Genomic DNA, 239,111 nt, shown 5'->3' on the forward strand with positions numbered 1-239,111 from the left:
GGATTAACTAAAACGTTAAACAACAAAAATACCAAACTCTAAGGCAATTCATAAACGACAGTCCATAATAAATGGCAAAATCAAATGCAATACATCTAACGAATGTAATACAACTGTCATATTCCTGACTTCCTAATACGTTCTCCTATTTATTTGTATTGTAGGCCTGTATTATTATGTTGTCATTTTAATGTTATATTTAACAATGCCATTAAAGTGCGAGGTTTGGCATGCCACAAAACCAGGTTCAACCCACCATTTTTTTCTTTAAAAATGTCCTGTACCAAGTCAGGAAAATGGTCATTGTTATAGCATAGTTCGTTTCTGTGTGTGTAACATTTTTACGTTGTGTTTCCGTTGTGTCGTTTGTTTTCTCCTATATTTGAGTGTGAATTTACATTACTATAAGACGTGTCACGGTATTTTTCTGTCCCAAATTCATGTATTTGGTTTTGATGTTATATTGGTTATTCTCATCGGACTTTGTCTAATGCTTAGTCCGTTGCATTGTGTGTTACATTTTAATGTTGTGTCGTTGTTCTCCTCTTATATTTATTGCGGTTCCCTCAGTTTTAGTTTGTTACCCCGATTTTGTTTTTTGTCCATAGATTTACGAGATTTGAACGGTATTCTACTGTTGCCTTTATTTGGTACAGGCATTTTTTATGTAGAAAAATGGTGGATCAAACCTGGTTTTATAGCTAGCTAAACCTCTCAACCCTTTTGATGTCATCTTTGAATGATGTTAGACTCATGGATATTAATTATATGTCTTTTTTTAACCAAACGGTTATTTTTTATATTGAGTCGGGGATGTGGAATAATGTTCCAAAGGAAAAACAGGTATTGTATATGCAGATAAGTATATTTATTGCTATTTTGTGCATTTTTCCTTTTTTTTTTTGTTGTGATAATTATTCATATCATGCCACTCGCTTGAGATGATGGAAAATTATCGCTAGAAACTAAGGAGGCACGTGACGTTGCTAATGAAATTGACATGAAATTGACAACGTCGTCATAGGTAAAATAGCGATAAACAAATTATCATTGGTCATCTCAACTCGATTGCCTTTCTCGATTTCGACGTACCGGCTCAAGCGAGAAAAACAATATCGTTGAGATGATCAACGATAATCTATAAATATACGACACCAAACCACAAAAGTAAGAGCGCCAATATTTCCGAACAAAGAAACCATAAATGATTTTTTAAATAAAAGCTACAAAATTAATATAGCCTTCACCCATGTCACCCACGTGTAAACTGTGAGTCTTTTCAGTGTGAAGTAACTGATTGTTTTAGTGATATGAACGAGTTTTGCTTAGAATAGGAGCCGTATTCTATTGGTATTTTTACGGTTTTCGTTTGCTTTTCGCCTTGCAAAATAAAAGCAAAAACGCGAAATTAGCGGCACACTGCTTCAAAAAGAATATGCAATGCTAACTTGAAGTCACAGGCACTTGTCTTAGATTTTTTCCCCTATATTCCTTAATATAACACAAGGTGTTTAACTCGCATTTTAGAAAAATGTCAGACGGTGACGAAATTCCGTTATATGCCGATTTCTCGACTGTCAACCCCGCTAAAATTTGTTATGTCGTAAATCTAAATTCTCGGAGTTATCTGATCTTATTTCATTTCATACGTAAAGTCAAGAGAGAGTCTTAATGACATTGACGTAATGGGAAAATTTGTGTCTAAAATAGGAAACTCGTAACTTATTAGACAAACCACAATAAACACTTGTTTGATTTTATTTCGCGGTATCTTTTTTTTACTAACTGGGTGATGAGCTCTATTCAGACAAAAACTAACAGTTTTTTCTGAAACAATCATGTTTTATAATTAATCATTAGTCAGACCCTTTCTATATAGGAAACCATAAATTTGCTCAATGTGTCAATTAAAAATGAGGGTTGAGAATCATGATGAAATCTATCAAACTAAATACAACATGGTCTGACAAATGTTGTTTATAACACATAGTTCAATTCAAGTTTTGAAATATACATATGACATCATATGTAAATTGTTTTTTGTTTTTTTTTTTATTTCATTAACAACACCTTTGTGCAAATATGATAGTAGGAACATGCTAATTGTAACACCATTGTGCTTATTTAAGTACTATTCAAAATTCTGAGAATTTATAAAAGAGTGTGTCAGACAAACTACGCAAGGGTCTTTAAAAGTAGATACATCTTTTATTGAGATATTCCATAACGGTCAACTAACTTGTCGTGGCGTCTATAACTTACGAAACAAATCCTTACCAAGTTATGTTTCAAGCGCCATTATCTACGAACGTTATATTATGTGATTAAAACTGAAAAGCCGCATTAGAAAATTGTTAAACTGCATTATGTTTTTTTTATATAAACTTTGTTATAGGGTTCATCATGATTTATAAGTTGCAATTCAGAGTGTAAAATTACATTGTTATTTAATGCTGATTCTCAAAATCGAAAATGTCTGAAATTATTTGAAATTTTGAAAGATATTTTCTAACAAGACCTCAAAATCGTAAAACATGGCTTTGTCTTTGGACAAACATTGTTTGTCAACTTTAATTAATATAAAACCTACTTTTAAAGTGCATAAAGGAAATAAACATTTGTACTGCAACTCATATAAGCTTTCTTCTGTAATAAAAAAAAAGGGAAATATACTAGATATACACTTAATAGAGCTATTCTTCTAATGCGCTATTACATTCTATTTCAGGTTAAGTGGTGTTGAGCGCAAACACTCACATGTGTTTCACTCCGCGCATGTCCCTATTCTGGGGCATGATATTCAGTGGCTGTGTTTGGTTCATGTCTGCCGTATTTGTTTTAAATAAAAAGTGTTGTTATAAATGAGGCCATTAGTTTTCACTTTTGAATTGTTTTCAAATTTTTCCTTTCGATGCCTATTAAAGGGGACTATACGGAATAAGTTTTTCGCATTGTCGACGGACGTGCGGTGACCTATAATTTCTTACATCTTTGCGTTTGGAACTTTTGGGGTGGTGGACTCATTGGCGAGCATCTCAAATATCCTTATTTTTATTAACACATTATTACAAATTATTATTTTTAATTATTTGCTATCGACATTAACAAGATCTACAATTTGGAAATTGTAAAATACTTTAAAGAATTTTAAAACTACACCGATTTATCATAAATAAACACATGCCACTCGGCATCACATCCACGATGATTGGTCGATGTCTATTATATTTATACACAGGTATGCTGCATTTTATACAAAAGGAACTGTGTCTTTGTTATAACCAAAATCAAACACACAAAAAACACAAATAATTGCAAATTAAATTCTTTCTAATGGCTCAACAGGAAAGGAAACGTCACCTATAAATTAATAAAATGATTTTTTTATCCTTTTTAATATGAGACTTTTATCATTATATATACGAATGAGTTGGCATATGTCTTAATTGTTTTCCATCACACGACTGCGTGTTGTACTTTGTTTCCATGGAAATTAACGTTTCGTGTCATTAAATTTTTTACTTAGACGTGTAATTACTCAAGGTTTGATTTACTTCTATTATAATCACGTTTACATTGAAAGTAAATACTCAAGCTATCCATTATTTCATTTGTAATGTAATACCTCATATATACATTCCTATTATAAATCGAAAATGACTTGTATGAATTCCGTATTTTTTATCACGGTTGCTCAGTGCAGGTGGACGAGGTGATAACGAGAGGTATTGTGTTAAAGGTCACTGCAGAGCCGGATTTAGGGGGGGGGGGGCTTTTTTGGGAAAAAATTTGGTTGCTTATATAGGGAATCACTGAAGCGTGACTGGAGCGGGCCCCCTCTTAGATCAGTCAGTGGGCCCCCACTTATGAAAATTTCTGGATCCGCCACTGCACTGCATACAGAAAAACTATCTGTGAATGTCAGAACGGGAAGATGATGAATAATTCAAAAGATGTGGTATGATTGCCAATGAGACAACTCTCCACAAGAGACCAAAATAACACAGGAATTAACAGCTATAGGTCACCGTACGGCCTTCAAAAATGAGCAAAGCCCATACCGCATAGTCAGCTATAAAGGCCCCGAAATGACAATGTAAAACAATTCAAACAATGAAACTAACGGCCTTATTTATGTCAAAAAAAAGAACGAAAAACAAATATGTAACACATAAACAAACGACAACAACTGATTTACAGGCTCCTGACTTGGGACTTGATAAGATATCATAAAAGCGTAAAGGATTTTCTTTTAAAGAAAGGCCATGTAAACATGTTCTAAAGTAAAACTTAACTATTTAAGTATGTACAAGACCGGTGAATAATATCAGAGGGACATTCAAACTTATAGATCGAAAACAAACTGACAACGCCATGGCTAAAAAAGAAAAAGACAAACAAACAAATAATAGTACACAAGACACAACATAGAAAACTAAGGACTAAGTAACACGAACCCCGCACAAATCCCAGCACATTATCATTTTTTTCCGTTAATTTCTATGTATTGTATATGACTTTAACAAAAGTGGAATATTGAATACCAGTCAGTTGGTAAACATCGCTGAAACACTTATTGTATTGCAAGACAATGTTATGGCCTCATTTATTTTCGTATGCATGCAACCTTCAATTTTACTGTAAGATAATATCGGTTGTACAAGTGCGTAGCATATTCAGTTATTTAAAAGAAAACCACCTGTAAGAATCATTTTTTGACTGATTATGCCCACATATTTAAATCATTTCCTTACGTGCATACACTTGAATATGTATAGGTGAAAAGGTGATATTTCTTTGTTTAAATAGCATAAGGGAATGCCTGCAACAAGTCAGGAATATTCCATTCGTAATATTTGTTTCAGCATTTGAGTCTTTTCTTTCCTTTGTTAATTCATTCGATTGATTTTTCCACATGATAAGACTCTGTTTAAAATTTCCTTTAAAGTTCTGGTTTTTTTTATAATTTTTATATATATACTATATACTGAATGAAATCAAACTGATCTAGAAAGATCGTCATTACACTTTAAAAGTTTGACGTTCAATTCGGTGGTTTTGACTTTGGCAGCTAATGCCTCTTTTCTACCTCAGGAAAAGATTGCCTTGGCTGTATTTGGCAAAACTTTTGGGAATTTTGGTCGTCAATGCTCTTCGACTTCGTACTTTATTTGGCTGTTTTAACTTTTTTGGATTTGAGCGTTGCTGATGAGGCTTTAGTAGACGAAACGCGCGTCTGGCATAGATACAGAACTAGATCCTGGTATCTATGATGAGTTTATTTGATCAATATCTCAATTTTTTACTGATATTACAGCTAATATTTGTCAGACACATGGGAAATATTTGTTTCTCTTTAAATAATTCTTACCTAGGAACTTTCACAAATACGTGTCCTCTAATTTTATCTAACTATCAAATCCCACATGAGGTCTATACGTTTTCCTCGGAATAACACAAATACAGAGAAATATTGCAAACTTCTTTATCTTACTTTGGAATATGGATTATTCACTTTAAGTTAACTCATACAAAAGCATACTTGATTAAAATGGAAAATTTCTAAGTGTGCTGTTTTCACGAAAAAACAGGACACATGCACTATTGATAAGTAAAATCAAGAAGATGTGGCGTGATTTTCAAGGGACGAAATGACGCAGACTGAATTAATAACTATAGTTTTATCATACTACCTTCATTAATAAGTAAAACCCATGCTGATATGTGTCATATATTTACAGTTTACGATCACACAGTCGGAGAACACACATATTAAATAAAGACTTTGTGCACTTAATATTTCAACCAGAATTAAAATATCAAACATTTACTCATTTGATGTTTTTTTTTTAACACATAGGAAAGTGTTGTGTTTACAGTTAAGAAGTAATTTGAAGTTTGAGAAATATTTAAGAATTTCGGATGACATACATATATCTTTATTTTCAAATTTTCGAACTTGGAGGAAAACATACAGTGTGTTCTGCTAAATTTAACTGATAAAAGGTGATTAATGCCAAATACATTTTTTAATTGTACAACTTTTGACAATATTAAATTTGATTATATATATATATAGACCTCACCTAGCATTTTTAAATTTCCTGATTTAATAAATTTCAAAACATGTTATCAAAATTTTAAGGGTTTTGCAGAACCCAGTGTCTCGCCTACTTTTGCTGCGAGACTCAGGCTCAACAAAAATTTGAAAAAAAATATTTAAAAATTTCCTCTAGATACTATTTTTTGAGTTAATGTAGCATATTGTTTACGACATGGATAAGAGTTGATTAGATCATTTTATTTTGTAATGCCCTTGCGCCCCTAGGCGAAAGAGAGAATTAAAAGTTACTCTTGTCCGTCCGTCCGTACACGTGTACGTCCCAAAATTGGTTACTGTTCTCCAATTTTTATTTTCGTTTCATAATGAAATCATCTAAATTTGTGTCTAATTTTCACACAAGAATAAGAAAGATATCCTTCTATGTCAACTATAATTTATGTTAAAAAAAACTTATAGGTCAACCGCATGTTTTTCCTACACAAGAAAATGTATGGCCGGTATTTCACCATCTATTTCATTTTACACAAAAACACGAATTGTGCAGTTCAAAGGAAGAAAAAAATGCTCACGATCTCATCATTAGTGTGAAAATTGTCAGGTATTGTATCAGCATCAATCCATTATTATTCGAACAATGGGTAATGTCGTAACTTGTAGACCTGATTTGTTTCAGGTGGGCGTTTCGGGTAATCTGCAAATCAGAGCAACAGAATAAACTTTTAACCAAATTCAACAACACACTTAGAAATTTTCCATTTTTATCAAGTAAGCTTTTGTATGAGTTAACTTAAAGTGAATGATCGATATTCCAAAGTAAGATAAAGAAGTTTGCAAAATTCCTCTGTATTTGTGTTATTCCGAGGAAAACGTATAGACCCCCTGTGGGATTTGATAGTTAGATGAAATTAGAGGACACTGCAAAATTTACACGTTTTTGTGAAAGTTAAGAATTATTTAAAGAGAAACAAATATTTCCCATGTGAAAAAAATAAACTCATCATAGAAACCAGGATCTAGTTCTGTATCTATGCCAGACGCGCGTTTCGTCTACTAAAGACTCATCAGCAACGCTCGAATCTAAAAAAGTTAAAAAGGCCAAATAAAGTACGAAGTCGATGAGCATTGACGACCAAAATTCCTGAAAGTTTTGCCAAATACAGGCAAGGCAATCTTTTTCTGAGGTAGAAAAGAGGCATTAGCTCCCAAAGTCAAAATTACCGAATTGAACGTCAAACTTTTAAAGTGTAATGGCGATCTTTCTAGATCAGTTTGATTTCATTCAGTATATAGTAAATATATAAAAAGAAAAAGAAACACAGAACTTTAAAGAAAATTTAAAACATAGTCTTATCGTGTGGGAAAATCAATCGAATGGAAAATTAACAAAGGAAAGAAAAAATCAAATGCTGAAACAAATATTAAGAATGGAATACAACTGTCATATTCCTGACTTGTTGCAGGCATTCCCTTATGTAGAAAATGGTGGATTAAACCAGGCTCTATAACTAGCTTAACCTCTCACAAACAGTCATTCAGAATTCCATTATATTGACAACAATGTGTGAGCGAAACAAACAGATAAATTGGTAAAAATGTCAAAAACCGGTGTACAACAGTCAACATTGTGTTATAATCGTAATCACTATAAAACGAATAACTATTTAAACAAAGAAATATCACCTTTTTACCTATACATATTCAAGTGTATGCACGTAAGGGAATGATTTTAATATGTGGGCATAATCAGTTATGATAAAATTTTGTTGGAGGCATATTAGCTTCAGTTTGAGGTCTTGAAAAACTCATAAAAACACGAAAATATGAAAATGTGACTCCTAACGCCATCAATTTGTATAAATTTGTTTGTGAAGAATGTCAGCTTCATCGCAAATGTCTGACAAAAGAACTCGTAGTTAAACCTATTTTGTAAAAGGAATTTAACTGATGTCATTGGCCAAGTTGATATGCAGAGTATGCCTGATGGAGACTTTAATATAACAAAATTATGAGATTTTACAAATTATCAAGATCATTTAACCAAATAATGTCCATCTTAAAAAAACAGAGCTGGCTTAGTTGCCTATAAATTTCTCAAAAATGTATTTCTCAATTTTGGATTGATATCATTGTCTTGCATGCTGAAAATGATTTTTAAGGAGTTTCAAAACTTATAAAACAACCATTTTCCAGTTTCAATTCCCAAACACTGAAGAGTATGCACTTTTAATGTGCCTTATAATCGTAGATCCTTAAGTAAACACTAAAAATCCCTACCCCTTACTTTTTTGTTTGATATCTTGAATTATGTCTTCAATTTTTAAACAAAAATATCAAGTTAGTGAATAGCTGTAAAAATGACCAAAAAAAAAATCAGTAAATACTTTTAATCACTGAAACAACTAGTAAATACATGTAAATACTAAATTGACTAGTGATTACAGGTATTTACTGAAATGTTTAGTAATTACGTGTAATTCCTAATTTCACCTATTTACTGTAACATATATAAAATAAAGGCGATTTTAAAGATCCAAAGATATATAATATACCAATCGCTATTGTTTGTTGATTGTGAAAACTATTCAAAACAATCTAAAAACAAAAGGAACACTGTCAGTTTTTAACAAGAAATAGTATTCGGTAAAATGTTGAGAATGGCAATGCTGTATTAATCAAGTTTTCGACATCGTCAGATATATAATATCAAAATACAAATTATTCAACAATAATCGTACTTCGATGGTGTGACAAGAAGGTTTTGCAATATGTCAGCGACGGTATGAAAGCTGTCTTAATGAAAAATAAAGGTCAAAACAATTCCAAATGTTAAGATGGGTATCCATGAAGTTCTCTGTTGAACTTCAACTATATAATTGATTTACAAAAGAGGGTCAAAAGATACCAGAGGGACAGTCAAACTGAAAGATCGAAAATAAAAGGACAACTTCATGGCAAAAAAAAAAAAACAAAAAAAAAACCCAGACAAATAACAGTACACACGTCATAGCATAGAAAACTAAAGACTAAGCAACACGAACCACACCAAAAACTGTGAAATGATCTCAGGTGCTCTGGGAGGGTAAGCTGATCCTGCTCCACATGTGGCACCCGTCGTGTTGCTCATTACAAACCCGGTAAATAGTATAATTCGGAAGGTGACATTCATGAGAAGGGTAGGGGATTTACAAAGTAGTCACTGCTCTCTTGGAATAATTTTTGGTGGATTTCAACTACTTGAAGCTTATTATAAAGCATATGAACTTCCTGTATAAAATTGAGGGGATATGGTATGATTGCCCATGAGACAACTATCTACCAAAGTTCACATAACGTGCACGGAAGCAATCAAATGCCATCGTACGACATTTAAAAACCAGCAAATCACAGTACTGTATAATTAACAAAAAGACACCGATATGAAAACATGAGAAACAATTAAAACTAGAGAAAAAAACAGAAACAAGAAACACATAGACACCCAGCAACAAAAACATATTGGTTTCATGACTAAGAACACGCACATAAAGAATGTGGCTAAGTTAAGCATGTGTATGAACACTCAATCCTCGCATATATTAGGGTGGTTGTGTAACAGCACAGTTAGAAAAAGTTTCTCATATCAGAGTGGCACAAAACACACACAAAAAAAAATAACATAAAGACAAAAGACACGAAACATAAATCTGAGGACATTCGAAGATACTTCTAATGTATAAATTATGTTCGCCTAGAATCTATCAGTCGACTAAAAGCAGGACCTTGTGCGAAGCCAAAATATGAGAAACAAATGTTTGCCATCGGTAGCTACCGGCTTTGGGTGGTTTTCCATGACAAAATGTATAGGAACATAACTCGTAGACTTTCCATGTTATTAAAAGCATCAGAATATTTAAAGTGTATGCATTGGTGTCCAATCAAAGGCATTGACGATAATAACTTTGCCTTTCAATCTATGCTTGCTTTTAGTTTTTTTAATTTATAGTTTGAATTGAAACTATCGAGAGGAAAAATGATCTACTGTTTGAGAGAAACAATTTATGTTTTACGATGAAACAAATTATTTTTATTACAGAAAATGATGTTCAACTTTCTTCAGTATGTTATTTTCCAAATCAGCATTTACTATTTTAAATAAATAAATATATTATCAAAAAATTGTTTTCTTTTAATTTTATATTTAATAATAATGGTACTAATAAATAGTAGTAAAGAAAAACATACCTTAATGACGTTTTATCTTTCTTTAAAACACCTGTTTCATTTCTGAGATTTTAATAATAAATACGCATCAAAGCAAACTATAAGCTGTTAAGATATATAACTGAAAATGTTTTGTCGCCTGATATTTTGCTAGGATCGTATTGGCAGACCTATTATTTCTATAGTTAGGCAATATTGGACATATATTGTCAAGGTACAAGGATTTTTTCATATCTAATTAAAGAGAACCTGATGTTTATAATTGATTGTGGAGCTGTTAATAGAACCAGACAATGCTGTTAGTTTCCATGCCTTTCATCACGCAATTATATACGTATCTAAACCAAACTTGTTTTTCTATTATACATGTACCATTGGTTTTCTTTTTTTTTCTGATAAAGGTAAAATATAATATAATGCTTAGAAATCACAAAATTTATAAGTGTTATTTTTTTGTTGCTTCCGTTTGTCTCAGATTTAAAGCAAAGTAGAGATATAAATTGAAGAAATTGTTAACTTTATATATTTGAAATAAAGTACAGAAAATCTGATTTTTAAATAACATTAACGGTACTAATTTGTCAGCACAATATATTTTTTCCCGTGAAGCTTGAGGAGACTTATTTGAACAAAAAAGAGGCAGAGAATTACATGAGGGAGACATATTTCTTTATTCAAAAGATCTGCTTACCCTTAAGGAGCACCGGGGTCGTTCCCAATTTTAGATGGGGTTCGTGTTGTCCATTCTTTAGTTTTTATGTTGTGTTTTGTGAAATGGTGTTTGTCAGTTTATTTTCAACTTATGCGTTTGAATGCCCTTTTGATATCTTTCGCAACTCATAATATAATTTTAAAATAAATGCAATAGCAAATTTTAATAACACAATATATGTATCTATCTATCGATTGATCTACCTAATAAGATATATTTAAAATTTTAAAACAGATGAATGTTTCTATATAAAGAAACAACACAAACGCAAATATAATTTTGCCAACAGCCTCTTTTAAGAAGGATATCTTTCTTATTCTTGTGTGAAAATTAGACAAAAATTTAGATAATTTCATTATGAAACGATAATAAGCATGATGGATATGTTTAACAACATTTGGTTGAGACAAACTAGAGTTAGAGAACGGTAACCAATTTTGGGACGTACACTTGAACGGATGGACGGACAAGGGTAACTATACATTCCCTCTTTCGCCTAGTGGCGAGGGCATTACAAATAACATTTATTATCTAATCAACTGTTAGCCATGTTGTTGTCAGTTTATTTTCGACTGATGAGTTTGTATGTCTATTCGTTATTTTTTGCCTCTCTTATACAATAATTGGTATCTCCAAATACATCTAAGCTACTTGTTGATATGTCCATTGAAACACTGCAGCTTAAATAGTATAAAAAAATTGTAAACACACTTTATTGACTTGTATCAAAAATCATATTTATACCGTCTGATTTAACTCAGAACAGTTACAATGTATTAGCAACAGTTCTTTCGTACTAACTGTAACATGCTTGCTTGGGTGTCTTTATGTAATCGCCGTCTCGTTATACAAGAACATTTCTGACAGACGAGATGCCACATCATGCCAATACTTTTAACTTATATATGTTGGCATTACACACGGTCATGTGTCAATAGTAATCAAAAGTACCAGGATTATAATTTTATACGCCAGACGCGCGTTTCGTCTGACGCTCAGATCAAAAAAGTTAAAAAGCCAAACAAATACAAAGTTGAAGAGCATTGAGGACCCAAAATTCCCAAAAGTTGTGCCAAATACGGCTAAGGTAATCTACTCCTGGGGTAAGAAAATCCTTAGTTTTTCGACAGCCTGTTAATGACATTTCATACTAAATCATTTGGATGTGTACTGATTGATACTTAATAGATATAGGAAGATGTGGTGTGAGTGCCAATGAGACAACTCTCCATCAAAATAACAATTTATAAAAGTAAACCATTAAGTCTGTAGAAAACAGAATTGATTTATTAATTGGAATTGACTTGCATCAGCTTTCAGTTACTGCCAGTACTTTTATTATTAGTTGTTTATGAGCCTTGTATTGATCTCTTGTGTAAAGCTATCTGCAATAAGAGGGTTGACTTCTCGCAAGCATGTTTAAAATTGCCGCATTTGTTTTGTGTTTATGTGCCTATCCTAAGTCAGGAGCCTGTGGTTCAGTGGTTTCCGTTAGTTCGGATCTGTCATATTTGTTATTCGTAATTATTTTTGTAATAATGTAAGCCATTATAGTTTTCTCGTTTGTAGTCATTCATATTGTTCATGTCGTTGCTTTATATAGCCGACTATACTGTTTGTTTTTCTCATTGTTGAATATTATACGGTGGTCAATAATTGCTTACATCCATTTCATTTGAACTCTGGTGGATAGTTTTACCATTATTAATCATATCCCATCTCTTTAGTTTTATACTGTATGGGAAATTCCAATTTGCATGTTTAATCTAACATTGATACGAAAAAACAGGACACATGCATTTTTGATCAATAAAAACAAGAAGATGTGGCGTGATTTTCAAGGGACGAAATGACGCAGACTGAATTAATAACTATAGTTCATCGTACTACCTTCAATAATGAGTAAAATCCATGCTGATATGTGTCATATATTTACAGTTTACGACACAGTCGGAGAACACACATATTAAATAAAAACTTTGTGCACTTAATATTTTAACCAGAATTAAAATATCAAACATTTACTCATTTGATGTTTTCTTAACACATAGGAAGGTGTTGTGTTTACAATTAAGAAGTAATTTGAAGTTTGAGAAATATTTAAGAAAACAGACCGTGTGTTCTGCTAAATTTAACTGATAAAAGGTGATGAATGCCAAATACATTTTTTAATTGTACAACTTTTGACAATATCAAATTTGATCATATATATAGACCTCACCTAGCATTTTTAAATTTCCTGATTTAATAAATTCCAAAACATGTTCAGCTCTAAAGTTGCTGTGTAAACTAATTATGGAAATCAACAATTTGAACTTTTCTGGATGAATAGCTAATTAATATGCATTTATGAGAAATCTTCTGATATTATATTTGATACAGGTTTAATTCCACAAAGTAGGCTAATTGGTACTTATAAACCATATATATGTTACAGTAAATAGGTGAAACTAGGAATTACAAGTAATTACTAAAATTTAGGAATTACATGTTATTCCCGATGCACTTAGTAAATACAAGTAATTCCTGAAACTGCCCAGTAATTACCAGTAATTACTAATTTTAAAATGAATTTTAACACCTATTTACTAACTGTTAAAACAATGTTGTAATATGGTCACCTGATCAAAAGTTATGGTAATACTAACTAGAAAATCAGTGAGTATTCAGCTATCAAAATTTTAAGGGTTTTGCAGAACCCCGTGTCTCGCCTACTTTTGCTGTGAGTCGCAGGCTCAACAAAAATAGGAAAAAAAATATCTAAAAATTTCCTTTAGATACTATCTTTTGACTAGTTCTGTAAGAAGATTCTGTCCAAATTTGTTAAAAATTCAGGATGGCTTATGAAATCTAAACTTTAACTGCAGAGTGAGTGTATGTTATGATAACTGAAAAAAAATATAGTCCGTTTAAATAAGTCATATAAAAGGATATTTTTTTACAAACTTTACTTCTAGATAGTATATTATGATCTTAAACAAGCTTCTGTCCAATTTTGGTAGAAATCCAAGCTATTTTGAGAAAGTTATTAAAATTTAAAAAAAAATTAACCACAGTGTGAATGTAATGTTAACTGGCATAAAAACTTAGTCCATTTATAAGTAAAATACGGAAAAACTTGATTTTATTTTTACAAAATTTACTTCTTGAAATTTATCTTTTGATCATAAACAAGCTTCTGTTCAAGTTTGGTAGAAATCCAGAACAATTTAAGAACGTTATAAAAATAAAAAAAATAAAAAACTATCAAATATTTGTGGACGGCGCTGGCGACGGAATTAAGGTTGGTTTGCTATGTCTAGCTTTTGCGACAAAAAACGCCGGCTCACCGAAAAAGAAAAGAATGTCAACATTGAAAGTAAAACAAAAGGGATGGACCATTTAGTTGACTACCTTAATCCACAAAAAGATCAATCTTATGCAGGAAGAAACGATGATAAAATTTGTTGGAGGTATATAAGCTTCAGCTTGGAGGTCTTGAAAAACTCATAAAAACACGGAAATATGAAGATGTGACTCTTAACGCCATCAATTTCTTTAAATTTGTTTGTGAAGAATGTCAGCTTCATCGCAAATGAACTCGTAGTTAAACCTATTTTGTAAAAGAAATTTAACTAATGTCATAGGCCAAGTTGATATGCAGAGTATCCCTGATGGAGATTTTAATATAACAAAATTATGAGATTTTAAGAATTATCAAGATCATTTAACCAAGTTTGCCATAATCTAATGTCTATCTTAAAAAAGAGCTGGCTAAGTTGCCTATAAATTTCTTAAAAATGTATTTCTCAATTTTGGATTGATATCATTGTCTTGCATGCTGAAAATGATTTTTAGGGAGTTTCAAAACAACCATTTTCCAGTTTCAATTCACAAACACTGAAGAGTATGCACTATTTACTGTAACATATATAAATTAAAGGCGATTTTAAAGATCCAAAGATATATAATATACCAATCGCTATTGTTAGTTGATTGTGAAAACTATTCAAAACAATCTAAAAACAAAAGGAACACTGTCAGATTTTTAACAAGAAATAGTATTCGGTAAAATGTTGAGAATGGCAATGCTGAATTAATCAAGTTTTCGACATCGTCAGATATATAATATCAAAATACAAATTATTCAACAACAATTATCGTACTTCGATGATGTGACAAGAAGGCTTTGTAATATGTTAGCGACGGTATGAAAGCTGTATTAATAAAAAAAAAGTCAAAACAATTCCAAATGTTAAGATGGGTATCCTTGAAATTCGCTGTTGACCTACAACTATAGAATTGATTTACAAAAGAAGATTTAGAGCATGATATTTCAAACTTAGAGATAAAAGATGACTGTCCATATGATTTTTCTGATCATTACCCTATATATATGTCTCTGAACATTGATCTGCTATGTGGGTCGTCAGGTAGCTCCAAAATGGGCCGTCATGTTTTAAAATGGACGAAAGCTGATGAATTTGAAATAAAGATGTATCAAACAGAAATTGATAAAATTTTGGACATTATCAAACCTAAAATCGATAATTGTACCATTAATGATCTGGAACATTATAATACAGTTTTAACTAATGCACTACACATGTCGGCAAATGCATATATTCCGTGTGGAAAGTTTCGTCACTACCTCAAACCATACTGGAAATCTAATGACTTAAATGCAGTTCATTACGAACAGCGCGAAGCTCGTCGTGAATGGAAAAATAACAACAAGCCTCGTAACAAATCTAACCGCCTTTACAAAGAATATAAAGAAAAAAAAAGAATTTTCAGGAAACGTAAACGTCAGGCCGAAAAACTATGGCGAGAGGAAAAGTATGAGGACATTAAAAATGCAGCAGAAGTTGACATCGGAGAATTTTTCAGAACTGCACGTAAAATGAGGAAACAGGGACCGACAACAGATAAACTTGTTTATGACGATACCGAAGCAAAGACACCTGGAGATATATGTATGTTATGGGGGAAATATTTTGAAAATTTATATTCTATAAAAGAAGAGAACTGCTTTGACAAACAATTTTACGGGAAAATTTCCAAAAAAGTTCATGATCTTTTCAACAATAAATACAAAGGTTATATTGATACTCTCGACAAACCGATTACTGTAGATGAAATCAAGGATCAGGTACGAACATTGAAAGCCGGTAAATCGCCAGGACAGGATTATATATCAAATGAACACATACTATATGGTGGTGAAAACATATTAAAACATCTAAGTGTATTATACAATTTAATTCTCGAACAAGAATACTTACCTTTATCATTTAGACATGGAATAGTTATACCTCTTTATAAAGGAAATAATAAAGACAAAAAAAATCCAAATAGTTATCGTGCAGTTACTTTAACGTCTTCATTAGGAAAACTGTTTGATAAAATAATTTTGAATCGTATTCATAAACTCCTTGTTAATATCAATAGTGTGATGCCGCATCCACTCCAGTTTGGATTTGTAAACGAACATGGTGCGATACCAGCTATTTACACCTTGAAAGAAGCAATTCATTATTATCTTGAACGTAATTCGATTGTTTATGCAATTTTTCTCGACAACGAAAAGGCCTTTGACCGAGTATGGCAAGATGGCCTACTTTACAAACTGAACCAAATTGGAATTCAAGGTAAATTGTGGAATCTGATATATATGTCGTATAAAACTGCAACAGCACATGTGCAGCATAGTGGACTAACAAGTCAAGTGTTTCGGATTGAACAAGGAGTAGGTCAAGGCCGTGTGTTGTCTGCCTGGTTATTTTCCTTATTTATCAATGACTTGATTTGTGAACTCTTATCGACACATTGTGGACTACTAGTAGGCCCGATAAGCATACCAACAATCTTGTTAGCTGATGACACAACTTTATTAAGCGCAACTGTAAATGGTGCTCAGACATTATTAAACGTTGTTAACAGCTATGCGCTCAAATGGCGGTTAAAATATAATGCATCGAAAAGTAGTGTTTTGACTTTTACACCACCAAAAAAGACTCGCAACAATTATGACTCTGCAGCATGTCTTAACCTAGGTAATATTGTACTCGAAAGAAAACGTACATGTACTTACGCTGGAACACTTATTAGCTCAGATGGAAAAACTTTTGATAGATCAGATAAATCCAGTAAAAAGTTAAAACAGAAACTTCACTCACTATATACTGTTGGTGTTAATCCACGAGGGATGAGTGCCTTAACTAATAACTTGATATGGAAAAGAGTAATTCTTACAACTGCACTTTATGGATGTGAAACTTGGGGTCAGCTACCCTACCGTGAAACTGAAATGTTGGAAATAACTCAAAGATATTTCGTCAGATTTATACTAATGATGGATAAACGTAGTCCGACTGACTCTTGTATTAGTAATGTTGGTTTGTGGTGTGTCGAAGGATATACTGATAAAATGAAACTTTTGTTTTTTGGGAGACTGTGTCGTGCAAAATCGACAACAATACATAAACGGATGTTTAATTTTCGTATGGGACAAATATTAACCGGTGAGGCCAGTCAAATTTCATTGACTTACGATTATATCAAAATTTTGATAAAATATGATTTTGATTCTTTTGTTGAAAACTTTGTGGCTGAAAATTTTTTTCCAGACAAACTACTGTGGAGCAAAATTGTAAAACAGACTTTAGACATATACGAAGAAAACAAATGGAAACACTCAGTTGAACGGCGACCAGAACTTAAGCGGTACCATAAAATACATACTTGTTTGACGGAGCATCGTTTGTTACGACTAGCGGTAACTTATCCATCACTAAATTCAAAATTTATGACGCTTGTGAAATTAGGAGCCATAGCTATTCAAACAGGCAAATGCTCCTTGTGTAACTTATATAATACGGATATACTTATGCATTATATACTTTGCTGTACATCTCTTTTACAAATTCGGACAGAAATGTTCTACAAAATTGTTGATATTCTTGACGTAGAGGATTCCGTTCGTTTCTTTAATCAAGATGATGACGAAATTATCGAGTCGTTACTTGGAAGTATGAATCATACCATGCAAACTATAAATGCTGATGTATGGAGCCTCTTGATGTGCCACATAGCAGATTATATGTATAAACTATATCAGGTCTTCAATTATGATCTTTATAGTCACATATTTGATCTTAACTAATGTTGTTCTTGTATGAAGTTGGTGAATTATAGACGTTTTGTTTTTGACTCTATTTCCTATGTAATTATGTAACTACCTATAGACTTTTTTTTATTGCTGTTTGTATACTTTGATGTTGTTTAGAATATGTAAATATGTTAGTGTTATGTTCTTGATTCTGTTCTTATAATATAAATTGTAAAATCTTCATATTATGGAGGAAATAAAGATAATCAATCAATCAATCAACCATCAATTTCTTTAAATTTGTTTGTGAAGAATGTCAGCTTCATCGCAAATGAACTCGTAGTTAAACCTATTTTGTAAAAGAAATTTAACTAATGTCATAGGCCAAGTTGATATGCAGAGTATCCCTGATGGAGATTTTAATATAACAAAATTATGAGATTTTAAGAATTATCAAGATCATTTAACCAAGTTTGCCATAATCTAATGTCTATCTTAAAAAAGAGCTGGCTAAGTTGCCTATAAATTTCTTAAAAATGTATTTCTCAATTTTGGATTGATATCATTGTCTTGCATGCTGAAAATGATTTTTAGGGAGTTTCAAAACAACCATTTTCCAGTTTCAATTCACAAACACTGAAGAGTATGCACTATTTACTGTAACATATATAAATTAAAGGCGATTTTAAAGATCCAAAGATATATAATATACCAATCGCTATTGTTAGTTGATTGTGAAAACTATTCAAAACAATCTAAAAACAAAAGGAACACTGTCAGTTTTTTAACAAGAAATAGTATTCGGTAAAATGTTGAGAATGGCAATGCTGAATTAATCAAGTTTTCGACATCGTCAGATATATAATATCAAAATACAAATTATTCAACAACAATTATCGTACTTCGATGATGTGACAAGAAGGCTTTGCAATATGTTAGCGACGGTATGAAAGCTGTATTAATAAAAAAAAAAGTCAAAACAATTCCAAATGTTAAGATGGGTATCCTTGAAATTCGCTGTTGACCTACAACTATAGAATTGATTTACAAAAGAAGATCGAAAGAGACCAGAGGGACAGTCAAAGTGAAAGATCGAAAATAAAAGGACAACTTCATGGCAAAAAAAAAGAAAAGAAAACAGACAAATAACAGTACACACGTCATAACATAGAAAACTAAAGACTAAGCAACAAGAACCAAACCAAAAACTGGGAAATAATTTCAGGTGCACTGGGAGGGTAAGCTGATCCTGCTCCACATGTGGCACCCGTCGTGTTGCTCATTACAAACGCGGTAAATAGTATAATTCGGAAGGTGACATTCATGAGAAGGGAAGGGGATTTACAAAGTAGTCACTGCTCTCTTGGAATAATTTTTGGTGGATTTCAACTACTTGCAGCTTATTATAAAGCATATAAACTTCCTGTATAAAATTTAGGAGATATGGTATGATTGCCTATGAGACAACTATCTACCAAAGTTCACATAATGTGCACGGAAGCAACCTAATGCCACCGTACGACATTTAAAAACTAGCAAATCACAGTACTGTATAACTAACAAAAAGACACCGATATGACAAAATGAGAAACAATTAAAACGAGAGAAAAAAAAAACAAAACAAGAAACAAATAGACACCCAGAAAACAAAAAACTATCAAAAATATAATGGCTCCTGACTAATAAGACGCACATAAAGAAGGTGGCTAAGTTAAGCATGTGTATGAGCACTCAATCCTCGTATATATAAGGGCATTTGTGTAACAGCACGGTAAGAAATACTTTCAAATATCAGATTGGAACAAAACACACACATAAAACAACAAAAAGTTTGTTATTTTCAAATTCTGCATTAACTGTTTGAAATAAATAAACATATTATCAAAACAATGTTTTCTAAAAAAAAAAATAATTGTAATGATAATAATGATAGTAGTAAAGAAAAAACATACCTTATTTACGTTTTATCTTTCTTGGAAACACCTGTTTTATTTCTGAGTTCTAATTATTATATATAAAGCCAAACTATAAACTGTTAAATATATATCTGAAAACCTTTTGTCACCTGATATTTTTCTATGATATTATTGGCAGACCAATTTATTCTATACCATAGGCAATTGTGGACAAATATTGTCATTGTTCAAGGATTTATACATATCTAATTAACAGTAACAGAGATACTGATGTTTATAATTGATTTTGGAGCTTTTAATAGAACCAGGTAATGTAGTTCTGTTAGTTTTCATGCCTTTAATCATACAATTATATACACTACAGCTCATGTGGATTTTGCTTTGTCCACTCTGCCCACCCATAGGAGTGGGCATGTAATTTTTTTTGTGTAATCTAAAGAATTGCAAGTATAATCACTTAAAAAAAAGCAGATAAGCATTTATAATCAATATTTGTACAGAAAAAAAGAGATTATAGCTAGAGTGGGCACGGGTGGACTGCCCACGGTGGGACGGTGGAAAAAGCAAAATCCCCCCTGGCTGTTGTGTACATATCTAAACCATTCGTATTTATTTATTATACAAGAACCAATTAAGTAACCAATAATTTTGAAAACCATACATCAGAATGGTACAATCAAATTTTACTTCAAATTTTCCACATGTAAATTTGAAATTTTTTTATGAAAAATTCTGACATTTCATGCTGTGGATTTCAATGGTTTGCAATAACGTTGCCACTACATGTTCGTCAGACAGAATTTCTAATAAACCTCATTTCATGGAAACAGTTTTGACATGTAAACATTTTTGGGCATATAATTTGATACTATTGCCATGGAGCTCTGGCTGTCGAAAGTTAAGTTAATCGAGATAAAACAACGGATTACTGTTATACTTGGTAGTAAAAAAGTAAAGTTGCTTGAACTTCAGTCACTTATTTGGTAATTGAAATTTGCTTGTCAGGTCGTCCTTCCAGGGACGGACATTTTGTCGTCGGTTAATCGATGCAACCTCGAGGTACGGGGCGCCGAATGAGACTCTTGTGGTTTTGTACAAAATTCAATTCTGTCATAACAAAATCATTTTTGTCTTACAAAACTATGTGATACAGACTTATTTTATGAGAACTTCAATTTTGTGATGACAAAATTCAGTTTTGTCATGACAAAATTCATTTTTGTAGACAAAATTCATTTTTGTAGACAAAATTCATTTTTGTAGACAAAATTCATCTTTGTAGACAAAATTCATTTTTGTCATGACAGAAGTCAATTTTGTCAAAAAGGTATGCAAATATAAACTTATTTGCATACAAAATTGACTTTTGTTATCTAATATGGAAATAAAAACACAAAAGTCAATTGTGTGAGACAAAATTCACTTTTGTGAGACAAAATTCACTTTTGTGAGACAAAAGTCAATTTTGTATGTAAATTTGTTTAGTTTGGATTCTGTGAACTATTTGCATACAAAATCGACTTTTGTGAGACAAAAGTCAATTTTGTATGTACATTTGTTTAGTTTGGATTCTGTGAACTAATTTGCATACAAAATCGACTTTTGTGAGACAAAATTGACTTTTGTGAGACAAAAGTCAATTTTGTATGTAAATTTGTTTAGTTTGGATTCTGTGAACTAATTTGCATACAAAATCGACTTTTGTGAGACAAAATTGACTTTTGTGAGACAAAATTGACTTTTGTGAGACAAAAGTCAATTTTGTATGTAAATTTGTTTAGTTTGGATTCTGTGAACTAATTTGTATACAAAATCAACTTTTGTGAGACAAAATTGACTTTTGTGAGACAAAATTGACAATTGTGAGACAAAATTGACTTTTGTGAGACAAAATTAACAAAATTGAATTTTGTCTCACAAAATTGAGTTTTGTCTCACAAAAGTCAATTTTGTCTCACAAAAGTCAATTTTGTCTCACAAAAGTCAATTTTGTCTCACAAAAGTCAATTTTGTGACGACAAAAGTCAATTTTGTGATGACAAAAGTCAATTTTGTGACGACAAAAGTAAATTTTGTGACGACAAAATTGACATTTGTGAGACAAAGTTGACTTTTGTGACACAAAACTCAATTTTGTGAGACAAATTTCAATTTTGTGAGACAAAATTCAATTTTGTCAATTTTGTCTCACAAAAGTCAATTTGTCAATTTTGTCTCACAAAAGTCAATTTTGTGTCACAAAAGTCAATTTTGTTTCACAAAAGTCAATTTTGTGTCACAAATGTCGATTTTGTATGCAAATTAGTTCAAAGAATCCAAACTAAACAAATTTGCATACAAAATTGACTTTTGTGAGACAAAACTCAATTTTGTCAGACAAAATTCAATTTTGTGAGACAAAATTCAATTTTGTGAGACAAAGTTCAATTTTGTCTCACAAAAGTCAATTTTGTGTCACAAAAGTCGATATTGTATGCAAATTAGTTCACAGAATCCAAACTAAACAAATTTGCATACAAAATTGACTTTTGTCGCCCAATTTTCAAATTAGGTAACAAAAGTAAAGTCTGTGTTACAAAAATGAATTTTGTCATGACAAAAGTAACTTTTGTCCACTGAAAGATAATTTTGTATGACAAAATTTTAAATTTGTAGTATGCTACACATTTTGTTAAACTGAACTCATTTTTGTTGAACAAAACTCACTTTTGTCCGTACAAAATTGAATTACGAGTACAAAATCACAAGAGTCCCATTCGGCGCCCCGTACGAGGATGCAACTTGCAACGTAACGGAAGCTTGGCATAACATTCGTGTCTCGTCTGAGATGAAAGATGATTTACAAATTTTGTTATCCTTTTTAAATGAGTATAACGGTGTTTCTGTAATGCTAGACTTGTTTTGGACATCAAACGAGGCAATCAAGCTGTACACTGATAGCGCCGGAGGTTCAAATAGGAGGTTCGGGATTTATTTTGATGGCAAATTGTCGCAAGTAGCTTGTCGGCCTCGAGAGTGGAGTCAGAACGGTTTTTGCGGGACATCAAGTGTTTAGAATTTTTTCCAGTCGTCGTTGCTATTCAATTGTGGGGCGATTTTTAGAGAATAAAAAGTTAATGTTTAATATTGGCAATCAGTCAGTTGTAACAATTTTAAATAAAAAGTCATCAAAATCTGCTAGAGTAATTATTTTAGTAAGAAAACTTGTATTCATTCCTCTCAAACATAATATTTTGCTAAAGGCTCAGCACATTTCGTGTAGTCGGAACGTAATTGCTGACGCTTTGTCTCGTTGTCATTGGCAGTTCTACAGAAAGTTAGCACCAAAAGCAGACAAGGAACCTACTCCAATGCCAAGCCTACTATGGGAATTCTAAACGTGGAAGTTAAACAATTGGTATGTTTTTCGATGGCGAAAAATAAATACACGGAAAACTTAGAAGACAGCATTAGAGTCGTTAGCAAAGTTTAGCTAGTATTATGACTTAAATGTATCATGGCCTATACAAATTGATGTGTTAACTCGGCTTTTAGCTTAACAATCAATACATACTTATCCGGGATTAGCCATAAACATAAATTATTAGATGTAACTGATACTACAGTGGAGATCACTTCTAACCTCTCATTAGAACTGTCAGAATATCAGTCATATAACTGTTCTAACCTGTCCTAGAACTGTTCTACCTAGAACAGTTCTACCCTAGAACTGTTCTAAGTAGAACTGTCAGAATCAGTTCTAGGTAGAACTGACTAAATCAGTTCTAGGTAGAACTGTCAGGATCAGTTCTAGGGTAGAACTGTCTAAATCAGTTCTAGGTAGAACTGTCCAAATCAGTTCTAACCGTAGAACTGTCAGCAGAACTGACTAAATCAGTAAGAAAATTTCTAAGTGTGTTGTTAAATTTGGTTAAAAGTTTATTCTGTTGCTCTGATTTGCAGATTACCCGAAACGCCCACCTGAAACAAATCAGGTCTACAAGTTACGAAATTACCCATTGTTCGAATAATAATGGATCAATGCTGATATAATACCTGACAACTTTCACACCAATGATGAGATCGTGAGCATTTTGTTCTTCCTTTGAACTGCACAATTCGTGTTTTTGTGTAAAATGAAATAGATGGTAAAATACTGGCGATACATTTTCTTGTGTAAGAAAAACTTGCGGTTGACCTATAAGTTTTTTTTAACATAAATTATAGTTGACATAGAAGGATATCTTTCTTATTCTTGTGTGAAAATTAGACAAAAATTTAGATGATTTCATTATGAAACGATAATAAAAATTGTGTATATGTTTAACAAAATTTGGTTGAGACAAACTGAAGTTAGAGAACAGTAACCAATTTTGGGACGTACACGTGTACGGACGGACGGACAAGGGTAACTTTAAATTCTCTCTTTCGCCTAGGGGCGAAGGCATTACAAAATAAAATTTATTATCTAATCAACTACTAGCCATGTCGTAAACAATATGCTACATTAATTCTGAAAATAATATCTAGAGGAAATTCTTAAATATTTTTTTTCAAATTTTTGTTGAGCCTGAGACTCACAACAAAAGTAGGGACACTGGGTTCTGCAAAACCCTTAAAATTTTGATAACATGTTTTGGAATTTGTTAAATCAGGAAATTTAAAAATGCTAGGTGAGGTCTATATATATATATCAAATTTAATATTGTCAAAAGTTGTACAATTAAAAAATGTATTTGGCATTAATCACCTTTTATCGGTTAAATTTAGCAGAACACACGGTATGTTTTCTTCCAAGTTCGAAAATTTGAAAATAAAGATATATGTATGTCATCCGAAATTCTTAAATATTTCTCAAACTTCAAATTACTTCTTAACTGTAAACACAACATCTTCCTATGTGTTAAGAAAACATCAATTCTGGTTAAAATATCAAGTGCACAAAGTCTTTATTTAATATGTGTGTTCTCCGTCTGTGTGATCGTAAACTGTAAATATATGACACATATCAGCATGGGTTTTACTTATTATTGAAGGTAGTACGATGAACTATAGTTATTAATTCAGTCTGCGTCATTTCGTCCCTTGAAAATCACGCCACATCTTCTTGTTTTTACTTATCAATAGTGCATGTGTCCTGTTTTTTTCGTATCAATGTTAGATTAAACTTGCAAATTGGAATTTCCCATACAGTATAAAACTAAGGAGATTGGATATGATTACTCATGGTAAAACTATTCACCAGAGTTCAAATGAAGTGGATGTAAGCAATTATTGACCACCGTATAATATTCAACAATGAGAAAAACAAACAGTATAGTCGGCTATATAAAGCAACGACATGAACAATATGAATGACTACAAACGAGAAAACCAACGGCTTACATTATAACAAAACAATTTACGAATAACAAATATAACAGATACGAACTACAGGCTCCTGACTTAGGACCGGCACAAAAACGCAAAACAAATGCAGCAGGTTTAACATGTTTGCGAGACATCAACCCTCCTATGACCCGTGACAGTGGTGTTGCAGTACGACATATGCATAAACATCAATTGCAGATATCTTTACTCAAGAGATCGATACAAGGCACATTAACAACTAACAATAAGAGTACGTGCAGTTACTGACAGCTGATTCAAGCCAATTACAATTAATAAATCAATCCTCTACTTAAGTATCAATTAGTACACATCCAACGGATTAAGTGTGAAAACGTCATTAACAGGCTGATACATGACAGTGTGTAATGCCAACATATATAAGTTAAAAGTATTGACATGATGTGCCATCTCGTCTGTCAGAAATGTTCTTGTTTAACAAGACGGCGAATACATAAACACTGCCAAGCAAGCATGTTACAGTTATTACGAAAGAACTGTTGCTAATACATTGTAACTGTTATGAGTTAAATCAGACGGCAAAGCTATGATTTTTAATATAAGTCAATAAAGTGTGTTTAGTATTTTTGATACTATTTGATCTGCAGTGTTTGAATGAACATATCAAACGTAGCTTAGATGCATCTGGAGATTATGAAAATCATCTAAATTTGTGTCTAATTTTCACACAAGAATAAGAAAGATATCCTTCTATGTCAACTATAATTTATGTTTAAAAAAAACTTATAGGTCAATCGCAAGTTTTTCCTACACAAGAAAATGTATCGCCGGTATTTCACCATCTATTTCATTTTACACAAAAACACGAATTGTGCAGTTCAAAGGAAGAAAAAAATGCTCACGATCTCATCATTAGTGTGAAAGTTGTCAGGTATTATATCAGCATCGATCCATGATAAAATTTTGTTGGAGGTATATAAGCTTCAGTTTGGAGGTCTTGAAAAACACATAAAAACACGAAAATATGAAAATGTGACTCTTAACGCCATCAATTTGTATAAATTTGTTTGTGAAGAATGTCAGCTTCATCGCAAATGTCTGACAAAAGAACTCGTAGTTCAACCTATTTTGTAAAAGGAATTTAACTAATGTCATTGGCCAAGTTGATATGCAGAGTATGCCTAATGGAGATTTTAATATAACAAAATTATGAGATTTTACGAATTATCACGATCATTTAACCAAATTTGCCATAATCTAATGTCCATCTTAAAAAACAGCTGGCTAAGTTGCCTATAAATTTCTCAAAAATGTATTTCTCAATTTTGGATTGATATCATTGTCTTGCATGCTGAAAATAATTTTTAGGGAGTTTCAAAACTTATAAAACAACCATTTTCCAGTTTCAATTCACAAACACTGAAGAGTATGCACTTTTAATGTGCCTTATAATCATAGATCCTTAAGTAAACCCTAAAAATTCCTACCCCTTACTTTTTTGTTTGATAACTTGAATTATGTCTTCAATTTTTAAACAAAAATATCAAGTTTGTGAATAGCTGTAAAAATGACCCAAAAAAAATCAGTAAATACCTTTAATCACTGAAACAACTATTAAGTACATGTAATTACTAAATAGACTAGTTGTTACAGGTATTTACTGAAATGTTTAGTAATTACGTGTAATTCCTAATTTCACATATTTACTGTAACATATATAAAATAAAGGCGATTTTAAAGATCCAAAGATATATATACCAATCGCTATTGTTAGTTGATTGTGAAAACTATTCAAAACAATCTTAAACAAAACGGAACACTTTCAGTTTTTGAACAAGAAATAGTATTCGGTAAAATGTTGAGAATGGTAATGCTGAATTAATCAAGTTTTCGGCATCGTCAGATATATAATATCAAAATACAAATTATTCAACAATAATCGTACTTCGATGATGTGACAAGAAGGCTTAGCAATATGTTAGCGACGGTATGAAAGCTGTATTAATTAAAAAAAAAAAAAAAGTCAAAAGAATTCCAAATGTTAAGATGGGTATCCTTGAAATTCTCTGTTGAACTACAACTATAGAATTGATTTACAAAAGAAGATCGAAAGAGACCAGAGGGACAGTCAAAGTGAAAGATCGAAAATAAAAGGACAACTTCATGGCAAAAAAAAAGAAAAGAAAACAGACAAATAACAGTACACACGTCATAACATAGAAAACTAAAGACTAAGCAACAAGAACCAAACCAAAAACTGGGAAATGATTTCAGGTGCACTGGGAGGGTAATCTGATCCTGCTCCACATGTGCCACCCGTCGTGTTGCTCATTACAAACCCGGTAAATAGTATAATTCGGAAGGTGACATTCATGAGAAGGGAAGGGGATTTACAAAGTAGTCACTGCTCTCTTGGAATAATTTTTGGTGGATTTCAACTACTTGCAGCTTATAATAAAGCATATGAACTTCCTGTATAAAATTTAGGAGATATGGTATGATTGCCTATGAGACAACTATCTACCAAAGTTCACATCACGTGCACGTAAGCAACCTAATGCCACCGTACGACATTTAAAAACCAGCAAATCACAGTACTGTATAATTAACAAAAAGACCCTGATAAGACAAAATGAAAAACACTTAAAACGAGAGAAAAAAACCGAAACAAGAAACAAATAGACACCCAGCAAACAAAAAACTATCAACAATATAATGGCTCCGGACTAATAAGACGCACATAAAGAAGGTGGCTAAGTTAAGCATGTGTATGAGCACTCAATCCTCGTATATATAAGGGCAGTTGTGTAACAGCACGGTAAGAAATACTTTCAAATATCAGAATGGAACAAAACACACACATAAAACAATAATAATTTGTTATTTTCAAATTCTGCATTAACTGTTTGAAATATTAAAATAAACATATTATCAAAACAATGTTTTCTAAAAAAAATAATTAATTGTAATGATAATGATAATTATAGTAGTAAAGAAAAAACATACCTTATTTGCGTTTTATCTTTCTTGGAAACACCTGTTTTATTTCTGAGTTCTAATTATTATATATAAAGCCAAACTATAAACTGTTAAAATATATATCTGAAAACCTTTTGTCACCTGATATTTTTCTATGATATTATTGGCAGACCAATTTATTCTATACCATAGGCAATATTGTGAACAAATATTGTCAAGATTTATACATATCTAATTAACAGTAAAAGAGATACTGATGTTTATAATTGATTTTGGAGCTTTTAATAGAACCAGGCAATGTAATGCTGTTAGTTTTCACGCCTTTAATCATACAATTATATACGTATCTAAACCATTCCTATTTATCTATTATACAAGAACCAATTAAGTAACCAATAACTTTGAAAACCATACATCAGAATGGTACAATCAAAATTGAAATTATTTTATGAAAAATTCTGACATTTCATGCTGTAGATTTCAATGGTTTGCAAGAACGTTGCCACTTCATGTTCGTCAGACAAAATTTCTCATAAACCTCATTTCATGGAAACAGTTTTGACAGTTGAAAACATTTTTTGGGCATATAATTTGATACTATTACCATGAGCTCTGGCTGCCGAAAGTTAAGTTAATCGAGATAAAACAACGGATTTCTGTTATACTTGGTTGTAAAAAAGTAAAGTTGCGTGAACTTCAGTCACTTATTTGGTAATTGAACTTTGCTTGTCATGTCGTCCTTCCAGGGAAGGGCATTTTGTCGTCGGTTAATCGATGCAACTTGCAACGTAACGGAAGCTTGGCATAGTATTCGTGTCTCGTCTGAGATGAAAGATGATTCACAAATTTTGTTATCCTTTTTAAATGAGTATAACGGTGTTTCTGTAATCCTGGACTTGTTTTGGACATCAAACGAGACAATCCAGCTATACACTGATAGCGCCGGAGGTTCAAATAGGGGGTTCGGGATTTATTTTGATGGCAAATTGTCGCAAGCTTGTTGGCCTCGGGAGTGGAGTCAGAACGGTTTTTGAGGGACATCATGTGTTTAGAATTTTTCCAGTCGTCGTTGCTATTCAATTGTGGGGCGATTTTTAGAGAATAAAAAGTAAATGTTTAATATTGGCAATCAGTCAGTTGTAACAATTTTAAATAAAAAGTCATCAAAATCTGCTAGAGTAATGATTTCAGTAAGAAAAATTGTATTAATTTCCCTCGAACATAATATTTTGATAAAGGCTCAGCACATTTCGTGTAGCCGGAACGTAATTGCTGACGCTTTGTCTCGTTGTCTTTGGCAGCTCTACAGACAGTTAGCATCAAAACCAGACAGGGAACCTACTCCAATGCCAAGCCTACTATGGAAATTCTAGGCGTGGAAGTTAAACAATTGGTATGTTTTTCGATGGCGAAAATGAATACACGGAAAACTTAGAAGACAGCATTAGAGTCGTTAGCAAAGTTTAGCTAGTATTATGACTTAAATGTATCATGGCCTATACAAATTGATGTGTTATCTCGGATTTTAGCTTAACAATCAATACATACTTATACGGGATTAGCCATAAACATAAATTATTATGTGTTACTGACACTACGTATACTTTTATAATTCTAAAATGTAAGAGGGAGTTCGAAGGAAGAGTCCCAAGTTATTCAGGGCCGTAAATTGCCTCTTCTGGAAGGGGAGGCACCCCGCCGAGCGGAGCGAGCCGAACATTTTTCTGGACCCTTTTTAGCCAAAAATTTTTTTTTTTTCGGTTTTTTTCCCTGTATGCAATGTACCTCCCCAGAATCCACCACTTGTTAGAATTTTGTTACATTTCAATAATTAAGCGCCTAAAAATATTGAATACAGTTGTCTGCTCTATGGTCGGGTTGTTGTCTCTTTGACACATTCCCCATTTTCATTCTCAATTTTATAATTCAGAGTAAGATTAGGTGTAAAATAATATTTTTTTACGCTTAATACTGCTTTATGACTGCACAAGCCATTTTTACTAAGTTTTAGTGAAACAATTTGCGAACTTAAAATGAAAGACTCCCTGACATTGCCAACTTGAGCATTTTTTGTGGTTTATCCTGCTTTTTTTGTCTGTTCAAATCGAGCTATTTTAACTTCGCTTCAGAGACACAATTTACAAACCTTAAACTGAAAATTCACATGTAATTTATTACTCATAATTTTGATCATAAAATTCAAATTAATATAAAGTAACACTGTTTGTTTATACTGAAAGTTTTATTTGGTTAAGCTTTATCAAATACCAAGGCGATTTTTCTGTGACCGGATGAATCCCATCTCTTGAGCACTTCTATACCTTCAATATTGCCAACATTGTCACTTCTATGTATGTGTAGCATAGCAAGACCACACAATCTGTTTTTCGTCATAGTTAACCTATTCCATGTTTTGAGGCGCCATAGCGCAGAAAACGATCTTTCACAACTGCAAGACCCAACTGGCAAGGCTAACAGTAGCAGTAGTATTTGCCATATATTTTGACCCAATCTCCTTAATCGACGTAAAAGTTTCCATCTGTGAACTTTGTTATGATATTGTAATTATTATGTTTATTTATGTTGGCCTAATTTGTGTTGTATGGCCTGATAGTTGTTTACCAAATAATCTTATAACTGTGCAGTTTATGAATGATTGGAACTTTCTAGAATGATCCTGATAAAAGATGCGTAATTTAAACTTCTACGTTATTCCAGAAACTTCCGTTGTAACTTTCCAGGATTTTCCACAATGTTCCATTATAGAGTGTTCTAGAATTTTCCCTGACAACACTATATATACAGACACTAAAGTTAAACTCGTATATATTAAACTTGGACTTAGACATTGATAGACATTAGTATTCACGGCATTTGGATTGACACTTTTATTCTACAAACAACATCATACTGGATTGTGACCTTAGTAGTGAACGTAATATTCAGATTGGATTCCGAAAGATTTCCGGATACAGATTGGACTCATATTTTGACATTTAAGTTGACAGTAATATTTGTGTAAAACTTTTTGTAATCTTTTGTATATTAAATATTGTTAAATTTTATTATTGATTTGTGTCTTTTGTTGGCTACAATTTAAAGGCGATTTCTGGCCGTAACAACTTCTTGTGGCAAGTCATCAGGGTATGGAATATCATTTATATACTCATTAGCAATAGAGCCTATAATGTCTTCCGTCAACTTACAAAAGTACCGTGGTAGCAAGTAAAATCCGTAAAGCATTGGCTTAATATCGTCCGGAAATCTGTCATTGAGATGTTTAATGATGTGATCAATCAGAGGTATAAAATGTAAAAACAAGGGGTTGTCAGAAGCAGGGTATCTACCCAAAAAAAAACTGAGTTTGTCGCTTGTATGAATTTATTGCTATGTGAACACAGTTGCTGATCCGGGTTTGGGTCAGGAAGTTGGACCCACTTTTTATTTTGACAACCGATGTATTCATTTCGTATGGCAACATTTTGTTGACCCCCCTTTTTCTTTGCAGGAATTGCATGTGTTGGAATTGCCCCTTTTCAAATAGATCCACCCCTAATACATATCATTGAAGGCCCGACATATAATAAAAAACTGGAAATTAAACAATTGGGAATTTTATTGCAGGTCAAAACGCCAAACAAGTAACAAGCCTCCGGGTGCGGGAATTTCTCGCTACATTGAAGACCTGTTGGTGACCCTCTGCTGTTGTTTTTTGTTTGGGCGGGTTGTTGTCTCTTTGACACATTCCCCATTTCCATTCTCAATTTTATAAAAATGTTGATCCGATAATGCTGTTCTACAGTTTCAGCTGCTGCATTTTCCCTATGGCGTTGGCGTCCAGATGTTCGCGGTTTGTTGATCGTAATGTCGTTCTTATTTGCGATTGTAGATGCTCTTTTGAAAAGCCCATCAAAAGCTTCTTGTGCGTGTTCCCGTATCTCGAGAAAAGATGCAGCTAGTGAACGAGCTTGAACGTGTGCTTCCACAAGATCACAGTTTTCAGATTGAAGTTCTATGGACAAGGGTCTTAGGTATCCTAGTAGGAACTGGGTTACGACCGCTACAACTAATATTTCAAATTAGTTAAGAAGAGTCATTTTGTAAGATGTAGCATCTGAGTTGCCGACGGTTTTGTTTTGAATTTCATCAAGAATGTCAAGCACCTTATCATAGTGTTTCAACAGCCAAGTTAATGTATCAGTTCGTGAGGTCCATCGAGTTTCTGCTAGTGTTGGTAGTAGTCGTTTTTCCTGGCTGAATAAACCTTCGTCTTGATCATACATCAAATCAAATTGAATCGCGATTTGAGCTTCATCTTTCATTACAGATTTCATAATATTTTTGCGTTTACTGGACCCACTGATAAACCATGTGATTTTTCCTAAAATTGCCATAAAATTTCTGACAACTGGACTGACTGACAACAACGACAAGATTAAGACAGTGCGATCGACAGTGCACGAAATACTTCGCATTTGAAAGCTCTTGAGTAATTCTCGTCTTGACACCAGATACTTCTCCGGTCATCGTAGAACATCCGTCATAACCTTGTCCTCTTAAACGGGTCAGGTTGAATCAGCATTCACGAAGTTTATTTAGTATACATGTTGATATAGTCTCTGCGTTCGTTTTAACAAGCTCTACAAAACCACAGAAATCTTCCGTTACATACCAAGCATCGTTTTCTGTATAACAATACCGTATACAGATAGAAAGCTGCGCTTGGTTCGAGCAGTCTGCGCATTCGTCTGCCATCACACTGAAGAAATTAGATTGATTACAACTGCTTACAATTTTACTTCTAATTTCCAATTCGCAACAATGTATGAATTCATTCTGAGCCAATGGTGACAAGTATTTCCCATAAGAACATTTCTGTTCAATATGTTCCTTAAGGACCAAGTCAAAAGTAGATTTTCAATTCACAAAAAACATGAAATTTCCACCTTCCTCTGAAATTTCTTTGATCCAATTCCCCCGTAATGCTATATTCCGTTTACCTAGGGTGATTATTACGTCTATCAGAGATAAAAGACTAGCTCTATTTTTTTCAACCTTGTCACTGTATGCTTTGCTAATAGACTGGACTATAGATGGTCTTCTCTGATCCGACACCGATAGTAGGAGACCACTTTTTTAAGAGCTTTCAGGTGACGCTCGCTATTGGAATGGAGCGCAAGACAATCTCTCTTCTCTCCTAATGCGTTTTTCCAGTCATTGTAAGGTATGATAATAAATTCACTGTATCGTGGATTTTCACTAGGGTGATCCTGAAAAGCAATACATAGAGAACAGTAAGCACCATCTTGTGAAGGAGAATATCGTAGCCAGGAATAGTCATTTTCCCATGATTTGTTGTAGCGACGATTTTGGTTATTTTTAGGATATATATAAGAATTGGACGATGGTATCCATTTTGTCTTCAGTAGTTTCAGTCGATCTTCATCTGATAGAGAGCGCTTGTTGAATTGGACGGGATCACTGTAATTGATTGGTGATAATAGTATCTCAGAAGATGTTGAAGGCGTGTTTTCACTGCATGCTAGCGCAGGTTCTGCTTCGATCACTGATTCATTTTGGGATGGTTTAATAGCTGCTGAATTTTCATCGATGTCTCCCGTTTCTTCATTTCCCGCTTGTCGAGCAACTTTAAAGTAAGAATCCAAACTTCTTTGCTTGTTACTTGTTTGGCGTTTTGACCTGCAATAAAATTCCCAATTGTTTAATTTCCAGTTTTTTATTATATGTCGGGCCTTCAATGATATGTATTAGGGGTGGATCTATTTGAAAAGGGGCAATTCCAACACATGCAATTCCTGCAAAGAAAAAGGGGGGTCAACAAAATGTTGCCATACGAAATGAATACATCGGTTGTCAAAATAAAAAGTGGGTCCAACTTCCTGACCCAAACCCGGATCAGCAACTGTGTTCACATAGCAATAAATTCATACAAGCGACAAACTCAGTTTTTTTTGAGTAGATACCCTGCTTCTGACAACCCCTTGTTTTTACATTTTAATGGGTATTTATTGACTCGTTTTCATCGCATTATAGCAGAATGGGGGCTTCAGATTCAGTAATTAACATTCGGATTTGTCAGATTTATAGATACGAAGATCATCGAAGCTGTAATTTAATATGCTTTGTAAAGGTTTAAACAGAACAGTACTTTTAACATTTTTTGTCATTATAGAACCCCGTCAAGTTTCGGTCATGGGATCATCCATCTATTACATATTGGGCGGTCAGAAGCGTTAAGAGAAGACCAGGGGGTCAAAACCTCAGATTACAGTCAAAAGGTTATAATTTTCATTGGTATGGCCAGCAAGGGATGAAGAGAATCTTAGATGTTATCCACCTCCAAAAATTTTGATCATACATTTGGGTTCTAACGATTTGGGTTTAATCAAAGGAAAAGAGCGTATTGAGCAGATAAGGTTGGACAGTATGTGATTACATGTATTATTGCCAAATCTCTCCTAGGTATGGAGTGAAAACCGTTTTAAAACATGTGCATATTTCTGTATAAAGAAACAACACAAACGCAAATATAATGATTATGTTGCCAACAGCCAACTATATTTGATAGAAATTACACATAGAACAAGGTCAGAATCATAAAAGAGGGAAAATATATCATACTAAACCCAATTTCTTGGAGATCTGAAAGTGTTTCTTTGTGAAGTCAAACATGTAGTGATTTTTACTCGAGTCTTAACTTTCACCAAATTCTGGTTTAGATTTTGTAAGCCGAAGCTATCACAAAACCAGCTCTTAAGAATAGAGACATATATTACAATCTGGTTACACTTAGAACTAACTGAATCTAATGAAGCCTCTCTATCCGCCGTAATGCTTTAGTCTTTAAATCTGTAATTATAATGAGTTTACAGATTTTGATTAATCTGCAAATGAGCCTAAGTAAAAACTAATTTGAGACAAAACCAAGTTGGTTACTTCTAATATATATATATATCATATAAACATAACATATTCGTTTCCTTGACGATGCTGATCGGTTTAACTCTTGTGTGTATGATAATTATATTATTGTCATGTATAACACTGTCTTTAAAACTTTATGAATATAAACTCGTGTGATGAAATCACACATACTTAGAACTTACTTTTTTTTACAGATCGGGATATCTTAGAAAATGAGGGGAAAAATAGTAGCATCATTCAAAAATTGGTTATTTTTTACAAACTTTGATAACGTGTCGCATTTTTATTATTAGTGCTCTCTTACAATGTAATTTGAGAACAATATTTATGTCTAAATACAAATCTTTTTACTGATTCAAATTCTCTCCATGTAGAGTTACTTTTCAGTTAAAAGACCAACGAAACATAAAAATATATCATTCCTGTGTCGTATTATTGTAACAGATAACTAAACCCAAGTTTAACTTGTTTGATCTTCTACCGGTGACTTTTCAGTACCAAGCACCAACAAAAATCATACCACAACAATATATATGATATGAGTGCAGATGAGACAACTCGCAATCCAAATCACAATTTGTAAAAGTAAACCATTATAGGTCAAAGTAGAGGCATCAACACGCAGTATTGGCTCACTTTTTGTTCTGACATGAATTATCATTGATATTGTTATATTTATAAATTAACTGTTTACAAACTTTTTTGGATTCGAGCGTCACTGATGAGTCTTTTGTAGACGAAACGCGCGTCTGATGTATATATAAATTTTTTTCCTGGTATCTATGATGAGTTTATTTACAACCACTTGGTCGTTGCCACTGCTGGTGGAGATTTATTTCCCCGAGGGTATCATAAGCTCAGTAGTCAGCACTTTTTGTGGTGACATGAATTATCATTGATATTGTTATATTTATAAATTAACTGTTTACAAAATTTTGATTTTTTTGAAGTACTAATTCTCCTTTAAATGAAGATCAATGAAGGACAAGGGAAAAATTTACTTCATAAATTTTGGAAAATTTAAAATTAACTTTCCTTGTGAATGTGATATTTTCCTTTTAGAGTGCACACACTGAAATGTCTCGCCTTCTTTACTAATCATTGATATTATGTTGATACTCCTAAATATAAAGCTTTATTACGACTGTCACATAAACTTAACATGAACCATGAAAATGAGGTCAAGGTCAGTTGAACCGTATGCCAGGCAGACAGGTACAGCTAACAATGCTTCCATACAACAAATATAGTTGACCTATTGCTTATAGTTTAAGAAAATAGACCAAAACACAAAAACTTAACACTGAGCAATGAATCGTGAAAACCAGGTCACGGTCAAATAAAACCTGCACGACTGACATATAGATCATAAAATATTTCCATACACCAAATATAATTGACCTATGACATATAGTATTAGATAAAAAGTCCAAAACTCAAAAACTTTAACTTTGACCACTAAACCATGAAAATGAGGTCAAGGTCAGATGACATCTGCCCGCTAGACATGTACACCTTACAATCATTCCATACAACACATAAAGTAAACCTATTGCATAAAGTAGGAGAAAAATAGACCAAAACACAAGAACTTAACTATAGCCACTGAACCATGAAAATGAGGTCAAGGTCAGATGACATCTGCCCGCTAGACATGTACACCTTACAATCATTCCATACAACACATAAAGTAAACCTATTGCATAAAGTATGAGAAAAACAGACCAAAACACAAAAACTTAACTATAGCCACTGAACCATGAAAATGAGGTCAAGGTCAGATGACATCTGCCCGCTAGACATGTACACCTTACAATCATTCCATACAACAAATATAGTAAACCTATTGCATAAAGTATGAGAAAAACAGACCAAAACACAAAAACTTAACTATAACCACTGAACCATGAAAATGAGGTCAAGGTCAGATGACATCTGCAGTTGGACATGTACACCTTACAGTCCTTCCATACATCGAATATACTAGACCTATTGCTTATAGTATCTGAGATATGGACTTGACCACCAAAACTTAACCTTGTTCACTGATCCATGAAATGAGGTCGAGGTCAAGTGAAAACTGTCCGACTGGCATGAGGACCTTGCAAGGTACGCACATACTAAATATAGTTATCCTATTACTTACAGTAAGAGAGAATTTAACATTACAAAAAATCTGAACTTTTTTTTCAAGTGGTTACTGAACCATGAAAATGAGGTCAAGGACAATGGACATGTGACTGACGGAAACTTCGTAACATGAGGCATCTTTATACAAAATATGAAGCATCCAGGTCTTCCACCTTCTAAAATAAATAGCTTTAAAGAAGTGAGCTAACACCGCCGCCGCCGTAGCCGCCGCCGGATCTTTTAGAAAAGAATAAAAAAAAATGCAAATTTGGAGGTGAATTGCGCAGTATGCAGAACATTATAATTCTTAAAAATGCCTTCAAAATTATATTTCTCGGGAAATCACCATTTATATGCATAACTTAAAGGGAATTTATTACCATAGTTCAAGGACGTATTCGTCACTCAAACTGCCATAAATTTTATATTGTTATATATATGGAAACCAGTGGCGGATCCAGGGAGGGGGGGGGGGTCCGGGGGTTGGAACCCCCCTTTTTTGGACGATCAATGCATTTGAATGGAGCATATAGTTGGAAGTTCCCCCACTTGTCCTGGATGTGTAACCCCTTTTTCAAATTGCTAGATCCAGTGGCGGATGCAGAAATTTTCATAAGTGGGGCCCACTGACTGACCTAAGAGGGGGCCCGCTCCAGTCACGCTTCAGTGATTCCCTATATAAGCAACCAATTTTTTTCCCAAAAAGGGGGGCCCCTGCCCCCCCCCCCTAAATCCGCCTATGAGATCCGCCCCTGAAAACAGACTTCTATTGTTGTTCAAAACAATACTGCCAACTACATATAGGCATCATCATAATATGCTTTTCTGTGTTTCGTTTAAAAAAACATCGACAGTAGTAAGGGAGCTACCATTTGATTTTTATGGGGGGGGGGGGGGGGGGGGGGGGGGGGGGCTAGGAAGAAATTTGAAAAAAATAGGCAGGACAGGAGTTTTGAGTAAAAAAAAAAGGCAGGATGAGAAACTTGTTAAAAAAAAAAAGGCAGGATGACAATTTGTGTAAAAAAAGTCAGGATAAACTAGTAAAAAAAAAGGCAGGACCGAATAGAGTAAAAAATAAAAAGGCAGGACAGAGATTACAACTAAAAAAAAAAAAGCCGGACAATTTTTTTCATCCTAGCCCCCCCCCCCCCCCCCCAAAAAAAAAAAAATCAAATGGTAGCTCCCTAAATATCAAACAGAAATCAATTTTCCAAAATTTCAGACAAGGAAGTAAAAGTACGCAAAAAATGTGCTAGTTACATTATAGTGTGTAGAGAATAAGAAGATGTTACTTCCATGATAGACCTAAATATAAAGCTTTAATACACCCATCACATAAACTTAACATGATTCTAGAAAATGAGGTCAAGGTCAGATTAACGAAACGCTAAATACATGGATACGCATTTAATACACTAAATAAGGTTGACCTTTTGCTTATAGTTTTTAAGAAACAGATTTAATCAAGAATACCAAACATTGACTAATGAACTATGAAAATGAGGTCAAGATCCGTTGAATCATGCCAGACAGACATTTACACCGTACAATCAATCTATGCATTAACTATAGTTTACGTTTTGCTTATAATAGCTTAGAAACATACTTAAGGCCGTACGGTGACCTATAGTTGTTAATGTCTGTGTCATTTTGGTCTTCTGTGGATAGTTGTCTCATTGGCAATCATACCACATTTTCTTTTTAATATATTAAGCATTAAAACTTAACATGACCAATGAACCACGAAAATGAGGTCAAGATCAGATAAAATTAAGAAAGGAAATGGTGGATGTGTCTTGCCAGACAGACAGTTACACCTTATAAGCCTTCCATACACCAAATATAGCATACCTATTGCATAAAGTTAGAAAAACAGACCAAAACACAAAAACTTGACTACTGGAAACCATGAAAATGAGGCCAAGGTCATATGATACCTACCAGTTGGACATGTACATATAACAATCCTTCTATACACTAAATATAGCATACATATTACATAAAGTATAAGAAAAACAGACCAAAACACAAAAACTTAACTACAACCCTGAACTATGAAAATGAGGTCAGTTCAGATATATAAACACTAGTCCTATAATATAAGACTCTGAAGGTAAAAAAAAAAATATCCGATAAAAAACGTTGAATGTAAATGATATGAACCTTCAGAGTCTTATATTATAGGACTATATAAACACCTGCCAGCTGATAATGTACACCTTACAATCCTTCCATACACCAAATATACTAGACCTATTGATTATGGTATCTGAGATATGGACATGACCACCAAAACTTGACATTGTTCACTGATCCATGAAATGAGGTGGAGGTCAAGTGAAAACTATCTGACTAGCATGAGGACCTTGCAAGGTACGCACATACCAAATACATTATCCTATTACTCATAATAAGAGATAAATTAATAGTAGAAAAAAGCTTAACCTTTTTCAAGTAGTCACTGAACCATGAAAATGAGGTCAAGGACAGTTGACACGTTTCAAACAGAAACTTTATAACATAAGGCATCTATAAACAAAGTATGAAGCATCCAGGTCTTCCACCTTCTAAAATATGACGCTTTTTAGAAGTTAGTTAACATTACCATTGCTGTCGCAGCCAGTCACTGTCCCTATGTGGAGTTTTCTGCGACAAAAGTCAAAGCTCCACAAAAACGAGAAACTATGGCAGCCGTTTTACTATTTATTCAAATTTCAAGATATCTCCTATAATATATAAGATATCTTTAATGTTATATGAGATATCTTTAATGTTATATAAGATATCTTTATTGTTATAAAAGATATCTCATAAAGTTTATATGATATCTTATATACTTTATAAGATATCTTCTAAAGTTTATAAGATATCTCATAAAGCATATTTAGGAGATACCTTATAAACTTTAGGAGAAATCATATAAACTATATAAGATATCTTATAAACTTTATGAGATATCTTATAAACTATATAAGATATCTCCTATAATATATAAGATATCTTATATAATTTCATTTTTATGAGATATCTTATATATTATATTAGATATCTTTAATGTTATATAAGATATCTCCTAAAATTTATAAGATATTTGATATACTTCATAAGATATCTTCTAAAGTTTATAAGATATCTTATAAACAATTTTTATATAAGATATCTTATATAATTTAAAAGATATCTTATATAGTTTATAAGATATCTCATATAGTTTATAAGATATCTTATATAGTTTATGAGATATCTTATAAACTTTAGAAGATATCTTATAAATTATATAATTTATATTTCTATCTATTGTCTCAAGCTGCATTAATATTATGATCAACCAGATCCCCTACCATAATTTACATTATATCGAGTTTTTAAAATTTTGGATTTATGGAACTAATTAATAATTTAACTTTTTTTATATTTTCTTCAGAGAAAACTTCAAACATTGTAAATAACTATGCTAAAATATACCAGTCTTGCTTTTAATGAATAAAAACAAAACAGCTAACTTAAGTCAGTACGAAAGCAAAATTATTGAAAAAACCTTAGACATATATATATAAGTGATTAATGGAATGCGATGTCATCTGTCATTCATGTTGAAAGTAGGTAAAAATTTCAAGCTTTTTAAATATTTCTGATCCTCAGTAAGAGATTCCATCTAGATAGCAACTATCAACTTATAATTTGGAAACAATGTTGATCAACATAATTGTGTTTAACTTACTTTATTATTTTTTTAAATTTTGAAGCATGTAATTGACAGTAATCGAAAAGTAATGTAATTACTTTTGATAAAGTAATCAATTGCAATCGATTACATACAAAAATCTGAGCAATCGATTGCACAAAATACCTTCATGTAATCGATTATTAATCGATTACATTTGCCAGTAATCATGCCCAATAGTACAACATTACTACATAGAAAAAATATGCATATAAATTTAACAGATAACTTTAGAAAGGTCTTTTATTAATCATGACTTCAATATTTGTGAATCTTCATTTCCTCAACAGCTTGACATATTGCAGACAACTGGGAGGAGTTAGGGAGGAGCTGACATATTGTTTTATATTTAAATACTCCCACCTAATCAGCCTTTTTAAAGTGCAAAATAGATCATAATCAAGGCATCTAATATAATTCTACGTATCTTGATGTGTGTGGGCATTTTTTTTAATGATTTTTCTTTAAAAAAATAATTCCAGTATTTTCCGAAACTTATATAATTGATAGTTTATATACCTTTTCAGTTCCTCAGCAGGAAATTTACTTCTGTTTTAGTACTTTTCCAAAAATTTAATTAGACCAAGTTTGTTTTACATTTTATTATCTGTATAGGTAATAAATTACAGAAAATGTTGATAATAAGTATAAAAGAAACCCCAATTAATCAAGAGAAGGAAGGAGTAACGTAGTTACTTCCTTACAAAACAAATAACCAATTAGTTTTTTTGATATATAATCTTTTATTTATAACTTCATCTTTCCAGACTGATGTTATGTTTTAGGAAGTCTAAAAAAATGTATGATACCAATAAAATGCCAATGACCCCTGTAACAATGACTGACATATATATCTTTTGGTTGGTCTGAGTTTCTTCCTGTGTAATTGTATTCATCCTCTAGAATAAAACAAACCAAAAACAACAAATAACCTTTTAAGGTGGTACCAAACACCTTGACTTAATTTGGCTCATTTAATTTTGACAAAATTTTGACACAATATTTACTTTGACCATTTGACAAAAACATAAAAATTGTAAAAGCTTTGAACCTATCACTTTCTCTGAAAATTTTCATTGGATATATAGCAGTTTGACAAACAATAATTTTGATCATTGAGATGCTTAAATACTTCCCTAAGTAGTTTAATATTTCCTTAATAAAACAACTTGATTAAAACTTTTAGCTGATTTTACAGAGTTCTCTCCCTGTAGTGTAGACTCCTAAGAATAAAATAATTAGGTAATCTTTAACCAATAATAATTTAATTTTGGATGTAACGCTTCTTCTGATTGGCTGATGTTATTTTGTTATGAGCCCATAGACATAATTTAGTCATGTGACCGTGATGTCATCAACGTTTTTTCATGGTTTTCTATGGTTTAAAATGGAATTTAGAATTAAATTATAAGAAATGACTGTAATATTTTTTCTGTCTATTCGAAATAACATAAAAATGTGGTGCACACTGTTAAATAACCCGCTACGCATGTTTTCAGTGTGCACCAGATTTTTTTATGTTATTTCTTCATAGACAGAAAAAAATATTACAGTCATACCTTAAATGGAAAATCAATTTAAATCATAATTTGAATTTTATTCATCATGTTCATTAAAATCTTCATTATTTTGATTTATATTTTTCACTCCTACAAAATAATCGATTCGTAACACCTGCTGTATAAGTTCCAACACTGAGAGTAAAATGTGAATTTTGGGTTCAACCAACTCTAAAACACCACTATCAAACAGATTTGATACTTGACCATTCCTATCTATTCCTAAATATGTCCCAGCATGCCTTGCTTTACTAATCTTTTCCAACAAAACAAGGAACAGTTTGAGATCCAATTGTTTGGTGGGCAAATTATTGTGAAATAGAATTCTGGGTAATTGTAGTACAGCAGTACTTAAAATTTTACAAAGGAGCTTAGTGTTACATGAGCTTTCTCTTTGTAAATACTCGGTAAGAAATTCAGACACTAGAAACTCAAATGTTCCTCCTCCGCCGATTACAGATATTTCAGTTCCAAACTTTTCGTTGCCATCGTCATCTTTTACATTATTTGGAGTATTAGAATTAAGAAACGATGATATTGTTTTCAAAGATTTCTGCAAATTAAGCAACGCCTGACTACATAAACCTTCAGTAGGAGCACAAATAATCAACATCTTTGGCAATGGAAGTTGACAATCTAATTCCAAATGAACACACTGTCTCCCATTAAAAATTAAAGGTTTACAAGATTTTGCACTGTGAACCATATTACTCTCCAATGTTTCAAAAATGCTAGTACATGGACTTATTTTTAAACTTGATAACAACCAATCACAATCTTCCTCTGGTACATATGGAACAACACTGATTCTGTGTAATTCAAAAAGCTGTATAGCTTGGTCCGATACTTTTTCCGAGCATAGAATAAGTTGTATATTTTCTCTTTTACACATTTCTACGAATTTCTTTAAAAGATAATAATGATGGTCCACGAATCTGGTTAAAGATGATTCATTCTTCAGGCTTATTATCTCCCTTGTTTCTACATTTTTTGGATGTCCTGTTATTGGGAACAAACATATTACGAATCTCACATATTGAAATGAGTTATTTTGACAATACATAGCAAATCTTCTTTCAATGAGAAATGGTGACAGAGTTCTCGATTCACTGTATGGTAGACTAGGAACTTTAATACAAAAATGATCAAAGTTGTCAACCATACATTTAATATTGTTTATTATTACTTCATCTTGTCCATCTGAACAGACTGCTTCATTCACCATGGTAACAAAATGCTCAATGATTCTTTCTTGGAAACTGTTAGATAAAGACGTTCTTAAAATTTCACAAACTGTACCAGCAGAAATAACTCGTTCTGAACCAGGTATTTTTGATTTTATGAAAGAAGCCAGTTTCGAATTGATTTCAAATTTAATTTTTTGAATAGCACATACACAATCATTGTGACTTGTAGACTTGAATTCTTGCTGTAAAAGTTCATGGAAGAATTTTGATAAATATAGTATAAAAGTTTTACTGCCATCTCCTGTGAAATTGACCGTTCTTGTCATGGAATCAATGATTAGTCTTGCAATAGGATGACCAAATTGAAGTTTTCTTAACACTGTTTTACCATCACTAGAGATAATCACCTGGCCTGTTTCCGTAGCCAACAGGATTTTTGATCCACGAGGTCCAAGGGAGTGTGAAATTATTCTATCAAGCGTATCACAAATCTGTACAATTGTTTTCAGTTCTACTTTGTGGTAATTTATTGCCATTGCTTCTACTACTAATAATTAGTACTTTTTGCCATTGCTTCTACTAAACTTTCTAGTGATATTAGCCTCATCTGACTTTTTAACCTGAAAGTAAAAAAACACAATAAATTATATTGAAATATTATCATACTAATCATACCACATCATCTTATTTATGTATTGGTTTTTATTTTAATATCTGAAGGATGATATTTGATAGATTAACATATATCAGAGATGTATTATATTTCTCTGCATATACATGTACATATATAATTATAGTATACTGTAAATTCAAAAATAACGGTAATGTTTTTTTTAAACTAGCTTTTATAATTTCAGCAGTGATTATCCATCACAAAAATTTTTCAATTCATAATTAGATTTTTTACCAGTAATCAGTGACTCACACACATTAGTTTCTATATTTTCAATACTTAAAAAAAATAAATTCAAGGGGACAAAAAGTGAACTTTTAATATCTTATCCTTAGCTGCCGTGGTGTAGTGGTTAGTGCATCGGACTACTAACACAAAGGTTTCTGGTTCGATTCCCGTCTGGGATGAAAATTTCAGGGACTGAATTTTCGGCACTCCCTTGACACCATTTGCGAGTATGGTCTTGAGGAAACGATGATAGTCCGTCAGAAGGGGACGATAAATGGCTGACCCGTGTTAAGAGAGAGCCATATCTCTTGCACGTTAAAGACACCCTTGTAGATTTCGAAAAAAGAGCAGGCTAATGCCGCTACAAGGCAGCACTCGCACCCGCAAAGTGGAAAGGGATTAATATAAGTTGCAAAACTTGTTTCCAAATCCACTATAATTAAATATGTTTAAAAAACTAACCTAGATATTAAAATACTTTCAGAGGATAATTTATACAGAAAACATGGTATGGACTATACATTTGTATATGGACAGGACTAATTGTCTAGTTGAACTTTTTAATAATTCATAAATTGAAAAAAAAAACTCACATATTTTATGATAAATTAAGTATTGTAAGAAACAGGATTATTCTGAATAGACTAGATCTAGACTATTACATCAAATGGATGATATTTATTTACAAAAAAAGGGGGAGGGGTAAAGTAAATGTACCACAGAAATGCAAAAAAATATTACTGTTACAAAGTCAAGATAAAACCAGGTGCTCCGCAGGGCATAGCTTTATACGACCACAGAGGTCAACCCTGAACAGTTGGGGCAAGTATGGACACAACATTCAAGATTGATACAGCTCTGAATTTGGATTGTGATCATATTTTTGACATAATATTGGTTTCTGACACAAAACAAATGTCAAGATCTTACAAATCTATTGCGCAATATTGTGCAATTAAAGATTTCTTCTTCAAACTTTTCAACCCCCCCTTTTTTTTGCAATTAGTCCAAAACCTGACATTTTATTATACATTATTTACAAGTAGTGTGAGGGAGGTAAATCCGAACAAACCTAACATTATATGTGAAATGTTTCTGAATTACCTCCCTTACACTGCTTTTAAATCATCTTATTTGTCCATTGACCAGAAAAACCTAGTTTCCCCTTTTTTTAACCCTAATTCCAAAACATTTTGAGCCATAACCCCCCAAAGTCAATACTAACCATCCCTTCATGGTATGAAAACTTGTGGTACAATAACAGAGAGATTCATACACTTAAACACAAGTTATTGTTTGAAAACTACAAAAATGCTTATTTTGGGCCCCCTTTTTGGCCCCTAATGCCTAAACTATTGAGACCATAGCCCCCAAATTCACTCCCAACCTTCCTTTAACACTTTCGCTCCTGAATTAAAGTGCAGAAATCGTCGAATTCTAGCAAACGACAGTAAATTGATCATTCATAAGCCATGTGGGGAAAGAAAAGTTTGTTCTTCAAGGGGTGTTAATGTCATTTTGTTGATTGATTGTGATTTGAAGCTTCTGAAAAATATAGAGATCCATTCACTAAAACTAAAGTTATTGTCCGGAAACTAAATGCGTCTAAGGACGGCAATGACACTGACATGATAGCATTATACGATGGAAAAAAAATTGCGGTCGGATAAAAAGCTGTATTTTGATATTAGTAAATATGATGTTGTTTTTTTTAATTTTGTTAAAAAGTGTTTAGTCGTTTTAAATAAGAACATAATTTTTTTCGCCTGCATGTGAAAAAACTTCCTGATTATCGATATTTAAATACATGCGATCTCATCTGATAGTGTTAATGCATAAAAAAAATATAAGATATATACAAAAAAAGACAAACAACAACTATGAAAAACACATGATCCACAATAGCCTACACAATGTAATTGGGTTAAATCAGCATAAACACAAACTGGACCTTTTGTCACTATAGAATTTTGTAGAGACAAATCTGTACAGAGATTGTGGAAACTTTTAATGAGAACATGACTTTCAAAATGGGAATTGAGGTGGTTAAAGATTCTTGATTTAGAAAGTATAGCATTTCAAGAGTAACAAAACTGTATGTAAATAGGTTTCCTGCTCTATGGTTGGGTTGTTGTCTCTTTGACACAATCCCCATTTCCATTCTAAATTTAAGATAAAATATATCATAAGCATGATAAGTAAATTGTATGTATTGCAAAAAGGCTTGACCCAAAGATATTTGAACTTTGTGTTTGGTTTGAAAAGCTATATAGGGGTCTCATTGGGGGGTTCTGATCCCGGATCCCACCTGGTGTTTCGTAAGATTCCTGTATCCTGCTTACACTATGTACATAAGCAATTCTCATTTTTTTGGTAATTTCCTGTGTCCCGCTGGACTTCATTTCCCGTTTTCACAGCACAATAATTTGACTTTCATGTTTCAGGCTTACAAAAGATCGGCAATCCCGTGTCACGCTTAGACCCCAATGAGACCCTGACTATATAAAATATCAACACAAAAATGGTTTCCAAGTTGCAAGTTTTTTTTAACTGGTTTGTTTGGAAAGATTACCAGTACTGTACTAGTACTGTTATAGAGTTGTATTTGCAATATCACCAGCAGTCATGAAAAACATGCATTCGTTTAATGAGAAAAAAGTTATAATATGCGAAAAATGCACTGGCTACCAACCAATCAAAATCTGGCATTCTTAAATAAGGTGTGATTATCAGTGAAATAATTGCTTGTTAGCAATATTCTGAAAATAGCTATAAAACCTTACAAATAGTTCTTTTACATGAAATATATCTGTTCAATATTCAAGTAAACATATACAACCTTGATTTTGAATCAATAGTCAAAATATGGATCAGTTGCACATTCTATACAATAAATTATATCACATTTCATGGTCATTTGTCATTGTTTATCAAAAACTTGTGAATTATGTCAAAAGAGCTGTTATAAAACAGGTTTATTAAATAAGGTAATTAATCAAAGTGTTTTACAAGAACTGTAATATAATATATGTGTGTGAAAGCAAAACTATCAATAACAAAAATCTGGATTGATAATTGGAAATTTAACAGTACATTTCATAAATAGTATGAAATTAAACATGTGTGTTCCCATTTCAACAGGTGTCTCAAGTTGCTATATTCCAGAAAACAAATTCCACTCTAAATTTCATTCAACTAGTATTTGTCATATTTACATCGTACCACTGTACCAGCTGCTTGCTTGCTAATAATACTGAAACCTTTTCTCTTTGCATTTACACATGCATTGACATGCAAAGCAAGTAGTTATGTATAGCTGAGGACTCATTTATTTGGTTTTTTGACACAACACAAGAGTTAGACAGTGCTTAAGATTTCATATGGACATGATCTTTTTACAAATGTTTAAACTTGCCAAGCAAGCAGCTTTTAAACTATAGGCTCTCAACTTGGTCCATGTGCATGTTTGAGTCTTGACAAGGGACACTCTCTAATTTTTAAGATTAGAATAGAATTTGTGACAAATAAACTCTGTTTTGTTGATCTTGTCAAGTTTTATTACTGATCATTTGGGACCAAATATGCATTTAGTTTCTCTCTATTTTCTTTAGTTTTTTTCTCAAAACAAAAAAGAGGGTAAAAAAATGCATTTACATTGTAAGGGCAATCACTCCTATAAAAAGTGACAGTCTACTAACTATCTTGGCCAAATTTGACCTGTTAGTAGATCTGGCCTTGTTGAACATACATGTACTTGTTATTAAAAGAGAGGCGAAAGATACCAGATTGACATTCAAACTCATAAACTGAAAACGCCATGGCTAAAAAAGAAAAAAGATCGACAGAAAAACAATGGTACACAAAATACATCAGAGAAAACTGAAGACTGATCAACACAAACCACACCTAAAATTGGGGGTGATCTCACATGCTCAAGAAGGGTAAGCAGATCCTGCTCCACATACATGTATCTATGCCTATGGCACCTTTTGTGTTTATTGTTTATCAAAATTTTTGTCATATATATTGCAAATTGCAAGATGACTGGTACCGTTCAGTGGCGTAGATTTCATGTATGCTCAGATGCTCAAGCATCCACATCATTTTGACAAAAAAAATTTTTTTGTTAAAATAAATATATTGCAAGAGTTGGCAACATATACATGTACATGTACACATGCATTGACATGGTGGTATCCGAATGTAACAAGGGTAAGAATATCAGAATAGCATCTAACCATTTTCGAAGCAGTATGTGCGTTTTTTCCTTTGTGTAAACAAGATGGACAAATACTGGGACTTATAGTAGATAAATCGCAAAACAGTGTTCTCGACTTTTTCGTAAGAATTCTACTTCGTAAGCACGTCGTCGGCTACGGCAAGTGCAGATGATGATGATGAAACGTAGACCTGCAGACAAGTTTGGTCTGAAATTAAGTCAACCCTCTGTTGGAGGCTCCGAGCTATGACATAGCAATGTTACTAGTCTAAAAAATATCTGAAACATCATATCCTGATATCCTTTCCTGTGACACGAAAGACGACGTGATAAAAACTTTATTTGTAATGAAGTGTTATCATTCCTGGGGTTTTAAATACTCTTTAAAGTTTTCCATCTCGGTACAAATATTAATGTCGCTTTCAATAAAAGATCAGAGTTCCAATGTCCCCCACATTGGACACATTTTATATATCCAAGATACAAGGGCAAAAACTAAACAAAGCACTTTTTTCTTTTTTCTCTTTTTTCTTTATATCTCAAGAGAAATAAAAGCTTCAGAACAAATACAATGGGATTTGCATTATAATTATATTTCCAAGGGGCATAAATGGTTAAAAATATTTGATCAGGATTTATACTCTCATGTGTGAAAGACATTGCTGCATGTCAGATGATATAAGTTTCACAAAAATCTGGCAAGAATTGTACACATGACAGCTTTAACAAGACCGGACGGATGGACAGCCGGTATTTCCATATCCCCTCACAGCAATGGGTTAACAAAAGTTATCAAAAACCCCATTGGGAGGCTTAAATTCCGGGAAAAAGGGGGTGGGGTCACTTCTGTTCCAAACTTCCAAAGTTCCATAAACAGAAGTGCCGCTGTAATGAGTTTGTTTTTGAGATGTCAAATATAAAATTTGGTGTGAAACTTTTACATCAAATATTTCTGAATTTAATGTCAATGATGGTAGTCAAGTTGGAGAATACAATAAATTTCTATTGGAAATATAATGTATATTGGTGGGTATTTTGAAATTAAACAAAAATCTAATCAGTGTCGGATTATAGAAGTGTACACATGCATACAGGGACAACGTCCGAAAAATATAATTTTCTGCATAACCATGATAAAAAACTCAATAAGACAACTCGGATCATCCCTAAGGACAACAAACAGAGTGTTAAGGAGGCTCGAGGGTATAAAAATTTCAGAAAAAAATCAAACATTTGTTTTTCATTACAAATTTTATTTATTTCCTTTTGTAGTTGTTACTATATCATATGGTACAAAAATCATTCAAAACAATTAATTCGTGTTGGCCCCAGATGACTTTCAAAACGTATACATCATTGAAAAAGTTCCAAATTATCTCCTTTTGGTGGAAAAATGCCATTTTTTGGCTCTTAAACTGAAATATCTTTTTCAAATCATCGGTGACCTATCTTTTTTAATATAATTTCCATATAAGCTGTACTTAAACTAAATTATTGTAAAAGTTTAGCAATTTCTGTAATAAATTTCTTTTTTTTATTTCGATATTACCTTTATTTCTCCTATTACTTCAACAGAAAAAAAACACCTTTACAAAAATGTATGCTTCTTTCGAAGGCAGATTGTGAGCGCAAATGAACGGTGACCCCACTTTTTTATTTTATTTTTCTATTAACTATAAGATAAAGTTCATTTATAGAAAAATATAGAGAAATCCTATATAAATGATTTAGACCTGCGAACCCCCTTAAAAGAGGATTTTAATTATAAATGAATTATTATATGATATATTTTAGATTGCAACATCATTTCGGCATGTTACTGATTTTGCAAAAACAACAAAAAAACTTGAATCGTCTATTTGGAACAACATTCAATTGTCTATATAGACGACTCTGTAACGGTTTATTTCTTCCTCTGTGATATTTTATCCTGAGGATAATTTGTCCTGGTAATTTTTTTCCAGGCATGGTATTTCACAGGTTGATTTTTTCCAGAGGAGTGAAAATCTGTGTTATGCGGATAGTATGTACCGATATATATTTGCTGTACTATATTTCACAGAACCGTGTGAAATAGAGTCCCATTAACTACTATGTAAATTACTCACAATCAATATATACCTGACAATAATTATAAAATGTTTCACAAAGGTAGACCAAATTTGCATAATTTATTAAAGGGAGGTAATTATGAGCAATTTATATTTTAAAGATATTAATTAATATAATATATTTCTGAATCTATTTTATAGTGAAATTTTTCATTGAATCTTATATTTTATATATATTCATTTATATAAAAAGATGACTTACAACTTGATTTAATAAGACAGATAACATTTCACAGGTAAAAACTATCCAGCTGTTAAACATGCTTTTGTTCCAATATATTGTTCTGCTATAATTTATCTGATTTCCATATAATCAACAACTACATGTACATCTCTGTTCCCAGACAAAACTATTTATACAGTTAAAAATATCATCATAATCAAATTCTTCTATTACTGTTAACAGTAGTAATGCAAAGTTCTATATATATTTCTACCTTACTTTTAAATTTATATTTGTACTGAGATCTGAAAACAACTCACTTTTACATGTATTTCACTAACCTTATTTAATCATGATATTATTTTAACAATTACGATCTTTGAAATTACTTCTGGTTTTCTTCCCTATGTACATGTACATGTTCATGATAATTTTTTTTTTAAAAGGATGATATTGACTTGAATATTTCAGGAAATTATATTATTTCAAGGATAATTTGTGAAATTATTTCCCATTATAATAAAAAATTTTTTTAACAATTTCGCTTTATTTCAAATACACTATTATTATTTCATAGTATTTTTAAAGGATAAGCTTTTTCTAATATATCTATTCAATAAGTTAACTACCCAGATATAATTTCAGGGCAAAGGATAAAATATCCCAGGGCAATATTTTCCTCTGGATAAAAAAATAACAACAACTACTGTGACATTTTTTCCTCCAGATCAAATTTCAACCGGATATAATTTTGCTTTACATCTCTTCATAAACAGTCCAAGTTACGTTATTTATAGAATGAAATTCAAAACAGTGTGGCTGTGGTCATTGATTGACAGATTAAATTCATCCTTTGACTGGGACAATTTACGTGAACGTTTGTCTGTAACGACCACTGTTCACGACGTACCTACGATAGACATTTAAACTGTGGGGTCACCAAAGGTTTCTTAACGCCTTTAATTATAAAATAATTCGAAAAATTAATCAGGAATAACCTTTATGTTTTGATTTATATAATTGATATAAATCAAAACATCGTGTTATTTCTGATTAATTTTTCGAATTACTTTCTTAAGATGTTGAGAACCTTTGGTGACCCCATAGTTTAACAGTGTTCTCCCCAGGATTTTGGGATAGCACCAGGGTAACGCGTGTCGAAATGATTTGTACAATATGTCATGTCGCGTTGCATCGCTTATTTTTTCTTCTTGTTAGTTTTTGTGCCATTACCTTTTTGTCTTTTGTTTTGTTTACTGTGTTATGTAGACTTTGGGTAAAAAAAAAAATACTGGTAAAAATAAAGTAAATCAAACAGTTTGTATACTTTAATATCTTTTAAGAATAAATAACAGAAAGCACTAATAGTCTTTAAACTAGTCACTTTTTATACTTTGATCAAGCCAATTTTGTCCTGATACTTGTATAGTTACACTACACATTCCTCATTTTTGTTAGATTACACCATAACAATTAACTTTAAACAAGATTAAATTTTAATGTAGAACCTTTAGTAAATTAAATACTATTTTCCATAGCTTTAGACATGATTCTTTTAGACCAATAAAATTGTTGTTAAAATCATTATTGTGTTATTTCATGATAGACATGAAAAGTATACTTGTATTATCTATGTGGACACTCGTGAAAGGATGTCATGTCTAGCTAAATTCCAATCATTGTAAATTAATTTTGTAAAAGTTATTCATTACTCTTCTTTAATACTACTCAACTATAAATCAGTATACATCAAATGAAATGGAAGTTTTTAACGACCTTGACTGGCTATACAGCCCTTACACGGTCAATAGAAGTATAAATGGATATACTACATATTTAATATAATATGTCTGTGCTTTAATAAAAGTATGATTGTCAAAAATAATTTGCAATATATTTTTGTTGGTATATTCAAAGAAAGTTTTTATCCTTGAGGTAACATCCTTACATAATTTTGCATTCAATTTGTACTTTATTTCTATTTTAAATGATGGATAATATTTTAGGAGCACATTTTTGTAATAAGCTAAATCAGGGGAAGTAACTCACGTTTTAAAAATACGCAAATCATTAATGACCAAAGTCTGGAGTAATAGAGTTTATTAACAAATGTCTGCTTGTCCCTCAAAAGTCTCATAAGTCTGTGATGATTAAGTTATGATCTCTTAATCAATTAAAATACAAGAATCATGTACATCCATTAAATCCAATCATCAAGGTTAACCTCAAAAGGTAAATCGATCACGTGGTGTAAGCAATCTTCGTTGTCAGAACTGGATTGAACTGGTTTGAACTGGTCAATTTTCATCTGAAATTTTATACCACACGGGAAGGTTTACCGTTATGATTTTTTTTACCGAAAATTTTAGCACCACGGTGAAAAATTATACATCGCGGCAAGAACGATACCACCACGGTAGAAAATTATACATCGCGGGCCCGTGGTCCTTTAAAGGCCTGGGGAGAACACTGTTTAAGTCATTATTAGTGTCTTTAAAAAGTACATAGTGAGCAGTGGTCGTTACATACAAACGTTCACCTAAATTGTCCCAGTCAATGGATGAATTTAATGTGTCAATCAATGGCCACAGCCACACTGTTTTGAATTTCATTCTATGTAAATCGGCTTCAAAACTTTAAATCATTTATTTCATCAAAAGCCTTATTTTATACTTAGTCTGAATTTTTATTATTGACGGTCCAAGTTGTCTAATTTATGGTCCATGTTTTCTTATACACCTTATCGCTATTTAGACTTTAGTCCAATCCGGGAAAAACAGTCATTTATACAACTTCCTGTTAGGGTCACCGGCCGAAAAATGGAGGTCATCATTAGTGAGCTGAGGGAGAAAAAACTTTAGAAAGTGATCATCAAGAAACTTTGATATAGTATGATCCACTTTTTTCGAAATTAAAATTGAAGTAAAAAAATATTTTGTTTGAAGTATTTACGGTAGTTTAAACAGGTCTCATTAAAAAGTATCATGCATGGTGAATTGTTTAAACAGGGTCCCAGATAGCTTCAACTGGATGAAAAAGTTGTGTAATTTTAGAACTTATCCGGAATGGAATAAATAGCGATTAGGTGTAATTTGAGTCCGAGTTGTCTTCATAGACAGTCCGAGTAGTCTTTTATGGAAACGGTCCGAGTTGTCTTGCACCCCCAGACTAAGTATAAACAAGGATTTGTATAGTAAGATTCCAATCCTTCTTACTATACAAATCCTTGGTATAAATTAGAGTTTTGAAGATATAAATTATTCTATGATAAAGAGTGTTTCTGATAAGAAGTTTCTGATCTAAGACACCTTAGACGGTCCGAGTTGTCTTTTTTTTAGATAGTTCGAGTTGTCTTTTTTTTAGATAGTCCGAGTTGTCTTTTTTTTAGATAGTCCGAGTTGTCTTTTTTTTTATTAAGAGTAAGACGGTCCGAGTTGTTTCCTGTACGATTTGTCTCGCACCGGATGTGTCAGTGGGGCGAGCTGTCATCGATTCGACTCTGTTTGTACCTACTAAACACTTTGTTACAAAAGTAAGACACCTTTGACAATCTTATAAGACTTTAAAATTCTTACTGCCAGGACTTTGTTTACATGAGAGCCATGTGTTAGTAAATCTCTATCAATAAGAGAAAGAGGACATGAATTAAATCATTTAGAAGACTAAGACTTTTCTTTTCTAGCGAAGATAAAAATAGATCCGACTTCACGCATGCCCAGCAGAACTGCGGGAAATTTGACACAACATGGACATCTTAGACGAAAAAGAACTTGAAAGTATAACAAATTTCAAAAAACATCATTTCATTTTCGTTAGGATTATACCAATAGAAATGAAACAAAACCAAGGGACGTAAGAAAGGTTTCTAATCACTCCAGGCAAGGCCTAACCTCACCTGAATCTGCATGATTTTTGTAAACAAACACACAGGCCACAGGCACTTGTTTCGAATTATAGTTATCCCGTACCATTGTAAACTCGTACCAACGTCAACTCGTACCACTAAAAAAAAACTCGTACCAATGCAAATGTGAGCCAAAATTTGTTCCTGTGAAAAAAGTTCCAGTGGAACTAATATCACAGGAAATATGTTCTGGGAGAACTTTTTTCATAGATAATTTCAATATAATTTGTTCCATCTCTATGAAATAAGTGTCACACTTTACCTGGTGAAATAAGTACCAGGTTGGTGATATTTGTTCCTTACCTAGTGAAATAGGTTCCAGGTTTATGAGATTTGTTCCTTACCTGGTGAAATAAGTTCTGGGTTTGTGAAATTTGTTCCTCACCTGGTAAAATAAGTTCCTAGTCTGTGAAATATGTTCCACTGGTTAAACAGGTTATCTTATATACTGAACATTTGTCATCAATGAGTTTAAAGTTATCATTCAAGGGCATTATAAAAATAAGTATAATATATTGATAATATAATAAATGAGAAATGTAATTCATCCAATAAGAATCTTAAGGACTATAGCAAATGTTTAATTATAAACGTAAAAAATATCAAAATGACAGTCCCACTTTTTAAAGCAGAAAAGAGTAGGATAAGAAAAATCTTTTAGAAAAAATTAAAGTCAAAGAACATGAACATATGAACTAATTTGGAAAGGACGAAATAACTGATTAATGATTGTAAAAGACATGAAGAAACAAAAGACACACTCTTTTGAAACTGTTCCATGACAAGTACATGTATGACTAGAAATATGTACATATTGGTCTTAAACTAATATCACAGGAACTTATTTAAAACTTTTAATATTAACTGGAACAAAATTCATGGAGCTATGATATTTGTTCTGGAACTTATTTCATATTTGGTCCAAAAATTAGTTCCGGAACAAATTTTACAGTGCTGGAACATATTTTCTGTGATATAAGTTCCGGCGGTACATATTTCCTATGAAATTTGTTCCAGCGGAACAAATGTCACGCCGGAACATATTTTTTGTTACACAAACTCGTACCACTGCTAACTCGAACCAACTTATTTAAATGCATTTAAATGGTGTTAAATAATGAAGATATACTTTACTTTCACTCAATACCTCTTGAGTCTGTAAAATATATATAATTTGAAAGTACAATGAACAATTTGTAGCTAATGTTCCTTGTCTATTGGTCCTGGATAGAAAATACTTGAGTTGGGTTTTTAAATTACTTATATTTGTAATATTATTAAAGTTTCACCCCAAGAAAATATTGAATTTTCATGAATAAATCTTAGCAGTTAAAACGGTTAATCAAAATGATTTCCAAAATGAAATTCTTACTGTCTATCAATAACAATGAAATGTAACTGTTTCATGTGATCATGGATTACAGCTTTAATTAATTTAATTTGGATATAGATATTCAACTTAAGGTACAGTTAAAGCAATGTTTTTTTCACTTTCTTCTGGATTAAAACTAGTTTGAAAGATCAGTTTAAAAAATAAAGCTTATAAAAACATTCAAATTTTTGTCTAAGCTTTCCTTAAAATCCAGTATAAAGTTCAAGTGATTCAACTTTATTTTTATTAAGTTCACGAAAAAAAAAAAAACATAAAACATTCATGTTTTTTAATATATTTTTAATGGTACGACTTCCCAGTGGTACAAGTTTACGTTGGTACGAGTTAACTTTTTTGGTACGAGTTAACGTGGTACGAGCTTTTCCGTGGTACGAGTTAACTTGCTTCCCTTCTTCCCTTGTTTCTATCCATGGCATAGGCATAGGAAGGTCAACTATCCATATAAATAGAAGAAGGTGGCTAACGAATTTTTTTTAAAGTTATGACAGTCTCCGCTTCGGACGCTTTTTGTACCCTTTAAATTAATGCAATAAATCCCTACCTTATATGAATCGATTCAGTGAATATTTTCCTTTAACACTAAACTAATTTGATATCCCCCACAGTGTTCCTCTTCACAGTAATCTAACAAGTGCCTGTCACACAGGCACTTGTTTCTATCACAGGCGCCTGTTTCTATCCATAGGAAGGTCGACTATCCATATACCTAGAAATAAATATAAATTCTATTTATATGGATAGTTGACCTTCCTATGGATAGAAACAAGTGCCTGTGAACAAACAGGTTGGTTAAGATCCTCATAAATGGTAGTCCAAATAATTTTGACATCTTGTTTCTTGGAAGGCGATTTTAAATTTTGCTTTGACACCTTCCTGCGACAATCGGGACCATCTCCATAAAAGACTACTTTATGTCAGAAGACAACTCGGACTGTCAATAAGAAAACATGGACCGTCAATAATAAAAACTCAGACTAAGTATAAAATAAGACTCTTGACGAAATAAACGATTTAACAGGGTATAAAAGTAGCAGGGCCCCTAAAATTTGGTGTGGGCTACTTAAATTTCTGCTTTTCTTGTATAGGACTATATATATTGGCTACAAAATTTAAGCTGTGGGCTACCAAATGCCAATGTCTTAAGTTCTATCCCTGTTTAAAGGGAAAAGTTTTGAAGCAGAATTATATAAATAACGCAGTGTTCTAGCTACAATAAGGTACAAGGTACAGCGTCTGCCCTTTTTTCTGTCGTTCCTTAGGCGCCATGCCGTTTTAATCACGGAAAAATCTGCATTTTTTCTGCCTTTAAAATACGGTAAAACCATAATTGTTCCATAAACAGGAAGTTGTGCAAGCTGTCAAAATACGTGACCCATTAAGTGTATGGCTTTACCTGACAGCTTTGATGTCAAACATATTGTTAATTAACACCAGATACCTTAGCTTTAGGTCATAAATAATTTGTGAATTCCCCAAAAGTTTGACAAACAATTTGATTACGTCCCCTTAATTATTTATCACCTGTTCAAAATATATTACTTAATTATAAGTTTCTTTTCGTATAAAGATTAAATATAAAATAATTTGAATGCAAATGCATATTAGAATATTAATTTAAATTATTTTACTTATATACACTTTAAAAATAAATATTTTGAAAATTATATTTTGAATCTTTAATTTACTTCCATTAATTGATCAATCAAATGCAATGAAGATTTCCCAATATTGAAAACTGTAATTGGTCAGACAGCTATGTTGACAGCAATGGCAATGTTTTTATTTTTGTGTAATTCAAACTGATATGAATTGTGAATATAATAAAGATAAAAAAAAACCTACATGTACAAGTCAGCTTAATACATAATATATTGGCGCAGGATGTTTGCGCTATTTATTTTGGACACTTATACTTCAAATTATAGGACATTTCCGCTTTTTACATAGGACATTTGCGCTTTAACCTTTTGCAATATTTGATTGTTATGACTACCCTCCCCTTTTATCAGGGCTTGGGACCGGCAGGTTTGACCTTGAAGAGTTAAAGTCATATTGTTCTTTATGTCAAAAAGTTAAAAACAATAGTTTCATAGCACATTGATATATGTTTTAAAGTTCATATAAAGCTAAAAGTAAATATTCTAAAGACATAAAAACAGATAGTCATCACATGTCAGTTTAGCTTGATAACTGAAGCCCAAGGAGTGAACAAATTTAACTATTGTTATCTGTTCAGACTGGTATTTCGCCCTCATTTCAAATGAATAATCAAGTTTCTCTTTCTTAATTTTTTACTGGATGCTGTTCATCAATATACCGAATCTTAATGTAATCCACCGACTGATTGTCAATGATACTCTTCAAAAAGATAAAAATATAGCAGGATGAGTTGAATACAACTGTTCAATATAGTGGGCATTGAAGGTTTCTGGACCATTTGTTGTACTTATAACAAATATAAGTTAAATTTATTAAAGTGATGATTACTTCTCATTAAAATTACATGTAGACAACCAGTGTTCTCCCCAGGCCCTTAAAGGACCACGGGCCCGCGATGTATAATTTTCTACCGCGGTGGTATCGTTCTTGCCGCGATGTATAATTTTTCTCCGTGGTGCTAAAGTTTTTGGTAAAAAAATCGTAAATCGGTAAAGATTGAGACGACTTGCAACTTTCCGTGAGGTTTAAAATTTTACATGAAAATTGACCAGTTCTAACCAGTTTAATCCAGATCTGACAGGTAGATTGTTTACACCACGTGATCGATTTACCTTTTGAGGTTAACCTTGATGATTGGATTTAATCGATGTACATGATTCTTTTGTGTTTTAATTAATTAAGAGATCATAATTTTAATAACAGACTTGTGAGGGACAAGCAGACATTTGTTAATGAACTCTATTACGCCAGTCTTGAGTCAAAATAATTTGCCTGTTGGAAATTAATTGTGGAGTTACTTCCCCTGATTTTGCTTATCACAAATAAATGCTCCTCAAATATAATTTCTCATTGAAAATAAAAATAAATTACAAATTGTATGCAAAATTATATTAGAATGTTGCATTAAGGATAAAAACTTTCTTAGAACATACCAACAAAAATGTTTTGAAAATTATTTTTGAGAATCATACTTTTATTAATGCACAGACATATTATATTAAATTAGTAAATTTTTCAATTTTTGAAATATATATAACTGTGCTAGGGCTGACAAGCCTACTGCCAAACTTATATCAATTGAAATGTAGTATAATCCAAAACAGGACTATAGCTTAATAAGACCTAGAGGATAGATATATTAATATAAGTACTCTACATGTCTGGAACAAAGTATTAACTATAAAAATAATTTGTTGTTGTTTAAAAGAATCAGGTCTAAAACTATGGAAAATAGTTTTTAATCTACTGAAGGTTCTGTATCAAAATTTAATCTTGTTCAAAGTTAATTGTTATGGTGAAATCTAACATGGGGAATGTGTAGTGTAACTACAAGTATCAGGACAAAATGGCTTGATCAAAATATAAGAAGTGTCTTTTGTTTAAAGACTAATTGTGCTTTCTTTTATTTATTCTTCAAAGATATGAAAGTATACAAACTGTTTATTGATTTACTTTTTCTACTAATAATTTTCTGACCCAAAGTCCATACAACACAGTACGTACCACAGTTAACAAAACAAAGGCAAAAAGGTAATGACAAAAACTAACAAGAAAAAAATAAGCGACGCAACGTGACACAAAATATTGTAAAATTCATTTCGTCACGCGTTACCCTGGTGCTATCCAAAAATCCTGGGGAGAACACTGGACAACTATACGTAAAAGGCGCAAATGTCCGGTCAAATTAATACAGGTGAATCAAAATTAAAAGTGCAAATGTCCATAGTATTTGAAGCGCAAATGTCCTATTGTTTTACAGGTAAAAAAGCGCAAACGTCCTGTGCCCCATTATATAAAGGCAAAAGTTTCTCAAAAAAGACGGTTTCAGCATGATGACCATAGTTTTATAAAATGATTACAACCATAAATAAAAAAAAAATGTGCCAAAATAATCAAATTACAAAGACTCCATTTTAACTGAAACTTGATGTTTCAATAATGCCTAATAAAAATTATGTGCTAATTAATTATGAGGCTTATGGTGACTTGAATAACACCGGTATCACTCAGATTAAAATTCTACCTTGACAGGTAAGTTTGTATTAAGCCTATAAAATACTTATTTAGCCTTGAAAATTGAAAGGTCAGTTTATCCCATTCATACAATAGAGGTTGATAAATTTGGCTTCATGCCATTTTCCTTGTCCAAAATTAAGGTCACTTTATTGTTATTGTGATATTGTTAAAGTACAAAAGAACCCTATATTCTGACCAATACTTAAAACTTTGTGCATCTTGATTTAATTGTTAAAAATCTGTTAATGTTGAATTTTAGGGGTTATTTTAGGCCTTTTAATTGCATATTTCTTTACATGGTAGTTTTTAGTTCAGGTATAAAAAAACTATCTGCTTGACTGTTAAAGAAATAGACTATGCTTGCAGGGTCTTGTTTTTTGTTTACACCAAATCTGACAGATTATTATTAAGTTGCAAAATATTTTAAATGCATAATATTTTAAATGAATTTGACAGTACAATGTACTCTTAGCACAAACACATAAGGTCACTGTGAAATAGACATCTAGGGCAAGAAACAGTCAGTTATACCAAACCAGTTTGACTAGATGTGTCCTATATTTTGACAATGTAAATGACATGAGGACCTGCATGGGTTTTTTAATATCTGTATTCTTTAAATTTTTAGGGCATTTTTCTTTTAATAGCCTTAAAAATAACTCTCATTCTGTAAAGCAAATTCTCATGAAAATGATTTTACTATATAGTCTTTCTGTTACAAGATTATTTATCAATTATGCACATTGATCATTATATTATCGGTATTGCATTACAGTTACCTAAGTTTCCTTTTTATTTTGCACATTTATTCTTTATACTTTTGCACCGCATTATTCTCTATTCTTTATTTTGTTGCTATTACATTTATTCTCTATTTTTTGTTGCTATTACATTTATTCTATATTTTTTGTTGCTATTACATTTATTCTCTATTTTTTGTTGCTATTACATTTATTCTCTATTTTTTGTTGCTATTCTGTAAACCCCATTCTGACCCTTATAGGTAAACTTCTGTCAAGGTAGAATTGTAATCTGAGTGATACCGGTGTTATTCAAGTCACCATAAATAATTGTCCTTTTTTTCAATGATATAAATTTATGCATAAAATTGCCCTTATTTTGACTATCACCCTGCCCGTTTTTAATCCTGGTAAGAACACTGTAATGTATCTCAAAACAAAGGGCAACAAGAAAGTTTGTGCAAAATATCTTTTCATTTATTGATTTTAAAATGATTTGCAATTTGCTAGTCTCCATCAATTACAAAAAAAAATCATTTTCTATTCGGTCCTTTATGATTCTTATCATGCTTATGGTAAATCAGTGCTCTTTTCTGTAAGTCGTTGGACTCATGTACAAATGTAGGATGATATATAGACATGATAGACTAAGTACTTTTTCAATTAGAGTAGTGGTCAGGTGGTAGTGTTTTATCTAGAACTGAATAACATGAATAAGGGGCCTTTGGGCATGGTAATTGTTTTTACAAAAAGGGCACTTAATGTGCAATAAATGGATTACAAATTTACTTGGTCAGGCAACTCTCATCAGAAGCAAACTTAATTTGCCAGAGTTAAATTGATTTGATATAGATGTTCGCTCTCGAGTAACGTGGAAGTATTGAAAATTGTCATGAAATAACCTGCAACCTACTTACATGTACATGTAAGTAAATGCTTCATTGTGGTTTTCACCATTTGATCATTGAAATATCCCCAAACCTGATGTCATTCCAAATAACTCAAAAGGGTCAATGTGTCAAATTTTTTGGAAGAGAAAGCTCGTCCTTGCCCAGCTTTGGCTATACTTTTTTTGTTGTCTGGTTTTAACTTTCATCTTTTTAAAAAGCTGTGAATTTTCAATATTTTATATTTTGCATTATAATTGAAGAGAAATTGATTGTTTAAATGCACATCTGTTGCAGAAAAATAGGTACCATTTATTTTATTGTTATGTAACAACTCTTTGAGAAGTTCATAGGTGGCAAGTTGCACTGCTAAATTTGGGTGTATCATATAGGTAAATAATGAATATAAAAAAGGAATCATCTTATTAAAATAAGTTCTCATCACTTGCTCCTCGATTTTTTATACATGTCGCCGTGTCACGAGCAAGTGATGAGAACTTATTTTAATAAGATTGTAAAAAAGGATGATTGGGATCAATATACAATGTATTTTGATATACATGTGTGTGTATGTACATTGTAACATTGTATGTACCATGTACAAGTAATTATTGTTTTTATCTCATTGAAAGAATTGAAAAGGGAAAGAAAGAAGGCTGAAAAGAAAGACAATTTGAAAGAGGTGGCACAAATATGTAACTGCATTGGTGAACTTCTGGTAAAGTATGGTAAGTGTTACAAAAATTTTCGTTTTTATTTATAGTTGTGTAGAATAGGCAGCAAGACAGCTACATAGGATTTCCAGAAATTCTAGAGGTCATGTATCATATGGTTGTTAGGTTATCAGAGGTCTATATCATACATATATGTCAAGCTTTCAGTCCTGGAGACCAGTAAAGAATGAATTAAACAGATAATACCAAATATCTTCCATCATCACAAAATTCCTAAAAATTGTAAAACATTAAGATCCATCATCTCCAAATTGTTAAAAAGTCAAAACACTAAGATCAATCATCTCAAAATTCCCCAAAAAGTCCAAAACACCAAGATCCATCATCTCAAAATTCTTAAAAAGCGGAAAAATATAAGATCCTTCATCTCAAAATTCTTAATAAGCGGAAAAATATGAGATCCTTCATCTCAAAACTACTAAAACACTACAATCCATCAACTCAAAAATCTTAAAAAGACAAAAAAACTAAGATCCATCATCCCAAAATTCACAAAAAAAAAACAAAAACACTAAGATCCATTATCTCAAAATTCTTAAAAAGTCAAAATCACAAAGATACCATATTTCAAAATTTGTAAAAAGAGGAAAAAACTAAGATTCCTCATCCCAAAATTACTAAAAGTAAAAAAAAAAACACTTCGATCCACCATCTCAAAATTCTTAAATGGGGGGGGGGGGGGGGGGGGGGGGGGGGGGGGGAACTAAGATACATCAGCTCAAATTCACAAAAGAGTCAAAAACACTACAATCAATCCATCATTTCAAAATTCTTAAAAAGGAAAAAACACTATAGCTAAAAATGTAAGATCCATCATCTCAAAATTCACTAAAGTCAAAAAACACTGAAATCCATCATCACAAAATTCTTAAAAAGTCCAAAATACTAAGATCCATCATCTCAAAATTCCTTTCTAAGTCAAAGACAAAGAAAAACTTGGATCCATCATCTCAAAATTCCTAAAGTCTAAATCACTAGGGTCCATCACCTCAAAATTCCTATAAAGTTGAAAACACTAAGATACATCATCTCAAAATTCCTAAAAAGTGGAAAACACTTTTACTCACCATCTCAAAATTCTTAAAAATTTGACAACACTAAGATACATCATCTTAAAGTTCCTTAAAAGTTTAAAACACTAAAATCCATCAACTCAAAATTCATAAAACGTCTAAAACAATCAATTTCAACACAGTTCCTGATTTTGACAATGTTTAGAACAGACATTTGCAATGACAGTGTTAATTAGTTGATGTGTTTGTTTGCTATTTATAATTTGTCATTGCTGTGCTTTAGTGTTTATGTTGCTTTTAGCTTAGTGCTCATGCATGTATATAATATATAGTATTTAAATCAGTTCAGCCTATAGCTAAATGTGCATGAAATGTATGTTCTATGTCTTTTATGTTTTAATATTAGTATTGACTATTGTGTATGATTAATATGTAAATGTATGAACAATTATTTGTCGGTTATAAAAGCCCAAAAGAGCTTATGTTTATTTGTTATGTGACATGCTCACTATAAATAAAGCTTTGAATTGAATTGAATCAGTGAAAATGTATATATATGAAAAGGTAGACAGATTAAGTTCACACAAACACAGCAGTACATAGTAAATAAAAATATCAAATAATGCAAGGTTAAAGTTCCTTAAGTCAGGTTCAAGCATCAGAACACTAATATAAACAAGATAAAGGAACTTTATAATTTATGTAGAAATAAGAAGATGGGGTATGATTGCCAATGAGACAACTTACCACAAAAGACCATTACATATAACAACAATAGATCACTGTACGAACTTCGACAGTGAGCAAATCCCATACCGCATTATGGCTATTAAGAATATATTTTATGCTGTGAACTAACTGATCATCACTTGGAAAGTATTTAATAGAAAAACAAAGGATATGGGGAAACCATCCATCATGTCCATGAAACAAAATCAGTACATGCAAAGCAAAATACACACAGAAAGCAAAGGAACAGGGCTTGTATTTCTGTTCTGAATCTCAAAGTGAGGCCTTTAACACAGACCCCATAAAACAACACTCTGACACCTCACTGCAAGTTTAAGACAGCCACTGGTCATGTCTTTGATAAGGAAAAAACTTCTATATATTGTTATCTCGTTCTTATGTACTGGTTATTGATCAGATAAATTAATATTTATTGCATTTACTGGTTATTGATAAAGAAAAAAATATGTTCTTTTCAGGAAGGTGTCATGAAGCCAAAGAAGAACATGAGAAGGAACTTGCCATCAGTGAAGCCTTGGAAGATACCATTGGTTCAGCAGTGGCATGCAGGAAAATTGGGGAGTGTTATTGTGGAATGGATCAGTATGACAAAGCACTACAATTTCAGCAACGCCACTTGGAACTGAGTAGGTCATGTGGAAATTTATTGGAAGAGCAAAGAGCACTGGCTACTATAGGGAGGACATATTTATTTCAATGTGACAGCGCCAGAGGAAAACAGAACATAGTGAAGGCGTCCAAACAAGCTGAGGAGTCGTTCTGTAAAAGCTTGACTGCATGTGAAAACTTGAAGCAAGAGGTTAAAAATGTAGAATATATGGAGATGAAAGCCAGGCTTTACCTTAATTTAGGTTGGTATTTTTCTAAGTACATATACATGCTCATTTAAAAAAAGGGCTGTTGCGTTACTGTTTACTCTTCTGGCCCTTTTATTTTATGATTGATTGTAATCCTGATAAAAAAATTTCTGATTATTGCTCTTCAAAAAGATTACACATTATTACAGATCTGTCATAAGGTTGCTAACATTTGTCAACATTAGTCATAGAATGTTTTGAGATCATTTCTTTGAGATTATAATAATTTGCTTTGTTTATTTTCTGTGAGTTTTTGCATGATACTAGTACTACAGAAGGAAAGTTATTAATTATCAATAACTATGGATTCATTATTATTCTTGGGATATCAACTTTCTCCGAATTTGATTGTAATGGCAATCCCCAAATAAAATGTTAAACTATGAACAAATTTTTATAGGCTTGAAAATATGATTTTTCATCAATCCACTGAAATTGGTAACCATGAAAAAATGAATAAATCCACAGTATCTTCAATGGATTTTGTTTAGTGTTTAGGAATGAAAATTCAATAAAAAAAAAATGAATATCCGAAAGTTGGCCAGGTTCAAATGGTAGTGAGATAAAATCTGCAAAGATAAGTTGGTTATTAATGTAAAGGAATGAGAACATTAAATAATTTTTAATGTTTTTTATAGGACACCTCTTCTAAATAACAAAATCCTTTATTTTTGTGTCATTTTCATTATCATCTGCACCTTAGAATTCTGTTGCAGGGTTGGTATTTGATGGTAGAGGCGACACAAGACAGTGTGCAGAATATATGAAGAAAGCTATTACAATTTCAGAGTAAGGGACAAGAAATAATTCAATTATATATATTTGTTTCATATGTTTTTATACGCCCATCAAAAATTTTGACGGGACGTATTATGGTATGGTATGTCTGTCCATCTGTCCATCTGTCTGTCCGGCGTAAACATGTCGCACCGTAACTTGAGAACGACTTATCTAAATTTCATGAAACTTTATATTATAGTTGTTTCTTATGATGGTCAAATGATCTGTATACTTTTTGGTGAAAATAAGATTTAAACTTTTTGAGATACGGCACTTTGTAACTAAAACAGGGGCAAATTTTTTTTTAAAAGTCACACCGTATCTCAAAAAAAGATTCTTGATTATTGCTTAAAACTTTAAACACTTCTTAGTTATATTAATCTTAATATCTGTATACTTTTTTGTGATGATTCAAAATTTCATTTTTGAGTTATTGAGTATTTTGTAAAAAAGGGGGAGGTTTTTTTTACATGTCGCGCCTTATCTCAAAAACGATTTATGATTATTGCTTAAAACTTTACGCACTTCTTTGTTATATTAATCTAAAGATCTGTATACTTTTTGGTGATATTCAAAATTTCATTTTTGAGTTATATTGAGTATTTTGTTTTTACATGTCGTGCTGTATCTCAAAAACAATTTATGATTATTGCTTAAAACTTTACACTCTTCTTTGTTATATTAATCTAAAGATCTGTATACTTTTTGGTGATGACTCAAAATTTTATTTTTGAGTTATTGAGTATTTTGTAAAAAAGGGGAGTTTTTTTTTTACATGTCGCGCTGTATCTCAAAAACAATTCATGATTATTGCTTGATACTGTACACACTTCTTTGTTATATTAATCTAAAGATCTGTATACTTTTTGGTTTGATTCAAAATTTTATTTTAGTGATATTTAGTTTGTAAAAAAAACCCAGGGTGGGGGGTTTTCACATGTCCCGCCGTGTCTCAAAAACAATAAATCTATTGCTTAAAACTTTCTTAGAAACTATTTATGATTATTGCATAAAATTTCCACACAAGACGTCGGGCGTATCATGCGCTCATGGCGCAGCTGTTTATTGTTGTTGATGTACATGCATGAATTATGGAACATAGAAATATACAAAATTGTTTCATATGTTTTTGTTGTTGATGGTAATGTATGAATTATGGAAAATTGACAATACACAAATTAAAACAACAAAATAATGTTCTTGGAAATGCATATCAATTAACTATTTCAAAATCATAAATTAAATGATTGTGGCTGATTTTATTGGTTCTGTACCAGAATGAAAATAGTGTTCAAACTACAGTCAAATATCCAATGATGTGGTTTAACCAATGAAAACTATTTTTATGGTGTACATCTATGAAGTAATAACCATGATTACCCAGATTGTTTAAGATAATGAAATGTGGCAATTTTGGCCCTTTGTTGAGAAGATGTAGAAGGAACATCTGTACTTTTTTAGACCACCGCATAATTAAAAAAGAAATCTCTAGTCCCAAAAGTCTAAAAGTATGCTAAATGGCGACAACAAAAATTATAAATAGAAAATAATTGAAGACAACCTCTGAAGATGTTCTTGACAATAACAGGTCATACATGTGATCTGGATAAGGCCATTCAAAAGAATAGGTTTGTCCCTACCTACCCAGAAAAAAGCTGCCTACTCAAATTCTTTTTATTGAAGAAGTTTTTTTTTAATCAGATAGGCATGAAAACTAATAAACACCTGATACTTCAATTTCTCTTTTTGAAAAAAAAAAAAAGAAATTGCCTACCTACCTACCCACTGTCTCAACCTTTGGGTAGGGTTTTGGCAAACCAAAATGTTTTTAATTGTGGCCTAAACTAGTTCAAAATTTATTTTTTTTAAATTGCAGACAACACCATCTTTACAGTGACCTGTACCGATGCCAGTATTCTTTAGCTACCATGTATCAACGTAACAACAACTTCAGTCAAGCTCTACGTTTCTTAGAATCTGCTCTAAAGAGTGCTTTGAAGCTGAAGGATAAATATCTTGAAAGTGATGTGTATGTCCAAAAAGCTCTTGTAAGTATATACAGGTTCATAGACAGTTAAAAAATAACCTTTTTATACGCCTACTTTAAAAACAGTTTAAAAAATGGGGGTATATTGTTTTACCTCTGTCTGTCCATACGTCCGTCCCATGCATATTTTTCCTGACATCTTTCTCAGGAACTACATGTACATCATAAAGATTTCTGAAATTTGCTTTCAGGCTTTATATAAGTCAGTTAGTTATACAGTGTGATGCTTTTTCATATTCATCACTCAACAACTTCATGTTTACCAAACACTTGCATCATTTTACGCGCAAGTAGCCAAGTATAAAATTTTCGTCACATTTTTTTCAGAAACTGCAATACAAGGATTTATGAAATTTGGTTTTAGGGTTAATATAAGTCAGCTATGTGGTGTGATGCTTTTTCAGATTCATCACTCAACAACTTCCTGTTTTCCCAAATATTTGGGAGGGGGTATCATCAGTGAGCAGTAGCTCGCAGTTTTCACTTGATAAAACTTCACCAGCAAATGGTTGCTAGTTGATACTAAAGATTGAATTATAAGGCATGTTAACATGGTTACCCCAGTATGGGCATGTGTTGAATCTTACTATACTCGAGCATTCTGCATCCTTTTAAGTAGTTAAAAAGGTTGGCTTAAGTAATGTGTCCATGTTTCTTTAATTTGAATTTGTTAGACTTGGTTTGATCTTTTCTTAAATTATTTTGTCTTTTAATCTCTAGTCTTTATATTTTAACACCACATTACTCTCTAATCTGTATGTTTTGCCTATTTTTCTCTGATTTTTCTTTTGTACGTCTTTTATTGTGCCTATTTTCGCCATTATTCTCTATTCTGTAAACCCCATTCAGACCCTCATCCAAGTTTTATTTTTTCAGGTGTGCATCCAAGTAGGAGACATACCTACAAGTAAACATTCACTGAAGAAAGCACACAAACTGGGATCACCAACTCCAGAAGAAACTGAAAGAATCGTCAAATATTTCAAAGCTGGTAACATTAATTTATAAAAAAATCAATGCCATATAACAAAAGTATTGTACATGATCGTCAAATTTCTCAAAGCTGTTTACAAATATAACACATATTTATCTAAAAAAAAAAATCAATAAAGTCATCTTGCATGATTGTAAAAAATTTCAAAGCTGGAATATAACATGTATTTATCTAAAGAAGAAATCAAAAATCATATCACAAAAGTCATCTTGAATGATCTTCATATAGTTTAATCGATATAAGAAGATGTGGTATAAGTGCCAATGAGACAACTCTCCATCCAAGTCACAAATTGTAAAAAGTAAACCATTAAAGGTCAAAGTACAGTCTTCAGCATTTAGCATTGGATCACACCGAACAGCAAGCTATGAAGGGCCCCAAAAAAATGACTAATGTAAAACGATTCAAACAGGAAAACCAACACTCCAATCTATATAAAAAAACGAGAAAAGAGGAACACTTATGAACGACATCACAACAACTACTGAACACCAGGTTGCTGACTTAGGACAGGTGCAAACAAATGCAGCAGGTTACATATATTTATGTAGAAAAATCAAAAATCAGATTACAAAAGTCATCTTGAATGATCTTCAAATAGTTTGAAGCTGGTTTCAAACATTTATTTTAAAAAATCAATGTCATATTGCAAAAGTTACCAGCCAAAATTAGGGTTTGTTCCTACAGGAGAGTCAGAGACCTGGAATAATTAAAACATTAAGCACCATGAGTTAAGTCCCTTATACTGATATGGTGCAAGGACTTATTAGGTTGTCTTTTGTCAAAATTTTTGCTCATTTGCTCTTCATCTGTCTTGAAATGAGAAATTTTAATTCTGAATTCACTTAAACAAGTATAATAACAGAGTAAAAATTTGTCTGTTTTATATTTTTATGCCCCACCTACGATAGTAGAGGGGCATTATGTTTTCTGGTCTGTTCGTCCGTCCATTCGTCCGTCCGTCTGTCCCACTTCAGGTTAAAGTTTATGGTCAAGGTAGTTTTTGATGAAGTTGACGTCCAATCAACTTGAAACTTAGTATACATGTGCCCTATGATATGATCTTTCTAATTTAAATGCCAAATTAGAGTTTTGACCACAATTTTACGGTTCACTGAACATAGAAAATGATATTGCAAATTTCAGGTTAAAGTTTTTGGTCAAGGTAATTTTTGATAAAGTGGAATTCCAATCAATTTAAAACTTAGTATACATGTTCCCTTTGATAAGATCATTCTAATTTTAATGCCAAATTAGAGAATTTATTCCAATTTCATGGTCCACTAAACATAGAAAATGATAGTGCGAGAGGGGCATCCGTGTACTGTGGACACATTCTTATTATATATAGTCTTTATACTTGTTATATAAGACTATGGAAGTTTAATGTTTGCACTGTGCATGCTGTGTAACTGAAAGAATATTTTTTAAGAAATGTAAGACATTTGTAAGCCAAATTTAGCTTTATTGACCATGTGCTGTAATGTAAAATAGTGTTGTGAACCATATACCAACCATTTCTATCAGATGTAGAACAATGAGGGAGATTTATTACGCTGATGTTGCTATTTAAAAATTTGACGACAATGTTTTTTTTCTTTGTCTGTAGTTTCCTTTTATAAAGACAGTAATTAATCAGCAGTTATTGACATGCATCTTTAGTTTAGACATCAGACAATATCCTTGAACGTGCAGGAAGGAGTCTGCAATATTCAATAAACAAACTTCTCTGACTACAAATCAAATGTTTTTGTCAACAACAGAAGGTGCATCATGTGAAATTGAAAAAGTAACATTTTTATATATATATCACTGGTATTTTTATCATTCATCATAAGCATGGTTAGATTTATGTTTTAAAGACTTCAAAAATAGTGACTGATGAAAAGAATTTTATAACATTAAGTATAAACTGTCAGAATTGTATTGATCAGTTTTTGAAAAGTATGTGGGAAATAAAATTTATGGAGAAAGGCTGGTTTCATTTTTATACATGAACATTATAAACAAGAAAATGGTTAAGGCTATTCCAGAAAAAAATGTATGGAGGGGTTGGAAGGCAGTTTTTGTCAGCACCCGCCACCCAGACAATTGTAATTGAAAATTATAGTGCATTATAGTGTGAAACGTTTCTCTGATACCCATCACCCATGTATTATTAATATAATGTGCCTTCCAACCCCTCCATACATTTTTTTCTGGAATAGCCCGTAGCTACACAGAAGAAATGAAACAATTCTCTTACATTCTCATCCCTTATTTCAGTCACATACATGGTCATTTTATTTGTTCAGTATATCTGTACACTTTCTTTATTTAACATTAAATGCATACCAGATATATACATATTGGTATGCACAAATTTTCAAACTTAATTTAGATATTATTGAGTGAAATAATACAATAATGAAATCTATGCTATTTTAAAAGAGTTGTATAGATTTATAAATTAAATAAAATATACATTTTATCTTTGAAAATATGAAAAAAAATATATGGAACTTACATGGTAAATAAGCAAAACAACAGTGAATTTGGTATTAAGGATGTTCGCTTGTCATGTTTATGGATTTTTGTCAGATTTTCGGAATCCTCTGGTTTTGTCCATTTCAAGTTTTGCCCGTTGACCCCCACTTTTTATTTTATAAATCTTTTACATGTATAATTATAAGTCATCTGTTAAATTCTTATAAAATCCTTGTTATTTTTTAATAGTTTTTGAGAACTTAAACCCGTCAATGATAAAGCTATGAATAATCAAGAGAGAAAAATTTCCCGCCAAAATTTCAATGGCTATTATCTCAAAAACAGGCAAATTGACCTATTTATTTTTTTTGCTTTTTTTGTTCCTTTATTTATCCTCTTTTGATATATACTAGTGTTATGAAAAGCTTGTTATTTTGAAACTGAATAGCGAATTTCCTATCTAAAATTTGGTTTCCAGATGTATGATAATTTCTACTATTGATTTAACAGTTTAGTTATGCCATCAATCTTACAGAAAGTTAAAGTTGTTTACCAGGTGGACCATAAAACCTTTGTTTACTTCCTATTTAAAGAGTAACAATGAATTCTAACCAATACAATGATTTTAGATGTAATAAAAGTATGACTGAAAAACCTATTATATAAAAATAAGAAAATATGGAATGATTGCTAATAACAGTCAGGGGACTCATATTTTGAGTAGCAAATTTGAAGTTTTGTCGCAAATTGTGATTTTGTAGTTTTACCAAAATTTTAAACACATAGGTTTAAATAATATCTTTTCATTAGTAAAATTGAAAAAATGAATTTTTTGCTTCTTTGCTTCTTTTAAGTAGCAACGTTTATGCCTTTGGTGCTATCATTTAGCTGCAATTTCTATTTTAAATGGCTTTAAAAAATGAACTGATACTTTCTTAACAGATTTTTCCCAGCAGTGGGAGTATTTGTCCTGTAAAGTTCAAGGTTTCATCTTTCAGATTATGTAATAAAATTCTACTGTTTGCGATAAAAATTCCACTTTTCGGGGGTGTTGAAATAAGTGGGGGTAAGTAATTTAAATCATAACTCTTAAAGAAGTGATTTTTGGGAAGAAAATTGAGGTATGATACTTAAACAAGTGATTTTATGTCATTATCCTAGATTCAGTACAAGCTCATCACCTGAAATGACCTGGTCATGCTAGACAACACAGATGTTGGTTCTGATAAGTTTAGAAACATAATTAATCCCTGGATCATTAGTATTCTATATTTAAAGCTACAGTAAAATTAAATCACTTCTTCTAGTGATTATTTTGTACTACATGTACTTTTAAAAATAGGTGATTATTAAAGAAAGACAACTTTTACTTCCAACCTTTATGGAAATAATGTTACTTGAATCAGTGATTTAGAAAATCACTCATTTAAGTAAGTCCCCTGACTGAATAAGGCACCTTTCCACCAGAGCTCAAATGAGAGATAAGTTAACAACTTCTCAGCCTTCAACAATAAGCAAGTTCCATACCTCATAGCAAGCTATAAAAGGCCCCGATATGACAAATTTAGAATATTTTAAATGAGAAAAATAATGTTAATTTATGTTCAGAAAAAGAACTGAAAAAAAACTGAATAGTATATACAGCAACAAAAAGACAACCACTGATGTTAAACTATTTGTATTTATTATTACAAGCACTTACTGAAAAAATAATCAATATAACAAACAATTAATTTGTTTCAGTCATTTATTTCATATTTTAAGATTTAAAGACAACCTATATCAATTGTAATGATTCCATTTCAGTGGGCAAGATAGAAGAAGCTACAACAAGTTTAGAAGGATTACCACCAGACGGTAATGCATCAAAGATAAAAATTTATGAACAGTTGGGTGATGGAGCTGCAGAGATTGGAAATTTTAAACAAGCGTTGGAATTCTATCACAAAATGGTAAAATCAGAAACTATTTGTGTCGAGCTTTTTCCTAATGCTTTTAGTTTAAAGGATCAGAATCAATAGAGAGACTAGGCTTCAGCTTGCATACATTATACTTGACATCCAATAACATTAAGAATGATGTATACAAGCTGAATCCCTGCCTATCTATTGATTGCAGATGTCAATCTTAATTACAATAATTGAGCAAACATTTATACAAACAAACCAAGCAAGCAACCCATCCAAACCTTAAAGTACAAGCATTAGGAAAAAAGCAGTTGTATTAGATCTTTTATCATTGTTGCTTGAATATGTACAATAATAAATGCATTAAATTCTGAAATTCGGAATTAACAGTATGTTTGATCATAATATGCTTTGAAATATATACAAAATAAGCTGTAGTGTTTTATCATTACAGTTGGACTATAGTGTAGCCAGTAGTTTTCACATTAAAGTTTAACACTATTACCTTTGACAGTTATAATGTATTATTTGGAATGTTTTTGTAGACAAGTTTTTGGTTGAGTAAGATTGAATACTTTATACAGAGTGATTTAACTTTCGTGTTTTATAATTTCAGCTGGACTGTAGTATAGATGAACAGTCACCAGGAAAGGATTTGATACCTATCTACATATCTCTGGCCCAGACGTATGCGGATAATAAACAGTATGGCAAGGCTGTTGAATATTACAATAAAGAAAAAGAATGTCGGGGTGAAGATTATGGTCAGGTGGGTACTCTGTTCTTTTTAGGTTTGTGCATTACTACAGTCGATTCCACTTAATTGCATACCGCTTAATAGCATAATTCTGTTAATTGCATACTTTTCTCCTGCACAAAACCATTTCCCATTCATCTAATGTTAAATTGTTAAAAGCTAGATATGCTTAGTTAAAACTGACGAGAATTTTGACTTGAAACAGCAATTTTGTAAGTTTATTTTTCTTGAATGCATCATAATTTTTTATATTATTTCACATTTACTTCTGTATGTCTCTGTTTAAATAAAGTATTAAAACAGTTTCTTTCTCACGTGTTTATATGATTATAAAAAAAGGCCTCGATGTGTATACAGGTGAAGTTTCCCATATTCTATTTTAAGCCTCGAGGTCATAAAAATGTCAATCAGCTGATTGTTGTAAAAACACAACCATTCTATGATCTTCTATCTCAAAAGGTGTTAATTATTGATTGCATTTCAAACATTGTTCATAGATTACATTTTGGGTGTATTTTAAAAACAATAACGCCTGCTAATTATCGATCATTATCCAATGTGCAATCTCGTAATTTGGCTAGGGGTGATCTACATTTATGTTAAATATTACAGGGCATTTATATATGGTTGAAGAATTTCATACATCAATCTTTCATTTTTAATATTTTTTGAAAAGAACATTAACTTAAAATTATTATATTTTCTCACTTTCAACACTCGTGTCTAGCAAATAACCCGTGCACCTGTTAACTGCTTTGCATATACGAAACTAACGAGGTTAAAGTAACAGTGTTACATCACTGTGCAATCGGTAAATACTGCATATTAAAGGCAGTTCATTACACATTTATTGTATCAAATGATTATAAACTGTTTAGCATTGTTCAACAGTTTGTTTTAATTAAAGCGTAACAATATAGTTTGTACATCCGGGTCATAGAAACAATTTTATTTTCGTATCTCAGGTAAAGGAAAAGTTGGTACATAAATAAACTAAAACTAAATGTGTTTATAAACTTTATTGAAAGAATAAACAATGAAATAAAATGCATGACACTAGACAAATATCTTTTATTAGAATAAATAATCATTCAATATGTTGTAAGTGGATTATGGACGTTCATCTTTCTTCAGGATTTCCTTTACTGATCTGCACTATCGATGTTATTTGACTCCGTATTTTGGCATTTCGGATATAAGCATACTCCGCTTTATTGCATAATTTGGTCTGACAAATAGGCTATGCAAATAACCGGAATGTACTGTACTTTCAAGAGAAGCCCTTGCATTAAGTTTTACCCTTTTTTGTCTACATTCATATATCCATACATATTTCTCAAAAGTTTCTGTCTCTAAAATTAGTTTTCCTCAATCAAATGTTATTAAATTGATACACAATGCTTATTACCACCAAACACGGATCAAGTTTGAATTTTGTCACTTTCACCTTTCTTTGGTTATGTCCCTTTATAAATGCAAAAATTGCTAAATTTGTCATTTCATGCTTAAAGGGGCACTAGCTGTCAAATTCATTGTAACCGATTTGACTCAAATTCTCATATTTGGTTTATAACAATGTAAAACATTTATCCAAACTATCAAAAGTCTAAAATAAACAGTTTACAGAGCATGGTGTAGATAATATATAGGTTCGTTTCGTGTGTATTTTAGTCCAGACGCCATCTAATTAACTATCGATTTGACCTCAAATGACCATATAAGCGATGTAAACAAAAATAAAGATACGAATAGATTAAACCAACACGTGCAATTGCATTTTTATAGGTCTGTTTGATTTTATTTTATAGATTAAAAATAGATGTTTCTCATTGTTTTTAACCTTATAAGAATGATTTTATGTGCATCGAATTAGTAATCAAATGATTTACCGTAGTTTCACTTTCATTGTTGACATTCTTTTTCTTTAAATAACCAGTACACGTACAATGCATGCGTTGTCAATCTCTAGCTAGGGGTTAACTTGAAGTTCACATGAATACCGGTTAGAATGATGATGACGTTTTCACTTGCAAGTGAATCAGTCAAAAATTATGTTTACTCGCTTATTTCAACAAAATTAAAGGAAATTGATTGCTAAAAGCAAATTATTATTTCATTATTCCAATTTGATTAATGATTGATCTAAAAAAAATCATACTTTATTTTTTTATATATATCGTAGCTAGTGCCCCTTTAAGTTGCATCAATTTTTTTTTTATAAACACTGATCAATTTCTACTTTTGTTTCACAATTTTTTTTTCTCATAGATATGCAGAACATGGTTAAATATAGCAGAATGCCAGGAACTAGATGGCAAAAGTTATGATGATGTTAGCATGTGTTATATGAAGGCATTTGAATGTGCTAGAAAAGCAAATCACTACAAATTACAGGTAATATTTAATTGTAATGGAAAGACTACAATTCCCTCTGTCTAAATCAGTTGTAATATTATATGCATTTTTAAAAGGGGGGGGGGGGGGGATGTTTTGTATAAAGAACCTAGGAAAACCAGAAAGTAATATTGTTAACAAGCTGGATCTGTCCTCGGGAAGATACCTTTATTTGATTAAAAACATTCTGTGGAAAGTGAGAGAAAAAATAAAATATAGAAATTATGATAGTTTATCTGTTGAATATTGAATGCTTGCATACAGACAGGTTATAAAAGTCTAGATTCACTGATCTTGGAAATTGACCCATGTCCACCACACACTCAAGGCCACTACACTACTGCTACACCACTGCTACACCACCAAGCTAGTCTGTCACATAGAAATCCGACAACTTTTTGTTTCAAACATGTTATCTGTATTTATTCATGAGTCAAAAATAGTTTATTGATCTGTTTAGACTACAATTTAATTTCAGGTCCATGTTTTGAAATCATTGGTAGAAGTACAGAAGTACTATAAACAGAAAACACACCTGAAACAAACTGAACGGAAACTGGATAATATTAAAACAAAGTATGATGTTGGCAGTGATGAGGAATTGTCTGAGGAGGAGAGAGATAGTCAGAGGTCTGATGATGTGGATAATCTGAGTATATCAGAATTGTCAGAATCAGGTAAGGTACAAAGTATGATGTGAGGAGTGATGAGGAATTATCTGAGGAGGAGAGAGATAGTCAGAGGTCTGATGATGTGGATAATCTGAGTATATCAGAATTGTCAGAATCAGGTAAGGTACAGAGTATGATGTGAGGAGTAATGAGGAATTGTCTGAGGAGGAGAGAGACAGTCAGAGGTCTGATGATGTGGATAATCTGAGTATATCAGAATTGTCAGAATCGGGTAAGGTACAGAGTATGATGTGAGGAGTGATGAGGAATTGTCTGAGGAGGAGAGAGATAGTCAGAGGTCTGATGATGTAGATAATCTGAGTATATCAGAATTGTCAGAATCAGGTAAGATACAAAGTATGATGTGAGGAGTGAGGAGGAATTGTCTGAGGAGGAGAGAGATAGTCAGAGGTCTGATGATGTGGATAATCTGAGTATATCAGAATTGTCAGAATCAGGTAAGGTACAAAGTATGATGTGAGGAGTAATGAGGAATTGTCTGAGGAGGAGAGAGACAGTCAGAGGTCTGATGATGTGGATAATCTGAGTATATCAGAATTGTCAGAATCAGGTAAGGTACAGAGTATGATGTGAGGAGTGATGAGGAATTGTCTGAGGAGGAGAGAGAAAGTCAGAGGTCTGATGATGTAGATAATCTCAGTATATCAGAATTGTCAGAATCAGGTAAGGTACAAAGTATGATGTGAGGAGTGATGAGGAATTGTCTGAGGAGGAGAGAGAAAGTCAGAGGTCTGATGATGTAGATAATCTCAGTATATCAGAATTGTCAGAATCAGGTAAGGTACAAAGTATGATGTGGGCAGTGATGAGGAATTGTCTGAGGAGGAGAGAGACAGTCAAAAAAATCCAAAAGAACTTGTGTTCAAGAAATATTTAATAAAAAGAATTGAGTAATGCTGTTATTGAAAAGTTAAAAGAAATATCACCATCTAAAATTTTTAGTATGTGTACTTAGGGGCCAGTTGAAGCCTGCCTTTAGGTGCATGATTTTCTTGCTGTGCCTCTACTTTTTAATTCAGCAGTTTACTGAAATTCTGATGTATGATGTATTTTGCACGTAAAACAAAGTGGTTTCAGTTCTGTCGTATTTATGTTCAATCAGCCGCAACAAAAGCAAATTGCCTTGAATATTGAAAAAATTAGTGCCAATTTCAACATATTGTTTTATCATTTTGTTCCACACAATCATCTGATGAAATATTTTTTTTTACCAAATACTAAAGAATTAGTGTCAATCCTGTGTTTCTTCAAAACATGCTGACATCTGGACTTTTGAAAACATAAGTAGCTGAAGTTGATAATATCAGAGTACAGCTTAAGTTGAACCTTCAGCTCAGTCTTGATCCTGCTAGAAGCTTCATGTACTGTAGATTCAGAAATTATTTCGTGCATTTATTATTACGATTTTGTCATTTTAGATTGAAATGCGATTTTAAATTTTACGATTTTGAGAAAAATCCTGTTTAATTCATATAAAATATTTCAAAGTGTGAGTTTAAATTATTGCATTTCTCACATTTTTCACAATAATAAAAACCTCGCAAAAATTTTGAATTTACAGTATGATCATGATGATAATCATCCAATGATTATCAAGATGAAGATCAGAAATTACAGTGCATTACTTTAGGCTTATGATATGCTGTCAGATATTTTTATGCCCCATTTATGGGCATTATGTTTTCTGGTCTGTTCATCCATTCGTCCATCTGTCCGTTTATCCTGCCTCAGGTTAAAGTTTTTGGTTGAGGTAGTTTTTGATGAAGTTGAAGTCCAATCAACTTCAAACTTAGTACACATGTTCTCTATGATATGACCTTTCCAATTTTAATGCCAAATTAGAAATTTCTCCCCATTTTCACGGTCCACTGAACATAGAAAATTATAGTGCGGATGGGGCATCCATGTAATGGGGACACATTCTTGTTTAGTAATTGTTTGCTCATATACCTCAGTCCTCATTTAACTCTCTCCTTTTTTCTGGTTTTGAATTTTACTGTTAACTCTTATTTATTACGTAATAGTTTGCTGAAGTATTTCATTTTTACATAAACAACATATAGATCCTTTATCTTATTGACAAGAGAAAGAGTCGGAGAGTTTAATAAATTTGATTTCAGAACAATCTACATTCATATTTATGTTTTATTTGTTAAAATGCAAGTTCTTAACCTAGTTGCATGCAATAATTTCTGAATTTACGGTATGCAATCAGTCTACATCGTCTTTACTTCACAGGGAATACTTTTTTCCTTAGTTTTTTTTATGATATGTTTTTACTATTGGTGCATAAGTACAAATGTCCTAAAAAATACTGTGAATTCAAAAATTATTGTGTGCATTTATTATTGCGATTTTGTCATCTTAGACTAAATGCCATTAGAATTTTTGTGATATTGAGAAAAATATTATTAAATTCATTCAAAAAAATTGAGAATGCAAGTTTAAATTTATCCAATTTTAACCCTGTCGCAATATTGAAAACTTCGCAATAATTTCTGAATTTACAGTAACTAAATTAATGAAATAGTTACTGATATTGTTATAATGTAAGTGAAGTTCCCAATGGCACGGTTAATTGTTTATGATAGTGATGTGTATTGGGCTTCAAAAATGTATTTACAAATAATTGATCCATGGGATCTTTTGATTGTATCTTTTTTTTTGGCATGTAGAAAAAAAAATTGATATGGGGTAAATACTAGTACTGTCAAATCAGTATTTATTGTAGTGATTTTATTAGGCCAAATAAAAATATATGTGTGGTTCCAGTAACCCGACCGACCCTAGTTAAAACCCCCAGACCCTAGAACTTTTTTTTTCATTTCTGAAAAATAAATTTTCAAGCGATCGAATTTTGAGGATTGTGAATTAAAATAATTAAATTCATAGATTTCTGTCATCTGAATTACCATCACAAGTATCTGTTATGGCTAAAATGCAACAATTCATAACAGAATGCAACAAAATTAACTAAAAACGTATCATGACTGTTTATTTTACAACCAAACACATGTAAAAATGGTGGACTTCCATTTGGGGCGTGTATAATACCGGAAACAATTTCGGTAAACACGATTTTTTTCCCGGATTTTGACATTCAAAAATAAAAATTAAAAAAAATTTAAAAAATTTGCAGACCTACCGACCTTATTTTTTAAAAGTGTGTAACTGGAACCACACATATATTTTTATTTGGCCTTAATGCAAACAATGCGACTAGGTTAGTATCCAATAATAAGAACTTGCATTCTGATATCTTATAAATATGTCTGTATGCAGATTTACCTGACTTCGCAATACTTATAGTCGCCGTCAGCTGAAATTCGTAGCGGTTATCGGTAAAAATAATCTAAACTATCAATCGCATTCACTCGAGATATAGTTTTTCACATTCCATTCATAAATCGCAAAAAGAAAAACCATTACTGACCTACCTTTTAAGTGATCGCACTGTAATAATCCTGACCTTCACATTTTCCAGAATGTTTTCCATTGTAATTCCGCCATCTTCGTTTCTATGAGGATAATTTGTTTACATATGACATTCGTCATTTACGCAGTTTCCTGAAATGTTCTTTTCATTGATGTGATAAGGTTTCCCGCGCTTTATGCAAATTTTATGAAATTGAACTCCACGGAAACACTTCCGGTAAAAACAATGGCGGATTCCACCATTCAAAATCGTCTATGAAAATGTGAAGGTCAGGATTATCACAGTGCAATCACTTAAAAGGTAGGTCAGTAGTGGTTTTTCTTTTTGCGATTTATGAATGGAATGTGAAAAACTATATCTCGAGTGAACGAGATTGATAGTTTAGATTATTTTTACCGATAACCGCTACAAATTTCAGCTGACGGCGACTATAATCTCGCATTTTTGTCTGTTCTTCAAAAATCGCAAGAATGAATGCGCACACATTAATTTCTGAATTTATTATATTAAAGTTAATATGATCTACAATTAATAGATGCTGCATGTCATTACAAATACCTTTAATATCTTTTGTAGTTTTGTTATATTTCGGTATCATTATATTCATCTTGACATACTTTATACTTACAGAGGAATCAGAGGAAGAAGGAAGTAAAGTTAAAACTAGTTCAAGGAGGGTCACTAAGGCCAAGGCCACTGTAAGTGTTATCTCAAGTGGTATCTTCAACTAAAAAGGAATGTTGCAATAATTAACTGTTTGTTCAATGATTGGTTCAAATATTTAACCACAATGCACATTGAAGTATTTCCACTTAACCTCCCTATTGTAAAGGCCAGTGTGAACTATTTTCTATTACAATATGCCTATTAAGGAATGTTGGGAAAATCTTGTGGGCATAAAGCTCTGAAAATCAATATCATCTGTTATGATTTCTATAAATTGTTTGATGGTTTCTTGTTTGAATTTTTAAACTTTTAACTATTTTTTAAGAATTTTTGTCAGATGAATGAAGCCTCTATTTGTTGCCCCTAACAACTAGATTTATCACTTTGAAGGTTACTAGTACAAATTGAATTTTGAATGCTCTTTCAAACAAGCAATAGTAAATTAATACACTTGCTGATTTACAGGGAACAAGGTGCAAGGGTGGGATATAAACCAGTATTACTTTATTCAGATGGTAGGATATGTCTTAAACATCTAAACTTTTGTTGCTAGCCAAAAAAGAAATCCCTTCTTGCCTACCCAACCTTACCAAGCATAGGTAGACAACACCAAACATAGTCGGACGGGACGGTGACCAGGCATCCTTGTCTCGTTGTGAACATTTATGAAATATTTGCCACTGGACGTTAAGCAACGAACAATCAATCAAACCAAACAAATGATTTCTTCAGGATGGGCCAGGCATAATATACAAAATGATACATGTACAAACAATAGTATTCTGAATTTATAAAACAAATTGAATTCAAGAAAATTTACACAAGTCCTATCATCTTTGAGTAGACGTATCTTAAAATACAGTTCCATACTTTTAACTCTTAGTTTGGTTAGTATCTTCTTATTTTAAAAAAATGATGTTTTAAATAAATTTTCCATTATTAGTCAGTTTTTGTATTTTAAAATAGATAGCTGTCATCAATTGCAAAATTATATGATCTTGTCACTTTTAAGTTCCGACAAGTAATATTTATGAAGTTTGATTTATAAATTATGTTGCACCCATTTATAACAATGACCTTGTGTAACACTAACATAATTAAATTAAAAGAGAGTCAAGTGTTAATTTCCTGACTGTCTCACATTTTATCTGATCTAAAGGGGGCTTGAGGGTCTAAATCCAATATCTTTTTAAATATAAGATTTCACTATGTTTTCTATAAATGAACTTTATGATATACTTAATAGAAAAATGAAATTAAAAAAATGGGGTCACCGTTCATTTAAGCTCACAATCTGCCTTCAAAAGAAGCATGCATTTTTGTTCAGGTACCCTTTTCCTGTTGAACTAAAAGGAGAAATACAGGTAATATCGAAATATAAAAAACGAACTTAATTACAGAAATCACTTAAATTTTACAATTGTTTAGTTTAAGTACAGCTTATTAGAAAAAAAATAAATAAAAGAAATTGGTCATCGATGAGTTAAAAAAGATATTTCAATCTTAATGCCAAAAACTGGCATTTTTGCACCAAAGGGAGATAATTTGGAGCTTTTGCAATGATACAAAAAAAATTAAAAGTCATCTCGGGCCAAAACAATTTTTTTTTCGGTTGCTTTTTGTACCAAATCATTTAGTAACAACTAATAGTGTAATAAATAAAATTTGTAATGTAAAAAAAAAAAAATTTAAGTTTTGATAAAATTTTTGTACCCGCGAGCCTCCTTAATAAGTGTACGTCATTAATTGCAATACACTTATAACATGTAGATGTTTTGTTTGATTTAAAATTGATTTACTTGAAATTGAAATGGAACAAATTTCAAGTTATAACATTAGAAATCAAAACATTTCTGTGCAAATTTATTTATTATTACACTTTGTATGCCTTTCAGCATCATACAGAATTGTTAATATACATCAATTTTTGTCCTTCTCATTTTCACATTTCAAGCAATAACTTAGATTTACTTAAGTTTTTATATATTTTCTTAAGACTCAATGAGTATCCTGATCTTTTAACAACGACAGCGTTTCAAATTGATTTTCCATCATTAGTCAATCTTTGGTTTGATAAATTGCTGTAGTGTCATTTTCCTCTTCAGAATGTATTTCCATACCATTTTATACTTTTATTCTATCTGCTTCAGAACCATTGCCAGTTTCTTCGTCTTTACTTTTAATAAAATTCCTACAAGCATGACAAGTTGTTTCAGTGTTATGACCTTGTCTGTAAACATTTAACATTGTTACAAGGTCGTGTCTACCTATTATATCCATTAAGTCTTTAAATTGAGTTATATTTTCCTCATAGTAGAAATTCCTTTTGAATAAATACCGACACATTTCAGATGGGTATTTCAAGTTTTCAAACTTTTCTCCTTTTCCAAAGTCAAAATTATTTAGTTGAATTGCAAATTTCATATCCGAAACATCTTGTCCATCCATATTCTGAACTATTTTGCACATTAAGTGTGAAAACAATGAACATTTTTTGCTTTGACTTGACATCATAGTTCAGGATATTAATCACATTTTTCAAGATTCATATTTATATATCGTCCATGTATAATAACTGTTACCGTTGGTGATACTGACAATCCAGAAGGGCAAATGTATAACGATTGTTACCTTTTGTGATACTGACCTAGTAAAATATTGTTTTTGCATGTACTCTAATCTATGACGTCAAGTGTATTTCCAGATCTTCTCATCTTAAATTAAAAAAATTGTGATATATTTAAATTATTGTCAATGCTTGCCCTTTCGATATGTTAAATATGTTAAAAAGGGTATTTTTTAATATAAATATGTTGCACTCTTTTATTACACTAACCTTTTGTAACACTGACATAGTAATATTAAAAGAATGTCGAGTATTTATTTCCTGACTTGCCCACATTATTGTGAGAATCCTAAGTGTGCATCATTATATTACTTGACATTTTAGATGTTTCATTGAAATTAAAAATGAACCACCAAAAATTGGAAGGAAACAATTTCCAACTAAAAGCACCTTCTAAGAAATCAAAAAGCTTTGGTGTAAATTAGTGTATTTTTATATTGTGTATGTCTGTCAGCAGTATATATTATTGTTTGCATTTATCTTTTTGCTGTACATTTGTATTTGAAAATTTCTTGCTATAATCTAGCTGTGCTTTAACTCACTTGCCATGGAAGGCGAGGCATATATAGGTACGTTTACTTTTCTGCATTGGCTAGAGGTATAGGGGGAGGGTTGAGATCTCGTAAACATGTTTCACCCCGCTGCATTTTTGCGCCTGTCCCAAGTCAGTAGCCCCTGGCCTTTGTTAGTCTTGTAATATTTTTAATTTTAGTATCTTGTGTACAATTTGGAGTTAAGTATGGCGTTCATTATCACTGAACTAGTATATATATTGTTTGGGGGCCAGCTGAAGGACGCCTCCGAATGCGGGAATTTTTCGCTACATTGAAGACCTGTTGGTGACCTTCTGCTGTTGTCAGTTCTATGGTCAGGTAGTTGTCTCTTTGACATTTCCATTCTCAATTTTATTATAGTTCTGGTGATGTCAGCTTCAGCCATTGTTAAGTTTTCTGTTCAGGTTAGTTTGATAGGAATTAAATGTGAGCCATCAATGATATCTAGTGTTGAGTTGCATTACTATCAGTTCATATCAATTTGACAACTACTTTGAGGCATGGTCCCTAGGTGATGGTCCAGTGACTTTGAATTAATAGGCAATTTTCAATGATAAGCTGTCTGCTTTAAGTTAACTTGATAGAAGATAGGACATAAAAAAGAACAAGTTTTTTGCTCTAACCCAACCTACGCAAAAAATAGTTACCAACTCAAAATCTATTATAGTCTTGATGTGTAAAAGCTTTTTTTTAAATCAGATAAGAAGACTAAAAACATCTGATACTTCAATTTTTCTTAGCTAAAATAAAAGAATGCCTACCTACGAAGCCACTGACTCGACCTTTGGATAGGGTTTGGGCAAAGTTCCCGGCAAACCAAAATGTTTTTAAGTGTGGCCCTACTTGTGATAGATCAATGACATTTTGTATAAATTTATCTCATCAATAACAAGAAAATTTGCAGTAAATCATAAGAAGTTCTTTCATATCTGTCCATTTTAAACATAAGATTAACATCTAACACTGCCTCTACCTTTGACATTCACTATAATTTAAAAAAAAAAGTCTTGAAAAACATACTTAACTCACTGAAAGCAACTGACATATATATCAATTTTAAACAAGAAAAGTGTGGATGATTTTTGTCGAGCCTGCAACTTTTGTTGCAGAAAGCTCGACATAGGGATAGTGATCCTGCGGTGGCAGCGGAGGCTGCGTTAGCTCAGTTCTTAAAAGCTTTATATTTTAGAAGGTGGAAGACCTTGATGCTTCATACTTTGTATATGGATGCCTCATGTTACGAAGTTTCCATCAGTCACATGTCCAATGTCCTTGACCTCATTTTCATGGTTCAGTGACTACTTGAAAAAAAAGTTAAGATTTTTTGCAGTGTTAAATTCTCTCTTATTATAAGTAAAAGGATAACTATATTTGGTATGTGCGAACCTTGTGAGGTCCTCATGCCCGTCAGACAGTTTTCTCTTGACCATGACCTCATTTTATGGATCAGTGAACAAGGTTAAGTTTTGGTGGTCAAGTCCATATCTCTGATACTTAAAGCAATAGGTCTTGTATATTCGGTGTATGAAAGGACCGTAAAGTGTACATGTTCAACTGGCAGGTGTCATCTGAACTTGACTTCATTTTCATGGTTCAGTCATTATAGTTTAGTTTTTGTGTTTTGGTCTGTTTTTCTTATACTGTATGTAATAGGTCTGCTATATTTTGTGTATGGAATGATTGTAAGGTGTACATGTCTAGCTGGCAGGTGTCATCTGAACTTGACCTCATTTTAATGCTTCAGTGGTCAAAGTTTAGTTTTTGAGTTTTGGTCTTTTTTTCTTATACTAAATGCAATAGGTCAAGTATTTTTGATGTATGGAAATATTTTATGATCTATATATCAGTCGCACAGGTTTTATTTGACCTTGACCTCATTTTCATGGTTCATTGCTCAGTGTTGTGTTTTTGTGTTTTGGTCTTTTTCGTAAACTATAAGCAATAGGTCAACTTTATTTGTTGTATTGAAGAATTGTTAGCTGTACATGCCTGCCTGGCATGGTTCATCTGAACTTGACCTCATTTTCGAGGTTCATTGGTCAATGTTAAATTTTCTTGGTTAATGGTCAGTTTCTGTGACAGTTGTAATAAAAATTATATTCAGTTCTATCAACATAATATCAATGATTAGTGAAGAAGGTGAGACATTTCAGTGAGTTCACTCTTGTTTATGTTAAATTGTCTGCTTCTGTCAGTTTGTAAGGAACAACTCCTATCAGATAGACAATGATATTTTGTATCAAGTTGCATTATTATCACGATATCTTAGCTTGTTGATCATTTCCAGGCCCTGCTCCCTAGGTACAGCAACTTTGGAGTGAATAACATTGTTGCTGTCCATCAGATTGTCTTTTCTGAATTTTCTCTTCCCTGGCATGATATATCTGTGTTGATAGTTTATTATGTATATTAGGTTTTATCTGAAAAATGCAATTTGGTTACAATTTTTGTATTCACAATACTTTTACAAATGTATGCTCACAAGTGCAAAGTCCTTGTTAAGTAATTGTTAAATCAGTTATCCCATTGAATATTTTATTTGCAAAAGCATATATAACATGCTATGGCAATACATTATATATACATAATGTGACAAAAGACTTGTAACAGAGAACAATACAATAATAACATACATGTTGTAGCTAACCAATAATATCAGATCTTTATGAATTGTAGCAGATTTATGTAATTATTGTAACAGGTGAAAAAATAGCAATCATAGTACTACTTGTATTCCTCCATGTATACTATTTGTATATGTATTTTGAACCCTTGAAAAAAAATTTATTCTATAAAAAAGATCAGTTCAGGGAGTTACAGTTGCAAATGCTTGCTTTTCAGTTTTTGATGCATATTGTTACAATTGATAAATGTAGGTTTCTTCTTTTTTGATATCTGGATTACAAAATTTTAAGAAAATCTGTTTGCCCTACTTTATGTCATTAGGATTTCATTAATGTCATTTTAAATGTGATTTGTCTTTTGTATTTATATTTTTATAGGTCTTTTTTACCAAACCAAGCAAGAGATTTTTTTTTTTTGAAGAAAAACAAATTATTTTCGCGGTTACCCTTTTAAATTTAAACGCAAGAATCCAAGATTATTTCTATTTCTGACTTTATCAAACCTTGGATAGAAGCCTCTTCATAATTTATTATTCATTTAACAGTATTCATTATATGTAACATTTCGTTTATTGGCAGATGATGAGTAGTCAAGAGATGGCACCCTGATCTAGATTTATAAATTTGTTTTCTGATTCATTTTCTGTTGGTTTTTTTTCCTGATAAATGAACTTTTTTTACGGCCAACACTACAAGTGTTCACTGACCATTGCTATTGCAAGCTAGATGTGGTTCTGTGGAATTCTTTTCAAATTTTTAATAAATTGTCAATTTGTAATCTATTAATAGAAGTTCAAAGTTTCCAAATGTTATATTTAGTATTGGGGTTTTTCAGAAATATGATTTCACCAGGTGTATGCACAGGCACTTGTTTCTATCCAAGGAAAGACCCACTATCAACGTATATATATGTTGATAGTGCGTCATCCCTTGGATAGAAACAAGTGCCTATGGGTGTATGTAGTTGTGATACGTCAATAGATATAGCAGGAAGGAAGCACTCATGTTGGATGTAAATTTTTCTCTCTTATTCAAGTAGTATTATGTAATACAAATTATTGTCAATTATTATTGCTACAACACTTTTAACCCTATCATCTCACCTTTTTAGTTTACCTGCTCCTAAGGTCTTTCTAATGAAATATACATCTAATACCATCAATGCTTTATATACTTCTATTGTGCATATAAAATTGAAAATGGGAATGGGGAATATGTCAAAGCAACAACAACCTGACCATAGAGCAGATAACAGTCGAAGGCCACCAATGAGACTTCAGCACAGCAAAAACACACCCAAAGGCTGGCTTCAGCTAAACAAAAATGTACACATTATTTACATATGTCAAGGTGAAACTTCTTTTTTATATTTTTCAGAGAAATGAAAAAGGAGAAACTCCATTACACAGAGCTTGCATAGAGGGTAATCTGAAGAAAGTTCAAAAGCTGATTGAACAGGTTGATGATTTCATAGTATTGTTATATTTTTTATCACGAAACTTTTAAATGTATAACATGCCACTCCATGTAGGCTGAAGTTGAACATGTCATTGGGAAAACAGGTGACAAAAATGTATCTTCCTTGCGAATGGAATTTTAAAATGTTGATATCTCTACAAGGATGCTGCGGTTAAAAAGTTACCGGTAGTTACAAAATATATTCAAAAAAGCTGAAAGCTATATGTCGCTTAGTTTTAAATTTTGCTATTTGATGCGGGGTTCACACATTGCCGATTATTACTCCCGTTTGAGATCAGACAGCGATACGACATGAAAAGTGAAAAAGTCGGATTAGTATCCTCCATTATCTGGAATGTCCTATTATTGTCTGAACTCAGTTGTTTTTGTTCGTAACAGATTCCTACTGGTCGGGAAGGGTCCGAATAGTTTGGCAAAGCACCCCGACAGTTAGGTGCGTCCCGTAACATTCGGGGAAACTCGGCCGATTTTGTCTAGTCGTATTACAATCGTGCCTATGTCGTGACAGATTCTGCTGTATCGGATCAAATTCCTAACAATGTTCTGTGTATTCGGGACGGCGTCCTGTGGAACGGGAATGATCTGGAGAAATTTGTTCGAACGGATAACTTCCGTCAGCGTCGGTTCACTGTCTTGTCACTATCTGATCTCTGTCGGATTACATTCGGTAGAATCGGGACGAAGTCGTGACAGACTCGGTCGAATTTTACCTGGCGAAAGATAAAAATCGGATTAGAAGCGGATTTAGAACGGGATTATCGGGATAAATTCGCTTGGAAACGGTTGAATATCGACTCTATCGAACAATATCTGATTGTTGTCGTGATTAAATTTTTAAAGTTTGAATTTACATCCACGATTCATAGGATCTTGATCAGACTTTTGATAAATTTTAATCGGGAATGATCCTGTCAAGGACGGCAGTAAAAATCGTGAATGTGTGACCCCAGCTTGATGTCTGTACTGTTGTATATTATATATGTTGGATAAAAAAGCTACTTAATATTTCAGGTTCAAGAAAACTGTAAGGCCCATGATTATGAAATCTTAAAAAAATGTTTGCTTTGGATCTATGGTGCTTGCTTGAATCTCACTTTCCAAAAATGTGTTTAAAATTACAATTGAATAGGAGTTATTTCCAGTTTGTGAAGTATACTGGTAAAATTACTGATTGGCTTCAATGCAGAACAAAGGTGTCAAGTATATAGGAAGCTATGTGTAACTTTGATTTGAAACATTTCCAGATTTATAAACAAGTTTGATTATAACATTGTATATGAACCAGAGACCAAATGATGTAAAAGTTAACATCTATAGGTCACCGTACAGCTCTCACTAATAAGCAAGATCCATACCCTATAGTAAGCTATAAAAAGCGCATATGACAAATGTTAAACAATTGAAAAGATAAATCCAACAGCCTGATATATGGGCATTACTTTTAATAAATGAAACACAAATATGATATACAGCAACAAACAACAGCCATTGTATTAGAGGCGTCTGACAAGTACATCAAAAGGCAAAATACCTTTAATAATTTCATTTTTTACAGGCCATGAGATTAAAAACTGCTTATCATTTATTGCATGATAAAAAAATGTATTCACCTGATGCTTATTAAATGATTGAATCCAAATTATTTCTTCTGTGATTATGTGTTTTTCGGTATTTAAAATTATGTATAATTGCACAAGACTGATTTAAGTACTTTGACTGGATTTAAAATGTTATTTCAGGGTCATCCTGTAAACCCTCGTGATCATTGTGGATGGATACCCTTACATGAGGCAGCCAACCATGACGTGTATGAAATAGTCTTGTATCTACTGGACCATGGAGCAGCCATCAACGATCGAGGGGGTCAGTACTGTGGAGGAGTTACTCCCCTTATAGACTCTGGTAACTGTGGCAACATGGAAATTATGGACTTGTTAATTGAGAGAGGAGCTAATGTCTTGGCTAAAGATGATGAGGTTTGAATACATTTTTAGATAGATTCTAATGAATCTTTTTTTATCTGAATGAATTTAAAAGTTGTGAACAGACATATATAAGTGTCTTTTCATTTGAATTTTCACTGTACAGTGACCTATGTTTGTTAATTTCTGTGCCATTTGGTCTCTTGTGGAGAGATGTTTCATTGACAATCATACCACATCTTCTTTTTAGCTCACCTGGCCTAAAAGGCCATGTGAGCTTTTCTCATCACTTGGCGTCCGTCGTCGTCGTCGTCGTTAACAATTTTTCAAACATCTTCTCCTCTGAAACTACTGAATGGATTTGAATGAAACTTAACATGATTGTTCCTTAGTATATCCTGCACAAAATGTGCGCTTCGATTTTTGATCCGTCAAAAAACATGGCCGCCGTTACTTAAAATAGAACATAGGGGTCAAATGCAGTTTTTGGCTTATATCTCAAAAACGAAAGCATTTAGAGCAAATCTGACAAGGGGTAAAAATGTTCATTAGGTCAAGATCTATCAGCCCTGAAATTTTCAGATGAATCAAACAAACCATTGTTGGGTTGCTGCCACTTAATTGGTAATTTTAAGGAAATTTTGCAGTTTTTGGTCATTATCTTGAATATTATTATAGATAAAGATAAACTGTAAACAGCAAAAAAGATCAGCAAAGTAAGATCTACAAATAAGTTAATATGACCAAAATTGTCAATTGACCCCTTAAGGGGTTATTGTCCTTTAATGACAATTTTTCACAATTTGTTCATCATATTTGCCAACTTTAAAAAATCTTCTCCTCTGAAACTACTGAATGGATTTGGTTAAAACTTAGCATGATTGTTCCTTAGATTATCCTGCACAAAGTGTGTGCTTTGATTTTTGATCCGTCAAAAAACATGGCCGCCGTTACTTAAAATAGAACATAGGGGTCAAATGCAGTTTTTGGCTTATATCTCAAAAACAAAAGCATTTAGAGCAAATCTGACATGGAGTAAAAATGTTCATTAGGTCAAGATCTATCAGCCCTGAAATTTTCAGATGAATCAAACAAACCATTGTTGGGTTGCTGCCACTTAATTGGTAATTTTAAGGAAATTTTGCAGTTTTTGGTCATTATCTTGAATATTATTATAGATAAAGATAAACTGTAAACAGCAAAAAAGATCAGCAAAGTAAGATCTACAAATAAGTCAATTTGACCAAAATTGTCAATTGACCCCTTAAGGGGTTATTAGCTCACCTGGCCTAAAAGGCCATGTGAGCTTTTCTCATCACTTGGCGTCCGTCGTCGTCGTCGTCGTCGTCGACGTCGTCGTCGTCGTCTGTCGTCGTTAACAATTTTTCAAACATCTTCTCCTCTGAAACTACTGAATGGATTTGAATGAAACTTAACATGATTGTTCCTTAGTATATCCTGCACAAAATGTGCGCTTCGATTTTTGATCCGTCAAAAAACATGGCCGCCGTTACTTAAAATAGAACATAGGGGTCAAATGCAGTTTTTGGCTTATATCTCAAAAACGAAAGCATTTAGAGCAAATCTGACATTGGGTAAAAATGTTCATTAGGTCAAGATCTATCAGCCCTGAAATTTTCAGATGAATCAAACAAACCATTGTTGGGTTGCTGCCACTTAATTGGTAATTTTAAGGAAATTTTGCAGTTTTTGGTCATTATCTTGAATATTATTATAGATAAAGATAAACTGTAAACAGCAAAAAAGATCAGCAAAGTAAGATCTACAAATAAGTTAATATGACCAAAATTGTCAATTGACCCCTTAAGGGGTTATTGTCCTTTAATGACAATTTTTCACAATTTGTTCATCATATTTGCCAACTTTAAAAAATCTTCTCCTCTGAAACTACTGAATGGATTTGGTTAAAACTTAGCATGATTGTTCCTTAGATTATCCTGCACAAAGTGTGTGCTTTGATTTTTGATCCGTCAAAAAACATGGCCGCCGTTACTTAAAATAGAACATAGGGGTCAAATGCAGTTTTTGGCTTATATCTCAAAAACAAAAGCATTTAGAGCAAATCTGACATGGAGTAAAAATGTTCATTAGGTCAAGATCTATCAGCCCTGAAATTTTCAGATGAATCAAACAAACCATTGTTGGGTTGCTGCCACTTAATTGGTAATTTTAAGGAAATTTTGCAGTTTTTGGTCATTATCTTGAATATTATTATAGATAAAGATAAACTGTAAACAGCAAAAAAGATCAGCAAAGTAAGATCTACAAATAAGTTATTATGACCAAAATTGTCAATTGACCCCTTAAGGGGTTATTGTCCTTTAATAACAATTTTTCACAATTTGTTCATCATATTTGCTAACTTTAAAAAATCTTCTCCTCTGAAACTACTGAATGCATTTGGTTAAAACTTAGCATGGTTGTTCCTTAGATTATCCTGCACAAAGTGTGTGCTTTGATTTTTGATCCGTCAAAAAACATGGCCGCCGTTACTTAAAATAGAACATAGGGGTCAAATGCAGTTTTTGGCTTATATCTCAAAAACGAAAGCATTAAGAGCAAATCTGACATGGAGTAAAAATGTTCATTAGGTCAATATCTATCAGCCGTGAAATTTTCAGATGAATCAAACATCCAATTGTTGGGTTGCTGCCACTTAATTGGTAATTTTAAGGAAATTTTGCAGTTTTTGGTCATTATCTTGAATATTATTATAGATAAAGATAAACTGTTAACAGCAAATATGATCAGCAAAGTAAGATCTACAAATAAGTCAATTTGACCAAAATTGTCAATTGACCTCTTTAGGAGTTATTGCCCTTTAAAGACTTTTTTCACAATTTGTTCACCATGTTGACTTACTTTAAAAAATCTTCTCTTATGAAACTGCTGTATCAATTTCAGCCAAACTTAGGCTAAATGAGTTTCAGAGTTTCAGAGTATCTAGTATAAATTTTATATTTCATTTCCTTGTATGTCAAGAAACATAGCTCCTATGGCTAAAATAGAACATAGGAGAAAATGATTTTTTTTTGCTTTTGAAGAAAATAGGACGATTCAAAGAACATTTAAATAAATTGAAAAGCCAAAATAATCATTGATGAGAGATTAAACCAAAAAAATTCAGGTGAGCGATTCAGGCTCTTGAGAGCCTCTTGTTTATATTAGTATGTAAATTATTATACCTTCACTCAAACTGTCTGTCAGTTCTTTCATTACATGAGCTGTGTCAGATCAATCTTATGCAAGTGCACATTATACAACAAATGAACCCATAATGTTGATTGCAGCTCACATACTACTGAGAAATACTCATTTCCTGTCACAAGGAATAGCTCATTGTTGAAAATTATGGTAAGGACATTGTAAATTATGTTGACAGTTATGTAAATATGACTCTTTTATTTGTTAACTTGTCTAGCTTGGTTGCTGTAACTTGACATTGACATGGAATCCAGGTGGTTGCAGATTAAGTTGCAATAAAAAAAAATCTAAAGCTAATGAGTAAAATACCAAATGCAAAGGAACCTGTGTTAAGAGAGAGCCATATCTCTTGCACGTTAAAGACACCCTTGTAGATTTCGAAAAAGAGTAGGCTAATGCCGCTACAAGGCAGCACTCGCACCTGCAAATTGGAAAAGGATTAATATAAGTTGCAAAACTTGTTTCCCAATCCACTATAAATAAATATGTTCAAACTAAAGGAACGTTTGTTTTTGCAATTTTTCGACTCTGAAGTCAGAGTGATAACCTTCAACATGAAGCAAATTCAAAATGGCCCCTAGCACTGGTTTGACAGGAACTCTTTGTTAGTTGTTGGTCATGCTACATGTGTATATTAAAGAACACACCAATTGTGTAATATTAACAAATGAGTTGCGTTGGATAGAAATCAATGTTATGCAAGTGCACATATATATATACATGTATAAGACTTTGATTGATTTGGGAACATTCAAATACAAATAAAAGATAAATTGTGGTCAGCCTTGTAGATTTCTTATTGAAGATCACTTTTCAAACAGTTACAGACTTTCCATTGGGTTTTTTTTTCAACACAGAATAGGCTAACAGACATACCCGTAGCCAGGGGGGTTCAGAACCCCCTCTTGAAATCAAATAAGCACTGTTAAAGTCGAATGTTTTGTTCAAATTGTGACTGTTAAAGTTGAGTTCATGAGCATGAGTCCAAGGAACCCCCCTTGGAAATTCCTGGCTACGGGCCTGCCAGATGTTCTGTGGATTCATTAATATTTGTTGGATACCAATTTTCGTGGATTTCGTGGGTACACACGAATTTAAATGTTCAACCAAATACAGATTTTCTAAAGGAATGTATGCAGAATTTGCCTAAAACAACGAATTGAAATATCCACGAATACGCAAGTTTTTATCAATCCACGAAAATTTGTAGCCACGAAAAATAAATGAATCCACAGTATTGATATTCATTTGCATAAGGTGGATTTCTATCTGACACAGCTAAAATTATGATTTATTTACGGCAATACTGAAATAAAGGTTTATATCAAATTTCTTATTTATCAGGGTAACACAGCGTTGGATTGTCTGAGATCATGGAGAGACCGCTGTGATAATTTAGACGATGAATTATTGAAGAAATTCCAACATACAGAGACATTACTGGCTTCTAAAAAGAGAGGTAATCAATGATAAGCGGTCAACTAGTTACCAAAGGTTATGAACTTGTATTTCCCGTATTAAATAGAAAATAGAGGATTTGAGATAGGTGCATGTAATGATGTTTCGTAATTTGTTGCTTTAAACATCAATTTAAGGTATTCTAAACTACTGTAGATTCTTTTTTATTCGTTGTATATCAATTTCTGTAGGTTTAGTTAAACCACAAAATTAAATATTTGCTTGAGCCTTATATTCAGAATTTGTCACAACCACAAAATCAAATATACATGAAAAACAATATTTCCTCAATCCATGAAAATAAATGAATCCACGAAAATAAATTGGTCTACGGTATTGAAATAGAATTTCTATTTTAACAATATCTCATCAATTACAAAAAAATTTGCAATAAATCATAAGAAGTTCATTCATATCTGTCCATTTAAAAAAAAAGATTTACATCTAACACTGCTTCTAACTTTGACATACACTGTAATTTTAAAAAAGTCTTAAAAAAAAATACTAAACTCACTGAAAGCAACTGATATATATATCAATTTTAAACAAGAAAAGTGTGGATGCTTTTTGAAAAAAAGTGATACATCACTTGCATTCATCCTGTGAAACAACTTAAAATACAACATCAACAGGTGATTTTTTTTATCAAAAATATAAATAACTTAACTAACATTGCAAATTAAATGAACATATTTCATAGTGTATTAATTTACGTTTTTTCATTGAGTTAGCCTGCCAATTGATATTTTATCGTGTGTTTTTCTATGTTGTGATGTTATGCTATTGTTTCAGAAAAAGGGAGAAGGTTTGGATCCATTAAAACGTTTAATCCCGCTGCAAATGGTTGCACCTGTCCTAAGTCAGGAATCTGATGTACAGTAGTTGTCGTTTGTTTATGTGATTTATACGTGTTTCTCGTTTCTCGTTTTTTTATATAGATTAGACCGTTGGTTTTCCCGTTTGAATGGTTTTACACTAGTAATTTTGGGGCCCTTTATAGCTTGTTGTTCGGTGTGAGCCACGGCTCCGTGTTGAAGGCCGTACATTGACCTATAATGGTTTCCTTTTTTTTAAATTGTTATTTGGATGGAGAGTTGTCTCATTGGCACTCGCACCACATCTTCCTATATCTATATATTTGTTAGCAAATATTGTAATACACTAGTTCACATAATTTTATTCCTTTCCCATAAAATTTAGGAAAATCATCAGTAGACAGTGTACAAAGAAGCCAAGCAAGCAGAAGTCAGAGGGTTGTAGAAGAATGTGATCTTCCCCATCTCCCTCTACAAGAGAGAGCCAAGAAACGTAAATCAAAGACTGGACATTCTTCAGATCTCAGGTTAGGAATTGGAAGTAAAATTATAGTTGAACTTCTAAGTCTTTTCTAATTTGTACATTAAATTGACCACTAGGATTCTTCTGTGGGATCTTTTGTTGTTGTGATGATGTATCCTTTGTGTAGACTAAGGATGATGAAATATTTCCACATAATTACGGGCTATTTGAGATAACTTGAAAGATGGTTTTCCTTTTATAAACTTGAATTTATTTTAGATTGTGGCATAGTTATGTCATATGCAAGCATATCATTGATCATATCTCTTTATTGGAAAGTTTGCTATAGCTTGCTATAGCAATAAACTTTCTTAAGGCATCGACCTAACCGGAAAAGAGACAGACTAACTTACTTTAGGAAGTGTGTCCTACTTCTAGATAATGTAGTGCTGGTGTTTGAAAACTAATAATAGAAAGATGCTTTTGAAATTTTGAGCTCTTCTATTTTAATAGCATACAGCTTGAATAAAAATGTACTGAAATTTCATCGATAAATCAAACAATTCAACTTCATTTGAAAGACGAACAAACTTCTTCACGGATCTGCGCTACGCGGAAAGTAAAATCAATACACACACGAGACAGCAGTTTCTACGTGGTATGATTTTATCGGTATTCTTCAGACATGCGTCAGATCCATATATGTGTGCCACCAAACGGGAGTACTACAATCCCGGTTTCAAACGTTTCCTACCTTCCTCCGGTTGAAGTGAAAATTAATAGCGTGTTTAAAATATTTCATGAATGAACATTTTTCGTCTTTACTATGATTTTTACAAATTTCTATTCAATAGGTAAAAGCCCAATAGTATCGGAAGTATCATGGTATCTCATCTAATCTCGGCCCACAACAAACTCGGACTATAATAAACTCGGCCTTTTATATATTCGGCATTAGAAATCGGACTATAACAAAAATCGTAATTATACTAATTGCTATTAAGACTCCTAAACAAAGTTTTTGCTCAGTTCTTATTATTTTTCTTCTTGGGGTCTATTTAGTTGTATTTTGAGGGGCCAACAGTAGGGAGGAATTTCCGATAGAACCCTAAGGGATTTTTTTTTAAATTTTCAATAACAATAATAAATTATAAACTTGAAGAAAACAGTAAGTGACATACACACATGGTTTTCAGTAATGATCACAGGACCATAAAACAAATCAAATTAATTAAATTTAGGTTGAGTCCATGGTGTCACCCCACCCAACCCCTCATGTTTGAATACTTAAAAACAGTCAGATCCCCACTCCTAAACATTATATGTTCTTATACGTTACAATAAAACAAATCAAATGAAATAAAAGGCGAGTCCCCTTGGGTCACTCTCACCCCCTGTTTTTTTTTGAGAACTTATTAACAGTTGAGATCTCCACCCATATACCATTTATATTATTGTATGGGACAATGAAATAAATCAAATGAAATATAGAGGAACTCCAGAGGGGTCAGTCATCCTACCCCTTTCTTTTCGAAAACTTGTAAACGGTTGAGATCCCCACCCATAAACCATATATATTTTTGTATGTGGCAACAAAACAAATCAAATGAAATAAAGTGGGTGTCCCTTTGGGTCAGCCCCAACCCCTCATGTCTGGGAACTTAGAAACTGTCGAGATCCCCACCCCTAAACCATATATATTTTTGTATGTGGCAACAAAACAAATCAAATGAAATAAAGTGGGTGTCCCTCTGGGTCAGCCCCATCCCCTCATGTCTGAGAACATGTAAACGGTCGAGATCCCCACCCCTAAACCATATATATTTTTGTATAGGGCATCAAAACAAATTCAATGAAATAAAGTGGGAGTCCCTTTGGGTCAGCCCCACCCCCTGTTGTTTGACAACTTGGAAATGGTCAAGATCCTCACCCCTTAACCATATATATTCTTGTACTGGACAATAAAACAAATCAAATTCAAAAGAAGGCGAGTCCCTAGGGGTCACTCCCACTTGTTATTTGAGAACTTGTAAACGGTTGAGATCCCCGACCACAAACCATATATATTTTTGTATGAGAAAATAAAATAAATCAAAATGAAATATAGAAGTCCACAGGGGTGACCCCACCAACTACTTTTTGAAAACTTATACGGTCGAGATGATCACCCCTAAACCATATATATTCTTTTATGGGGCAACAAAACAAAACAAATGAAATATAGGGGGAGTACCTCTGAGTCATCCCCAACCCCTCATGTTTGAGAACTTGTAAACGGTTGAGATCCCCAACCCTTAATCATAAATATTCTTGTATTGGACAACAAAACTAATAAAGTGAAATAAAAGGAAGTTCCTCGGTGTAACCCACCCCATCCTGTTTTGAGAACTTGTAAACAGTCAAGATCCACCCCCTTTTCGAAAACTTGAAATCTGTTGAAATCCCCACACTGAAACAACATATATTCTTGTACGGAATAATAAAACAAATCAGATGAAATAAAAGGCTAGTCCCCTAGGGCCACTCTTACCCTACCTCCTGCCTGTTTGAGAACTTGTAAACTGTCTAGATCCCCACCCCTAAATCATGAATATCACTTTACTCTAGACCAGACCAATTTGTATTGGACTTTGCTTAATGTCAGGCGACCGTGGGAATGACTAATTTTGAGAGCTTTGTTTGGGAGACTTCGTAGCAGCATCCTGTTACAATTATTTCTTGATCAAGTTTTTTCTTTTTTAAGTAGGAAAAAAAGTTAACCATGCAATCTACACACAATCTATTTGAAATATTACAATCTACCGTTGCAAACTTTCCACAGGTGCTATCCAGCACTTTGATTTTTACAATACTGTTACAAATTATCAATTTTAATAAAACTTTCAGCCAGTAAGCCAAACTTGCACAGTTGAGTTAAGGTTAATCTAAATTATATCCTTGAATTGCCATGTTTCACATGAGCAATGTTGATCCTAGTTCGAGATATTGCAAAAAATTCAAAATGATAAGTTAAAAGAATCTACCAGTAAGGATGATTTTAAAATCAAAATATTTTTATCATTTAAAACAAATATTTTTTGTAAGTCATGGTTTAAGAAAGGTGTTGAATTAGAAAAAAAGGAGTGAAAACATATAAAACTAGAGGCTCTCAAGAGCCTGTATCGCTCACCTAATTCTACTTGGGTTTTTGAAATCTTATAAAAAAATATAAATTTGGCTAAAAGTAACAAGACAACCTCATAAGGAAAGGAACATTCAGGCTATGTTTGATTTCATTCAATTCAGTGGTTCTCTAGAAGAAGACTTTTGTATGCATTTCCCATAGGGTCCTATGCTAAACTAAGTCCCCCCACTGGCGGCCATCTTGGATGATGGATCTGCTACAAAGTAACAACAGTTGGTCAGCACCTCATAAGGAACATTCATGCCATGTTTGGTTTCATTCCATTCAGTGGTTCTCTAAAAGAAGTCATTTGTATGCATTTCCCGTAAGGTCCTATGTTAAACTAAGTCCCCCGCTGGCGGCCATCTTGGATGATGGATCAGCTACAAAGTAACAACACTTGGTCAGCACCTCATAAGGAACATTCATGCCATGTTTGGTTTCATTCCATTCAGTGGTTCTCTAAAAGAAGTCATTTGTATGCATTTCCCATAAGGTCCTATGTTAAACTAAGTCCCCTGCTGGCGGCCATCTTGGATGATGGATCGGCTACAAAGTAACAACACTTGGTCAGCACCTCATAAGGAACTTCATGCCATGTTTGGTTTCATTCCATTCAGTGGTTCTATAGAAGAAGTTCAAAATGTAAAAATGTTGACGACGACGGACGCCAAGTGGTGAGAAAAGCTCACTTGGCGCTTCGGGCCATGTGAGCTAAAAATAGTTTCTTAACCTATAAATGAGAAATCTATATGAATATTTTCTAGTCTGAAACATTAATGTATATGCACATTATTGTTTATTATTGAATATCGTTTTGGTTATCACTTTTGGTGGGACTTTTTAAAATATAATAATTAGAACATAAGTTTAATATCCAACATCCCTGAAAATTGTTTTAAATGCCCAAAATAGGAATACCCATACCTCCAAAAATATTTATTAGAAATCCCAAATTCTTAAAACAAAATCATGAAAATTGTAACCAATTCGTTTCTTTTAGAACAACCTTAAAAAGGCTTTTTTATATTTCTTATTCTGTGATTGTTTTTCAGAAGAGGAATGTCTTCAAGTGATTCTGACAGTGATTCACAAATGCCTCATAGACAAAGGGAAACAACTCCAGTTTTATCTGATTCTGAAGATTTTTTTCCCAATCCAATGATGGATGATGAAATTTCTACTACCCAGAGTGCAACAGCAAGTTATAAGTCTGCTATGGAAAGTCTGAGAGGTAATCGTAAGACTGCCCCTTCACAAAATGTGCCAACCATTAAACAGCAGCAGACGTCAGCATTAATTGATGAAGAAATCTTTGTAGATGATTGGTTGATAGATGATATGCATCAACCAACCAAAAGACAGAAATTAGACATAAATGGTGTTTTCTCTTCAAATTCTTCTAGAAAGAAAAGTGAGGAGGTCCTATCTCAAAAAGCTTCTTCATCAAGCATAAAGAAAAACAGAAGTATTATTTTTGATGATGATAGTGAAGATATAAATATTGACACAAGTGTTGATATCCATGGCAACAATAGAACTGGTGATGACAACATTTTGATAGATGAAGATGATATAAGTATCATATCACAAAGTACACAATTGCCCTCAATTCGACGGCTACAGAAAACAAAACCTCGCCAATTAAGTTTGACAAATTTTGCAGTCAGAGTATCTGAAAACATGTCTATTTCTCAAGACACAGCAGGAATTGAAAATGCCACATCTTTTCTTGCTACAACTGGGCCCACAAGTACACAGACAACCATAGATAGTACCCCTTCATCATACAGAGATACAGTTGGTCCTTTAATGAGGATCAAGGTCAGAGTGAAGGACAAACTTTTGCTAATTCCTGTGCCCAATAGGCAAGTTTTTTTAGCATATATTTTTTTTCAGAAGCCAGTTATTGATACTAATATATGATTAGAAAGATTTTTCATGAAGAAATGATGAAATATTTTGCACATAAAAATTACATCATTTCGATTTCAGATGAATATGCACAGGCACTTGTTTTCTATCCATGGCATGATCTACTATCCCTATATATTACGAGTTATAAATAGGGATATACAAATGATATAAAGGGATAGTAGATCTTGTCATGGATAGAAAACAAGTACTTGTGTGTATATGAACACTTGTTATGTCATAAAGCTCACATAATATATTAGGAGACAAGTTTTTTTAGTTTTTTTTCAAAAGGAATTAGTTTAGGTGTAATAAACAAAAAACTTTTGACAGACTTTGAAAAGTGAAAGTCATACTTTTCACTTACTTGATTTTCAGAGTGATGAATTTGAAATAATAGTCTGTTAAAATATTGAGATTTTAATTGGTTTTTTTTTGTAAATAGTGAGAAGGAGAAGACAATAGCTTGGTTATGTCAGGAAGCTGGTCAGAGATATTACAGTATGTGTGGATTACGTCCCTTGTTAACACTCAGTACAAAGGATGGTGCCTTCTTAGCCAACACAGATGAAATTTCACAAGTTCTGTCAAGTAATGAAGAGGTAAGGATGTACCTTTTCTCACCTGCAATAGAAGTTACAGAATGTGAGATATATCTATGCTCTATCAGTTGTGATGACAGCTTTCAGTTTATTAACTACATGTAGGACCAATTGACAAGAAGTATTGTTTGAATGTATTAATGTGAATATCTGCTTGTATTGTTTTTATGATTTATACATACCCATACAACATAATTTGCAAACCAATGTTGTGAGGGTTCTATAAATACCCTTGCAAGAACGTATCAAATTTGAATGTAATGCACATGTGGGAGCAGGTCAACAAAATTAGGTTTCCACTTGATATTAAAAACTCCGATTTCTGTAAACTTATTCAAATGTACTGTATTTCATTTTCAAGATACTGGTTACCTGCCACTTCTACAGATAAAAGAACACAAAGATTATGTAAAAAATGTGAAGTCCTAGATGATGAATATCATTTCTTTTTGTATTGTGACATTAACATATCTTTGCGTTCTAATCTTTTTGCTTATCTAAAAGACTATGTACCATTATTTCAGCATCTTGATGCATTCAATAAACTTAAACGCATTCTAAACCCCATCCCTGAACTTGTTTGTCATATTGGAGTCTTCATTAAACAGTCTTTAGAACTGAGGGAGTCAGACCCGTGTCAGGCAAGGTTATGATGGTGTTTTTTACATACATTTATAATTGAACTCTAATGTTCTATTATTCTATATATTGTATTGTATTATTTTGTATTTCATTGTATTACATTGTATTTCATTGTATTGCATTGTATAGTATAAAATTATTGTTTCATTGTATTGCTTGACCCTCATGGGTGTAATTTTGCAATAAAGATATTATATAATAGTGGACTTATACTGATCTAATGTGAAAGAAAATTGTATGATACTCAAAAAAACTCCTTTTGATTAGTGTTCCATGAAAGTGATTATTGAGCTTGTCTACAAGTATTTCATCATTCCTTTTAGGTTGAAGGTGTGGTTGATAGTTGGGATTTACCTCCCCTGGTGGACAGATATCAGCAGGCTTGTACAGCATTAAATACAGGTAAGATTTATATAATACTTTATATTACAGGAGTAGATCCATTCATAATAAGTCCCCTATCAAAAGCATTGATTGTCCAAAATAATGGATGTTTCAACATCTTGATCTGCCCCTGTATTGCTTTGCAGATACTTCTGACCAAATGTCAGCAGTTAATATGACCATCTTTCAATGCACCCTAACGGTTGAAAAGGATAAAGATACGGTCACTTGAACTTCTCATGTGAGCAGTAAATCCCAGGCTGATAGATGTGTGATTAGATGTGGTTAATGTATTATTATGCAGTGATATAGAAATGTGATGCCTTACATATAAGGAGAGTGGCAAGTCATCTGCATGATAAAGAGCTTCATGTTGCTAGTCACCTTTTTTCTTCTTTCCAGTGGCAACCAAAATCTCATGCACCCTCTACAAGTTGATCAACTCAGCTAAATCTTTACATGAAATTTGTTGACTTTTTGTTCTACTGAATATGTATCAGTTTGAAAAAATTGCCATTTGCCTAGGCAAACAATAGTCAATAGGCTAATTATTTTGTGTATTTTACACAGATTATAAACTTCTGGCTTTTTTATGCCCCACCTACGATAGTAGAGGGGCATTATGTTCTCTGGTCTGTGCCTCCGTTCGTTCGTTCGTCCGTTCGTCCGTCCGTCTGTGCGTCCGTTCGTCCCGCTTCAGGTTAAAGTTTTTGATGAAGTTGAAGTCCAATCAATTTGAAACTTAGTACACATGTTCCCCATGATATGATCTTTCTAATTTTAATGCCAAATTATAGTTTTGACCCCAATTACATGGTCCACTGAACATAGAAAATGATAGTGCAAAGTTCAGGTTAAAGTTTTTGGTCAAGGTAGTTTTTGATGAAGTTAAAGTTACATCAACTTGAAACTTAGTACACATGTTCCCTATGACATGATATTTCTAATTTTAATTCCAAATTAAAGTTCTGACCCCAATTTTCACGGTCCACTGAACACAGAAAATGATAGTGCGAGTGGGGCATCCGTGTACTATGGACACATTCTTGTTTGGCTTATTGATTTATGTTCTTTGTTCCTACTTACATGGCCAATATGTTTAATAATAGAACACAGTTTTGACTGATATCTTTAACACTGGTAAAGATTGAGAATATCTGACAGGTACTGAATTTTCAGAATACTGAGATCTTCCTACTGTCCAATCACAGCAAAACTGCAGGATGTAATGCCCTGCAATGGCATTGTATAGATATAATGAATGTAAGGTGTTCATGTCCATCTGACCTTGCTCCTTCTTTCATGGTTCAAATGCCAATGCTTACTTATTGGCGGATCCAGAACTTTTCCTAAGGGGGAGCCTGTTGACTGACCTAAGGGGGGCCCGCTCCAGTCATGCTTCAGTGATTCCCTATATAATCAACCAAATTTTTCCCACAAAAGGGGAATTGTTAGCTGTACATGACTGCCGGGCATGGTTCATCTGACCTTGACCTCATTTTCATGTTTCATTGATCAATATTTAGTTTTCTTGGTTAATTAAGTTTAATGTGACAGTTGTAATAAAGCTTTATATTTAGGACTATCAACATAATATCATTGATTAGTAAAGAAGGCGAGACATTTCAGTGTGTGCACTCTTGTGTATAAAATATTTAGGATATGCACAAGCCTTGGACTATGAGCTCAAAATTTGATACAGGTGTTACTGTGAATCACTAGAAGTTGATAATTTAATGGGGTTATTATAACTAGCAAAATGAAATTAATGTCCTATATCTTTTATATTGCAATAATTAAAAAACATTAAATACATTTCGTAATTACAATTATAGTGCATGTAACATACAATTTTTTTCAAATTTCGTTATCACAAATTTCATATTCTTTGATCATTATCTTTACTTCTATGGTACATGTATAGGTTGCTTATCTTATTCTATCACTATATAGTTAAGTGAAACATGTAATGAGGCACAGTACTTTGAAGTATTTTACATTAGTTGATTTTAAAGATAGTGAGACATGACTGGTAAATGTAATAGGAAGATGGAATTTTAATCCACACAGTGTCATTAGTCTTTAATTCTAAAGCCATAGCAGCAGATCCTGGTGTCCATGAACTCTGAGTATTGCCTGTAATATCCTGCCAGTGTATGGAATTCGACCTTTTCATAATATCTATTCTCAAAGAGCTGCTAATTGACATAAGTATTACTTCAATATGATAATATCCAGGAACTTGACAGGTAAATTTGCCTGTAGATTGGAATGATGACAGGTTGGATACACCTATGGATGTTTTAATGTCTGGAAACTTGAGTGGTCCAGCAGATACAGTACCACCACCACCACCAACATAACAACCAGTGACCACAACTGAAATGAAATAAAATGAAATCAGCATATGTATTTCTATAGACATTCCTTTATTTTGGAATTTCATTTAATAGTTCTTTTTGACATTTGATATTTGACTTTAAGATTTTTTGGCAAAGAATTGATATATGAGTTAATTACCTAGACAATGATATCACAATTAGTAAATCTGTACTGATATCTGAGTTAATTATCTAGACAATGACATCACAATGGTAAATCTGAACTGATATCTGAGTTAATGACCTTGACAATGACATCATAATTGGTAAATCTGAACTGATATTTGAATTAATTATCTAGACAATGACATCACAATGGTTAGTCTGAACTGATATCTGAGTTAATGACCTTGACAATGACATCATAATTGGTAAATCTGAACTGATATTTGAATTAATAACCTAGACAATGACAACACAATTGGTAAATCTGAACTGATATCTGAGTTAATTATCTAGACAATGATATGACAATGGTAAATCTGAACTGATATCTGAGTTAATGACCTTGAAAATGACAACACAATTGGTAAATCTGAACTGATATCTAGGTTAATAACCTAGACAGTGACAACACAATTGGTAAATCTGAACTGATATCTGAGTTAATTATCTAGACAATGATATCACAATTAGTAAATCCGTACTGATATCTAAGTTAATAACCTAGACAGTGACAACACAATTGGTAAATCTGAACTGATATCTGAGTTAATGACCTTGACAATGACATCATAATTGGTAAATCTGAACTGATATTTGAATTAATAACCTAGACAATGACAACACAATTGGTAAATCTGAACTGATATCTGAGTTAATTATCTAGACAATGATATCACAATGGTAAATCTGAACTGATATCTGAGTTAATGACCTTGAAAATGACAACACAATTGGTAAATCTGAACTGATATTTGAATTAATTATCTAGACAATGACATCATAATTGGTAAATCTGAACTGATATTTGAATTAATAACCTAGACAGTGACAACACAATTGGTAAATCTGAACTGATATCTGAGTTAATTATCTAGAGAATGATATCACAATGGTTAGTCTGAACTGATATCTGAGTTTATTATCTAGACAATGACGTCACAATGGTAAATCTGAACTGATATTTGAATTAATTATCTAGACAATGATATCACAATGGTTAGTCTGAACTGATATTTGAATTAATTATCTAGACAATGACATCATAATTGGTAAATCTGAACTGATATTTGAATTAATTATCTAGACAATGACATCACAATTGGTAAATCTGAACTGATATTTGAATTAATTATCTAGACAATGATATCACAATGGTTAGTCTGAACTGATATCTGAGTTAATGACCTTGACAATGACATCATAATTGGTAAATCTGAACTGATATTTGAATTAATTATCTAGACAATGACATCACAATGGTTAGGCTGAACTGATATCTGAGTTAATAACCTTGACAATGACATCATAATTGGTAAATCTGAACTGATATTTGAATTAATTATCTAGACAATGATATCACAATGGTAAGTCTGAACTGATATCTGAGTTAATGACCATGACAATGACATCATAATTGGTAAATCTGAACTGATATTTGAATTTATAACCTAGACAGTGACAACTCAGTTGTTTAATCTGAACTGATATCTGAGTTTAAATGACCTTGACATTGACATCATAATTGGTAAATCTGAACTGATATTTGAATTTATAACCTAGACAGTGACAACTCAGTTGTTTAATCAGAACTGATATCTGAGTTAATTATCTAGACAATGATATCACAATGGTTAGTCTGAACTGATATCTGAGTTAATAACCTTTACAATGACATCATATATAATTGGTAAATCTGAACTGATATTTGAATTAATATCCTTGACAATGACATCATAATTGGTAAATCTGAACTGATATTTGAATTAATAACCTAGACAGTGACAACACAATTGGTAAATCTGAACTGATATCTGAGTTAATTATCTAGAGAATGATATCACAATGGTAAGTCTGAACTGATATCTGAGTTAATGACCTTGACAATGACATCATAATTGGTAAATCTGAACTGATATTTGAATTAATTATCTAGACAATGATATCACAATGGTTAGTCTGAACTGTTATCTGAGTTAATTATCTAGACAATGACATCACAATGGTTAGTCTGAACTGATATCTGAGTTAATAACCTTGACAATGACATCATAATTGGTAAATCTGAACTGATATTTGAATTAATTATCTAGACAATGATATCACAATGGTTAGTCTGAACTGATATCTGAGTTAATTATCTAGACAATGACATCACAATGGTTAGTCTGAACTGATATCTGAGTTAATAACCTTGACAATGACATCATAATTGGTAAATCTGAACTGATATTTGAATTAATAACCTAGACAGTGACAACTCAATTGGTAAATCTGAACTGATATCTGAGTTAATGACCATGACAATGATATCATAATGGGTAAATCTGAACTGATATTTGAATTAATTATCTAGACAATGATATCACAATGGTTAGTCTGAACTGATATCTGAGTTAATGACCTTGACAATGACATCATAATTGGTAAATCTGAACAGATATTTGAATTTATTATCTAGACAATGATATCACAATGGTAAGTCTGAACTGATATCTGAGTTAACGACCTTGACAATGACATCATAATTGGTAAATCTGAACTGATATCTGAGTTAATAACCTTGACAGTGACAACACAATTGGTAAATCTGAACTGATATCTGAGTTAATTATCTAGACAATGATATCACAATTGTTAGTCTGAACTGATATCTGAGTTAATGACCTTGACCATGACATCAAAATTGGTAAATCTGAACTGATATTTGAGTTAAAAACCTTGACAATGACATCACAATGGTAAATCTGAACTGATATCTGAGTTAATTATCTTGACAATGACATCATAAATTGTAAATCTGAACTGATGTCCATATCAAAGCTTACTTATGACATAAGGAGATAGTATATTGGCTCTAGAATCAAATACGTCAAAACATTTTTTATTTTTAGAATCAATGATAAATTTTTATACGACCACATAATTTTTGGTATGATGTTGTCGTCGTTGTTTTCTGAAGACAGTTGGTTTTCGCATTATAACTTTAGTATAAGTTAATAGAAATGTATGACTTTTTAACACAGGGTTTATGACCACAAAAGGAAGGTTGGGATTGATTTTGGGAGTTTTGGTACCAACAGTTTAGTAATAAGGGGCTAAAAAAGGGCCCAAATAAGCATTTTTTTTTGTTTTCGCACAATAACTGTAGTATAAGTAAATAGAAATCTATGAAATTCAAACACAAGGTTTATGACCATAAAAGGAAGGTTGGGATTGATTTTGGGAGTTTTGGTTCCAACAGTTTAGGAATTAAGGGCCAAAACGGTCCAAAATTAAACTTTGTTTGATTTCATCAAAAATTGAATTCATGGTGTTCTTTGATATGCTGAATCTAAACATGAACTTAGTTTTTTTATTATTGGCCCAGTTTTCAAGTTGGTCAAAATTGGGGTCCAAAATTAAACTTTGTTTGATTTCAACAAAAAATTGAATTCTTGGTGTTCTTCGATATGCTGAATCTAACCATGTATTTAGATTTATGATATTTGGGCCTGGTTATCAAATTGGTCCGCAGTAAGGTCTAAAGGGTCCAAAATTGAACTTTATTTGATTTCATCAAAAATTGAATTCTTTGGGTTCTTTCATATGCTAAATCTAACCATGTATTTAGATTTTGGATATTGGAATACCACAATGGGATGGTAAGAATTGTCTTTAGGAGTTATGGCTCAAACCATTAAGGAATAAGGTGCAAAAAAGGGGGAAAAGGGTTCCCAGGTTCATGGACAATTACTTAAGTACAAAACATAATTTTAAAGCAGTGTAAGGTTGGTAATTGAAACTCTATGGAATATCTCACCTGAACTGCTTTTAAATTAGGCCAATTAAAATTTTCATCCCCGCCCGCCCCGATTTTTTTTATTTAACAAAAATACGATTTCCAGATTTTGTTCATGTCCGTAATACATGTATAGTTATAAATCTCCAATAAATAGTTTGTATGTATTTAAAACATGCTGGAAAAGAAATTAGGGAAAACAAAATTTCCATGGTATTTTGACCCCCCTGCGGTATATTGAACCCCCTACTATGGACCTTAAATTTCAAAAAATTTAACTTTTCAAACTCCTTAACATAGTTATAAAACTCCAATAAGTAGATTGTATGTATTTAACATGCTGGAAAAGATATTAGGAAAAAAATAAATTTCCATGGTATTTTGATCCCCCTGCGGTATATTGAACCCCCTACTATACATAGACCTTGAATTTCAAAAATCCTAGCTTTTCTAACTCCTTAACAGAGATAAAATACTCCAAGAAGTAGTTTGTATGTATTAATATTAAACATGCTTGAAAAGATATTTTGAAAATTTTAGGGTATTTTGACTCTCCTGCAGTATATTGAACCCCCTACTATAGACCTTGAATTAAAAAAAAAATCCAGCTAATAATCTTTATCCTTAACAGAGTAATTATACTCCAATAAGTAGTTTGTATGTTTTTAACATGCTGGAAAAGATATTTTGAAAATTTAACTAAGCCATAGTATTTTGACCCCCCTGCGGTATATTGAACTCCCTACCATAGACCTAAAATTTTAAAAATCCAAGTTATACTAACTCCTTAACATAGTAATAATACTCCAATAAGTAGTTTTTATACGACCGCAAATTTTGAAAAAAATTTCGTCGTATATTGCTATCACGTTGGCGTCGTCGTCGTCGTCGTCGTCCGAATACTTTTAGTTTTCGCACTCTAACTTTAGTAAAAGTGAATAGAAATCTATGAAATTTTACCACAAGGTTTATGACCACAAAACGAAGGTTGGTATTGATTTTGGGAGTTTTGGTCCCAAATTTTAGGAATTAGGGGCCAAAAAGGGCCCAAATAAGCATTTTCTTGGTTTTCGCACTATAACTTTAGTTTAAGTTAATAGAAATCTATGAAATTTTGACACAAGGTTTATGACCACAAAAGAAAGGTTGGGATTGATTTTGGGAGTTTTGGTTAGAACAGTTTAGGAATTAGGGGCCAAAAAAGGGCCCAAATAAGCATTATTCTTGGTTTTCGCACAATAACTTTAGTTTAAGTAAATAGAAATCAATGAAATTTAAACACAATGTTTATGACCACAAAAGGAAGGTTGGTATTGATTTTGGGAGTTTAGGTCCCAACAGTTTAGGAATTGGGGGCCAAAAAGGGACCCAAATAAGCATTTTTCTTGGTTTTCGCACCATAACGTTAGTATAAGTAAATAGAAATCTATGAAATTTAAACACAAGGTTTATGACCATAAAAGGAAGGTTGGTATTGATTTTGGGAGCTTTGGTCCCAACAGAATAAGGGGCCCAAAGGGTCCAAAATTAAACTTTGTTTGATTTCATCAAAATTGAATAATTGGGGTTCTTTGATATGCCGAATCTAACTGTGTATGTAGATTCTTAACTTTTGGTCCCGTTTTCAAATTGGTCTACATTAAGGTCCAAAGGGTCCAAAATTAAACTTAGTTTGATTTTGACAAAAAATGAATAAATGGGGTTCTTTGATATGCCAAATCTAACTGTGTATGTAGATTCTTCATTTTTGGTCCTGTTTTCAAATTGGTCTACATTAAAGTCCAAAGGGTCCAAAATTAAACTTAGTTTGATTTTAACAAAAATTGAAATTTTGGGGTTCTTTGATATGCTGAATCCAAACATGTACTTAGATTTTTGATTATGGGCCCAGTTTTCAAGTTGGTCCAAATCAGGATCTAAAATTATTATATTAAGTATTGTGCAATAGCAAGTCTTTTCAATTGCACAGTATTGCGCAATGGCAAGAAATATCTAATTGCACAATATTGTGAAATAGCAAAAAAAAATTTAATTAGAGTTATCTTTCTTTGTCCAGAATAGTAAGCAAGAAATATCTTATTGCACAATATTGTGAAATAGCAAGATTTTTTTTTAATTGGAGTTATCTTTCTTTGTCCAGAATCAACTTAAATCTTTGTTATATACAATATACAAATGTATATTCACTTTTTACCACCAACTGATAAATTAAAATAATCTTTACCATTCAGTGATAACAAGCAGTTTTTTTACATCTTAATATTTTATGATGTATTTAAATGAGTAGTTGTTGTTGCAAACTCCATTATAAATTTTAATTGAGATTAGTTTTGGAATAAGGGAAAGGGGGATGTGATTAAAAAAATTGGGTTTAATTTTTCTCATTTTAAATTTCATAAATAAAAAGAAAATTTCTTCAAACATTTTTTTGAGAGGATTAATATTCAACAGCATAGTGAATTGCTCTAAGAGAAAACAAAAATTTTAAGTTCATTAGAACACATTCATTCTGTGTCAGAAACCTGTGCTGAGACAACTATTTAATCACAATCCAAATTTTGAGCTGAATCCAGCTTGAATGTTGTGTCCATACTTGCCCCAACCGTTCAGGGTTCAACCTCTGCGGTCGTATAAAGCTACGCCCTGTGGAGCATCTGGTTATATGTTTTTAACATACTGGAAAAGATATTTTGAAAATTAAACTTATAGCCATGGTATTTTGACCCCCACCTTTTCAAACTTCTTAACATAGTTTTAATACTCCAATAAGTATTTTGTATGTATTCAACATGCTGGAAAAGATATTAGGAAAATAAATAATTTCCTGGCATTTTGACCCCCCTGCGGTATATTGAACCCCCTTCTATGGACCTTATATTTAAAATTTTTTAGCTTTTCAAACTCCTTAACATAGTTATAATACTCCAACAATTAGTTTGTATGTATTTTGCTTGCTTGAAAAGATATTGTGAAAATTTTACCTTGACATGGTATTTTGACCCCCCTACAATAGACCTTGTATTTATATAAAAAAAGGCAGCTGTTATAACTCTTTAACATAGTAATTATATTCCAATAAGTAGTGTGTATGTATTTTACTTGGTTGAAAAGAAATTTTGAAAATTTTACTTTGCCATGGTATTTTGACCCCCTTACCATGGTATATTGGACCCCTACCATACTATTAAATAGGCCTTGAATTTCAAAATTTTAGCTGTTTTGTCTCCTTTACATAGTTATTTTACTCCAAATAGTAGTTTGAATGTATTTACCAGGCTGGAAAAGATGCTTGGAAAATTTTACTTTGCCATGTAATTTTGACCCCCTACCATGGTATATTGAACCCCCTACTATACATCTAAAAACCTTAAATGCTAAAATACCTAGCTACTGTAACTCCTTGACACATTTATTATACTTCAATAAGTAATTTGTATTTATTTTAGTAGCTTGAAAAGATGTTTTGAAAATTTTTAGATTTAATAACTGAGCCATGGTAATTTAACCCCTCCCCCTTTTTTACCATGGAGAATTAAAACTTAAGTCTACGATTCTATATAAATATTTTAAATTTCAAAGAATTAAAGTGTCCAAGCTACATGGTCTAGTTTTAATGCTTTAAGAAGTTTTTTTAATGAAATTTTGTTGGTTAAGACTACAGAGCACTTATACCAAGCAAATATTTTTCTTTTAACCAATCATTGAAAATTGACCTCCCCTTCATGTATTAATTATTTTAAATATTTGATTAGCTTTTATATAATGTTAAATGTTTTATTAATCATCTAGAATGAAAAAAACAGGGGGATTCAATTTACCATGGGGTTCAATTTTCCATACAGGGGGGGTTCAATTTACCATAGCGGTATTTTGACCCCGGGGTCATTTTACCATGGGGTTCAAAATACCATATGACACCGGGAACCATCGATAATTTCGTTTCATTCCAAACTTCCTGTTTCAAATTTCGTTTTTGTACTTCTTCGAGTAATCTAACGAAAATGATTAAGCCAACATATTCTGCTGCTCCATGATTACAACATCATCTACCGAGAATAGAGATTGATAACGAGAAGGGCATGATATATTCGAGTTACGAGTAAAACGCCTTGTCCTTGAACGCAAATTGCGGTAGTCACAAGTGAATCGAAAACCGTGTTTTTTTCTTTATTTATACAATAACTTTGTGTCAGGAATCATAGAACAAATTGGTACAAAAAGACATGAGTGGATTAAAAAAATTGACACAAGCAGGAACTTGTTTGATTTATGACCGTATATTGAGGAGAAAAAAATTCGACAAACACACATTTTAATTTAAAACAAGCCCTTACCCATGGCTGTTGTTTTTGTTGACCAACAACAAACACCCTCTGTAACTGTCCCAATACCCTCAATTTAGTCATTAAACAACAACTACATTTTGGTTAAGTTTATGTTTTACATCATAATTACTTTCAACACTGAGCTTACATTTTATTCTGTACTCGTAATACTTGTGTTGCATACAATTGTACCAATACATTTTATTCATTTTATGGGGACTACAAACCATTGCTTAGAAAGCAAAATAAATTAGGTGTAGGTATAGTCCAACTGAATAGAGCATTTCTCTTCTTTTTGATGTATACTATAAATAGGTTTCTAAAGCGGCAATTACATGTTTAACAGTGGTTGCCAATCAGGGATTTTTATTTAAGAGTTTAAAAATAGTGTAGGAATCCTTATACAGCATGTATATACATTATACAAGCTTGTTTTTCACTAGCATAAACCCCGCGGTATGAAGAACTCGTGACAAGGGTTTCATATGAAATAAAATTTAAAAACAAAAATCCTCCCACCCGCCCCATTTAAAAAAAAAATTTGGATGAAAATCTACTAATTAATTTTAGTTGGCCTTATGTATATTGGAAATTTGCCAAAAACTTTATTATTAATAAATTCCATTGGAAATTTGCCAATAAGAAAATGTTACTGATGAAGCTTTTTTGTTTATCTCTCCTAAACTGTTTTTAAATTATGTTCATTGGAAATTTGCCAATAACTAGTTTATTAATAAACTTCATTGGAAATTTACCAATATAAAATGTTGCTGGTGAATTTTTTTGTTTATTTTTAGACATGATTATTATTCTTTGAAAATTGGAGTTATCTTTCTTTGTCCAGATTAGTAGTGGAATCAACTTAAATCAATGCTATATAAAATATACAATGCAATATTCACTTTTACTACCAACTGATAAGTTAAAACAATCTTTGCCATTCAGTGATTACAAGCACTTTGATTATCATTCTAGGGTTATGCCTCTTTACAAGTGGAAAAATTGAAGATTCTTTTTCGTTTCTCTTAACTTAAGTTTGTCTCAACTAAATTTAATGAAATGTTTATATAATTCTTATTACATCTAAACTCAATTCAAGTTCAATTTTTGGCAGCTTCACTTTTACAGTTCTTGAGTTATGTCCCTTTTTAAGGTTATATGGGGGCATCATCTGTGTCCCTTTGGACACATTCCCCATTTATTTTTTTAGAAGCTACTATTAATGAAAATTAATTTTAACCATGACATTTTATATTTTTATATTTTAAGATGTATTTAAATGAGTAGTTATTGTTGCAAACTCCATTAGAAATTTGAATTGATATCAATTTTTTGAATAAGGGAAAGGGGGAGATGAAAAAAAATTGGGGGTTGTTCAATTTTTCAGATTTCAGAAATAAAAAGAAAATTTCTTCAAACATTTTTGTTGTTGAGAGGATTAATATTCAACAGCAAAGTGTATTGCTCAAAAGCAAAAAAAGTGTTTAAGTTCATTAGACCACATTCATTCTGTGTCAGAAACCTATGCTGTGTCAACTATTTAATCACAATCCAAATTCAGAGCTGAATCCAGCTTGAATGTTGTGTCCATACTTGCCCCAAGTGTTCAGGGTTCAACCTCTGCAGTTGTATAAAGCTGTGCCCTGCGGAGCATCTGGTTGTTCTTTAATTGGTTTTAAAAATAGTCTGTCATGGAAGAAAACCTAAATCAGTTTGATGCAGACATTGTACCTGCGATAGTAGAGGGGCATTATGTTTTCTGGTCTGTGACTCTGTTCGTCCGTCCGTCTGTGCGTCGGTTCAGGTTAAAGTTTTTGGTCAAGGTAGTTTTTGATGAAGCTGTTGTCTAATCAACTTGAAACTTAGTACACTTGTTGCTTATGATATGATCTTTCTAATTTTATAGCCAAATTAGAATTTTGACCCCAATTTCACGGTCCACTGAACATAGAAAATGAAAGTGGGAGTTTCAGGTTAACGTTTTTGGTCAAGGTAGTTTTTGATGAACCTGAAGTCCAATGAACCTGAAACTTAGTACACTTGTTGCTTATGATATGATCTTTCTAATTTTAAAGCCAAATTAGACTTTTGACCCCAATTTCACAGTCCACTAAACATAGAAAATGAAAGTGGGAGTTTCAGGTTAAAGTTTTTGGTCAAGGTAGTTTTTGATGAAATTTAATTCCAATCAACTTGAAACTTAGTACATATGTTCCCTATTGTATAATCTTTCTAATTTTTATACCAAATTAGATTATTACCCAATTTCACGGTCCATGGAACATGGAAAAGGATAGTGCGAGTGGGGCATCCGTGTACTTTGGACACATTCTTGTTTTTTAGCTCACCTGGCCCGAAGGGCCAAGTGAGCTTTTCTCATCACTTGGCGTCCGTCGTCTGTCGTCGTCCGTCGTCGTCCGTCGTCGTTAACTTTTACAAAAATCTTCTCCTCTGAAACTACTGAGCCAAATCAAACCAAACTTGGCCACAATCATCATTGGGGTATCTAGTTTAAAAAATGTGTGGCGTGACCCGGTCAACCAACCAAGATGGCCGCCACGGCTAAAAATAGAACATAGGGGTAAAATGCAGTTTTTGGCTTATAACTCAAAAACCAAAGCATTTAGAGCAAATCTGACATGGGGTAAAAATGTTTATCAGGTCAAGATCTATCTGCCCTGAAATTTTCAGATGAATCAGTCAATCGGTTGTTGGGTTGCTGCCCCTGAATTGGTAATTTTGAAGAAATTTTGCTGTTTTTGGTTATTATCTTGAATATTATTATAGTTAGAGATAAACTGTAAACAGCAATAATGTTCAGCAAAGTAAGATCTACAAATAAGTCAACATGACCAAAATGGTCAGTTGACCCGTTTAGGAGTTATTGCCCTTTATAGTCAATTTTTAACCATTTTTCGTTAATTAAAGTAATCTTTTACAAAAATCTTTTCCTCTGAAACTACTTGGCCAAATTAATCCAAACTTGGCCACAATCATCTTTGGGGTATCTAGTTTAAAAAATGTGTGGCGTGACCTGGTCAACCAACCAAGATGGCCGCCACGGCTAAAAATAGAACAAAGGGGTAAAATGCAGTTTTTGGCTTATAACTCAAAAACCAAAGCATTTTGAGGAAATCTAACAGGGATAAAAATGTTTATCAGGTCAAGATCTATCTGCCCTAAAATTTTCAGATGAATCGGTCAATCGGTTGTTGGGTTGCTGCCCCTGAATTGGTAATTTTGAGGAAATTTTGCTGTTTTTGGTTATTATCTTGAATATTATTATAGATAGAGATAATTTGTTAACAGCAATAATGTTCAGCAAAGTAAGATCTACAAATAAGTCAACATGACCAAAATGGTCAGTTGACCCGTTTAGGAGTTATTGCCCTTTATAGTAAATTTTTAACCATTTTTCGTAAATTAAAGTAATCTTTTACAAAAATCTTCTCCTCTGAAACTACTTGGCCAAATTAATCCAAACTTGGCCACAATCATCTTTGGGGTATCTAGTTTAAAAAATGTGTGGTGTGACCTGGTCAACCAACCAAGATGGCCGCCACGGCTAAAAATAGAACATAGGGGTAAAATGCAGTTTTTGGCTTATAACTCAAAAACCAAAGCATTTTGAGGAAATCTGACATGGGATAAAAATGTTTATCAGGTCAAGAACTATCTGCCCTGAAATTTTCAGATGAATCGGTCAATCGGTTGTTGGGTTGCTGCCCCTGAATTGGTAATTTTGAGGAAATTTTGCTGTTTTTGGTTATTATCTTGAATATTATTATAGATAGAGATAAATTGTAAACAGCAATAATGTTCAGCAAAGTAAGATCTACAAATAAGTCAACATGACCAAAATGGTCAGTTGACCCCTTTAGGAGTTATTGCCCTTTATAGTCAATCTTTAACCATTTTTCATAAATCTAAGTAATCTTTTACAAAATCTCCACTGAAACTACTAGGCCACAATCATCTTTGGGGTATCTAGTTTGAAAAATGTGTCCGATGACCTGGCCATTCAACCAAGATGGCCGCCACGGCTAAAAATAGAACATAGGGGTAAAATGCAGTTTTTTGCTTATAACTATGAAACCAAAGCATCTAGAGCAAATCTTACAAGAAGTTAAATTGTTAATCAAGTCAATATCTATCTGCCCTGAATTTATCAGATGAATTGGACAACTGGTTGTTGGGTTGCTGCCCTCCAATTGGTAATTTTTAAAGAAATTTTGCCGTTTTTGGTTATCTTGAATACTATTATAGATAGCGATAAACTGTAAACAGCAATAATGTTCAGCAAAGTAAGATCTACAAATAAGTCAACATGACCTAAATGGTCAATTGACCCCTTAAGGAGTTATTGCCCTTTATAGTCAATTTTTAACAATTTTCATTAATTTGGTAAATTTATGTAAATTTTTTCCAAATATAGTTCTCTGTTACTAATGGGCAAAGTTCATGATAGATATAATTGTAAGAAGCAAAATCGTTCAGTAAAGTAAGAACTTCAAACACATCACCATCACCAAAATACAATTTTGTCATGAATCCATTTGTGTCTTTTGTTTAATATGCACATAGACCAAGGTGAGCGACACAGGCTCTTTAGAGCCTCTAGTTTCTTGTACCTGCTTAGTTAGAACGAAATAGAAAAATAGATATTTTCAAAGTAAATGTTTTTCGGGCAAGGTAAGCTTTACTTATCACTTGTCCTTTGTTGTTGTTAACTTTTACAAAAATCTTCTCCTTTGAAACTATTTGGCCAAATTAAACCAAACTTGGCCACAATCATCATTGGGGTATGTAGTTTAGAAAATGTGTCCGGTGACCCGGCCAACCACTCAAGATGGTCACCATGGCTAAAAATAGAACATAGGGGTAAAATGTAGATTTTGGCTTATATCTCTGAAACCAAAGCATTTAGAGGAAAATCTGAACTGTGGTAAAATTGTTAATAAGGTCAAGATCTATCTGTACTGAAGTTTTCAGATGAATCATAGATCCTGTTGTTGGGTGGGCTGCCCATAAATTGGTAATTTTAAGGAAATTTTGTCGTTTTTGGTTATTATCTTTAGTATTATAGATAGAGAAAAACTGTAACCGCAATAATGTTCAGCAAAGTAAGATCTACAAATAAGTCAACATGACCAAAATGGTCAGTTGACCCCTTAAAGGGAAGCACTAGCTAAGAGATATATGAAAAACCTAATATATTATTTCTTTTGGCTCAATCAGTAATGAGATACAAATAGTGAAATAATAATTCCTTTTTAGCTCACCTGGCCCGAAGGGCCAAGTGAGCTTTTCCCATCACTTTGCGTCCGGCGTCCGTCGTCGTCGTCGTCGTCCGTCGTCGTCCGTCGTCGTTAACTTTTACAAAAATCTTCTCCTCTGAAACTACTGGGCCAAATTGAACCAAACTTGGCCACAATCATCATTGGGGTATCTAGTTTAAAAAATGTGTGGCGTGACCCGGTCAACCAACCAAGATGGCCGCCACGGCTAAAAATAGAACATAGGGGTAAAATGCAGTTTTTGGCTTATAACTCAAAAACCAAAGCATTTAGAGGAAATCTGACATGGGGTAAATATGTTTATCAGGTCAAGATCTATCTGCCCTGAAATTTTCAGATGAATCGGTCAACCCGTTGTTGGGTTCCTGCCCCTGAATTGGTCATTTTGAGGAAATTTTGCTGTTTTTGGTTATTATCTTGAATATTATTATAGATAGAGATAAACTGTAAACAGCAATAATGTTCGGCAAAGTTAGATTTACAAATAAGTCAACATGACCGAAATGGTCAGTTGACCCCTTTAGGAGTTATTGCCCTTTATAGTCAATTTTTAACCATTTTTCATAAATCTAAGTAATCTTTTACAAAAATCTTCTCCTCTGAAACTACTGGGCCAAATTAATCCAAACTTGGCCACAATCATTTTTGGGGTATCTAGTTTAAAAAATGTGTGGCGTGACCCGGTCAACCAACTAAGATGGCCGCCACGGCTAAAAATAGAACATAGGGGGAAAATGCAGTTTTTGGCTTATAACTCAAAAACCAAAGCATTTAGAGGAAATCTGATGTGGGGTAAAAATGTTTATCAGGTCAAGATCTATCTGCCCTGAAATTTTCGGATGAATCGGTCAACCTGTTGTTGGGTTGCTGCCCCTGAATTGGTAATTTTGAGGAAATTTTGCCGTTTTTAGCTCACCTGGCCTAAAAGGCCATGTGAGCTTTTCTCATCACTTGGCGTCCGTCGTCGTCGTCGTCGTCGTCGTCGTCGTCGTCGTCTGTCGTCGTTAACAATTTTTCAATTTATTAATAGTCGTGTCCATTACCAATCCCAGCAAAACGTATTAATACCTTTGTCAATAAATGATTTATATATTGCTTCCTGTACAGACTTTTTTTAAAACAAATATATTGCGTAACTTATACATTTATTTTGTAGTTATTTTCATCGTCACCTGATTTGACCTTTCTTATGTAAAATAATTACTGTTAGAAAGGTGTATGTCTGTTATAAGTTGAGGTTATAAGATTATAATGATGTGTGGTAATCAAGTAGAAGTATTCGATGTCCAGTGATGTAAAAATGATTAAGCTGCACCTGGTGTTTCGGATATCATTTAGGTCATTTTTGACCAAGGCCGTAAATCCTCATCAGGTACCCTAGCCTTGTATCATAATAAATACTATTTAATTACAATTTGATTAGTTCTTGCTCTGGTAACATATCAAATGTAGTGTTATTTTTAGGGCACGACACCTGGTGAATCTGCAATATCATTATTATTCTAATGTCCATTCATATCTAATAACTATTTAATTGTATACAGTGATTATAATTTTGCCGAGGTCAAATACTCTTTCACGTTCTTATGTTTACGATAAGCAATCATAGGTGGTCTTGGAAATAAATTCTTAGCAGTTATATCATTTTTTATTAACTGCCAATGTTTTCTTATTCGTCTTCCCAATTGTTTGAATAGTGGATTAAATTTAGTTGCTAGAACTAGTGGTGGACAGTTTTGTTTATTTCTTTTTTTATAACATAATGTATTCAATCTGTTTTTTCTCAATGCTTTATCTATTAGTGGATTAATTTCATTTTCCGAGTATCCTCTTAGTGTAAGTTTATTAATAGTCGTGTCCATTACCAATCCCAGCAAAACGTATTAATACCTTTGTCAATAAATGATTTATATATTGCTTCCTGTACAGACTTTTTTTAAAACAAATATATTGCGTAACTTATACATTTATTTTGTAGTTATTTTCATCGTCACCTGATTTGACCTTTCTTATGTAAAATAATTACTGTTAGAAAGGTGTATGTCTGTTATAAGTTGAGGTTATAAGATTATAATGATGTGTGGTAATCAAGTAGAAGTATTCGATGTCCAGTGATGTAAAAATGATTAAGCTGCACCTGGTGTTTCGGATATCATTTAGGTCATTTTTGACCAAGGCCGTAAATCCTCATCAGGTACCCTAGCCTTGTATCATAATAAATACTATTTAATTACAATTTGATTAGTTCTTGCTCTGGTAACATATCAAATGTAGTGTTATTTTTAGGGCACGACACCTGGTGAATCTGCAATATCATTATTATTCTAATGTCCATTCATATCTAATAACTATTTAATTGTATACAGTGATTATAATTTTGCCGAGGTCAAATACTCTTTCACGTTCTTATGTTTACGATAAGCAATCATAGGTGGTCTTGGAAATAAATTCTTAGCAGTTATATCATTTTCTATTAACTGCCAATGTTTTCTTATTCGTCTTCCCAATTGTTTGAATAGTGGATTAAATTTAGTTGCTAGAACTAGTGGTGGACAGTTTTGTTTATTTCTTTTTTTATAACATAATGTATTCAATCTGTTTTTTCTCAATGCTTTATCTATTAGTGGATTAATTTCATTTTCCGAGTATCCTCTTAGTGTAAGTTTTTGTTTGAATATTCTTATCTGTTTGTCGAGGTCATCTCTGTTACAACACGATCTAATGAACCTTGTAATTTCCCCAATTATAAATCCTTTGAATACAGATGCTGGGTGAGCAGACGATTTTTCTAGGTATTGGTAATTATCTGTAGGTTTGCGATATAATTTGACATCTAATATCTTTTCTGTTTCAAATCGGGTTCCTTTAAATATTGTTACATCCAAAAATTGTATTTCATTATTAGAGATTTCATGTGTAAATTTTAATAGTGGGTGAATACTATTTGCAATTTGGTAAAATTCCTTAAGAGACTGTTCGCTTCCTTTGAATAATAAAAATCCATCATCCCTGTAGACAGAAAGAAGAGAAATGTCAGACGAGTATGGGAACCGTTTCAATATTGCAGAAACGATTTCATATATTCTTATATCTGTTAAACTTGGCGACATTGGGGATCCCATTGGAACCCCAACTTTCTGTTTGAAGATTTGTCCATTGAATTCAAATTCATTATTTGCAAGGGAAATTCGTAGTAATTCCAGTAAAGCCTTTTTGGGTGGCACTGGGATGTCAAATTTACACTGCATTATTAATGGCCACGCTCTGTCGATTGCATTAATAATTTCAGTATGATGTAGATTGGTGTACATGCTTGAAATATCAAATGAGCTCATTAATATGTCTGCTGGTGCTCTTATTTTTTCCAATTTGTTTATGAAGGAAGTTGTATCTTGTGTGTATGTCCAAAATTTATTGACAACTGGTTTGATAAAATAATCGATATATTGTGCAATTTTTTCCAATGGGCTATTACATAAGGATACGATTGGTCTTCCTGGGACGTTTACATTCTGTAAATGATTGATATCAGTTTTAATCTTTTCTCTATCCGATTGATTGATTTTATGAAGTTTTGGTAGGAAGTATAGTCTCCTCTGAAACTACTGAATGGATTTGAATGAAACTTAACATGATTGTTCCTTAGTATATCCTGCACAAAATGTGCGCTTCGATTTTTGATCCGTCAAAAAACATGGCCGCCGTTACTTAAAATAGAACATAGGGGTCAAATGCAGTTTTTGGCTTATATCTCAAAAACGAAAGCATTTAGAGCAAATCTGACATTGGGTAAAAATGTTCATTAGGTCAAGATCTATCAGCCCTGAAATTTTCAGATGAATCAAACAAACCATTGTTGGGTTGCTGCCACTTAATTGGTAATTTTAAGGAAATTTTGCAGTTTTTGGTCATTATCTTGAATATTATTATAGATAAAGATAAACTGTAAACAGCAAAAAAGATCAGCAAAGTAAGATCTACAAATAAGTTAATATGACCAAAATTGTCAATTGACCCCTTAAGGGGTTATTGTCCTTTAATGACAATTTTTCACAATTTGTTCATCATATTTGCTAACTTTAAAAAATCTTCTCCTCTGAAACTACTGAATGGATTTGGTTAAAACTTAGCATGATTGTTCCTTAGATTATCCTGCACAAAGTGTGTGCTTTGATTTTTGATCCGTCAAAAAACATGGCCGCCGTTACTTAAAATAGAACATAGGGGTCAAATGCAGTTTTTGGCTTATATCTCAAAAACGAAAGCATTTAGAGCAAATCTGACATGGAGTAAAAATGTTCATTAGGTCAAGATCTATCAGCCCTGAAATTTTCAGATGAATCAAACAAACCATTGTTGGGTTGCTGCCACTTAATTGGTAATTTTAAGGAAATTTTGCAGTTTTTGGTCATTATCTTGAATATTATTATAGATAAAGATAAACTGTAAACAGCAAAAAAGATCAGCAAAGTAAGATCTACAAATAAGTTATTATGACCAAAATTGTCAATTGACCCCTTAAGGGGTTATTGTCCTTTAATGACAATTTTTCATAATTTGTTCATCATATTTGCTAACTTTAAAAAATCTTCTCCTCTGAAACTACTGAATGGATTTGGTTAAAACTTAGCATGGTTGTTCCTTAGATTATCCTGCACAAAGTGTGTGCTTTGATTTTTGATCCGTCAAAAAACATGGCCGCCGTTACTTAAAATAGAACATAGGGGTCAAATGCAGTTTTTGGCTTATATCTCAAAAACGAAAGCATTAAGAGCAAATCAGACATGAAGTAAAAATGTTCATTAGGTCAATATCTATCAGCCCTGAAATTTTCAGATGAATCAAACATCCAATTGTTGGGTTGCTGCCACTTAATTGGTAATTTTAAGGAAATTTTGCAGTTTTTGGTCATTATCTTGAATATTATTATAGATAAAGATAAACTGTAAACAGCAAATATGATCAGTAAAGTAAGATCTACAAATAAGTCAATTTGACCAAAATTGTCAATTGACCTCTTTAGGAGTTATTGCCCTTTAAAGACTTTTTTCACAATTTGTTCATCATGTTGACTTACTTTAAAAAATCTTCTCTTATGAAACTGCTGTATCAATTTCAGCCAAACTTAGGCTAAATGAATTTCAGAGTTTCAGAGTATCTAGTATAAATTTTATATTTCATTTCCTTGTATGTCAAGAAACATAGCTCCTATGGCTAAAATAGAACATAGGAGAAAATGATTTTTTTTTGCTTTTGAAGAAAATAGGACGATTCAAAGAACATTTAAATAAATTGAAAAGCCAAAATAATCATTGATGAGAGATTAAACCAAAAAAATTCAGGTGAGCGATTCAGGCTCTTGAGAGCCTCTTGTTGGTTATTATCTTGAATATTATTATAGATAGAGATAAACTGTAAACAGCAATAATGTTCAGCAAAGTTAGATTTACAAATAAGTCAACATGACCGAAATGGTCAGTTGACCCCTTTAGGAGTTATTGCCCTTTATAGTCAATTTTTAACCATTTTTCGTAAATCTTAGTTATCTTTTACAAAAATCTTCTCCTCTGAAACTACTAGGCCAAATTAATTCAAACTTAACCACAATTATCTTTGAGGTACCTTGTTTGAAAAATGTGTCCGATGACCTGGCCATCCAACCAAGATGGCCACCACGGCTAAAAATAGAACAGGGGTAAAATGTAGTTTTTTGCTTATAACTCTGAAACCAAATCATTTAGAGGAAATCTGACAAGGAGTTAAATTGTTAATCAAGTCAATATATATCTGCCCTGAAATATTCAAATGAATTGGACAACCGGTTTTTGGGTTGCTGCCCTCCAATTGGTAATTTTTAAAGAAATTTTGCTGTTTTTGGTTATTATCTTGAATACTATTATAGATAGCGATAAACTGTAAACAGCGATAATGTTCATCAAAGTAAGATCCACAAATAAGTCTACATGACCTAAATGGTCAATTGACCCCTTAAGGAGTTATTGCCCTTTATAGTCAATTTTTAACAATTTTCATTAATTTGGTAAATTTATGTAAATTTTTACCAAATATTTTTCTCTGTTACTAATGGGCAAAGTTCATTATAGATATAATTGTAAGAAGCAAGAATGTTCAGTAAAGTAAGAACTTCAAACACATCACCATCACCAAAATACAATTTTGTCATGAATCCATTTGTGACTCCTTTGTTTAATATGCACATAGACCAAGGTGAGCGACACAGGCTCTTTAGAGCCTCTAGTTAGTAGCCATTAAGGTTCAGTTTTGTCAAAATAAGCAAAAAAACATCGATTATGAATCATTCACTTGCAAGTGAATAATTTGACCTCATTGATTCTGTATTCATGTTAACTTTAATTTAACCCCTTAGCTTGAGTTAGATTACAGGTGAATTGTATGTATAAAGTTATTTAAAGGAAGAGAATGTCAACATTGAAAGTGAATCAAAGGTAAATCATTTGATTGACTGATTCTACAAATAAACATTCTTATACAGGTAAAAACGATGATAAACATTTATTTTTCATCTGTAATATGGAATTAAATACACCTAGAATAATTCAACAGCATGTGTTTGCTTAATCTATTTATATCTATAATTAATATTTATGTTTACATTGCTTATATGGTCATCCGATGACTATAGAGGTCAACTCGATAAATAATTAGGTGGCCTCTAGACTCAAATACACACGAAAAGAAGCTACGTATTTTCATGCCTGTGCCTTGTTTATTGTTTTATTTAGTAATTAATTGATAATAGTTTGGATAAATGTTTTACATTGTCATAAATCAAATACGAGAAATTGATTAGAATTGGTGAACATGAATTTGACAGCTAGTGCTCCTTTAAGGAGTAATTGCCCTTTATAGTAAATTTTTAACAATTTTTTGTTAATTTTTGTAATCTTTTACAAAAATCTTCTCCTGAAACTACAAGGACAAATTTAAGCTGTCACTTCTGGGCCAAGTTCATTATAGGTAGAGATAATTGTAAGCAGCAAGATTGTCCAGTAAAGTAAGATCTACAAACACATCACCAACACTAAAACACAATTTTGTCATGAATCCATCTGTGTCCTTTGTTTACTATGCCCATAGACTAAGGTGAACGACACAGACTCTTTTGAGCCTCTAGTTTTATTTTGCTTATTCACTGATGACAAAATAAGTCTTGTGACGCTTGTGTCTGATGTTAATTAAGCCAAAACATTCCATCGGGTGATTCTTTTTGCACACATGTCAAGGCTTGGCTTAAACTAACTTTTCTAAAAGCTTTTTTTTTAAATGCCCATAAATCAGATTAGAAAAAGTATATACTAGTATTCACTTAGCAAATGAGCTCTGAAATTATATGCCAGTCTAAATCTTATTATTTAGATGACATTGAATTGTTGTATAATGTATACACTAGTATGTTTTGATATAATTTTAAAATCAAATATAAGTTGATGTATAAAAATTTTGAATTGTAAGGCATCATAATGGTCAGGGATTTTTTCGTAATGCTATTTTATATAAAGCTTTTATGTGTATAGGAATTTTTAATGATATTGCACACGTACATCCTCAGTGGGAAACGTCCTTTAACCAGATTCTCAGGCATGATAAAAAATAATAATAATTGTACAAATATTTCTTCAGCTCTTAGTTTTAGTCATTAAGTAAGAAGGTGGGCATTTTATATAGTATTTTCAGATGTTATATTGTAGAAAACTTAAAATGGAACCTTCACAACTATATTCATTTTTATGACCTATATTTATGGGCATTATTTCACAATCCACTGAACATGTAAAATGAAAGTGTGAGAGGGGCATCCATATACTATGGACACATTCTTGTTTAATGCTATCTTAGGAACTTAATTTTTATGCCCCATTTATGGGCATTATGTTTTCTGGTCTGTGCATCTGTTTGATTGTCTGTTAGTTCGTCCATCTATTCGTCTGTTTTTCTGTCCCGCTCCAGGTTCAAGTTTTGGTTCAAGTTTTTGGTCAAGGTAGTTTTTGATGAAGTTGAAGTCCAATCAACTTGAAACTTAGTACACATGTTCCCTATGATATGATCTTTCTAATTAGAGTTTTGACCCCAATTTCATGGTCCACTGATGATGGAAAATGATAGTGCAAGTGGGGCATCTGTGTACTATGGACACATTCTTGTTTAATTTTATTGTATTTTTATTGAATAAATAAGTATTGTCTTCTTGGCAAGGATAAAAATGAATTTAAATTTTGCTGAGTATTTAAAAAAAATGTTAAGCACTTTACCTTTTTGTTTCTCCAGATTTTGCTGAAAAAGTGAGAAAGATGAGTTGTGGTATCTTCCCATTTGTTCAATTTCATTCAAGGTATGGTTGGCCAGTTCATTTATTTCTTTCATGGTATGGTTGGCTAGTTTTGTATGTCCATTCCTTGACTCAGATGTCAGATTGCTTAAATTCTTTTCAATGGCTTTATATTGGTTATTCATCTTATTCTCCAGTTCATGTTTTGATGATGTGGTCAGATTATATAAAGCTAGAAAGTCTTGGTTCCTTGCCTGTTCATGGCTGGTGAGTAAATTTATCCTGGAATCAAATGTTTGTACTTGTCCTTGTAGTGTTTGGAGGGTTTGTAGTTGATCAATGCTTTTAAGTTGCTCCAGTTTGCCAATTTTCTCTTCAAGAGCAAGGGTTTTGTTCAATGCAAAACTTGTTTTATCATTACACTTGGTCTCAACTATGTTTAAGAGTCTATGCAGATTTGTAATTTCCTGTTTCAGGTTAGTTGTGTCCTGTTGCTGAACTGTAAAATTTTGTGCAAGCTCAGTATACATCTGCTCCTTGGCTGTTAGTTTAGATTGGACTGCATTGTACTTCAATTCGAGTTCTCTGTACTTTTGCTCCAAGGCATCAATTGTTTTCTTTGTTTCATTTAATTCATTGTGGGATGATTGTGTAGCCAGGATTTGTCCAATAAGATCAAATTTCTGTTGCAGTTGATTGGTTAATAAGTTCAAGCTCCTTTCTTGTTGGTCTCGGTATGTTTCCTGTTCCTGATGGAGTTTGTCAAGATCATGATGGATTTGACTTTTGTCCCCATAGTACTCTGCTGTGGTTAGGTATGTAGGCTTTCCCAAGAGGGAAGAGGTATTCCTGCTGTCCAGTAGAAAACCATTGGTAAATCCATTCATCAAAAATAAAATAAAAGTAACAATCATTTTTTTCAGTTTAAAAATGACTGATTTTGTGAATTATCAAAAGATACAAAACATTTATCAGTGTACAGTTTATCTTTGAATTTTATTCACTTTGATTTGTAAATCATATGTTGTGCAAATATTTATCCATCATAGATAATTAGATAGGGTATTTAATTTGAAATATTTGTTAATATTAGGTCAGATTAGTTGAAGGTAATCTTATACTGATATGTTATTTGTCAACATATATGAATCATTTTGTATTACAGTGATGTTAGGAATCAATTTATTGTTGTCTTGATGGTTTCATCAACAGGTCAATTATTTCTTTTTCCATACTACTTGAATAAATCTTTCAGAAGAGGCTTCTGTTGGAAACTTCTTTCAACCATCCCAAAGAGTAGGTTCTGAAAAGGTTCATAATTATATTCTAGAAGAAAGGGGACAATATTGCAATCACTTTGTCCATTTGTAGTCAGTCCTTTTGTTCTTCTGTCTATTTATCCAACAAATATTTTGGTAACACTTTTCTCTTAGTACTTTCTTTTAGTTACTAAGAATACACCAACTTTTGTGTTGGAAAAGAGCTTTGGAGTACAGTACAATATAATCATACATAGAATCGTATCATTACTTGAATACATTGTCACTCATACAGAGAGAAAGCTCCTTATGGGTTGTGGGAGGCTTAGGTCATAGATAATCATACTCATAGTAATGACAAATAAGTACAGAAAATGGGTTTCCTAATGATAATTCCAGCTGTGTATGGAACAAAACTGGAAGACATGCATTGGCAGATCCAGGGGGGAGGGGGGTTCCAGGGGTTGGAACCCCCCCTTTTTTTTGGGACGATCAATGTATTTGAATGGGAGCATACAATTGGAACCCTCCCTTCTTAAAATGGCTGGGTCCGCCCCTGACATTTATGGTAAATTATAATGGGAGGGGATCCTTTTTAAGCTCCCCTAGTCTAAAGGACCAATGTGAGCTATTGCCATCACTTGAGGACCGTTGTTTTGTCCAAAAAAAAAAATGTAAGAAAAACTGGAGTAGAAAGTTGAAATATTGTTAACCAAATTTTGACCCAAGTTTGCGACATATACGTTTAAAAAAAAAAGTAAAATCACAAAAATACTAAACTTAGAGGAAAATCAATTGGGAAAGTATATTTACACTACTTTAATTAAACATTGAAATAATCTTAATACTGTTAAATTAGTTTGAACCGCTTTAATGATGTTCCCTCTATTTTTATATACATTGTACTGTAATGAAAACAATACAAATGTATATCCATATACTCAAAAGCTTGACATTTAATAAGTTCATTGTTTCATATAGAGGAGGACAAGCATTGAAGTATTCTCATTGTTGAAGGTTTCATTAGGTGGCCATTTATTGCTTACAACCACTTTATTAAAACTTTTGTGGATGGTTAGTTGTGTCATTAGTAAACACCTCACTTTTATTTTGAGATTAAATAGCACTTGAAATGTGTTTTTTTTCACACGTTTGATGTACCAACCAAACTGGAATTGAACAAAGATGTTTATTTTCCAGGGTCATATATTAAATCCTGTTCTCTTGAAATCAATGCATCTCTGATGCATGATTTTTTATTATTGGTTGGTTTTGGCTTTTAACTAGCTGTCAGTAACTGCGAGTACTCTCAAATCGTAATTCTTGTTAATTCGACCTGTTGATACTGTTTATAATGCTCTTTTGTTATGTTTTTGACCCGTCCGTCCGTCCGTCAGTCCTGTTTCTTGTCATTGCAACTCCTCTCAAACCACACAACAGAATTTCACGAAACCTTTTCAGATAATAAGGACATACTATGTAGTTGTGCATATCTACGGGAAATTGCGATTAAATTTTTTTTCTAGGAGTTATGCCCCTTTGAACTTATTTACTTTAATGTACTACTGCAACAGTTTGTCATCGCAACTCCTCTCAAACCACACAACAGAATTTCACGAAACCTTTTCAGATAATAAGGACATACTATGTAGTTGTGCATATCGACGGTAAATTGCGATTCAATTTTTTTTCTAGGAGTTGCGCCCCTTTGAACTTATTTACTTTAATGTACTACTGCAACAGTTTGTCATCGCAACTCCTCTCAAACCACACAACAGAATTTCACGAAACCTTTTCAGATAATAAGGACATACTATGTAGTGCATATCGACGGGAAATTGCGATTAAATTCTTTTTCTAGGAATTACGCCCCTTTGAACTAATTTACTTTAATGTACTACTGCAACAGTTTGTCATCGCAACTCCTCTCAAACCACACAACAGAATTTCACAAAACTTTGTAGATAATAAGGACATACTACGTAGATGTGCATATCGACAGGAAATTACCATTCATTTTTTTTTTAGGAGTTACACCCCTTTGAACTTATTTGCTTCAATGTACTTCTGCAACAGTTTGTCATGTCAACTCCTCTAAAACCACACAACAGAATTTCATGAAATTTTGTAGATAATAAGGACATACTATGTAGATGTGCATATTGGCAGGAAATTAATTTTTCTTATACAATTTTTTTTTCTTTCACTTATTTAATTTCTCCAATGACAATGTGGGGACGTGGGGTATTTGAGCGTGCTCACTAAGGTTCTTTAATTTTTTATTTATATGGATCTTGTCTGTACACCAGCTTTGATAATTTGTATTACAATATCTTGTATAACATTTGTATAAACTTCAAGATTATAATTATTTTTTCAAAACTGTTTTTTTCTAAAGTTAATAATGATGAATATTTTTCGAAGGGTTAAATATTTCTCAGTGATGTCCTGCCATGGCTTTGTTTGAATTTGTTTGTTAGCTTTTTGGTCATGAATGTTTGTCTCTAATATTTAATTAACTGTGCATTTGTATTCAGATATTGCAGATCAAATTTATTCGTTCATTGTGTAATCATACATTTTTTGATTGAATTAAGGTAACACGATACCGAATGACGTTACGCCACAAGTTATCGTTCCTGACGTTATCGAATAACGTTCACAAACTCCCCAGCAGTTCCAGTTCCGATCTGCATACGGGCCCGAATACTACTCTACACTATTTAAGGAAAATAGTTCCGGAACGGAAACGATCACTGTCCGGAGTTTGATAATGTCATTCAAGCCGATGCATCAGGTTTTGCAATCACAAAGTGATAAAATTATATAAAAAAAATATTGGGTATTTATGTGACATTTTTTATGGTAACTTTTTCTGGATACTTGATGGAGTAAAGGAAAATAGTTTCGGAACGGAAACGATTACTGTATGGAGTTTGACTAATGTCCTGACAGAAATGAAAATGCTAAATACTTTGTAATCCTATAGACCAAGTCTACACGGGATAAACAGCAACATCGGAATGAAGCCTGAAAAAGTTAACGTAGGCTGAGAAATACATGGGAACTTGATTCGGCAAAAATAAAATGAAAAAAGCAGGTCCTGTTACAGTCTGATTAAAGCCATCCCCAATATGTCACTTGCGCCTATAAACGCAAGTTGATAGTCGGGACTGGCTATAGTCAGACTGGTTTCGTTACAAATTTTTTCTCTCCGAATTTACAACCAAACGACTAATTATTATTCAAACGGAAAATAGAGACTGAAATAGCTAGATCTTGAAATCCTTTAGATTTTATTTTCGTTTTAATTACGCTTGCAAGGGTATTTGGTGGCAGTGTGGTGTTTTTGTGTGATTTGAGGTGGAAATAATGTACATGTACAAGTTCGGAGACAACACGACTGAAAGAGAATTAACATAGTTGCCTTTTAAGGCCCTGAGGGACATATTTCTCACATGCTTAGGCAGCAACCATTTGATTTTATTGTAATACTAGTACAAAATGTATTAGCATGAGCTTTAGAAACACCATGGAAAGCGAGACTCGCCGAGCTTTCCATTTGTTTCGTAGCGAGTGTAAAAACCTTTTATAAATCTGACAATGTATATTGCACATAATTTTATATTTTGTTTATAGCCTACAATTTACACCCTAAGGCCTAGGGTTAATAGGGATACAAATATGGTCACTTGGTCTTCTTCCGACTGGCAATTAAATGCTTCCAAAGTGAGGCGTCCATTTGGCTATGCAGGCTGTATTATTTATTATAAACTGCGTCTTGAACATGCATAAAATATTTGCCACTGGACGTAAAGTTACCAGCAATCAATCCTACAATTCAAAATCGTCACTTGAAACTAATAGAGCACGCCACATCATATTGTTTCACCCGTGTAAATTCGACCGTCAATCTCACACTTGATAGTCTTTTTGTCTCAGGTTTAAATTGTGTACCTGTTTTTAAAGGTGCGCATATCGTCCGGATTTTCTTTTTCTTTTTTGGTTGTTCATGACAGGTTACTTGATTAGGCATTTTGAAAAATTCTAAAGGCCCGCAGAGTACAGACTCCGGGTATCATCTCCTACATGTGGAATTTCAAGTTTGAGCTTTTATGTTTCACAGTTTGTTTTACTTATAAAGAATGTATATATGATCTCAAGATTTGTTTTATAAAATAATTTTCCACAAATGACAGACTGTTGAACTAATAGTGAAATTTTGTATACAGTTTGCAATGTGTGTCCGACTTGCTGAACAAGCAACTCACACATTTATACCACGCAAAGTACACTATATTAAAGTACAAATGTACGTAGCAGGTCAAGAATATAAGTTTTGAATTTTTCTTTGAGTTTTGTTATTTTATTTATCATGCATGAACTATTTGCCACTGAACGTTAAACAACCATCAAAAACAGAGCAATTTTATCACTGTTAACTGAATCAAATTTCTAAAGTACTATTTTTCTGCATGGATGTAGCAATGACATCACTATTGTCATAAAGGATGGAGTTAAAAACTCAGTAATTCAAATGAATCACACGTAAAAAATTTCATGTTATTTTCACTCGTATTTAACAAAAATATGACTGTATTATGCTCGTTAAGTGTAAAAATCAGACGAGATTAATGTTAAATTCATGTTAGTGAAATTTCTATGTGCAGGACGAAATAAATTTCATCAGTAGAATCTCATATAACTAGGAAATTTACGGAAACCTGACAGGGGAAACGAAAATAAAATAAACACCCTTCAGATCCCGACACATTTTGCGGAGAATAACGTTACATTCTGTATTCAATAACGTCACACGTTTTCGGTCAAATTCTAAGGGTATCAATCAATTTTGAAGCCATTTATCTCAAAAACAAGGATGGTGACATATGATTTTCTATACATGTATGAATTCAGTTTTTAATTCTGAATTTTTTAGTTTTTTGTTGTTCTCCGTATATGAGAACATAGCCATCCATTGGAAAATCTATAAAGGTTAGCCAAAAAACAGGCATTTCCCCTATTTACCTAAGTAAATTTGTCGCCAAAATCTACGTTTTCCAATGAAAATACCAAGAAAACAAAAATGGTGGCCCCCATTTTTTATTACATATTTCGATGTAACTCGGTGCAAAGAATGCGTATGCGAAAAAGTTTGGAAATCGGGAGATATGCCATTCGGTATCGTGTTACCTTAAGTCTGCCAATTGATATTTTATCATGTGTTTTTCGATGTTGTGATGTTATGCTATTGTTTCAGAAAAAGGGAGAAGGTTTGGATCCATTAAAATGTTTAATCCCGCTGCAAATGTTTGCACCTGTCCTAAGTCAGCAATCTGATGTACAGTAGTTGTCGTTTGTATATGTAATATATATACGTGTTTCTCATTCTCGTTTTGTTTATACAGATTAGACCGTTGGTTTTCCCATTTGAATGGTTTTACACTAGTAATTTTGGGGCCCTTTATAGCTTGTTGTTCTGTGTGAGCCAAGACTGTGTGTTGAAGGCCGTACTTTTACCTATAATGGTTTACTTTTTAAATTGTTATTTGGATATTTTATATATTATTCATATAACATCAACATGTTTTTTTTTTAATATACAAATATTATTTTTGTTGCTGGGTATTGAGCAGCCATCCATCAGTATAAATAGAATAATAAGATACTATACAAAAAGGAACAATCGGTATAAGAGACAACTCTCCATCCAAGTCACAATTTATAAAAGTAAATGAACTCATCATAGATACCAGGATTAAATTTTGTTTTATGCAAACGCAAGTTTAGTCTACAAAAGACTTATCAGTGACGGTGGAATCCAAAAAAATCAACCATTATAGGTCAAGGTACAGTCTTCAACATAAAGCCTTGGCTCACACTAAACAGCAAGCTATAAGGGCCCCAAAATATATACCAGTTTCATGATTGTGAGCACATTAGAGTAATGGTCAATATGCAAATAATTATATAGTTTTGAATTTGATGCACCATTTACCGACAAAAACAGACAGTATAATGTCTCGACTCTGGAAGAACACCAGCATTAACTTATAAAGTGTATCACAGCATTATTTTAGCATGGATCAAATGTTAAAACTGTATTTATTATTGTGAATCTTAAGCAAGTGATGAAATGATGTGAGATTAATGAATGATTTTAATCAGCTATACAAAATGTTCCTTGTATCACAACAATGTATCACTTATTTACAGGTTACTAAATAACAATTGCAGCTGGATCATTTCAATCAAATTTATTTTAATCCTCATATTCATATTCATATAATTTACAAAAGATTTTTTTTTTTAATTTTCACTTTTACATGTATATGTTGCATATCCTCATTATGTTCAGAATCCATAATCAGTAATAACTTGCAAAGCCACACTCTGCAGTAGTATGTTTATTAGTTAATTTTAAATATAGTAAGACATGATTGGTAAATGTTATAGGAAGAATGTAATTTAATCCACACATTGTCATTAGTCTTTAATTCTAAAGCCACTGCAGCAGATCCTGCAGTCCAAGTACCACTGTCATGCCCTGTCATATATTGCCAGTGTATGGAGTTAGAATTTTTCATTATATCTATTCTTACATAACTGTAACTTGACATTATTGTTGTTATAATGTGATAATATCCAGGAATTTGACAGGTAAATTTGCCAGTAGATTTAAAGGATGACAGGTTGGATACACCAACAGATGTTTTAATGTCTGGAAACTTAAGTGGTCCAGCTGGTACAGTAGGACTACCAATAATACAACCAGTGACCACAACTGAAATGGAAAGAATTCAGTACATGTACTTCCCTAGCAATTCGTTTATTTTGAAAAGTTCATTTTAATTCAATTAAATATTTTACAAATATGTAAGTCAGGAATGTTATGGGAGTGATTGACCAAGACAATTACATTACAATTGGTAAATTTGAACTAATACCAAGAATTTCTTATGACATCACATGGTACATCATACAAATATTGCATATTTAATGATTGCATAGTTTGGCGTTAATATTGATTCACTTATCATGCTTATCATGCTCACGCGTGCAGAAATTTCTCGTTACATTGAAGACCTGTTGGTGACTTTCTGCTGTTGTTTTTTCTATGGGCGGGTTGTTGTCTCTTTGATACATTCCCCATTTCCATTCTCAATTTTAAATATTTCTTAAGTTCTCAATATTGGACCAAAAGTAATATAGTGAAGACTTTAAACAGTGACCTTTTGATATATTTTATTATAAAAATTTTAAAATGTAACCATCACAACAACATTTCTTTTTATTTAATTATTTTACATTTTAGCAAGGTTTAAAAAATAGATTAATATTTCTGAGTATTTCAATCATTTAAATTGCACTTTACCTTTCTGTAATTGTTTCTCCAGATTTTGCTGTAAAAGTAAGAAAGATGAGTTGTGGTATCTTCCAATTTGTTCAATTTCCTTCATGGTATGGTTGGCTAGTTCATTTATTTCTTTCGTGGTATGGTTTGTTAGTTTTTGGGGAAAGACGGCTTCAAGCCGTCAATCCCCAATGGGGTTGACCAGAGTGACACTCCCTCACATCATTCATTTTGTTTTTATACATGTTATAGTGTGGAAAACCCCCAACAAATTTTACTTAGATTGAAGAGAAGGAGACCCAGAATGAATAGTTTGACTTTAAACACTTTTTTACACATTTGCCTTCTGTTTCTCACGAAATTCTCGTATCTTGAACTCTCCTTTACACTATTTACGTTTATTTTACAATCCGGAAAAATTAGTATGACGAGATATTCTAAATATATCCAACCTACATTGTATTTTATAGTGACGTCATTCTTGGAAGAAGCAGGGATATCCTTCACCAGTTCACTGGTTATTTTAATCATTCTTAGAGATCGTGCACTAATTACAAATTTGTATTTGTTAAATCTAAACATAATATTGTTTACTGTAGATGATTTAAACATCATCATGCAATACTTTAATTTGTAGGTCAACAACTTTCAAAATAAACAAAGATCGTGGGGTTACATGAGACAGGGGAAAGAAACGATTTTATTACTTTTTTCGGGTCTCACTAATTATAGACAAGAAGCGTCAAAAAGCGACAAGAAGCGTCAAGAACACTTAATTTAGCGACAAGAAAAATGTATTCTTCTTGTCGCTAAAATTCTTCTTGTCGCTAATTAGTGAGACCACTTTTTTCTGTAAAATTTCTGAGAATCTTCCTCCAATTCAGGAGCACCTCAATTGATGAGTAATTATCAACTATTAAAAATAAAAGTTAATGTATTTAAACACTTCAAATGTGACATTTCATTGGATTAGTAGTCTTCTATTCAAAACTAAATTTTTGTGTACCTACATAATCCTTGTAATGGTAAAAAAAATAAATAATAAAATTTGCATTTTGTAGTTTAAACATATTTATTATTTACAAATATTTCAAAATTTAAGATTTGGAAACAAGCTTCACACAGTTTACATCAGTGATCACTCATATTGTTTTTTTTATTAGTACATGTACCTGTTTCCCTGTGATGAGAGTTGTAACTCGGAACTTTTTAACAATGGAAATTAAAAACTGAATAGATTTTTCAGTCCACACTTTCTAAAGAAAAAACTTTAAAATCCAAGAGTACTGTCACAAAAAATGGAAAATGGCCTTAGCCTGCAGTTCAGTGGTACACAATCAAAATTTCAAAAAATATTGTAGTTGTTGTGAAATGACAGAATTCAGTTGAGTTTTAGATAATTAGCTATCAACTTTAATCAAATGTTTAGATTCTGAAGATGCAGATCTCTTCCATTGGTCCAAATTGAATCCTAAACTAAGGAAATGAAATTACATAAACAACAATTGATTTCAATATTGTCAACCTTTCTACATGTTCTAGCTGTTCTCTTTTTCATTCTTCATATGAAAACTATCAAATGATACCCCTTTTCCAAAAACATAATTAAATAGAAACAAGGGTCGTCTTTCCCCTCAGAGCTATTCAGCTCTTTGATTCATTTTCTTTCCTGGACTCAGAAGTGAAATTGAGTAAAATTTGAAAATCTTGCTGCTGTTTCTGTTGGAGCATTATTTCAGTTATGTTCTGATTCTTTTGAATGGTTTGAAATTGATTATTCATTTTATTTTCCAGTTCATGTCTTGATGATGTGGTCAGATTATATAAAGCTAGAAAGTCTTGGTTCCTTGCTTGTTCATGGCTGGTCAGTAAGTTTATCCTGGAATCAAATGTTTGAACCTGGGCTTGCAATGTTTGTAGAGTTTGTAGCTGATTGATGTTTTTAAGTTGCTCCAGTTTGCTGATAGTCTCTGCAAGAACAAGGGTTGTGTTGACTGCAGAATTTGTTTCAGTCTTACAGTTTTCCTGGACCTTGTCAAGTTCTTGTTGAAGATTTGCCTTGTTCATTTCCACAGCCTCTTTTAGTTTGGTATCATTTTTCAGCAAGTTTATTGTACATTTGTTCTTTAGCAGACAGTTTCCCTTGGACAGTGCTGTACTTGGTTTCCAGTTCCCTATATTTTTGCTCCAATGCATCAATGGTTTGTTTGGTTTCATTGATTTTGTTGTTTGAATTTTGTACAGAAAACATTTGTTCTATAGTAAGAAACTTTTGTTGAATCTGATTGGTAAGCAAGTTTAAACTTTTCTCCTGCTGGTCCCTATATGCCTCCTGTTCTTGGTGTAGCTTTTCCAGATCATGATGGATTTGATTTTTGTCACCATAGTATTCAGCAGCCGAAAGATAAGTAGGTTTGCCACCAAATGATGAAATATTTCCACTATCCAAAAGAAAACCGTTAGTTAATCCACTAAGATATAACACAACAAAATAAATAAACATTTTGAAGCAATATGATCTCAAAAAAGGAATTAAAGATTTCAACAAATACTTTACACCATGCAGAGTATTTTATTTTTATCTAAAACTGAGATGAACTTATTTGTTTGGTAAATAAATCATGACCTTCAGTAAATAATGTTTAAGTTTAATATCAATGTTAACATGATAACATATTTTTTTAGGTCAGAATGAATGATAAAACTAAACTTGATTTTGTTTTTGACTTTATATGATGATATTCTGTAACTGAATCTAAACTATCTGTATAGTCAGTTTACATGTTTTATAAATATTATCTTTTATGAAGCTTTCATTACATTATATTGTGCTGTTTGTTAGACTTATATGTTTGACCATTCATTCCATACTAATGCCCCAATAATTTGAAATTTGTTACATAAAGAAATGTCACTACTGATGATAGGACACAGAAAATAAATTTTAAGTCATTGGGTGTGTCATGTTGCTTTAAATGTCTTCTCATACTGAAAATTCCCTGCTAGATTGTTTGGAATTCAAGTTTTGGTGATTTAATTGCTCTGTTTGGTGTATGAAAATGTTTTTCCATTTACATGTCAGTCTGCAGGTGTTTTTTATGACCCATTTATGGGCATTAAGTTTTTGATGAAGTTGAAGTCAAATCAATTTGAAACTTAGTACACATATTCCCTATGATATGATCTTTCTAATTTTAATGCCAATTAAAGATTTTACCTCATTTTCACGGTCCACTGAAAATAGAAAATGATAATCCTGATGTGGCATCTGTGTTCTATCATGACTATGGACAGGTTCTTTTTTACCTTGACCTTGATAGGGTTCATCTGACTATGGCCTACCACCATCAATTAATATGTGCTGCCACGAAATAGCCCAAAAGTGGCATTAAATTTAAAACACCAATAAACAATCAATCATTGTTCTTTGATCAATACCAAGTTTCATGGTTTGGTTGGTTTCTTGTATACTATAAGCTACATGTCAACTATGTTTATGGAATGATTTTAAGGTGTAAATGTATGACTGACTTTGTTTATCTGATGGGATCCAATTTTTTTTTATCATGTAAGTTTATATGATACTTGTAGTAACTTTATATTAAGGACTATCAACATGTAATCCATCAGCAGATGTTATAGCCTAGTGGTACTTTTAACCTAACCAGTACCATATTTTCTGCACCAACTGTTTATTTTGATTGTTAATGTTTCTTACATGATGCTCAAGGCAAAAATATTTGCAAACCAAAAAATCTATGAAGAAAATGAAGAGCTTATAAAGCAAAACCTACTAAAAGAATAGCCAAAGGCAAGGAATCAGAGCTTTGCATGGGGAAATGCATTCCTTAATTTAAAGTTACTTCCAAAAGTTTGTAATTGCATATTTTGATAACACACTATACTGGTATTTTAATGCTAAGTACTGAAGAACTCGCTACTAGACTGGTGAAACTCTCATGATCTTATGGTCCACCAGCAGTATTTTGACAATACATGTCTCTTTAGTGATACTTGATTGAAAACATATGAGTATAAGTTTGTATATGAAAAATAAGAGGATGATCCATATTGAATTTAATGTCATTGCATCTAAGGCCAATTTTTTTAGCACATGTACATGAAGCTAAAAATAGACCAACACTTGTGCAAGAATGGAGATTTGTACAGGAGAGGAGTACAGAACAATATATATGGAAGTGTTTAACGACCTTGACTGGCTATACAGCCCTCGCACGGTCGGCTCGGTGCCCGAAGGCGATTGGTTAGCTTTATCATATTTTGATGCCGTGGGTCAGGAACAGGTAGTAGAGGATGCCATATGTAGGCCGCCATCTTGGTTTTGGTAAGTTGTTTTTCTTTTGTTGACTATTTTGATGTTGGTTTACTTCACAACGGCTGCTTTCAGGGCCAGTTTGGTCAGCTTGGCAGCCCGCTAACCTCGATGATGGAGTACTGGTAGATGAATCGTGGACATGGTTCTAAAGATGACAGGGAGCGTTATCAGGACCAAAGCTGTGGGGCAGTGAAATGAAGGTCGTATCACCCAATACCTAGGATACAGCCCTCGGACGTTAATCGGCATAACACTCCCCATGATACAATCGTTTTGGAGTGCATGTTAACGCGGGTACGCCAACTACTACGTCTATCTGTACGGCTTGGATTAGTTTCTGTCATCTTAAGTAGTAAGTCGTTGATCATCTAACTGTAAACCCTCATCGAAGATAGCGGGTAAAGGAGAGCTGGCCCAGCACGTCCGTTCAGCTGTAATGACTGAGACGTGACTGAGTGATGGTACATAACAATATAAACTTACATACCAGTTATATTGAATTTTTGTAATAAAACTTGCATACATTGTCAAATATAAAGAGAGAATGAACCCCATTAGTGCTGGTTGTACAGGAAAAATTACTATAAATAGGGGGTTTCTTATGATAACTCCAGGATCTTGCATCAGGTAGGAACAAATACATATATAAGGGAAGGGGTCCAATGGGATCCTTATTTTTAGCTCGCCTAATTCAAAGGACAATTGTGAGCTATTGCCATCACTTGAGTTCTGTTGATTTGTAAAAAAAAGGTGTGAAAACAAAGATATAAAAAGTTGAGTACACTGTTGAAATGTTACTGAAAATATATAGTCATAGTCTCAAAAAGAGGTTTTTTGAAAGTGGAAGATAGAATTATTTTGGATTTGAGGTGAATAAGTGTCATCCATTTTCCTGTCAAATATCTAAGAAGCCGGCATGTATCAAAAAAGTTTTTGTTTTACATCTATTTTTCATGGGATATCAATTTGATATTTTTTTAAGTATATGTTTTAAATTGATATAACTTACTATACAGTATAGGATTTATTTCATTGTTGAAGGCCTCATGGTTGTCTATAATGGCTTACTACCAATTCAATTTGACTGTGATGGGTGGTTGTCTCATAGGCAATACCACATCTTATTTTTGTCAAGCCTGTGACTTCTGTTCCAGAAAGCTCGACATAGTGATAGTGATCAGATCTAGCAGTTGCATTAACTAATACTACTTAAAAGCTTAAGTTAATATTAAGAAAGGTAGAAGACCTGGATCCTTCATGTTTTGTATATAGATGCCTTATAATATGAAGTTTCTGTCTGTCATGTGTCCATTGACCTTGACCTCATTTTCCTTGTTCAATGACAAAGACTTGGAAAAAAAGTTGATGTTTTTTGTATTCTTAATTTCTCTCTTATTATGAGTAAAAGAACAACTATATTGGGTAGGTGTGTACCTCGCAAGGACTGAAGGTCCTCATGCCAATCAGACAGTTTTCACTTGACCTCAACCTCATTTTATGAATCAGTGCACCAGGTTAAGTTGCCATTGTCAAATCCATAAAATGATATCTCAAATACTATAAGCAATAAGTCTACTAAATTTGTTGTATGGAATGATAACAAGGTGTGCATGTCCAACAGGCATGCATCATTTGACCTTGACCTCATTTTCTTGGTTCAGTGGTCAAAGTTAAGATTTTGTGTATTGATCTGTTTTTCTAATACTGTTTGCAATAGGTCAACTATAATTGCTGTATGAAAATATTTGATGATTTACATGTAAGTCTGGCATGTTGTATTTGACCTTGATCTTAATTTTATAATTCATTGCTTAGTATTAAGTTTTTGTTTTTTGGTCTGTTTATCTAATGCTATTAGCAGTATTTCCAATCTGGTTTTTCTAACCTTCACCTCATTTTTGTCAAACCTGCAACTTTTGTTGCAGAAAGCTCGACATAGGGATAGTGATTCAGCCGAGGCAACAGTGATGGCAGCTATGGCGGCGGCAGCATTAGCTTACTTCTTAAAAGCTTTATATTTTAGAAGGTAGAAGACCTGGATGCTTCATACTTTGTATATAGATGCCTCATGTTACGAACTTTCTGTCAGTAACATGTCCAATGTCCTTGACCTCATTTTCATGGTTTAATGACTACTTGAAAAAAAAAGTTAAGATTTTTTGTAATGTTAAATTCTCTCTTATTATAAGTAATTGGATAACTATATTTGATATGTGCGTACCTTGCAAGGTCCTCATGCCCGTCAGACAGTTTTCACTTGACCTCGACCTCATTTCATGGATCAGTGAACAAGGTTTAGTTTTGGTGGTCAAGTCCATATCTCAGATACTATTAGCAATAGGTCTCGTATATTCGGTGTATGGAAGGACTGTAAGGTGAACATGTCCAACTGGCAGGTGTCATTTGACCTTGACCTCATTTTCATGGTTCAGTGGTTATAGTTAAGTTTTTGTGTTTTAGTCTGTTTTCCTTATACCACATACAATACGTCTACTAAATTTTGTGTATGGAATGATTGTAAGGTGTATCTATCTAGCTGACAGGTGTCATCTGACCTTGACCTCATTTTCATGGTTCAGTGGTCAAAGTTAAGTTCTTGAGTTTTGGTCTTTTTTTCTAATACTTTATGCATAAGGTCAACTATATTTGGTGTATTGAATATTTTATGATCTATATGTCTGTTACGCAGGTTTTATTTGACCTTGACCATTTTCAGGGTCCATTGCTAAGTGTTAAGTGTTTGTGTTTTGGTCTTGTTTTTCTTAATTTATAAGCAATACGTCAACTATATTTGTTGTATTGAAGAATTGTTATCTGTACATGTCTGCCTGGCATGGTTCATCTGACCTTGACCTCATTTTCATGGTTCATTGATCAATGTTTCGTTTTCTTGGTTAATGTTGAGTTTATGTGACAGTTGTAAAAAAGCTTTATATTTAGGTCTATCAACATAATATCAATGATTAGTAAAGAAGGTGAGACATTTCAGCATGTGCACTCTTGTTTTGGATCATGTTTAGTTTATGTGATTATTGTTATAAAGCTTTATATTTAGGACTATCAACATAAATCAATGGTCAGTAAAGAAGGCGATACATTTCAGCTTGTGCTGTGTAGTTAGATTTACAGTAAATAGCATTAATGTGATTCTTTGATGTACCATCCAAACTGAGAATTGAACTAAGATGTTTATAATAAGAAATATTTTCCAGGGTGTGTTATTCATATACTTCCCTCATGTTTTCTAGAAATCAATACATGTTAAGATTTTATCTGTGGTTCCCTAGTTTTGTGCACACTAGTAAATTCAGAATTATATTTTCTTTAGCTCTCTCCTGAATGTCAGCCCATTAGAGTGATGGTCAGTTTGGGAATAATTATTTAGGTTTGAGTAATGAGCATCCATATTGACAAAAAATAATAACAGATAGTAAAGTGTCAACACCAGCATTGATGAATAGAGTGTATCACTCTGTTATTTTAGCATGAATTAAATATTTGATCTGTTTATTTGTAAGCGTGAATATTAAGGATGTGATGAGATAATTTAAGACCAATGAATGATTGAAATTAGCAAATTCTTAATTGTTTATATCTTGGTTGCATAACCTTATTAAGAGCAATCTACATAATCAGTAATGTTTGAAAAGGCCCAGTCTTCTGTAGTATGTTTTATTAGTTGATTTTGATGATAGTAAGACATGACTGGTGAATACTCTTTCTACTATTTAGTTTAATCCAAACAGTGTCATTAGTCTTTAATTCTAAAGCCACAGCAGCAGTTCCTGGTGTCCATGAACCCTGAGTATTGCCTGTCACATATTGCCAGTGTATAGAGTTAGAATTTTTCATGATGTCTATTCTTTCATTGCTGTCCACTGACATCATTGTTGTTACAATGTGATAATATCCAGGAACTTGACAGGTAAATTTGCCTGTAGATTGGAATGATGACAGGTTGGATACACCTACAGATGTTTTAATGTCTGGAAACTTAAGTGGTCCAGCAGGTAGATAACCACCACCAACATAACAACCAGTGACCACAACTGAAATGAAAAGATATCATTACATGCATGTACTTCCAAAGCATTCCTGTATTTTGGAAAGTTCATTTGAGTTCATTTAATATTTCACATATATTTCAGTCAGGAATGTTATCTGAGTGATTGGCCTAGACAATGACATCACAGTTGGTAAATTTAAACTAATATCAATATCAAGACTTGCTTATGACATCACATGAAATAAGGAGAGGGTATTATTGGGATATTAGACAACAAGTAATACAGTGAAGACTTTAAACAGTAACTTTGAGATATTTTATTGTGGAAAACTTAAAATTGAACCATCATAACAGCCTTTCTTTTTTAGCTCACCTGGCCTAAAAGGCCAAGTGAGCTTTTCTCATCACTTGGCGTCCGGCGTCCGTCGTCGTCCGTCGTCCGTCGTCGTCCGTCGTCGTCGTTAACTTTTACAAAAATCTTCTCCTCTGAAACTACTGGGCCAAATTAAACCAAACTTGGCCACAATCATCATTGGGGTATCTAGTTTAAAAAATGTGTCCGGTGACCCGGCCAACCATCCAAGATGGCCGCCATGGCTAAAAATAGAACATAGGGGTAAAATGCAGTTTTTGGCTTATAACTCAAAAACCAAAGCATTTAGAGCAAATCTGACATGGGGTAGAATTGTTAAACAGGTGAAGATCTATCTGCCCTGAAATTTTCAGATGAATCGGATAACCCGTTGTTGGGTTGCTGCCCCTGAATTAGTAATTTTAAGGAAATTTTGCTGTTTTTGGTTATTATCTTGAATATTATTATAGATAGAGATAAACAGTAAACAGCAATTATTTTCAGCAAAGTAAGATTTACAAATATGTCAACATGACTGAAATGGTCAGTTGACCCCTTTAAGAGTTATTGCCCTTTATAGTCAATTTTTAACCATTTTTCGTAAATCTTAGTAATATTTTACAAAAATCTTCTCCTCTGAAACTACTGGGCCAAATTAATCCAAACTTGGCCACAATCATCTCTTGGGTTAGTAGTTAGAAAAATGTGTCCGGTGACCAAGCCATCCAACCAAGATGGCCACCTTGGCTAAAAATAGAACATGGGGTAAAATGCAGTTTTTGGCTTATAACTCAAAACCCAAAGCATTTAAAGCAAATCTGACAAGGGGTAAAATTGTTAATCAGGTCAACATTTATCAGCTCTTACATTTTTAGATGAATCGGACAACCCGTTGTTGGGTTGCTGACCCTGAATTGTTAGTTTTAAGGAAATTTTGCTGTTTTTGGTCATTATCTTGAATGTTATTATTGATAGAGATAAACTGTAAACAACAATAATGTTCAGCAAAGTAAGATCTACAAATAAGTAGGAGTTATTGTTCTTTATAGTCAATTTTTAACAATTTTTAACTATTTTCATAAAATTTGTAAATTTTTACTGACATTTTCCACTGAAACCAATGGGCCAAGTTCATAATAGATAGAGATAATTTTAAGCAGCAAGAATGTTCAGTAAAGTAAGATGTACAAACACATCACCATCACCAAACACAATTTTGTCATGAATCCATCTGCTTCCTTTAATATTCACATAGACCAAGGTGAGCGACACAGGCTCTTTAGAGCCTCTAGTTTTATAGTATGAAAAGAGGAATTGACAACTTGGCAAGGATAAAAATAGATTAATTTTACTGATGTTTCAATCATTTAAAAGTAAAATCACAAAAATATTGAACTTAGAGGAAAATCAATTTAAATTGCACTTTAAATTACCTTTTTGTAATTGTTTATCCAGATTTTGCTGAAAAAGTGAGAAAGATGAGTTGTGGTATCTTCCCATTTGTTTAATTTTATTCAAGGTATGGTTTGCTAGTTCATTTATTTCTTTCATGGTATAGTTTGCTAGTTTTTCATTTTCATTCCTGGACTCGGATGTCAGATTGCTTAAACTCTTTTCAATGGATTGTAATTGATTGTTCATCTTATTCTCTAGTTCATGTCTTGAGGATGTGGTCAGATTATATAAAGCTAGAAAGTCTTGGTTCCTTGCTTGCTCATGGCTGGTTAGTAAATTTATCCTGGAATCAAATGCTTGTACTTGTCCTTGTAGTGTTTGGAGAGTTTGCAATTGCTTGATGCTTTGAAGTTGTTCAAGTTGGGTAATTTTTTGTCCAAGGGCAAGAGTTTTATTAACAGCAATATTAATTTCAGCATCACACTTTATCTGAACAGTTAGCAGATCAACTTGCAGATTTGCAGTCTTCTTTTCCTGGGTGGCCATAGCTTCCTGCAGTTTTGTATTGTTTTCTGCTATTTCATTGTACATTTGTTCCTTAGCAGTAAGCTTTCCTTGAATTGTGTTATACATATTTTCCAGTTCTTGATTCTTTTTCTCTAGTGCTTCAATGGCCTGGGTTTCATTACTGGACATTTGAGCTGCGAGCATTTTTTCAATAAGGTCAAACTTCTGTTGTAACTGATCAGTTAATAAGTTCATTGTCTTCTCTTGTTGGTCACGGTATGATTTATGTTGTTGGTTTAATAGTTCTTGCTCTTGGTGTAATGTTTCTTGTTCTTGTTTTAATAACTTTTGCATATTTTCCAGTTCACTATGAATTTGATTTTTGTCCCCATAGTATTCTGAAACTGTCAGATATGTTGGTTTCCCTACAAGAGAAGAAGAATTCTTACTATCCAAAAGGAAACCACTTGACAATCTATTAATTAGCAATAAAATGAAAAAAGAAAACATTTTGTCACTTTCTTGTTTGTTAAAAACAACAGGTATTTGTCTGCGTTTTATACTGAATTTCAAAGTTATTTATCTAGAAATATAATAACTTTACTGGGTTATCTGTGAAGCAAATATATATCATGTCATTGTGCAAACATTTCTGTGTTTTCAAATAAGATAACAAGTTTAAATTTAATACACTTTATCAGGTTAGATTGGTTATGGTAACCACCTATACTGTGACATAAAGAATTCTTATGACATTATGATTGCAATACTGGGCTATTGTGAAAACCTTGGCTATAATAAATACTTGTATGTTCCCAGTACTTAAAGAAACATAGATCATTTTATGTCCCACCCCCACATGCTGGTTGCCTCATTCTCTACTTCTTTCAGAAAAGCCTAAATAAACAACCTGTATCCAATCATATCTTATTCTATTCAAATAGAATGATAAATAGTTCCATTTAAACAGATAAAATGGACAGTTCTATTCAATTTTTATTCATTTTATTAAAAATTTACAACAAATGCACAAATTCAAGATTTTTCATACTAATCTCCATTCCATGCTTTAGTATATGCCATATTGTGGTTAAAAATTTCAGAGCTTGTTATAAAATCTACTATTCTGTCTTGAGATGATGAAAACAAAGATATTAGACACTTTAAACATTAAATATGCAAAATACTCAGCTGTAAAGTTGCATTTGTTGCCTGTATTAATCAATGAAAAAGCTGAATTATGTCCCTTGGAAGTATTAATTTCCACCAAAAGTCCATTCAAACAGTAGGAAATGAAAAATTATTTATGTCTGATATAATAAAAGAAAGAAACTACAAAATGAAGCACTTTTGAAATATTTGCTGCATGAATTATCAAGAATGTGAACAATTCTTTACACAGGAGAGCATAAATTCTATGTAAATTTAGCCTCAAGTGGGCCTCTTTTTTTCTTAGATGAACAATTCTAACACTGAAAATGCTTCCAATGTGACCAAATATTGCCTAATTCCATAAACAGTACAAACTAAACCAGACAATTTCCCATTTTAATAGATTATGTTTACAGAAATACCCAAGTGATACATTTAGGGAATTACGCAGCAAAAAAGGCAAACATTTCAGTAAAAAATATTTGTCGCGACTTGAATTCTGGTGTTTCCAATTGAAAAAATCATTGCGAAAGGTGAAATCAAATACAAAAGAACTATAACATGGTGCATTTTACACAATATAGTTAGTATTGACATCCTAGAATAAAGTTTTATATCATTACCAATCAATTTGACCTATCATGATGACTCAGCACTTTTCTCAACACAGTATTGTTCTCAGTGAAAAATTTCTATTCTTTGTGATAAAAATCAAATGTACTAATCAAAAGCTTCAAAATAGTATAAAAGAATTGAAGTCTTAGTGACTTTGATTTCCCTTGCTATCTTCAGTATAGGGAAAATGGTACTATTTATTCTGCCATAGGCGACAATATTAACATTTTCTAAATTTACAACTTTTTAAGATAAAAACTTTGATAAAACCGTTATATGTTGTGTTAGTACTTTATTATTGTGTTTTAAAAATTAAAGCCAAATAGTATCATGACCAACTTCCAACGGAGCTTGTTTATGTTATCCATGCCCACCGTCATTTTGCACCAAATTTATGAAATTTTGCAAGTCTTTTCAAATAATTCTCTAGAAAATATTTCAATAGGTTTCAAAATTTATGTTGTAAATACACACTGCAGTTATTCATAGATAAATAAAAAATATATTGTACCCTTACATCCAATCACAGCGCTCCTAATTTGACTTCCTTCACCTGCCTTGGGTACACAAAAGGCCAACCTAATGCTGGAAAAATTAAATACTACCGTTTTCCCTATAATCCATAATTGATTACACTAACAAACAAGTATTATATTTTATACTCCTGAAACTACACAACAGAAATGCATGAAACTTTTTGGATAATAAGGACATGCTATGTAGATGGGCATAGCAATAGGAAATTATGATTCAATTCTTTTTTAGGAGTTATGCCCCTTTGAACTTATTTTCCTTGATATACTACAGTCTGTCAGTCCTGTTCTTGTCATAGCAACTTCTCTGATACCACTCAACAGAATGTCATGAAACTTTGTAGATAATAAGAATAATAATAACAACTTTGTAGATAGTGTTTCCTATTTGTTTTTGTAGATTTGACCGTTGGTTCAACTGTTTGAATTATTTTACACTAGTCATTTTTAGGGCCTTTTATAGGTTGCTGTTCAGTGTGAGCCAATACTCCTTGTTGAAGACTGTGCTAAGACCTATAATGATTTACTTTTACAAATTGTGACTTGGATGGAGAGTTGTCTCAATTTGCACTCATATCACATCTGCCAATATCTTCATACCATTTAGACATGCATATCGTTTTCTATGTTGTGTTTTTGTGTAGTAATTTGTTTGTCTTCTGGTTGTTTCTATTTTTCCCATGGCATTGTCATTTAATGTTTTCAACTTATGAATTTGAATGTTCTTTTGTTATCTTTCGCCTCTCTTGCTACCACTTTATTATAACACTGGTGGATGATTGTCATATTGGCAATAATACCAAATTGCTCAATTTATATATATATATATATACATGTAATTAGCATTAATGTGATTCTTCATGTACCATTCAAACTGATGTTTATGATCTGAACTATTGTAGTTTTGATCACTTTCTTTCAAATTTATGTTGCATATCCTCATTGTGTGCAGTAATAATTTGAGAAGGCACACTCTTTAAAAATATGTTTTATTAGTTGATTTTGAATATAGTAAGACAAGACTGGTAAATATTTTAGGTAGAATATAGTTTAATCCACACAGTGTCATTAGTAGTGTTGTTTCCGATGATCGGAATAAATCGGAAATCAGCTGGTTGGGTCTGGTGATGTCGATAATCGGTTTGGATTTTGTTTAATCGATTGTCATTATAGTTTCTGGACTTTTAGCTTATCAACTTCTGGTTTGTTTGCGGTTTGCATTTAAGGTGGCACGGTAGTATTTTCTGGACCATAAGGGATAATGATAGCCTTTTTAGAATTTTCACCACTTTCTAACACTGCAAAAAATTCTACATTCACAGTTAACTGAAGTGCTTTCATTTTACTATTCAGAAATGAATTTGAATATGTATCATGACCGTTTACTTTTTTGCTATTTTTGCTATTTTTAAAAACCTAAGGCCATTAGTACTTTTAGGTCTTTTATGGTGAAGCGAATACAAAATTAAAAAAAATTCTCAAAAAATCATTTTCATCTGTATGTAAAATTATTTCATATTTTTCTACACCTGATTCATCCCCCAATTTGGGAATTTGACGCTTATCCTGCTTCATGGTTTTCAATTTCTTCACTGCTCTGCCATCAGCTGCCTGAATGCGCTTCTCATCGTCTGAGTCACAAGCCACGCCATCAGACAAATACTCATCCACAGTTTTCCACCCACCTTCAGATTTATCAGCTATACGAATCAGCTTACCAGTATTCCTTTTGTTCAAAGATTGATCAGATTCTTTCAACACTCTAACGGCCTTCTCATATCTGCAGTGCTCTATACAGTCTACAGCAATATCAATATTGTTTAACAAATCAGAATTTAAGTCAAACTGCACTTTGTTACCCTTGAACTTGAAGGAACTCTCAGATTTCTGAACCTTTCGTGCAAGATCATGTGTGGTTTCTGCAAAATTTCTCTCGATTCCTAGCAACTTTTTGGTAAAATAAGTTTTCATCAGCGACAACAAATCAGCATTTGTAATTTCACCAGAAGCAGCTTGACCTGGCATCTCTACATCTTCCATATCAGGAAGTTTATCAGACTCGATATCAGACATAATGAAATTAAACTTCAATACAAAGGAAACGTACGATAATGGTCACTGCCCAAACCTCGATAGTTAAATCTCGTGCAAACTTTCATTATTTACTGACCGCCAAAACCGGTTTACAGCTATTGTGAAAACACAATAGAATAAATTTCATACTTCAAAAATCATACGCAAACCGCACATAAATATACATTATAATGGGATAATTATAACTAGCAAAATGAAATAATGGTATTGTATCTTTTTTTATTGAATTGATTAAAAACACTGAATTACAATTACTAAATTTACAACTGTAGTTTTGTACATTTTCAAGTTTTGTTATCACCATATTCATATTCTTCAATCATAGTTAAATTTTCCTTTCTCTTCACTCTTCACATCTATGGTAAATATATAGAGAATAATACATGGCAAAATCTGTATCATATATGTCATATCAACAGAAGAGTATTATATTATATGAACTTTTTTCTGATCCATAGCACTGGGTTACCTTCAGTTCTACTTTTGTCTTGTTTCAAAGGCCTTAAAAGAACTGCTCATCCGAAGCACCTGGGTTACCTAACAATTTGCGTGCTGTTGTTTTAAAAATATTTTGTTTATTATTGTATTTATTTAATTGTGTGTTTTGTATTTTTTATAGTTGCATTTAGTGTGCCAAAAAATATGAAAACTTGACGTTCGTGACGTCACATACAATATGAAAACTTGACATTCGTGACGTCACATACCAAACAATGACGTCATTCAAAAAATTTACCTATTTTGAGGAAAATTTTTCTTAAGCCAAAAAAAAATAAAACTGACTTAATGTAAAAAAAATAAAAAAATTAAATAGTAGGGGTGTGATAAAGGGTATGCGATAAAGGGTAGGGGTGTGATAAAGGGTATGCGATAAAGGGTATGGTGTGATAAAGGGTATGCGATAAAGGGTAGGGGTGTGATAAAGGGTATGCGATAAAGGGTGCGCATCAAAGTTGCGCGATATGGATTAAACAGCAGGCTATTTATCAAATATGCAAAACTACTGTATTTACTACTAAACATATGATAAATATTAGTTATCTTAATCTATCACTCTATAATTCAGTGATACATGTTATGAGGCAAAGAACTTTGAAGTATTTTACATTAGTTGATTTTAAAGATAGTAAGACATGACTGGAAAATATTATAGGAAGAATATAGTTTAATCCACACAGTGTCATTAGTCTTTAATTCTAAAGCCACAACAGCAGTTCCTGGTGTCCAGTGACTGGTAGTATAGCCTGTCACATATTGCCAGTGTATGCTGTTAGAATTTTTCATAATATCTATTCTAGCATCGGAATAATCTGTCAATACTGTTGTTACAATATGATAATATCCAGGAACTTGACAGGTAAATTTGCCTGTAAATTTAAAGGATGACAGGTTGGATACACCAACAGATGTTTTAATGTCATGAAACTTGAGTGGCCCTGCAGGTATAGTAGGATGACCAATAATACAACCAGTGACCACAACTGAAATGAAAAGAAATCAATACATGTACTTCGATAGACATTCTTTTATTTTAAAATGTTCATTTTAGTTCAATTAAATATTTTACAAATATGTAAGTCAGGATGTTATCTGAGTGATTGGCCAAGACAATGACATCACAGTTCGTAAATTTTAACTGATATCAGTACCAAGACTTGTTTATGACATCACATGAAAAAAGGAGAAGGTACAATTGGGACAAAATTCATAATCATACAAATATTTCTTAAGTTCTTAATATAGATCAAAAGTAGTAAAGTGAAAACTTTAAGCAGTAAACTTTTGAGATATTTTATTGTGGAAAACTTAAAATGGGACCAGCATTTCTTTTTATTTAATTATTTATAGTATGAAAAGAGGAATTGACAACTTAGCAAGGATTAGAAATAGATTAATGTTTCTTAGTATTTCAAACATTTGAATTGCACTTTACCTTTCTGTAATTGTTTTTCCAGATTTTGCTGAAAAAGTAAGAAAGATGAGTTGTGGTATCTTCCCATCTGTTCAATTTCTTTCATGGTATGGTTGAATAGTTTTTCATTTTCATTCCTGGACTCGGATGTCAAATTGCGTAAAATTTGAAAATCTTGGTTCTGTTTCTGTTGAAGCATTGCTACAGTTAGGTTCTGATTCTTTTGAATGGTTTGAAATTGATTACTCATTTTATATTCCAGTTCATGTCTTGATGATGTGGTCAGATTATATAAAGCTAGAAAGTCCTGATTCCTTGCTTGTTCATGACTGGTTAATAAATTTATCTGTGAATCAAATGTTTGCGCTTGTCCTTGTAGAGTTTGAAGAGATTGTAACTGATTGATATTTTGAAGTTGCTCCAGTTTGTGGATTTTCCCAGCAAGAGCAAGGGTTTTGTTCACTGCAGAATTATACATTTTCTCTTTGACCATCAGTTCAGCTTGAACTGCATTATACTTCATTTCAAGATTATGGTACTTTTGCTTTAAGGCATCGATTGTTTTCTTAGTTTCATTTAATTCATTGTGTGAAGGTTGTGCAGCTAGAATTTTTTCAATAATGTCAAACTTTTGTTGCAGTTGATTGGTTAATAAGTTCAGAGTTTTTTTCCTGCTGATCACGGTATGTTTCCTGGTCATGGCGGATTTTACTTTTGTCTTCATTATATTCTGCTGTGGTTAGGTATGAAGGTTTTCCTGTTAAAGAAGAGGTATTCTTGCCTCCCAGAAGGAATCCATTTGAAATCCCAATAACAAGCATAGAAATGAAAATAACAATCATTATGTAGAAAACTAGTCAGTGTTCACTGACAACTCACAGATTTTATAACAAAACTAATCTGTGTACAGCTTGTTATCCAAAATGTCAATGCCCTTGTCAATCTTATTGTGTACACCTATCTGTTTAAATTTATAATAAAAGTTTAAATATAAAATATTGTTTTAGTTCAGAATGACTAAAGCTTATCTCACACTTTTAAAGGTAATTTTATTTCTTAATCTTAATTCTTAAAAATGATCAACTCTGACTCTAGAAATATAAATGAACATGTACATTGATTTTTTTTAGCTTTCCCAGCCTTAATGGCAATGTGTGCCTTTGCAACCATTTTTGTCTTTCCACTATCATAAACTGTTGTTTTAATCTTCATCTCTGAAAGTAGCTGGGCAAATATCACCGAACTTTACATAATAATGAAACCACAATACTTTTACTTTAATCTTATGAGATCATGTATCATCTTTCAATTTGCATTAAGTTCTGAACCAAATATGAACCAGGACCAATTTGGTAGTGTTACATCTAATAAAGTCTTTCTAAATTATTTGTGCAAAGACTTTTACTCAAGCTGATGTTAGGGGCTTTCTTAAACTTGCAGTGAGGTGAGAGGTTTTTTTTTTGTGATTCATGTACTAATTGTGTGTTATGCCTTATGGATGGATAACTCATATCCTTTGTTTCTCTTTCTTCTTACTAAACATCTTTATTTATTTATACACATTGGTGGACTTCGGCTGTTTTCTGCTCTTTTGTCGGGTTGTTGTCTCTTTAACACATTCCCCATTTCCATTCTCAATTTTACAAGTAAACAAATATTTCAAAAAGGGGAAACAACTATATAGAAGACATAAAAAAAAAGGTAGATGTTGCTGAAAGATTTAATTAAGTTGACATTCTAATGTATATTTACGCTTGTGGTAAAATCTTTGGTGAAATTAAAAAAAATATAAAAAGCTCTTAAAACTGTTTTGTAGTTTTGAACTGCTTCTGTGATAACTCTACTGTTAAGTTTGGTGAACCATACAAAAAAGCGTGTTATATATAAAATAGCAGGAAATTTACTAATGTCATGGAAAATCTATATTTACATTGTATTATTAAGAGGGGACAGATATAAAAGTGGTGGAACTGTCCTCCACTGCATCACTTCAATTACATATGTATACACTGACCAGTAGATTGATCCTTTTGTAAATACTATGTACACATAGTGTATAAATGCATGATTTTTACATCAATTAAATTTTTCATTTGTGTATTTATTTTAAGCAAATGATAAGATTAACAATTGTAATTAACTAAAATGAAGATGTTGATCCTATTTTTATTTCTTTTAAATTGCAGTTGTGAACGTTTCCAATCAAATTTATTTTCTATCATCATATTCATATTCTTTGACTATTTTTTTTATAATTGTTATCTTCACTAGTATTTGACATATAAAGTTGCATATCCTGATTAAGTTCAATATCCATTAGTTGATTTTAAAGATAGTAAGACATGACTGGTAAATATCATAGGTAGATTCTGGTTTAATCCACACAGTGTCATAAGTCTTTAGTTCTAGAGCCACAGCAGCACTTCCTGGTTTCCAGTAACCATCATGATGGCCTGTCACATATTGCCAGTGTATGGAATTAGAATTTTTCATTATTTCTATTCTTGCATTGTTATGAGTAGACATAATTGTTGTTACAATATGATAATGTCCAGGAACTAGGCAGGTAAATTTTCCTGTAGATTGGAAAGATGACAGGTTGGGTACACCTACAGATGTTTTAAGGTCTTGGAACTTGAGTGGTCCAGCAGGTACATTACCTCCCCCATACGTAGTACAACCAGAGACCACAACTGAAATGAAAAGAATTCAGTACATGTACTTCCATCGACAATCGGAATCATTGCATGTACTTCCATAGACATGCCTTTAGTTTATTTTTGAAAGCTCATTGTAATTTGAAATTTTGCAAATATTTGCAAAGTTAAGAGTGCATTTTAATTTCAGTGTTAAAGGACAAGCTATGATAAGTAGATATAGGAAGATGTGGTATGAGTGCCAATGAGACAACTCTCCATCCAAATAACAATTTATAAAAGTAAACCATTATAGGTCAATGTACAGCCTTCAACATGGAGCCTTGGCTCACACTGAACAACAAGCTATAAAAGGCCCCAAAATTACTAGTGTAAAACCATTCAAACGGGAAAACCAACGGTCTAATCTATATAAAAAAGGCCCGTTTTTGGCCCCCCCTATTTCACATTTTCTAAATTTTGTTTTGGAAAGCTACTTATCACGTTAAAATAGGTTTGAAGTTTATTTGGATGAACTTCAAAACCATTAATTTCAGAAAATGGGTGAGGCATCAAAAACATTAAAAGAAGGAAAAATAACGATTTTTGGCCATTGTTTTCTTGAAATTTAATAGCATGTCTAAGTGACCCAGAAAAAATTATGGCGATTAAGACAGTTTTCATAATTACAATATTTGAATAATAACAAAGTTAACCCCCCTCACCTCACCCAGTTGCAAAAAATAGAGGTTTTTATACGCCCGTCAAAATTTTGACGGGACGTATTATGGTATACAAATGTCCGATGTCCGTCTGTCCGGCGTAAACATGTCGCACCGTAACTTGAGAACGACTTATCCAAATTTCATGAAACTTAATATCATGTTTCTTATGATGGTCAAATGATCTGTATACTTTTTGGTGAAAATAAGATATAAACTTTTTGAGTTACGGCACTTTATAACTAAAACAGGGGTGTGTTTTTTTCACATGTCACACTGTATCTCAAAAATGATTCTTGATTATGACTTAAAACTTTAAACACTTCTTAGTTATATTAATCTCAATATCTGTATACTTTTTGGTGATGATTCAAAATTTCATTTTTGAGTTGAGTATTTTGTAAAAAAGGGGGGGGGGGGGGTTTACATGTCGCGCCATATCTCAATTTTTTTTTATGGTTATTGCTTAAAACTTTACACATGTCTTTGTTATATTAATCTCAATATCTGTATACTTTTTGGTGATGATTCAAAATTTCATTTTTGAGTTATTAGTATTTTGTAAAAAAAGGGGGAGGTTTTTTTTTACATGTTGTGCCGTATCTCAAAAACAATTTATGATTATTGCTTAAAACTTTACACACTTCTTTGTTCTATTAATCTAAAGATCTGTATACTTTTTGGTGATTATTCAAAATTTTATTTTTGAGTTATTGAGTATTTTGTAAAACAGGGGAGGGTTTTTTACATGTCGCGCCATATCTCAAAAAAAAATTAATGGTTATTGCTTAAAACTTTACACATGTCTTTGTTATATTAATCTCAATATCTGTATACTTTTTGGTGATGATTCAAAATTTCATTTTTGAGTTATTAGTATTTTGTAAAAAAAGGGGGAGGGTTTTTTTTACATGTTGTGCCGTATCTCAAAAATAAGTTATGATTAGTGCTTAAAACTTTACACACTTCTTTGATATATTAATCTAAAGATCTGTATACTTTTTGGTTTTGATTCAAAATTTTATTTTGGTAATATTTAGTTTTTGTAAAAAAAAAAACAGGGTGGGGGGTTTCACATGTCCCGCCGTGTCTCTAAAACAATATATGGTTATTGCTTAAAACTTTCTCATAAACTATTTATGATTATTGCATAAGACTTCCACATAAGACGTCGGGCGTATCATGCGCTCATGGCGCAGCTGTTTATTAAGTTCATCCAAACAAACTTCACACATCAGGGAATGTTTTAACATAATAAGTAGCTTTCCAAAGCAGAATTTGAAAAATAAGAAAATAGGGGGTCAAAACAGGCCTTATCATACCTTGTCCTTTAACAAATATTTGCAAAGTCAGGAATGATATCTGAGTAATTAACCTAGACAATGTCGTCACAATAGGGGATTCTGAACTGATATCTATATCAAGACTTGCTTATGACATCATATGAAATAAGGAGAGGTTACAATTGGGACAAAATTGTCTCTAAAACAAAAAATGTATCACTGTTTCTGATTTTTAGAATCAAATGAAAAGATACTGATTTCATTGGTAAAACAGCTGTGGAATAAAAGTACATTCAGTAAGATGCCAAAATTACACAAAATCTTTTACAGTTTGACTTGAACCTGCTATAAAAAAAAAAAAAAAGTGTATCACAAAAGATATTTTCACAGTTTTACTGTTTTCTATTAGTTTAATTCACTGGGGGAAAAAATATTATTGCCGATGATTGTTTTTATGTTAATTTAGCCAAAATGATCATTTTTGCTCACAGTCATCAAGGCTTGACTAAAATTCACTTTTTTGAAGAGTTTAAACTTTTCTGTTAATGCATAACAATTTGAAAAGAAATTGTAATATACAATTATTTTTTTGGAGAATTTACAGGACCAACAGGCCTACCTTATCTTTTTGAAACTGATATTCATATACCGGTAGTGGCCAGATTAAGACTTGTATTACCAATGTTATTTCAACTGATCGGGCGGAGCTTACGTTTTACTTTGCATATGGACACTCACTCACAGTCTATTTGAAGATGTTTGATTAGGATTAGGATTAGGATTAAGATTAGGATGATTGCCCTTATAAATATTAATGATTTCTAATCACCTATCAGTGTTTTCAAAGGAATTACTAAAGAATGACTGGACGTTTCATTGATGAGTTTATCCTAAAACACCTATCTATAGATGGAGTGGTTTATTATGAGCGAACCAGTTAAACTCCGCCCAGTCAAGTGAAATAAATTGAGTAATACATGTCTATTATCACAAAAACTAAAATTAAATCTCTCCTGATGAATATCTAATTTAGCAGAGAAATGTCATATCTCACTTGCCTAGCTAAATATATATATTCACTTCTCAAAATATCTATAGTCTACATCTTATAATTTATATGTCATCTGGGACTACAAACTAACGGGACTGGAAACCGTTACACCAATCAGTGTAATAATATCTACATCACAGTCGTTAGAACAGGACTTTACCTGCACTATTTATCGATACGCTATATTGTTTTAACAGTGACAGCATGCCTTGATATTATAATTTCGGTAATTTGTTATTTTATTTTATAGTTATTAGAAATGATAATCCAATATAAAAACATGATAACTATAATGATAAAAGTTATCTTGATCTTTGACAGTTGTTATTTATCACCAAATCCCGCCTTAACCCTTTCCTCCATAATGACGCCTTTTGACACCCGTTTCCTCCATAATGACGCCTTTTGACACCCCTTTATTCCATAATGACACCTTTTGACGCCTGTGTAGTACCTCAGTTGAAATGCTTTGACTTGAAAATGTCTGCATCAGACTTAAAAAAATTTGTATCCAATATGAAAAGGAGATTCATGAGAATATCTGATTTGAATTTCATTGATGAAATATTTCTTTTTCACAATGAATTAACACTTTAAACCAGATGATATTTTTTTACTGAAAAAAATCCTATGCGAATCAAGTATATTTAAAAAAAAAATCCATGGAGGAAAGGGTTAACCAAGTGCTCCGCAGGGCGAGCTTTATACGACCCCAGTGGTTGAACCCTGAACAGTTGGGGCAAATTTGGTCACAATATTCAAGCTTGGTTCTGTCTAAATTTGGATTGTGATCAAATTTTTGACATAATATACAAATCTATTGCACAATACATACAATACTGTGCAATTAGAGATTTCTTGAAATTTTTCAAAATTCAAAACTTGAAAAATTTTGAAAAAAAAGGAAGCCCTTCAAAAAATGGTAAACAAAAAATCCCCCCCACCCATCTTTTTGAAACACCCTTGGAGCAATAACCCTTAAACTCAATCCAATGCTTTTCTTTGTAGTATTGAACCTTGTAGTACAAACTCAGAGAGATCCATACACTTAAACACAAGTTATTGTCATGATTGTTTGGAAACTAGAAACATGCTTCTTTTTGGCCCTTTTTTGGCCCCTTATTCCTACATATTTTGGGCAATTAACCCAAAATTTAATCCCAGCATCTCCTTTGTTATATGGTACATTGTGGTACAATTTCAGAAAGATCAATACAATTACACACAAGTTATTGTCTTGAAACTAGAAAAATGCTTGTTTTGACCCCTTTTTGGCCCTTAATTCCTAAACTTTGGCCTCTTAACCCCTAAAATGAATCCAAACCTTCTACTTGTGGTTTTAAACATTGCGGTATAATTTCAGAGCAATTGAAATACTTCTACACAAGTTATTATCCTGAAACCAGAAAAATGCTTGTTTTGGGCCCCTTTTGGGCACCTAATTCCTAATTGGTTGGGACCTTCGTCCCCAAAATCAATCCCAACCTTCCTTTTGTGGTATTGAACCTTCTGAAAAAATTTCATGAAGATCTATTCACTTTAACTAAAGTTATTATCCGGAAACCAATGTGTCTTCGGACGACGACATCATACCATTATACGATCCCGTAAATTTTTGAATCCGGGTCCGTTCACGCCCATTCACGTTCGCACCCACTCACGTTCGCCCCCTTTCACTTTCGCACCCTACATGTTCGCACCCAAAGTCCGTTTGCACCCTACATGTTCGCGCCTAATTTTAATTGGTTTTGTGTTGAATAACTTTGTAATCAAGTTTTGGCAAGTGTATTCTTATAAGTATAATTGTTGCCATTGTCTCAAAATAAAGTGAGCCAGCATTATTTTTTTGTGTTGAATAAATCTTAATAATCTTATGGATAGTGTATTGTTAAAAAAAAAATAATCCTTTCTAAATAAAGTTGGATTCTGTCAACGTTTTATTTTGTGTTGAATAACTCGTAATCATGTTTTGGTTAGTGTATTGCTATAACTTTGTTTCATATTGACTTGTTTCAAAATGAAGTGAGATTCTGATTACGTTTTTTTTTTTGGGTGTTGAATAAATTTTATCATGTTTTGGTTATAATAGTGTATTGCTATATTTTATTGTTTCAATGTTTCAGATCAAAGGGACAAAGCTGTTAAAAACAATTATCTTTTGTGTTTTTCATTTAAAATTTTCAATGTTTTACTAATACCAAGCTATAAATACATTCAGTATTTACACCAAAGCAATTTAAAACAACAATCATGATTTTCCAATTATTCAATTGGAATTTGAATTAAAATTGGGCGCGAACGTGTAAGAGTGCGAACGGACCTTGGGTGCGAACGTGAGAGGGGGGAACGTGAAGGGTGCAAAAGTGTATTGGGCGCGAACAGACCTGATACCTAAATTTTTGGGGTCGTATAAAAATGTCATATGAAGATTGAAATTTTCAGGATGAAAATGGCTTGTGGACGATGTGGAAAAAAGTATATGATTCATTAAATTTCTTATAACTTTTGTAAAATCATACTTATAGGTTATAGTTTGGTTTTGTCTATTTTTATTTTCACTTTTAAAAGTAAAAAGTGGGAAAAAATCTCTTTTTCGTTACAACCGGAACCCACATGCAAGGCTCAAATAATTTTTAGTGTTCCTATACAATTGCTTACCCCTTTTTATGTGTGTAATATTGTATTATATTGTATAATCAGGGTTAATTTTGCCTAGTTATAGTCTTCAGGTAGCATTAAGCATATGAATTTGTGAAAAAATGTACACTAGGTTCCATTATTAGAACTACAAAAGTAGTCCTGACCATGCACGGCCATATTGAAATTTTGGTTTAAACACAAAGTTTACAAAAGTTCAAAACAATGTGGTTATATTTTCATGAGACCAGGGTAACTTTTGTTATATGAATTACTAGTAATTAGGAATTAAAATTGTCAACATTGTTTTTTATTGCACATTTATTGTTTTCATCAGGATTATTTATGATCTGTTAACCTTTGACACGTTGTTTTCTTATAGTGGCCGGCATTTTGACTATATCTGGTTTATTTTCAACACTAATATATTGACTACTAATTAATATTTTTTCGTAAACAATATCTGTTTTGCATTTAAACTAATTGATTCAATAATTATTCTTTATTTCAAATCCACCAATTTTAACTGTTTTTCTATATATGCTGACTTGTATGGCACACAGCTGTGTAATTTATTCCCTATTTATTAATATAGATAAATCATTTATTAATATTAAATATTATTAATAAATTGAATATTTAATATTAATAAATATTTTTTATTATTAAAAAATAGTCATTTTTGGAAAGTTTGCTATAGCTTGCTATAGCTACTTTCCATAGTCATCGGCCTCATCTTCCAGTGAGACAGACTATCACAATGTTCTGCTCCAAGATAATGTAGTACTAGTGTTTGAATTCTGATTCTTGGATATTTTGAGTTGCTACTCCTTTGAAAAGATTACAGCTTGAATAAAAAAGGAATGAAATTGAATGTTCACCGACAATTCAGAGGAATTTAACTTCATTTTACAAATAAGTATCACAAACACTACTTTGCGGATCGGCCATTGGCTGAAGAGAAAATCAAAAGAAATCTACGCGAGACAGCGTTTCATTCATGAATATTTCATGAATGAACATTTTCCCGCACTATTTTTTACTGTGTACGATATTTACAAATGTTTATTACTGAATAAGTAAAAGCCCGAGAATATCGAAAGAGTCTGGTATGCAGAACAAGTTGATATTTGACCAATTTGTCAGATAATTGACAAGTGATAATGGTTTGATTTTTTTTAACAATACACAGGTGATAGAATATAAAATAATCGATAATTATATGGCTTATGTCTCACGCCAAGAACATGTAAAGGTAAATACTGGCTTTAATCAGAGACATATAATACATATTGTATTATATGTCTCTGCTTTAATAGAAAAGTGTATTGTTTTTGTCAAAACTGACATCGATCTGAAAGTTTTGATGCCAAACATCAGGAACATATTTATTATTATGTTAGATATACTGTTCCCAGCAAACATCATTTGAAAACTTCTGTTATTTAAATACTAAATGGTTCACATTCCACTGTGGATATTAGGACCTTCACTTGTTCAGCATGCTCAAGTGTATCAAACTGACAACAGACAACAGAAAAACGTTTTAATGACAATTAGTACCATAGCATCCATATAATTTAAAGGCAACCGAGTCATCATCTACTTCTTAGAATATTATAGTTCAGTGTATCAAGACCGAGATCAAGCTAAAGACAATTGCTGTAAAAAATGATTTAATAACATTTGTCCATGTACTAGCAAAATGACTTTCTGTAAGTGCTTAACAATGCAGTGGCGGATCCAGAACTTTTTATCCTCACACTTTATTCCTGGGGCAGTTTGATTCTTTAAGATTGACCTACATGTATAATTTACTATGTGTCGTCCTAAGACTGATGCAATGATTACTAGTATATCAAATAAATGGCTTAAAACAAAAATTTCAAATAACATTGCCTCAATGGTAATTACACAGCAGCAACTAACATGTGTTGTAGGGTTATAAGCACCTCAGATCAACATTGTATGAATCTAGTGTATATAATTTTTTTATTCCTGAGGTCATACTACTATTGTTATTCTCCCAACATATTGAGTTTTATCCTTGTTTTTTTTCTGTAAGTATGTACGTCCCTTACATGTACGTACATCCATACATCCCAAAATTGATTTCTGTTCTCTTACTTTAGTTTGCCTGAACCAAATTTTATGAAACTTATACGCAATGCTTATAACCACAAAACACAATTCAAGCTTGAATTTTGTTGGCGTCACTTTTACCATTCTAGATGTAAAGGGGTGAAATTTTCAGTATACCCTATCAAGTATATATGTATATATTATTACATTGATACAAGTGGATTATCGGATTTATCCATTCGAGATAGTTAAATTATGAATTTTAAAGTCTGAGAAGAGAGACAACTGTGCATCCTATAATCGGCATGACTTATCAGATGACAATCCTCTATAATACTAAAATAACTAGGTCCAATTTGTCAGCCATCATGGGATAATGAAAAATGACATATAAAAAATATGAAGGAATTTAATTTTATAGATATCCAATATAGGACAATTGTGTTGATTAAAAATTACACCACTCCAGACACTTTTGTTTTCCACATAATTTATCTGTAATACTAAAATAACGAGGTCCAATTTGTCAGCCGTCATCGGGTAAAAACGACAAATCAAAGAATTCAACTTTATATATAGTTAATATAGGACAATGGTATTGATTAAAAATTACACCACTCCAGACCCTTTTGTTTTCCCAATAATTAATATTGCCAATATTTAACGAGTTCCGGGTCGAATCCGATACTGATACCAATAGTATATTTACATGTTACCTATACCCTATATGTACGTTTCGCATCTGACAGGCGCACCACCAAACAGTGTATTTAGGATTTGCTTCATACAAGGGTCATAATCAGTCAGGGACCAGCGATTTCACGGGTGTCTTCTAGTATTGCCAATAATAACCAAGTTCCGGGTCGAACCCGATACCGATACTAATAGTATATTCACCTGTTACCTATTACATTATCTGTACGTTTCTCATCAAACGGTGTATTTTGGATTTTCTTATATACACTAAATTTAACTTTAGTATAAGTAAACAGAAATCTATGAAATTTTAACATAAGATCTATGACCACAAAAGGAAGGTTGGGTTTGATTTTGGGAGTTTTAGTCCCAACAGTTGAGGAATTAGGGGCAAAAAACAGGTCCCAAATAAGCATTTTTCTTGGTTTTTGCACAATAACTTTAGTATTAGTTTATAGAAATCTAAGAAATTTTAACACAAGGTTTATGACCACAAAAGAAAGGTTTGGATTGATTTTGGGAGTTTGGGTCCCAACGAATTAGAGGCCAAAAGGGTCCAAAATTAAACTGTTTGATTTCATCAAAAAATGAATTATTGGGGTTCTTTGATATGCCAAATCTAACTATGTATTCAGATTCTTAATTTTTGGTCCTGTTGGTCTACAGTAAGGTCCAAAGGGTCCAAAATTAATCTTAGCTTGATTTTAACAAAAATTGAATTCTTGGGGTTCTTTGATATGCTGAATCTAAACATGTACTTAGATTTTTGATTATGGGCCCAGTTTTCAAGTTGGTCCAAATCGGGTCCAACATTATTATATTAAGTATTGTGCAATAGCAAGAAATTTTCAATTGCACAGTATTGCGCAATAGCAAGAAATCTTCAATTGCACAGTATTGTGCAATAGCAAGAAATTTTCAATTGCACAGTATTGCACAATAGCAAGAAATCTTCAATTGCACAGTATTGTGCAATAGCAAGAAATCTTCAATTGCACAATAGCAAGAAATATCTAATTGCACAATATTGCGCAATAGCAAGAAATTTTCCATTGCACAGTTTTTATGAAATATTCTTTGAAAATTGGAGTTATCTTTCTTTGTCCAGAATAGTAGTTGAATCAACTTAAATCATTGTTTTATACAATATACAATGTATATTCACTTTTACTACCAACTAATGAATTTAAACAATCTTTACCATTCATTGATTACAAGCACTTTTTAGCTCACCTGGCCCGAAAGGGCCATGTGAGCTTTTCCCATCACTTTGCGTCCGTCGTCGTAACTTTTACAAAAATCTTCTCCTCTGAAACTACTGGTCCAAATTAAACCAAACTTGGCCACAATCATCATTGGGGTATCTAGTTTTAAAAATGTGTCCAGTGACCCGGCCAACCAACCAAGATGGCCGCCGTGGCTAAAAATAGAACATAGGGGTAAAATGTAAATTTTGGCTTATAACTCTAAAACCAAAACATTTAGAGAAAATCTGACAAGGGGGGAAAATAATCTATTAGGTCAAGATCTATCTGCCCTGAAATTTTCAGACAAATCGGACAACCTGTTGTTGGGTTGCTGCCCCTGAATTAGTAATTTTAAGGAAATTTTGCGGTTTTTGCTTATTATCTTGAATATTATTATAGATAGAGATAAACTGTAAACAGCAATAATGTTCAACAAAGTAAGATCTACAAATAAGTCAACATGACCAAAATTGTCAGTTTACCCCTTAAGGAGTTATTGCCCTTTATAGTAATTTTTTAACAATTTTCATAAATTTTTGTAAATTTTTGTAAATTTTTAGAATATATTTTCCACTGTAATTACTGGGCCAAGTTCATTATAGATAGAGATAATTGTAGCAAGAAGAATGTCCAGTAAAGTAAGATCTACAAACACATCATGATTAAACAATTTTGTCATGAATTTATCTGTGTCCATTGTTAGCTCACCTGGCCCGAAGGGCCAAGTGAGCTTTTCTCACCACTTGGCGTCCGGCGTCGTCCGTCGTCGTCGGCGTTAACAATTTACATTTTGAACTTCTTCTAGAGAACCACTGAATGGAATGGAACCAAACATGGCATGAATGTTCCTTATGAGGTGCTGACCAAGTGTTGTTACTTTGTAGCCGATCCATCATCCAAGATGGCCGCCAGCGGGGGACTTAGTTTAACATAGGACGCTATGGGAAATGCATACAAATGACTTCTTTTAGAGAACCACTGAATGGAATGAAACCAAACATGGCATGAATGTTCCTTATGAGGTGCTGACCAAGTGTTGTTACTTTGTTGCCGATCCATCATCAAAGATGGCCGCCAGCGGGGGACTTAGTTTAACATAGGACCCTATGGGAAATGCATACAAATGACTTCTTTTAGAGAACCACTGAATGGAATAAAACCAAACATAGTATGAATGTTCCTTATGAGGTGCTGACCAAGTGTTGTTACTTTGTAGCCGATCCATCATTCAAGATGGCCGCCAGCGTGGGACTTAGTTTAACATAGGACCCTATGGGAAATGCATACAAATGACTTCTTCTAGAGAACCACTAAATGGAATGAAACCAAACATTGCATGAATGTTCCTTATGGAGTGCTGACCAATTGTTGTTACTTTGTAGCCGATCCATTATCCAAGATGGCCGCCAGCGGGGAACTTAGTTTAACATAGGACCCTATTGGAAATGCATACAAATCACTTCTTCTAGTGAACCACTGAATGGAATGAAACCAAACATGGCATGAATGTTCCTTATGTGGTGCTGACCAAGTGTTGTTACTTTGTAGCCGATCCATCATCAAAGATGGCCCCCAGCAGGGGACTTAGTTTAACATTGGACCCTATGGGAAATGCATACAAATGACTTCTTTTAGAGAACCACTGAATGGAATAAAACCAAACATAGCATGAATGTTCCTTATGGGGTGCTGACCAAGTGTTGTTACTTTGTAGCCGATCCGTCATCCAAGATGGCCGTCAGCGGGGGACTTAGTTTAACATAGGACCCTATTGGAAATGCATACAAATCACTTCTTCTAGTGAACCACTGAATGGAATGAAACCAAACATGGCATGAATGTTCCTTATGTGGTGCTGACCAAGTGTTGTTACTTTGTAGCCGATCCATCATCCAAGATGGCCGCCAGCGTGGGACTTAGTTTAACATAGGACCCTATGGGAAATGCATACAAATGACTTCTTTTAGAGAACCACTGAATGGAATGAAATCAAACATGGCATGAATGTTCCTAATGTGGTGCTGACCAAGTGTTGTTACTTTGTAGCCTATCCATTATCCAAGATTGCCGCCAGCGGGGGACTTAGTTTAACATAGGACCCTATGGGAAATGCATACAAATGACTTTTTTAGAGAACCACTGAATGGAATAAAACCAAACATTGCATGAATGTTCCTTATGAGGTGCTGACCAAGTGTTGTTACTTTGTAGCCGATCCATCATCCAAGATGGCCGCCAGCAGGGGACTTAGTTTAACATAGGACCCTATGGGAAATGCATACAAATAACTTCTTTTAGAGAACCACTGAATGGAATAAAACCAAACATGGCATGAATGTTCCTTATGAGGTGCTGACCAAGTGTTGTTACTTTGTAGCCGATCCGTCATCCAAGATGGCCGCCAGTGGGGGACTTTTGAATGAAATTAAACATGTTCCTTTCCTTATAAATGAGGTTGTGTTGTCACTTTTAGCCAAATTTTATATTTTTTTATATGATTTCAAAAACCCAAGTAGAATCAGGTGAGCGATACAGGCTCTTGAGAGCCTCTAGTTTATATAATATGCACATAGAACAAGGTGAGCAACACAGGCTCTTGAGAGCCTCTAGTTTTTTAAATAAATAGGGTGGATCACTTGGCACAGATAACATGAATTCGAATTTTGCTGAGTATTTCAAATATTTGTTAAGCGTTTTACCTTTCTGTAATAGTTTATCCAGGTGTTCCTGAAACCTGTCGAAATATGAAGTGTGCTGACTTCCCATTTGTTTAATTTCATTAATGGTATGCTTAGCTAGTTCATTTACTTCTTTCATGGTACGGTTGGTCAGTTTTTCATTTTCATTCCTGGATTCGGATGTCAGATTACTTAAAACTTGAAAATCTTGGTGCTGTTTCTGTTTGAGCATTTCTGTAGACATGTTCTGATTCTTTTCAATGGTTTGAAATTTATTATTCATCTTATTCTCCAATTCATGCCTTGATGATGTGGTCAGATTATATAAAGCTAGAAAGTCTTGATTCCTTGCCTGTTCATGGCTGGTCAGTAAATTTATCCTGGAATCAAATGTTTGTACTTGTCCTTGTAGTGTTTGGAGAGTTTGTAGCTGATCAATGTTTTTGAGTTGCTCCAGTTTGCCAATTTTCTCTTCAAGAACAAGGGTTTGGTTCACTGCATAATTTGTTCTAGCATTACACTTAGTCTCAAGTTTGTGCAAGTCTTGCTGCAGATTGGCAATTTTCTGTTCTTGGCTAGTTGAAGCTTGTTGTTGTTTGGTGAAATTATCAGCTAGCTCATTGTACATTTGCTCCTTGACGATCAATTTAGCTTGGAGAGCATTGTACTTCAGTTCAAATTTTTGCTCCAAGGCATCTATTGTTTTCTTTGTTTCATTAAGTTCATTGTTGGATGTTTGTGCTGCTAAGATTTGTTCAATTATATCAAACTTTTGTTGCAGTTGATTGGTTAACAAGTCAAGTGTTTTCTCCTGCTGCTCACGGTATATTACTTGGTCATGGCGGATTTTACTTTTGTCTTCATAATATTCTGGTGTGGTTAGGTATGAAGGTTTTCCTGTTAATGAAGAGGTATTCTTGCTGTCCAGAAGGAATCCATTTGCAATCCCAATCACAAGCATAGAAATAAAAATAACAATCATTATGTAGAAAACTAGTCAGTGTTCACTGACAACTCACAGATTTTATAACAAAACTAATCTGTGTACAGCTTGTTATCTAAGAGGTCAATGCACTAGTCAATCTTAATGTGTACACCTATCTGTTTAAATTTATGATAAAGTTTAAATTTAAAATATTTTTTTAGTTCAGAATGACTAAAGCTTATCTCACACTTATAAAGGTGGCGGCGGAGTTAGCTAACTTCTTAAAAGCTTTATATTTTAGAAGGTGGAAGACCTGGATGCTTCATACTTTGTATATAGATGCCTCATGTTACGAAGTTTCTGTCAGTCACATGTCCAATGTCCTTGACCTCATTTTCATGGTTCAGTGACTACTTGAAAAAAAAGTTCAGATTTTTGGTAATGTTAAATTCTCTCTTATTATAAGTATTAGGATAACTATATTTGATATATGTGTATCTTGCAAGGTCCTCATGCCCGTCAGACAGTTTTCACTTGACCTCGACTTCATTTCATGGATCAGTGAACAAGGTTAAGTTTTGGTGGTCAAGTCCATATCTCAGATACTATAAGCAGTAGGTCTAGTGTATTTGGTGTATGGAAAGACTGTAAGGTATACATGTCCATCTGACCTTGACCTCATTTTCATGGTTCAGTGGTTATAGTTAAGTTTTTGTGTTTTGATCTGTTTTTCTTATACTATATGCAATAGGTCTACTATATAGTTTTACCCTTGTCCGAAATTCCGTCATTCTGCAACAAACCATTATACAGAGTTTTTTTCTAAACACTTTCAGATATTGGTCTGATTTTTGGTTTGTGAGTTAACCATGATGAGTTACAGATCAAGTTTAAGTTTCGTTCCGCTCTGCTAATTTTTGCTGAAATTCCTGGCTTAGGACTTTGATAAATTGTTGAAAATCACAGTTATATGAAGTTTTTTTTCTAAACGCCTTCAGATATTGGGCTGATTTTTGGTTTGTGAGTTAACCATGATGAGTTATAGATCAAGTTTAAGTTTTGTTCCTCTCCATTAATTTTTGCCAAAATTAAGGGTTTACAACTTTGAAAATCAGTTATACAGACTATTTTTCTAAACGCTTTCAGATATTGGGCTGATTTTTGGTATGTGAGGTAATCATGATGAGATACAGGTCAAGTTTAAGTTTTGTTCTGCTTCGCTAATTTTTGCAGAAATTACTGGCTTTGTACTTCGATAAATTGTTGAAAATAACAGTTATACAGACTTTTTACTAAACGCTTTCAGATATTTGGCTGAATTTTGGTATGTGAGTTACTCATGATGAGTTACAGATCAAGTTTAAGTTTTGTTCCCAACTTTGAAAATTGTCGAAAATCACAGTTTCACAGACTTTTTATACGACCGCAAAATTTGAAAAATTTTTCGTCGTATATTGCTATCACGTTGGCGTCGGCGTCGTCGTCGTCGTCGTCGTCGTCGGCGTCGTCGTCGTCGTCGTCGTCCGGCGTCCGAATACTTTTAGTTTTCGCACTCTAACTTTAGTAAAAGTGAATGGAAATCTATGAAATTTTAACACAAGGTTTATGACCACAAAAGGAAGGTTGGTATTGATTTTGGGAGTTTTGGTCCCAACATTTTAGGAATTAGGGGCCAAAAAGGGCCCAAATAAGCATTTTCTTGGTTTTCGCACTATAACTTTAGTTTAAGTGAATAGAAATCTATGAAATTTTGACACAAGGTTTATGACCACAAAAGGAAGGTTGGGATTGATTTTGGGGGTTTTGGTTCCAACAGTTTAGGAATTAAGGGCCAAAAAAGGGCCCAAATAAGCATTATTCTTGGTTTTCGCACAATAACTTTAGTATAAGTAAATAAAAATCAATGAAATTTTAGCACAAGGTTTATGACCACAAAAGGAAGGTTGGGATTGATTTTTGGAGTTGAGGTCACAACAGTTTATGAATTAGGGGCCAAAAAGGGGCCCTATTAAGCATTATTTTTGGTTTTTGCACCATAACTTTAGTATAAGTAAATAGAAATCTATGAAATTTAAACACAAGGTTTATGACCATAAAAGGAAGGTTGGGTTTGATTTTGGGAGTTTTGGTCCTAACAGTTTAGGAATAAGGGGCCCAAAGGGTCCAAAATTGAACTTTGTGTGATTTCATCAAAAATTGAATAATTGGGGTTCTTTGATATGCCGAATCTAACTATGTATGTAGATTCTTAATTTTTGGTCCCGTTTTCAAATTGGTCTACATTAAGGTCCAAAGGGTCCAAAATTAAACTTAGTTTGATTTTAACAAAAAATGAATCCTTGGGGTTCTTTGATATGCTGAATTTAAAAATGTACTTAGATTTTTAATTATTGGCCTAGTTTTCAAGTTGGTCCAAATGGGGATTCAAAATTAAACTTTGTTTGATTTCTTCAAAAATTGAATAAATGGGTTCTTTGATATGCCAAATCTAACTGTGTATGTAGATTCTTAATTTTTGGTCCAGTTTTCAAATTGGTCTACATTAAGGTCCAAAGGGTCCAAAATTAAACTAAGTTTGATTTTAACAAAAATTAAATTCTTGGGCTTATTTGATATGCTTTATCTAAATATGTACTTTGATTTTTGATTATGGGCCCAGTTTTCAAGTTGGTCCAAATCAGGATTCCATATTAAGTATTGTGCAATAGCAAGAAATTTTCAATTGCACAGTATTGCACAATAGCAAGAAATATCTAATTGCACAATATTGTGCAATAGCAATTAATTTTCAATTGGAGTTATCTTTCTTTGTATAGAATAGTAGTTGATAATATATGTTGGAAATTTGCCAGACATGACTATGATGTCATTTTCTATTTTTATTTGCCAATAACTTTATGTAAATAACTTCATTGGAAATTTGCCAATATAAAATGTTGCTGATGAAGCTTTTTTTCCTTATCTTATCTAAAATGTTTTAGATAATGTATGTTGGAAATTTGCCAGACATGACTATGATGTCATTTTCTATTTTTATTTGCCAATAACTTTATGTAAATAACTTCATTGGAAATTTGCCAATATAAAATGTTGCTGATGAAGTTTTTTTTATTGTTTTATACAATAAACAATGTATATTCACTTTTACTACCAACCAATCTTTACCATTCAGTGATAACAAGCACTTTATTTTACATTTTAATATTTTATGATGTATTTAAAAGAGTAGTTATTGTTGCAAACTCCATTAGAAATTTGAATTGATATCAGTTTTGGAAAAAGGGAAACGGGGATGTGAAAAAAGGGGGGGGGGGTTAAATTTTTCTCATTTCAGATTTCATAAATAAAAAGAAAATTTCTTCAAACATTTTTTTGAGAGGATTAATATTCAACAGCATAGTGAATTGCTCAAAGGCAAAAAAAACCTTTTAAGTTCATTAGACCACATTCATTCTGTGTCAGAAACCTATGCTGTGTCAACTATTTAATTTTTGATTTAAATAAGAAGAAATCTTTAATTGATTTGTAAAATCTTGACATTTGTTTTGTGTAAAAAAACCCATGTAATGTCAAAAATTTGATCACAATCCAAATTCAGAGCTGTATCACGCTTGAATGTTTTGTCCATACTTGCCCCAACTGTTCAGGGTTCGACCTCTGTGGTCGTATAAAGCTGCGCCCTGCGGAGCACCTGGTTTCTATAGGCCTCCACATTTTCAGCTGAGTTTTGTTAACAGTTAATTTATAATTATGAACATATCAATGTGAGACTACCATCATGTTTGTGTTCACATGTGTTATTGAAATTGCAGATTTTTCAATTTTTTGGGACGGGGCCATTCGTATCGCTTTGACACATCTAGTTTTCTAATACTATATGCAATAGGTCAACTATATTTGGTGTATAGAAATATTTTATGATCTATATGTCAGTCGCGCAGGTTTTATTTGACCTTGACCTCATTTTCACGGTTCATTGCTTAGTGTTAAGTTTTTGTGTTTTGGTCTGTTCTTCTCCATTTATAAGCAATAGGTCAACTATATTTGTTGTATGGAAAAATTGTTAGCTGTACATGTCAGCCTGGCATGGTTCATCTGACCTTGACCTCATTTTCATGGTATTGGTTGCAATTCTGTAAATATTAACAATGCAATTTCCCATAGGAACTCCTTTAACGGCTGAAACTGTACAACTTTTACTATGAAGTTTTGAATAAAATCTTATCCTAGAATTGAGAGTTCATATGCACTACAATTTTTTTCAAAGGTCAAAATATAGGGCTGTGCAGCATATTTTCAACGTTTATATGCCCTGAACTTCTCAGAGTTTAAACTAACACTAATTTTCTTTACTACCCCTACCTCGAATGAAAGGTTGCCACAGATTTCAATGTAAACAATATGCACATGTAAATTTACTGGTAGCATTCCCACATAGTGTCTCTGTGAGATGGAACACAGAGAGCATAACTGGGAACCAGTATGTAAACAAAATTAATTTTCTATGAATATTCAAGATCTCCCCAAAAGAGGCGTGTTTTTAGAAACGGCTGTATTTATAAAGTGCAACATTTATTGATCAATGTTTAGTTTTCTTGGTTAATGTTGTGTTTATGTGACAGTTGTAATAAAGCTTTTTATTTAGGACTATCAACATAATATCAATGATTAGTAAAAAAGGCGAGACATTTCAGCGTGAGCACTCTTGTATTTTCTTAATCCTGTAAAAATGATCAACTCTGACTAGAAATATAAATAAACATGTATATATATATCCCGCTAGACCACACGACCACCTGGGCTCTTAAAAATAGAGCTTTCGCTGGCCGTGTGTTACCTTTCCACGTCAGTTTTAATCTAGCGGCGTACTGCAGTACATGATATATAAGGCATGAAGATGTTATTGTTACAGATCAGCTAAATTATCTATAGTAAAGGATCCTACAAATTAATGTAAGATACAGTCACAGAAAATAATTATAGATATAAGTACGTCTGAGTCAGTGACAACCCTACAACAGATGTATCCATCGGATCGCCATCAATGATGGTGATACATGGCTGTGTACATATATATATATAAATGTCTAAGAATATAACTTAAACACACTAATTAATACATTAAAAAGTTCTATTAGATGTTAAATAGAAATACGCAATATTTCGCTAAACAAATTAGCTTCATCAGGCGTGTGCATCTCTCAAGGTGAAATCGGATGCATGACAAAAAAATATTTTTGTAGCTGAATCTATACAAGAGTTGAGGAAAAGTGTAACATATTGATTAATGTTGCATAAAATATGTTTGTAGCTACAACTACATGAAGTTGGAATAAAAGTTTAACACATTTATAGATGTTCGATTAATTGTATATATCTATAAATTAATTTGTATGATTTCAAGATAATTATGGTTTTGATTTGTTTTTAAATCTTTTTTCGTCTCTCTCATTGAGTCCATCAGGTTCAAGAGTTCGTAACTGGTGCATCCAAAATCTCTCTCTTTTTTGTCTTCCTTGTGTATCCCAATTTTGATTTTTCTCAATGATTTGAAATGTGACGTTTTCAAAATCATGTCCTGCTCTTAAAAGGTGTCTTGTAATTGGGCAGTTCCTTTCTTTTGTATAAAATGACCGATGGTTATTTAGTCGGATGTTAAATGGTGTTTCTGTTTCACCAACATATTGTATTTTGCAAGTTCCACACGTTAGAACTGTAACTCAAAAACGATTTATGATTATGGCTTAAAACTTTACACACTTCTTTGTTATATTAATCTAAAGATCTGTATACTTTTTAGTGATGATTCAAAATTTCAGTTTTTGAGTTATTGAGTATTTTGTAAAAAAAGGGGGAGGGGGTTTTTACATGTCGTGCCGTATCTCAAAAACGATTTATGATTATAGCTTAAAACTTTACACACTTCTTTTTTATATTAATCTAAAGATCTGTATACTTTTTGGTGATGACTCAAAATTTTATTTTTGAGTTATTGAGTACTTTGTAAAAAAGGGGAGTTTTTTTTTTACATGTCGCGCCGTATCTCAAAAACAATTTATGATTATTGCTTGAAACTGTACACACTTCTTTGTTATATTAATCTAAAGATCTGTATACTTTTTGGTTTGATTCAAAATTTTATTTTAGTGATATTTGTAAAAAAAAATAACAGGGTGGGGGGGTTTCACATGTCCCGCCGTGTATCAAAAGCAATAAATGGTAATTGCTTAAAACTTTCTCAGAAACTATTTATGATTATTGTATAAAACTTCAACACAAGACGGCGGGCGTATCATGCGCTCATGGCGCAGCTGTTTATTTTACATGTCGCACCATATCTCAAAAACGATTTATGATTATTGCTTAAAACTTTACACATGTCTTTGTTATATTAATCTGAAGATCTGTATACTTTTTGGTGATGATTCAAAATTTCATTTTTGAGTTATTGAGTATTTTGTAAAAAAGGGGGAGGGTTTTTTTTACATGTTGTGCCGTATCTCAAAAACAATTTATGACTATTGCTTAAAACTTTACACACTTCTTTGTTATATTAATCTAAAGATCTGTATACTTTTTGGTGATGATTCAAAACTTTATTTTGGAGTTATTGAGTATTTTGTTTAACAGGGGAGGTTTTTTTTACATGTCGCACCGTATCTCAAAAATAATTTATGATTATTGCTTAAAACTTTACACACTTCTTTGTTATATTAATCTAAAGATCTGTATACTTTTTGGTTTTGATTCAAAATTTTATTTTAGTGATATGTAGTTCTTTGTATAAAAAAAACAGGGTTTGGGGTTTCACATGTCCCGCCGTGTCTCAAAAACAATATATGGTAATTGCTTAAAACTTTCTCAGAAACTATTTATGATTATTGTATAAAACTTCAACACAAGACGGCGGGGGTATCATGCGCTCATGGCGCAGCTGTTTATTTTACATGTCGCACCATATCTCAAAAACGATTTATGATTATTGCTTAAAACTTTACACATGTCTTTGTTATATTAATCTGAAGATCTGTATACTTTTTGGTGATGATTCAAAATTTCATTTTTGAGTTATTGAGTATTTTGTAAAAAACGGGGAGGTTTTTTTTTACATGTTGTGCCGTATTTCAAAAACAATTTATGACTATTGCTTTTAACTTTACACACTTCTTTGTTATATTAATCTAAAGATCTGTATACTTTTTGGTGATGATTCAAAACTTTATTTTGGAGTTATTGAGTATTTTGTTTAACAGGGGAGGTTTTTTTTTTACATGTCGCGCCGTATCTCAAAAATAATTTATGATTATTGCTTAAAACGTTACACACTTCTTTGTTATATTAATCTAAAGATCTGTATACTTTTTGGTTTTGATTCAAAATTTTATTTTAGTGATATGTAGTTCTTTGTAAAAAAAAAAAAAACAGGGTTTGGGGTTTCACATGTCCCGCCGTGTCTCAAAAACAATATATGGTTATTGCTTAAAACTTTCTCAGAAACTATTTATGATTATTGCATAAAACTTCCACACAAGACGTCGGGCGTATCATGCGCTCATGACGCAGCTGTTTATTCTTTCTTCTTACCCATACACCTTTATTTATTTATACACATTGGTGGACTTAGGCTGTTTTCTGCTCTTGTCGGGATGTTGTCTCTTTAACACATTCCCCATTTCCATTCTCAATTTGACAAGTAAACAAATATTTCAAAAAGGGGAAACAACTATATAGAAGACATAAAAAAAGGTAGATGTTGCTGAAAGATTTAATTAAGTTGACATTCAAATGTATATATTTTCACTTGTGGTAAAATCTTTGGTCAAATTAAAAAAATATAAAAAGCTCTTAAAACTGTTTTGTAATTTTGAACTGCTTCTGTGATAACTCTACTGTTAAGTTTGGTGAACCATACAAAAGCGTGTTATATATAAAATAGCAGGAAATTTACTAATGTCATGGAAAATCTGTATTTACATTGTATCATTAAAAGGGGACAGATATAAAAGTGGTGGAACTGTCCTCCACTGTATCACTTCAATCACTTATACTGTCCAGTAAAAAAATAGATTGATCCTTTTGTAAATACTTATGTACACAAAGTGTATAAATGCATGATTTTTACATAAATTAAATTTTTCATTTGTGTATTTATTTTAAGCAAATGATAAGATTAACAATTGTAATTAACTAAAAAGAAGATGTTCATCCTATTTTTATTCTTTTAAATTGCAGTTGTGAACGTTTCCAATCAAATTTATTTTCAATCATCATATTCATATTCTTTGACTATTTTTTTTTATTATTGTTATCTTCACTAGTATTTGATATATTAAGTTGCATATCCTGATTAAGTTCAATATCCATTAGTTGATTTTAAAGATAGTAAGACATGACTGGGAAATACTATAGGGAGACTGTATTTTAATCCACACAGTGTCATTAGTCTTTAGTTCTAAAGCCACAGCAGCAGTTCCTGGTGTCCAGTAACTTCCATCTTTTGTATAGCCGGTCACATATTGCCAATGTATGGAGTTAGAATTTTTCATAATTTCTATTCTTGCTCCATTATTGCTTGACAGTATTGTTGTTACAATATGATAATAACCAGGAACTTGGCAGATAAATTTGCCTGTAGATTGGAATGATGACAGGTTGGATACACCTACAGATGTTTTTATGTTTGGGAACTTGAGTGGTCCAGCAGTTAAAGTACCACCACCAGCATAACAACCAGTGACCACAACTAAAATTTAAAAAAAATCATTACATGTATTTCCATAGACATATTCCTTTATTTTGAAAGTTCATTTTAGTTTAGTTTGATATTCAACAAATAACTGATATCTAAGATATTGACCTAGACAATGACATCACAATATGCCAATTTGAACTGATATCCATATCAAGTCTTGCTTATGACATAAGAAGATACAAAATGTAGAATATTTGAGGCAAAATTTGCTCTAAAATCCAATATATGTCGGCTATCTTTTATTTTCAGAATCAAATGATGAATCTTTGTTCTTTAATTGGTTAACAATATTCTGTTTTTTATTGATGAAAAACAGTGATGGAATAAAAGTTAAATCAGTAAAATTCAGAAATTGTACACAAAATCTGTACTGTCTTAGTAGTAACTCTCACACCAAAAAGATAATTTCTCAGTAAATGTTTTTTTATTTTATTTTAGAAATTCCCTGACAAAAAAAATGTTTTTATCATTTTGTTTTTGGTGCATTTGTAGGGTCAAATAAGCCCAAAAACATTCATTATCCTTTGGACTGATGTCCATATATTGTAGCCATGTTGTGACTTTTTTCTCTATTCTTTATGTTTTTACCCATCATTCTCAATATTGTTTATACTTTTTACCTATCATTCTCTATTACATGAGAGATTGTAGAGTTTGTAGCTGATTGATGTTTTTAAGTTGCTCCAGTTTGCTGATAGTCCCTGCAAGAACAAGGGTTTTGTTCACTGCAGAATTTGTTTCAGTCTTACAGTTTTCCTGGATCTTTAGTAGTTCTTTTTGAAGATTTGCATTGTTCATTTCCATGGCCTCTTTTAGTTTGGTATAATTTTCAGCAAGTTTATTGTACATTAGTTCTTTAGCGGACAGTTTCCCTTGGACTGTGGTGTACTTAGTTTCCAGTTCTCCATATTTTTTCTCCAATGCATCAATGGTTTGTTTGGTTTCATTAATTTTGTTGTTGGAATTTTGTGCAGAAAACATCTGTTCTATAGTAAGAAACTTTTGTTGAATCTGATTGGTGAGCAAGTTTAAACTTTTCTCCTGCTGGTCCCTATATGCTTCCTGTTCCTGGTGTAGCTTTTCCAGATCATGATGGATTTGATTTTTGTCACCATAGTATTCAGCCGCAGACAGATAAGTAGGTTTGCCACCGAATGAAGAAATATTTCCACTATCCAAAAGAAAACCATTAGTTAATCCACTAAAATGTAACACAACAAAATAAATAAACATTTTGAAGCAATATGATCTTCAAAAAAAGAATTAAAGATTTAAACAAATACTTTACACCATACAGGGTATTTAATTTTTTTTATCTAAAACTGAGATGAACTTATATTCTTAGGTAAATAAATCATGTCCTTCAGTAAATAATGTGCCAGTTAATAATGTTAACATGATAAAATATTTTTTAGGTCAGAATGAAAGATAAAACTAAACTTGAATTTGTTTTTTACTTTATATTATAATGTTCTGTATTAAACTGAATCAAAACTATCTGTATAGCCAGTTTATATTTTTTATAAATATAACCTTTTATGAAGCTTTTATGACATTATAGTGCGCTGTTTGTTAGACTTATACATTTGACAATTCATTCAGTACTAATGCCCCAAAAATTTGAAATTTGTTGCATAAAGAAATGTCACAACTGGTGATAGGACACAGCAAATAAATTTTAAGACATTGGGTATATGATGTTGCTTTTGATGTCTTCTCATACAGTAATTTCCATGCTAGATTGTTTGGAATTCAAGTTTTGGAGATTTAATTGCTATCTTTGGTGTATGAAAATGTTTTCGATTTATATGTCAGTCTGCAGGTGTGTTTTTTTTACCTTGACCTTGATGGGGTTCATCTGCCCTTGACCTCATTTTCATTGTTCTTTGATTCTGTATTGAAGGTTGATGGTTTTCTCTGGGAAATCCGGCTACAACCACAAATTAAAATTGGCCGCCACAAAATAGCCCAATTGTGGCCTTAAAACATCAATAATCAATCAATCAATCATTGACCTTTTATCAATATTAAGTTTTCATGGTTTGGTCTTTCTTGTTTACTATCAGCTACATGTCAACTATGTTTATGGAATGATTTAAGGTGTAAATGTATGACTAGCTTTGTTTATCTGATGATGACCTATTTTCTTTTATCATGTAAAGTTTATGTGATACTTGTAGTAACTCTATATTTAGGGCTATCAAAATGCAATCCATCAGCAGATATTATGACCTAGTGGTAGTTAACAGTACCACATTTTCTGCACCAGCTGTTTATTTTGATTATAAATGTTATTTAAGACAATTAAAGTGATGCTCAAGGCAAAAATATTTGAAAACCTAAAACTTTGTGAAGAAAATGAAGAGCTTATAAAGCAAAACTACTAACAGAATAGCGAAAGACAGGCAAGGAATCAGAGCTTTGCATGGGAAGATGTATTCTTTAATTTAAGGTTACTTTCAAAATTTTGTTACTGCATATTTTTAAAACACACTATACTAATCTTTTAATGCTAATAACATAAGTACTGGCTACTACTAACTAGACTGGTGAAACTCTCATGGTCTAATGAACCACCAGCAGAGGTATCACATTAAGGGTACCAAATTTTTTGCACCAGATGAGCATTTTGACAATAAATGTCTCTTCAGTGATGCTTGATTGCAAACATATTAGGTTATCTTGATATTTGTAATAAAGGGATGATCTATATTGAATTTAAAGTCATTGCATCTAAGGTCAATGTTTTAAGTACATGTACCATAGCTAAAAATAGACCAACATTTGTGCAAGAATGAATGTTTGTACAGGAGAGGAGTACATAACAATATAAAATTACATAATCAAATTTGTTTAATAAGACCTGCATACCCTATTAATTCTTTGATCAATAAGTCATAATACTGGTTGTAAAGAGAAATTACTATAAAAAAGGGGTTTCCTAACTCCAGGATCTTGCAGTTGGTAGGAACAAATACCTATATAAGGGGAGGGAACCCTATTTTAGATTGCCTAGTTCAAAGGACTAGTGTGAGATATTGCTATCACTTGAGGTGTGTTGTTTGAAAATAAAAGGGGGGAAACAAAGATATAAAAAGTACAAGGTTGAAATGTTGCTGAATCATTTTTTGACCCAAATTAGTGACACTAATGTACATTTACACAACTTTTATTAAACATTAAAATGATGATCAAATGTATAAGAATCACTAATACTATTGATGCAGTTTTGAACTGCTTCAATGATCTCTTATTTTTTTATCTACTATTAAGTCAGGTGAACAATACTAAAGTATATCAATATCTTAAAAAGCTTGAAAGAGAAAAGTTCACTTTAGCCAAATACGTCCCTGAATTTCAAATTTATCATAAAATGTTTTATCTTGAATTGCTTGAAATTTAGTAAGGTAAATAAAATGTGTATCCCTGTCCACAAAGAGGGGAACAGCATCACCACAAGCATGTGTACACTGTCAGACAAATGTGACCAAAATGGTGATGTTTTACATTACTTGCATCTTTTAAGGAGGCTGGTGATGTATTATATTTGTGTGCTCATACATATTTTGGTATTTCAACAGTAATCTGGTTTTTTTTCAACAAAGAAATATATGGAATCTTCTGTAGGTTGAATTATTGGCCAATGCATTTTGGAAGAAACTTTTATTCCATCTCTAGGTTTGTGATACCCTATAGCGGGTTATTTCCCCAGGGTGCAAATTTTCTTTTATTTTTCCTCTTTCGCGGATAGAACAAAGTCGCTAAAATGAATGCCGCAAAATTAAAGGTGAACATACAAAGGTATTAATAAAAGTTTTTAATCCGCCAAAATAATAACCGCCAATAATATACCTTGTTCAATGAAAATGCCTAAATTTTACACCAGCGAAAATAACCCGTTATACGGTAATAAAAGATAAGATAATTTGGATTTCTGAGAGGTGAATTAACATCCAATTTAATGTTAGATATAATATTTTCCTGTCAAATATCTAGGAAGACCTTATGATTGTCAATTTAGCTTGGACTTCATTATTCTTCATTTCAAGTTCCAGATTTTTTCACTCCAAAGCATCTACTGTTTTCTTTGTCTCATGGTCATGAATATTCATGAAATATTTGCCACTGGACATTAAGCAACCAACAATCAATCAATCAATCTTTGTCTCATTAAGTAATTTACTGTTGGATGTTTGTGCTGCTAAGATTTTTTCAATAATGTCAAACTTTTGTTGCAGTTGATTGGTTAACAAGTTTTAGAGTTTTCTCTTGTTGGTCACAGTATGTTTCTTGGTCATGGGGGATTTTACTTCTGTCTTCATAATATTCTGCTGTGGTTAGGTATGCAGGTTTTCCTGCAACTTAGAAGGGGTATTATTGCTGTCCAGAAGAAAATCATTAGCAATCCCAATCAAAAGCAAAGAAATGAAAGGAACAATCATTATGTAGAAAACTAGTCAGTGTGCACTGACAACTAACATTCTTTAACAAAACTAATCTGTGAACAGTTTAATATCTAAAATGTCAATGTAAATCTTATCATGTACAAATATCTGTTTCAATTTATGATAAAAGTTAAAGTATAAATCACTTGTTTAATTCAGAATGATAAAAGGTTATCTTACACTTATGAAGGTACTTTTATTTCCTATTTCTGAAAATATGATCAACTATGACTAGAAATTTAAATTTCATGTATTTTTTTTTTATTTTTTTTAGCTTTCGTGGCTTTAATGGCAATGTGAGGTTTTGCCACCATTGTTATCTAAGTATCCACTATCATTGACAATATTTTTTTGAATCATCATCTCTGCAATAACCTGGCCAAATATTACCAAACTTTAAGATCATGTGTGATCACCGTTCATTTTGCATTACACTCTGGACCAAATATGGACCGGGCCTAATTTGGTGGTGTATAATGTCTTTTCAAATTATTTTTGCCAAGAATTTTGCTCAAGCTCATCTTAAACTTGCAGTCAGGTGAGAGTTTGGATTTTTTTTTTGTGGTGCATGTATTGATTGTGTGTCATGGATGGATAACTCATATCGTTTGTTTTTCTTTTTTCTTACCCATATATCTTTATTTATTTTTACACAACTAAACAAACCAGACACTTCATATCTGAGAAACAGGCTATATATATGCCCTCAATTTTAGAATTCAATCATACATTTTTGTATTATTCAAAATTATCAGTAAATTGTGTGTTCTACACAGATAACCTGTCCTTCACTTTTCATCTGATACCTTAATAACCTAAATATGTGCTTCTTTGTTTCCGATTTCCACCTGTGCGTAGGAACTATTTTGTTTTAAATTTGTACTTTTTGTAGTCAGTACTTCGGTACTGACATGATCTTTTTCAAACCTTTCTAAAATTGACTGTTTACAAATTTTTAAATTATTAGAAGCTAAGGTTTCAACTCTCTCAAGCAAAGTTGACCTACTGTAACATAAGGGTACCCAAATTGCACCGAGGACCCAAATTGCACCTATTTAGAAAACTAAACACTTTGTATTTTTATGGTTTGATACTATGCATGTCTTTCAACATAGGTTAAAGTATTTAAATGTACACAAAACATTCACAGTATTTATCAACAGATGAAGTGTTTACTGAAAAAGCAAAATGTATGGAAATGTCGCCATGCAACGTCATCAAAACGTCATCTTTTTAAAATAGCAAAAACTATGTGTTACAAGTATCCATTTAAAAAAAAATGTAGAGTAAGCATGGACTAATATCCAATTGTTAAAAATATTTGAAGAAATTAAACAAAAGCTCTGCTATTCGACTTTTGACGATGCTAATTTAAGCATGGATGCAATTTGGGTACTCCTCATTACAGAATCATTGATGGTTTGGAGGTCAGTTCAGACCAATTTTTCTATGATTCTTTATGGATTCAAAATTAATTTGGTGAAACCATGTAGTAAATAATGATACATTTACAAAATAAACACATAATGAAAACTTTTGTCTGACTATCGTTTAGGAATTAGGGACCCAAAAGGGGTCCAAAACAAGCATTTTTCTAGTTTCAGGATAATGACTTGTGTATAAGTATTTTGATTGCTCTGAAATTATACCACAAGTATATGGTTGGGATTCATTTTAGGGGTTATATGGCCAACTGTTTAGGTATTAAGGGCCAAAAACAAGTATTTTTCTAGTTTCCAGACATCAATTTGTGTGTAAGTGTGTTGATCTTTCTGAAATTGTACCACAAGAATCCATATAACAAAGTGAAGGCTTGGATTGAGTTTTTGGTTAATTGCCCTAAACTTGTAGAAAATAGGGGCCAAAACAAGCATTTTCTAGTTTCCAGACAGTTTCAACAGTATTGCGCATTATTGATTTGTAAGATCTTCGACCACATTAATTTTGTTTCAGAAATATATATTATGTCAAAAATTTGATCACAAACCAAATTCAGACATTATCAAGCTTGAATATTGTGTCCAATTTGCCCCAACTGTTCTGGTTTCGACCTATGCGGTAGTATCAGGCTACACTCAGCAAAGCATTTTATTATATTTTGTCCCAACTTGATATAAATTAACTTCATGTATCTTCCATTTACTTGTGTCTTAAATAGTTTTATACCTAACACACCATAAAGAGAATTCTAAACTAGAATACTTTTCAGTTTTTTTATTATTTTATCGTCACTTTTCTTGAATCAAGAGTTCCTATTAGGTCTCTAGCACACTGCACACCATGTCATGTATTTATCGTACTGACTATCTTCACATGTGGTATTTAGACTAGTGGCCTATCAAAGTGAGTAAGTCTTCAATACTTAGTATTAAGAACCTACTTTGCATACAAAAAACAGGAGAAAACAAGAACACCTCTACTCTAGCAGGAAAACCCACATACCTAACAACATCAGAATATTATGAAGATAAAAATAAAATTCACAATGACCTGGAAACATACCGTGATCAGCAGCAGAAGAGCCTGAACTTATTAACTAATCAACTGCAACAAAAGTTTGACATTATTGAACAAATTTTAGGTGCACAAACTTCCAACAATGGATTAAATGAACCAATCACAAGCAATGAAATGAAAGCAGCAGCAATCATTGTGTTTCAAACAAGTGAGTTGCGAAATATAATTTTTGGTTAAAATTTATTCTGTACACCGTTTGTTATCTTACACTGGGATGCACAAGTATATTTAATGTTTAAATATTTCTGTTTCTATTGATTATCGGAATTTATATCTAAAAAGATACTTTATTAGGTCAGAATGATTCAAGCTTATCACACACTTGTATTGTAATTAGGGATGCTTTCTATTATATTCTATAAATATGTCAAACTCTGAATAGATATAGAAATATTTATGTCATGATTTTTAGCTCACCTTCAGCTATTGCCATTTCTTGTTATCCTTCATCGTTTATGTACATCATTGTTAACTTTTCATATATCATCTCCCCTGATTTCAACTGAACTTTTGGTGACAGATCCTAAGGGTATTTCTTTTTTTCTTTTTGGTAAATTTGCATGAAATGCAATCTAAACCTTTATGTTACTGGCTTGAAATCTATATCTTCCAAGGTTAATCCTCTCTTCTTTTGATATACACATAATACAGTGCATTGATCATAACATTCTAAACATCCTACCCGTGGACATTTCTAGAAAATCGTATATATCAATGTAATATATGTTCAGATATTCATGTTACAAAATGATGTTCTAATTGGCACAAAAGTTACATAACTTGTGCAAGGTGCAGGAATCTAATTATATCTGTTGTAAAATATCTACGGTGTCATTATTAAAGTAATCCTTTAAAATTGGAGTTGTTTGTGTTTAATGTTTTTAAGTTAAAATTGCACAGAATGTCAAGATTTAAACCAAAATTTATATCAGATGACTCCTGATAAAGAGTAACTGAAATGATGATGTTTGGCTAATTTTCATATTTTTGCCTACTTTAAAAAAAAATATATGTAGCTACTACTGGAGACAAAAAAAATGATAATCAAAACATGATTTGTTAAATAACTGACTTGGCTACGCTTTATGGCCTTGTTAACAATGAATTAGTATAGATTGTGTCAGTTTAAGGTTAAACACAAGTGACAGTTAAATGATTTGTGGTATGAAGATGTACTAGCATTGGCACATCTCATTTCCATGGGGATTGTTGGCTCTGCTCATCCCTCAACCATGGTCTACTGACATTAATTGATTTGCATTACTTACATTTTAAAGTTTGTGATATCAGATCAGTATAAGCAGAACCAACTAATGTTCAATCAATAACATTTGGTATGCAGTTGTATTAGCATTTTCAAGTTTCATTTCTATGAAGAATATATGGTTCGTTCACTTCTACATAGATTACAAGTCATGTTTTATGTTAGTTTATAGGAAACCAGTTATAATAAATCAATGGTAATAAGTACACAGTTTTTGACTCAACTGAGATAGGGATTGCTTTTTTCGACAACGACTGCAGCTTCAACAATTGTTTAGTTATCTGCTTTAGTTAGTAAAAATTAAGAACTACTTGCGATAGGTCATTGAATTTTTTGTATAAAGTTGCATTATTATATATTAATAGTTTGATCATTATTTTAAGGCCCTGAACACTAGATAGATTTTATGCTAAATATTTTAACTTGAGTGATAAATATAGGCAACAGTAGTATACCACTGTTCAAAATTCATAAATTGATTGAGAAAAAAACCAAATCTGGGTTACAAACTAAAACTGAGGGAAGCGCATAAAATATTAGTGGAGAACTACAACACAACAGAAACACAACATTAATATGTAGAGAAAAAAATAGAGAGTGGTTAAATATCAGCATAAAGGGCCAATCCGTGGTAAAATCAATATAAATTCAAGCCCTTCAAGAATCATTTTGATTCTAACAGGACAAAGACAGGTTTTTTTTGTCAGTCAACAAACATAGTGACTTGGATAGAGAGTTGTCTCATTGGCACTCATGTGGATACTAAAAAATTCCAAAGATCTTTAAGAGTACATACAATCTAAGACTCTCTCATCTTGCAATAGTATTAAAACATTTGACTTTCTACACTTTACACAAGTAGTCAATCCCCATTCCAAACTAAAAGACAAATTGAAGGGTTGGTATAACTTTGTTTCATTAAAAAGAATAGCAAACTAGATACAAGTATCTTGTCTTGGAGAGGGATAAATCCTAGTTTGTCACTCTGATTCGAAAAAAAAATTCTCTGAAACTGACACTATCAAGATGCTTGATAACTTGATTGACAACATATTTGTTACGTTTGGAGGAAGTGTTTTTCAACAGACTGTCGGAATTCCAATGGGAACCAATTGTGCCCCTCTTCTTGCCGATTTGTTTCTTTATTATTATGAGGACGACTTCATACAGGAACTTCTTCAAAAGGGGGGTTGTGGCTCTAAATGTTTTGGAATTAGGGTCAAAAAAAGTAGAAAAACTAGGTTTTTCTGGTCAATGGACAATTTAAAAGCAGTGTAAGGGAGGTATTTCTAAAACATTTAACATACAATGTTGTGCATATGTCACGGTATGATTCCTGTTGTTGGTGTAATGTTTCTTGCTCTTGATGAAGTTTTTCCAGGTCATGGTGCATTTGATTTTTGTCCCCATAGTATTCTGAAACTGTTAGATATGTTGGTTTTCCTAAGAGAGAAGATGAATTCTTATTGTCCAAAAAGAAACCACTTGACATTCCACTCATTAGCAATAAAATGATAAAAGAAAACATTGTGTTACCGTTTTGTTAGTTAAAAACAACAAGTATTTGTCTGTGTAGTATACAGGAGTTTTTTTTATCTCAAATTATGATATGTTTAACTAGGTTATCAAACTTATACATAGCATGTCATTGTGCAAACATTTCTGTGTTCAATAATGATAAAAAGTTTAAATTTAGTACATTTTATCAGATCAGATTGACAAATTTGTTAATATAATAGAAAAGAAAGGATATCATATGGTATATCAATGCATGACACCAAACCACTAAATGTACACAAAAAAAAAAACAAAAGCAAAGATATTTATTTCAACTCTCCCCCACTTTCATTTCTTAAAGGTCTAAATAGATATGAATTGCACTATAAAAGACCCACATAAAATTGTGGCCTTTTATTGCTTGCAACTTCTTCATTAAAACTTTTGTGGATAGTTATTTGTGTCATTAGGCATTGTAAAACACCACCTTATTTTCATATTTAGAGTAAGTAGCTCAAATGTGATTCTTTGATGTACCAACCAAATTGAATTGAACAATGATGTTTATGATAAGAAATATTTTCCAGGGTAAAGGTACTCATATATTAACAATACATGCACAGATTTTATCTTTACTGCCTTCCCAAATGTGCCAAATCATAAGCACACCATCTAATTCAGATTTAAGAAAAACTTTCTTGGTGGTCTCATGGTAGCTTGATCCCTTGAGTGCGGGTAGTAATGGGTTCCAATCCCAGCTGGGTAAAGTCAAGTCTTAAATTGGTATTAACTTCTCCTCCAAAAAACATGGCAATAAGGAGTAAGCAAAGACTGGTCGACTTTTGTGAGTATAAATTGTCCTGGTAAGGTGACTTGTCTTTCTGCCAACTGATACCTTGTGATCCTAAGCATGTAAAAAATCTGATTCAGCGTGTCAGTCTAGTTCAAAGCAGGATAAATATTCATATAACATTAACAGGTTCTCCTCCTGAATATGTATATTATTTTGTCGCTGGATGTTAAGCAGCTATCCATAATCAACATAATCAGAATTAAGAGATTCTTTACCTGTTTTCTGATTTTGGGCACATTAGAGTGATGGTCAGTTTGTAAAATTTATATAGTTTTAAGTTTGATAAAGCATCTCCAATGACATGAATGAATTTCAGACAGAAAAAGCTCAAAGAACACAAGCATTAATGGATAAAGTGTGGCACTCCATTATTATAAATCATATTTAAATCTGTGTATTTATTATTGTGAATCTTAAGCAGACGATTTGATGTGAGATAAATAAATTATTGTAGTTAGCTAAAAAATGTTCACCCTATCATTTTTTGACAGTAATATTAATGACATTTGCAGTTGTGATATAGACCATTTTCATTCAAATTTATTTCAATCATATTCATATTTAAAAAAAAAAAATTCAAGTTTTCACTTGAACTGTATATACATTGTATGTTGCATATCCTCATTATGTGAAGAATCCATAATCAGTAATAATTTTAGAAGGCACATTCTTTGTAGCATATTAGTTAATTTTAAATATAGTAAGACATGACTGGTGAATGTAATAGGTAGATTGAAGTTTAATCCACACATTGTCATTAGTCTTTAATTCTAAAGCCACAGCAGCAGTTCCTGGCGTCCAGGCTCCTTGATCTTTAATATAGCCTGTCACATATTGCCAGTGAATTGAATTAGAATTTTTCATTATGTCTATTTTTACATTGGTGTCAACTGACATTAATGTAGTTACAATATAATAATATCCAGGAACTTGGCAGGTAAATTTGCCTGTAGATTGGAATGATGACAGGTTCGATACACCTACTGATGTTTTAATTTCTGGGAACTTCAGTGGTCCAGCAGGTACTGTACCACCACCTCCACAACAACTAGTGACCACAACTGAAATGAAAAGAAATCAGAACATGTACTTCTGTTGACATTCCTTGTTCCTGTTAGTTCAGTTTGATATTTAGCTAATTAGTTAATCAGTACTGATACCAGTGTTAGGCCTAGACAATGATGCCACAATTGGTAAATCTTAACTTATATCCATATCATGGATTGCTTATGACATCACATGAAATATAAGGAGATATTTGGGACAAAATTGGCTCTAAGATAAAACTATTTCTTATTTTTAGAATCAATTGGTGAGTTCTTTTCTTCAATTTGTAAATCGGCCATGGAATAAAAATAAATTCAATGCAATGCCATTTTTGCACAATTTTTTTTACTCAAATAATTCACTGTTTTTATTTGTTTAGTTCACTTAGAAAAAAAATTATTGACAATTCTTGTGCCTTATAATATTTTAAGCAAAATGTTCAACTGATCAGATGATTATTTGTTGCTAAAATTTGATCAAGGCTTGGCTAAAATTAACTTTTTCTGAAATTTTTTCTTTAATTGATTTTAATCAATGTTATAAGATATGGTATTAGGATTAAGAATGATACTTATATAGTGGCCAAGCTAAGACTTGTACATGTCTATGTATAGCACAAAAACAAAAATTAGATCTCTCCTGGTAAATATCTGAATGAGTGAAAAAATGTCAAATCTAACTTGCCCAGATGTCAAATATATGTTGCCCATGCAAAAATGTCTACTGTCTACATCATAATATAGTTTATATGTGTTGGATGATATTAGGACTTGACAAATATGTGTTGTGCTATGCTTACACAAGTAGGTTTTAGTATAATTATGAAATGAAATATAAGTTGATGTATTTATTTTTAATTGTAAAGCATCTGGGGTTGATAATAATGTTCAGGAATTTTTTGTAATGCTTTTTAGGAAGTTTTTGCATGTTTAAGAATATTTAATGATATTGCATGCATCCTTATTGGGGAGCATCCTTTTACCAGATTCTTAAGCATGCTTAAAAAATTCATAATCATATAAATATTTCTTAAGCTTTTACTATTAGACATAAAATAATACAGTGAAGACTTTCAACAGTAACTTTTCAGATATTTTATTGTGGAAAACCTAAAATGGAACCATCACAACAACATTTCTTTTTATTTAATTTTATATAGTATAAAAAAGGGATGGACAATCTGGCAAAGATAACAATAGTTTCTTATTTTGCTGTGATTTCAAAAATTTGTATAGCACTTTACCTTTTTGTAATTGTTTCTCCAGATTTTGCTGAAAAAGGGAGAAAGATGAGTTGTGGTATCTTCCCATTTTGTCCATTTCTTTCATGGTATGGTTTGCTAGTTTTTCATTTTCATTCCTCGACTCAGATGTCAGATTACTTAAATTCTTTTCAATGGCTTTGTATTGCTTATTCATCTTATTTTCCAGTTCATGCTTTGATGTTGTGGTCAGATTATATAAAGCTAGAAAGTCTTGGTTCCTTGCTTGCTCATGGCTGGTTAGTAAATTTAACCTGGAATCAAATGTTTGTACTTGTACTTGTAGTGTTTGGAGAGTTTGCAATTGCTTGATGCTTTGAAGTTGCTGAAGTTGGCTAATTGTGTGTCCAAGAGCAAGAGTTTTATTAACAGCAATATTAATTTCAGCATCATGCTTAGCTTGAACCCTTAGCAAGTCTTGTTGCACATTTTTATCCTGAGTAACCATGGCTTCCTGTAGCTTGGTATAATTTTCTGCTAAATCATTGTACATGTGTTCCCTATCTGTCAGCTCCCCTTGAATTGTGTTATACTTATTTTCCAGTTCTTGGTTCTTTTTCTCCAGAGCTTCAATGACCTTGGTTCCATTGTTGGACATTTGTTCTGCAAGCATTTTCTCCATATGGTCAAACTTTTGTTGTAACTGATTGGTTAATAAGTTCATCGTCTTTTCTTGTTGGTCACGGTATGACTCATGTTGTTGGTTTAATGTTTCTTGTACTTTTTCTAGGTCACGATGAATTTGATTTTTGTCCCCATAGTATTCTGCAATGGTCAGATATGTTGGTTTGCTTACAAAAGAAGAATTCTTACTATCCAAAAGGAAACCATTTGATAAACCACTCATTAGCAATAAAATGTAAAAAGAAAACATTTTATCACTTGTTTGTAAAAACAACAAGTAATTGTCTGTGTATTATACAGAGTTCTTTATCTTAAAATATGATACCTCTACTAGGTAATCAAGCAAATAAATATCATGTAATTGTGCAAACATTTCTATGTTTTCTGGTTACAATAAAAGATTAAATTTTTTATAATTCATATGTCAAATTGATTATGGTAATCTCTGATGTGACATTATTTATCACTATACGAAACTAAAAATATATTTTTTTGTCTTTCTTAAATACTCCCAAGAAAAAAAAACACTGCCAGATATATGCAGATAAATGCATAGTCTGAAAATTTCAATTAAAACAGAAAGTTACTACATGTACCTTAAAAACTGTAAAACTATGTATAGAACAGAGCTTTTAAAGCTGCTCTCCATTTCACCCCAAGTAAAAGAATTCCCCTAGACCTGGACCAAGGAGAATTCTTGTTTGAGATGAATAGAACAAATAATAGGGTCAGACTACAGAGCAATTACAGTGTAGGAGACAATTCTGTTAATATAATAGAAAAAAGGATATAGTGTATTAATTCAAGACACAAAATCACTAAATGTACATGAAAAAACACATTTAATGTATTTATTTAAAAGTATCCCCACTTGCATTCTTAAAACATCTGAATAGATATTAAAATTTTATAAAGACTCCAGTAAAGTTGATTCTGATTTGCACATTCTACTTCTTTTTCTTTTGGATTAGAATGATTTTTTTGGCTTTTTGGCATCCAGCTTCTATTAGTAGTTTATAAACAATTCATGATTTTTGGCTAAAAAAATCCTAGTAGTAGAGTGACAACAGCAATATAATCTTAATATACTTTATGGTAAGAAGTAGGTTTGGGTATAGTTTATGACCCTGAAATCTGAAAAAAGTACGTGAAGGAATGATTGTTTTCAAATTTCAGTTAAATGAATTATTTACAAACTACTGTCAATTCAGTAATTTTTAATATGTGAAATTATTATTGTTAATTCTTGACCCCTGGCAATGGGAAATCCAACTAATAAAATTGAAAAAAATTAACAAAGAAACATCACTGTTGAATTTATGAACAAGAGTTTTTATTATTGTGAACTTGATACTGTCACATTTAGAATATAAAGATTAATGCCTTCTGATATAAAAATATCAGATACCTTAAGCAGAAGGTCAACTATATTTGGTGCACATGTCAGTCTGGCAGTTTTCATCTGACCTTGACCTCATTTTCACTTACTGTGAAATCATTTATTTTCGTGGGTACCGATTTTCGTGGTTTGAGGAAAACTTGCATTTTTGTGGATATTTTTTTCGTTGTTTGGCAAAGTCTGCATACATTCCTTTAGGAAATATGTAATTCGTTGAACATTTAAATTCATGGTTACACTGTAAAATCCACGAAAATTGTATCCAACAAATATTAATGAATCCACAGTAATTGGTCAATGTTATATTTTTGTGTTTTGTGTTCTGAAATTAACCAATAGTTCAACTATATGAGTGTACATTTCTGTCTGTCAGGTATCATCTGCACTTGACCTGCACTTATCTGGTTCATTGATCAATGCTAAGTTTCATTAGTAAGGTCCTTTCTTAACATCCTATAAGCAATAGTTCAATTATATTTGGTGTATGGAATGATTGTACATATCTTTCTGGCAAGCTTCATCTGACCTTGACCTCATTTACACGATTCATTGGTCAATGTTAAGTTTTCCTGGTAAAGTCTATTTTTCAGATACTATGAGCAATAGGTCAACTGTATATGAATAATGAAATGATTTTAAGGTTTACATGTCTGTCTGGCAGTTTTCATCTGACCTTGACCTCATTTCATGCTTCATTGGTCAAAATGAATTTTTCTTGGTTTGGTCTATTTCTTGTATACTATAAGCTATTTTATTGGTCAACTATATTTGGTATAAGTAAGTATGTTGTTTATTTTAATGCCATGTTTATCATTGCACAACAAACACAAATTATTTTCATATTAAATCGTAAAATCACACAGCCCATTGGACCCTATGTATATATATATCATGTGAATTAAATTAGCATAAAAAATAAATTCAAAAAAAAATTGGTAAAGTAGTATAGTTGTATGTAATGATTGTAAGGTGTACATGTCTTTCTGGCTTAGTTTATTTGATTGTGACTTATTTTCATAGACCACTGTTCGGTTTATGTGATACTTTTAGTAATATGAATTAATCAGTAATAGGCAAGACATTTCAGCATGTGCACTCAATAAATATGTATCAATAAATAATATACAGGCATGTAAAGCGATGAAACAGAATGGTGTTTTCTCATTGTTAAAGGCCGTTCTTGTTATGACAGATATGGTCAAATTGTTGTTATTTCAACCTTATTCTCTTTTCCTAGAATGTCATGTACTCAATTAGACTTATAAAGGGGTTTTGTACTTGCATGAGCAAAACAAAGAGTGCAACATCTGGAGCAGGATCTGCTTACCTTTCTGGAGCACCTGAGGTCAACTCAAGTTTTTGGAGGGATTTGTGTTGTCCAGTCTTTAGTTTTCTATGTTTTGTTTTGTGAACTAATGGTTTTCTTTTGGTTGTTATAGTTTTTTGCCGTGGCATTGACTGTTTGTTTTCGACTTTTGAATTTGACGGTTTCTTTGGTATTTTGATAATGCCAAATCCCCTCATTTTCATATTTAAAATATTTGATGTACCATCTGAAATGAGAACAAAAAATTTATGATAAGAAGTGTTTTCACTTGAACTGTTTATGTGTTGCATATCCTCATTATGTGCAAAATCCATAATCAGTAATAACTTGCAAAGCACACTCTTCAGTAGTATGTAGTATGTTTATTAGTTAATTTTAAATATAGTGAGACATGACTGGTAAATCTGATAGGTAGATTGAAGTTTATTAGTCTTTAATTCTAAAGCCACAGCAGCAGTTCCTGGCGTCCAGTGTCCTTGGTCTTTAATATAGCCTGTCACATATTGCCAGTGTATTGAATTAGAATTTTTCATTATGTTTATTCTTGCATTGGTGTCAGTTGACATTAATGTAGTTACAATATAATAATATTCAGGAACCTGATAGGTAAATTTGCATGTAGATTGGAATGATGACAGGTTAGATACACCTACAGAAGTTTTAATGTCTGGGAACTTGAGGGGTCCAGCAGGTATAATAGAACCCCTGCCATCATAACAACCAGTGACCACAACTGAAATAAAAGAAATCAGTACTTTTACTTCAAATTAGACATTCGTTTATTTTGAAAAGTTAATTTTAGTTTAATAAAATATTTTCCTAATATATAAGTCAGGAATGTTATCAATGTGATTGTCCTAGACAATATCATCACAATTGGTAAATTTGAACTAAGATCAATAGCAGACTTGCTAATGACATCAAATGAAATGAGGAGAGGGTATAATTGGGATAGAAGACAACAAGTAATACAGTGAAGACTAAACAGTAACTTTTGAGATATTTTACTGTGGTTTTTCTGGTCAATGAACAATTGAGACAATTTAAAAGCAGTGTAAGGGAGGTAATTCTAAAACATTTAACATACAATGTTGGGCTTGTTCGTTATCTCCCGTACACTACTTGTAAATTGTTTATAAAGAATTGTCAGGTCTTGGATTAATTGCCAAAAAAAGGGGTGTGGTAGCTAGTTTTCAATTAAAAAAATTTCCAAATTTCTCAAACTCCAAATTTTAGAAAAGTTAGAAGAAGAAATCTTATATTGCGCAATAGATTTGCAAGATCTTGACATTTGTTTTGTGTCAGAAACTCATATTATGTCAAAAATTTGATTACAATCCAAATTCAGAGCTGTATCAAGCTTGAATGTTGTTTCCATACTTGCCCCAACTGTTCAGGGTTCGACTTCTGCGATCGTATAAAGCTGTGCTATGCGGAGCACCTGGTTCAGCACTGATATGTATTCCTCTTTGTGATATCTTTTAAGCTCATCTGATTGAAGGCAAGATCGAAAACGCGTTTGATGTCATTCTCTTTATTCATTTCAAAGCTCTTTTCTGAAACTATTGTTCAAAGTTGAACAAAAAATGATTATAAATCCTTGGGTATATTTATTTGATTCCTGTACATCATCCATGGCTTAAGATAGAACATACAGGAAAAATGCAGTTAGTTGGCTGATATTTTGAAAACTATAATGGAAAGAGGAAATTATAAAGTCCAGCAATATTCAGACTATTCTTCTGGTACTGTGTTTTTGTACCAAAACTATCAGACAAATTGTGGATGATCATAGCTATTATTAGTTTAGGACTTTCCAAAAAAAAAAGTGAGATAGTTGCACATTTTTTCCTAATCATGGTTTAACCCTGTATTATTTTGTTACATGTGGCATGTAGGATAATCCAAGTAACCAAAAGGGGATCAAGGGTAAGGAAATAAAGTCAACAGAAAACAGGATTCAATATTTTTTTCTTCTTGATTCTGCAATTGATTGACAGTAGAATACTTATGTAATCAACGAGAATTAGCTTTGATAATTTACCTTAATTATAAATATTTGGAAAGTGGTTAAGCAGTGTTTGACATGACATTAATGACTGTCAGTTTGACATGGACAAGTGAAAATCATCATCAGACAAGTAAAAGCTGAAGTGCATACTTCGGCAAAAATCAAAAATTTAATTATACTTTTTTTTGGGTCTAAATCATTATATCAATCGGCCTGACAATTTTATGCTCTTGTGCAAATACTAAAATTGTGAAGGTCCTTTACAAAATTTTGGTGGTCTAATCCCTCAGACCACCACTTTCCACAAACTCTGGTAGCAAAAAAGGAAAGGTTCAACCTCTCAATTTTCTGACATTTGTAGTTGTGATCAATTTTATTCAAAAATAATTTCAATCATCATATTCATATTATTTGACAAATATTACCCTTCAGTAGAGTGTTTTATTAGTTGATTTTAAAGATAGTAAGACATGACTTGTAAATGTAAAAGGAAGAATGTAGTTTTATCCACACAGTGTCATTAGTCTTTAAATCTAATGCCACAGCAGCAGTTCCTGGTGTCCATGAACCTTGAGTATTGCCTGTAACATATTGCCAGTGTATGGAATTAGAATTTTTCATTATGTCTATTCTTGCATTGGTGTCAACTGACGTTAATGTAGTTACAATATAATAATATCCAGGAACTTGGCAGGTAAATTTGCCTGTAGATTGGAATGATGACGGGTTCGATACACCTACTGATGTTTTAATGTCTGGGAACTTCAGTGGTCCAGCAGGTACTGTACCACCACCTCCATAACAACTAGTGACCACAACTGAAATGAAAAGAAATCAGAACATGTACTTCTGTTGACATCATTGTTCCTGTTAGTTCAATTTGATATTTAGCTAATTAGTTAAACAGTACTGATACCAGTGTTAGGCCTAGACAATGATGCCACAATTGGTAAATCTTAACTTTTATCCATATCATGGATTGCTTATGACAACACATGAAATATAAGGAGATATTTGGGACAAAATTAGCTCTTAGATAAAATATGTAAACTATTTCTTATTTTTAGAATCAATTGGTGAGTTCTTTTCTTCAATTGGTAAATCAGCCATGGAATAAAAATAAATCGAATGCAATGCCATTTTTGCTCAAATTTTTAGTATAAACTTCACTGTTTTTTTCACTTAGAAAAAAAAATTATTGACAATTCTTGTGCCTTATAATATTTTAGGCAAATGTCCATCTGATCAGATGATTAATTTTTGCTAAAATGTGATCAAGGCTTGGCTAAAATTAACTTTTTGCTAAAAGTTTTTCCTTAATTGATTTTAATCAATGTTATAAGATATGGTATAGAACAATTGGTCATTTTTAGAGAATTTATAGGACCAAGAGGATTATGAATGATACTTGTATAGTGGCCAGGTTAAGACTTGTACATGTCTATTTATAGCACAAAAACTAAAATTAGATCTCTCCTGGTAAATATCTGAATGAGTGCAGAAATGTCAAATCTTAACTTGCGCAGATGAAGAAAAATATTGTCCTGCAAAATGTCTACTGTCTACATTTTATACTTTATATGTAATTGGATGATATCAAGACCTAGCATTGACAAATATGTGTTGTGTCATTGCTTACACAAGTATGTTTAAGTATAATTATGAAATCAAATATAAGTTGATGTATTAAAAATTTTTATTGTAAAACATCTGGGGTTGATAATAAAGTTCAGGGATTTTTTGTAATGATTTTTATGAAGTGTTTGCATGTTTAAGAATATATAATGATATTGCATGCATCCTTATTGAGAAGCATCCTTTTACCAGATTCTTAGGCATGCTTAAAAAATTCATAATCAAACAAATATTTCTTCAGCTTTTACTATTAGACATAAGATAATACAGTGAAGACTTTAAACAGTAACTTTTCAGATATTTTATTGTGGAAAACTAAAAATGGAACAATCACAACGGCATTTCTTTTAATCTAATTTTATATAGTATAAAAAAGGGATGGACAATCTGGCAAGGATAACAATAGTTTCTTATTTTGCTGAGATTTCAAAAATTTGTATAGCACTTTACCTTTTTGTAATTCTTTCTCCAGATTTTGCTGAAAAAGGGAGAAAGATGAGTTGTGGTATCTTCCCATTTTGTCCATTTCTTTCATGGTATGGTTTGCTAGTTTTTTATTTTCATTCCTGGACTCAGATGTCAGATTACTTAAATTCTTTTCAATGGCTTTATATTGTTTATTCATCTTATTCTCCAGTTCATGCTTTGATAATGTAGTCAGATTATATAAAGCTAGAAAGTCTTGGTTCCTTGCCTGTTCATGGCTGGTCAGTAAATTTATTCTGGAATCAAATGTTTGTACTTGTCCTTGTAGTGTTTGGAGAGTTTGCAATTGCTTGATGCTTTGAAGTTGTTCAAGTTGTGTAATTTTTAGTCCAAGAGCAATAGTTTTATTAACAGCAATATCAATTTCAGCATCATACTTTGTCTGAACCTTCAGCAGGTCTTGTTGCAGATTTGCAGTCTTCTTTTCCTGGGTCACAATAGCTTCCTGTAGTTTGGTATTATTTTCGGCTATTTCATTGTACATGCGTTCCTTAGCTGTCAGCTTTCCCTGAATTGTGTTATACTTATTTTCCAGTTCTTGATTCTTTTTCTCCAGTGCTTCAATGATCAGGGTTTCATTGTTGGACATCTGTGCTGCAAGCATTTTTTCAATAAGGTCAAACTTTTGTTGTAACTGGTTGGTTAATAAGTTCATTGTCTTCTCTTGTTGCTGGCGGTATGATTCATGTTGTTGGTTTAATGTGTCTTGCACTTTTTCCAATTCACTATGCATTTGATTTTTGTCCCCATAGTATTCTGAAACCGTCAGATATGTTGGTTTGCCTATGAGAGAAGAAGAATTCTTACTATCCAAAAGGAAACCACTTGACATCCCACTCATAAGAAATAAAATAACAAAAGTAAACATTTTGTCTTGTTTGTAGTACAAAGCTCCAAATGTTCTTAAACATTTGTCTGTGTAGTTTGCATATATTTAAATTCTTTTTTTATCTAAATCTGAGATATTTTTACTCGGTTATCAAGAAACTATTATTGTGCAAACATTTCTGTCTATTCTGATAATAATTTATACAACTTTTAGGTCAGTTTTACAGTATGTGAGAATATTTATCTAAGTATAAACCTTCTTAATTTTCAGTATCATTTTGTGAGCTTTGCTAAATGGCATACTGTACCTATAGTTTAAATTAATACCAGTAATAAAAAGTCATAGGTACAAACAATGAAAGCTAAAAGAAAGAAAATGACTTTCAAATATTTTGATCTAAAAGGTCTTTGTCAAGGAGTGTTGACAAAAGATTAAATACATTCACATTATATAAACTTTGAATGATTAGTTATTAAAGTCTTAGGTTATGTAGTAACGTCTCGCACGCTGTTCCTACAACCCCTAGGATTTAAAACAGAATCTTCGAAATTGCCTCCGCAAAACAAAATAAAATATTAACAAACTCAAACCACTATAAAAACTAATTCAGTATATGTTTTCCTTTATGTTCTTATAGCTCTTGGTCATATGCTTAGTAATATCTAGTATATTTGAGGATTAATACAACAAAGCTATGTGAAAAAAATGGATGTCCAACGTTAGATTTGTAAACAACTGTTTTATCTCTTATATATAGTGATTCTATTTCTTATTCTCTGATCTTCCCGAAACTTGGCAGAAGCAACATGGTGTGTCATTTCTCGGTTAAATTAAAGCCTTTCTTTTGTCGAATTTCATTTGAACCGGTAGCTGCATATTAAGCTAGAATAAAAAAATGTCCAATGACGTTTTTCATTGTCTCAACGGCTGAAAGGTAGTTTTATAAGTAGACATAGCTAAAAATGTCTAAAAATTGTGAGATAATTATAACATTTACCGAAAGAACAAACATTTGCCTCATTGTTCGTGAGTTCAAAAATTGTAGATTCTATAAAACCATCTCTACATAGTCGTTTTTTCAAGCGGTAGCCATTTTGTCCAAGTTGATATTTCATTTGTCAAAGCAATTAATGCGGATTTTTAACCTAATATTTAAATAAGTAATTTATAGTTTACCAAAACAAAAGTTAGATACACAAAAAGAACATAAAGTCTAGATTCTTTTTTTATTAAGTGCATGTTTGGGTCTTACAGGAATAAAATGCTACGAAACATTACAAAATGGTAGCCATTTTGTCCAAACGTCGAAAAATCCGAAAAACGCTTTATTTTTCGACGTTACATGTTCAAAATTTGTTCCATAGTATATTGCTGATAATTAAAACGAATCGTGTGGTGAAATTTAAAAAACAAAACATTGATGGCTGTCGGAAAAAAAACGGTGCATGTTGTGCATGAAACGGCGGTAACTAAAAGTCTTATCGGAAACAGCGACAGAAACAAATTCGTTGAATTAATACAACCCTGTATTATAAGGACGATTCAGGAGAAGATAAATACATTTTAAAATGTACATTAAACGTTAGAAAACTGAAGCAAGCAACTGCAAATGACTGGGAAAATATTTTTCAAGATCGGGTTATAGTTATTTTATTTAAAGGTTGTATTTCGACAAATGATGTGTTAAGCAAATTCTTAATACAATTCAATTCAAATTAATCAAGGGTAAATATCTTTTTATTTACTTGCAGAGTGTCGGATATATTTGTATTAGGGTTGAATCAAGATATGAAAAATTTACAATGACAGATGATATGCACCATGAAATTTTAGCAGCCTGCGATTAAAGTTTTGTTTTAATTAATTTATTAAAAACCGTATACTTCTGTCCCATTTTTCCTTCCTTCAAGTTCATTACTTATGATAATTCAACATTTTAAGTTGAATTAAGGGTAAACATTTTTAAATCAATTTCCACAAATTCATGGTAAATAGACATCACAAAATTAATAGAGACAGATTTAGAATCAACCAACTACATAAATAAAGCAAATGAAGCTTACAAATTGAATAAATGTACGTCAAAAGTTTCTGAAAACTCTCTTTGACGTCATGGTGGTGTAATGTCCTGTTGTAGGAACATCGTGCACAACGTTGGTATACTTCAGGTGAAAATCAGAACAAAAAACATTGCAAGTGTGAAGAATGTAAACCATGAAAATTTTAATCAGATGTTAACACACATATAATAACTAAGTGATTTTAATATGTATTTTATCAGTTTACTATCGATATGTGCATTATCCAAAAATGGGAGTTTAATACATATTCTATCATAAAGAGTATATTGTAAAAGTTCATCTTTTTTCAACCAATCCACACCACAAGACATAAAAAGTTATTTTTATTTTTATTTTTATAAAGTTCTTTACCTAAGGTTCTAATGTATATCCAGTTGAATTTAAATGAAGACAATTCCTTTGTCTAAAAGCAAAACTCCATTTGTCTGAAGATGAAAAATTACCTACAAATTCATTTATATTATGACTGGCCATGGAAAAGCAATGCAGATGCCTGGATTTAGATGGAACTTAAGAGATCCTAAAGAACATGATGCCAATATGTTACTTTTCTACCTTAAAAAATGGCATGCCACTGTAAAGAAAAGAAATTTTGGCAACAACAAAAAAACATTTCAAATATCATGTGAGAGACCAACTTCTACCAAACTTTGTTTGAATAATCCATTTATGATTCTCTTAACTGGTAAAATCATCCATCTATGTACATCCTTTCTGTCGTCTGCTTCATCATTGTTTGATGAAAGAAACAAGCAATATTGGGGTACATTGTATATTAATAAGAGAGCGTTTAGCTTAATTTTGTGCTGATATTTAAATGTATTATATTTTTTACAGTTTGCTACAGAAATATTAAGACAATACTGCAGTCATGTGACTCTACATCAAAACTAGTGATATCTGACCTCGGCCTACGACCTCTACAGATACAGACAGTTTTTAGAGCATTGCAATGTCAGAATACACTCAAAGTACTCTGCTTACCAGGCAAGTAGTTTAAATTTTAGTTTACAATCTCTTGTGATGGGATTTCTTACTTAAAAGAGTGGTGAAAGATACCAGAGGGATTTTTAAACTCATAAATATAAAATAATCTGACAACATATAGTTAAAAAAAAAAAAACAATAGTACACAAACCACAACATAGAAAACTTAAGATTAAGCAACACGAACCCCACCAAAAACTTGAGGTGATAACAGGTGCTCAGGAAGGTAAAGCAGATCCTGGTCCACATGTGGCACCCATGATGAAATGATAAAACATTGACATATCTACTTATTTATGAAAATCTTACTCTCACTTAGGAATATATGTAGCAGCATAGATCAGGTTTGATCAAAAGAACATTCCAGTTAGTATGAATAAATGATTTGTGAGGGGTTATTATAGATGCGAAAGGAATCCAACCCAAATCAAACCAAATAAATAAGGAGATTAATATCTGATGATCAACAATAGACAAGTGTATGCCATGTGTTTAGCTTTGATGCTTTGTGTCGAGACTATTTATGAAAGGTTTAAAAAAAAAATGAACCATATAATTAAACCATTTCTTACTTAAGAAAGTTGCATCAAAATTTGTGCTTGTAAACTGTTTTTGAAATATATATACTGTTGTTATGTAACAGCATCAACTTACATACTTTGACACAGTTTGCCACTAAATATATTTAGTTCTAAATTCTTCCAATTTCGAAGTAAATTTTTCACAAATGAAATTCGCAAACTTGGGTCTTTTGAGCTGTAGCTTACTTTCAAGTCTCAAAGTACAGTTTGTAATTGTAAGTCAACAGTTATGTCAACTTGCTTGCTAGTTATTTCAGTAATAAAATCATTAGTATTAAGTAATTGTACTGATGCAAAACTATTAGAATTGACCTTCGTCTTTAATCAACAAACAAAAACAAAGATGGAGTTTTCATTTGAAATAAAATTGTAAACATTGCTAGAAAAAATAACTTTTGTTTCATTTCTGGTAGCCGGTCATTGAAACAATATTCAGTTTTTGACCTATAATGGTTTACTTTTATTAATTGTGACTTGGATGGAGAGTTGTCTCGTTGGCACTCATACCACATCTTCTTATATCTATTTGAAATTTTGCAGGAAACAGAATGGGAGACAACGGATTGGACAGTTTCCTGAAAGTCTGTAATACCTTACCAAATTTGAGTGTTCTGAACTTTAAATGCAATGAAATAACAGCAGTAGGATTAAAGTCCTTGGCAGATTTTTTACAGAACTGTGAAACACCTGTTTTAAAGGTAGGAGGGATTATGAGAGCTAAATCAACAAAAGAAAACACCTTGGAAATGATGTACATTTAGAGAACAATATATCTTATGGCTCAGTTGCATTAGTTAATGTTTGTTGTTTCAGTATAAGAGGAAAGTGGATAACTATTGTCAATGAATTTATGTTTAGCTGTCTGCTTATGGAATTTATAACAGAAATCTTCAAAAATTGAATAAGTAGCTAGGTACCTCAAGAGGAATGTTTATGTCAGTTATGCCTCATGATCCACTCTTTTTTCTCAATCTTGACAATCACTTTAATGGATAGAATGATACTTCATTTACTCATGGACATTTGATGAAAACTAAACTTCATAGTTAATTGATGGTTTAAAAAAATAGCAGTTGTAACATTCAAACTTAAGGTAGATAAATTCCTTAATTTAAATTATCCTTATGATATCTCAGATCCATTGAATTGAGTAGGAGTGCTTCCTTAGTTTTAGCAATTCACAGAAAAGTTTACTGAATGCAGAAACTTGTAGGGATGGAAAATTTCTAAGTTCAATTTATTACAACCAAACTACTACTTCTAATTGTAAAGAACTGTATCAGTGGATTTTACTCATAAATGATAATCATAAAACAGGGGAAGAAATGTATTTTATAACAAGTTCAGCACATATTTACTTTAATGACTTGCATGATGCTGTGTTTATCATTCTTGTATATTTATTTAAACTAAATATTTTTTATTTCAGAATTTAATGGAGTTGAATTTGAGTTACAATTCTATGGGAGATTCCAGCTGCCAATCACTGGCTAGTATAGTGACACACCTACCTATGCTGAATACATTGTCTTTATCCTCTTGTGATTTTACTGCTAAATTGTTCCAGCAACACAGAATTAGCCTGATGGAGAGTTTACTGAGTAAGTTAACAATATAAGATTTTGTTTTAGATAATCTTCATGCTCTTCTACTCAATTGCTTGGTTGTTAAACTAATCTGAAAGAAACTTTCAACATAAATTGTAAGCAAATTTTTTTTTTAAGCAGTTACATAGTTTTCAAGAAATTAAAAAAAAAATGGTTGTTCATAATTTTTAAAAACAATAAATAAACTACAAAAATTGGTTTGAAGGTTTTTGATCAGTCATATCATGAATTTTGATTGTAAGATATATGATAAATTTGATAGCTGAATGAATATTTGATTGGTTGAGACTATCCCAACTATTTCCAAATCTATGGGTTGGGATTTGGATATTTGATCATTTTAAGACATTTTTTTTTAACTTTAATGGGGTCTCTACAAATGTTTGCAGTATTTTAAAAGAATTCATTCGATACTATTTCAGACAATAAATTATAGTTCAATCAGCCAAAGTTGTATACAAAATTTTACTGTATCTTGACCATATGGAAGTTTAACACAAAGTTGAGGTCAAATCAAATTGAAACTTTTTACAAATGCTCATCATGATAACATTTTGAAATATATATTTAATAAGAGTTTTGACTCAAATATATAGGCAATGTACATTTTTATACGACCACAAAATTTGAAAAATTTTCATCGTATATTGCTATCACGTTGGCGTCGTCGTCTGCGTTGTCGTCGTCGTCGTCGTCGTCCGAATACTTTTAGTTTTCGCACTCTAACTTTAGTAAAAGTGAATGGAAATCTATGAAATTTTAACACAAGGTTTATGACCACAAAAGGAAGGTTGGTATTGATTTTGGGAGTTTTGGTCCCAACATTTTAGGAATTAGGGGCCAAAAAGGGCCCAAATAAGCATTTTCTTGGTTTTCGCACTATAACTTTAGTTTAAGTTAATAGAAATCTATGAAATTTTGACACAAGGTTTATGACCACAAAAGAACGGTTGGGATTGATTTTGGGAGTTTTGGTTTCAACAGTTTAGGAATTAGGGGCCAAAAAAGGGCCCAAATAAGCATTATTCTTGGTTTTCGCACAATAACTTTAGTTTAAGTAAATAGAAATCAATGAAATTTAAACACAATGTTATGACTACAAAAGGAAGGTTGGTATTGATTTTGGGAGTTTAGGTCCCAACAGTTTAGGAATTGGGGGCCAAAAAGGGACCCAAATAAGCATTTTTCTTGGTTTTCGCACCATAACGTTAGTATAAGTAAATAGAAATCTATGAAATTTAAACACAAGGTTTATGACCATAAAAGGAAGGTTGGTATTGATTTTGGGAGTTTTGGTCCCAACAGAATAAGGGGTCCAAAGGGTCCAAAATTAAACTTTGTTTGATTTCATCAAAATTGAATAATTGGGGTTCTTTGATATGCCGAATCTAACTGTCATGACTGTGTATGTAGATTCTTAACTTTTGGTCCCGTTTTCAAATTGGTCTACATTAAGGTCCAAAGGGTCCAAAATTAAACTTAGTTTGATTTTGACAAAAAATGAATCAGTTAGGTTCTTTGATATGCTGAATCTAAAAATGTACTTAGATTCTTGATTATTGGCCCAGTTTTCAAGTTGGTCCAAATCGGGGTCCATAATTAAACTTTGTTTGATTTCATCAAAAATTGAATAAATGGGGTTCTTTGATATACCAAATCTAACTGTGTATGTAGATTCTTCATTTTTGGTCCTGTTTTCAAATTGGTCTACACTAAAGTCCAAAGGGTCCAAAATTAAACTTAGTCTGATTTTAACAAAAATTGAAATCTTGGAGTTCTTTGATATGCTGAATCCAAAAATGTACTTAGATTTTTTATTATGGGCCCAGTTTTCAAGTTGGTCCAAATCAGGATCTAAAATTATTATATTAAGTATTGTGCAATAGCAAGTCTTTTCAATTGCACAGTATTGCGCAATGGCAAGAAATATCTAATTGCACAATATTGTGAAATAGCAAATTTTTTTTAATTAGAGTTATCTTTCTTTGTCCAGAATAGTAAGCAAGAAATATCTAATTGCAAAATATTGTGCAATAGCAAGATTTTTTTTAATTGGAGTTATCTTTCTTTGTCCAGAATCAACTTAAATCTTTGTTATATACAATATACAATGTATATTCACTTTTTACTACCAACTGATAAATTAAAATAATCTTTACCATTCAGTGATAACAAGCAGTTTTTTTACATCTTAATATTTTATGATGTATTTAAATGAGTAGTTATTGTTGCAAACTCCATTAGAAATTTTGATTGAGATTAGTTTTGGAATAAGGGAAAGGGGGATGTGATTAAAAAAATTGGGTTCAATTTTTTATACGACCGCAAAAATTTTAATTTTTTGGTCGTATATTGCTATCACGTTGGCGTCGTCGTCCGAATACTTTTAGTTTTCGCACTCTAACTTTAGTAAAAGTGAATAGAAATCAATGAAATTTTAACACAAGGTTTATGACCACAAAAGGAAGGTCGGGATTGATTTTGGGAGTTTTGGTCCCAACATTTTAGGAATAAGGGGCCAAAAAGGGCCCAAATAAGCATTTTCTTGGTTTTCGCACTATAACTTTAGTTTAAGTGAATAGAAATCTATGAAATTTTGACACAAGGTTTATGACCACAAAAGGAAGGTTGGGATTGATTTTGGGAGGTTTGGTTCTAACAGTTTAGGAATTGAGGGCCAAAAAAGGGCCCAAATAAGCATTATTCTTGGTTTTCCCACAATAACTTTAGTATAAGTAAATAGAAATCAATGAAATTTTTACACAAGGTTTATGACCACAAAAGGAAGGTTGGGATTGATTTTTGGAGTTGAGGTCACAACAGTTTATGAATTAGGGGCCAAAAAGGGGCCCAAATAAGCATTATTTTTGGTTTTTGCACCATAACTTTAGTATAAGTAAATAGAAATCTATGAAATTTAAACACCAGGTTTATGCCCATAAAAGGAAGGTTGGTAATGATTTTGGGAGTTTTGGTCCTAACAGTTTAGGAATAAGGGGCCCAAAGGGTCCAAAATTGAACTTTGTGTGATTTCATCAAAAATTGAATAATTGGGGTTCTTTGATATGCCGAATCTAACTATGTATGTAGATTCTTAATTTTTGGTCCCGTTTTCAAATTGGTCTACATTAAGGTCCAAAGGGTCCAAAATTAAACTTAGTTTGATTTTAACAAAAAATGAATCCTTGGGGTTCTTTGATATGCTGAATTTTAAAATGTACTTAGATTTTTAATTATTGGCCTAGTTTTCAAGTTTGTCCAAATGGGGGTCCAAAATTAAACTTTGTTTGATTTCATCAAAAATTGAATAAATGGGTTCTTTGATATGCCAAATCTAACTGTGTATGTAGATTCTTAATTTTTGGTCCAGTTTTCAAATTGGTCTACATTAAGGTCCAAAGGGTCCAAAATTAAACTAAGTTTGATTTTAACAAAAATTAAATTCTTGGGCTTATTTGATATGCTTTATCTAAATATGTACTTTGATTTTTGATTATGGGCCCAGTTTTCAAGTTGGTCCAAATCAGGATTCCATATCAAGTATTGTGCAATAGCAAGAAATTTTCAATTGCACAGTATTGCACAATAGCAAGAAATATCTAATTGCACAATATTGTGCAAAAGCAATTAATTTTCAATTGGAGTTATCTTTCTTTGTATAGAATAGTAGTTGATAATATATTTTGGAAATTTGCCAGACATGACTATGATGTCATTTTCTATTTTTATTTGCCAATAACTTTATGTAAATAACTTCATTTGAAATTTGCCAATATAAAATGTTGCTGATGAAGCTTTTTTTCCTGATCTTATCTAAAATGTTTTTAGATAATGTATGTTGGACATTTGCCAGACATGACTATGATGTCATTTTCTATTTTTATTTGCCAATAACTTTATGTTAATAACTTCATTGGAAATTTGCCAATATAAAATGTTTCTGATGAAGTTTTTTTTATTGTTTTATACAATAAACAATGTATATTTACTTTTACTACCAACCAATCTTTACCATTCAGTGATAACAAGCACTTTATTTTACATTTTAATATTTTATGATGTATTTAAAAGAGTAGTTATTGTTGCAAACTCCATTAGAAATTTGAATTGATATCAGTTTTGGAAAAAGGGAAACAGGCATGTGAAAAAATGGGGGGGTTTAAATTTTTCTCATTTCAGATTTCATAAATAAAAAGAAAATTTCTTCAAACATTTTTTTGAGAGGATTAATATTCAACAGCATAGTGAATTGCTCAAAGGCAAAAACAAACTTTTAAGTTCATTAGACCACATTCATTCTGTGTCAGAAACCTATGCTGTGTCAACTATTTAATTTTAGATTTAAAAAGTTTGAAGAAGAAATCTTTAATTGATTTGTAAAATCTTGACATTTGTTTTGTGTAAAAAAAAAACATTTAATGTCAAAAATTTGATCACAATCCAAATTCAGAGCTGTATCACGCTTGAATGTTTTGTCCATACTTGCCCCAACTGTTCAGGGTTCGACCTCTGCGGTCGTATAAAGCTGCACCCTGTGGAGCACCTGGTTTCTTTATAAAGTTTATGAACACACATTACTATCAAGAGATTATTTTCTTAAAAAAACATTAATAAACACAAAGTATAAAGGCAAAGTAATTGTGAAGTGAAAAAGAAATTTTAAAAGTCATTAAGGTGGTACCCAACACCTACACTAAAATTAATTTGGCTTGTTTAATTTTCATAAAACTTTGAGGAAGTATTCAATCTGACCCTTTGATAAAAATATAAAAATTTCAAAAATTTTGAACCAACCGTTTATTAGAAAAATTCCACTGGTTATATAGCAGTTTGACAAACACTTATTTTGATCATTGAGAAGCTTAATATTCCTTTAACGCAACGTAATTTAAGTGTTTAGCTGATTTTACAGAGTTATCTCCCTGTAGTGTTAGGTACCACCTTAATTGTTTCCTGCTATTATTTTAAGGCAGAATATTGTCAAATTTTCATGCTTTTGATGTGTGTTGTAGGTAGTACACATTTTAAGTTAAAACATGAATATGTATGAGATATTTATTTTTTTCAGATTGTCAGTTACAGAATTTGGATGTCTCTCATAACCAATTTGGTATGCTGGGTATAGAATTATTGTTAAAGACCATCAATCCTGCAACCATGTGGTCATTAAACATCGGCAGCACACTAACATCTGCACCACAATCTTATTTCTTGTTACATATACAGAACTTTTTGTCCAAGGTAAGCAATTTGTTTTATTTATACTGGTATAGGGGAGATAATCCATGCTGCATTTGTTTTGCCATAATTTCAATCAAAGTATTTTCTAGGACTTTACATATATTCTTAGTATATACATGTACACAGTCCTTTTACATATAAAGAAAAAAAAACAGATTAAAAATCTGATATGCAAATTAGAATACAGTGATTCAGTAGGAAGAAAAGGAGGAGACACTTATTAAGTTAATAAATGAAAAATATATACATGTACTAGTATTCAATCTTTTTTTTTCTCATTGCCTTTAGGGAGGTGTTGGACTGGGTTTCCACTGTTCCCTTTCTCTTAAATTTGCCACTGCAGTTCATATGCATTAGTTAAGTTAGGTGCCAAAGAATTCGTTATTGTTTAATAAATCATTTATAAATTCTTTATTGCAAATCATTACATCTCATTTATTCAGGCTGCTGTTTCAATTTAATAATTATATTTCTGTTACAGGATAAATGTAGCCTCCAAGATTTAAATCTATCTGGATGTCACTTGTCTACAGACCATACAGACTTCCTTGTCAGGTTAGTGCCAAAAATAGAAACTGAAATTTTCCTTTGATCTTACTGACTGATAATTTCCCTTTTCACCACAGTAGAGTGAATTGAAAACATATTGTTAGAAACTAACGGTGCTCATGCCGTTGTCAATGAAATTAGCAGCATCTTCATAGGTGAAATGGTGATAAACAGATTATCATTGGTAATCTCAACTCAATTATTTTTCTCATTTTGGAAAATCCATCTTGTTGAGATGACCAACGATAATCTGCAAGTCCATATACAAATACACATTGATGAACGAAAGAACCAACACAATAGCAGATGAAGAATGAATTAGGGATTGTTTACCATACAAGATTGATTGGGGATGTTCAATGACAAATTCAGTGCTTTTGGTGGCCTCTTAATGGAGGCCAGTATTTTTTGGTGAAGTAGGTGTAGTATACAGAGAAATCCATCAACATTTAGCAGGAAAACTTGTAATCCTAGTAAATCAATCTTGTATTCAAATACATAGAAAAATGAAGCAGCTATAAACCGAAATAAGATATAAAATTACCTAAAACAAAAGAATAGAAAGGTACAAATTAAAGTACAGTGTAAACTGTGTTATCTGATGCACTGAGGGAGGAGGAGAAAGCAATGTGGGATTAAGCAGGTTGTCGAAATACTTAGGTTTTTTCTGCAATGATAGGCATATTTTGTGACCATGAAAATGTGTCGGTTAAAGCAGGATGTTTGAATACTCAGACCTGTGACTGTTTAGGCAGGTTACACTATAAGTTTTTAAAAAAAAAAGGAATAAGCACAAGTATGAAAAAGCCATGAACCAGACACAAGTACCGGTACATATAAGAGAAATTATTATATGTTATTTCATATTTGATGTCCTGTGATAATGTATGCATGCTAAACAATTTACAGGTTAAACAGAAATGGAACGAAATATTATCCTCTCACTTAGTCATAATAGACTTCTGTAAATTTTGGTAATTGATTTGTTTTTTTCCCATATATTTTAAATGAGTTTTATTTTGATATTGAAATTTATTTTCATTTTTCAGCATTCCAATAGCTGGTAAAAGTCTCACCTCGCTGAATCTCTCAGAAAATCCAAAACTAGACAATAGTGTTGTAACACGAGTATTAGAAGTGGCCTCGACAAACAATACACACTTGGAAAAGATTACGGCAGAAGGTTGTGGCATCATATCACCATTGGATACCATGTTACTAGATGCCATTAGTGACAAATTAATGTCTGACCATTCTCTTAAATTTATTAGTTTTACATGTAAAAATTTGGATAAAGTTGATGTTGAAAGTTTATCCCAGATTTGGTCAGAACATTGGAAAGATTCAGCACAAATTCAAATTAGCAGTTCCTTGGTTAGATTGAGTGTATCTAGTACTTAATTTATTTGTTAATATAAACTATAAAGTTGTTTTATAAACTATATATATCTTAGAAGATGTATCATACATGTTATTGATTTAGACAAATTATATCATAGTGTAACTTTTATATTGTTATTGCATGTGTTATTTTGTAATTTGTATAGTATGATGATTATTTTTTTACATATTAGTAAATGTGCAATTTATTAAACTCTTGTTTATGTGTTTGTTTTTGCTGCACATCACGGTGCAGAGCTTTTTGTTTCAGTAGACATACACGCCATCTTGAAATAATTACTGATCACTGATTGGTTACTTTATGATGCAGCTGAGAATCAGCAACAGCCATTGGTTTAAATGACATAAAGAATTACAGACTTTTCTCGTTCAGGATAAGTCTTTAAAAGCCGGAAAATTAACTATGTGTATATCAGTTCCGATCAACTGTCATTAATTCATGTTGTTTTATTATGCATATATTGCACACTGAAATTCAATGTTGAAATATCAATTATCAATACACGTGTATTTGCTTGGATAGAGCAATTATCAATACACGTGTATTTGCTTGGATAGAGCAAAGCAGTCCACAGCTTTTAAGAAAGCTAAAACTTGTTAATTTCTAAGTTTTGTAAATGTTGGAGATTGACAAGATGAACTAATGTCAAATCAATTGCAAAAGAGAAAAAAGGTAAAGAGATGGATAAAATAAATTACAAAAATAATGATTCAATTCTAGATTTCATATTCACAAGAAACATCTTTATTTTCAAACCATAAATTGAGAAAATATCTTACAATTTAAGGTTCTCTAGACGATAAGCACATGAAAATGTTGTAAATGTTTGTTTCATTCCTTGAAAAAGAGGGGGAAGATACGACAGATCCAATAATGGCATCCAATTATAAATTTTAAAAGTGTGCCCTAAATTTTTTAGATTATTTAGAATAGAGAGAAAAAATATAAGTCATTACTTATACATGTGTGTATTTGAATTCTAAATTCCATGTCTTAGGAATAAATCATTTAAAAGGGGGACTCATGCTGTCACAGTTGTATGAAAAAAATTATGTCTATGAGCTGATAGACAATAAACTTTCAGCCAATCAGAAGATGTGTAACATCCAAAATTAAATTACCTAACGATAAACAAATGAAATTGTACCTGTTTGTTTCATCATCTTGAGAAAAATAAGGGAGAAGATAACAAGGGTCCAATCAAACACTGTAGTACAGACAACACCATGGCTTAAAGAAATATAAGAAATGAATAGACATCAGTCCAAAAAAAATTATGTGATAATATAGTCTTTTGTTAGAACAAATCCTTTAATATATTGATAGATAGATATATAAGAATATCTGGCTAAGGTAGATCGTAAGTATAGACTTTTTTAGACAGAATTTTCTTATAATTGCCAAACTGAAGATTTTCCTATGCTTTTTTCAAAAATATAATAAAACGTATGGGTCACCGTGCTATTTTTTAAGCTATGAGTTGTTGAAAATTGCCTTAATTTGGTTAGATTGTTAATGAAAAAAACACATTTGTCTGCATAAAAAAAATTCTTTGAGATATAATTTTGAAATAAATAGTGAGAATATAGGTTTTAAGATACGTTGAAAGAAAATATGTTTTCTTGCTACAAGAAAAAATTGAAAAATCATCAGTCCAGTATAATTTTTTTGCTAAAACAGTTATCTCCCCTGAAATGGCTCATTTGAAAAAATGATTCTAAAAATAAAAATAAATGATAGTTGTTTAAATATTTTGATTAAGACAATAAATCACCAAGTTTTCTTCATATAAATAAACAGTCTAACCATTAAAATTGAAAATCTGTCTCCAAATTTGCAGATAATTGAGATTTGGGCAAATAACTAGACTGACTTTGTACTGTGATTGTACAATCCAAGATGGCGGTATGCCATGCCAATGTGACAACATGCTAACCGTGCAAGGGCTGTATAGCCAGTCAAGGTCGTTAAAAACTTTCATTTGTTGAATGAGACAACTCTCCATCCAAGTTAGTTACAATTTGTTAAAGTAAACCATTATAGGTCAAAGTATGGTCTTCAACACAAAACATTGATACACAGATAAAAAAAAGAGTAAAGGAATAAAATCCAGGTTATACATATTAAAGGGGAGATAATCAAACTTCAATATTTCAGTTTGTATTGTCTTGCAAGCACAACTCCTAAACAACTGGATGGATATAGTTGAAATTTTACACAGTTGCAAAAAACTACTTCAGGAAGTGCATAAAGTAATATAAGCTCAATTCAACAGACTATTAAGTTTGCAGAAGGAGATTTCATTATGTGAGTTCACTCAAAGATTCATTTGTAAAAATTTAGTTTGGAGGGGTAGATTGCTTCATGACATTGACATACCTTCATTTCAGAACCACCACTCCTTAGAATCAATAGGTAACACAAAGGTATAAAGTCTACACATATATATATATATATATTTATATATATTTTTGTCGACCCTGTGACTTCTGATACAAAAAGGAAGACAAATGGATAGTTATCCAGCATCAGCATTAACAAACTTCTTGAAAATTTAATATTTTAGAAGTAAGAAGGCCTAGATGTTTTATACTTTGTATATAGATACCTAATGTTATGAAATTTTTGTTGTCATATTTCTATTGTCCTTGACCTTGTTTTCATAGTTCAGTGACTACTTGAAGAAAAGGTCCAACTATATTTTTAGCTCACCTGGCCCGAAGGGCCAAGTGAGCTTTTCTCATCACTTTGCGTCCGGCGTCTGTCATCCGTCATCCATCGTCTTTAACTTTTACAAAAATCTTCTCCTCTGAAACTACTGGGCCAAATCAAACCAAACTTGGCCAAAATCATCATTGAGGTTTAAAAATTGTGTCCGGTGACCTGGCCAACCAACCAAGATGGCCGCCATGGCTAAAAATTAAACATAGAGTTAAAATGCAGTTTTTGGCTTATAACTCAAAAACCAAAGCATTTAGAGCAAATCTGACAGGTGTAAAATTGTTTATCAGGTCAAGATCTATCTGCCCTGCAATTTTCAGATGAATCGGAAAACGCGTTGTTAGGTTGCTGCCCCTGAATTGGTAATTTTAAGGAAATTATGCTGTTTTTGGTTATTATCTTGAATATTATTATAGATAGAGATAAACTGTAAACGGCAATAATGTTCAGCAAAGTAAGATTTACAAACATGATCAAAATAGTCAGTTGATCCCTTTAGGAGTTATTGCCCTTTATAGTCAATTTTTAACCATTTTTCGTAAATCTTAGTTATCTTTACAAAAATCTTCTCCTGAAACTACTGGGCCAAATTTTACCAAACTTTACCACAATCATCTTTGGGGTATCTAGTTTTAAAAATGTGTCCGATGACCCTGCCATCCAATCAAGATGGCCACCATGGCTAAAAATAGAACATAGGGGTAAAATGCAGTTTTTGGCTTAGGTAGCACTCCACAGTTAGGTGTGTAGTTTGGCATTTTGGCCCCTGTGGATTTTTAAAATATGAGAGCTAGTGTGCAATAAAAATCATTTTTAGATAGCTGAGTATTAAAATAGCCTTTGTATTGGGTTTATATGAACAACAAGGTTATGTAATGTATGTAATATAGGCTGTTTTCTGTATGACAGTCCGTATTTGCATGTCCATACCATACATTGGTCCGGCAATTATTGTAATGTTATTTTCCAACTTTTTATCGCACGAACTTTGTGATTGGATTTTACGAAAAAATGAGGCGAAAGACACCCATTTTTTATTTGATCATTAGAAAGATTTATGAAAACAGTTTCTAAAAAGGTATCACTCAAAGGCATTGAAATTCTAGTTTGATCCAAATTTTGGGGGGATATGTGACATGTTCACCCCCCTTTTTGCAATATTTTATGGTAAATAAATGCAGAATGTTGCCATGGATACACATAAAAGGAATTAATTTTCACCCTTTTAACTTTTGAAAATCAAATCTATGGAAGATACTGATTACATACATATGCACATGTACAACACAAACAGTTAGGTTAATGTATTAGAAATCCAGGAATAGGAGATGATAAAACATTTTGGGGCTCATTTTTAATTTTATTTTCTAACTGTGGAGTGCTACCTTATGGCACATCAGAAAGTACAGAAATGCACTTTTTAAGATAAAATTTACCATAAATCTTTAGTCTTTTATGTTCTTGTTTTAGTTCTGAAGGTAAAAAATCTGCTAGGAAGGCAATTTATGTTAATTTTATTGTTTACTGTCCTTAGCAACCAAATATACACATTTTGACACTTAAACATGTTGCGGTCTTAAATTTGTACTCCATTGGCTTTGCCCTTGTAACCAAAGATTGCGCTTTATATGATAATCTCAGAATGTATCGCTTTAAATTTTTTAATGCGAATAAGTCAAATAAACATTTTTAGTAGGATTTTATATTATAATTTGGCATTAATTAAATTAAATGATGCCAGTACTGTTAGAAATTTATATCCAGCTTGAGAGCTTCTAAACCAAGGTTAGGTATGCTATTTACAGCAAAAATGACCTATAAGTGCTTTCAAACGCCTAAAACTTGTACAATTTGTCCTCTTTTAAGGTAATTTTATAATTTTAAATAAAAAAAAGGGAAAAGTTTTAGAAATTTACCCCAAAAATGAGACAGACTTGAAATTTTTCACTATGATCAAGTATTTATTTTTAAATCACTTTTTGTCGCGTTTCAACATCAACTGCTAACCTTCATAAAATCTTTATTACTGAACCAATTTTAAAAACTAAGGTACCATTTTCATCGTAACAGCTAGTAGAACACAGAAAACATAAAACAAATTGAGACAGGAGAGGAAAAATTTCACCTTAAGGCACATCAGAAAGTACAGAAATGCACTTTTTAAGATAAAATTTACCATAAATCTTTAGTCTTTTATGTTCTTGTTTTAGTTCTGAAGGTAAAAAATCTGCTAGGAATGCAATTTATGTTAATTTTATTGTTTACTGTCCTTAGCAACCAAATATACACATTTTGACACTTAGACATGTTGCGGTCTTAAATTTGTACTCCATTGGCTTTGCCCTTGTAACCAAAGATTGCGCTTTATATGATAATCTCAGAATGTATCGCTTTAAATTTTTTAATGCGAATAAGTCAAATAAACATTTTTAGTAGGATTTTATATTATAATTTGGCATTAATTAAATTAAATGATGCCAGTACTGTTAGAAATTTATATCCAGCTTGAGAGCTTCTAAACCAAGGTTAGGTATGCTATTTACAGCAAAAATGACCTATAAGTGCTTTCAAACGCCTAAAACTTGTACAATTTGTCCTCTTTTAAGGTAATTTTATAATTTTAAATAAAAAAAAGGGAAAAGTTTTAGAAATTTACCCCAAAAATGAGACAGACTTGAAGTTTTTCACTATGATCCAGTATTTATTTTTAAATCACTTTTTGTCGCGTTTCAACATCAACTGCTAACCTTCATAAAATCTTTATTACTGAACCAATTTTAAAAACTAAGGTACCATTTTCATCGTAACAGCTAGTAGAACACAGAAAACATAAAACAAATTGAGACAGGAGAGGAAAAATTTCACCTTAAGGTAGCACTCCACAGTTAGGTGTGTAGTTTGGCATTTTGGCCCCTGTGGATTTTTAAAATATGAGAGCTAGTGTGCAATAAAAATCATTTTTAGATAGCTGAGTATTAAAATAGCCTTTGTATTGGGTTTATATGAACAACAAGGTTATGTAATGTATGTAATATAGGCTGTTTTCTGTATGACAGTCCGTATTTGCATGTCCATACCATACATTGGTCCGGCAATTATTGTAATGTTATTTTCCAACTTTTTATCGCACGAACTTTGTGATTGGATTTTACGAAAAAATGAGGCGAAAGACACCCATTTTTTATTTGATCATTAGAAAGATTTATGAAAACAGTTTCTAAAAAGGTATCACTCAAAGGCATTGAAATTCTAGTTTGATCCAAATTTTGGGGGGATATGTGACATGTTCACCCCCCTTTTTGCAATATTTTATGGTAAATAAATGCAGAATGTTGCCATGGATACACATAAAAGGAATTAATTTTCACCCTTTTAACTTTTGAAAATCAAATCTATGGAAGATACTGATTACATACATATGCACATGTACAACACAAACAGTTAGGTTAATGTATTAGAAATCCAGGAATAGGAGATGATAAAACATTTTGGGGCTCATTTTTAATTTTATTTTCTAACTGTGGAGTGCTACCTTATGGCACATCAGAAAGTACAGAAATGCACTTTTTAAGATAAAATTTACCATAAATCTTTAGTCTTTTATGTTCTTGTTTTAGTTCTGAAGGTAAAAAATCTGCTAGGAAGGCAATTTATGTTAATTTTATTGTTTACTGTCCTTAGCAACCAAATATACACATTTTGACACTTAGACATGTTGCGGTCTTAAATTTGTACTCCATTGGCTTTGCCCTTGTAACCAAAGATTGCGCTTTATATGATAATCTCAGAATGTATCGCTTTAAATTTTTTAATGCGAATAAGTCAAATAAACATTTTTAGTAGGATTTTATATTATAATTTGGCATTAATTAAATTAAATGATGCCAGTACTGTTAGAAATTTATATCCAGCTTGAGAGCTTCTAAACCAAGGTTAGGTATGCTATTTACAGCAAAAATGACCTATAAGTGCTTTCAAACGCCTAAAACTTGTACAATTTGTCCTCTTTTAAGGTAATTTTATAATTTTAAATAAAAAAAAGGGAAAAGTTTTAGAAATTTACCCCAAAAATGAGACAGACTTGAAATTTTTCACTATGATCAAGTATTTATTTTTAAATCACTTTTTGTCGCGTTTCAACATCAACTGCTAACCTTCATAAAATCTTTATTACTGAACCAATTTTAAAAACTAAGGTACCATTTTCATCGTAACAGCTAGTAGAACACAGAAAACATAAAACAAATTGAGACAGGAGAGGAAAAATTTCACCTTAAGGCACATCAGAAAGTACAGAAATGCACTTTTTAAGATAAAATTTACCATAAATCTTTAGTCTTTTATGTTCTTGTTTTAGTTCTGAAGGTAAAAAATCTGCTAGGAATGCAATTTATGTTAATTTTATTGTTTACTGTCCTTAGCAACCAAATATACACATTTTGACACTTAGACATGTTGCGGTCTTAAATTTGTACTCCATTGGCTTTGCCCTTGTAACCAAAGATTGCGCTTTATATGATAATCTCAGAATGTATCGCTTTAAATTTTTTAATGCGAATAAGTCAAATAAACATTTTTAGTAGGATTTTATATTATAATTTGGCATTAATTAAATTAAATGATGCCAGTACTGTTAGAAATTTATATCCAGCTTGAGAGCTTCTAAACCAAGGTTAGGTATGCTATTTACAGCAAAAATGACCTATAAGTGCTTTCAAACGCCTAAAACTTGTACAATTTGTCCTCTTTTAAGGTAATTTTATAATTTTAAATAAAAAAAAGGGAAAAGTTTTAGAAATTTACCCCAAAAATGAGACAGACTTGAAGTTTTTCACTATGATCCAGTATTTATTTTTAAATCACTTTTTGTCGCGTTTCAACATCAACTGCTAACCTTCATAAAATCTTTATTACTGAACCAATTTTAAAAACTAAGGTACCATTTTCATCGTAACAGCTAGTAGAACACAGAAAACATAAAACAAATTGAGACAGGAGAGGAAAAATTTCACCTTAAGGTAGCACTCCACAGTTAGGTGTGTAGTTTGGCATTTTGGCCCCTGTGGATTTTTAAAATATGAGAGCTAGTGTGCAATAAAAATCATTTTTAGATAGCTGAGTATTAAAATAGCCTTTGTATTGGGTTTATATGAACAACAAGGTTATGTAATGTATGTAATATAGGCTGTTTTCTGTATGACAGTCCGTATTTGCATGTCCATACCATACATTGGTCCGGCAATTATTGTAATGTTATTTTCCAACTTTTTATCGCACGAACTTTGTGATTGGATTTTACGAAAAAATGAGGCGAAAGACACCCATTTTTTATTTGATCATTAGAAAGATTTATGAAAACAGTTTCTAAAAAGGTATCACTCAAAGGCATTGAAATTCTAGTTTGATCCAAATTTTGGGGGGATATGTGACATGTTCACCCCCCTTTTTGCAATATTTTATGGTAAATAAATGCAGAATGTTGCCATGGATACACATAAAAGGAATTAATTTTCACCCTTTTAACTTTTGAAAATCAAATCTATGGAAGATACTGATTACATACATATGCACATGTACAACACAAACAGTTAGGTTAATGTATTAGAAATCCAGGAATAGGAGATGATAAAACATTTTGGGGCTCATTTTTAATTTTATTTTCTAACTGTGGAGTGCTACCTTATACATTTATGTACCTCTGGAGCCAAAGCATTTAGAGCAAATATGACTGTGGTTAAAGTGTTAATCAAGTCAAGATCTATCTGCCCTGAATTTTCAGATGGATCGGACAACCCATTGTTAGGTTGCTGCCCCTGAATTGGAAATTTTGCCTTTTTTTTGTTATTATCTTGAATATTATTGTAGATAGAGATAAACTGTAAACAGCAATAATGTACAATAAAGTAAGACTTAAAAATAAGTCAACATGACCAAAATGGTCAATTGACCCCCATAAGGAGTTATTGCCCTTTATAGTAAATTTTTAACAATTTTCATAAAATTTGTAAATTTTTACTAACATTTTCCACTGAAACTACTGGGCCAAGTTCTTTACAGATAGAGATAATTGTAAACAGCAAGAATGTTCAGTAAAGTAAGATGTACAAACACATCACCATCACCAAAACACAATTTTGTCAGGAATCCATCTGCGTCCTTCGTTTAATATTCAAATAGACAAAGGTGAGCGACACAGGCTCTTTAGAGCCTCTAGTTGGTGTATGGAATGATTGTAATGTGTACATGTATGTCTTGTTTGGTTTATCTGACCATGACCTCATTTTCTTGGAACATATATAGATATAAGAAGATGTGGTATATTATACTTTAAGTGAAACCTTATACTTAGGACAATCAACATAAAATCAATGGTCAGTAAAGCAGTCAAGACATTTCAGTGGATGCACACTTGTTTTAATTTTATTCTAAATGCAGTTATACATTGTATTTAAAAATATTCCCAATAATTTTGACCCATGGCAAATTATATGAAGAACGAGATTGCTTCATAATCTGGGCAAAGTGAGGTGTTTTTTTCACCACTTGGCGTATATTGTAATCTCTTTACTTTTACAAAATTGTCTTTTAAACAATGAATTGGTCACAATCAACTTTGGGTTATCTTGCTTTAAAGATGTGTCTGATGACCCTGCATGCCAACCAATATTGCTATAAATGGAACAGGGGTAAAATTCAAGTTTTGTTCACCAATGTCTTGAAAATTGCTATGAATATTAGAATTTGATAGGGGGAAAAGTGTGATACAGAAATTGTAAGTCGACTTTGTATTGGAGTTATTGCTCTTTAATAACAATTTTTTTTTTTGGTGAAGATTGCATAAAATGCAATCAATAATAATCCTATCCAGTCCATGTTTCTACAAATGTACAAACTTGAACAAAGGAAGATAACTCCAACTCAAATTTTAAACCTATCTAAGCAAAATACAAAACTTCATTAAGTTGCAAAGTGAAAGCAATCTTTACCCTTCAGTGCTCACAAGCACTTTGATTTTGTGTGTATGCCAATTGGTGGCGACATAGGTTCTTCAGAGCCATATAAGAGTGTTGTTTTGCCAATTGGTGATGATGCACCTAGAGATAGGTAAGCGACATAGGTTCTTCAGAGCCATATAAGAGTGTTGTTACCTGTAGTAGGTATTGAATATTTCAGAATCTTCTTGGTGATAGTCTTTAAAAAAGAAATTCCAGAAACCAATAATTTTGTAAACACTGACTTAAATCGTGATGTAACTGCAGCTGAGGAATTCATATTCTCTCTTTTTTTCTTCCTTTTTTTCTCAACTGCCATACAGTCTTTTTCCAGCACTTTGCAACGGTCTTTGTTGTCTTTCTGATGTTGTGAACCTTAGTAATTTTTGGGGGCCTTTATAGCTTGCTGTTCGGTGTGAGCCAAGGCTCCGTGTTGAAGGCCGTACCTTGACCTATAATGGTTTACTTTTATAAATTGTTATTTGGATGGAGAGTTGTCTTGTCACTCATACCACATCTTCCTATATCTACTTAAGGCATCTATGAAAACTATTGGGATAAAAGCAATCAAACTTTGCCTGAATCTTCTTTAAGAGATTCAGTTGAAAAAACATGTATCTGGGGATTTGACCCATCACCAAATATGGCAGCAGTTGCTAGAAATAGAACCTAGGGGTAAAATGCTCTAAAACAAAGCAGTTATAGCAACAACAAACAATTCACCCGAGACCAATCTCAGGTTTTTATTCATTCTTAATTTTTAAATAGAAAAAAATAGCGTAACTTTGGAGACTGGCTTAAAAGCACAACAAAAACACAAACTAAAAATCAATTGGAAAGGAGTAAATGCACTTTACCATGGTGATCAACTGAGATGCTATTCATGGTAATAAGGAGGAAGCATGCAACATGCATTTTTAGTACCTTGGACACGAAGGAATATAATATATTTATATTCAGACGTAGTTCATGGTACTCTGCTTTTTGATTTAGTTAAATTATATATTGGAAGATTATTTGTACCAATTTTGAGGAAAAGATCATCGAATCGGATGTACACTGCATTTTAATACGTAAAAACAAAAGTCGTCCTTTACACTAAAGTTACCAAAATCGATATAAATGTGTGGGTTCTGTAGGTGGCCTGCTGAAAGGTAAAAGATCTTTACATTTCTAATATACCCCCGTGTTCTTCTTCTTTACGTTTCTAGCGATCATTCAATTATTGAAGATTATTCGCCGGGCGTCGACTATCAAATTCTTAATTAACTTGCATTGTAGCAAGAAAAATAAGAGTAACACAATAAAAAAATAAAAAAAATGTATGACTATTTGAAAAATAAAATTTAGATAAAACTATATACATTTGATAACAGAATAGTTATGGATAGAATATGGGGATGAGAGTAGATTCTGAGATCATACTCTTAAATCCCTGTACTGTACTGCATGATACTATTTGTTGTGGCAGATGATCCTAATTTATAACTTAGTGGATAAAATGAATATTTATAACTGTCTTTAGATGTTTGTATTTGCCTAAATGAGTGTGGATAAAATTGCTATACCTGGTTCTATTGTCTATTGGGATCAAAAGGTTATATTTAGGGACTGCAACAATTTGTGTACAATTTCGTAAAAGAAGACAAGTCTGTATCGTAAATGCGCAATTTCAAGTGGGTACCAATTTAGGTCTGTCATCATTTCAGTAACTGAGTTTGTGTTATGGAAGCGGTTTCATGAGAAGCGTGCTGCTATTCTCTGAACTTTTTCAATTTGTGAATTTGCTGTTTTTGATGTGGATCCCAAATAGTATAGCAGTAATTTAGTTAGTCGGACAAGAGCTTTAAATTTATGAGCTTTAACTTTAGGTGAGGCTATTTTTAGGTTTCTACGAATAAATCAAAGAGACTGATTTGCTTTTGAAGTCTTATTATCGATATGTTTTAAATTTGATTGAAGAGTTAAGCCTAAATATTTTTTAGAGTCGATTTTTTCTAGAGAGTGATTGTGTAATTTATAAGTGAAGTCTAAAGGTTTGCATTTTTGAGTTACACTGAGAATGTTGCACTTACAGGATGAAAATGCATGAGCCATTCCTGCTCCCATCTGACAGCCGCTTCTAAGTAAGACTGTAATGTATATGTGTCATCTGTTTTTTTAATTTCCCTATAAATTATACTATCATCTGCGAACAATCTTAATGTACTATGTTCAATATTTTCTGCCAAATCATTGATAAATATAAAGAATAAAATTGGACCAAGCACTGTGCCTTGTGGTACCCCAGATGTTACAGGAATTTTATTTGATGTTTCACCTTCAAGAACTACTGTGTTTGTTCTGTTTGTTAAAAAATCTTGAATCCAATGTAATGCGTTGCAATTTATACCGTAGAAACCCATTTTATACATGAGGTGATGGTGTGAAACTTTATCAAATACTTTTGCAAAATCCATTATTATGATGTCTATTTAAATGTTTTATTATTTGAATTTGCAAAATCTTGAGTAAAAGATATTTAAGAATAGCTGAGTTTCACAGGAGCGAGATGATCGAAATTCATGTCGTAAGTCATATATTTTTTTTCTTCAGATGTTTCATTATATATTTAGCTACAACATGTTTTAAAAGTTTGTAGCAGATGCAAGTCAATGAAATTGGGCGATAGTTTATAGGATCGTGTGTGTCGCCTTTTTGAATGCTGGACATACACTTGCGTGACGCCAGTCGTCTGACCATTTTCCAGAGTTCAGTGATTTTTGGAATATGATTGATAATTACGATGGGAGTGATATATAGATGTCTTACAGTCTTTTAAAAAATTTCCATGGATGAGATCGGGCCCAGCTGCTTTGTTGATATTGATGTTATTTTAAAGTTTTTCTATGCCCTGTTTTTGTATTTTGATATCAAGCATCTGTGGATGTTTACTGACGCCCTTATCTGGTATTGGATCATCTGTTACAGGTGTGAATGCTTTTTTGAACTGTTCATTTAAAATATTAGCTTTTGCTTTTGAATCAGATGTAAGTGAGCCCTCTTTTTGAAGTGGTGGTACGTTAGAGCTTTCAGACTTTTGTGTTTTTATATTATTGAACAGATTTGAGGGCTCTTTGATATAGTAGTAGGGTTGTTATCAACATTTTTACCACATATCATATTTTTAATATAATTCGAATAAGATGTTCTTTGATGTTTTTGTATTTCATGTTTTAATTTTTTGAGTTGATCTTGTTTCCCTTTTCCTTTCAATTTGTACTTTTGATACTTTTTCTTGTACTTTTCATTTGTCTTCTAAGACTGTCTGTTATCCATGGTAAATGTTTGCTGTTTAGTTTTCCCGGACTGCCTTTTTACAGGACCTTCCTATTGTGTTTATTGTTAATTTTTCTCGTCCTGAACATGCATGAACTATTTGCCACTAGACGTTGTATTTATAAAAACAAACTCTCCACAAGAGACCAAATGACACAGAAATTAAGTATTTTCTTACTGAGAACTTCAACGTTTTGTTGATAATTTGGCTTAGATGTAATCGGTATTTTAATTAAAAACAAATTTTCAAACATGTCATTTTATTTTCTATCAATTATTGAATGAGAGATGAAGTCTTGGCTCGCATTTAGAATTACAAAATATACTATGACGTCGGGAACTGTTGTCGTCAAAGCAAGAAAGAAGACTGGAAGAAAATCCTGAAAACGTTGCAAAGCGGAAGCTGTATACAATAGGAGGACAGAATGATGAGCATATCGGAGATAAACGCTAACCAAAGTGTTAGCATACTGTTAGATCATCAGTATTTGGGTCCTTCGAACGAAATACCACCATCCCAACGCAGTTGCAGTACTACTAGTGTAAGTTCTCAGATCAACGTGTCTGGAAAAAAGAAAGAAGTTGACGCAAACGGACTCGATGCCGGTTCTATTCAGCAATGCTTTCAAAATATGATAAATCTGACAGCTTTGTCCGATTTGGACTCGAGTGGAAGTTCAGGGGAATCCAAGGTTGTTCAATTTGAACTCAGACTTGCAAATAATGACAGTAATTCCGGACAGATTACAACGGCAAAACTTGTTCCTGTGTCAAATATGGTTGTATCACGTTCAGAAGTTGTTTCTCTGGAAAAGAATTTAAAACAGGAAATATTGATCCAGGAACCAAAAAAGGAAGGACAATGTGAAAAACAGACAAAAGATGAATCTCCTAGTCATGATGAAGTATCAAAGTCGGTAAATGATAACGAAACAAAACAAAAAGAATGGAAGAAATTCAACAGAGACTTTCAAGAGGAGGTTCGATACAATGCTTTGTTGCAGCATACGATGTCTCTACTGGTAAAGCGCTGGGCTGAATATCTGTCTTTCACACCGGAACAAATGTACAAATTTGAACTTGAAAATGGAATAAAGTCTGATCTCACCGATGAAGTTTTGGAAATGTTACAAGACAAGGATCGCCATATATGGCAAATCATTGAAACGATAGGAGAGAAATAGACATATTGTGGGGAAAACCGAAATATTTTGACAGAATTTGCATAAAAAATCATGAAAACTTTCGGATGAAACTAAATTCAGGCCGATTTAAATAATGTATCAAAATAATCATTTGAAATATATAAATTATTTTTATGAACTGTATTTTTAATAACTTTTACATTTGATATTGTAAATTTATCTTGAGAAATAAAAAATGGAATAAAACAGATAATCTATAGTATTTGAACTGGTATGTGACGGAAATAACGTTTACAACAAAAGAGTATATGTAGGAACAAGAATATGTGGTATGATTGCCAATGAGACAACTCATCACAAGAAACCAAATGACTCAGAAATAAACAACTACAGGCCATCGTACTGCCTTCGACAATGTACAAAACCCATATCGCATATTCAACTATAAAAGGACTCTATATGATTAATGTAAAAATAATGAACGAAAAACAAATATGAAACACAGCAACAAACCAGACAACCACTGAAATACAGGCTCCTGGCTTGGGACAGGAACATACAGAAAGTGACGTGGTTAAACTAGTTTGAAAGCGTCAACCCTTCCTTTACCTGGGACACTGATGTAACAGTAAAACATAATATAAATCAGTTGAATATTTCTAAACTCATCAGAGGTAGAGATAACAAAAACACAGAGTGGACGTGGCAGGGTACTTATACTTCGTATCACCACAACAATTGACACTTAAGTACAGATCTGAGAGTATTCATTCTTACTGACAGCTAGTTCGAAGCCAATAACAACAAATAAAAATAACTTTAAAAATAAAATTGAGAATGGAAATGGGGAATGTGTCAAAGAGACAACAACCCGACCATAGAAAAAACAACAGCAGAAGGTCACCAACAGGTCTTCAATGTAGCGAGAAATTCCCGCACCCGGAGGCGTCCTTCAGCTGGCCCCTAAACAAATATATACTAGTTCAGTGATAATGAACGCCATACTAAACTCCAAATTGTACACAAGAAACTAAAATTAAAATAATACAAGACTAACAAAGGCCAGAGGCTCCTGACTTGGGACAGGCGTAAAAATGCGGCGGTGTTAAAAACCATACATCTAAGACTAAAATGTCAATCAGTACACACCAAACATCCAATGGATTTAGTGCAAAGACAGTCACAGAAAACATAACCTTGTGCAATGCCACGATACAGGTATCGACAGATTGAAGAGCCATGAACGTGCATATGTATATAAACATAACACATCGTTTGATTTTAAGGTTGGTAAACAAATTTTGTTTGTAAAAAAACGAAATAACACTTTTACAAAGTTTACCTAAATTTTCATGGTTCATGATTCATTGGTAAATGTTAAGATTTTGTTGTTTTATTAATTCTCTGGTCCTAAAAATGATATTTTTGGTGTATAAAATAACTGCTCAGTAGACCAAAATAAGGTATTAAAAATTAAAATACACAGACCAATCCGACTGGACAGAATCATGTATTTATAACCCATTTCAGTCAACATGTCTCAACTTTTGAAACCCTAGTTTCTGATAGCTGAAGTAGGTATTTTAATATTGCTTGTTGACATAAACAGATTCATGGGATTGCCACCAACTGTCTAAGAACAGCATAACATTGTGCATTACACAAATATAAACATTAACAGGATTTAGCAGGTTTTATTGGGTTTCATGTTGCTAAGTTTTTAGTTTTTTATGTTGTGTTATGTGGACTGCTGTTTGTGTTCTCGTCAACTTTCGATTTTCGCTATGGCTGCGCCTTTGAGTTTGATCGTTCCTTTGGTATCTTTTGTCTCTCCGTTAAAAATGTACACCTCCTTGCAAATGTACAGATGCGTACTGTACATGGAGGAATTTGTGTACAGTTAAAAATAAATAGCTACAATATACCGGTATTTTTGCGGAAGCAAAGTTATGAGAGCTAATCAGAGCTGAACACATTTTTAGAGAATCAGGGGTGTACCAGTCATGTATACACGTGCATGGCCGAGTAGAGATCGAAGAGTGATCGAATGTGGTCGCGTAGATGTCGGGTATTGGTCGAGTTGGTCTGGGATGAAAAATGTATAGAAGTCGTAGTGATCATGAAGCGATCGGTCAATGGTCGAGTTAATCTGGACCACATATCAAACAGGTTGGCGTTGATCGTGAAATGATCCGGGATATTAGTCGAGCAAAGATCGATATGATCGAGTACTGACCAGTAAACTATTTGTATTCCGACCAAACTCGATCTGTACACGATATTTCTCCATCAATTCGACCGCTACTCAACGAATTCTCGATCTCTTCTCGAGTGACTGTTTTCTCGATCCTTACTCGAATATTTTTGGCATGTCAAAAACTTTCGGGTAGAAAGTCAGATCGATGGTGACCAAGGTAGACCACCCTGAACATTCTTGTCGATAGAGTGAGACCAGTCTCCCAATCACTTAATTTATCTTTATCGAGATGGATCGAGTTGGTCTGATTGGCAATGTGAACCTAGCTTCAAATAAATCTTAAATTAAACAAAAATAAAAGTTTTATTAAATAAACAAATAAACAACAAAAATAATTATTTTCAATTGTCAAAATCTTCATCAGGTTTGCTATGACAACAAAATAGTTGACAGAACCACTGTCGAAAGCTCGTGAATCCACTGTTGGGTTTGGATTGAAAGCCAACTTCAATATCTATTGCAGATTCTTTTGTGTTACTAGTAATCGTTGAAACATGTATTTCTTCTAATACTGATGAAAAGAATGGCTTTAAATGTGGTCTTGGAGTTTCTTCTGTCTCACTTAAACTAATACTGAACCATTCACTGTCTGACGTCCTTGATGTGTCTGGTATATCTAAAAGAAAATGATACTTTATTAACATAAGAACAGTGAAAGGACATTTTTTTAAATGATCAATTTTTAAATTACAATCTCATTATCAATTATAATACAATACTTTGGGTGTTAGGGTTGAGTACATAATTGTGATATTTTAAAACAAATAATTTGTATTCAAAATTTCAGTGATGATTTTTTTTTTAAAGTTTTACGTACAAAAAATGAGTGACATTAGTGGTGATATCCAGCATTTGGCTGTATTTATTATGACTCGAAAAGCCATCTAGGTTAAAAAATGGTAACTTCTGTAGATAGAAAAGGGTGATTTGCAGTGGGGGGTTCAGGGGGGGGCGAAGAGGGCGTACGCCCCCCTTTACTTTCACTTTTTTTTTTAATTATTTTACATGATTTTAGCCAAAAAAAGGTCAAAAAAAATCGCCTCGCTTCAGCCGTCGAGATAATTTCTATAATTTACTCTACGCCCCCCCCCCCTCCCTTATAAATTCCTGAATCCACCTTGATTTGCTATAATGTACCTTGATCTTCTATGTTGTCATCTAATGTCGACAAATCTAACTTTAGTTCTTCCTTTAAAGCAAGCTGTTTATCAATGATGTCTTTTGTTGAAGGCTTGCTTCTCTGAAAAAAAGAGTCAAATTAATTGTTATTAGGTCCTTTTATACTAGTCATGATATAAAATAATGGGAGTTTCTGTTTTAACGCGCGTCTGGCGTACAAAATTATAATCCTGGTACCTTTGATAACTATTTACACCACTGGGTCGATGCCACTGCTGGTGGACGTTTCGTCCCCGAGGGTATCACCAGACCAGTTGTCAATGTGGTCATTTTTATAAATTTCCTGTTACCCAAACTTTAAATTTTTGAAAAAACTAAGGATTTTCTTATTCCAGGCAAAGATTACCTTAGCCGTATTTGGCACAACATTTCAGAATTTTGGATCCTCAATGCTCTTCAACTTTGTACTTGTTTGGCTTTATAAATATTTTGATATGAGCGTCACTGATGAGTCTTACGTGTATGTAGACGAAACGCGCGTCTGGCGTACAAAATTATAATCCTGGTACCTTTGATAACTAATTAAAAGATCACCCAGTGATTTAGCAGAAATAAAATATGCGTTTATCTAAATTGTAATTTTGACATTTTGTTTCAGTATGATAAGATAAGATAAGATAAGATATTTTCATTTCCAATTATGGGCCCCAAAGGGCATAAACATTACAACATCAATAATTTTTTCATAATACAATACAAACAATGAGATAAAAAAAAAAAAAAAAGTTAAACGAGAACTATTTAAGTTCTTAAAGAATACGTAGATAAAGAATCTATAGTATGTTGGTTTTTTTTAATACTAATGCATTTTATTACAAGTGTGGTTGATATAGATAACAAACAAGCAGCCCAAAAAGAAAAAAAAAGAAAAATAGATATCCACATATGTATAGTACACAAAAAGTTGGATCAATTAAATATATAATAATTATGAATCAGGCTTGAATCAGGCTTATAGACAGCGTTTCACCAGTAAATGTGAAGCAATGCTGTAAAAAGTATTTTCGTCTGACGGTCTGTTAATGAAATTATTTTTTATAACAACACCAATATACTTTACCTTAAATACTTTATTGACTATCCGTTGAAAATATCCCATTTTATTTGGAACAGTTTCATTAACTACAGATCCGTCCAGTTCCTCTGAAAAGCAAAGCAAAATGTTTCTCAGTTATAAACATGAAAATTGAATAATGAAACACAAACAATTAATTGGTCTTCTAACCGCAAACTCCTTATTTCAGTGATTTTCGTTTTTATATTATATTTTAATGTCCTTTTTTTGGTTTCACCAGCTCTTAAATTTTTGTTTGACTTTTTTATTTTCCAACATGTTCAGCAAGATTTATGAAAGATAGTACATTTTTTTTTTTATATTTCTCCTACGATTTTCAACCCAAATCTCAAATCTCTGTAACACAAATGTTAAAGTTATGTACCAGCTGTTATGGAATTGTTTGAGGATTTTCGCCATGTTTCCAGACTTTTACATCAAAATTTATGAAAGAGGGTACAAATATTTTTTTGGGGATACGATTACAGGGTAGGTAACATAAAAAAACAATATTTGATTAAATAACATCGAAAACAACTATTATGTTTTATTTTCCTTTTGTGCACGTAATTTGTTTATATTTTCATGTGTGTTCCTCTGCCTATTTTAAAATTTCATACTTAATTTTTATATGTGCTTACTGTCGATTGCTACATTCCACGACGTGTCTGTCATTTGGAAGCTTTGATAATTGTTATGCTGTTCTCGCAAAAATGAGTGTATTCTTTCTTCTTTTGCCGGTGAAAGGAACGGTCCTGATTGTCTTTTCTCTGTTTGTTCCTCTTTAAAAAGCAGTTCTTGTGGTGAAGTGCAAGCTTTTTCTTTACTGTTCTTTGGCTGTCAAAAAAAAAAAAAGAAATATATGAAGATATGAAAATTTCGAAAAGTTTACAGTTTTGACATCTACGCACAATATTGAAACAGGTCATTTTCAAAAAAATTGAGTAAAAAGTTAAATAAACCGTTATGAGCTACTGATTGATGGGGACGGTTACTTCTATGGGAAACACTACTGTATCTATAGTGTAAAAATGCGATTTTTTTTTTAGCACCAAAAACTCGGACAGTAAAGTGGAAGAAACATACATTAAAAACAACAATGTTTATACCTCCTGGGAAAAACGCCGAAGTGAGTAAAGGTCAGTGGCTGGTTTCCAGAACTCTTCAAATTGTGTCTTTATCTTTTCTTGTTCTCTTTTCATCCTATTTCTCTCCTTCTCTTCTTTGATAATCTTTTCTCTGGCATATGCTTCAACAAGTTTTTCGTACTCAGCATCTCTAACGGATTTGTAAAAAGCAGCACATTCGTCGCCGTCTGTTATTTCTTTGGTTGAAATCATCTTTTCTTCTTCTCTTATTGTCCTATTTCTCTTCTCTTCTTCTTGGATGATCTTTTCTCTGGCATATGCTTCAACAAGTTTGTTGTATTCAGAATCTCTGACGGATTTGTAAAAAGCAGCACATTCGTCGCCGTCTGTTATTTCTTTGGTTGAAATCATCTTTTCTTCTTCTCTTATTGTCCTATTTCTCTTCTCTTCTTCTTGGATGATCTTTTCTCTGGCATATGCTTCAACAAGTTTGTTGTATTCAGAATCTCTGACGGATTTGTAAAAAGCAGCACATTCGTCACCGTCTGTTATTTCTTCTTCTTTTTTATTCAATGGTATTTCAGTCTCGTTACAATTAACTACTTGTGCACCAGACATAATGTTAGCTTCTATTTCACTGAAAATAAAACCAAGAAGTATTCAGAATTAATGTAACGGCGTTCAGGAAATTTATTCCCATTCAATAGAATAAATGAATTATAGTGAAAAGGATATTCTCATAGAGGGCAGAAAGACACACTGAATATTATTCTTCTTCTTTTTCAAAATTGGAAAATCCGGATGTCGAACATGTTTGATTTACTGAAGTAATATACATTCCTATAGTGTTTAAATCTTAAATTTGATTTTAGCCAATACAAAATAGGTTTTACATTCTAAAGTCAGTCTAGAAAATGACGTTTGTCAAAATATAGCAGCTCATAGTAATGGTATTGAATACCTACCTGAAAGCAACTTGGAATAATGACACCATTAAACTACGAATATTCCAATTTAGACCGTTATTATCGGTCTCCATTTCTATTCTGAAAAAAAAAAGTTTTGGAATTGTTACTTATTTATTCGTTTTTTTTCAATATTTTGCCTTACTTGTTACAATTAATCACTCTCTTTCTTTCTCTCTCACCCCTCACTCTGTCTCTAATATGTCTTATTTTTTTTCATCTGATCAAACAACTCATTGTGTTGTTCATTCGACCTATTGCTCCTGCAAGCAGTATCTCTGGTTTTTTTAATATGAATAGAAACTTACCAAGTTGTTCTCGATTGCTGAATCTCGGACAAATGGTTAAATACGTTTAGAATCGTTAAAAAAGCGTGTACACTGCTGAAGGCAAGATAACAAACTGGCGACGTTGCCAAAGAAATATCAGAACTATGACGTTTAGACGGTCAAGGATCATCTGACATAGTTTTTATCGGCCGAGGTTTAACTGTACATGATCCCTATTCTAAGAACATCAATTGCAATAGTATGACATTAACAGCAATTTTCAAGGGTTTCAACTGCCTCCATGTAAAGTTCAGTGACCTAAGATAAATTTTGTCATTCTTTAAGGTTCATTTTGGTTATGTTGCCTCCAACGTGTCCAAGTGTTTACATATATCCATGATACATTAGAGCGATACTGAGGAAGGTTTATCCAGAAAAGCGCGTCGGCCGCACTAAATTTCCATTTGTATTAACTGTGCTTACTTGTGTTAACTTATAACATTTGAATTATATGCACACTACTCTAGAAAAACAGACTGTCTTCAACTAACTTTATAATTATTTTATATGTCTATGATGCATTTGCAAGCCAATTGTACACAATTTTACATATATTAATCATATTTCAATATTCCAGCAAAAAAACAAACAATAACCAAACATAAATAAAAGAAAAAAGATAATACTGTACGCAGTGGTGGAATTGCTACTATTTCTTTACTTGACATACAAGAGCCTTTTTATACAAGATTATTTTATGTAAATGGTTCTTTCAAATAGCCTATATCAACATAGCTCATTTATTCTAATTTTGTAGCCTGGCTGTTAACTTGGATGATTGGAATCATCTAATATACTAATTGTCAGTATAAAAAAATCAGTCCAAAATTGCAATGTTGTGTAAAATTGAGATCGAAGAAACAAAAAACTTGGTCAAAAAAGTTTACAGGAGGACAAATAATCAATAATGTTCGCTAAATTTCCTTAGGATTTGCCATGCTGCGGAAAATGACGCTTAAGACAAAAATAAAAAGTCTTACCTGACAATGAGATTCCTACAATCTTCACAAAACTTTCAAAATTCAATATCAAATATTCAGGCGTATAAAAGCAGCAGTCAGATAGATAGCAACGTTCTACCCTGATACAAGGTTGTCAGAGAGGTTTATGACGTTTCGACGTTAAATATCATGTGGGAACGTTTGCGTTAACTGATTGGTCAGTGGCGTAGCCAGGGTGGAAATGACGGTGGATGTTTCGCCGAGCGGAGCGATGCGAGAAAAAAATTTGGACCTTTTTATGCAGAAAATTATTTTTTATTTAAGCACATGTACTCCCCCAGAATCCGACACTAGTTAGATTTTTGTTTAAATTCAAAATACCCACCAATACATATATTTATATTTTCAACCAAATTTTATTGTTTCCTCAAAACTATCATCATTCAATTCATAAATGTTTGATGTAAAGTTTCCCACCCAATCTTATATTTGACATATCAAAATACGGACCTCATTACAAAGGCACTTCTGTATAATTTAGAAACTTCGGAATATAGGAACTGAAGTGACTTCTCTTTCCAGGAACTTGAGTCTTCAACCTTGTTTTTTTTTATTTTTGATTACTGAGCTAAACGTGTCGCAGGAGACATAAAAATACCGGGCGTGATCAAATATTTTTAACCAGTTATGACCCTTTGATATATAAATTGTAATGGAAATCTCATTTCATTTGCTGTGAAGCTTTTATTTCTTAAGATATTGAAAATAAGAATGAAAAAGAAAAAAGTGCTTTTTTAGTTATTCCCTTGATAGATAAAATATGACATGAAATGTGCATGGTGGGGAACATTGGATCTTTGTTCTTTACTGATTGAAAATAAAATTAGTATTTGAACCTAGATAGAAACGGGAATTCATAAGCCTAAGACTTATCACGATCCATTAAAAGTTTATCTTTTTTATCACGTCGTTTACCATGTCGCAAGAAACGATATCAGGATATGGTGTTGTAGTTGTTAGTTGCTATAGTCAAATGAGAAGGCATCACTCCACTAGGTTCAATTTCAGATAAAAACATGTCCACGGGTCTGCGTATCAGTCTTCTCCGCTTGCCTTAGGCAGCAACCATTAAATTTTCTCGGGGGGGGGGGGGGGGGGGTCGGGGGGGTCGGGGGCTATGGATTTTTTTTGGAAAAAAAAGTTTGTTTCCAGTTTTTAGAGAAAAAATAACTTTTTTTTTGACCCCGAGAAAAAAAAATGTTTGTTTCACCCTCAGCTGCCACTATATATAATGCCAAAAATGAAAGAAAAAAATGTTTTCGACTTGTCAAAAAAAATTGATTCGGCGAAAATAAAAATTTGTCCAGAAAAAAATCCATAGCTGGACCTTATCCTCATACCCTCAGCCTTGTTACATTTGGATACTTCCGAGTTGAACTGCTATTTTGAACTGCTATTTTTTTTTTTGTCAAAATGATGTGGATGTTTGAGCATCTGAGCATACATGCAAGCTACGCCACTGCTCTTAATTTTGTAACACGGCAAATGTTTTACAGAAGCATGGAGATAGTAAATTTGTGCAGTTCATCGTTTCAATACATAGTTAAAAAGGACGAAAGAATCCAGAGGGACATTCAAATTTATAGATAGAAAATAAACTGACAACGCCAAGGCTAAAAGACAAACATACAAATAATAATATACAAGAAACAACATAGAAAACTGAAGACTAAACAACATTAATCCAGCAAAAAACTGGGGATGATATCAGGTGCTCCGGAAGGGATAGCAGATTCAACTCCACATGTTGGCACACATACCACATCTTCTTATATCTATTTACGATACGACTAAAACATATCCGTGGTAATCGGTGAAACAGTCATAATTAAAACATTAGAATAACTTTACCATCAGATTCAGGTAGGCTTAAAACCTTTATCCGGGAAATCGTAAAAGAAACTTAAACCCTGGAATATCGTTTTAACAAGGAGACATATACTCCAAATGACTGGCGTGTCGTTTTAACTTGGAAATGTTCAGTCACTCCATATATAGATGTAACTGGAACGTTGCTCAATAGAAATGGAAAGTTTAAAATAGGAAAATTTAAATTATCTCGTATCGTAAAGTTCAGTTATTAACCGACCCTCATTGCCAGTTTCGTGTCTTGAAACTGAAATGGATTCGCTGAGAGACAGTTGTATTTCTCATATGATATTTTAAACATTCGGTCACGTAGGGGCTTTCCTACCTTACTGTACGGTATGGCTTTTGTTTACTTTAGGCCAAATAAAAATATATGTGTGGTTCCAGTAACCCTACCGTTCCTACTTTTTCGGCTTAAAAATAGCCTACCCTAAAGATTTTATTGTCATTTTTCATTAAGCACTGTTAAAGTCAGAATGATGCTTCCATAGACTCAATGTAAAAAAAAATCATAAAATAAAAAAAAATCCCTACCCTAACTTTTTTTCAGATGTAACTGGAACCACACATACTATTTTATTTGGCCTTATGAAGGTTATATACATTGACCTTTTGCTGCTTAAACCTACGTTATCTTGTGGTAAGGTATCTCATTGGTATTCATATCTCCTTATTTTCATACTGACTATGTAGTATTTATATTTGAGGAAGATTGAACCTGAATAAATAAGTCTTTTTCTGCATTCGATTTTGAAATGAACTCATCTTCTAACCATGCATACGTATAAAAGTCTAAAAGTAGTAAAATATCATGTACTTCTTTCATACACAAAGCAATTTTATTACAATATTATAAAAAAACATAGCATATAAATTATTGGCTTGCTAAATTAATTAAGAATCAAATTATTATTATTTTTCAAATACAAAGTAACTTAACTTTTGTTGATTTATCAAAAAAATGTGTTAAGGGTTCCGGAACCCAGTGTCTCGCCTATTTTTGCTGTAAATCGCAGGCTCTACAAAAATGAGGAAAAAAATCATTAAAAATATTCCTCTTGATACTATCTTTTGATTGTAAGAAGCTTCTGTCCAAGTTTGGTAAAAATCCAGGATAGTTTATGAATCTAATAACATTGAGAATGGAAATGGGGAATGTGCCAAAGAGACAACAACCCGACCATAGAAAAAAACAACAGCAGTTCTGAAGGTCACCAACAGGTCTTCAATGTAGCGAGAAATTCCCGCACCCGGAGGCGTCCTTCAGCTGGCCCCTAAACAAATATATACTAAATGTTTTAAAAACTTTAACTGCAGACTGTATGCAATGTTAACTGGAAGAAAAACTAAGTCCATTTATAAGTAAAATACAGGTACAAAATATTAACAAAATTTCCTTCTAGATACTAACTTTTGATCATAAACAAGCTTCTGTCTAAGTTTGGTACAAATTAAAAATAGTATAAGAAAGTCATTAAAATTTAAAAAATTTAACCACAGAGTGAATGTGTTGTTTCCTGGCAGAAAATCTAAGTCCATTTAAAAGTAAAATACGGAAAAAATGGATTTAGTTTTTTACAAAAATTACTTCTGAATACTATCTTATGATCATAAACTAGCTTCTGTCAAAGTTTGGTACAAACCCAGGATAGTTTAAGAAAGTTATTAAAATTTAAAAAACTTTAACCACAGAGTGAATATTTGTGGACGACGACGCCGACTGAATGTAGGATCGCTTAGTCTCGTTTTTTCGACTAAAGTCGAAGGCTCAACAAAAATCAACAATAATTTCTTCTATGTAGGTTAATATACCGTATGTTTACTTTTTCATGACGCATACCACAGGCACTTGTCTCAGAAAAAAAATTTCTATATATATTAAGGTATATAGGAATTTTTTTCTGAGACAAGTGCCTGTGACACATACCAATGAAATAAGACTAAGGCCACACCAATTTGATTAATAGTTCTTTGGACAAAAGCTCCAAAAAATATGGGGCGAGCGAGCGAAATTTTTTTGATTGTAAAAAATTTTTGAAAATGAGTTTTGTTGAGGCGGGTGCTCTACAAGTGGAGCGAGCGGTATAATTTTTTATTTAAATGTGCAGTATAGAAATTTATGTACATGTTAAAACTGGGTAACTTCAAAGAAGAAAGAGGAGAAACATGCTCTTACACATATAATTTGATGTGTTTGTGTCTGTAGTACAGTCTATACCATACCAAACTTTCTGGTTTGCTTTGGTTTAGTATAATTTTTATTATTTTCGTCAAATAAGCTTTAACTGCCTGAATTTTTATTTAAATTCACACATGTGTATATATTAAGGAGGCAAAGCTGATAAAGTTTAGCGGGAGTAATTATGTTAGTTAGGTAAATATATTGTATGGAATAAAATTAAGCTATGTGTATATATAAAAAAAAGCCCTTGACAAATATTCAATATCTTTGATACAGTTGTTTTCATATATACTAGTGAGTGTTTATTGGCTGCTTGGCATCTAGTTGGGACTATTTCTCCATAACAGGATAAAAATAATGAGCGACTGAGGTGAATATTTCAACAACATCTTGAGTAAAATAGTTATATTGCTATGCATGTAGATCTCAGTGTAATGAAACATTCCCTTAAAATACATTGTACATTAAGTCATTACTCCAAACTCACATGCATTATTTTGATTTGGCAAAATACATTTTTCTTTTGCCCCTGTAACCTGAAATGTATCTCAAACTGGAAGTGGTTGGACCAATAATACATGCCTTATTATTATTTGCCGGCCACCACCACTTTGGTCTTGAATATTGGACTCTTAAATTGTCCATTACAAAAGAGTTCTGAGTGCATGTCAATAGACTAACAAGGGGATATGGGTTTTCAACAAAATTTGATTAATATGTCATTTTTTTTTAAATCGTGTGAATTTAATATCAATTTCATCAAAGACAGATAGCTTTAGCTATGTCTGTTTGTCTGGCAAAACAGCCGTTGTACATCAGATTAATCTCGGACTATGTCTGTTGAAACAATGATCGGGAATGACAATGATCAGTTCTAACGAGTACTGTTGTGATCGTGGTTGTCTAACAAAAGATTTTTTTTATTTTGTCTTTTAGAACATGTGAATCAGTCGGAGCAATATATGACAAGAAAAACGTCTATGAGAAAAAAAAAATGTCAGGGATAAACTAATTTTGGAGCGGCATGCGGCCAAAAATTTAGCGGAAGCGGTAATATTTTATTTTTATTGAAAAGTCAATTTCTCCAAAACAGGAGCGGGAAAATCCAAAGATCTATTAATCAAATTGGTGTGGCCTAAACATAAGTTTTTTTGGACATACATTGAACGCTGTGAAATATATATATATGGCAATACAG

The 239,111-nt window shown here is 32.3% G+C and overlaps 4 protein-coding genes and 2 long non-coding RNA genes across 8 annotated transcripts; 1 reads left to right on the plus strand and 5 right to left on the minus strand.

Annotated features, from left to right (window-relative positions):
• Positions 1-41,313: 41,313 nt before the first annotated feature.
• On the minus strand, positions 41,314-54,821 carry LOC143079620 (BBSome complex assembly protein BBS10-like). 2 transcript variants are annotated; one of them, XM_076255059.1, is made up of 2 exons: positions 54,770-54,821; positions 41,314-44,454 (listed from the first exon to the last, which is right to left on the minus strand). In XM_076255059.1, the coding sequence occupies exon 2, from the start codon at positions 44,368-44,370 to the stop codon at positions 42,685-42,687; it is 1,686 nt and encodes a 561-aa protein (XP_076111174.1). In that variant the 5' UTR covers positions 44,371-44,454; positions 54,770-54,821; the 3' UTR covers positions 41,314-42,684. The 2 variants fall into 2 exon arrangements, with proteins under 2 accessions (XP_076111174.1, XP_076111175.1); XM_076255060.1 differs by having other exon boundaries at positions 54,742-54,804.
• A 94-nt stretch (positions 54,822-54,915) lies between these two features.
• LOC143078596 (tonsoku-like protein) lies at positions 54,916-212,005 on the plus strand. Its single transcript, XM_076253452.1, has 26 exons — positions 54,916-55,004; positions 62,961-63,056; positions 65,284-65,676; positions 66,399-66,471; positions 68,339-68,510; positions 69,386-69,500; positions 73,776-73,921; positions 74,493-74,645; positions 76,902-77,027; positions 77,506-77,723; positions 78,071-78,156; positions 78,388-78,495; positions 81,786-81,853; positions 89,003-89,083; positions 90,844-91,080; positions 95,596-95,710; positions 96,910-97,051; positions 101,206-102,022; positions 102,514-102,666; positions 103,632-103,710; positions 202,284-202,433; positions 203,555-203,712; positions 204,444-204,615; positions 209,690-209,862; positions 210,344-210,417; positions 211,461-212,005. Exons 1-26 carry the CDS (start codon positions 54,974-54,976, stop codon positions 211,810-211,812), a joined length of 4,488 nt encoding a protein of 1,495 aa, XP_076109567.1. The 5' UTR covers positions 54,916-54,973; the 3' UTR covers positions 211,813-212,005.
• LOC143079623 (uncharacterized) lies at positions 105,457-128,901 on the minus strand. Its single transcript, XR_012979449.1, has 2 exons — positions 127,930-128,901; positions 105,457-106,071 (listed from the first exon to the last, which is right to left on the minus strand). It is a non-coding gene; the product is annotated as an uncharacterized LOC143079623 (long non-coding RNA).
• Positions 135,429-147,689, minus strand: LOC143079621 (uncharacterized). 2 transcript variants are annotated; one of them, XM_076255062.1, is made up of 2 exons: positions 146,687-147,689; positions 135,429-135,989 (listed from the first exon to the last, which is right to left on the minus strand). In XM_076255062.1, the coding sequence occupies exons 1-2, from the start codon at positions 147,663-147,665 to the stop codon at positions 135,616-135,618; spliced, it is 1,353 nt and encodes a 450-aa protein (XP_076111177.1). In that variant the 5' UTR covers positions 147,666-147,689; the 3' UTR covers positions 135,429-135,615. The 2 variants fall into 2 exon arrangements, with proteins under 2 accessions (XP_076111177.1, XP_076111176.1); XM_076255061.1 differs by lacking the exon at positions 135,429-135,989 and adding an exon at positions 144,554-144,944.
• LOC143079622 (uncharacterized) lies at positions 155,614-169,545 on the minus strand. Its single transcript, XR_012979448.1, has 2 exons — positions 168,515-169,545; positions 155,614-156,154 (listed from the first exon to the last, which is right to left on the minus strand). It is a non-coding gene; the product is annotated as an uncharacterized LOC143079622 (long non-coding RNA).
• Positions 212,006-228,530: 16,525 nt separating the features above from the next.
• Positions 228,531-233,952, minus strand: LOC143078153 (uncharacterized). Its single transcript, XM_076253111.1, has 7 exons — positions 233,842-233,952; positions 232,533-232,613; positions 231,589-232,204; positions 231,121-231,316; positions 230,486-230,568; positions 229,384-229,486; positions 228,531-228,862 (listed from the first exon to the last, which is right to left on the minus strand). The coding sequence occupies exons 2-7, from the start codon at positions 232,604-232,606 to the stop codon at positions 228,588-228,590; spliced, it is 1,347 nt and encodes a 448-aa protein (XP_076109226.1). The 5' UTR covers positions 232,607-232,613; positions 233,842-233,952; the 3' UTR covers positions 228,531-228,587.
• Between the last annotated feature and the right edge of the window lie 5,159 nt (positions 233,953-239,111).

This window comes from Mytilus galloprovincialis, chromosome 6, assembly GCF_965363235.1.
Source record: "Mytilus galloprovincialis chromosome 6, xbMytGall1.hap1.1, whole genome shotgun sequence".
Lineage (NCBI taxonomy): Eukaryota > Metazoa > Mollusca > Bivalvia > Mytilida > Mytilidae > Mytilus > Mytilus galloprovincialis.

What these genes read in the sequence shown, in the direction of transcription:
- LOC143079620 (XM_076255059.1), bottom strand. Translation starts at nt 44,370, where the DNA reads ATGGCAATAAATTACCACAAAGTAGAACTGAAAACAATTGTACAGATT.
- LOC143078596 (XM_076253452.1), top strand. Translation starts at nt 54,974, where the DNA reads ATGGACATCTTAGACGAAAAAGAACTTGAAA. An exon ending in TCTTGGCTAAAGATGATGAG is followed by an intron (nt 91,081 to 95,595) that starts GTTTGAATACAT and finishes CTTATTTATCAG; the next exon opens with GGTAACACAGCGTTGGATTG. An exon ending in TTCCTGTGCCCAATAGGCAA is followed by an intron (nt 102,023 to 102,513) that starts GTTTTTTTAGCA and finishes GTAAATAGTGAG; the next exon opens with AAGGAGAAGACAATAGCTTG.
- LOC143079621 (XM_076255062.1), bottom strand. Translation starts at nt 147,665, where the DNA reads ATGTTTTCTTTTTTCATTTTATTGCTAATTAATAGATTGTCAAGTGGT. An exon ending in GGATAAACAATTACAAAAAG is followed by an intron (nt 135,990 to 146,686) that starts GTAATTTAAAGT and finishes TTTCCATTTCAG; the next exon opens with TTGTGGTCACTGGTTGTATT.
- LOC143078153 (XM_076253111.1), bottom strand. Translation starts at nt 232,606, where the DNA reads ATGGAGACCGATAATAACGGTCTAAATTGGAATATTCGTAGTTTAATG. An exon ending in TTCGGCGTTTTTCCCAGGAG is followed by an intron (nt 231,317 to 231,588) that starts GTATAAACATTG and finishes TTTTTTTGACAG; the next exon opens with CCAAAGAACAGTAAAGAAAA. An exon ending in TAGTCAATAAAGTATTTAAG is followed by an intron (nt 229,487 to 230,485) that starts GTAAAGTATATT and finishes TCTTTTTTTCAG; the next exon opens with AGAAGCAAGCCTTCAACAAA.